Genomic DNA, 288,358 nt, shown 5'->3' on the forward strand with positions numbered 1-288,358 from the left:
CCAACAACTATGAGCAAAAAAGTTATATTTAGGATAAGTTGGAACTAACCAACAGAGGTAAATTGCATAAGAATTATGAAGACTCATAAAAGACTTCCTGTGGGAGGTAGGATTTTAGCTGGGATTTGAAAGAAACTAGGAAAGTCAGGAGGCATAGATGTGAAGGGTAATAGGTGATTTCAGGCATTGAGGACAGGCAGTAAAATGCCCAGAGTCAAGAGATGGAATATTTTGTTGGAAGAACAGGAAAAGGCCAATGGATCATGGTGGGGGGGAAAAATGGAAAATGTAAAAAAACTGAAAATGTAGAGAATGGGGCAGATGGGGAAGAGAAGTCAGATAGTAAAGAGATTTGACCACCAGAGGATTTTATATTTGATCCTAGAAGTGATAGGGAGCCACTGGAATTTAAGTAAGGCGGTAAAAGTCAGGTCTCCTAACCACCCTCCATGGGTCAGGTAGGTGGTATAGTGGATAGAGTGCCTATCCTGGAGTAAGGAAGATTCATCTTTGCGAGTTCAACTCTGATCCCAGTCACTTACTAGCTATGTGTGATTTTGAACAATTCACTTAAGTCATTTAGTCTCAGTTCCTCATATGTGAAATGAGAGAAGGAAATTTGCCAAGAAAACCCTAAATGGGATCACAAAGAATTCAACACATTTGAAAAATGACTGACAACAATTCCTTTCTGCTATTTGTTATGGGCCAGAACTCTGAAACAAGGATTCTTACAAGGTGTTAAGTCAGTGGAATTGATAGAGACAATGGTTATTTAGCATGGTGCTTAAGAGTTCTCTAGTTCAGTACATGTACTTAGTACTTAATATAGTTCTACAAGATTCACACCTTTAATAATGTAATTATAACCAGGGGGGACTGAGAAACAGATTAATTCTATCATCTCCCTTTGTGGTGGCTGCAGGCTGACTCAGAGAGATTAATTTCATCTTCATCAGCCTTGTAGTGGCTGGCCTTGCCTCCTGCTCCCGACACTGAAATCAAGGCCATCTGAAAGGCTCTCAAGAAAGCTAGCTGGGCCCTAGGCAAGGAAACTAGACTATGAAGGAGATAATAAAGGATTTGGACTCTTAACATCTAACTATTCTCATGGTGATTACTCTACTGAAAAGAAGGTAGCCCCAGAGACCACCAGAAAAACCAACGGAGAACATTACAACTATTCTTGCTCTACCCTCCCCCCACCCCCCGAGACAATTGGGGTTAAGTAACTTGTCCAGTATCACACAGCCAGGAAGTGTTAAGTGTCTAAGGTTAGATTTGAACTCAGGTCCTTCTGACTTCAGGGCTGGTGCTCTAATCACTATGCCACCTAGCTGCTTCCCTTTCTACTATTCTTAATATTATATCACACTCATATGCTTCCTCATCTATTTTATCAAATGGAGTCAAGTTCCTTGTTTACTTACCATTTACTGAGGACTCTTTTGGCTAATTAATACACTATTTCCCCATTTTTCTTATGATAGGATCTAATCAGAGGATGACTCTAACATTTTGAAATAATTTTCCATTTGTTTGCTTCTCCTCCCATTTTTTGAATTTTTCTACCTACTTTTTTTTCCCCGGCATAGGCCCCCTCTACTCTTCTATTGCCAAATAGTAAAATAATGCAATAAATTCATTCATACTAAAGTGCCAGAGAAAGCCTCAATGAATTAGTCCTACAAGGATTTCCATTTTCAGAGAAGACTGAAGAAGGGGAGGGTTAGGGGATGGAACAAATTACTAATAATGGAATTTCAGATGTCAGTGAAGGAATTATTGAAGGAGAAAGGTTCCTATGTTCCTTTAAACCTCATCACATGAGTAACTGCCTACTTTGCTTAAGTCTAAGGCTGAACTAAGATCTTGTAAATTCTGAGTGAGACTTTAGAAATAGGCTATTCCCTTTTTTGGAAGCTAAGAATTGTTCAAAATTGTCAACTTGATATATTTCTGAGCTTACTGAAAGGGTCACATATATAATAATAATGTACATAATATAATTATTGTAAAGGAATAGTCCTTATCCCTGCCTTTCCCCAGTATTCTCAGGAGATTTTCTGGCCTTTCTGAGGCTCTTTCTCTTATCATAACATTAGACTGTATTTTACTTTCTTCCACTACACATTCTACATATTATTTCTACACATCCCAAAGGTGAGACTTTATCCTTTAATTCATACAAAGAAGGGGGCTGATCTAGAATAAATGAAATCTAATGCCAACTCTGGTTTTGCATTCTAATGTTCTAAACTCCATCTCAGTTCTGGAAGTCTGTCTAGCTTTCATTCCAGAGAAAAATATACTGACTATTCATTATGTAAGAGGGGTTTCTTTTCTTTTCTTTTTTATTTATTAAAGCTTTTTATTTTCAAAACATATGCATGAATAATTTTTCAACATCAACCCTTGCAAAACCTTGTGTTCCAAATTTTCACTACAAGAGAGGTTTCTTTTATGGACTTTAATGTCACAGATAATGGTAAATTCTTTTTTTTTTTGAATATGAAATATATTTTATTAATTTGTTCTACTTCCTTTTCCTCTTTTTATTTACAAAACATATGCATGGGAAATTTTCAACATTGACCCTTGAAAAACCTTTTCTTCCAAATTTTCCTCTCCTTCCCCCTACCTCCTCCCCTAGCTGGCAGGTAGTACAATACATGTTAAATATGTTAAAATACATCTTAAATTCAATATATGTATACATATTTATACAGTTATCTTGCTGCACAAGAAAAATCAGATCAAGAAGGAAGAAAAAGAAAAACTGAGAAAGAAAACAAAATGTAAGCAAATAACACAGAGAGAGTGAGAATACTGTGTTGTGGTCCACACTCAGTTCCCATGGTCCTCTCTCTGGGTGTAGAAGACTCTCTTCATTACTGAACAAGTGGAACTGGTTTGAATCATCTCATTATTGAAGAGAGCCATGTCCCTCAGAATTGAACATCGTATAGTCTTGTTGCCATGTATAATGATCTCTTGGTAATTCTTTATGCTAAATTCTTTATGGTATGGTATGGTAAATTCTTTATGGCTTAATGGTAATTCTTTAAAGAGAGAGTGAACACTTGGAGAAATGAGTGAAAAAAAAAATACACCAGTGCCATCCAGAGCAGGAAAGAAAAAAAAAAAAAAAGAGTCCTTTTTCAAGTTATTTACAGGATTGATAGACAATACTAGAAAAGAAACAAAGAAACTAATAATGTCTATAAATAGTACATAGAATGTGTAGAAACAATGCAAAGGAACTCAACCAGAGGTGCTATGTGGAAGTGAGGAGACATTCTTAAGTGTATATCTACCGGATGAGCAAAGGGAGCAGTGGAAATGACCTAATTCATAGAGATAAAAGAATAAGGAAAATAAGTATTTATCTACTTAGAAAATAAGATAAAGTGAGAAAAAGGGAAGGGGAAGCATGAGATAAGCAGCTATAAGAAAGGACTTGAGCTGGTGACTTCCTGCCTCATTTTCTTTGGCCCCAAATTATCCTTTTTACAGAATCATAGGTGCATAGATCAATGGCTTATTGATCACAAGGACAAGCATTAAGTAGCAGAGTCAGGATTTGAAGCCGGGTTTTCAATATAAACCCCTCCTGAATCTCTTCCTTGTGGCCAAGGACTTGCTTAACTCAGTGAAACTATGAGCTATGCTGTGCAGCAACACACAAGACAGACAGGTCATAATGGAGAATTCTGACAAAAGGTGATCCATTGGAGAAGAAAATAGAAAAGCACTCCAGTATCTTTGCCAAGAAAAGCCCATGGACAGTGTTAAAATGTGAAAAGATGGGACATTGGAAGAAGAGCCTCTTAAATTGAAAGGGCCTTGTGTGAGGTGGTCCCTGGAGTCACAAAGAATTAGACACGATGAAACAACTGAATAACAAAACCTTCTATATGAAACTCATTACAGAGCAGCTTGTTAACTAATAAAAAACATTTGTTTATTTATTTACTTGATTGTTTTCAAATAAGAAATGGTTTTATTTTTAAAAAGTAGTATACATATATGTTATTGTATTAATTTATACATGTTTGCCATTTTAGTATAAAATATAGTATAAAATAGTATAAATAGTAGTAAATATACTAATAGTAGTAAAATTAGTACTAAAGTACTAATAGTAGTAAAAATAGTATAAAAAAAGTTTAAAACATATAGCAGATTTTAGTATAAAAAATCTGCTATGTTTTAAACTTCTTTTTTTTTTAATGGTATTTTATTTTTCCAAAGATAGTTTTAACATTCACCTTTATAAAACCTTGTGTTCAAAATTTTTCTTTCTCCCTCCCTCTTCCCCTAGATAACAAGCAATCCAATATAGGTTAAGCATGGACAATTCTTCTAAGCATATTTCCATATTCATCATGCTGAAAAAGAAAAAAATCAGATCAAAAGGGGAAAAATAGGAGAAAGGGAGAAAAAAGCAAATCAACAACAACAACAAAAGTGAAAAATACTATGCTTTGATTCACATTCAGTCTCCATAGTCCTCTCTCTGGATGTGGATGGCTCTCTCCATCATAAATCTATAATAAACATTTATGAAGCAATTACCAAGACCCCAAGATGAACAATATTTGTATTCCTGTTTCAAAGGGCTTATAAGCTGGCAAGAGTGATTAAAATGTACAAAAATAGAGACAGCATGATATGGTGGAAAGAGCATGGGATCTGGAATCAGATGACTTTAGTTCAAATCCCAATTTTGCCTTGGCTGATCCCTTGAGGAAATCACTCCCTTCCTCTTCCTCAGTTGTGTGTGTTTAGTTGTTTTCCAGTTGTATCCAACCTTTCATGACCCCATTTAGGGTTTTCTTGGCAAAGATGCTGGTATGGTTTTGTTATTTCTATCTCCAGCCCATTTTACAGACGAGAAAACTGAGGCCAATAGGGTTAAGTGACTTGCTCAGGGCTTACAGTTAAGTAAATATCAGGTCAGACTTGAGCTCAGGAAGGTGGAATCTTCCTGACTACAGATATGCAAAATGAAATGATGGTGAAGGGTTTGATCTAATCCAGTTTTAAACAAACAGGTTGGTGTTTGAAATCTTTGGCTGGCTTGACTGGAAAGGAGGATGAGAATGGAAGTAACTTCAGGAAGATAATTTGTAGCAGGGAATTGGAGGTTCCTCTTTTGCCAGAGATGGGATGAAGGTCTCTTTCAACTCAATAGTCTTTTATTCTAATGCTTAAAAACCCTCCCAGGGTCTTGTTTATGGCCCTGAGACATTTGGTGTCCTCTGGACCTGGATAGAGCCTTGGGCCTGGAGGAAGGAATGCCTATATTCAATTTTGGTCTTAAGTACATTAATAAGAAGATACTGTTAAAATGGGTGTTAACAATAGCACCTCTGTTGCAACGTTGTTTTGAAGATCAAATAAAATAATACTTGTAAAAAAGCACCTGGCACATGGTAGACACTTTATAAATATTTATTCCCACTTCACACCATTCCTTCTTTTTCACAAATTAGATCTTATTCTCTTAATCTTGGAATGAATGAACAAGTCAACAAACATTTCTTAAGTCCTACTTTGCTCTAGACACTGGAGATAACAGGGACAAAAAGGAGCTTCAAGGATCTTACAGGTGTAGCAGGGTCCAGAATATTGGATATGGCCTCAGGAAAGGCCTGAATACAAACCCTCCCTTGGGCAATTAGCTATGTAGCTCTATATTATCATCTACTCATTTAGCCTCAGTTTCCTCCTCAGTAAAGTGGGAATAAACATTACATCTAACTTCCAGTATTATTGTGAGAATCAAATCTGTAAAGAGTGGGAACTCTGGAGAAGTATACTTGAAGCAAGGTGTTAACTCAGTGGAATTGATAATGGTTCTCTAGTTCTCATATATACTTAATACTTAGTATGGTGATGTAATGGTTCTCTAAGTTCATACATAATCAGTACAAAAGCTGTAATGATGGAATTGCAATAAGGTATATAAGGGCTAAGAAAACTGGAAGAGAGACATTCTATCTTTGACCAGCCTCGTGGTGGCTCTCGTGTCTCCTGCACTAAGATTAAGACTGGGCCAGAATAAAGAATCTAGACTCTATTCCTGACCATTCTTGTGGTGTCTATCCTGCTGAGACCAAGGTCTGTCCGAAAGACCTCTAGAAAGCTAGCCCGAACATTACACAAATCAAATAACCTATGTAAAACATTTTGCAAATCTTAAAATGCTGTATAAATACAGATTATAATGATAATGATGATGAAGATTGTTAGGGTAAGGGAGACAGCATATATAGACATAAGCAATGCATGTGTGTATGAAATTTTAAAAGGAAGCTACAAACCGATTATTTGCATCAAACTATTCATTCTCTCTCCCAGCTTGATTTCTCTTTAGGACATAGGAAACCCAAGATTCTTAGACTTGGATTAATGCAAGCCTTGGATAAAGCTCAAATCTAATACTTGGAGGCACCTAGATGGTGCAGTGTATAGAGCACCAATCCTGGGGTCAGAAGGACCTGAGCTGTGTGACTTACTAGCTGTGTGACACTGGGTAAGTCATTTAACCTTAGTTGCCTCACACACACACACACACACACACACATACACACAAAACACAACCCCCAAAACCTTAATACTTGCTACTTCCCAGCTCCCAATACGTCTTCACCCCAGTTTTAATCTTTGCTGATATTTTTCTTGGAATTAAATCAATGTTATTTGATGAATCTTAGGGCTGAATATCTCAGAATATTCCAAAAGAAAACAATTTTTGAAGTGATGAAAAGAAAACTAACTATATATAATATAATAGCTAACCAGCTATTTCCCCTCCAGTTAAAGAGAAGTTAGAGCCAAATGATTATCCACTTATAAGGATGGAATACAACAGGTTTGTTAAAGCTAAGACAAATGGGATCATGAGGATGATTGTTAAACTGTCAGCATGAGCATTTACATCACAGAAATATACTAATTGGCAAGTGCTACAAATCACAATTTGATTTATTATAGTTTTGATTGCCCAGGCTGAAAAAAACGGTAACCTATATTAGGATTTAATTAGGATTAATATAGGATACCTATATTATCCATAGGTAATATAGATATTAACCTATATCAGATTACCTGCTGTTTTGGGGAGGGGAAAGGTAAGGGAGGGAAGGAGAAAAATATGATACACAAAGTCTTACAAAAACAACTGTTAAAAACTATCTTTACCTGTATTTGAAAAATAAAATATTATTGAAAATTTGAAAAAAGAAAATGTTAATAAAAGTGTGTCCTCTGTGTGTGTATGTGTATATATATATATATATATATATAATACAGAGAGAGAGAGAGTTCAGTATAATAATAATAATTTGTGTCTCTATGGAACTTTTTGGTTCATTAAACACTTTTCTCATAACGACTCTGTGATAGTACACAGTCAACCCCAATTAACAAAAAGGAAACTAAGGGTGAGATTGGAAGAGAGATCAGTCCAGGATCAGAGTTAGCTCATGACTCCAAGTCCCATGTTCTTTCCACTACAATCTCATTTTTGCTCATTTTTTATTATACAGCTACACAAAACTTATTTTGGTGGTCTATTAGAAGTCTCAGCACAAGATGGAAGGGATAGAGGAAGCAGGTACCAGAAATGAGTCTTTTATCACTAGTGCAACAATGGAAAGGAGGAAAGTAGTCAGGGATCAGGTATGGTACATCCTTGAAACCAGCGAGCAGAGATACTAGGATCAAAAGGGCATACTGCCTCAGGTTGACTTTCAGTACCCAGGAAAGTCCAGAGATTTGTAAGAAAGATGTAAGGTTAAAGGGGAAAGAGAACACTGGTCTGGTGCTAAGGAAGGTCTAATATCTGGGAAACTATCAAGAGACCAATAAGGCCTGGGAAGAATCTTATTCAGCCCAATCTGAAAGCTGGTCTATCTTCCTAGGATGGTTTCGGAAACTTTTTGCTCTGAATTTTTCTCCCTCACTTCCCCTCACCCCCTTCCCTAGACAGCAAGTAATCCCATATAGATTAAACATGTGCAATTCTTCTAAACATATTTTCACATTTATCAATATGCATAGTATTTCTAAAAAGTAGTTTGGTGCAGAGGCTAACACTTAAAGTTAGGAAGACCTGGGTTCAAATCTTGTTTTGATATATACTATCTGTGTGACAGTTAACCTTTTACTATCTCTGGCAACTCTTCAACTCTGTAGAGATATTTCTGTCAGTATCTTATCTTTCCCCAGAAGCGTTTGCATTTAGATATTTATCTTACTTATGCAGATAGACTGATAGATAAAACTTTTATTAAATGCTTACAATGTACCAGATACAGTGTTACCGTGGGGAGAGGAATATAAGCAAGCAAGCAAAACAGTCCCTACATTCTAATAAAAGAAGGAAAAAAAAAAAAACACATAAAAGCTGAAAAGGATAAGGGGAAGAGTATCCAAGCAGGGACAAGATGGTTGGAGAAGAGAAAGAAAAATCAGAGGAGAAAATGGTTAGATAAAAGAGTCCAGTAATAGTTAGGTAAAGAATGGCTATGGGACAGAGGTATACTAGAACTAGTAATACTGGCTCAGGAGATCCAGTTGTTAAATTTTCCGTAATAAATTTCCAGGTAGATGGCATAGTGGATAGAGCTCCAGGCCTGGAGTTTAAATTGGACTTCAGACATTTTGTAGTCATACGACTCTGGTAAAAACACTTAATGTGTTTGTCTCTATTTCCTCATCTGTAAAATAGGGATAATAATAGCATCTGTCTCCCAGAAGATCAAATAAGATAATTAAAAAACTCTTAGTATAATGTCTGATATATAGTATTATAGAAATCTTAGCTATTATTATTCACATCTCAGAAATAGTTAAACTGGTACAAACCGGCAATTAATTTACTGTTTTGTTGATTGTCTAGACTTAAAATGATGGAGAAAATTGTATAATGCAGACTAACTTAAAAGTGTATATTTTTTTTTTTTTTTTTTTTTTACTGAAGACCTGGTTTTTATACATTTAAAAGGACATTCCTGTCTATAGCTTTTCCTGAAATAGGAGTCTGGGTAGGTTATCATAAATCAGGAGATCAGTGCCTCAGGGTAGAAGTTTTTCCAGAGTAAAGTGTTTTCCAGAATGGGATGGGAACTGTGCCATTTTATTTACCTTTGAATCCTTTTCCTATACTCCCCACTTCAATAACTTAGTGCAAGGCCAGGTACAGAGTATATTGTTAAAAGTAAGTTAAAAGTAATTCTCATTTAGGCATAAGGGAAAAAGTAGAGATTTAGAGGACAGAGATCTTAAATTCACATATTATCAGTAATCACCTACTTTGATAAGAGGCAAGGCTTTGGTTGAAGCTTCCACATTTGACACCCACCCTAACAAAGCTTTGTCATCTCCCTTACCCAAGTCAAATGATAGTGGGGGTTGCTCACAATGCTATTTGGTTTGCTTGTCTTGTACTTTAATATCAAAGCCAGGGATGTGTTGTTCATTAAAAAAAAATTTAACTTTGTTTATGGCTATCTTATCCAGAGATTGATGTAAATTGTGTCCCCTTTAATCTGTGGGGGGAAGATCAGAAAGGAACCTTTGGGGGAAGGGTAATTCAGGGTCACAAATCCTCCTGACCTCTGGGAGGTCACCCTCCTGTTCATAAGGGAAACTCCCAAAATAAGTACTAGCATACTAGCAGAACTGGTAGGAGTCTCAAAAGCTATGTATTTCAACCCCTCATTTTACAGAAGAGGAAACAGAGAGGTTATTCAAGATCACGATAGTAAAGATCAAAGTAGTAAATAGACCTCAATGTAAAGATTTGAACTTAGATTCCATGTTTGATATTCTTTCCACAATAGAAGAGGTTCTTAAAAGATAATCCCAGGATAATTGGAGGTCCTAAGACATTTTCATGTTTAATATGTTTAATATAGATAGTCATAACCTACATAAACAAAAATAATTTGAAGAGTTTTCAATAATTTTTGAGTGTAAAAGGATCCTCAGACCCCCAAATTTGAGAACTATTGCATGAATTCTGCCTCCCACTGATGTATGGTAAAATATACTAACAATGAAAACTAACCCAAAGTGGAAAGAAATACTTCAGGAAAAAGTCCCCTTTACTTTCCTCTTCAAGCAAAGTCTGGGTGATCTTTTGTTGAGTATGTTTTAGAGGGGATGTTTGTTCAGGTAATGGTTGTACTAAATGGTCTCTCTTTTTTTTATTGTGAGATTTTGGTATTTTTGTTGAATGAATGAATAAATAAGTGAATGAATGAAATAGACTTTTAAGTGCTTATTAAGGTATTTATATACTTACTAAAAGCAAAACAGTATGTTAAATGCTGGACATATAAATAGAAAAATAAGACAATTCCCTCTTTCAACAAAGAGCTCACATCCTAATGAGAGAGATAATACATATAGAAATTAGATGGAATGGGTCCCATAGTCCTTAGGATGCAGTAGCAAAGCAGATGTAAAGTCTCTTCTTTTATTGCATTTCCACTGACAAAAATCATACCAATTTCTGAAATTGAACTATCTGACAGCACCAAGAACTGTGGTGGTAAGAATTTTATTTTTGGGGTCTTCATGAGCTGCAATTGCAACACCCACAACTGCAGTTATCAATCCTAACTCCAAAGAACTTGCTTCCCAAGATAACATCTGACAGGCAAGTCAGAGACAATTGGTCAACAATTGGTATTAGTAGTGACTAGTTCATCTTCTACTTCTTACTTCATGCTTAGGTCCTCTCAGTCCAAAAGCAGAGGATCAGGAATACTTAGACACTAGGAGAGCAAAGTCCTGTCTATGTGAACCTCAGGTCTGCCCTTTGGATCCAAATAGTCAAAATAACTTCACTCTCCATTATGAAAGTCCCAACCTATTGATTCCCTAGATCTTGTCCATAGGATTCCCTTATACTCATGTTTTCCTTCTCTGGGAACACTGCTTTTTATCCAGCACCTGAGCTGTTAATGTTCTAAAATTTCTATCTCCTTATTAAAGTTAGAATTTCTCTCTAAGTTTCTTCCTAACTCTTGTCTCTATCAAGCTTTATCTAGCCATCTATGTGTCTCAAAAAAAATCACACTTATCACACTTTCAGGTTTACACAAGGTCTTAATTCACAATCCTGGGAAATAGGTGATTGTTATTATTCCTATTATTCCCATTAGGAAACCAAGATTGAAATGAGAGAGCTAAGACTTGAACCTATATCTGCTGGCTTCAAGTGCAGGGTATATCCTACTAAACCACATTATAACTTACATATGTCTTTCTATGTCTTCTTATCCTCTCAGAGAAACATTATTGTAGAGGGTCACAGTCAGTGGGGAAACTCTGGGTGAGGTATAAGACTCTTCAGCCCAGAGGGAACCTGCTAACAATGTCTGGTTCGACTCCTCATCTCCCCTAAGGGTTCTCAGCCTTCCTGAGAAGTCAGGGGGTGGTGACAACCTGTGTTGTAACTGAAGCAGACTGATACCAGGAGGCAGAGTGATACCAGGTGGCAAACTACATAGCAAGTTGTTTATGTGGTCCCACATGTGCAGTATACTTGGCACATGCCCAGTGCTGTTTTTGTTACATATTATAAAAAGGGGAAAGCCCTTGAAATAAATGAACTCCATTTTTCCACCATCTTCAGGAGTCCTGCCTCATCACTTCTCCACTATGAAGGTATATTTTAATCACCTGGTGTGGGCTTTAGAAAGTAATGGTACATTTTGTCACCCCAACTTGGGGACTCTAGAAAGCAGAACACAACACATTATTGTAAACATTAATATATATAAAAGCCAATTCCATTCCTATTGGTCCAACTCAAACTAGATTAGAGTTTCTCTCAAACTTTAGAGAACTCTTGGATAGGGCAGTTTTAAGGTGGAGGAGATGTTTCTCTCTTCCCATTCCAATTGTACTATTCCTTTCTTATTTATACAGAAAATCAAGTCAACAAACACTTATTAATCATTCCTTATATGCAATATTTTTAAGAACTGGGAATGTAAATGTATAAAATAAGGAAAGAGATTACATTCTAAGCATTGGAGATTAGTCAGAATAACCAGGAAGGAATAAAAAATGATTGGTATGGCTTTTTTTCAAAATGGAGCATCCAGGAGGAATTCACAAATAGAAGGGGTTTTCGGGGACAAAAGGACAATCCAGGGAGACAAAGCCACAGGAAGTGAAAGAATTTCCACAATGAAAAAACATTTTAGATATAGCAATAAAGTCTGGAGCAGCAGAAGCAGAACTAGTCAAGGAAAAACCATACAATGACTAGTTAATATAAATGCAGGTGCTTGTAAAAGTAAATTCATATTGCTAATAGAGTAAATTAAAGATGGAGAAAAAGATCCAGGAGAAAATTAGGAAGGTCACTAGGTCATAGAAGATGTCACAAGAGGGATACAGGAAGTTTAAAGATAGAGTGTTGGACTTGATTAGAAAATTTGATTTCAAAATCTGCCTCTATAAAATTTACTTAGCAGGCTGTCCATAAACAAGTTCCTATATTTGTCAGAGTTGCTTCATCTGCAAGATTGAGATAATAATACCTCATAGAACCGTTGGGAGATTCAAATGTGAAATGCTATACAAATTTCTAGAGTGCATTTAAATTGCTATACAAATGTAATTCAATTTAATAAATATTATTAAGTATCTACTATGTGCTAGATACTATACTAAACTCTGAGGATATTATTAACTACTATTTGAGGTCCTCTGAGCTAGATGACTTCTGAATCTTTTGCTTTGTTCCCCTTTCTGAAATTTGTAGGAATTCATCCTGAGGAGGGCAAGAAAGGAAGAGAATCAAGTGTCTTCTAAAAGAAACTTCATTGTCAGTCACTTCTCAAATAGTCTGCCCATGAATCTTGAGAGAAATGCAATTATGATCATATGAATAAAAAGTTTGAGGACCCATATCTAGTCCAATACCCTTATATTAGAGATGAGGAAACTGGAGACCAGAGAGACCACATGAATTCCCTCAGATCATACAGCAAGATAAAGCAATTGATGAAAGAGGAGATTCTTTGCCTCAGTTGTTACCTGGCTTTAATCACTGAGTGGGTATGGCCTCAGTTATCCTGAGACCTGTTGAAAACATTAGATTAAAATGTACAAGGTCTCCCATTTCATTCAGGGCCATCTTCAATCATCTTGATTTATATCTTGCCACTGTATCGAGATGACACTGGAGGGGAAAATGAGGAAGGTGACCTTGCATAGCCCTCCCTCATATAAATCATGTAAGTTCACTTGCGTGTCACAGCATCATCTCCCTAATGTTGTGGTCCTCTTGGAAAATGAAGGACAAAGAACAACAACAGCAAGATAAGAAGTTACATTATTCAGTACTTTCAACAGTCAGTATGAAAACCTAACATTTTATCCTCATAGTAACCCTGACAGTGGTTTCAGAAAGATGAAATGACTTCCTTAAAAGTCACAGGGCGAGGAAATAGGATAACAGGCTCTTGTGTCATAGGCCTGGGAACTGGAAAAGGCCATAAAGAAGCCCTCTAGTCCAGTGGTGTCAAACTTAAAAAGAAACAAGATATCAAACTGTGGATAAGGATCCTTGCTTAGAAAACCACATATAACATCACCTATATTTTATTGTATTTTATTTTGTTAAATACTTCTCAATTACATTTTAATCTGGTGTTGGAACTTACACACACACACATAGACACACACACAGACAGTATATTTGTCACCTCTGAAGTTCAACTTCCTCAAATGAAGATTGTATTTTAGTTGTATCTATCTCTTTGTGACTCCATTTGGGGTTTTCTTGGCAAAGATAAGGGAGTAGTTTTACATTTCCTTTTCCAGTTCATTTTACAGATGAGGAAACTGAGAACAAAAGAGTTAACTGATATCGTCCTTGGGGACACAACTAAAAATTGTCTGAGCTTGGATTTGAACTCAGAATAATGAGTCTTCCCAACTGCAAGCCATGGACTCTATCCATGACACCACCTAACTGCTCCCACAGATGAAGATACCTAAGAAAAGTGAAATGATTGTCCACAGCTTCACAGGTTAGCAGAGCCTGGAGACTCAAATCCAGTTTTATTTCCTCCTTCCCTTACTGTGTCATCTGGATAATAAAAAGACATGTTATACTGAGGTTCTATATCTTGTTTGAACTGTAGTCAAAGAATCCTTAATGAACTATAATCTGAGGTACCTTTGGCTGAAATTTTGATTTCTCTACTCATCCTGGTTAGATCTTTATGAGGGAAGGGCAGGGAGAATTTGAATAGAGATTCATATACCTAGAAGACCACTCATCTTAGAATGACACACAATATCTCTAGTCATTGTATAAATGAAATGGAAGGGAGAATATCTCGGGAGTCTCTCTGTATTTGACACACAAAGCAGTCACTGACACACCCAGATCAAAGAATGGCACATATTCTCTAGCCACTTACACCTTAATGAAGGAATGACCAAACCCCCTTTGACCTCAGAGAGGATTGTAATCAAATACACACAATGACAACATGCATCCTGACACATACAGTACTCCAGGAACAAAGAACTGTAGTCCCTCTACCTTACAACCTCAATGAGACAACTGATGAGAGCACCTAACACTCATCACACAGACTTACCAGATGAGCCAAACCCACCTTAGGAATGACGTATGAGTAGGGCAGGAACTGGGCTTTCATTATTCCAAGTTCAACCCACAGATTATCACAGCAAATGGAGTGAAAAAAACTCTGGGTGAACTCAAGGTTACCCAGATAAGAAAAGAGGCCAGTGAATGGTAAGGAGGGACAGAGTCCCAGAAAGGAATTTAAGCACTGTGAGATGAAGTTTATTCTGGCTTTATCCTATGTAAAAGTTCTCTCAATTATAAAGACCTATATTTTTCACTTTGTGACTAAGAAATCCAGCTTTAAAAGAACAGCTTTAAAACTGGCAAAGGGAACATTAAATAAGTAAATATTGATTTGCAGATGGCAGAGAAAAAATGTTATTTATAAATTTCAAATATCTATAATGCTAGTACTATGAGGAATCTGAGAGAAGTTAGTCTTCCTTATTTACAGATAAGAAAATCAAGACCCGGAGAAGGAGAATGGTTTGTTCAAGATTAATTACATGGATTTCAATTCAGGTCTTTTGACTGCCAAGTTCAGATCTTCAGTAAGCATTAGACTGAAGGATTAACAAAAGAAAATGGAATTAAGATTAACAAAAAATAGCATATAGTTTTAGCAAGGATTTCCCTCCTTCCTCTAAGTCATTTTAAAAGATAAAAGATCCATTTAGGCTCTCCATTCCTTAGGCAATAAGCTTTTAATAATTACAGAGATACTCCAAGAAGGAGAATTTAAAAATCAAAGAGAATTTTGAGATTATCTAATCTTAATCTAGACCAAGTCCCTCACTTTAATGTTGAGAAAGATTAAAAGACTAGTCTTTAAAGCACAACAAGTAGTATTAGAGAGAAAAGACATTATATAGTAGTAGACAGACCCTTGTATCTACTACTGCAGATACAATGCTGAGCCTGGAATCAGGAAGACCTGAGTTTAAATGGAGTTTCAGATTCTTACTAGGTATGTAACCTAAATCCTTAACTTCTCTCAGACTCAGTTTCTTCAACTGTAAAGTAAAGATAATAATAGCACCTACCTCCCAGGGTTCCTATGAGTATCAAATAAATTAATATTCATAAAATGATTAATACTTAATAATTATTTGTTGCCATTCTTCCTTTTTCCTTTCTTCCTTCCCCCAAATATTTCAGTAGCTAGAGAAGTCAAATATGCAATGTAACTGGCTTCCATGACAGATACTTATTTGATCCAATTATCTATCTGTCCAAGCTGGCTTCAATTCTTCCAACTTCAATCCATTTTCTGTTTAGCCATTAAAGTGATTTTTTAAAGCATGGGGCCTAATTATGTCACACTCCTCTCACTTCTCCCCTACTCAATAAACTCATGTGACTCCCTGTTGCCTCCAGGAGCAAATAAAAAATGCTCTGTTTGGCATTCAAAGCCTTTCCTACATTTTCAGTCTTAAATCTTCCTCTTCAATGTAATTTTTGAATCAAGTGACACAGGTCTCTTGACTGTGCCACAAATAAGACACATCATCTTTTGGTCCAGCCATTTTCTCTAGCTTTCTCCCATCTCTGGAATTCTCTCCCTCTTCCTCTCCACTATGGATTTCCCTGTTTTTCTTTAAGTTCTAACTAAAATCCTCCTTCTATAGGAAGCCTTCCTCTATCTCTTTTCATTCCAGTGACTTCCCTCTGTTAATTATCTCCTCCTTATCCTATATTTGGCTTGCTTTGCATGTTGTCTCACTAGAATGTTAACTTCTTGAGGGAAGGGAGAGTCTTCAGGGAAGCTTCTTTTTGTATCCCTAGTACTTAGCACAATGATTGGTTGATTGATCCCATACAGCTTGATTGATCAAATGTCCAAATGGTAGACCAGACAGGGTAGGTGACAGATGAAAATATGAAAAAGATTTAGTTGCAACCCTCTGGGAATCCAGAAAAGAGATTATTGTTAGCTGGAACGATCAAAAAAGGCTATGTGAAAGAAGATTTTGAATGAATCTTGAAACGTGATTAATGTTTTGTATAACTTTACTAGTGGTTTCTTAATTGTGGGTGGGGATAAGGGAGAGAATGTAGAACTCAAATTTTAAAAACAAATTAAAAATTTTTTGTTGTTGTTGTTTTGAATGTAACTGGGGGAAAATATTAAATAATAAAATAAAACATTGAAAAATGGGTAAGATCTGAATATATCAGCAAGAGGGAGAAATCAATTTAGGTAAGAGGTGCAGCATAAATGTAAGAAGGAGGAGAAATGAATATATGTGTGGAAAATAACAAGTCCAGCCTTAACTTGTTCTTTGAACTTTTTTCTTCCTGAGGCAATTGGAATTAAGTGACTTGCCCAAGGTCACACAGCCTAGAAAGTGTTAAGTGTTTGAGGTCCTTCTGAATTCAAGGCTGGTGCTCTATCCATTGAGCCACCTAGCTGTCCCTGAATTTATTTTCTAAAAAACGTTTTAATAAATGTATTTCAGTGTATTTGACTTCCTTTGAAATCCTTCTCCTTTTAAAAAAAAAATGTTATTCTGAGGAGTCTCTGGGCTTCATCAGACTTCCTAAAGAGTCCAGGAAACAAAATATGTTAAGAACTTTAGCAGCAAAAAGTCTGTATTGTCAAACAGCAGGAGATGAGTTTGCAAAGTTGGACTAAATCTAAACTGTGGAAAGTCCCCAAATGACAGGTTAAATAGTTTGGACTTTATCCTGTAGATAATAGGGAGCTATTGGATATTCCGGCAAGAATTAAAGATAAATTTTGCTCATTCTCCAGTTTTGCTAAGGCCAATTCATTTTAATAAGCATTTACTAATTGATTGCCATGTATAAGACAATCTCAAAGATAAGAATCCTTGGAGTTTATTTTCCACTAGAGAATGTAACTTATACACCTACAAATTAACGAATTTTAGGCCAGGAGGCACTCACTATTTCCACCAGAGACCCTAACTCTAGGCTCAACTGATAGATTTCAATCCTAGAAAAACCTGATCCCAAAGTAAAAGTTCAGTCTATTCCAAAGCTCTCTGGTGGGGCAGCTGGATGACACACCAGCCCTGAAGTCAGGAAAACCTCCTAAGCAAGTCATTTAATCCCAATTGCCTTACACAAAAAGAAAGAACTCTCTGGCTCACTATGTTCCCACTCCAGAATAAAACAATGAATAAAGTTTTTAAAACAAAATAGAAGTTTGATTCATGTCCCCATAGGAGATTTAAAAGGTCTCTTCTAGAAAGGAACTCAATATATGAAGTAGATCAGGCATAGAATAGCTATTTATTTACTCTATAACAATAATAAGAATATTTTTAGAATAAAATACACATAAATGTGCTTGATAAATATTTAAAATATGAAACAAGAACCTATCATTCTTATTACACATTCTATCGTGAATGATATTAACAAAATGAAAACATGAAACATTCTGTGGAATTGCTGAAGAAATCACCACTAAGGCTAGGAATAACCATCTCAGGATTGTTGTTGTTACTTATTGTGCTAGGCCACGCCTAACTCAAATCAGTCTGATTGTTCAGGTTTGAGATTGGAATGGAATAAGACACGAGTAGACCATCTAACAGTTAAAAGAATGTTCAAATAGTAATATATAGAAATGGCATAGTATAGGTTCAGTAGAACACAGCTTCCCTGCCTCCAAATTTGCCATGGTAGCCATGGTGAGAAATGTGTGGTAAGCTGAAGGATTCTGATTCTGTATGCCCCAGCTTTTGTGGTTAGTAGACCAGGAAGCTAACTCAATAGTTCAAGTCTTAGCAACTAGACCAATCAAGCTTCAAAGATGGCTTCAATATCTTTTGAGGAAAAATAAGCTTGATCTTTTTTGTTACTTCAACTACTCCTTTCCCCAGGGAAAGAAACACCAAGTGGAAGAAGCAGCTAAAGCCTCACTTATTCTCTCACTGCCATATAAATGCTTCTTAGGGGATGGAGATGGAAATGCCCTCCTCTCCCTCACAGGGTTCTGAGGGAACAGCTGGCAGAGCTCAGACCTACTTAGTAGATGGGAAGAAAAAATTAAAGTTCTCATTTACTCCTTTTCAAAACCATGGAGTCAATGGCTCTTCTGGGCTAGATAGCTAATCCTTTCCTTCATTTCACTTTGAGACCAAATAGTCTCTCAGCAGCGATGCAGAATACTCTACAGGAGTGGTCTAGCATGTACTATCAGCTTCATGGGAAGTATCCCAAACAGAACGCATGTATCACTAGAAGTAATAGTGGTATAACTCTACACATTCTCCATGCATAAGATGTGTTCTAAACCAACCCATTGCTATATAAGCAAATGTAATAAGCAAACCGGATTATATAAATTAATTTCAAGAAGGACAGATTATAAACAACTGGGAGAGGGGGATGATAATCAGGAAAGGTTTTCCATAGGGCCTTGGTTCAACTTCTGACTGAAAGATAGAAGCTTCTGTGACTCCAGGGCAAATCATTAACACTTAAAACTACTAGGTACCAGTCAACTAGCTGTAAAGGAAATTCCTCTGTGAGAATTTTTCTTTAATGATAAAAATCAGTTTTATTTATTTATTTTTAATTATAATGCTTTCATTAATTTCTGGCATAAAAATCCTGACATCTGTTTAGTTTTAGCTCAACAGTGTTCTTTATATCAAGCATTTTCCTGAAGTTTTCTGTCCCTAGGCAGTGAGGTCACACAAACTGGTGGACATTGTCTCATTGTATATTACAAAGTTAATGCCAGAGCTATATGGAGTCTCTTACATTTTATGAGAAAATGATCATGCTATTGGAATTTTAAAATATGTGCACCACTGACTTTTTAGAGAACTATCACATACAATAATATTAGTTGACATCTATATGGCCCCTTAGGGCTTACAAAACCCTTAAAAAATATTATCTCATCTGATACTCAAGAAAACCCTGGGAGGTATCTCCATTTTGCAAATGAAGGAACTGAGACTGAAATGACTAAATGACTTGCCCACATAACTAGTCAATGTAGGCAGGCAAGCTTTGAATCACTGTCTCTCCTGACTCCAGAATCAAGACTCATTCTTCTACACATCACAGTCTATCAAGAAAAAAATACACCATTCTTCTTTCTTGCTTAATAATCTCCTCTAATACAGATACACACAATGCACTGCCAGGCAAATATCCATTACTGCAAAGTTTCATTATTTCATATTAATGTGATCCAGTTGTTTGAATTGTTGAGGTTTAACTATTGCCAAAGAGAGTCTGTGGTGCATCTTTTAATGAACATATAAGATTTAAGTGTAGAAATTATATTAGAAACAGTATGGCATAGTTAAAAGAACAGTGGCTTTGAACTCAAAGAAATTGAGTTCAAATCCTGGTTTTGTGACTTTGGACAAGTTAAGACTGATCAATTTTATGAAATCCGGTTCCTTCTTTTTGGAATGAGATAGTTGGACTAAAACAGGCTTAAAGGGTCTCTTCCAATTCTAATAGACTAGAATAGGATTTAAATTCCTTGAGAGCAGATTCCACTTTTGACTTACACATAGGACATATTTAATAAATGTTCCCTTACTTATTTAATCAATCTATCAATAGTTCTGTTATGAAAAATTTCCTTTTGTTTTGTTTCATTACTTGGGATTTAGAAATGTTCCTCTCAGAGCATTTGGCTAACTGGTCTGTTTCTTGTTAATAATAATCTTAACTGGCTATAATCTAACTCATGGAATATATATATTTTTCCTAATAAAGCTTTTTATTTTAAAAACATATGCAAGGATAATTTGACAACATTGACCCTTGCATAGCCTTGTGTTTTAGATTTTCTCTTTTTTCTCCCCACCCCCTCCCCTAGATGACAAGCAATTCAATATATGTTAAACATGTTAAAATATATGTTAAATCCAATTTGTATGAATATATTTATACAATTCTCTTGTTGCACAAGAGAAATCAGATCAAAAAAAAGAAAGTAAATGAGATTCCCACCTAACCTTAATCACTGAAAGGGTGTGAACTCAGTCAAACTGAGACTTGTTGAAGAACATAGCTTAAAAAGGCCAAGTATTCCCATTTATTTCATTCAGGGCCCTCTCCAGTCATCTTAATCTATAGCTTGCCACTGGACCCAGAAAGTGAAGCAAGTGAGTAACCTTGCACAGTCCTCTCTCGCTTAAATCCAATTCACTTGCATGTCATGGTCCTCTTAAAGAAACAAACAAACAACTACTGAATCATTGTAACACTGATAATAGCTGTCATTCACAGACATTCATTGTATAATATTGCTGTTACTGTGTCCAATGTTCTGGTACTGGCTCACTTTACTTTGGATCCATTCATGTATGTCTCTTCAAGTTTTTCTGAAATAATCTTGCTTGTCATTTTTTACAGCACAATGGCATTCCATCATATTCATATACCTATAATTTGTTCAGCCGTTCCCCAATTGATGGGCATCACTTCAATTCCTAATTCTTTGACATCACAAAAAGACTGCATAAATAACCTTGTACAAATAGGACCTCTCCCCCTTTTTTGGATCTCTTTGGGATATAGACCAGTAGAAGTATTGCTGGGCCAAAGGGTATACACAGTTTTTATAGCTCTTTGGTCATAATTGCAAAATTTTCTCTAACATATTTTGGTCATTTCACAGTTCCACCAATAGCAGCACAGTAATTTTTCTGTTACATTCATATATACCAATATGTTTAGTCATAAACATATGACCTCCTTCCCCTCTTAGCTCTTGCAATCTGCCCTTAGGTATAAACTAAGGAGGAGAGGCTTTTGGCTGAGAGGGAAATTTTGAATTGTAATCAGAAGGGACAATTCTAGAGGCCTTTTCCTTTGGTCTAAGAAAGACATACAGAATATGTTATTATCTGTAGGTTTCTTTTTTCTAAGAAGACAGATGTGTATACAAGAAAGTATACATGAGAGCACAATTAGACCTAGGTTCAGGGTGGGCATAGGCAGCAGGGGCTATAAAGAAAAATCACAAGGGATAGTGGGGTGTAATCACTTAGTGGTCTGATCAGGTTATCCTTGGGCTGGAATGTTTTTCAGAAGGCATATCTTGGCTATTTCAGGTTTGGGCACTAGACTGGGGAGTTGACATGAGCCAGTTTGAGTTGGTTTTATAGCACAGCAGGGAGAGTTCTGGGTTCAGCTAGTAATTTTTTTTTTAAATTAAAGCTTTTTATTTTCAAAACACTCGTGGATAATTTTTTTATTATAGCTTTTTATTTACAAAACATATGCATGGGTAATTTTTCAACACTGACCCTTGCAAAACCTTCTGTTCCAAATTTTCCCCTCCTTTCCCCTACCCCCTTCTGTAGATGGCAGGTAGTCCAATACATGTTAAATATATTAAAGTATATGTTAAATTCATGGATAATTTTTCAACATTGACCCTTTCAAAACCTTTTTTTCCAAATTTTCCCCTCCTTTCTCCCACCCCCTCCTAGATGGCAAGTAATCCAATACATGTTAAATATATGTTAAATCCAACATATGTATCCATATTTATACAATAATCTTTCTGAACAGGAAAAATGAGGTGAAAAATGAAAATGAGAAAGAAAAAAATGCAAGCAAATAACAGCAAAAAGAGTGAAAATGCTATGTTGTGATCCACACTCAGTTTCCACAGTCTTCTCTCTGGGTGTCTTTGGCTCTGTTCATCACAAGATCATTGGAATTGGCTTCAATCATCTCATTGTTGAAAAGAACCACACCCATCAGAGTTGATCATTATACAATCTTATTGTTACAGTATATAATGATCTCCTGCTTCTGGTCATTTCACTCTGCCTCAGTTCATGTAAGTCTCTCCAGGCCTCTCTGAAATCATCCTGCTGATCATTTCTTACAGAACAATAATATTCCATAACAATCATATACCATAACTTATTTAGCCATTCCCCAACTGATGGGCATCCACTCGGTTTCCAATTTCTTGCTACTACAAAAAGGGCTGCCACAAACATTTTCAGCAAATAATTTCTTATGTTCAAATACCACAAAGAATTTCTGATGTGCTAAGGAATTCTCAGTTTTTCTCCTGCTTGGCTGATTCTGATTCCCAGATCAGTCTGACTTCTAGATAGTAGGGGAGTTTTAGTAAATCAAGATGGCTAGTAAAAATTTATTAACTGCTTCAGTTTCCTACCACAAAGGAGGGGAATTCACTTTCTTAGTATACCACTTAGCTATAATGACTAATATTTTGAAAAGAGTAACAGTAGTCAGAGGACCTCAGTTTGAATCATGGTTCTGCTGCAGTTCGAGCTTCCATAAATTACTTATACATTGAGGTTTCTATTTTCTCATCGAGGTCTCTAGGTAAATCTGACATTTATAAATTTAATGTAACTGAGGAAAATTTTAACCTGATATGGGTCCATTCAAATGCCATCTCCTTTAAGATGCCTTCCTTGTATATCATCTTTGGACATCACAAAACACTGTTTTTATTACAGTCTATTAGGAGTCTATTTTATTCATAAAGTATAAAACAGGATTATTTTTTCCTCTAAAATTCAATTTGCACCTATTTTCAGCTTTCCCAGAGGAATCTTCAAGAGAAAAGCAGAGGATTGCATTTGGATAAAGTGAAGAGGACTGGACTAGATCTCAGAAATTCTGTGATTCCTACTGCAAAACTAAAATGGAAAACATCCTTTTAAAACTTCTGATACATAAACTCAAACCTCTCAGTTCAAAAAGGAGGAAATTAAGGTTAGGGGATACAAAATGACTTGTATCAGGTTACCCAGGTAGTAAGTAAAAAGAATGACTCAGTAATAGTCAATGTTGGAGAGATTGAGAGAATATAGGCACAATGGTACATTATAGTTATTTGTATCTCCCCACTAGACTGTAAACTCCATGAGGGCAGAGACTCTTTTTTTAATGTTTACCTCTCCTCCAGGGCCTAGCATTATGCTATGCACTTAAATTCTTAATAATTCTCAATCTACATTCTTTGTCAGATAACTGTCTATGTGATTTACTTCACTTTCTAAATCTCACTTTCCTAATCTCCAAGAGGGGGATAATGCCTGACTAAAAGAAAGTACTTGATAATTCCTAGTTGATCAATATCCACTTAACTGAACAATTGTAGGGAAAATAAAAATTTAAAGCCTTTAAAGATGTAAGCTGCTATTACTATTATTGTTAAAATTTTCATAATAAATGTTTGAATAAGTATGAAACTTGTCTTTCCTAACTGGATTGATTTTAGGATAAGAGAATTTGATTATGTTTCTTAATATCCATCCTACTGCAGGGATAATGCACAATCAGGTATTCAATATTAAATTTGTTGAATAAAAGCAGAAAGGAGAGATTGGATCCTAGATAGAATGGTTGACCTGGGTAAATGAAGGAGTCCTAGAGTTAAAGTTGGGGTACTAGCTATAAGGCCTATTTACATACAAACTGGAATATAGAGTATGGGCTAGAAATTCTTTTTATTCAGCTGGCTTGGGCCAGTTAGCTAATTCTATACAACTACTCTACTTGACTCCTCTCTGGAAGACAATTAGCTTTTTTTTTAAAGCCTCAGCCAGACTTAAGCTGGTGGTGACAGGTTTCCAGATGCTTGGGTGGACACATAATAACTGTACACAAAGCTTGGCTATGTTGGAGGAAGCCAACTATAAGAATACTGACTTCTCATTTTAGTGCATGAGGCCCTATATAAGCTAGACCCATTTTCCACTTCCATAAAACCACAAGGAATATGTCCTCACTTCTAGATAGTCAATAAGTATTTATTAGGCTTACTAAATGGCAGAGTGGATAGAGCCCTGGGTTTGCAATCAGTAAGAAACATCTTCAGGAGTTCAAATTCGGCCTTATACACTTACTAGCTGTGTGACCCTGGGGAAATCACTTAACTCTGCCTCAGTTTCCTCATTTGTAAAATAAACTGGAGAAGGAAATGGCAAATCACTTCTGAATCTTTGCCAAGAAAGCCTTAAATGGGGTCAGTTAGAGTCGGATACGATTGAAATGACCCAATAACAATGCCAGGCACCGTCAGTCACTATGCTAAGCGTTGGAGATACAAAGAAAGGCTAAAGACAATTCCGTTTCTTATAAGGGAGACAATACGAATACAACTTGGTACAAAGCAGGATTGGACTGGATAAGCGGGACTAATTTAGCAGGAGAAATGGATTGGCATTGGGAGATCAGAAGAGGCTTCCCTTAAGAGGGATTTTAACTGGGACTTGAAGGAAATCAGAAAAACCAGGAGAAGATCAACTAGTAAAAATATCTGAAATCGCGATGCCAGCGGGAGAATCCTTGGATGCTCCCCACCTTCGTGACTCCTGAAAGGGGAAGAGGAGGATGACGGAGAATATTAGAAGATTCTGAAATACCTGCCCTTGCAATAGAGGCGGAACATTTGGAAGGCTGTTTGCCATTGGTGGCCTTGGGACCAGGGAGGTGGGGGGCTAGGAACAAAGATAACTGAATGTAGCATTTCCCGCCCCCCACCCAAACCAAACCAAACCAACCCAACCCCCTACCCTTCCCGCGCTGCAATATAGCGTATCAGCAAGCCCGCCTCTCTCAGCGGGATCCCCACGTGTTCTCCAGCAGAGCCTGCTCCCGGGGCCCCTTTAACTGGGCAGCGGAAGTAGCCGCTCCAGCGTCTCCCGCCAGCGCCCAATGGGCTGATGCAAAGCGTCCTAAAGTCCCGTCACTTCCCGGCTAGGAAGCCGGCAAGGCTTGAAGAGTAACGCCCGGGGGAGGGGGCGGGCGCTGAACCCACGCATCCCCAGTCCGGCCGTGGTCCCCTGCAGTCTCGGGGCCGTCCCCCCTCCCAGGGGCCGGCACCAACATGCCCTTTGACTTCAGGAGGTGAGTGATGCACAGACCTCCCTCTCCCCTCTCTCCTTTTCCCCCTTTCTGAGGTATGGCCACTGAAAGTGCCCCTACCTCCCACGACCACGAGCACCTCCCTCTGCATGTGCATTCAAAGGTCAAAGTCTCTGGGCCTCCAAAGCGCATCCTTTTTCTTCTCAGTGCAGGGAGATCTGGATCCTTTGGTCCTCTCCCCATACTTCTCTCTCCTTCCCCATCTTTCTCCCCTTCTTCCTCATCCCTCTTCAGGTAGGACCACCAGGGGAAGCAGGAAACACACAAGGATCTTCCCCGCTTGCCTTTGGAGGGAACTCTGGTCCCCTGGGCTTTATGTAGATAAACCGGTCCAGAGCATCTTTGAATTGGGCTTTTGTGATAGGGAGGATAGCTAATCTCCAATCTCAGCCTGCAAGAACTAGGGACCGGGCTTTCCTGGCAAAAGCAAGCAGGCCTCTTTTCTTTGTTACTTTGGCCTCTTAAGTCTTAGTTTAGGACCGAGGGAAAGTTATCACTGATCCACTGGAGGAGAAAACAGCTGGGGATTATTTTATTTACCTTTTCCTTAGCTTGGGGCTAATATTGAAGTGAGGTAAATTGGGCGACTGAGGGAGTGAAAGTTTTTTTCTGTAAGAAAAAAAGATATGAGGGATTTTAAATAGCTTTTTTTAAAAGCTAAGCTTATGTTAAGTTTACAATGTAAATATTCCAAAATCCCTGGAGGACTGTGGGAGGCTGGGGGTGGAGGAGAGAGGAGGAAGACTGAAGGAACTGGTTGCAAGGCTTTGCTTTTATTGATTGTAATCTTTTGAATGTTTATCAAAGGACCCAGGGTTTGCTGTTTGCTTTCTACTTCTGCTACAATGACTCCTTTGTGGTCATCAAATTGATTGAAGCAGACTAGTTTACTTAACCTACCAGCTCTTTTGGAATCTTTTAAAAGAGAATATCCAAGGCCTTTCCTAGAGTAGGCCAAAAAACCAGCCAAATGTGTGTTCTGGGGTATTCATTTAGTATCCTTGTGAAATCTTGCTGAAGTGAATATCACGGGCAACCTTGAAAGTGCAAAAAAAAAAAAAAAAAAAAAAAAAAAAAAAAATGACAAGAGTAGTAGTATTTGGGAAAAGATGAGAACCTTTGTTCCTCAGTACTGGGCACTGCACATCAAGGAGAGGATCTGGTTGCTATTTTTAGACAACTCATAGGTCTCTATCCCATGCAGGATCTCAGCCTCTTAGAATTAAACTACTATTTTTTGGAAAAAAACCAAAAGGCTTGCATAAGAATGATGTGTTGGTCATAATTTAATATGCATTTATATAGCATTTTGAAGTTTCCTAAGCACCTAATGTGTACATTCTTTGTTCCTCACAGCCTCATGACATAAGGTGCAGGTGGTATAGGCCCCATTTTACAATGGGGAAACTGAAATTTGGAGAGGTTAAGTGAGGAACTGGGAGGTTGTAGCTCTACATCTGGAAAGTCAAGGCCTAATTCAGCTGCTTTCTTTTACAAATCAGGAGACTGAGGCCCAAGGAGGTCACGTGGCTTCCTTAAGGTCTTTCAATTAATAACTCCCAGAAGTGGGTTTTGAACCCAGACCCTCTGGTTCCTGAACCAGTTATTCTTTCCACTTTACAATGCCTGCCACCTCCTACAGGTCACACAGCTGGTTAGTATCGGGGAGCAGTATTATGAACCAGATGTTGCAGACTCCGAGACAAATACTCTCTCTACTATCCTGCACTGCTTTTGATATCAGAAATTAGATCTGGAAGAATCCTTAGATTTCATCTAGACTAAATCACTATCTTAAAGAAGAGAAAACTGAAGTGCAGAGAGAAAAACTGTCTGCTGTTACATAAATGGAGAGACTGGGACTGGAGCTTAGTTAGCTCTGTGACTTCAGATTCAGGGCTCTTAGCTTTTCTTGTATACCCTGACTGCATCTCGTTAAGCTATTATAAAGGAAACCTAGGTAACCAGGGAGCCAGTGCTGGGCTTGGATCTTTTTGTGATCAGACTATTGCTAACACCATACATCCAGTTAATCCCCATTTAGGAAGCTGCTATTTTAAGACATTTTCGCTTTGCTGTATGTTGCAAGCACAATAGAAATCACTTCAAAGTAGCATTCAATGTAGGTAGTTTTCAAGAGTATAGTAGTATAGGATTAGTGCAATGATGATGATGATGATAAGTAGTATTTATATAGCACTTTGAAAGTATACAAATTACAGATATTTTATTTTCAACAGCTCTGGGAGGCAGGTGCTATTATTATTCCCATTCTGCAGATCAAGAAACTGGTAGGCCAGAGGTTAAGCGACTTTTTACCAGGGTTACACATCAGATTTGAACTTGAGTCTCCCTGATTCCAGGTCCAATGCCTGCTCCTGTGATTTTGGCTAATTATTTTATAACTCAGTCTAAATTCAACATCTGTAAAATGGGGGTGGTAGTATTCTTCCAGTCCATTTCATTGGTTATCAGTCAAAAGAGAGGGCCCATGGGAAAGCTTAAACATTATACCATTAAATGATAGAATTCAAGATGTCAGAGGCAGAGAGAATGATACAGTAAAACTCTTCCCACTATGACTTCTATTATAGAATTTGACATCCTATGATCCTTAAGTTGTTCTTAAAATAATTTGCAAAAATAACTTTGGATAAATGTGATATTTTTTATAGCTGGATATCAACTGTCCATAAAAATAATTTAATTGTACCCTAATAAGCCATATTGTATCAAGCATTGCTCTACTGTGAGGAGAAGGGAGGGGTATCATGAAATTTCAGATCTAAAATGAGATTCTATTGAACAAACTTTTATTTTTTCTCCAATTCATCCTTCTCACAAATGCCAAAATGATATTTCTAAAGGATGTGCCTGATCATGTCACTTCCCTGGTCCTTATGGTTCCTTTCCATCTGAGACCCAATACAAACTAAAATGGCATTTAAAGCCTTCCATTGCCTGGTTCCAAATTAGTCTTCTGACCTTATTATACATTATTTCCCTTCATGCCCTCTAAAATTTAGGTATTCTATTCATTTATTTATTTTGCTATTTCTCAAATGTTATTACTCCACCTTTCAACTCCTTTCTTTGTGAAGTTTGGCCCTCTGTACCTGCCATGCAATCCTTTTTGACTTTAACCTTTTAGAATCAATGTCTAAAGTTCAACTCAAAGACTATCATAAAGTAGCCTTTTCTGAATCATCTTCAGCTGCTAGTGCCTTTAATATAAAACTAACATATTTATTTTGTAAAATATGTATATATTTCTTTGCTTTTTACCATAAGGAGGAGAAGAGGGGAGAGAAAATCTTTGAAACAAATATGCTAGTCAAACAAAACAGATTTTTACATTGTGTCCAAAAATGCATATCTCTTTCTGCATCTTGAATCCATCATCTTTTTTTTTTTTTTTTTTTAATTTAATAGCCTTTTATTTACAGGATATATACATGGGTAACTTTACAGCATTAACAATTGCCAAACCTCTTGTTCCAATTTTTCACCTCTTACCCCCCCCACCCCCTCCCCTAGATGGCAGGATGACCAGTAGATGTTAAATATATTAAAATATAACTTAGATACAACAATAAGTATACATGACCAAAACATTATTTTGCTGTACAAAAAGAATCAGACTCTGAATTATTGTACAATTAGCGTGTGAAGGAAATCAAAAATGCATGTGTGCATAAATATAGGGATTGGGAATTTAATGTAATGGTTTTTAGTCATCTCCCAGAGTTATTTTTCTGGGCATAGCTAGTTCAGTTCATTACTGCTCCATTAGAAATGATTTGGTTGATCTCGTTGCTGAGGATGGCCTGATCCATCAGAACTGGTCATCATCTAGTATTGTTGTTGAAGTATATAATGATCTCCTGGTCCTGCTCATTTCACTCAGCATCAGTTCGTGTAAGTCTCTCTAGGCCTTTCTGAAATCATCCTGTTGGTCATTTCTTACAGAACAGTAATTTGAATCCATCATCTTGCTGTCAGGAAGTGAGTGTGAAGTATAATCAGTCCTCTAAATAATGTTGCAGAACATAAGTTTCTCAAAGGAAAAATTGTTTCATTTTTGTTTGTATTCTAAGTACTTATTGCATAGTAAGTGCCCTCTCTACCCCTTATAAATTAAGGCCTCCATCTCTTATTTCCCATTTATCCTGCATATAGCTTGTTTGTACATAATTTATTGTCTCTTCCATTATATTGGAAACTCCTTGAAAGAAGGGTCTGTCCTTTGCTTCCTTTTCTATCCCTAGCATTTAACCTGGCACATAGTAGGCGCTTAATAAATTAGCTGACCAATTGCTTAATAAATAATTATTGATTGTAATTACTTAATGTGCAAAACACTGAAAAGGAGTATATTTTTTAGGAGCTTATGGTTCAGAGATGTGTATGCAAATAGCTATATTGCAACTTAAATGATGATTAAATGCATAAGAGAAGTCAAACATATCCAGGACAGTCTCCTTCTTTTACTAATAAGGAAACTGAGGCCCAGACAAGTGCTAATTTACTATAAGGAATTATGTTATCTTTATTCAAGACACCAGCCCTCATGGTTCCCCATCCATTATAGTTTCCACTGTACTAGTCAAGATTCATTCTTGGGCCCATGTTCAGCAATTCATTTTAATTCAACAAGCACATATTAACCAACAATTATGAGTCAGTCAATGTTCAATAATTGGGCTACAAAAACAAAAATGAAAACTATCTTTGCCTTATAGGAATTTATATTTCCCTTTTGGGTTGTGGAATAATACCAAATAAATGGGAAACATGCAAAATCACTTTTTTTGTTGGTTGGAGGAGGAGTACTCCCACCTGAGAAGGCTTGTTTGACTCAAGGATATGCTCTTGATTTCTGTGAAATTCAGTTAGTTTTTATAGTTTCATGCATTTGCTCTAAATATGATCATGGCTGAATTTTGCTCTATGGTTTTGTTCAAAGTAGCATGCTTTCTATAAATGTTTCCCAACTCAGACCTCATAGATATTTCAAGCTAGAATAGAAGCATCAGTTGAATGGCACATCATAAATCAAGATGAGTTTGCTCTGGATGGTGCCAAGAGTAAAGAGATAAAAGCTATGGAGGTGAAGGGCAGTAGTGTGTGAAGGGACAATGCCTCACAATGAAGTCTTTGGGCCTTCAGTGATCAAATCCCCTTGGGTTGGGTCCAAATTAAATTGTACAATGAAATGTTGAGTGGGACTTGAATGTGTTCATATTGTCAGGTGGCATGATGCCAAGTTCTAGAAAGCCTGCTGCCAAAGGTAAGGTTCTAACCTGTATTGTTAGAAGCTCCAGGAGCAGTGACCCTGTTTTACCTAAAAGTTTATATACTTTAGGAGCTCATTATAGTACTTTATAGGCTATAGATGCTTTAAAAATATTTGTCATATCAGAATGGTTTGGTATTTTAGTTTGTTTTGGTAAATTCTCATCTCTGAAAAGATTAAGCTTTTAAAAAATGTTGCAAATAATTACATTTGTTTGTGCTATTAAATTTTATTCCTTCATATACAAGCTTATATTTGAAGAATGAGCTAAAGTTTGAATATAGCTTAAATATATATATATAAAGTATTGGTGTAAATGAATATCTCAATAACTTTTAATTGGGCATAAGAAAAGCAGTTTCTAAGATGAAACAGATTTAGAGTTAGAAGACAATAGATATTGCAATCACTAAGCCTTAAATATCATTGGGTGTAGAAAGAAAAACCTAAAATGATCACAGTATAGTGAAATGAAATTACAGATCTTTTTGACTGTTTCACTTGAAAGTTTACGGTTTTTTATGCTTTATGTTGCTGTGCAATTTTTATACAGTTGGTGGCTAGTCTTTTGTCTAAAAATCTTTTTGGAATATTGCTCAGTGTTTTGATTTTATGATAGTGAAGTTATGTAATGAAGTGTGTTCTCCCCTCATTAGCTTCTCTCTAAAGACTGCTCTTTACCCCTGATGAGGGTTAAGTGCAAAAATAACATTTTCTACCTTCACAGAATCATGCATTTAGGGAAGGAATTAGAGCAATCATCCAGTCCAGTATATCCTGAAAAAGAATTGCTTCTATAACTTAACTGAATAGAAGTCATCCCATCATTTGCTCAAATATTCCCATTGAGGGGGAACCTATCACCCCCTTAGGCAGCCTATTTTACTTATAGACAATTCTCATTTTAAAGAAGTTTTTTCTTTCTGGTATTAGACTTTAATTTGAGTCTTTGAAATTTTCATTTCCATCTTATTAGATTCAACCAAATATTCTAGCCTAGCCTTTTTGGATCTTAAATATGTCATCTACTGTGTTAACTATCTCAGCTTTGTCCTCTGTGCATCTGAGCATGGTATCTCTTCCTGATGAGTTCAGTGGTGGTTACTTGGAAAGCATATCTTCTTTTAAGAAAAGAAATCAGTTTGAATCCAAATAGTTTTACCTTTTTCAATCTAGTCATATGGCCTCTTTATTGTCCCTCTTTCTAAAATCTTCCCTCAAGTTCTATTTGGAGCTAAAGATAGTGGCATCATTTATTATGCTTTATTTTCAAGCAGCTAGAAAATAACAAGTTGTCAGACAATAATTATGATGTTGTAATTTTACTGTCTATCATTATTTCTGGTGGATTGGTTGAAATCAACATAAATTTGGTATTACTACATCTTCAGGACTTACAATGAATCAAGCAGTTTGTCACCATTTGGTTTTCTCTTGATGAATTACCTGGGTGACTGTGCCTCTATTTGCCCTATGGCAAATTGATTGTCAATTTGTTAACAAAACTAGCATTGTGACCTAGTTTCATAACTGTTGGCATACATTCCATATGGTTCCAAGCAGTGTGTTGCTGTGGAGGAAAAAACTGGATATCCCCAAGACCTAGGGCAGCCCCCTGGCTCCACCACTCACTAGGTGTAACATAATTCACTTCAACCTCTCTGAATCTCATTCCCACCAGTAAAAAGGGAATTATTTTTATCAGACTTTATTTATTTTTAGTCAGTCATTGTTGTTATGACAAAATACAGTCTTAACTCTGGCATTTTAAAAATCTTTTTCTAACTAAATTTTTAATTTTTTAATAAACAAAAAAAGATTATTTTATCCCTTCTACATACTCCAACCCCACCATTAGAAATAAGACAGAACCTTTGTAAAATTTATATACATATATATGCATCGTTAAGCAAAAGAAATTCCTGCATTGTTCTTGTCAAAAAAAAAAAAAGGCTCATTCTATATCCTGAATTCATTACCTTTCTGTCAGGATGTAGCATGCTTCATTACTTGGTCCTCTGGAATTATATTTGGCCATTGTGTTAATTGGCATTATTAAATCTTTCCAAGTTGTTTGTATTTACAGTATCCTTATTATTGTATAAAGTGGTTTCTTTGTACTGCCCACTTCACTTTGTTCATACAAATCTTACTAGGTTTCAATTCCCCCCTCCCCCCATTTTTCTCTCTCTTTTTTAAGGTTTCTTATGGTACAGTAGTATTTCATTACAATATATATCATAATTTGTTTAATCATTTCCTTATTATCATGTACCTTTAGTTTCTAGTTATTTGTTATTTCAGGAAAAAAGCTTCTGTAAATTTTTCTGTACATATAGGTCCCTTCTTTCTTTCTTTGATCTCTTTGGGATATAGACTTAGCAAAGATATAACTAGGTCAAAACAGACTGGCATTTAAACTCCTTTTCTTCCTCCCTCCTCCCCCCAAAAAGCAAAAAATAGAAGTAGTTCCAATTTTCCAGACTTTTCATATTACTACTTTATTTACAATTCACAATTCAGTCAAACTGACTTCTTGGCCACTTTCCATGTTGACCTTTCATTTCTGGTGTCTATAGGTGCTTCCCCTCAGGCCTGGATTGCACTCTTTCTTAGAATTACAAATTTCCTTAAAGACTCAGAGAAGAGATGTGTACCATTCTTGTGAAGCTGTACTCTCCCCTCAGATTATCATGTACTTATTTATCTGTATACACACACATCTCATTTATCTTTAATAGAATATATGTTTCCAGCAGGCAGGTACTTGTTTCTTGAATCTCTAAATCTTTAAAGCTTTAATAAATTTTTGGTGAATTGAATTATTTCATTGACGTGATGAATATAGAGCATATACTTTCATAGCATGACAGATTTTAACTGGAAGATAGCTCAGAGTTATCTAGTCCAAACCCCTCATTTATTAATGAAGAAACTAAGACCCTTTAAAGTTAACTGACTTGTGAGGTCTCAGACACTGGATTTTAGCCAGGTCCTTTGAGTCCAGAGACAACATTTTTTCCCATCTACTCAAAAGTATTTTGTGAACTCCAACAAATTATACAAATATAAATGCTTGCCACCTCAATAATACTTCTTGCTTTCCTATTTCCAGATGCTGAGGGAGAACTATCTCTGAGTTATATACATCTGTGATTACCAGGAGGTGAGGTGGAGACTCAGACAACTGTAGGAGACAGATGAAAATTGTTCATAAATGGAAGCAGTACATTGCTGGTTTCACAGGCCTGAAGCTTCTGAGTATATTAGAGAGGTGGTATCTGGGGACCTTCATTGTATAATAGGTCATACAAGTCATCAAGGCTTCAGTAAATTTTTCTAATATGGTATCAGCTACAGAAGAAATCTTTAGAGCTCTCAGAATTGAGCATATTCAAGACTTTTGACACTGTGCACAAATTCTAGGGACTGTGAAAATCACTGTTTTACCAAATTGTGCAAATCTTCCCTCATGTCCTGCTGAAGTCTAGTATATCTGTCCAGAGTGCAGAGAATTGACCTGCATCATTAGAATACAGCCTGTTGTGATCAAAACAGGGCTAGACTAGGAATATAGGAGCCTTCGTCCTAGTCCAAGATTTACCACTTACTTGCTATTAAAATCTTAGTCAAGGTTCTTTACATTTATGAACCTCAATTTACACATGTGAATCAGGGGGTATAGTTTACTTCATCAGGTAGTTATGATGAAATGGAGATTGAAATGAAATGGTGAAATTGAAAGAAGTTTGGGGAAGACAATTATGCTCATGAGTTGCTAATACATCTGTGAATTGGTTCAGTAATTCTGGAATATAATATGAAATTATACAGATGGATTAACCAAAACAGCCATATCTTTTGACCCAGAGATTCCATTGTTTCTTTATATGCCAACAAGATCACTGATAAAAAGATTCACTATATCAACCAAAATGTAGCAGCACTTTTTGTGGTAGCAAAAAACTGGAAACCAAGTAGATGCCCATAAATTAGGGGATAGCTATAGGAATACAATGTGATATGGGACTACAGTGGAATATTACTAAGCTATAAGAAGTGAATATGATGAATGCAGAGAAGCATGGAAAGCCTTAGCATGAATTTATGTAAACTAAAGACAGCACAGGAAAGAAAGTAATAATATATACAATTACTACAAAATGTAAATGCAAAGAACAATCACCATGAAACAAATGATAATGAATGTAAGTGGGCCACAAAAAGATAAGAAAAGACACTTCCTTCTCACTATTTTGCGGAGGTAGAGGGATCCATGGGTTGGTACATTAAAAATAGTCACTTATAGATAGATGGATGGATAGATTTTGTTGATTTTTTTTTCTCTTTTTTTTTTCCTTTTTTTTTTTTTTAAACATTCTTTGTTATAATGAACAGCCATCTGGGAGAGGAAAGGAAGAAAAATATAGGGGGATTTTAGGGGTGATGTAAACAATATATATATATATATATATCAATAAATTTTTAAATGAAATGGTAAATTTGAAAGAATTTTATGGTATACCAAACTATTTATATTAACAAAGTTTTATGATTACTATTAATAATAATGGTATGATATGTGGAAGGTATAGCTGTGGAAGGAAAATATAGTCAGTGTAGTCATGTATAAAATAAGCTAAGTTTAGGGCTATGAATTCTAATTCAGCTTCAAATAGTAGATTAATAGTATATAAATGAGTTAAATGATTTTTTTTATACCTTTTATATATACACCATGTGTTTCCCTTACTATTCTTTATAACAAGGAATAAAAAAGAGAAAAGGATAGTTTAGCAAAATTAACCACCACATTAAAAGAAGTTTGATATCCAAGATGTTCCTTATCTATAGTCCTCCATCTCAAGAAAAAAGAAGGGGAGAAAAAAGAAGCCAATCCAAGCTCATACCTTTTCTTTGGTGACAAATGTTGTAGTTAAAAACTTCTGGCATTCAGTTTCAATTGCTTTATTATTCATTTTAATTTACATTGTATTGTATATCTAGTTTTCTAGTCTTATTTTGCTTCACATCATCTCATATAAGTTAATAAGAGAAAGCTTTTAAAAGTTGTCATAAAAAGAATATTAAAAAATTTTTAAAGTTGGATCATAAAAGGAAGACAACTGACTCCTTTTACTAATGAAAAATTCTCCCTTCTATTCCTCCTATTAAGTTTCTCATCCTTAAAGGCCCAGACCAATTCCCTCTTTTCTTTCTGGAACATCCTATGATAAATCTAGCCTATATTTTTCTTATTTTCTCTTAAAGTCATTGAATCATAGCATCTCAGAATCTCAGTGTTGGAAGGGACTAAAAAGGTCATCCAGTCCAAGATGAACTTGAATAGGAATACATATCAACAGTGTTCCACTGAAAGGTTCACTCTAGCCTCCTCTTGAAGGCTATCAGTGATGTAGAATTCCTTTATTCATTGTGCATTCTGCCCTTTTGCCTTGTACTCTAATTATTTCATGTCATTCAGTCTTGGCTCTTAACTAGGGGATAGCCTCTGTAAGAATCCAGACTTCTGGACTTCTATTTCTTTTTTTCACTCTTAAATTGTAGTACGATGTACACAATAAATGCTTGATCAGTATGTGCTTATAGATTGCTAGAATTTCTTCTTTACAAGTGCTATCAACATAAAATAATTTATAATTTATTAGTTTGTAATATGTTCTATGTTGGTATAATGAAAAGAGCACTGGATTTGTTCTGGATTTGAATGTAGTCTGTCATTTATTACCTATATGACTCTGAGTAAGTCACTTTTCATATCTAGACTCTATAAAGAGAGTTGACTTAAGTGACCCTTAAATTCCCTCCAAGCTCTCAATTCTATGATATTCTTGCTTCTGTACATGAACCAATACTTTTGTAAAAATCGTCCTTACTTCTGCTGTTCTGATCATTGTTAATACTGAGTATGATCAAATTAAGCCATGGCGTCTGTTTCAGAAATGATGTGATTCATCCTTTTCGGGAAGCCACACTGATGTTCCCTCTATGCTTCACAACACCCCTTTCATCCAGCAGTACCTCCGAGTTTTCTCAGTCACTTTAACCATGCCTGCCAGTACTTAGAACATTTGTTTACCTGCTGAGCTGTATGGCAAAAAATGGAAAATAACTTCATCTACATTGGTCTGAGTTCTGGATGAGCACAGAGACGCTTCATTAGGATGCCAGCTTGCTGGAGTGCTGTTAATTTCCTATTGCTTCATTTTTGCTTTCATAGAAGCACAGGTTTAAGTCTGACATGACCTTCCAAATTGAGCCCAGTGTTCATCTTATAGAAGAGGATGTAAAACCCACAGAAAACAAGTGACCTGAGCACATGGGTACTAAAAACACACAGCTCTCATTCAAACCTTGCTCTTTGAATTGATTCTGTATTTTTTTCTCCACAGCACCTATATGATTTTTTTTTTTTTCAAAATCAGAGGTCAAGTTGAAGTGGGGAGAACTGGTGGCCTCTATCATTGGAAAGTCTTTTGATGTAATGAGATTGACTTTTTAAAAAAATAAGATGGAACATGGAAATATGCAAGTAGCTTTTGAGAATGTGAAGTAGAACTGGGGAAACCTCAGCTAAGATATTCTCAGGATATATTAGGACAATATGTTGGGATGTGTGGAATGACTGAAATGTAAATACCTCCAATAGAATGTCAACTCTTTGAAAGCAAGGGCTATTTCTTTCTCACTTTATTTCCTGCTGTTCCTCAACATTAAATCTTGGTTCTGTCTCTCCTCGTTGTTCTCCAAATCTATTTTGCTCATTTCAGTCTCTTTTTGCTTATGTTTTATATAGCTCCCCACTAAAATTAGTCTTGTCTTTTTTGAACTTAGCCAAATCTTGCCTATCCATTACAAATCTGTTGGAGTCTCCTTTTCCACTAAGACTTTTGTGAGTATGTTGAGCTCTAAGCTTCTTGAGAACTGTCCCTTCATTTCTGCAGTCCCCACTGCTCTTAGCACATGGTTGGGGATATATATATATATATACATACATACACATACATACACATACATACATACTTAGTGAGTCTTAATTAATATCTCTTGGATGGATAAATTAATGAATCATTGTGATAGCAGCCACGCGTAGGTAGCTTACCCCCTGCTCCCAGGCCAAGATCCCAACCACTATACCAATTATGGATAGACATGAGGAATGTGCATCTTTGCATTTATCTTTGCCACTTACTCCCTGTGGGACCTTAGATGAATAACTTCTCTCATTTCTGGAACTTCAATTTCTCATTTGGAAAATGAAAGATTGACATTAGAAGAAATCTAAGTTCTTTCTTTGCCCTAAATCCTATGGCAGCATTAGGGAGAGGCCCAGGATATGTGGATGAGGGAAACCCACTATTTTCTTCCTTAGCGGTAAAAAGATCTCCTATTTGAAAACTTTGATTCTTCTGTAAGTACCTCTCATCTTTTTGGATCAGTTCCTTGGAGTAAGATGTGAAGTGAATTTCAAGGTGGTGTAAGTATCCCTTTGCCCAAAATGTTGAAACCCAGTGACGAAAAACATAATAGGATTTAGAGCTGTAAAATGAACTTAGAGATTGTCTAATAAAAGGACTCTTGCTGTATATTATATATATAAAATAATAATATGTAGTATTTGTGTGTATATATCACAGACCCTAGGTTAATATATATTAGCCTAATTAATTACATATTATATAGTGATCTAGTATCTATGAAATATATGTATAATATGATAATCATGGGTCTGTGAAATTGATATTATAGATATGTCTATAGTATATTTATATTATCCATATAGATATCCAATAGTATATCTATGTGAATAATATTTATATATATATATATATATATATATATTGACTTTATAAACCTGAGTTTATACATGTGAGTGTGTATGTGTGTCTGTGTATTCAGGCCCTAGATTAAAAATATATATTTGATATCCTTTTAAAAATATAGTTAGTTTTCTTTATAATTCTCTGTATTCTATTTTATGCATTTAAAAACATTTTAAGAATGGGTCTTTAGGTTTCACTAGAATGCCAAATGGTTTATGACATAAAAAGATTAAGAACCCCTTCTTCATTATAATCCCCATTTTACAGATGAAGAAAATAAGACCCAGAAAAGGGAAGTAGTTTTCTTCTTGTGACACAAATAAATATTGGCTGAAAGAATTTGAACATTGGATTTCTTTCTTCCTTTTTTTTTTTTTTTTTTTTTTTTTTTTTTGGTTAGGAAATTGGGGTTAAGTGACTTGCCCAGGGTCACACAGCTAGGAAGTATTAAGAGTCTGAGGTCAGATTTGAATTCAGGTCCTCTTGACTCCAGAGCTGATGGACATAAGATTTCTAACTTGAAAATTAATTCTATTGCTACAATCCAGTATTTGCAGGATTATTGTAGTCTTTTATTCACTTTAGAGGTGGCAGGGGTGGGAAATTGGGGAAAGAAGAGGAAATTCAGGATAATAATTTCAGGTTTTTGAGCTTCAGCATCTAGCACAGCAATGGTCAGCATTTGAACACTAGTAGTGTATTTCCTATTTGTTGTTGCTGTTATACAAAGCTATACAACATGTATATGTTATGTGTAAATTACATGTATACACTTCACAATAAATTAGATTTATAACAAAAATTATCTTCAAGATACTTTAATATATATTCCATTTTGTATATGTGTGTATACACATGTTAATTTGAATTATTTTGCCTTGATAATTTAGTAATATGGAATAGAATTGGTGGGAATGATTTCAATTTTTTGTTTTGTATCCCCAGTACATGAATACTTCCTGAATTTTATGGTGTGAAGATTGCTATCTTCAAAGTCAGAGTCTCAGGATTAAAATCCTAGTTCTGCTGACTGGGACAAATCACTTCATTTCTCTGGGCCTCAGTTTCCTCAGCTGCAAAATGGAAGATTTGGACTAGTGACTTAGGTCACTTCTGTGATCCTTTGAAAAGGATTTTGCCCAGTCCCTGAAGAGTTCATGTGTCAGGATTGGAGTTGAGAGTCATGATCTGGAATAAAACATATTTGGCATTTTACAGGCTAGGCGAGAGTTGAACAACACTTAGTAAGGATAAAAATGTTTCATAGTCTTGAGGGAAAAATGCTACATAGCTTTGGCACTTGTAACACTGGAAGCAGTGTCTTCATAAATCAAGACTAAACTCAATCCTGAAAATATTTTTAAACTACCCTAGGATAATAATTGTATGTGATTATTAAGCTTAAAAGGAATCTTGTAGTTTATCTTGTCCAACACGCATTTAACTCATTTAATCTCATTAACATTGAACAGATGAAGAAACTGAGGCCACGAGAAGAGAAGAGATGTGCCCAAACTCACACAGGCATTAAATATCAGAGCCCGGATTTGAAGCCAAGGCTTCTGACATCACATCTGAGGTCCTTTCCATTACATAAAGCTGCCTCTCTTTTCTTATTTTCTTTCAAGTATTCTTTTCCCTAGTCCTTTCTTTTCCTGAACCCTATTGATGACTGAAGTGTTTGTCAATAAGGGTTGTTTGTTCCCTTCAGACTCGCCATTGTCTCCTTGCCACTGACATAACTCATTGCCATGGAAGCCAGTCACAAATATCATCTGCGGCAAAAGTGTGTGGTGGTAAATCAGGATGGATAGAAGGGGAGATCACAGACCCCAGTAAGGTTACGGTTTTCCTGCTGAGGTGTGATGCTGCATGTGGTTCTGAGACTGCATCCACACTACATGGGGCTTTTGAAGATGTCATCTATGTCTGCTATTGTGTTGCTATGACAGCATGAGCAAGGACAAGAAGTGAGATTGTGTGAAAATGCTGCATGTGGTTTGAAGAATGAGGTTGAAGAATGAGGTAGTTGTGGTTATTCTGTTTGTGTTCGTCAGAGTTACTTCATTATCAGCCTCTAGCCTAGGGGTAGGCATCCTGGACACTAGTGCCACTAAGTGGTACTGTTATTGTTGACGGCACTTTGTAACTAATCTCTCCCACATGCCTCTTTTGTTCTCATTCTCCTTCCCCCCCATTTGTTCTAAGTATATTAGCCATAGGACATAGCTGCTTAAAATAAATATTAGGTTAAATTAATAGAATATATCTATATTTTGACTACTGCAGTAAATAGCAAAACCAAGATACATATTCCAATGCAATTTCTTTTTTGCAATATTACACTGTTTTACTATTTTTGGTGGCCATATATTTTATGGGTTCTTTTAGAGACCTGTAATCTCTCTTCAGTAGTAAAGATCACAACTAATCCATTTCTTCTTATTTGGTATAACTTTAGTCAATGACCTCCTATAATTCCTCTATAGAGAGAGTCTCAACAGTTCCCCATGTACTGGGGGTGAGGAAGAAGTTTCTTTATATCTAGAGACCCACCATACAAGCCATCTCTCCACAAAGTTTTCCTTAGATGCTCTTGTTATGGTGTGGGGGTGACCCTGGAAATCTGAAGACTGTTAACAGAGCACAAATTTTGGTAGTGTGGATTGCATTGGCAAGATTTTATGTAAGATCCTTCTGGCCAACTGGATATGTTGTCTGAGAATGGTAAATGCTTATCAGGAGTAGGCTGGCCCCTAGGTAACATAATCTTTGGCTATGATAACCAACAGACACACAAATAATAACTAAGATTATTTTTTTCTTTTTAAAAATTTAGCACAGTGCCTAGTACATAGTAAATGCTTAATAAATGCTTGTTATCTACTTACCTAAATTTAAAAAAAACCCAAAACTTAAAGTGGGCATTTCCATATATGGAACAGATTTTTTAAAAAGCTCATACATGAAACAGCAGATATACTTTAGCTTTCCTGTCTGCTATGTTCTATAAGTTGTGTCCATTTGTTTTTCTTTTTAAGTAAAAATAAGTTCAATTCAAATCATCCCTATTTGTCTATGCTTCTTTTTGGCCTTCCTTCTGTACTCTTCATTAAAAAAGAAAAGGAAGATTCCTCAATTCACTGGGGATCAAAGACCATCCTCTGAAATTATTGAAGATTGATTCTCCTCCCCCCAAATTCTTTTCTTTTATTTTATGAATTTAAATACTTTATTTTGAGAAGGGGTCCTTGGGTTTTACCAGACTGTCAAGATTGGAGGTAAGGATGTTCATGACATAGAAACGACTGAAAGTATATTAGCACTTTCACTTTTAATTCTTGTCTCTATCTTCATTGGTAGAGGGAGTTTATTCACTGGCAATTACATATACTCCACCATTAAGTCCCAAACTGGATCCCTTTTTCTACTTCTCAGCTCCTTCCCCAAAAGTGCCCAAGATTGCTTTCTCTGCCTGGTATAATTTGAAAGTGAATCTAAATGTGTATGTTAGGCTGAATGAATTTTGTAAACCTTCAGAGAACAAAGAAACCTCTTCCTTCTTCTTAGATTTCTTCTTCATTCCCACTTTTACCTTCTCTGATTAGAGGTTTCTTTGCTGTTTTTTCCACAGTGGGAGCAGAGAGTATGGTAGGTAGTGAAGTATATAATCTTAACCTCTTTTAATTCAAATGTATTTGAGTTCTTTCGAATTTATATTTACATCAGATATTTCTTCCTTTGAAGGTTGGTCTTTTTCTCCAACATAATTAAACATAAAAATGATTTCCTCTAGAATTCCAAAGTATTATCAGTAAGGTGGTATAAAAGGAGCCATTTATCATGCTTTAAGGAATTAGGGAGAAGCTTTCTCCCTCCCTGTTAAAAATATCTCTCTTCCTCTTGTTCTTGAATCATTATTATTCAATTTATGTAGATTATGGAATTGTTTCCTTTTAAATTCTTGCACACATATACCCCATTCTCCCAACTCTGTTTTGGTCAAATACAGACTGAGTCAAAAGGAGAAGCTTCATTGAATGGCAGATTCTGGTGTGTGTATAGTTTTTTATTTTTTATTTATTTATTTTTATTCAGGATTAACTCAGCTAAGAAGGTATCAAAGGATTCTTTTATCCATCTTCCTGTACCAGAAACACTGAGCTAGTGGTGAAGTCATATAGACACTATTGCTACAGCCAACATCTTGCCCATTTAATCATTCACCTGAGTTCAATGGAATTCTGACACAAGCCTGTAACAGAAACCTTTTAAGCCTCCTGCCTTGTGACCAGCTAGTCTTGAATCTAAAGGCAAGAATATATTGCTGATCATAGGAGGAGTTGGTGAAGGTCCAGAGTATTGTCAGTGTTGGGTCATGCTGCTGTCTGGCATGAACATTGATGTGAATTTGACAATGAAAAATGTTGCATTTTTTGTTTTGTTTTTAAGGAAAGCTCATTTTTCCACTAACATTTCCTTCTATGCCTTCTAAAATGGAGGTGCCCTCAGTTCACAGGGAGATAAATTCAGAACTATGATTATCTTCTAGTTAGTATATATCTTTTATGGAACTATTTACTTGCATGTTATCTCCATTAGAATGGAGGCTTCTTAGAGACAGGAGCTATTTTATCTTTCTTTACACACTCAGGACCTGGCATATAAAAGTATAATGAAATGTTTACTAATTGACTGATTAGATCTGGATGTCACCTCAGAGGTTATCTTAGCCAAGCCCTTAGTTTGGAAATGAGGAGAGTCACTCGGTTAGCATTTATGAAATGTTTACTTTGTGCCAGTTACTATGCTAAGTGCTGCAAATACAGAGAAAGATAAAAAACCATTCGTGTTCTCAAGGAGCTCACACTCTAAAGGAGGGAACAACAGGTTAGCAACTATGTACAAAAACTATATCATATATACATGTACACACATATACACATACATATTATATATACATATGTATACACACATTATCTATCTATCTATCTATATTAAATTGGAGCTATGAGGGGAAGACTAATGAAGACTGGGAAAGGCTTGTTTTTTCTTTTGCCAATAGTTTTTTATTTTTCCAAATACATGTAAAGATAGTTTTCAATATTCATTTTTGTAAGACTTTGTGTTCCAAATTTTTATCCCCTTTTCCTTCCCCAAGACAACAAACAATTTGATATAGATTAAATATGTACAATCTTTTTGAACATATTTCCATATTTGTCATGTTGTGCAAGAAAAAATCAGACCAAAACAGAAAAAAACATGAGAAAGAAAAAGCAAACAAACAAGCAAAAGTGAAAATACTATGCTTTAATCCATATTCAGTTTCCATGGTTCTTTCTCTGGATGTGGATGGCATTTGGCATTTTCCATCCCAAGTCTACTGTAATTGGCTTGAATCAATTCATTGCTAAGAAGAACCAAGTCCATCAGAGTTAATTATCAAATAATCTTGTTGTTACTGTGGACAGTGTTTTCCTGGTTCTGCTCACTTCACTCATTATCACTTCCTGTAAGCCTTTTCAGGTTTTTCTGAAATCAGTCTGTTCATCATTTCTTACAGAATAATAATATTCCATTACATTCATATACCATACAATTTCCAGGTCCTTACCACTATTAAAAAAAAAAAAAAAAAAAACCTGCTACACACATTTTTGTACATTTTCTCCTCTTTTATGATTTCCTTGGGATATAGACCCAGTAGTGACACTGCTGAATCAAAGAGTATGTACAGTTTTATAGCCCTTTGAACATAGTTGGAAAATGCTTTTTGCAGAAGATTGAAGTAAAACTGAAAGTTGAAGGAAGCCAGGAAAGCTAGAAGACAGAAGAGGGAGAGGATTTCAGATATGGGCATATAGAATGCTGGCCATGAAGTCAGGAAGTCCTGAATTCAAAACCAACTTCTAATATTACTAGCTGTGTGACATTGGACAAGTCACTTAACTTCCATTTGCTTGTTTCAACTTTAAAATGGGAATAACAATAGCACCTACATTCTAGGGTTTTTGTGAGAATCAAATAAGATTTTTATATTTAGCATTGACTGACACATAGTAGATACAGTATAAATGCAGTTGGTTATATGGGATAGCTAGTGAAAACATTCAGAGTTGGGAGATGGAAAATACTATGAATGGAACAGCATGACCAATTTTACTGGGGTACATGGAGAGAAGTAAGTTGTAAGAAGATTATAAAGGTAGGAAGGGGCTAAGTTATGAAGGTCTTCAAAAGTCAATTTTATATTTGATCTCAGAGGTAAAAGGTAGTCCCTGGAATTTATTAAATGGGAAGAGGGGAGATAAGTCAGACTGGCATTTTAGGAAGATGAGTTTGACAGCTGAGAGAAGGATGGACTGGAGTGGAGAGAGATTTGAGACAAGGATTCCAACCAGCAGGTAGTAGTCCAGGCAAGAGGTGATGAGGACCTGCAACCAGACCCATGGTAGTGCCAGATGAGAGAAGAGGACATATATGAGAGATTTTATGAAGGTTGATTCATATTTGATTTGATTTGAATTGTGGGCTAAGTGGGGAGTAGGGAGTCAAAGAAGACACCAAAGTTGTGAGTCTATCCTCAGGGACAGGAAGCATAGTGATTTTCTTGCCAGTAAGAGGAAAGTTAGGGAGAAGAGAGATTTTGGGAAGAATAAGAATGAGTTCGATTTTGGACATGTTGAATTGAAGATTGCTACAGTCTGAGATGTTTAAAAGTTTCAGAGAGTTGAAGTAACTTATGACCATGTAAATAGTGAGTGGCTCTCAAAAAAAAGGCTTCATGTATAATCCCAGAAATAGATTAGATCACCTGAAGTCAGCCTGGGTAGTATAGAGAGCATCTTCTGGTGCTTGGCCATGGGATGGTGATGGATTTTGAGGAGGGAAGAAAAAGGCATAACATATCTTGGAGAATGTCTATTAAGATATAGAAAATTCTGATCTGTGTCAGAAAAACAAGTTCCCGGAGCATTGAAATCAAGAATCCTTGAAGAGTCTTCTTCGGAATCTGGATTTTTTCCCATGCATTCCAAGAAAAGGCCTGGAATATAATCAAGCAGAACTCATCTTCTCCACAGATAAACTTCCCAATATAACTAAAAGAACAGTTTCAATGAGACAGAAACCAAGAAACAAATACTGTTTGTCCATTTCAAAAGTAATTGGAACATAAATTGAATGAGTTGAGTCAAAAAGATGTGGCTAAACTAGGTCACATGGGCAATAAGGGAAAGGATGTATATGTGGTTCTTACAGTGAAAACTGGTGCTTTGTAGACCACTTTGAGAAAGTGTGGCAGACCCATAAAGTTGCAATCAGTTAGAAAACATAGTGTTCTCTATTTACTTCCTGTCTTTCAGATCTGGAGATCTTGGACTTTACACCCTCGTCATATTATGAAATGTAGCCAGTCTTACACATGTTGCTTCTCTGTAAGATAATATAAAGAGGGGGAAGGGAAGATAAGATACCAAATATGACAGTGCTCCAGGGATATGACAGCAGCAGAATAGCCTTTTAGTATGTTAGTTTTTCAAGGCTAGGTATGTTTTATGACTGGAAAAGGTTGGGGCAAGTATGACCAGCTCTGTGAGAAAATGTATTCTTTGGGGAAAAACTCTTCTTAGTTGCTGAAGTTTGTAGTCATCAATTTAGCCAGAATTTGGAGAACTAGAGTGGGATGCTTGGAGTGGTTGAAAAAACACATTAGATTTAGTTGAAATATTTTGGGAATTAGTGTATCTCAGCTCTTTTAATTACTAGTTGAGTAATGTCATCCATGGGCCATTTCAATCAATAAGTCTTTTCTAAAGTACTAGCTGTATATCATTGGTATTAGTGCTAGGAGGTGGGGATACAAATATAAAAGTGAAAATGGTCCTTATTCTCAAGGAACCTACATTCTGCTAGGCAATCCAACACATTCACAGATAAATATAGAATATATACAAAATTAACATATACCAATTGTTTTTGATAATCTTAACAAATGGGGCAAATCAGAAAAGGCCTTTTGAAAGAGATACCACTGAATCTAAGCCTTGAAGGGAGCCAAAGGAGGAGTGAGAGTATTCCTTACATGGGATCATTCTGTACAAAGGCACAGAACTTAGAGATCAAATATAATATATGAAGAGCACCAAATAGACCAGTTTGGCAGGAATATGGCATGCATGGAGAATAGTTTGCAATCAGATTAAAACCAGATTATGAAGGGCTTTAAAGGTGATATACAAGAATTTTCAGTTTATCCTAAGGCAAAGAGTAGCCACACTTAAGCTTCTTGAACAAGAGAGTAATGTGGTCAGATGTATTTTAAGAACTTTAGGAATATCAATTTGGCATCTCTGTAGAACACCTAGATCCATTGACACTGGTTAGAAGGTTATTGCAGTAGTTCAGGTAAGAGGTAATTAGGAGCCCATCTAGTGTGATTATGGTACAAGCATAGAGAAGAAGAGTGATTGACAAGGATTTGTAATGGAATGGATTTAAGAATGGTGGTAAATGACAATTATAAATTGAGGATAATTCCTACGTCCTATATGATTGAAAGAATGATAATGCCCTTGGCAGGAATAGAAACGTTAGATTGCAGGGGTGAGTTTAGGGGGAAAGAAAAATGAATTCAATTTTAGACTTGACAGAGTTGATATGGAATATTTTTGTATGATAGCACATGTATAATCTATACCATATTGCTTGTCTTCTCAAGGTGGAAGAGCAAAAGAGCGGAGAGAATTGGGGACTCAAAATTTTGAAAAATGAATGCCAAAAATTGTTTTTACATGTAATTGGAAAAAATTAAATATAATTTTTAAAAATGTAGACTTGGTAACTTTGTCAGGCAGGAAGCTAGAGATTTGACACTAGAGCTAGGAAATGGAGAGTTAAATTTGTAGATTTGGAAATTATCTTCATAAAGTTGAATCTAGCTGATGAGATCATGAAGAAAGAAAGGAGAGGTCTCAGGACAGATTATAAAAGGCAGAATATGAAAGATGAATGATCCTGCAAAGGAGACTAAGAAGGATTGTTCTGACAAGTAGGGAGAACCACATATCAAGAGTCCCTAAAGAGAAGAACATCCAAAAAAGTGGCAAGGAGAGAAGAGGTAGGCAACAACTGCAGAACAACTAAGGAGAACTGAGAAAAGGTCACTAGATAGAAATATTAATAATTGGTCACCTGGGAGATAGTTTCAATCTGGTAGTGGAAATGGAAACTAGATTTTAAGACTCTGATAAGTGAGCAGATGAAAAAATGGAGATAACTTTCAAGAGAATAGAAGAGTGAAGTAAAGGTTTAAGGACTGAGATCTTATCATACTTGAAGATGACAAGGAAGAGCTAAAGAGTAAGAAGTAGAAGGACATATAAGAATGGACAGGATGCCATAGGAGACATAAGAAGATGGGATCAAGGGCACAAGTAGAGAAGGAAAGGGGCCATCTCAGCCTAAAAGACTGGCTAGAACAAAGAAAAGGAGGTGGGAATGATGCTGAGGTTTCTTACTTGTAAAATGAGAATAATGCTTAATAGATGAAGAAACTAATCTCTCTGGACCTCCAGTTCCTCATCTATAAAATGATGGATTTGAACTAAATGATCTTTAAGTGATGTAAACAGACTCATACCAGGTAGTAACAGAGTTAATATGAAAACTGAGGTCCATTGACTACAAATCCAGGGTTCTTTTACTTCAATACTACCCACTTCATTTAATTCAATACTACCCACTTCACAAACTAAGGAGAATCAAATGGAAATAATGGTTGTAAAACATTTTTTTAACAGTAAATAAATCAGAGCCAGGGACTGGGTCTGTAGCTTAATTAGCAGAAGGAACTCCCAGGAAGTGAAACCTTCTTTATTCATGCAGATTGGTACCTTCTCTGCTACTTAATCTTAAAGACCACAATTCAGTAAACATTGATTAAGCTCCTACTATATTCCAGCACTGTATTGAGGATATAAAAAGAGGCAAAAGATAGCCCCTGCCTGCAAGGAGCTTACAACTGGCAGATAAATATATACAAAACACACTATATGTAGGATAAATTGAAAATAATTAAGAAAGGGAAAGCAATAGAATAAAGAAGGATTAGAGAAGCCTTCCTGTAGAAGATGGGATTTTACTTGACCTATTTTGTATATAGTTGTCTGTCTATTGTAAGCTCACACAATTATCTTATCAAGAAAGGAAGCCAAAGAAGTCAGTAATCAGAGGAGGAGTAAGCACTGAATTGAGCTGCCCTAGATCAGAGTCAATATTTATGAGATCAGTCAATCAATAAACATGAATGTTTAGCCCTTAGCACTTGCACATATTTAATAAATGCTTATTGGTTGCTTGATACATGGTTTTTCATTCATTCATAGTAAGCATTAGGACTTTTCATCAAATCCATGAATATTTATTTCAGGTCTGCTGCTCTTTATGCCATATGGATTATGGGATTTACTGATGTGAGAGACCTTAAGGATCCATCTGCTCATTTTACATTTTTCTGAGTCCAGAAGAAGTGAATTGTTCTTCAGCACTGTGCTATTCTTTGTGATCCCATTTGGGATTTTCTTGTCAGAGATACTGAAGTAATTTACCATTTGCCTTCTCTAGCCCATTTTACATGTAATGAAATTGAGGTAAATAGGATTAAGTGACTTGCCTAAGATCACATAGCTAGTAGGTTAGGGTTAGGGTCAGGGAAATGAGTCCTCTTTACTCCAGGCTTTGTACTCTATCCACTGTACCACTTCACTGAAATAACTTAATAAATGTCACAACAGTAGAGAGCTGAACTCAAGCTTTTTCACTCCAAATCTTGTGTTTTTGACACTACACCCATACATTGCTGGGGGTGGAGGGGGCAAGTTCAGGCCTGGGAGAGGACATATGGGTTGCCACACCTCACCTCACCCTAGTGACCCCACAGTGGTATTGTCTGAGAAGCAGGAAGTATTTATGGGTGGAGGCCACTGACGTACTGCATATTTCCTGGTGGGAAGGTATTTGTATGAGCACCTCCATCTGATGCTGAGTTCAGATCACTAATCACCACTCCTATACACAGAGATGCACAACCAACTCTTTTTGGGTGGAGGCTGTCAGTTACCAAAAACGTCAATGATAGCTCAAGCATGGTAATGGTCCATGTAAGCCTAGACACCACTGATTCATCAAGAGTCCTGACATTATTTCTAATGAAGGAAGACAATTAAGAATGAAAGATAGAAATGGGGGACCATAGGTATGGGACATGGTACATGTCAGATTATCACAATTGGTTGATATGTTGGCTAGTTTTATTAACTTTTTTCCTTTTTGTTGAGGTGAAGAGGCAGGGGAGAAGGAGTCTTTGTTATAAGGGATGTTTCTCTGGGAAGATAGATAGATAGAGAGAGAGAAATCAGAGAGAGAGAGAGAGAGAGAAGGAGGGAGGAAGGAAGGGAGAAGGAGAGAGAGCGAGCAAGAGAGAGAGAGAGAGAAAACCAAAATGAATAAAATTAATTCTTACAGAACTTCAAACAAGAATTTTTTTCAGTTTTTATTTTCACCACCAAACTCTTTAAGCAAGTAACTTAAAGATCATATAACTAATAATTAGCAGGATTCAGGGCAGCCTGGTAGCACATTAGATAGAATGTCAGGCCTAGAATCAAATATAGACTGAAATTCAAATATAGCCTCACATACGTATTAACTGTGTGACCCTAAGCAAGTCACTTAACATTGTTTGCTTCAGTTTCCTCATCTGTAAAATGAGCTAGAGAAAAACTGGCAAACAACTTTAGTATCTCTACCAAGAAAACACCAAATAGAGTCATGAAAAGTTGGACATAACTGAAATTAAACAAATTTTAAATCCTTGTCCTCTGATTGGATAGGTCATGTTCTCTCTACTATATTATAGCCTCAGCATGACAAATATGGACATTCGTTTAGAAGAATTTGCACATGTTATCCTCTATTAGATTGCTTGCTGTCTTGGGAAGGTGGTTGGGGGGGGGGGGGGGGGGGGGGAGGGAGAGGGAGAAAAATTTGGAACATAAGGTTTTGCAAAGGTGAATATTGGAAATTATCTTTGTATATATTTGGAAAAATAAAATACTATTAAAACCAGCTTCTAGATAAAAGTGCTAATAAATGATTAATAATTCAGTTGAAATATTTAAGTGCCTATTATGAACAATTTGCTGTGCCAGGTAATCGAAATATTAAGATCAAAAGAAAGTCCTTGACCTCAATGAGTTTATATTCTTCTGAGGGATAATAGTCAAGAGAAAAGAGCAATTAGACCAAAAAAAAAAATTATCTCTGGGAATAGCTGGGTGGTGCAATAGATAGAGCATTGGCTCTAGAGTCAGAAGGACTCAAGTTCAAATTTGGCCTCAGACACTAAAGCAAATGACATTATTTTCATTAGTCCAGTAAGAAAAGAGAGATGGAAGGTGGTTTCATGGAAGCTGCAACTAGATTTTGAAAGACTGGATGATTTATTTTATTTTAAAAATATTTTTATTATTAACTTAGGTCATAAAAAGAAACATTTCAATATTCAAAGAACAAAAAGAGAATATGAAAGCGTAAACTTCTTTTACATAGTTTAAATTTAACAAGGTAATCTCAAAATTGCCTTTTTTCGTTCCTTTTTGTGCAAAGTTGATCTCATTATTTTATCCCCAGTCACTCTCTTCTTCCTAGTTTCCCTATTACAGTCTAGGAGTCCCATCATCTTCTCAATCACTCCAACTCCTTACTTACTCACCTCCATAATCAATTTGTTGTAAAGTTCAGCCTGTTCTACCTTTATAAGGTCACTTATATATATCTTCTCTCTTCTGACACTGCTTTGTTGTTTTTCATTCATTTCAGTTATGCTTGACTCTGTATGTACTCATTTGGGGTTTTCTTGGCAAAGAAACTGGACTGGTTTGTCATATCCTTCTCCAGTTCACTTTACAGATGAGGAAAGTGAGCCAAACAGGGTTAGGTGACTTGCCCAGGTTCACAGAACTAGTGTCTCAGGCCAGATTTGAACTTAGAAGTATGAGTCTTTTTGACTATCCACTCTGCCACCTGTCTGCCCCAATTGATACTGCTACTATCCTGGTAAAGGCTCTGATTACTTCATTCCTAGACTATTGCATTTTTCCAATAATTGGTCTTCCTGCCTCATCTTTGCCCCACTCCCTCTGCTGTTAAAGTAGCCTTGGGAAAATGGTATGTTTGACCTCATCATTTCCCCACTGAATAAACTCCAGGACCTTGTCATTATCTCTAGAATTATGTATCAAATCCTTCATTTGACTTTTAAAGCTCATCATAATCTCTTCCTTTCCTACATTTCCTTCTTTCTTTTATCTTATTCCCTTTCAGGTTGTCCTGGAACCCTATCCTTCTCATCTGAATGTTTTTAGTGGCTATCCCCATACCTGAAACTCACCCTCATCTCCTTCACTTGAATTCCCTAGTTTTCTTCAAGTATCCACTAATAGCCTACCTTCTGGAAGCACCTTTTCTTGGTCTGGTCCCTCTTAATGTTAGTATCTTTTCTCTATTGATTATCTCCAATTTATCTTGTTGGTACATATTGTTTCCATATTATCTCTTTCATTATATTGTGATCTCCTTAAAAACAGGGACCATTTTTTTTTTCTCTTTGTATCCCAGGCACTTAGAACACTGCTTGGCATTTAAATGCTTATTGACTTTCTGAACTTTTTTCTGAGCATTTTAAAAAATTGATGTTCCTCTTTCTCTCTCTTTTTTTAATTTACTACCAGATATGATCTTGAGAAGGGAAAATGGAACCATTTAGATGTTCATTGATTTCATGGATTTAGAACTGGAAGAGAAAATAGAAATCATTATCATTAATAAGCATTTATTAAATACTTATTATATGTCTGCCGTGCTTAGGACATAAAGTTAAAAAATACTCACTTTCTAATGAAGTAGATAATAGGCAAACAACTAAGAATACGCAAGGTTGTTGGGAGGTATTCTCAGAGGAAAGACATTAATGATGAATGAAAATTGGATAGAAGAGAGGAAAGGCTTCAAAGAAGCTAGTGGAAAGCTAGGAAATAGAGGTGTGGAAGAAGGAAGGCATTGTAGGCAGGGAGGATAGTCTTGACAATGAAAAGGAAAAGAACGGGGATATCTTTTATGTGAGAAATACCACAAGAAGGCTAGTATCATTTCATCCTAGAGTATATGAAGTATATGAAAGGAAGTAAAGTGTTATGACTTTAAAAGGCATATAGATCTTTTTGTTGTTGGTGTTCAGGCCAGGACTTCTTAAACTTTTTCCACTTGTGACCCCTTTTTGCCCAAGAAATTTTTATATTACCCTGGGCATATAGGTATATAAAATAGGTATACAAATCAAACATTTACTGATAATAAATCATAAAACAATTTATTTTAAAACAATTCTTTGATATATATATATATATATAATTTGAATATTTATTAAAGATGAAAGCAAATTTGCATACTAATGATATGGATGTACTTGTTTATTTTTACATAAAAAATTAAATCTTGGTGGATTATTTGATACCTTTTATGGTTACTAAATTTTTCATGACCTCCACATTGTTTTGTGACCCCATATTTAGTCACAACCAACAGTTTAAGAAACTTTTATCTAGAGATAAAAAGAAGAAGACCTTAGAGTTGATTGAAGGAAGTGGAAGGAAGGAAATACAAGGATATCAGACCTGTATTTTAGGAAGATCATTTTGACTGATGAATGAGTGAATAGAATAGGGAGTCTTGAGGCAAGGAGACCACCAGCTATTACAATGATCCAAGAGTACCCCTGCCCAAGGATGGCACTTTTTGTGAGTGAAGAGAGGGGGACAAAATATGAGAGGTGTTGCAAAGTAGAAAAGACAAAATTTGGCAAAAAAAAAAAAAAATGGACACATAGGATAGTAGTGAGGATGCTCTAGCTTGTGAACCTAGGTGCCTGGGAGAAGATGATTATACCTTTGATAGCAATAAAGAAGTTATAATTTGGGAAGAAGCTTAAGAGTTCTTTGGAGAACATGTTGCATTTGAGTTGTCAACAAAATATCCACTTTGAGATGTCCAGTAGGCACTTGGTGATATAAGATGGAAGAGCAGATGAAAGGTTAGGATTGGTTACATTGGTCTGAGAGTCATCTTCACAGAGAATCCAATTCATGGGATCTGATGAGATCACCAAGCAAAATAGGGAGAAGACAGAACAAGACAGAATCTTGGGGGGGACACCCTTGGTTTGCTAGATCTTTATATTTAGAAATAACACCATTCATTTTATAGATGATGACCCTGCCTTAGAGAAGGGGTATGACATTTTCAAGATCCCCTACAACTTGTTAGTGCTAGAGATGGAACTCTTGATTTCTTATTCAAGGCTTAGAGGCAAGAACCATTTAGACTCATAAAGATCATTGAACTTAAGAGAACCAGTTATAATATATAATTTTACAGACAGGAAAAATGAGATTAAGAAAGGAAAGATAACTTGGCCAAGTTAGAATGAATGAATGGTAGAACAAAAGCATGGATCTCATGTAGTCCAATGGAAAGGTAGAAAGAATAACCTAACAAGATGATAGATAATGTTGGGTGGGCAGGGTAACATTAACTTACAGATAAACTGGAAAATCAGAATGAGGAGATTTGATGGTTTGTAGTATTGGGTAATCATTTGAGGTTCTTGAGGAGGAAAGTTGCATAATTCTATGATGACAGAAATGTTTTATGTGAAGCAAAGGAGGATGAAGTAAAGGTTTTTAAAAAGGAAAGGAGCAAGAAAATTACCTTAGAGCAAGGAAGTAGAATTTTTTCAGGTTAAAAAAGAGAAAGGGGATGTATAAAGAAGATAGCAAGACACAGGCAGCAGAAGAGTAAGTCTTCTGAACCAATCTGACATACATGAATGTTGATATCTTTTTTTTTTTTTAAACTACTTCGTATTTATCCTATATATAGCTTGTTTTATATATACTTGTTTGTATGTTGTCTCCCTTATTAAATTGTAAGTTCCTCGAGGACAGGAACTGTATTTTGCCTCTTTTGGTAGCACTGTGCCTGGCATATAGTGTAATGCCAAAGAAACTGAGCAAGACAGAGATTAGAGACCAATTCAATAATTTATTAAATGGAGAGAAATACTGGGATCCATGTTGATCCCAGGGCTAGAAGAGACTATCATCTCAAAGAATCTAACCCTGAGTCTCTGGGCAGGGAGCCTTTTATGGAATAACAACAATGGAGGGAACTAGGTGGGGATAACCTAATAGAAGGAGGTTACTGATATTCTAATGACATTAAAGAATGTCTATAAAACCTTTATCTCAACCATTAAGAGGGGATGGTCATAACCTAAGGCAGAATTATGAAATAGGACAATTGGGGGAACTGGTCACCCTATTAAAAGAGAACTTTGGCATAACATTCCCCCCTTTTTCTCTTGGGGGTAGGTCTGTAGTGTGGTGAGCTGACAAACAAAGGCTTGATGTAGGTCCCAGAAGCAAGTCAATATATCTGCAATTTGACCAAATCTAGAAATAAAAACAAATCTAACAAAAAAATGTTAGAACAGTCTGAGATAGAAAGACCGGTCCACAAGGACTGCTACAAGATGTGGCCTCTCATTAGTTAAAAACCTTTAAAAAAAACTTGAATATCCAGACACAATATCTAGTAACCAATAGATGACCAGACCAAATACTTATTTGCTCAGGTATTTAGGATATAATGATTACCGATGACCAGACTGGGAGGGTAGGGAGCAAAATCAAACTAAATTTCACTCCAGGCTAACTAAATGGCTCCTATTGCTGAAGTAGCAGCTGCGGAGGGGGGGAGGGGTGAGTTTAAATCTTTACAAAAGATCTCTACCCACCCATCATTTAAAGTAGCAAAAATCAGTGGGTGGGTGGGGGAATCCCATAAAACCCACATGTCCAGCAGAGCTGGATTTAAAGCATATAATCCATTTCTATCTCATTTCAAATAATAAAACAACATAGTTTCTTTCTCTCCTGGCCCCATGTGGCCATTATTCCCAATGGACTTCTCCTAAGTCCAGCTTGGCCAGGGATGAAGCTTTCAGAAAAGTCTTTGTTACATACTTTAGGTAAAATTAGAGGTACATGACCTCTTTCAGGCAAGTTTAACAGAACTTCTTTAACAAGCTATCATTCCTTTAAGATCTTATACTTAAGGATAACCAATTCATTTCCCAAATTTAGAATCATCTTTAAATTCCTAATCAAATGTTTTCACCAGCTGGAGTTCAGTATTGAAATAACCAATTCCCAAATTTGATCATTGTTCTTAAATTTAACAGAGCTCTTAAGTTACCGAAACAGACAAACAAATTACAAACAATTTTACAAAAATCACATAGAGCACAACTAGACTGTCTAATAACATACAAGACATACAGAACACTGGTCACACTTAGACCGCACAATTACAACATTCAGTAGGACACTAACATTAAAACCAAACCAAATGGCGTTTTTAAAACCCCCAGTCTTTGTAGATAGTCCCCTGAACATGCAAAAGTGGGAGGGGCCGGCATTACTCTAACTAACACAGGATGACCCAAGTAGGGAAACTGAGTCCCATTTTCAAATGTATATACTTCCCACTGGATGGAAGAAGTGGGAGGACCTCTCTTAGAAATGCAAAGGACGGGCCTTTGTCTCTGGAAAAGAGTTGGACAGAGTTTCCTCAAGCAAAGCATCTGCTCCAGGAAAAGAGTTTTGAGGCGGCGGAGTGTCTAGATTGCAGACAAGTAAAAACTTAGTTTTCCCAATCTTTGCAGCCTCCCTCATATCTCTTTTTAGAGATAGAGCCGCAGCAATTCCTAAAGAATTGTGCCAGAGCTCCCAAGAGCTCCAAACAACGACTGCAGTCTTGATGACTGCAGTGTCCACCACAAGATAAGGAAAGAAAAAGTCTTTTACCTTGTCCAAAATCCCATATTTCACACTCCAGTAGCAACCCCCCCCCCCCCCCCCGCATCCAGTAGGCCACTCATCAACCAAGCAAATGGCATCCCCCAAAAGGGCACCCCAAGTAACACCGCATCCGATTATTCACTAATCAACCAAACCAAATGGTACCCCAAGGGCACCGCAAAAGTGACAACCGTACAGCCGTGCAACCATGTCCGATTAGTCCTCACTAATCAACCAAACCAAACAAACAAAACAAGTCAAGACATAACTAGATGGTACCCCAAAAGGTACCCAGACAAACTTACTCTCCCCTGTGGCCGAAATGGGGTTGTCTACCATCAGGCTATTGTGGCTGGAAACTGTTCTCTTTCCCAGAGCCTCTGGAAAGAAATCCAGGAGGGCCCGACCTCTCCAGGCCAAGAATTCAGATTCACAGCCACAGTGCCCAAGGCAGAGACCTGAAAGTCTCATCTCTAATCCTGCTCATTTTCTAATCATATCGCTGGGGGGCCTCCAAATGTAATGCCAAAGAAACTGAGCAAGACAAAGATTAGAGACAATTCAATAATTTATTAAATGGAGAGAAATACTGGGATCCATGTTGATCCCAGGGCTAGAAGAGACTGTCATCTCAAAGAATCTAGCCCCAAGTCTCTGGGCAGGGAGCCTTTTATGGAATAACAACAATGGAGGGACCTAGGTGGGGATAACCTAATAGAAGGAGGTTACTGATATTCTAATGACATTAAGGAATGTCTATAAAACTTTTATCTCAACCATTAAGAGGGGACAGTCATAACCTAAGGCAGAATTATGAAATAGGACAATTGGGGAAACTGGTCACCCCATTAAAAGAGAACTTTGGCTTTACAATAGTAGCAGCTTAATAAATGTTTATTGAATTGAATTGCAAGTCCTACCTAGATCAACCGTTTTAATCTCTCAAGGTATGCTATGGGGATGGTAATCTGATACTAAAAACATCCTAATGCTGTTTTAGGTTTTCATTTAAAGGAGAGGGAATGGGATCTTGTTAATGAAACATTGTATAGTTTACCTTTCTTCCCAAACTTGATTTTGAAGGGGAAAAAAGTAATTTACAAATATTTATGGACTTAAAACATTCAACTCTGGCACTTCCTGTATTACCTTGTACAAATTACCTCCCTGATCCCCAGTTTCCACATCTATAGAACAAGAGTAATAATTCCTCTCTGCTTCCTGGGGGTTTTTTAGGTTCCATTGAAATAAGTGATATATATGCCAAGCACTCTGCAAGCATTAAAGTCCTATATAAATACCAGTTATTATTAGTAGATAGTAAGCCTAATTTACTCATCTTTTATTTTCAAGCTTACAAAACACTTTCCTTTTTGTGTGGCTATCAGATTTGAAAGTCATTGTGGGGAAAGCTTACTTTTAAAAGTTGTAATAGATTTTAATCTTGGCTCCTTCCATTGAGTAACTCTCTGACCCCAAGCAACTTCACTATCAGAACCTATCAGTAAAATGGATTGTAAGAGGCTATCTCACCAGAGGGTACAGAGGAAGAAGCTATCAATTGCAATGGAATTTTACTTTCCCTATTTTCCTGATAAACTGAAGCTCAGGGTTTTCTGACATTTAAGACTATTGCACTATATCACCATTATTGTCCGTAGGAGTTTGTATTTTTCTGTGAAGATTCGTGTGTGTGTATGTGTGTGTGTGTGTGTGTGTGTGTGTGTGTGTGTGTGTATGTTTCTTTTTCTTTTGCCCTTGCTTGGTTTTGCTGTAATGGTGTATCTCTGACCCTTGGAGTCTATGTGGATTAAATCAAAATATAGAGCTAGGAGAGAGACTATCTGTAAAGAGTGAGGGATTCAGGTGGCAGAGCCTGGGCCCTTTTCTTCAAATTCACCTTGCCCTCAAGACATTCTCAAGTTAATTTTCTCCCTTTCTCTCATCTTGCTCCCCCACCCACCAGGCTAATACAGGGTTGTTCCATATAAATACCAGTCTTCTTACTTTAACATTTTTGCTTTATGATTTTTTTCCTGTTTTGATGATCCATGGTTGCTGGCTGCCTGCGCCCAGGTTCCCAAGAGAGGCAAAAGGGCTCCATTCCAGCCAGTCATTCAGGAGCTTTCCTAGCTGGTTTAGAGAGCCTCCCTCTTCTGTAGGTAGGCACACACACTTTTCTCTTTTTGAACACTGACCTTCCTGTATAGCTTACGTACATCCTCTCCCACACCTCCTCCTTCCCTTCCCTTCCCCCCGCTGGGCTCTTGAGGTAAGGCTTAGGGAAGTTTATCTTGAAGTAAGGCTAAGGAAGTTTAGCCTCTCCTTATAAACTGCCCCACCTCCAGTTTCCATTGTTTCCAAAGCTACTTCCTTATCTGTCTTTCCATCTGACTCCAAAGAACTGCATTCCATTTCTACTTACTTTATCCTCCTTTCTCTGTCCCCTTTATACACACACACACACACACACACACAAAATTTATTGTGCTTTGGTTCTGGGCTTTTTTTGTTTTGTTTTTAATTTCTCCTGGGGTCAGGGGTGTGACCAGAGTTACTTGAGTTTATTATCCTGGTTTTTCTGACCTTTTACCTGACCTATGAGTTTAACCTTTTGGACCCTCATCTCCCTCATACATCATTCCTTCTGTAGCTGATTTATTGAACTACCAATAAACTTTCCAGTGACTTCCCAGATTTGGATTCTCACTTGCTTATTTATTTCCTTAAAAAAAAAAAAAAACTCTTGCTTTCAAATTGCATGGTACTCTTACAGTATTCCTTAACTTACCTATAAAATGAAATGGTTAGATTAGATGGCCTCTAAAATGCCTTTAATATCCCCAATGACCCTTAAAGTTTTTTTTTATTATTATGAACATGACAAACAAAAATGATCATCTTTCTATATAAACAAGAACACAAAAAGATGATTCTATATATAACAGCAAATCCCTCCGAATAATATATTCAGTGACCTCTTGGCACATTTTCAAGGTAGTTCCTCACTAGTGGGTTTTAGTTCACTGACTTTATTATAATTCTAGAGAAGGTCTGTGAGAGAGAACAATTTTTATGGGCCTTTGTCTTTTTTCCAGCATGAAGCCATTTGGGTTGTAGGGATTGATAGTAACCTGGAGTGTTATCTGTGCTTCTTCTAAGTAAAATCTTCATAGTGGGACTGAATTGCCAAGAAAAGCTAAGTTTATCATAGTGGGTTATCACAGTCTTGCTGCTGTTGCTGTATATCATGTTCTCCTGGTTCTGCTTGTTTCACTCAGCTTTTCTAAAATCAGCCTGTTCATCATTTCTTATAGAACAATAATATTCCATTACTTTCATATACCATAACTTATTCAGCCTTCCCCAATTGATGGCCATTCACTCATTTTCCATTTCTTTGTCACCACAAAAAGAGCAAAACATTTTTGCACATGAGTTCTGTTCTGAAGTTCTGAGTTCAGAAAGAGAACTTTCAAGTCAAAAAGGAGGAGCTGTTATCCTGACTATTGGACTTTATCTCTTGAGCCTTAATTTCTTTTGCTATAAAAAAGGATGCTAACATTTATGCTGGCTACATCATAAGATAGTAATCATATTTTGCTTTGCTAAACATAAAAAAGCCATTCAAATGTCAGCATTATTATCATCATTATTATTACTACTACTGTTATTTTCATTTGTGCTGAAATGTACAGAAAATACTATGGGACCAGGAACTAAAGATCATTGGCCCCCCTCCTTTTCTGTGGCCTTGGCAGGAATTTGCAAACTTTCCCTTTACCCCAGCCTACACAAAGCAAGCTTTGGTTCCAACTTTCCATTGGACTATATGGTTTCATCATCTTCTGAAACTTGCTGTGTGACCATGCATAGACAAGCCACTTAATTTCTCCAAGCTTCAGTTTCTTCATTTATAAAAGAAAGAGTTTTTAGCATTACTATGAGGATGAAGAGAGAAAATACTTTGTCCACCTTCGAGGATAGAGATGGGGACTGTCTAGACTTATGATTTTATTATGATTGATATGAAACAGCAGTTCTCAAAGTATATTCTGGGGACTTCTGGAAATCAAGAAGATGATTTTGGGTGGGTGGGTGGTGTCTGTGAATTCAAAATTATTTTTCATGATCGTATTGGCATTCTATTTTTAAATAGGATGAATAAATATAACCCACATAATCAAAAGCTCTTTGGGGTCCTAAAGTTTTGACAGTATAAAAGGATATTAAAACTAAAAAGTTTTAGAACTCCTGGGATAATATAAGTAAACTCCCTGTTATCTTGTAGATCACCCCTTCTCTGTAACTTATGAGTTGCTTAGAGCAACCACTGAAAGATTAATTGACTTTCTTAGAGTTAGTATGATTATATAGTGTGAGAGGTGGGAGTTGAACACAAGTCTTCCTTACTCCCAGGCCAGCTCTTCATCCTTTAGTCCAAGTTGACTTTCAAACCAAGTAGAGGTTAGCTATTAGTACAAGATATGATCCTTTTACTCCTCTGCTCAAAAAATCTTCAGGAGTCCCCTACTGGCTGCTCCTTTGACATTCTATATCCACTCCCCTTTATATGTCCCTTCAATATTCTGTGCTCTAATCAAATTGGATTGTATTGTTGTGGAGTCTTTTCAGTTCTACTCTTCATGGCCCCATTTGGAGTTTTCTTGGTAAAGATACTGGAATAGTTTGCCATTTCCTTCCCCAGCTCATTTTACAGATAAGGAAACTGAGGCAAACAAAGTGATTTTTCCAGGATCATACAGCTAGTAAGTGTTTGAGGCCAGATTTGAACTCAGGAAGATGAGCCTTCCTAACTCTAGGCCTAGCCCTCTGATCTAATGAACCACCTAGCTGCCCTGGACTGTATTCTTGCTGCCCATAAAAGCATGTTACTTTTTATTCCTTAAGTATCAGGCTTCCCTCCCTTTCTTTACTTATCGAGTTCCTATCTTCTAAATTCTGTCTTAGATGGTTTCTTCTCCCCTCCTACCCTATCTTAATCTTTTCACTTTCACCCCACCCACCTTTTTTCTTGACTTCTCATTCTGTGGTTTCCTAAAACTCTTCTGTTGTTATGTATAGTATAGCTATCTACTTTTGTCTAGACTGTAGGGTCTATGATGGTCCGGAACTGTGGTTTATTGACATTTCCTGTCTCACTGTGCTCTGCCCCAAAGTAGATGCTTAACAAATAGTTGTCACATGAATCAGATTAACATTATAATTTCTTAGCCTCTGAGCTGTTTTTTCTCTTAATGGTGAACCTTACACTCTTGGCTTGAATTTGACAGAAACACAATTACAAAATCACTTTATTCTAGTTCTTCAACTAAAAGCATTTCCCATTAATGGTTTTATAGACTTCATTTGAAGGCCTTTAGTGATAAGGACCTCCCTTCCTTCATCCCTTTCTCTTTTCCTCCCTTCCTCTTTCTCCTCTCCTCTTTCTTTCCTTTTCCTCTCTTCTTCCTTTCCTTTACTCTTTGCTTCTTCTCTCTCTCTCCCTTTCTCTCTTCCCTTTTTCTTTCTCTTTTTCCTAATCTCCTTTTCTCCCTCCTTTCCCCCCCTACTTTCCTTTTCCCTCCTCCTTTCCCTTCCTCTAAAGTCTCTTCACTTTGGGATGACTTTAACTGTTAAAGTTTTTTTTTCCTTCTGTTAGCTCTCTCCCCATAGCTTCTACCACCTTGATCCTAGTTCTTCCATTTGCAACCAAGAAGAATGAGTCTAATCCTTCTTATTTGTGACATCCTTTAAAGACTTGGAAACAGCTATCTATTATATAGATATTATGATAATAATAATTAGTATTTATGTGATAATAATAGCTAATATATGTATCTCATTTAATCCTCACAATAACCCTGAGAAGTGGGTATTATTATTATTCCTATTTTACAGATGGTGCATATGAGGCAGGTAGGAGTTAAGTGACATATGCAGGGTCACACAACTACTAAGTGTCTGAGGCAGGATTTCTCTTTAGGTCCAATTGATTTCCTGTATAGCACTCTATCTACTTCCCTACCAAGCTATCTATAAACATTTAAGGTAACAACTAATATGAAACTGTTTCCATTTGTGTTCTGCTTTTAGATTTCTTGGGTCTGGAAAAGTCCTCTGATGTAGTAGTGGTCACCTAGAACTGCCTCTCTAACAAGAGGAAAAAGGTGCTATAGAGTCAGGTTACTAATAGGCAAAAGTGATCATTGTGAGCAGGAAGCAGAGAGAGAAATCCCAAAGAGAACAGAGAAATTGCTACTCAATCCTGCTTAACAGGCCACAGAAGAACTTCAGTTTCTAGCTTTTCTCTCTTACTAGACTGTTCAGTGTATGGAGCCAGCACCTGTCATGTGCAGAGGACCAGGGATAAGACAAAATCCCTGTCTTTATAGAGCTTACTGTCTGTGGGGAACCAACCACTCAAAGAGCTTTGGCTGAGATTTTGTTAGCTTGCAAAAAAAAGAAATGCTTCATTCTCCCAGTTTAAGGAATATAGCTAAGTAAATTTTAGGATAATGCTTGTTTTGTGATTTTCTCTTCCAGGATCAGAAAAGGGTAATACACTGCAGGTGTTTTATTTTGTTTTGGTTTATTGTTTGCTTTTTGTTTTATTTTGTTTTTATAACTAGGTCCCTAATTCATATCTGTGCCTAGTTAGTGTAAAATCAGCCAGCTGGACTGTGGCTTAGGATATTTGTCTTCTAAATTAATTAATTTTGAATAAACTCCTGAGATTTGGCATCCTTTTCAGCTCATTGTTTTAGCTTGTGGGCATCCCCAAAGCAGAGCTTTTCCTTTCTGCCCCCTTCTCTCAATATCTGTCTCCATCTTTCAATTTTCATTGTTTCCAATCAAAAACAAAGACTTCAGCTAACTGAAAACTATCTACCCCAAAGCTTGATTCCCCTTCCTAACTGCTCATATCTTTATTTGTTAACTTCTTTGCCATCTACCCCAGAGATCATGTTCCATTTTGACTGACTGGTGAGTGATCAGAATAATATTGCAGGGAAGCCCCAGCTATGCTTCAAGACATTTTCTTTTCTCATTGTCACATGTATACCCTTTCCTTCTCCACCCCCTCACCCCCAACCCAGTTCTGAAACCATGAATCACAATCAGATCAACTTTGTCACTATTCCTGGATGGGGTGTGTCAATCTATTCCCCTATGGCCCCATTCTCCATCCTAGTAACTTTTTGGTGGAAAGTACCTCTCCCTATCCCTATCAGCTCTCCTAAATTTTTGAATTTTGCCACCACATCTTAACTGCCATTTCACCTTGAAGCTTCCCTTGATGCCCAAGACCTTATCCTGAAACATTCCTTCACTATCCTAGCCCCTTCTCCCACTAGCAAGTTCTTTCTGGGGCCTCTATTTTGGAGAAGGGTTCAGGTTAGCCAACCTTGGAATCCCTTCTGGTTCTGCTTCTGACTTTTCATAATTTCTCCATCACACTTCCTTGGGGTATCTCTCCTCTTCTTTCAGCTCCCTTTTGGGCGATGATTTCCTCCATTAGAATGTAAGCTCCTTGTGGGCAGGGATTGTTTTTGCTTTAGTATTTATATCCTTAGCTCTGTGCCAGGACTCTGTGTAACCCCTTAATGCATTTTCATTCATTCATTTATTAGCTCTCTATTGCCTCTACATTCCCAAGATTTCTAGATATACAACTAGAAGAGACTTTGCAGGTCATCAGCTAATCTTCTCATTTTACAAATGAGGTAACTGAGACTCCCTGAAATTTTCCATGCTTCAAGTTTAGTGTACTATAACTACTCCACACTACCTCTGTCTTCAGCTTGGCATTTAAAGCCATACACAATGTGGTTCCCCTCACTACCCTTCTAGTCTGATTTCCTGTTCCCTTAACACATTCTCTGATCCCTTTAAGCTGGCCTATCAGCCGTTTCCTAGATATAACATTCCGTATCTTTACATAAGTGTGTCCCTTGCTTATTATGCACTTTCTTCTTTGAAGTTCTGTCCCTAAGAACATTAAGCATCCTTCAAGATTCAGCCTAGATACCACCACTACAGTGAAACCTTTCATGATTCTCTGTTATTAGTTTTGTCTCCCTACTGAAAACACTTCACATTTACCAGTCTAATATATTATTATTTATTATGATATTAATTATTGTATGGTATACTGTGTATAGAGAAGGATAGGTATATGAGTGTGGCCTCAGTCAGACTGAATCCTGTTGAGGACCTTAGCTTAAAAAGGCTGAGGTCTCCCACTACATCCAGGGCCACTTTCAGTCATCCTGATCTATATCTGCCCACTGGACCGAGATGGCTCTGTAGGGGAAAGTGAAGCTGGTGACCTTGCACATATATGTATATGTGTGTATCAACACACACACATGTATGTATATAAATGGGTGTATGTGTGTGTGTATGGAGCGCAGCTAGGTGGCACATGAATAGAATGCCAGGACTGAAGTCAGGAAGATGAGTTCAAATCCAGCTTCAGATATGTGACATTGAGTTTCTATTTGCTTTAATCCACTAGAGGAGGAAATGGCAAACTCCTCCAGTATCTTTGTCAAGAAAATTCCAAATGGGGTACAGAATTAGATATGATTGAAATGACTGAACAACAATGATATATGTTTGTATATAATTGTCTACATCACTGCTCCTTCCAGTAGAATGTAAGGTCCTTGATGATAGCTCTGTGTGTGTGTGTGTGTGTGTGTGTGTATGTAAAACAGTTAAAAATATGGATTTGAAGTGAGAGAACCTGTGTAACTTTGGGTAAATCATTGTACTGTGCTAGTCCTCAATTTCCTAATCTATGTAAAATGATAAAATGAGGTAGCTGACTCATTTTAATGAGGTCAGAGGTCCCTTCTACCTCTAAATCTATGATATTAAGATCAAGGGGCTACTGGAGGTAAGAGTGCTATGGTGTATTATACACACACACATTATTTTTCAGTCATATCCAACTCTTTGTGACTCCATTTGGGGGTTTTCGTGATAAAGATACTGGTGGAAGGGATGTGACATTTCCTCCTCTAGTGGGTTAAGAGGTTAAATGACTTGCCCAGAGTCAGCACATCTCCAAGCTGGAATTTGAACTCAGGTTTTCCCGATTTCAGACCCAATACTATTCACTGAGTCACCTAGCTGCCCTCCAAATATATTTTAGTTTTCATACATATACATGTGTATTTGTGTATGCATATATATATATTTTTAAATCTTTCTATATAGATCTTTACAGACAACAGAAGAATGTTTTATATTGTAAAAGGAACTATCACTTATTTTTCTTGTTTTATTTCCTAATACCTAATAATACAGTGTCCGGTACAGGGGAAATACTTAATAAATCTTGTTGACAAAAAGGGACTTATTTCCTTTAGAGGAATAGTTCTTATGTTTCTAGGACTGCTACAGCCAATATATAGTTCCTTAGAAGGAAATGAATTTCCAGCCTCTCAGGGGCAATAGTTGCATGTTCAAAGACAATAGGAAATGGTGGCTAGAACTGCTACAATGTTATACCCTCCAATAGAGCTGGTATCAGGGGAAAGGGAACTGATAGCTTATCTGGCAACAATTTTATAAGGTGAAACATTGTAAAAACTTGTAGTTTATCTTCATGGGACTTTCCCTCCCACTATTCCCTTGCAGGATTCCATTCAGCTCTACAAATATTTTCACAGTCCCTGTAAAATACCTTCCACCAGTGGTACAAAGGATGGAGCAGCTGGCTTAGAGTCAAGAAGTCTTGGGTTCAAATTCAGCTTGAGACGCTTAATATTTAGGCAGATCACTTAATCTGTGTTTGGGTCAGTTTCCTCACTCATAAAATAGGATCAAAACTAGCACCTACCTCCCAGGGTTTATTGTAAGGATCAAATGAGATAATAGTACTAAAGTGTATTTAGCACAATAGCTGGCACATAGCAAGGGCTATAAAAATGTTACTGATGGTCATCTTCAGCCAGGCTTCCATGTATTGTCAATGAAGAATAACAGGCTAGGGTCCCATTTGACAGACTTGGACAGGTGAAATGTCTTATCTTGATCCACATAACTAGCAAGTTAGCAAATGACACAGTAGAATAGAACTAAGGCCTTGATGATTCAAGACAATTCCAAAAGACCCATGATGGAAAATGCCATCCACATCCAGAGAAAACTATTAAGTCTGAATATAGAACAAAGAATACTATTTTCTTTCTTTTTTTTTTTTTTTTTAATAGCCTTTTATTTACAGGTTATATGTGTGGGTAACTTTACAGCATTGACAATTACCAAACCTCTTGTTCCAATTTTTCCCCTCCTTCCGCCCACCCTCTCCCCCAGATGGCAGGATGACCAGTAGAAAAGCATACTATTTTCACTTGTTTTTTTTTTTTTTGTTTGTTTGTTTGTTTGTTTTAATGTTTTATATTAAAACATATTTATATATGTTTTGTATTAATGAGATGTAATTTATGTGTTAATACTTTCTTCCTCCAGACCTGAAGTTTGCTGTTCTTTGTAATTATGCAGATACTATCAGCCTTTGTACTCAAGTGAAGGCCATCATCATTTCCTTTGCTTCTAGAACCAAAACTCGTTTTCTACAGGAAGGAGACTAGTGGAATTGCAGAGCAGCTGAAGTAGTAGGAATGAGTATTCGGCTCTTGGCAGCATCAGGCATGGCTTTTTGATAGTGAGCTAAAAAATACTTTTGAGTCCTTCTTGCCTGAGAAAGCATAATTAAAGGAAAAAGGCACTTAGAACCTGGCGACTTACATTTTAGCTCTGCCACTGACTTAGCCCGGAGGTGTTGGCCAAGTCATTCTCTTTAGGCTTCTGGTTTCCTCCAGTATAAAATGAAAAGGATACTTGCCTTGCCTCATTCACATGGTGATTATAAGAATCAAATACGATAATAGGATGTATAGTTATCCCTTCCACATCATAACTTTCCTCATCGTGGTCTTGATAAATATTACAGGTTGGCATAGGAATTTAATGGGAATTTTGGGGTAATTTTGTGGAAGCTGAAGATAATATGAGAAAGTAGCAGATGACACAGAGTCTATGACCAAATACTTAACCCAAATTTTATAATAGGGTACTGCAAATACCCCATAAAAGAAAAAGAAAAAAATTCTTCCCTGGGATGAAGGGAGGGTCAAAAATTTCTCACTGTCTTTCTTCTTGTCCTCTATTCTTCTCTTTAGACTATCATGTTTCTTTCCTCATAATTAGAGCTGTGGAGTTATTAGAGCTGAAAGGTGCCTAGACCATAAAATTACAGAATTTGAGAGAAGGCATCTCAGTGGTCATCTAGCGTAATCAATACTGAAAAGAAATTCCCACTATAACATGCTGACAAATGGTCATCCATACTCTCCTTGACAACTTTCAAGGACAGACTACCCAGCACTTCTGGAAGCAACACAAATCACTAGGAAGTTTTTCTTGATATCAAGCTTAAATGGGCCTCTTGGCAACTGGGTCTGTCCCCTGGGACAAAACAGAATAAGTCTTACTCTCCTCCATGTGACAACTTTTACCTACTTGAAAACAGAGATCATATCTTCACTAGGTTTCCTTCAACTGATCCTCACAGGACATGAACACAAATTCTTTCATAAGTCTCATTGTTCTCCTTGAACACTTTCTAGTTTATCAATGTAGTCTTTGAATTATGGTACCCAGAATTAGACTCAGTCATCTTAATGTGATCTAGCTAGGACGGAGTATAGCAGAACTATTAATTACTCAACTGTTAAAAGCTATCAGCTTTTTTGGTTCCCATATCACATTGCCTGCTCCTACTGAGGCTGTTGTTCCAAAGCAATTATTCCCCTGTCTCATATAAATAAAGTTATTGAGGTTTTTGTATCTTATTTCTCGATTTCACAATATCTCTCTGAATTTCATCTTGTTTAGTTCTTCCAAATATTACATCCCTTCAAGATGATTTGGGATCCTGCCTTTACATTCCACTGTGTTAGTTATTCCAACCAATTTGTTTTCAATGAAAGATACAGAACATCCATATCTATCCAAGTCATTGATAAAAATGTCAAATAGCACAGCCCATAATTCTTCACTAGAGACCTCTTGCCATGTTGACATGGAAGGAGAGAAAATAGAGGCCCAAGGAGGTTATGATTTACCTAAATCCACAGATGGTGGCAGAGATAAACTAGATAGTTCTCATCATACATTGATTTTCTGGTCATCATTTTTCTCATCTATAAAATGAATAACTTACTATAGATCACTTCTTTTTTTTATTAATTGAAGTTTTTTTTTATTTTCAAAACATATGCAAGGATAATTTTTTTCAACATTGACCCTTGGCAATACATATTTATACACGCAAACCACAACAAAAAGTAAAAATGCCATGTTGTAATCTATCCTCAGTTCCACAGTCCTCTCTCTGGGTGTAGATGGCTCTCAAAAACACAAGAAGTATAGATTATTTCTTGTTATGCCTAGGCTTATGTGGGATTAGAGAGGATCACAGGAAAGTGAGCACTTCTGCACAAAATATCTAATTCCATCTATCACCTCATGTACCCCCCCCCAAAAAAAAAAAAAAAAAAAAACTAAAATTCTTCTATTAGACATGCCTTCTCTTGGAATACAAGATTGCTTTATTTTGTTAAAATTCATTTGAATATGAATAAAAGCAGGTTTTTTGTTTTTTTATTTTGCCAGCTTGGAGATGGACTAGGGAGGGTCATAAATATAGAACAGCCTAATTGACAAATTTTGTGTATTTGACTATTTGTAACCAGAGAAATTACAAAATTTTAGCACTTGCTCAAACTTTATTCTGGTCATAGGAATGCCCTTCAAAACATCTTTGCCAACTTACATTCCAGGTTCTGCTAAAAGACCCTCATGAAAAGGAGCTCATTACTTTGCAAGGTAGTCTGCTCCAGTTGTAGCTATCCATACGATCCTCTTTCATCAAACTAAAAATATACCACTTAGTAATTTCTACCCAGTTCTGCTCTTTAAAGTAACCAATCTCTTTAGTTGTCTTTGCCTTCTCCTTGCCAGTTTTATGCCTAGAGTCAGAGCACTGTTCTTACCTCTATTACTTATAGACTGTGCCATTATGGACAAGTCACCTAACCTCTCTGGACATCAGTTTCTTTATTTAAAGTGAAGAGATTAGGCCTGATTAAAGATTCTTAATGTTGGGGCCAAGAACCATCCCAAGTGATCCATGATTTCAAGGGGTCTTCTGAGCTTGGATTTTTTTTTTAAAAAATTACTTCAATATAATTGATTTCCTTCATAACTAATACTCACTCTCTCTCTGTCTCTCTGTCTGAATCTGTCTGTCTGTCTGTCTCTCTGTATGTGTGTGTGTGTGTGTGTGTGTGTGTGTATGTGTATGTATGAAATTTTAAACCAATCCTGGGAAGGGGTCCATAGACTTCATCAGGAAGCCAAAAGGGTCCAAAATATATACATAGAAAAGATTAAGAATTACTAACCTCAGTGACTGCTAAGTTCTTCCTAGGTCTGAAGCCTGTGATCCTACAAATTGAAAGGAATGAGATCCTAACCTAGCATAGTGTTCTGTACACAGTACTTGGGTGGTTGAATTAAATTGAGTAAAAGCTAATAAACTTGGTAGGTATGCTGAAGGAGAAATTAATTTTGTCATCATCAACAAATATTTACTGAGGGCCTGTGTTTGTATGAGGCTGTACCATGAATCCTTGGAAGGAAGTTGACAGAATATGGTCTCTATCAGATTGTTACCCAGGGATGAAAGTCTACAAGCCTGTATTCTAATCCCCACTCTGTCATTTATTAGATGAGGGACCTTAGGTAAATTACTTCATCAATCTGAGTCTATAAAATGAATATAATACTTTCCCAACCACTCTACAAGATTGTTGTGAGCATTAGATGAGATAATGGACATAAAGCACTTTGTTGCCTTAAAACACTTGCTTTAAATGTGAGCTGCTCTCATTGTCATCATTCTGGAAAGCTTATCCTCTAGAATGAGTGTTCTTAATTTGTTCTCAGTGGGCCTAGAAACTTGAATGGGAAAAGAAATTACATCTTTATTTTCACTAACCTCAGACTGAAATTTAGCTCTTCCTTCAATTATAAATGTTGACAACAAAACTTTTTTCTTTAAAGAGGGCTTAGGTTTCAATAAATTGCCCAGTGGATCTATAATATACACACAAAGGCGAAGAATCCCTGCTTTAGAGGAGGAAAATCCTTGGGTATATAAAATAGTAGAATTTAAAGTTGGAAAGGATCTTGAAGCTCATCTTAAAAAAAAAAAAAAAAAAAAAAAAACCCTCTTTATTTTATAGATGAAGAGACATGGCCAGAGTGCTTAGAGAACTTGGCTCATGGGCCCAGAACTAGTAAATAAGCTATTAAGTGGACCCAGGACTGAGATTTGATTGCAAGTCCTCACACTCTAAATCTTGTATATTTTACTGTATCGACTCAACTACCATTTATGCCTACTTCTATGTTTGGTAGGGACTATATCTTGCCAATCCTAAGTGAGATAGAGAGTTAAAAGCTTTTAGGAGATTGCCTAAAAATCTCCTAACTCATAAATAACATAACTAGGATTTGAATATTTGAATCCAGATTTTATGCCAAAGTCCAGTATTCTTGCTGTTGGCACATGTAAGAATATGAAAATTCTTTGTGTTTGTGTGTGTATTATGTATTGGATTGGGTTTGCATACATGTACACTCAAGCTTCCTTTATGGAAAGCAGCTATCTGGAAATCCAAACTTAAGAATTTTTTTTAAAATTAGGAAATAGATTCTTTAGTATTTAAGACCCCAGGCCATGGCAAGTGCCAAGAATCCACTTCTGGAGTTCTTATCATTTTTCCCAACTAGCCTTCAGCTTTTTTATGTACGATTCTTGAGGGGAAAAAAAAGAGTAGCAAAGGATAGTAATGGTCCCCAAGAGCAGAGACCATGATCTTCAGGACTCCTCCCTTCTCTTGCCTTTCTATATTTCCCTTCTCCATCTCTTCTTCCTTTTCCCCTCTTCTAAATTTATTTGGGTTTGATCAGTATCTCTTTTCACCTCCCCATAATTCAACTGTCATGTGGTTTTGAAATCAGATCCTTACCTGGGTGGAAACATTTTGCAATGGCGTTCTAGTTTCTTCATCTCTAAACAAGGAAGCTGGACTAGACAATTTCTAAGTTCCCTTTCAGCCTTAAGGATGATTCTCTGTCAAACAGAGTGACATAATGTGGTGGAGTTGGAGTCAAGTACAATAGTACTAGTGTTGGTTCTCCACTTAGCCCTATCTGTGTGACCTTCATCAAGTCCTCATTTCAGTTCTAGGCCTCAATTTCTTAATCTGAAAAATGAGAGAGATGGATCAAATGATCTCTAAGATTGCTTCTGGTTTAAAATGAATTGATGGATATTTTGATGTTTTTTTAGATAGGAAAGGAAAGGATGGAGGTAATCTCAGGCATATGTAATCATCAAGAGGTTGAAGGCTCCTCTTCCACTCCAGGAGAGGGTGGGGAAAGGGAGGATATTCTTCAGACATCTTCCCTTTAGGACAGATTGTGCTTGTGCAGAAACGGCCATCCAAGTGCCAAAAAATTGCAAAATCAGGCCCCAAAGTTTAATAAATGTACTTTGGAAAAGTACATTTTGCTTAGGAGCCAAAAAAAACCTAACGCTGTGGAGCCAGAGTATTGAAGTCTAAATCTATGAGTCACCTAGAATGGAAGAGAGGAGAAGAGGAGAAAAAAAAAAACTTTCCCTGTAGATTTCATCATTTGCTGCTGACCTTGGCACTTGGTATGGAGGGCTAGATTTTCTTTGGTAGTTAGCCAGATGCTTTAGGACAGGGTCATGCTCTTAAGTGACCAGTGCTATAAATCTTTGCATTTGGAAGGAGGAGGGGATTTGTAGGGAAGTGCCTGTGTGTATGTCTGAGTGTGTGTCTTTGTGGGTCTCATAAATCTTAAAAGTATCCATGCAATTCTCTCTTCATAATAAGTGTACTCTTGAATGTGAACATATGTGAACACAATTTGTATTGATGTAAATTGACTTACTCGATAATTTTAGGGATCTATTTGGCAGCATCACCTAAAATTCAAGCTTTGGAAACAGTGGTATAGTAGAAAGAACAGAGGTCTAAAAATAGTAGAATTGGGTTCTACTTTTAGGTTGTTTTTTTTTTAATATTTAATTTTAATTTTTTCTCAAATACATGATAAGAAAAATTTTAAATATTTGTGGTTTTAATTGTTGAGCTTGAAATTCTCTCTCTCCTTCCAACTGGCTTTCTCCTCCTTCAGAAGGGAAACAATTTGATAAAGATTATATATGTGTAGTCATGCAAAACATTTCCATATTAGCCATTTTTCAAAAGAAAATAAAGATTAAAAAAAAAGATTAATAAAGAAAGTTTTAAAAAAAGTTTGTTTCAATCTGCATTCAGATTTCAAAAATTCTTTCTCTAGAGCTAGGTAGATATTTTTCATCATAATTCCTCCAGAATTATCTGGGATCATGGTATTAATGAGAATATTTGTCATACAGTTGATCATTTTACATTATTGCTTTTTTTTTGTACTGTGTACAATGCTTTCCTAGTTTTGCTCATTTTATTTTGCTTCAGTTCACATAAATCTTCCCAGATTTTTCTGAAAGCATTCTCAATTCTAGTTTTTATGTTTTGCTACAAATTCCCTGTTACTTTGGTCAAATCCCATTCACAGGATAATCCAATTTACATGTGATGGGGAAGACCCTTAAAAACCATGTAATCCGGGGCAGCTAGGTAGTGCAATGGACAGAGCACCAGCCCTAAAGTCAGGAGAACCTGAGTTCAAATGCGGTCTCAGACACTTAACACTTCCTAGCTGTGTGACCCTGTGTTACCCCAATTGCCTCAGGAAAAAAAAAAAAAACAAATAAACAAAAAAAAGACATCTAATCATGCTCTCATTTGACAGATGAGAAAAGTGGGTTCCCAGAGAACTGAAGTGATTTGAACAGCAGAGTAGAGATTCAAAATCTGGGGTTCGTCTCCAAATGTGCTATTCATTTTTCTATGCTGTGCTATACTTTACCCAGCTGAGTCTAGATTTCCTCATTTATAAAATCAAAGAAAATGAACAAAGTGATCTTCTAAGGTTTCTGCTAGCTTCATTCTATTGCAAATAATCTGTAAACTTCTACTTCCATTCACTTAGGGAGCTCTGTATTTAAAAGAATCCTTTCTCCAAGTGAAGGGTCCTTTTTTGTAGTTTGAATTCAGATCCATCCAACATTTATTTGAAGTAAAATTCTAAGTGTAGAATTCTATGCATTACTTAAGGAGAATTATACAGTGTAGCTAAGATGAAGTGCCTGCTCTCCTAGTGTTTGGAGAGGATACAGAATTTGACTTTACTTCTAAGGTACATGCTATGTAATGGGAGGCAGCTAGGTGGCACCGTGGGTAGAGCACTGGACTTGCAATTAGGTAGACTTATCTTCATGATTTCAAATCCAGTCTTACTAGCTGGACAAGTCACTTAACCCTAATTTTCTCATCTGAAAAAGGGAATTGAAAAATAAAATGGCAAGCCACTCCAGTATCCTTGCAAAGAAACCTCAAATGGCATCATGAAGGGTCAGATACAACTGAACAACAGTGTGTGTGTGTGTGTGTGTGTGTGTTGGGAGAAATCACTAAACACCTGAAGGATCAAAGAAGGCTTCCGGAAAGAGGTGGGATGGATAATCACCTCCTGATTTCATGGTTTTATAAGTTGAGATTTTTATAGGTAAGTATTTTTCTCAGCCAGAATACAATTGTACACAGCCATCTACAAGAAAGCATAACCAATCAGCATATAAACAGTATGTATAATTACATTTTGTCTCCCTCCCTCACTCCCACTGGTTTCTCACCTGCAAGGCCTCAGTGCTAGGTTATGAAATTTAGTATCTCTTGGAGGTGGTGACTCAGATACCTCAGATAGGTATTTAACTTGAGACTGATCTCTCCAAGTACCCTTAATTCTTTAGTAGTTGCTCAGAGGAATTCTTTTCTTTGAATATTAACCTTCCCTTTCCAGTTGTTCCAAAAAGGTCTTCTCATACTCAGTACAGGGCAAAAATTCCTCTTGTACTTTGGGCTAATGATACCTTGATTAAGAACCAAAGGGTTTCCGCGCGCCCCCCCCTTTTTAATGGATTATAGCATGAGCGGTGGTAGTAAGTAGTAATAGTAGTAGTAGTTGTAGTTATAGAGATAATAGTAGCAGTAATAGTAATAGTAGGAGTAGAAGAAGAAGATGATGAAGATGATGATGATGATGATGATAGAGAGTAGGCTTCCAAATAGCTCATGGCTAGAAAATAGAGACAAAAGGCAGTTAAGGTGGTAAAGTGGCTAGAATACTGGGTATGAAGTCAAGAAGAACTGAATTAAAATATGACCTCACACACTGACTAGCTGTGTGACCCTGGGCAAGTCACTTAACTTCCTTTACCTCAGTTTCTTCATCTGTAAAATGAGCTGGAGGAGGAAAGAGCAAACCACTTCAGTATCTTTCCAAAAAAGAAAAAAACCCCAAAAAACCAATGGGGTCATGAAGACTTGGCTTGACTGAAAAACAGTCTTTATTTGTAAAATAGAGGAAGTTGGACTTCAGACTTGTCAAATATGCTGTCTGGGAGTGTGTGCCAGAACCAGATTAAAATGTAATTGACAAATATTTAACAAATTAAATAAAAATACATTAGGACATAGGCAATGTTAAGTGAATAACAACAAAAATAGGAACATAAATCCAGCGTTAGAAAAGGGTACCTCAGAGACCACCAGTCCAACAGCTTCATATTACAGATCAAGCAGTTTAGTGGCTTACTCAAAATCACACAGGCACTACATATCCAAAGTAGAATTTAGAAGTTTCTAATTCTAGAAGCTTTGTTTTGTTGTTGTTGTTTTTCCCCTTATACCACAGTGCCTCCTTCTGATACACACTGGCCCTGTGACCTTAGGCAAGTGACTCTAAGCAGCTCTCAAAAACTATTCTGCTTTGGTAGAAATATTTTCCTTATTGAGAATTCCTTAGACTAGGGATAACACAAGTCTAGCACCATCCTGTTACCCAGCCTTTCCCCTTCCCTCTCTCACCATCTGGCAAAATACAACCTGGTTTAGCCAACTTAATTCCTTCCTATCTGGATGATCATCTTTATCTCTGAGGATCTTAAGGTCTCAGTTTCTTCTTATGAAATGAAGGAGATAGATTAGATAAGTCACTAAAAGCCATTATAGCTCTAAATCCTTTGGGTCTATGATGTTTGAATTCAAATGAATTTGCATGAATTTTATTTTAAGCACTTTGATTTTCTTTTAATGAATTTTGGGAACCTAAGTTCTTGCTAGTCTCAACAAACTAGAAAGACTTAAGAGTATAGACAAGATAGATTGTGTATCTGTCATCTGAGGACTAATCTTATCTAAATTTAGAGAGACTTGTCAGCAGAGGGGTTGGCTACCAGTTAATATTTTTTGGTCCTGATAATTTGGGGGGACTGTCTACTAGGGCACAGAGAAGTTATTATTTGTACACAAAATGTTGACAAAAAAATGAAAGATTTTTTATATAAGAAAATAATGTTTTTGTACATTTATATTAAACAGAACTGCCTCCTTAAATTTCTTTTTAAGCCAAATTTAGCAGCTTAGAGGTAGAAAGAATCATATTTGGAGTGGGGGAGGGTCTTATTAACAGAACTCTGAATTCGTAAGAAGAGTCTTGAGTTTGAATTCTGTCCCTGATCTTTGCTAGCAAGTCAACATCATAAGCTTCTGTTTTCTCATCTGTTGTTGCTCAGTTATTTTTTAGTCACATCCAACTCTTTATGACCCCATTTGGGGTTTTCTTGACAAAGATACTAGAGTGATTTGCCATTTCCTTCTCTAGTTCATTTTACAGATGATGAAGCTGAGGTATACTGGCTTAAGTGACTTGCACAGGGTCTCACAGCTAGTAAGGCTCTGAGGGCAGATTTGAACTCAGATGTTTCTGACACCAGGTCTGGTACTCTATTCACTATACCACTTGGCTAATTGCCTAAAATAGCTATTCCACTGGGTTATTGGTAGATGGAACTGAAACATAATTCATGTAAAGCATTTTATAAACCTTGTAGGTTATTTAAAAGCTGGACATTACTACTAAATAGAAGGCATGAAAGGGGAAGGTTGAACTTGGGAAATAACATTGAAAAGGACATGATAAAACAGCTTGCAAATACTCTGGAAGAAAATACTATTCTGGAGATTTAATAACTTGGGTGACTTTTTGAAAACAATATTGGGTGATACAGAGGAGGTTATTTGTTATATTTCTTCTTGATTTTTTTTTTTTTTAATCTTATCCTGTACAGGAAGGCAGTTAATTTGAAGATGGAAGAGCTGAGTTTAAATTCCAATTCTCACTCTTCCTCTCTAAAATAAGAGGGTTGAACTCAAGAACTCCATAAACTTAAGGATCCTTTCTGTCTCTAAATATATAATCTTTACTTTGAAAGCCATGATTTTACAATATAGGAATTTATTCTGCCAGTGCAGATGGTGGCTTTTCTTTCTTAACAGATGGACTTTTCTGAACTGTTAGGGGTTAATGAAAAAAACTCATTATTGAGTGACCAACCTTCTAGTGAGAAACCTCTTAGAAATGAGAAAGACATCATCAGAGGACAGACAGTGCTCTATCAGTCTGTTAATCTGAAGATTTTCAAGTTTACTGCATATGTACTTTTTAAAAAAAATCTGTAGTGCCTAGTATAGTCCTTGGCACATGGTAAGCACTTAAAATGATTAACTAATCAATAACTGGGTAGTATAATGGATAGAGTGTAAAGGATTTTCATTCAAATTTTGTCTCAGACATTTACTAGCTGTATGATTCCAGGCAAGTCACTTAACCTCCCTCAGCCTAAGTTTCCTCATGTGGAAAATGGGGATAAATAATAGCATCTAGTTCACAGGTATGTTGAGAGTACCAAATGAGATAACACATGTAAAGTGTTATATATATATATAATAAAGTGCCATATAAATGTTGGCTTTTATTAATAGGAGAAGCCAGGGTTTGTGCTCTACTGGCAGAGTTTTGGAGAGTATGAGATTGAGATTTTGATGAGGTATCTAAGGAGGAAGTTTTCTTCAGTAAAAGAAGAAAACAAAGTTTAGAATATATATTTGGATGGAGGTTTTTTTTTCCCTTCTTCTTTTCTTTCCTTTCTAACTTTTTTTTTATTTTTTATTTTGAGTTACAAATTCTCTCCCTCTCTTCAGTCCTTTCTCCACCCATTGAGAAGGAAATGATTACCTATTATAAATGTGAAGTCATGCAGAACATATTTCCACATGAGCCATGTTGCCTCCCCACACCCCACTCTAAATAAAAAAGAAATATAAATTATAAAGAAATATAAAAATGTTTTAACATGCCCTTAGAGTTCATCAGTTCTCTCTCTGAGGGTGGATAGAATTTTTTCATTATGAGTCCTTTGGAATTACTGTGGATCATTATATTGATCAAAATAGTTTTCACAGTTGATTATTGTTACAGTATTACTGTTACAGTGTTCAATGTTCTCCTGGTTCTGCTTTCTTCACTTTGTATCAGTTCATGTAAGTCTTTTCCAGGTTTTTCTGAAACTTTCATCTCTTATATCACATTATTTCTTATTTTTTTTAAATTTATATCAGGAACATTTTTATAACAATAGTTTTTTTTTTTAATTTTTCAAAATACATACAAAGATAGTTTTCAACATTCACCCTTGCAAAACCTTGTGTTCCACATTTTTTCCATCCCTTCCTCCCACTCCCTCCTCTAGACAGCAAGTAATCCAGTGTAGGTTAAACATGTGCAATTCTTCTAAACATATTTCCATATTTATCATGCTGCACAAGAAAAATCAGATCAAAAAGGGGAAAAAAATGAGAATGAAAAAACAAGGTGAAAATGCTATGTTATGATCTACATTCAGTCCCCGTAGTCCTCTCTCTGAATGCAGATGGCTCTCTTCATCACAGGATTATTGAAGTTGCCCTGGATCACCTCATCGTTCAAAAGAGCCAAGTCTATCACAGTTGGTATCAAATAATCTTATTGCTGTGTACAAAGTTCTCTTGCTTCTATTCATTCCACTTAGCATTAGTTCATGTAGGTCTCTCCAGGCCTCTCTGAAATCAGCCTGCTGATCATTTCTTATGTAACAATAATATTCCATTACGCTTATATCCCTTAATTTAGTCAGCCATTCCCCAACTGGTGGGCATCCACTCAGTTCCTTGTCACTACTAAATGGGCTGCTACAAACATTTTTGTATATGTGAGTTCTTTTTCCTTTTTGATGATCTCTTTAGCTCATCATTTCTTATAGCAAAATGATATTTCTTCACAATTAAATAGAATAGCTTGTTCAACTGTTTCCCAATTGAGGGGCATCCTCTCAGTTCCTGTTTCATCATCACCATACATATTTTTGTACATATAGGCCTTTTCCCTTTTCTTGGAATGCAGACCTGTGGATGGTATTTCTGGGTCCGTGGGTTTACATAGTTTTATAGACCTTTGGACATAATTCCAAATCATTCTATAGTGTGGTTGGACCAGTTCACAACTTTACCAATAGTGCATTAGTGTCCCAATTTTTCTATATCCTTTCCAGTGCTTGGTCATTTTCCTTTTCTCAAGTTAACCAACCTTTTAAATGTGAGGTTAGACCTTAGAGTTATTTTAATTTGCATTTCTCTAATCAATAGTAATTTAGAGCATTTTTTTCTTATAACTATTGATAACTTTTTCTGAAAGACTTCTTTTGCCTGTTTATATCCTTTGACCACTGGAATTTTATTACATAAGAAGAATGTTTATAAGGCAATAGCCCATGTTCTGAGAAGAAACTTGGCATAGTGAATAGAGCTGGCCTTGTAACTCATTAGCTTTGTGTTCAGGCCCCACCCCTGGCTGGTGTCTATGTTATCTTGGGCAAGTCACTTGCACTCTCAATGCCCCAAGCAACTCTGAGACTATTAGATTGTCAAGAATGGCCTGTAGTGGTAGGAGGAATGTCCTCATATGGGAGTTTACTATACCCATGACATCACAGTTCAGTATCTCTCCCTATTCCTGTTCTAATTCAGATCCCTTGAGCTCAAGAGCTATAAACTAAATGATGTTTTAAATGATGTTCCCTTAGACTAAGTTACTGTCCCAGACAGCAGTAGCTTCCTGCCAGGATTCCTATCCCATAGGACTCTTGGGAGTCTTACAGCTCAATTTCAGACTTAGGCTTAATTGTTCTCTTTAGCAACCTCAATTATCCATGACTACTAGACTGAATAGGGTTGTGTGTCCCAAAGTCAGAGATAAAAGCTTTGCAGATAATATTAAGTATAATCTTTCTTACGTTCTGGATCCTAGTATCTCATTTTTGTTTTTGTTTTTTGTATTTTAGGCTCCTCGTTATCTCAACAAATTCTGGCCTATACCCTGTTTCCCCACATTCCCATATCCTTTTGCCCACAGACATATGTCAGGTTTACAAACTGAAAAATTGGGGTCATACCTCTATGTGTGAGATGACAAGATTATAGACTTTAACACTCACTTGAAGGGACCTTAAACAAGCATACTGTCCAGTCCTCTTATGTTACAGAGGTTGACCTGGAGGTCAGGTTCCTGACTTGTGTAGGTGAAGTGTATGACTTGCCTAAGGTCATACGACAGTAAGTGGCTGAGAGTGGCTGAGTCTTAATCCATGCTCTTTGACTTCAAATCTAGTTGTCCTTCTTCATCCTTTTTAGAAAGTTAACTTATAGGTAGGGTCAATATCCACCATGATGATATTTACTTCTATAGAGAAGCAGCAGGATTTTAAAAAAAGGAGTTAGTCTTTCAGTCAGATCATATCCTTAACCTTGTGATGATGAGCAAGTCATTCTATCTCTTTTGGCCTCAGTTTCCTCATTTGTAAAGTAGGATTAATAATACTTGTATCATAGGTTCAGGAGGAAGCTTGTGTCTCAATAGATAGTGTTGGGCCTGAAATCAGGAAATCCTAAATTCAAATCTGTCCTCAGATTCTTTCTAGCTGTGTGATCCAGGGCAAGTCACTTAATCCACTGGAGAAGGAAATGGCAAAACTACCCCAGTATCATTGCCAAGAAACCCCGTGGACAATATGGTACATGGGCAAAAGTGGGTATGACTGAACAACAGAGTAATGACTGGCTTGGAGGCATGGGAGACACCCAATTTGTTGTTATTGCCCAAGATAACCTATAGAACTGGCCAGCTTGATGTTCTTTTGCCTCTCCTGTGAACTCCCTCTCTTCTCCCCTGATTGCTCTTCTGCCTCCCCATCGTTCCTTCCTTACTGAATAGTGCTGATAAGTCTAAGTCTATAAGGAGACTATATACTGTTAAAGGTTTTTTTTTTTTTTTTTTTTTTTTTTTAATTATCTTTGTTGTTTCCAACTAGTTGTTCATCACCAAGTAATTACTAATTTATTTTTTCTGCTGGAATTAAAGCTTCCCTGCCAGTTGGGAGGGTTTTTATATTATTTAAACTTTTCATTTCCCTCTCTGAAGATCATCAGAATGTTACAGAGTATCATTGTTCTATAAGAAAGGATCAGCAGGATGATTTCAGAAAGAGAGACTTGCATGAACTGATGCTAAGTGAAGTAAGTAGAACCAAGAGAACATCATACACAGCAATAACAAGATTATGTAATGATCAATTCTGAAGGACATGGCTTTTTTCAACATTCAGGTGATTCAGGGCAATTCCAGTAGACTTGTGATGGAGAGAGCCATCTGCATCCAGAAAAAGGACTATGGGGACTGAATATGGATCACAGAATAGTATTTTCACCTTTTTTTTGTTGTTGTTTGCTTGCTTTTTGTTCCTCATTTTTTTCCCTTTTTGATATGATTTTTCTTATGGAGCATGATAAATGTGGAAATATATATAGAAGAATTGCACATATTTTAACATATATTTAATTACTTGCTATCTAGGGGAGGGGTTAAGGGAAGGTTGAGAAAAATTTGGAACACAAAGTTTTGCAAGGGTGAAGGTTGAAAACTATCTTTGCTTATATTTTGAAAACAAAAAGCTATTATTAAAAAAAATGTAAATTTGAGCCACAATTGACTTTAGGGGCCATTTTGTTTCTTTTAGATGAGGAAAATGAAGCTCAGAGAATATGACGTGGTTCAGGGTCTCCCAAGTACAATGGCAAAAGTGGGATCTGAACAAAGATCCTTTACTTCCAAATACGTTTTTCTTTCTATGGCTTCTCATTTCTCTTATATGAACACAGGAGGTACCACATATAATTTACAGGTCTAGAACTACTATGAAATTCAGATGCTCTTTTAAACATCCATTTCCCTGTACTAAACTCCATGTCAGGATTTTAATTTTTTAATTTAATCAAGTCTTACCCAAGTCTAAGTTGAATCAGTCAGTACCTGATTTCCCAAGGCTCATAAAAGGATCTGGATTAGGATTAGATTAGAACAAAAAGAATAGGTGGTAGAAAGATTGGCTTTTAAGAGCTGACTATGTTCTGGAGCCAGATTGACTTGGGAAGTGTCACCAAAATACATTCTCTCTCTAAAAAAAGAAACTCATGAAAATAAAAATAATTCCTTTTAAATCCATGTTTAGGACTCCAACCTGGCCAGCAGCCATGAAGATGAGAGTCCAATCCCCAAAATAGCTTCTGCCTTTCAGCATTTAAATGCCTTCTGTATTTTTATCCGATGATAGGTCACTTTTGAAAAACCAGCTAATATTTTGCCCCTCTAAGAATACATTGCCATTTATAGTCTCGGCATATGGGATGTTGTTTTTGCTGTGTTTGCCCTAAAGTTATTTCCTGTTTCCAGTGATTTGGTAACACGTAAGGGGCTGCTTGCTCACTGCCTTGCTTGGCCCTCATTGTGGCCTTGATGGTCCTATGATTTCAGGAGGCTCAGTGCCAAAAGTACCAAGAACCGGCTGCTTTTAATGAGCCTGGAGCTGAAATTGAGCTCTTTCCTCTTCCTATGAGATCATGTCATGGGCCACTTTGGTTCATTTTCTTGACGGCTGGGTACATATGAAAAGGCTGTAAATGGTCCGTTCCAGATGTATTCTGGAAAGCAGTATCTCTTGAAATTAGTTCTTGGTTCAAGGATATTCAGTTTTATAGTTAGCGTGTAATGAGACCTCCAGCTATGTCCTATTCCAGTCCTTTGACTCTCCCTTTTGATATCCCTTTTTAATTTTTTTAAATCATGTTCATTGCTTTTCTCTATTTCTAGCAACCTATTTTAGGGCTACAAGAGATAACAGTAGCTATAATAATGATAATTAGTAATTACATATCACTTTAAAATTCATGAAGCACTTCCTCTATATTATTACCTTATTTGAGCCTCACAACCACTCCATTAAATGGCAGTAGAGGTATTATATCATCTTCATTTCACAGATGAGTAAAGTGGGATTCAGAAAGACTAAGGTGACATGACTAAAATCATAATAACAATTAAAGGTGGCATTTGAACCTAAGTCTTCCAGAGTCCATGAAAAGGACCCTGTATCCACAACGCCACACTGCAATCCTCTGGTCCACTTTACTTCCTCCTAGTTTGAAAAGGAGGATGCTAGGAGTAGGGCAGAGTTATTCTGGATTCAGTCCAGTGACCTTCCCACTCCGCCATGCTGTCTCCAGTTTAAAGGTACATAGTAAAATTTCTCATGTGGCACTTAGCACACAATTCTTTGTAAATACTGTTATGCAATGGCTTGGAAAATACTCCCAGAAGTTCAAGTGACTTAATTGTCTTATTATTTTTCCAGTACTTCCTGTGAGAGAGTTTGGAGAGAAAGCTTAGTATTGTATTCCCCTGATCCTTCTGACTGTGCTTGAAAGCCATAGTTAGGTTCTAGCCAGGATTCATTTTAATGAGGATACCTGGAGCAAGGCTCTGTTCAGTTCTGGCCACAGGGACCTCACAGAAATTACCCCAGTTCCCGTTGCTATTCTCATGGGTGCAGTGAATTGGCTTTAGGACAGATAGGAGGTTGTATGGTCTTATTTGGACCCTAATGCTTCCAAACAACAGTTTATAATCCCCCTGGAAGAATTGGCATGGGTAAGGATAAAGAAGTCTCTCTATAAGATATTTTCTTATTTCACCTGGGGCTAATTGTGATGACTCAAGAGGGACCTCAGTCTTCACAGAAGCAATCACAGCTTTCCCTCTGCTATTGCATTTGCCTAGATATTACTCCCAGTACCCATGACTCAATGACAAGGATCGTAGAAAAGGTGAGTTCCTAGCAACTTGAGAACATGGGGGCATTTCATTTACTCCAGTGCTCAGTTCTCCAATTGTCACTGGTGCTTCTTGAGATGTTTGGGGAGTAACAGGGCACTAACAAAGGGATAATTCAAGCTGATAGAAATTCCCAGCCCATCCCCAACAAAAGTAGTCAGTCAGGGGAAGGAGTGGGGTGTGAGGTCATAGTAACTCTCATAACAGATCCATTATGTTTTAGAATAGTTTTAAGTTTTAGGAAATTTTTCCTTACATCAAGCCTAGATCTTCCTCTCTGCAGTTTCCACCATTGTTCCTGTCTCTGCTCCTAAAGGCAAGCAGAATCTAAGTTTCATATCTCTTCCTCCATAGTTTGATCGAATTTTTCTTATCACTGACTAACCTTTGAACTGAAATTAACTTTAATTTTGAGCTAACATCTTTGGTTTCTTCAGTTAGTTTTCATGTGGCAGGATCTCAAGGTACTTTACTGTGTTGTTCATCCATTTCTATATGGACCTTCACTTTTCATTTTTCCTAAAATGTACCACACGGAACTGAAAACAGTTTGCCAGGGTAGTCTCTTTTAATTCAGTCTAGAATTTTTTTTTCATGTTTTTTTTCTTTTTTAAAAAATAATAGCTTTTTATTTTCAAAATATATGCAAAGAATTTTCAACATTCACCCTTGCAAAACCTTGTGTTCCAATCTTTTTCTCCCTCTCTTTCCTCCATCCTCTCCCCTAGACAGCAAGCAATCCAATATGTTAAATATGTGCAATTCTTCTACACATACTTCCACAATTATGCTGCACAAGAAAAATCAGATCAAAAAGGTGAATAAAATTAGAAAGAAAACAAAAAGTAAGCAAACAACAACAAAAAAGGATACACCTCTTTCAAACTTCTGTGGAGCTTTTATTGATGGTATGATGACACCTTCCATCCTTCCAGAACACCCAGGTTCACATATGAGAAAAAGTTGCCAGAGTTTCTCTTTTCCCCTTCCTCAGCAATTCTTGCATCCATTTCCTCTGTTTACTCATAAGGCACCACTTTAGTGCAAGCCCTCATCATATCTCATCTAGACTTCATAAGAGCTTACAATTAGTCTTCCCACTTCAAGTTCCAACCCTCTACAATCCATCTTTCATAGAGCTGCCAAAGCTATATATCTTGAGTAGAGATTGGACCATATCTTTCCATAGCTAAATAAGCTCTAGTGATTGAATGTTGAATGAATCTGGCCTCTACAGTCACTCATCGAGACTTTCAGGTTTCAAAGATTGAGGGCCATGAATTCTCTCGCTTCCTAATTGAGCTTCTTGCTTTAAGTTTTTCAGAACCTTTTCTAATTCAGCTTCTACACAGCTGCTACACTGATATTCCTAAAGCATAGGTCTGACCACCTCACTCTCCTGGTCAGGAAGCTTCAGAGGACTCTATTGCCTTTAAGATCAAATACGGATTTCTCTTTTAGCCTATTAAAGCCCGTTACAATATAGTTCTAACCTATTTTTCCAGATACATTACATGCTACTCCCCGTTGTGTAGTCACTCTGAAGTCCAGCCAAACTGGCCTGCTTGAGCTTTTGTGCCTGGAGTTCCATCTCCCATCCCTATGGTTCCCTATTCCTGGAATGTACTCCCTTCTTCCTCACTGTCTCCTTTTACAAGATCTAGCTTCCTACAAAGTTGAGTTCAGTTAATCAACAATATTTTTATAAGCTTTCTAAAAAGATTTTTATTGGTATATTTTGTTTTTATATCACCTACATTTCCAGTTGAATCGTTCTCCCTCCCCACTCCCAAAAAGTCATCTCTTATTATCAAATTAATTTTTAAAAAGATGAATGAGACAAAAAAATAGAAACTCTGATTGAGATAATGATATACAACAATTCCAAAAGACGTTTGATAAAAAATGCTATCCACCTGCAGAAAGAGAACTGATAAATACAAAGTTTAAGTTGAAGCATATTGTTTTTTCATTTTATTTTCTTTGTCTTTTTTGGAGGGTGGGGAGAGAGTAATATGGCTAATATAGAAATATGTTTCCCATGACTTCACATATATAATGGATATTGTATTGTTTACCAATAGTGAGTGGGGGGAAGAAAAAAAAAGATGAATAAGAAAAAACTTTTTAAAAAATCAACACACCAATAAAACTTGACCAACAAATATTTTATTAAGAGCCTATTATTTGCAAGCTTTATACTGGGCCCTAGGGACATAAATCAATCACTTAGCTAGTATTTTTTACTCACCAGCTAAGGGCCCAGCACTGTGTTTGGTGCTGAGAATGTGAGTACAAAAAATAAAACTCAGAGCTTATATTCTTTTTAAAAAATTAATTTTATTTCCTATTACATGTAAAAACAATTTTAAACATTCATTTTTTAAAGTTTCAAGTTTTAAAATGATTTCTTTTTCTCTTCTTTCCCCTCTTGGAGAAGGTAAGCAATTTGATACAGATTATACATGCAGTCATGCAAAACATTTCCATATTAGCCATATGGTAAAAGAAAAACAGATTCCCTCTGTCAAAGGAAAAGAAAAGTAAAGTTAAACCCACTATGTTCAAGAGCTGTCAGTTCTTTTTTCTGGAGGTGGATAACATTTTTCATCATGAGCCCTTTGGAATTGTCTTGGATATTGCTGAGAATAGTGAAATCATTCATGCAATATTACTGTTACTGTGTACAGTGTCCTCATGGTTCTGCTCACTTCATTTTGCTCACTTCATATATATTTTCCCAGGTTTTTCTGAAACTATCTGTTTGTCATTTCTTATAGCACAATAGTATTCCATCACAATCATATATCACAACTTGTTCAACCATTCCACATTTTATTGATAACTTCTCAATTTCCAATTCTTTATCACCATAAAAAGAGCTGAGTAAATAATTTTATAGATATAGGTCCTGGTCCTCATTTTCTTTGGGATACAATAAAATAATTGTAATAATATAAATTTAAATATATATAAATATAACATATTTATTATATATAACATATACTATTATATATTATATAACTATTATAAATATAATAATGTAATATATAAATATGATAAATATTTATAAATAATAGTACAATCAAAATTTTCTTTGAGTATTGCTGAGTCAAAGGGAATACTTAGTTTTATAACCCTTTGGGCACAGTTACAAATTCAGAACTTACATTCTAATTGTAAAGTCACTTAGTATAAAAAAAATATATGCGGTAAAAATATAAAGTGAAAAAATAAAACTATATTCAACATAGTAGTTCAATGTAAGGGAAATTGTGAAGAGAGGTTACTAGCAGTTAGGGATACCAGGAAAATGAACTGCATGTTAAAGGAAAAGAGGAAAATGGGGGTTAGCCAGTGCAAAGACTAAGATGGAGATAAAGGCAGAAATGAATCCCTGCTCTCAAAGATGTTACATTTTATCAGAAGAGATATTTATCTGTAGAAGTACATGGATAATTTGTGAGGAGACACTAGCACTTGAGAGATCAAGAGAGGCTTCTCATAATATGTGGCACTTGAGCTAAAGCTATATTTGGGGATAGTATCACCACACTGTGTTTGTGTGTGTTTGTGTGTGTGTGTGTGTGTAAGAGGCAGGGGGTACCTTATAGTTTTTTTTTTAATAGCCTTTTATTTACATGTTATATGTATGTGTAACTTTACAGCATTGACAATTGCCAAACCTCTTATTCCAATTTTTCCCCTCTTTCCCCACCCCCTCCCCCAGATGGCAAGATGACCAGTAGATGTTAAATATATTAAAATATAAATTAGATACACAATATATACCTTATAATTTTGAACAATTCTTTGTTCTTTCATTTTATCCACTGACACATTAGGGACTAGGTCAATCCTAAGAAACTTTTAGTACCGAGTCCTATAATGAAGGGATATAAGGAAGATGTACTATTGCTTTTTGCATTTTGCTAGAAGGAAGAAATAAATTGGTCTTGGGAATCCTTTTTTTATTGTGTGTGTGGGTGAGTAATTTGATGGACAAAATTTATATATCATCATGTCTGTACTGATGAAGATTTTACCTGAATGGCTCTGCTGCTTTGAGCTGGATGGTCCACCTTGCTAATAGTTTCTCTGCTGCTTGGGTGGAGAAGAGCTCGACAAGCTGGAGCCTGAGGCTCCTCATTCCATTCAAGGGCATCCAGATAAAATGTAAAAATCTATTTTGGGGGAAGGTGACCCATCACTTTCACATTATTTGTTTTTCAGTGGCATATAAATTTTATTAAGTCTTGGAAACAGTGACATCATAAGTTGCTGCCTAGTTACCACCCACGTATGGTGAACCACAAAGTGATTTGAGATCCATCTGCAAGATCACAGAAGTGAGAACCTAACCAACGAAGTTAAAATAGCATAGCTGAGCCATTTTGCTATGAAAAGAAATGACAGAGTAAGTCTCTTAGTCAGATATTTCCAGTGGCTCTTGCCCTGTTTAGGGACATGGGAAGTGTTATGTGCATTTTCTTTGAGTCTGGCTGTGTATCCATCCATTGACTTAGAGAATAGAGTCCATAAGTGTGTTGTAAATTGTATTTTTTTTTAATACAAATTCAATTTTTCTGTTAATTGCCAACATAAAATTTGACATGAATTCCCCAAGAAATGTTTTCACTAAATGTTTTAAAGTTACACTAAATAATTAAGCACACATTAAATCATTATTTATAGGAAAATAGCTTTTTGCAAGAACATTGATGATAGTTCAGTGGATCAGTGACCTAATCTCCCTCCACAGGGGCAGATTATAATCTATCTGTGCTTTTCTAGTTTGTATGGTTCTTATCTATGACCTTCCCTAAATCCTTGTAAAGAGTCGCTCAGCATGTTGTAAGCATTCCTCTAGATCTTTTAAAGTTTCATGGCTATTAGTACTGCACTTGGACCAAATATCATTTGTTTACTCTCAGTGCATGTTCATTTCACTTTTTTTCATGGTCATGCATGCCTTTAATGTTACTTCTCACAACACAAGGCATCATTGGTAATATGATGTGGCTTACCTGTAGCCACCAAACACACTTCTGTTATCTTTTGAATCACTTGAAATTGAAATGTTTCTGAGATTATGGTATTGTGTCTTGTCAGTCAGTCAATAAGCATTTATTAAATATAAACTATGTGCCAGTCATTGTGTGAAACAGGATATAACGGTGTGAGAATACAAAGAAGGATAAAAGACAGACCCTATCCTCAAGAAGCTTATAGTCTAATGTAAAAACAATTTGCATAGCAGTAATAATAGCACTCAGAATCTTAACATTCAAAATTAGTTACTGATAAAGTCACAAAATACATGGGAGATCATTTGGTATAGATAGAACATTGTACTCAAGAATCAAGAAGACCTACATAAAAATCTATTTGATACTTAATGTCTATATGATCATAAACAATTTAATTAACTTCTCTTGGCCTCGGCTCCATCTGTAAAATGAAGGTGTTAGAATCAATGACCTCCAAGATCCTTTTTTTCTCTGAACCTATCTCATGATTCTACATTTTGAGGATCAATAAGAGGAGCAAGGGATCAGTAATCAGTGAAGTGAGATTTCATCATCCTTCTTCAGGGATATGCTGATCCTTATACTCAACTGTTTCCCTCTCATCTCCTTGCCTTTGCACACACTGAACTCCATACATGCATTCCTTCCTCCTTATCTCTGCGTTTTACAGTGCTTAATTTCTTTTAAAGCTCCGGTTCAACTGCTACTTCCCACATGACATCCTAACTGATTTTCCCCAGCTCCTGCTAGTGCTTTCCTGCTATGTTACACGAGATTTATTTTGTATAAATTTATTTCAAACATATTTATATTTGTATATGTCACACACATCTTATTCTATAGAATATCAGCTCCCTGAATGCTGAAACTATCTAATTTTTTGCTTTGTGTCTCCATCACCTAGCACAATGCCTGCCTCACAGTAAACACTTAATAGATGTGGTTTTTATTGACACTGATTAGATTGCTGTCCTTTTGAAAAGAATACTTAAGTATTTGTAAGATGTGTGTTTTTAGTAGTTTAAGTATGTATCATGTGCTTTCCTCTCACTCCCTCACTCCCTCCTCCCTGCCTTTTTCACACAAACATCTTCCCTTTACATAAACTGATGTAGCTTCAATGGTTCCTTGAGTTATCCTGGCCAAAGAAATCTATTACCCTACAGCTAACCAGTAGTGAGTCATCCCAAACTTCCATAGGATAGTTGTTGAGTGACTGACACAAAATCTTTCACCACATTCATTTTCTGACTCAAGTTTAGTAGGATCTGCTGCAGCTTGCAGCTCTGCTGGCATCATCTTGGATAGCTCAGGGTCACCTCACGTTATACTGAGGCACTGAAGGAATAAATATCATAAACAACCAGAACAAGTTGCCTATAATAAAAAAGAAATTCTATCAGAAAACGTACTAATTTCTTATCTATTAACTGAACCCTTGTAGTTTTTTAATTTCTTAGGTCCTCAGTAGCACTGTCTTATTACTAAAGCAATCAGGATTGCTTGAAATTAGTAACAGATGAGGAACCTGGAACATTTTTGCATTTTGATATAGAAGAAAAGGCCTTGGCTTGGAGCCATTAGGGTTTAATCCCAGCTCTGCTCTGCAGCTTTGAGTCACTTCACCCTCAAGTCCTCAGAGCCCTCAGCTCTAAAATAAAGGTGTTGGAACAGATGTCCAAGGTTTTTTTCCAGAGCAAAAGACTATGATCCTCTGTAATAGAGAGTATATCTCTGGGTATTTTTATGTACACATATACATATGTGAGGGAGATAGACTTATATAGTGACATAAACAAACCAACCCCCCCCCGAAAAAAAAAAAAACAACCAAAAAAACTCACAAGGGGTATAAAGAGAAAGGGAGAAAGAGAAAAATGCATGTGTGTATTTGTGTGTGTGTGTGTTTTTGAGTGAGTGAGTGTGTGTGTGTGTGTGAGAGAGAGAGAGAGAGAGACAGAGACAGAGACAGAGAGAGACACACAGAGAGACAGGGAGGGAGAGGGAAAGAGAGAGAGAAACAAGGAGAGAGGGAGGAGTGGGATAAGGAGGGATAGATTAGAAATTGAAAAAAAAAACTGTCATCTGAGATTGACTTCGACTGAATTCACTGGAGATGCTTTTTTTTTTTTTCCTACAGGAAAGAAGTTCCAATTTTTAAATGAAAGTCGCTGGGGAAAATAAAGTTTAGTATATCAAGTTTCACTTTAGCTCCCCTCTATAATGACATAATTCCAGAGTTGGAAGGCCCCTTAGACAAAACAAGTGACTGAATAAGAATCTATTCTCTTCTTGAAGACTTCCAAAGTAGGGGAACCCCCTACTTCCTGAGATACAGTTCCTTTCTGCTTTGGGCAGCTCTTCTGTAAAGTGGAAATCTCTCCTTCTACAATTCTACCTATTGTTCTTAGTTCTGTCTTTCTAAGACAACCAAAACAATCTCTGTGTGTTTTCTAAAAATGTGCCTAGAACTGAATACATATTCTAGATTCAGAATGCTAGATAGATTTTAGAACTCATTAAGTGACATAGTAGATAAAACAATTGATACACCTGGAGTCAAGAACAGTCACCCTTAGACCCTTACTATCCATGAAACCCAAGATTACAAGCAAATCCTATAATCTCTGTTTACCTCAGTCCTCAAATGTAAAATGGGGATAATAACATCTGCCTAAGGTTGTGGTGAGAATAAAAACAAGATTTCTTAAGCATCCAGCAAATTTTACTTTGTAGATACTTCATAAATGTTTGTACATTGTAGGTATTTCATAAATGCTTGTTTCCTTCTAGGTGGGGCCTCATTGGGTCAGAGTGATCAAGCAAGCAAGCATTAATTAAGTTCCTATTATATGCAAGGGACTAGAGAGACAAAAGCAAAAATGAAACATTTCCTAACTTAAATGAGTTTACATTCTATCAGGGAAGATATTGTGAATCTGTGTTCATAAATTAGTGTATATAAAATTTTAAATAACAAAGAGAAGGTTATTTGAGGGGAAGGGCAAGGTGGAAGGATCAGGAAAGATTTTACAAACAGGTAGCACTTGAGGTAAGCTTTGAAGAAAACAAGGGATTCCAGGAAGAAAAAGGGAAGAGAGTACATTGTAGGCATAAGGGTCAGTATGACTGCATTACATTGTAGTCTAAGGAAAGGAATCATTTATAAATAGACTGGAAAGGACCAAATTGTACATGGTTTTAAAAAACAAACTGAAGATTCCTTATTTGATCCAAGAGGTAGTAGTGAACTATGGAGTTTGAATAGGAGGATGACATGGTCTGACCCTCAGTTAAGCAAAATTACTGGAGTGATTGGGGATGGATTGGAGTGAGGTGAGGATTGTATATTGTATAACATTTTCTTTGCCATGTGACTGTTTTCTTTTGTAGAACAGAAGATTTGGGGAAAAAAATTGGATTTAGAGTTTAGTTTCTAATTTTCTAAACTAGCTCTTTCATTTTACAAATGAAGAAACTGAGGCCCAAAGGAGCAAAATAATGAGCCCAAATTCACACTGGTAGTAAATAGCAGAGATAGAATTTTAACCATATTTAAATGAGAGTCATTGTTCCTGTTATTGGTAATAATAAGAACGAAGCAATTTGTTCTGATTCTGAACAACTCCATTTCCTTTAACCCCTTTGCTAACCCATTGATCTCTTTGAATGCTCTTGTATAGAACGTATCCGGTATGTCTTCATCCTCCTTAATGTGAGGCGACCAAAGATAGACACGATAACTCTACTCTAAGGAGGAGCTGACTAATGTGGAACATAGTGGAAGAATTACTTCCTGCCCTTGGCATGTCATAGCCCTATTAATTCATCCTTGTCTCCTGCTGATCTTTGTCACAGTGGCATTATATTGCTGATTCACTGGGCTTGTGGTCAGCCGTGACATTTTACCCCCACTCCAAGGTCTTGATATTAAGTTTTGTGAAGCCCATCTCTTTTCTCAGCCCATATTTGTGATACTAATTTTTAGCTTTTTGAAGATCATCCTTTTCAACAAAGTAGTATAGATTCTCAAGTTACCCAGTGTCATTTGGAGGCTCCTATCTCATCCAGAGTCCCCACCTAATTTAATGTGCACTTCAGATTTGACAGGCATCTTTTTAAATCTTTCATCTGAGTCACTGACAAAAATATTGCTTAGAATGAACCTTAGAACCACACAGGCTGTTATATAGCATTATGAAATGGGGAAAATATTGGACTAAGAGCCAGAATATAGAAGGTAGAGAAGAGAATACTGAGCTAGCTATCAGATTCAGGATTTTATATAAACTGGTTGATCAAGAACAGAACAATTCACTTTAGTGAGCCTCAGTTTCCTCAACTGCCAAACAGGCATACTAAAATTATACTACCAGCTTACAGGGTGATTGTATTATAGCATAATGTAATATAAGGGCTGTCTAAAAGTTGTTCATTTTCCTGTCTTTCACACATTGATAAATCATACCTATCCAGGATGCCCTTGGATTTCAAGTCTAGTGTGATTCTTTCCATCAGCATGCTACTTCTTTGTATTAACTGCCCATCATTCATCTATCCTCCTTCCTGCTAATTAGTCATAGAAAAAAATCCAGGTAGTCTGGTCACAGAGCTATGTTGACTACTTCCTAATACCTATATATTCTTATAAGGACAGCAAAGTGGCTCAGTGGACATAATACCATCTTCCTAAATTCAAATAGGGCCTCAGGTATTTTATTAGTGGTGCAGTCCTAGGTAAGTCACTTAATCCTGTTTACCTTAGTTTCCATAAAATGAATTGATACCTTTGCCAAGGAAACACCAAATGAAGACACAAAGAGTTGGACAAAACTGAAATGACTGAACAACAAACATATTCTCATAGACAATTGCTTATAGATTTCCCATTTCAATTGTGTTTCTATATTCATTAATTTTTTTAATTGTTAGAATCTTTAAAATGGACATCTGATTATTGAGGATGAGGACTTTGTTGTAGAGATCTCTTCTTTTCCCAATCTAATGATCTTTTCTCAATTCATTCTTCCTGATCTCCCTGCAGCCTTTAATACCACCCAACATCTTCTTTTTGATATTTTTTTCTTTTTAGGTTTTCATGACACTTTTCTCTCTTAGTTCTTCTCCTACTTCTCTGATTTCTTTTTCTTAGTCTCCTTTGATTCATCTCCCTCCAGGTCATTCATGCTTACTCCTGGGCCTTTTTCTCTCTTCCTTCTGTGCTATTTCACTTAGTGATCTCATCAACTGCCATGGATTCAGTTGTCATCTCTATGCTAATAATTCTCAAATCTCCATATACAGTTCTAACCTCTCTGCTGACCTCCAATCTCACATTTTCAAATTCCTTTAAAATATGTCCAACTGGATGAGTCATAGGTTTCTTAAACGCAACAGTTCCAAAACTAAACTCATGTTTTGTCTTAAACCCTCTTCTCCTTCTGACTTCTCTTTTACTTCTGGGGGTGCTGTGATCTCCCCAAATACCTAGGTTTTAAACTTATGTGTCATCCTCGATTCTTCATTCTCTCCTCCATATCCAATCTGTGGCCAAGACTTTTTCATAATATCCCTTGCAGGTAACTTCTCTTGTTCACTTCCACTAGGCCCTTATCACATCGTGCCTGAATTATCACATTAACCTGCTCTTGGATTGTTCTGCTATAAGTCTTTTCTTATTCCCATCTATCTGACTCAGCTGTCAAAGCTAACTCTAAAGCACGAGTCTGACCATGTCACCCTCCTACTTATTAAAGACCATTGTGGTTCCTTATCATCTCCAAGATCAAATAAAAAATCCTATATTTGGTATTCAAAATCCTTCACAATCTCCTCTGTTTTCATGACCCCCCTCCTCCACCCCAGTCACTTTAGTCTCTACTCCCCTTCTCCTGTCCTCCCCCATTTATTCTGTGATTCAATGACACAGGCTTCTTTGCTATTCCTTGAATAAAACACTCTTATTTCCCAATATTTTTGCTTGCTATTATTATTCCCCATGTCTGGAATGCTCTCCCACATCTTCACCTCCTGGCTTGCTTTGCTTTCTTCAAACCCCAGCTAAAATCCTGCTTTCTTAAGGAAGCCTTTCCTTGTCTATCCCCTTTAATCATCTCCTATTTACCCATTATATAGCTTATTTGTACCTAACTGTTCTCATGTCCTCTTCCCCCTTAAACTTCAAACACCTTGAGAGCAGCAAGGAATGTTTTGTATCCTTAGTTCTTAGCACAATGCCTGGCACAGAGTGGGTGATGTTTACTGACTGACCAACTGTATCTATATTTATTGTAGTTAATAAGTACTTCACTAATTACTTCAACAAGTAATGAGTACTTGTTGAATTGAAATGTACCTGGAATTATTCAGTTCTTTGGATGGCCTCTCTGCTCAAATTCCTAAAATAAATTCTTTCTACCATAGCTAACACCCTTGCCCAGGAACAAAAATAGCTTATCCATAGGTTTTCTTCCAGTTCTGACTAATTGGTTTTCTTCCATGCCCTCTGCCACCACCATTCACAAACCAGCCTGACATATACTTTTCTTTCATGACATAAAGTAGGAATTTTGAATTATAGTGTCACAGGCAGCATGAGCAAGTAGAAAGAGACTAGGAGATCTGGATTCAAGTCCTATCTCTGACATCTTATGTCTGACACATATTGACAGAGTCCAGGCAGGCTCTTCTTTCAGTGCCCACAGGGAATTCTCCATGATTTCATGGTGCAGAACAGAGATTTTCTTCCCCAGGGGTTGTTTGCCCCAGTGAGATCATAGATCTAGTTAGCTTGTAAAAGACTTTAAATGTCAGACTTAGGAATTTGTATTTTACTTTGTATCTCAGTGATTCCAAAATATTTTTTAATATTTTAAAATATCATTTAAAAATATTATAGGATGTAGATGAGACTTGTGATTTCAGAGGTATTGAGAACTTCTCAGCAAGGAACATCCTTTGACCAGTGAAGGAAGCATTTTTTTTTCTTCTATACATATTTCCACATTTATGATGTTGCACAAGAGAAGTCAGATCAAAAAGGGAGAAAAAAAAAGAAAAAAACAAGCAAACAACAAAAAAGCTGAAAATACTACATTGTGACCCACATCCAGTTTGCATTCTCTCTATACACAGACTATATACTCCTCTCTCTATACACAGACAGCTTTCTTCATCACAAGTCCATTAGAATTGGTCTGAATCACTGGATTGTTGAAAAGAATCATGTCCATCAGAGTTGATCATTGTATAATCTTCTTGTTGCTGTGTGCAATGTTCAATTGGTTCTACTCACTTCACTTAGCATTAGAGGAATCACTTTCTCTGGAACTTATGGTCTTAGAGAGTTGCAAAGAGTATTGAGGGTGGACTTACCCAGACTATGAGAACCTCCTTTTTAATTTAATTTAATTTATTTAACTTTAAAATTTTATTTAAATTTATTGGTTTTTTTATTTGAATTTTCCAATGATATCAACATTTCTATGTACATTGGAAGAGGAGAAAACTATACTTAAAACTGCAGGTGTCTGTTGTATTGTTTTTTTTTTTCTTTTAATATATAATAAATTCATCTTGTCACTTTCAAGTTCCAACCTTCCTTCTATTTTCTTCTCATTAGGGTAGTGTGGATAGAGGAATGGTAGAGAAGAACCTTAATCATCATTTCCTACCCACCTTCAACTGAAAATAAAGAAAAGTAAAAGTCTTAGCACAAATATGATAGTCATAATTTCCCAAATTAGCCATATCCAAAAAATGTATGTTTCATTCTTTATCTATCATTTGAAAATTAGTGATTGTTTGTTGACTTGGTAAGGGAGTAAGTAAGGGAAGGAAGAAGAAAAATTGGAACTCAAAATCTTATAGAAATGAATGGTAAAAACTATTTTTTTACATATAATTGGAAAAATAAAATGCTATTAAAATAAAAAAAAAAGAAAACTGGTAGCATGTTTCATCATTAAGGACCCATTTTTGACATCAGATTTTTTCCCAACTCTCCCATATGATAATAATTGTATTTTAAATATCTTTTGAGACAATACATAATGAATGACACAAAACTTATAAAATCTATGATTCTTTGAAATGAATGTTTATTTTATTAATTAGAACAGGAGCTACATCCACTTGGAAAATGTATACATAAATGTGGAAGATATTGAGTCTATAAAATGTTTGTTTATTTATGGATTCACATATGAATGCATGACTACTTCCAATAATTCTGTGCCCTTCCTCCCCACCCCAAGCTTATTGTTCTATATGATAAGGATGGCCTTGTGAGATTCTAAAGATTTTTGAGCAGAGGAGTGACATGGCTAGAATTGTACATTAGGAAGATTACTAAAGCAGTTATATGAATGACAGGTTGAAGAGAGGAGAGGCTGGAGGCAAAAAAAAAAAAAATTAGAAGGTTATCTCATTATTATAGATGAGATCTGTTGATGAGGACCTAAATTAGGGTGATGGCCAGATATGTAGGTAGAAAGGCAAGGATGAATACCAGTGGTATTATAGAAGCACAAGGTAATTGGGCTTAAGTGACTTGCTCAGGGTCACACATCTAGGAAGTGTTCGTATCTGAGGTCACATTTGAATTCAGGTCCTCCTGATTTCAGGGCTAGTCCACTGTACCACCTCGCTGCCCCTCCCCTCAAGTTTTGATGAAAATAAGTCCAGAAATCTAGTTTATAGATTCAAATTCAACCCGTTCCTACCTTCTGCTCCATCTCCCTCAAAAAAAAAAAAAAAAATCCTAGGAGAGAAATAATTTCACTCAGCAGCCATAAGAGTCTGGTTGTTTCTGAAAGATGGAATTTGCCAAATATATTTTTATCATTCACCTAGACCTGAGCTGAGCCTGAGTGGGAAGAGAAAAAGGAAAGTGGGGATGAAGACAGTGGAAAGATGGAAAGATGAAACCAAAGAGGAAGTGTTACTCAATTATATAAATCTTCAGAAAGGCTGATTGTTGTCCTTCCTTGCCAATCCCCTGCCTCACCATGGAAAAGATCCTGATTGGATTGGAATCTTTAAAGGGGAAAATGACTAGCACCATTCAGCCCCATGGGGAAATGATGATTGAAATGTCCTGCTTGGCTCACCCTTGATGCTTTTCCTCCTTTCAGATTTGACATCTACCGGAAGGTACCAAAAGACCTCACTCAGCCAACATACACTGGGGCGATCAGTGAGTACCAGTCTAACTTCCTTTGCCTCCCTTGGTTCCTTTCAGTCCTCAATAGAACCACCCCTCTTTACCTGCCTCTTTTTTTTACTCTTGGGAATCACTGGGACTTGAAAAAGGAAAATAGGGAAAAGAAAAAGAGATTTTGTGCAATATGGTGACCAATTCTTAGCTGGAGAGCCACTTCATGGCCCTTTCAAAGACACTATGGGTGGTCTACAGAGCTCCCTCAATATTTCAAGTCCTGTTTAGAGAGATGGGCACTCTCCCCTGGAGGTCAGATTTTCATTAACAGTAAGGATTTTGTTAGTGGTCAGTATGTCCACAGTTGAGGCATCCTATTGACCAGCTGCCAAAGGTATCTGAGCCCTTCCTTCTATCCAGCATCTTAGTCATAGCCTCTGAAAGCCACTAACACTATGTACTATTTTGTGTCTTGGAGCCCTGTGTGGTCTTAGTGTTTCTAGGTGAGAGGATAACAGAAAACCTTTGATATATTTGTATTTCATAAGATCCAAAGTTGAAGAAAGGTCCAATCCCAGTTCATTAGTTACTAATGGTAGTGGTTCATTTACATGGGGCTCCAAAATGGAAACCTAGACCCAGAGAAAAAAGTGGATTTGGGTCATTTGGGGCCAGGATCATTTCTTTTCTCTCTGAACTCTTCAGAGTCTGGAAGATAAGGAGTGGTTTATGAAACTGAAGAAGTTTGAAGGATAGGAATTCAGGCCTTCCTAGCTACCCATTTAAGTGATGTCTTAGAATCCTAGTAGTGTGTGATTTGTAAGTGATGGTTTTGACAGAAACCAGGGCTATCAATACTGCAGAATCAGAGAAAGAATACCTGTGTATTAGGGAACCAAGAATAGACTTGAGTCCCACTCCTGGTATATCAGCAGAGGCCTTGGAATCGAAGGGAACGTCCCAGATCTGGTTTTTACCACTTTCCCTGAGTCTGCCTATGTCTTTGGCCATCTCAGACCATTCAGAGTCAAGGTACCAGAAAGCAGAGCAGTGAAGAAGTGAGGGGAAAGAAAGGCAGTCAAAACCTGAGCACTCCACACTCCTAGACCACATCAAGTCCAACCCTTACTTGCCCTGCAGTGCCTGAAATAATCTTAGCAGCTGTACAGACCAACATCTTTATTCTTCAGACAAGGTAGCTGGAGCCCAGTGAGGACCTATGTCTTGCCCAGATTCACTCTGACAGATCAGGACCATATTGGGACTAGAACCCCAATCTCTTGACAAATCTGATCTGTGAGGGAATTCAGTATCTGAGATAATAGCACTGGGGATAGGACAAAAGGTATAGTAGTACTTCTCTGTTCCTTGTGGCTACTTTAATTGTGTTACCTCACTCCTGACTAGTTCAGTGTCTTCCTCTTCTTCCTTTCTTCTATTTTTCATTCTTTCCATTCTATTTATTCTATTTCCCTAAAACTGAGTAGATTGGGTTGGGGAGGAGACGACAATGGTTAGGAATGGTGAGAGGAGGCAAATCATTCAATATTTCCTCTTCTTTCCCTTGTCTCTTTTCTCCCCCAATTCTCAATCTAAAGTTTCTTGCAAGTTTGAGGAAACATGGTCCTTATGTGTCTTTTCATTTTAGCCGCACAGTTGAGATAAGAATGTATTAACTTTCTTCATACACCTTGACTCATTAAATAATTCAGCAAACATGTATTAATGTCTACCCCTCAAAGGAAAGGGAGGCACATAACCCAGGAGAGGGATACAAAGAAAAAATGAACAATCCCTGCCTTCAAAGAGCCTACATTCTAATGAGTACATACAGCATATATACAGATAAGAAAATGGAAGATAATTGGCAGGGGAAAAGAGAATTAAAATGAGAAGATCAAGGGAAACTTCATAGAGGAAATGATGTCATTGGACAATTAAATTCAACAAACATACCTCTACTGTATAAACACCATACTAGCTTCTATGGGCTATGCAGTGATTAAATGAGACCCAGTTCTAAACTTTATAGAGTTTGTAATTTATATAAATTATTTATTCTTCCACTCAGAATCCTATACTAGTTCCCAAATAAAGTCCAAACTCTTCAGTCTATCATTCAGGTACTCGCCAGTCCCAGTTGGGTTATAGAGGTAGAGCTGAGAAGGACCTCAAAAACCACCCACATGAGCCACTTCATTTCACAGAGGAGGAAACTGAGGCCAGGGAACAATATATTTAATGGGATTTACAAACGGCTAATAGTAATAGTTCTTAAGAGTACATATAGTGCTTTTTACACATATCATCTTATTTGATTTTCATAAGAACTTTATGAGGAAGATTCTGTTATCTCCACTTTACAAATAATGAACCTAAGACTGAGAGAGAAATTATGTGATTTGCCCTGGATTGCACAGCTAGTGAACAATTAAAGCAGTATCCAAACTCCAGCCTTCTTGACTCCAGTACCACACTCTTTCCACTATTCCACAAAGCTGCCTCAATGCCTTGCCCTTGGTCAAATGAGTTATAAATATCAGGAGTAAAATTTGAACTCATGGCCTCTGACTTTAGGGCTTTTGCTCCTCCCACCATATTGTTTTACTTCCCTATATTTTATTAGAGGAAAAGTCATCGACTTTGGGTCAGTTCAGCTGAATTTTGAATTTGCCACAAACTTGCTGTAGAATTTTAATCAAATTTGGGATTTTCAGTTTCCAAACCTCCAAAATAAATAAGTCAGACTAAGTAATCTTTTAAGACGTCTTTATTCGGTGCTTATGTTGTTTGTCCCATGATTCTTGCTTTTAGCGTTATCTCCTATTCCTCACAAACTTCCACCTTGTTTTACTGAAATGAAATGTACACATGATGTGTTAGCTTCTATCTCTGGAACATGCATTGTTCCTCTGCTTTAAGTGCAGTTTTCCATTCTCCCCCTCTACTGTTGTCTACATTCCATACATCCTTCAAGTCTAAGCTCTTGGAAGAAGTCACAGAGACCAAAAGGAGATAAGATCTCTAAAGTTTTTTAGCCCAACCCATAGTAGGTGCATAATAAATTGATCCCTTTCCTTTTAGTAAGACAACTCACTGTAATGGATAGAGAACTGGACTTGGATTCAGAAAGTCTTGGGGTTAAGTCTAGTCCCAGTGTGACATTAGACAAGCCATTTAATTTCTCTGCACCTCAGTTTCCTTATGTGTAAAGTGAGGGTGATAGGGTTTTTGTTAGATTCAAATAAAATGATAATAATCAACATACAATACTTTCCCCCTCTTTGTTTATCATCTTTATTCTTTTTTTAACTTTTAACCATTTACTTTTATAAGATTTTGATTTCTGATTTTTTTGTGTGTGTGCAGTATGACAAATATGGAATATGGAATATTGAGAATAATTGCACACATTTAACTTACATCAGCTTGCTTGCTGCCTTGGGAAAGAGGGAGAAAGGTGGAGAGAGAAAAATTCGTAACACAAGGTTTTGCAAATGTGAATGTTGAAAACTATTTTTGCATATAAAATAAAAATAAAGCAAAATGAAATTAATAAAAATAAAATTTAAATAAAAAAAAAGAGATTTTGATTTCAACTTTTTTTCTTTCTCCCTCTTTCTTCCCCCTTCCCAAGATAGCAAGCAATTTGATATTGGTTATATACAATGTATCACACTTTTAAGGCAGATTAAAACTTGCTTTGCTATTATTATTATTCCCCTCCTGTAAATTCCCATAACTTTCATTGTCTGGGCTTAGTCTAGGATGGGGTGAGGTGGGAAGCACATCTAAATCTCACCAACAATTTCAATAAGCATGTGGTGTTTTAATTGTTTGAGCAAAAATGTCCATCGAAATTGTTGGATGAATGAATCTTATCGTGACTGTGACACAAATGCTAGAGGGTTTTGAGCTCTCTAATGGCAGAAGGCATAGGGTTGGAGATTTTAGGCCTTTTCTCTGTGAAATGTGTTGTGTAGCAAAAGGCACTTGGGTATAGATGTAAAGAGAGACAGTGCCTAACATCAGCTCCATCAAACTGCTTGATTGATAGGGAGGCAATAAGGGCATTATAGAAAGACTCCCTCATTCTTTACAGTAACTATTTCAATAACTTTTCCACTCTCCTCTTGCCACCAATGTTGTGCCTACTCCTACACTTCCAGCAGACGATCTAGCCTCCTACTTCACTGGGAAAATTAAGATTATTGATGTAAACTCCCCCTGCTTCCTTCATTTCGTCACAATTTTTCACCCTCTTTCCTTTCCCTCCAGTTATAGAAGAAAAAGTACTGCTCTTCATTAAGACTAATGCCCCATCTCTGCCTATAATCCCATCCCATCTCATCTCCAGGTCTCTGCTCCGAGTCATCTTTTTGAAATGTCTTGAGTCTCTCCCTTGCTATTTATATATTTCCATTTGCTTTTAAAATGGTCCTGGCCATGAAGGGAAAAAAAAAACAAAAAAAAACCAAACTCTTTCCCTGATCCATCTCTCCAACCTCTCTTTGTTTTACATTGCCAAGTGTCTCAAAAAAATCTGTAGCCAATGCTTTTACCTGCCTACTGAAACTATTTTCTTGGGGTATTAATGACTCTTACTTTCTTTTTGGTAGGGATAAAAAATGTTTTCCAGAATAGCTTGCTGATGATCAGTCTAAAACTTTTCATTTCTTGGAGGTTTTCTTAATGATTATCTATTTATTAATGATTAATTAATATTGGAGTCTTTGGCTTCTGGGCAGTAGGACAGTCCCATAATAGGGTTTTAGGATAAGTAATTATATTAACCTCATTGACTGTGTTGGTCCCATTCACTTTATAGCAAATTTTCTTAAAATGAATATATTTTTTGAGGAATTAGTAGGGGATCTTTGAAGAGGGGGAATATTTAGAACCTTTATCAGATCACAGGGATCTTCTTTGAAGATTTCTTTTTATACCAAGTAGGATGTAAATTCCTAAAGGACAGGAACTGTCTTTTTTTTTTTAATCATATTTCTAGAGCCTAGCATGATGCTTTACAAGTATACACACTTACCATATTTGTTGAAGTGAATGGAATAGACAAGGGGCAGCAAAAAAATTGCCCCTGGTGATTCACCTGCTATTCATTCCTTCACAACCATAGTGTAGGGTGGGGTGGGCTAGGAGCAACAGCTGAATCTCACCAGCAACTTCAACAAATATTTGGTATTTTAATTGAGCAAAAATGTCTCTTGAAATTGTTGGATGAACGAATCTTATTGTGACTGTATTACCAGCTCTCTCTTGGAAGAAGGCACAGGCTTGGGAATTTCAGGCCTTGTCTCTGTGAAATGTGTTTTCTAGAAGGAGGCACTTTTAAATATTGAACAGGATAACAGCACCCTAGGACTGTGCTCTGTTCCTAGAAAGCTCTTAGAGCCAGAGGCCAAAACCCTGCTCTGTCACTTAACTGTACAATTTTGGACATATCAGTTAACCTCTCTGAGGTTTTGGTTTCTTATCTGTAAAATGAGGGGATCGAGAGTTAATCTTGTCTCTTCTGTTCACCAGCATATTTCCACGTGCGCACAAGATATTTCTATCTCTATGGCCCACCAGAATTTTGCCCCAACAGAGGTCATTTTTGTTGCTCTTCCTTCTTTTGTTCTCCTTATCTCTGGCAGCACCATTTATCCTTTTCCCCATGTCTGAAAACTTTCCATTTCTTTCTGTCCAATAAGTTAGCAAATCTTGTAGATTCTCTCTTTATATCAGGGGTCCTCAAACTACAGCTCGCGGGCCAGATGCGGCAGTTGAGGATGATTATCCCCCTCACCCAGGGCTATGAAGTTTCTTTATTTAAAGGCCCACAAAACAAAGTTTTTGTTTTTACTATAGTCTGGCCCTCCAACAGTCTGAGGGACAGTGAACTGGCCCCCTGTTTAAAAAGTTTGAGGACCCCTGCTTTATATAGTCTTATATCCATTTTCTCACCTCTGCCATGTTACTATCTGCTTAGACAAATGTAGCAATCTATTAAAGATCTTCTCAGGTCCCCTCTTCAACCATTATACCACTGTCAGAATAATCTTTTTTTTTTTTTTTTTTTAATAGATCTTGTCATGTCACTCTTTTGTTTAAAAATCTTCAGTGATTCCTTATTGGCTATTAAACAAAATTCACATTCTTGTATGATATTCAAATTCTGACTATACATTAAGAGTGGATTCGTGCTGCCTCCACAGACTTCCTTGACCCCTTTGGGTATAACCTTGGCCCTTGTATCTCCCACAGGGTTTCATTTTAAACCTCCCTTTGTCAGGTATTATCACCTTCATTTCATCTCCCTCTTCTAGACTGAGTTCCATGATAGCAGGATCTGTCTTGTCTAAGTTCTGTATATCCCCAGTGCCTCCAACTTAATGTTTTGCACATAACAGATGCTTGATAGATGTTGATGTTGTAGCTATTTGTATATATACCGACTGGGTCATAAGTTCCTGGAGAGTAGGGACAAATTCTTCTCAGTCTTTTTCACAGTTCTTGGCAGATGGGTATCCAAGACATATTTTTTGAATGACTGGTCAGCACCATGAACAACTTTAGGGATAATGTATAGTTTTGTCCCTCTGGGGACCAGGGATTGAAGGAAGAAAGGAAGGTGGAAATTTCTGTTCATTTCATTTCTTCATTCCCCACCCTCACTCTAAATCCCCACTCACTTTCTTTCCACATGAAACTTCCTTCAAAAAGGAGTTTGCCACCACATCAGAATCTGTTTAAATTTCTTTGAACCCTAGTTTCTTCATCTGAAAATGGAAATAATAATATCCACCTATATCTCTCAGAGATTGTTTTGATGATGGAATGATATATGTAAAATGCTTGATGAAATATCACAGAATCTGAGTTTGAAGAGACTATATTAATTGTCTAAACATACCCTTTCATGTGTTTTGACTCCAATGAAGCTTGTGTCTCCTTTCTCAGAAGAATGTTTTTAAATGAATTAAATAAAATGCCTAGGATTGCAAAGAAAACTAATTATGTTGAGATACAGAAACTCATGGACTCCAGATACACTATAACTCCTAAAATACTGCAAACATATCCACACTTACTTGCTTAAAGGACTATGGAATAAAGTAATAAAAAGAGCACTGAATTTAGTCAGAGGATTGTATGATCTTGGTAATTCACTTCTTAAGCCTCAGTTTCCTCATCTGTGAAATAAGGGTATTAGACTGGATGGCTATTGAAATTTTTTCCATCTTTAACAATGGTCTTTGATTCTATGAAATTCCATAGACTAATCTCAGAGGGTCAGAGCTCAGAGAACTGAGCAATTGTTGACTGTCAGGAATGCAGGAGTTATATCAACAAAGGTATACATCCAGCTGAGCCTGATTAAAATACATCTGTAAGGAAATATCTAATGAGGCTTTCCTGTTCTGCATTGCCGTGAGCCAATTCCAGAGCACTTCCATTGGGTCCCAGCCCATGGCATCATCAGCCATTCTCCTGATGTAACTTCCCTTGGTGGTAACCAACCCTGAATGGAATCTGAGTCAGTCTCTGACTCTGGGAGGCCAGTCATAGATCACTAGATTTTTGACCAAAAATGGATTGAGAAAGCTTTGATAAAAGCCTTAGGCGTCAGAAGACCTTTTAGTTGAAAGTACTCACTACCTCCCTATTTAAAACTATTAGTTCATGGTCACACAGACTGTATTTTATAAAAACTCCTGCTGAAATTATCTAGGCCAGGCAACATTCCTTGTACACATTATGGTTAGAGAATTTTTTCCCTATCCTGCTCTTTTTTTCCAATTTGAAGATAGTTAAGAACTTAGGATGGACAAGGAGACCAAGGAGAGAATACAAAGGTAATTTATTATCATCTTTATTCTCCCCAAATGAAACATGCCTTAATTTTGGGAGTATTACTATTTTACCAAATCAGATTTCTTTTGTAAGAATTTGATGTTACTTACTGATGTTTCGCAAACTAAAAGCAAGATTATCAATATTGTTACTATAGGTAACTCATTTAATTTTATACTTTACAAAGTACTTTCCCCATAAATGTGAAACAAATTGTGTAAGCTTTATCCTCAATGTTACTAACAAGTAAATTGAAACCCCAAAAGGATTAAGTGCCTTGTTCAATATAATATAGCTATTAAGTGGTAGAGCTAGGATTCCAATTTATTTTTTACAAGGCAAAATAACTAAGTTGTAAGGGGGGAAATAGAGAAGAGCTAGTCTTTTTTTTTTTTTTTTTTTTTTTTTTTTTTTTTTAAGATTAGCTTTGTCTAATAGATCAGGTTATAAATCAAAACTTCTAGTTTCAAATTAAACCCTAATCCATGAGATTTTCCCCAAGTCATTGTAATTGAAGCAGTTTTCTGTTTGTATGTCAGTCTCCAAGCACTTGTTTGTTCATATATTCATGCATTCCATTTGACTTAACAAAAACTGATTGTGGCATGGCAAGGGACTCTGCTATTCATTGAGGGATATAAGTAAGAATGAGACATGGAGTCACCAATCTAGTAGTGGAGATAAAACACATACACAATTGTTAGAACAAGTTAGAATGTGAAAGTACTTGTTCAGAGGTACAATGTTGGGAGGTCAAAGGAGCAAGAGATTACTTCCCGTTGAGGAAGAATCAGGGCAGGTTTTGTGGACAAAGTGGCATTTGGGCTGCACCTTGAAGGGTGGATAGGACCAAGGCATTTAAAGAATAGAAAAGGGCATTTTAGGCAAAAGGATCAATGAGCAAAGGCATGGTGGCAGGAGTTTTTTAAAACACATATGGGAAACAATAAATAATCCAGTTTGTGTGTGAGTGACTGAAGGGGAAGTGGAAGTGGAAGATAAAATTGGAAAAGTAAAATGGGACCAGATCTTAACGTGTGTTAACTGCCAAGCAAAGAAGACTTGGCAAGAATTTAGAGATGCTCCCAGATCTCACCTGTTAATTCTTTCATTCATTTCCAATTTTCCTTAGTGCCCGTTTATGTGTAAATGCTACATCTGAACTACTCTGAGCACCAAGAGGAAGACCAGATTGCCATAATGTCTTGGTATCTTGTTGAGCTTCATATTTGCATTGCTACTGAAAGGCAAGCAGGCCTGAATCGTGTAAGATAGACTATAACAGGCCTGGTTGGATACGTCATGGAATATTGAGGAATGAACAAGCAGGATAAGTTTTTTTGTTCTTAGATAATAATCCTTTCCCTGAACAGTAAGTGCCAGTCCATGTCAATCACTGAATTTAAAAAACCCATTCAAGAAACCTCCTACACGGGGCCCATCTCTGACTCACTTCTGTATACAACATATTATATAATATTAGATCAGGGAGAGTGGGGGTGGGGCAGGCAATCCTTTCTATTGACTTGTCTTAGCTTATTGTGAATAGAGTACACAGCACCTTAAAAACTCCTCAAGGATAGCATCTATTACTTCAGTTTCTATCTTTTCTCCTCCCACTCTCTCCAAGGTACCTATTAAAACAGTTCTCAATAAATGCCAATTACCTGAATGAATCAATGACATTATGTTCAGCTAATCTTATTCTCCATCCCTTTTTCTTATGGAGAATTCACTTTTTAGTGTGGTTCAGCTTAAAGTAGGGATTCTTAACCTGGGGTTCATGTACTTGGTTTTTAAAATGTGGATAATGAGGAATCTAGATGGCACAGTGGGTAGAGCACTGACCCTGAGTCAGGAGGACCCGAGTTCAAAACTGGCCTCAAACACTTAACCCTTCCCAGCTGGGCAAGCCACTTACCCCCAATTGCCTTGTTTCCCCCCTCTCCCCCATATATATAATGATTCCACACAATTGGTGTTTTTATCATGTATTTAAAAGCATTATTCTAAGAAAAGGGCTATATGCTTCACCAAACTGTCAGGTGTTTAGCACTCATGATCAAGAGCAGATATGTGGGATATTATAAGAATTTCTGGGCTTAGAATCAGGAGATCCTGGGGTCAGTACCTAGAACTATCGGTTTCTAGCTGTGTGACCACAGTCAGATGACTTTTTCCTGCCTAATTTCAGATGAGAATAATAATATTTGTACTACCTATCTGACTGGAGATTTATTTTGAGGAGAGTGTTTTACAAACTTTCAAGTATTATCAAAGATTATGATAATGGTTGTTCTTATTGGGCCACACATTGGTAAAGACAATGTAAAGACAATTTCCTGAGTGAGGAAATTGTCTCTGCCAAAACTACCTGGTATTTGTTTTGCAACTTAGTCTTAGAAAGTTGTCTGAGATATAGAAAGGTTGAGTAATAATAATAATGATAGCTAACATTTATATAGTGCTTACTGGGTTCAAGGGACTGTGTTCAGTGCTTTGCAATTATCTATTTGATTTTCATAACTACTCTGGAGGGTATATTCTATTCTTATCCTCATTTTTAACTGATGAGGAAATTGAGGCAAAAAGAATGATGCCCAAAATTATACAATCAGTATATGTCAGAGGTAGGAATTGAATTCAAATCTTTCTGCCTTCAAGGTTGAATCTCTATCCATTTATACTGCATACTTCCTCTCAAGCATATTATTATTTATAGCAGAGTAGCAACATATTGTGGGGTCACATATTCCTATGTCCTGAGAAACTCACTGACACCATGGACCCTCTGGCATCTACATCCACCCCATGTTCAGATCTCAGAGCCAGTTTCTTGCCTGTCATCTTTCTCCAAGTGGCAGCAGCACATCAGTTGCCTGTGATGTTCCCACCAAAGAACGGTTTTGTTGCAGTTCAGCTCCATTCAAGATGTACCCATCTCTACATCTTCTATGCCCTACAATGGACTGGACTATGCTGTGGGACATACTGACTTGGAAAACATAGGCAGCCCCTCTCCCCTGCCCCTTTCTCGGAGTTCACATCCCAGTTAAAGAAATGGGACTAACACAAAATAGGGAAGGGACAGTGGAAGGAAGTCTGCAAGGACAGAATGCTGGATCTGGAATCAGGAAGAGCCGAGTTCAAATTTGACCTTAGATACTTGCTGTGTGATCCTGAACACTTCACTCAATCTCTGTTACTTCATTTAATAGCACCTACCTCCCTGCTTTGCTTTGTTGTGAGGATCAAATGAGATAAGAATTGTAAAGCATTTAGCATTGTAAATAAAGCACTGACACATAGTGAGCTCTATATAAATGTTAGCTATTGTTATTAGATATTTAAACCCCTAAGGGTTTGGCATGGTTCCTGTGATCTGTAGGAGTTCAGAGAAGAGAGAAGTGAGTCTGAGCTTTGGAACTTTGTGAAGAAGATGAAAAGAGGCAGGCCTTGAAGAATAGAATAAGATAGGATAGGATAAGGTAAGATAGGGAGGGGAAGGGATTGTAGGATAGGGTAGGGTAGAGTAGAATAGGTTAGGATAGGAAAGGGCAGGATAGAGTAGGATGGGATAGGATAGGGTAGAGTGGGATTGGATAGAATAGAAAAGAATAGAACAGAATAAGAAAGAAGTATATATCTTGAATTGTGATATGTAGATAGGGAATATTTTTCCCACCATGGGAAAGAGTTGGGAAGGATAGGTGGCTATTTCAAGCAAGGAGTAGCATGAACAAAAGTGGCCTCTTTCAACTATAGCTTCCTCCTAGGAAAGAGAGGTGGATGATCACTTAGTAAAGTAGCAAATTATAATAGGGAAGAACACTTTGTTTGGACTCAGAAGTCCAGGGTTCAAATACATGTTCCAGGTTTCATTACCAAGTCAGTTTGATTTTCTGAATTTCAGGTTTCTTGTTTGTAAAGAAGAACTAATGATACTTTTGAATACCTGTCGTACAAAATTGTTATATGGGAAATTTTCTGTAAACCTTAAAGCATCATACAAAATAGAATTTTAAAAAATTATTATTTACCCTGTTGAAGAGAAAGAATTGCCCTTGAACCAATCTTATAGGTAATATATTCATCTAAACTCTTTGAATAAAAGGAATAATCAAAGTAAAGAGAAAGGATCGAGTCAGACATTCATGCCCTATCTTTCAAAATGAAATTACTGAACTATCATCACCTATGATCCTAAAATGCCTAATTTCTTTTCTCACCAATGTTGTTTATTCTAGTCTCTGTCTGCTGTTGCCTCTTTATTCTGTTCCTCTTCCTCTCGGAGCTCACTGGATTCATAGCCACTGAAATGTAAGTAAAGTTTTCTTGAATGGGTTTCATGGGTTTTTTTGCGGGGGGAGGAGGATCTCTGAGGGTAGATATGAGTGGTATGCTAGCCCATTTCTGACCCTGTGTTGATAAGAACTCTTTGTTGGCTGGCTGTTTTTTGGTTTGATTGTTTTATTTCAAATGCACAAGAAACATTTCTTATCCCCTCTCTTAGCCTCTGGTATGTTTATTTTTAAGTTTGATCTAACCTCCCATTGTATTTAATACACAGATGCTTTAGTGTTTTGGGACCTCCTTAGAAAATGTATAAATGTTTGCCTGCTTGTGATGTTTCATCACATTTTACACGAAAACTTTTTCCTGGGAATCACTGAATATCTGATCCTATATGAAAGAAAAAGTTCCTTCTTGGAAAGGGAAGTTTAAGTCACAAAACACTCTGTTTTCACATCAAAGCCTTTTCCCCTTGAACTCTCTTTCCTGTTTGAATGTTCTCATTTCTTGGTTACTATTAAGTCTCTGCTTCCTGGCAAGGTTTGACGCAGTGTGAATCCATACTCAATTCCTAGAATTATTCATCGCCCTCATAATTTCACATCATTAGGATATGCCTAACTCCAAATTCCATCGGAATTATCTAATCATAGTCACACAAAACTCCTCTTCTAAGATGAAATTAGAAACAGGAGGTTCCAGATTGGAAGCACAGGGCCCTAAACTTGAACTTGGTTGGAGTCTCATTGCCCCCTCATTAAGAGTATTCTATCTGGAAGCCATATGGAACCCTCTCTACCACTGTGTGCTCTCATGTAAAAAACCATGTTATCTTTTCTCTTTAGAGCTTTTTGTTGCTTAACTTAAGATGTCCTAAAAACTCTTCCTTTCCTATTATATCTTTCCTTATGTAGGTTCTGAAATTACCACTGTTGAAAAAGAGAATGTCACCATTTTGTTGTTGTTGTTGTTCTGAGTTTTGTTTCCATTAAAACGGCAGAAGGCCAAAGTATTAATCCTAAAGTATCCATTAATAACAAGCATAGCACACAATCATTCATAATAATTTTAGAGGTGGGAGGGAATTGAATGATTAGTTCAGCTGGTAACTGAAAAGGAATCCCTTTTACCATATACCTAACCACTGGTCCTGGGAAAGACCTTAGCTTAAAAAGGCCAGGTCTCCACTGTATCTAGGACCATCTTCAGCCATCCTTCTGACCTATGTCTTGCCATGGTTCCAGATGGCTCTGAAGGAGAGAGTGAGGTTTACACAGGTTTGCCTCATTTAAATCTACTTCACTTGCAAATCAAAACATCCTCCTGGTGTCATTAGTCCAATGGTCAGTCCTTAGGCCTTTGCTTTAAGATCTCCAATTAAAGGAAATAGCTTTCAGAATCCTTCTTTTAGACAACTTTTATTCTTAGGTTTCCCCTCCCTTCTTAAAGCCTAAATTTTACCTCTTACTGACTTCTACCTACTGCTCTTAATTTTGTCATCTAAGGTCAAAAAGAAACAGTCCAGTCTCTTTCAAATGGAAGTCTATTTTAAGACAGTTGTCATGTTCTCCCTAAGCTTTCTCTTCCCCAGGCTCAAAAGCCACAGTTCCTTCAGCTGATCCTCTTTTGGGATAAGCCAGTGGCTCGTATTGTCCTCTCTCCAGCTTTATCAATGTCCAGCCTAAAACATACTATCCAGAAATGAATATAGTCCTCCTGATTTGGGCTTCTAAGGACAGAATAATCATTCCTTATCATTCCTTGAAGCTTTTTCTTAATGCAGATCAGGATCACAGCTGGTTCCTAGGAAAGACCTCGAGAGAATGGTTTAAAACAGTTATATTTTGAGAATGATCCAGACCATCAGATGATTTTTTTTTTAAGCTCATGTTCTTAAAAGTCTTTACTACAATATACAAAAAGGGTAGTGGTGAAGAAGATGAGAGAAACAGTGTGGAGTAATAATAATAGTTCACCTTTAAAAATTCCATGTAGAGGGAATGGGGAGACTAGACTGGAGAGAGGGGAAAATTTGAAATGGAAGATTTTTTTTATAAATATAAAAAAAATTTTAAGGGAAAAATATTTTAAATCACTAAAAAATGTCAGTAATACTCTTTAATATAACATATAAAATACCTTCTCCCCACCCCCCTTTTATTTATTCAGTTGTTTTTCAGCTCTGTCTCTTTATGACCTCATTTTAGGTTTGCTTGGCAGAAATACTAGAATGGTTTGCTATTTCCTTCTTTAGCTCATTTTACAGATGAGGAAACTGACTTATTCAGGGCAACAAAGCTAGTAAGTGTTTGAGGTCATATTTGAACTTGGGTCTTTCTGCCTCCAGGTTGAGTGCTCTATCCACTGCACCACTCTCATTTAAGCAAAACAACCTAAAACAAATTGTCTTTCTGTAACATTTTGAAGTTTACTAAGTTCTTTCCTCACAACTCAGTAAAGTTTAGGAAACTCAAATAGTAGCACACCTGTTTTTACAAGTGAAGAAATGGAAGGTACAGAAGCTAACAACTTTTTCCAGATAACACAGCTAATCTCTCAAAAAGCTGACATTTGAAGTTGGTTCTTCTGACCTTTCTCCCACATTCTTCTTTAGCTGTCATTTAATTTAGGTCTCTTGTTAATCACAAAACAGAAAAGTGTCCAAGGGTCCTACCACCTTTCTGGGTGCATTTGGATGGTGAGGATGCTTATGAAAATTTTGCCCCTCAGAGTTTTTCTCCATAGGACTAAGCAGGTCAATATCTACAGAAACAAAATCGTTGCTTTTATATTTCATTCTAATGCATCTAGAACAGTAACTTTCAAGTTGATGACATAATAGGCTTATTTTGTGCAAAGTACAGTTTAGGAGGAGCATTTAATCTGACCTCTCTGCAGATTGACTACCCTGATGTGCCTCTTCTGCCACAGAGGACAGATGATCAATTATTGTTAGGTAAGTGGCCCCATCAGCTGGGCTTCCGAGCCTGAGTTACCTGTTTAAGCAGTTCTGACCTCACTTGTGGTAATCAGGTAACCCCAAATGCTTTTTCACCTGCTTAGTATCTTAAGAGGGTTGGGCAGATGCCTCTCAGCAGGTTTCCCAGCCCCTTTTATACTGTTCAACATATTCATTGGGCTCAAGTTAGGATCAACTCAGTTCGTTCGAGAGTAATTGTCTGCTCTGGAGCCTAGAGAAAAGAGAAAATACCTCCTCCTTGTCTTCTTTTCAGAGGTGGAAAGCTATAGGTGCAGAGTACTTAACACGGTGTCTGGCACAACCGGTGCTTAATAAATGCTAATTGATTCAGTATAGACCAACTTGGTTGATATTCTGCTAAAATGCTTTTTTTCTTCCTCAGTTTTATTCTTTGTTACAAAAGATGGCTCACTGAGGAGGAAAAAAAAGGAAAGAGGAAAGGGTTCCTCTATGAAGGTCTAGCCAGTGTCCAAAGAGGTTCTCTGGGGATCTTTACCTTTGGAAACAGCCAGCAGATCTCCAAATTCCATCGGCTTGGCGAGATGGGAAACAGATAGATGAATTAGGTCCCTTTCATCTGGAGGCAGTGAAAATATCAGGCTCCCCTTATGCATTTTATCCAGCATAAAGTTATTGAAGCTGAGCTCTCTCAGCTTCATTTGTGCTTTAGGGAGAGGCTTAGTATTTAAAACAATGAAGAACTTAAGGACTGAAGATACTGTCTGGGCAGCCAATGACAGACCTTAGATATTCTGCATGAGTTGTTCTGGCCTGAACAATTGATGAATATCTTGGTCGCTGGCATTGGTGATGAACTTCTCTAAGCTCAGCAGAACGATCCTTGACATCTTGGTGACTGTTCCTTAAATGGCAGGCTTGTCCTTGAAGCCTTTCCCGGGAGTATCACCTCCCAGAACTTATATTTCACCAGAAGAGCTTTCCTCGAGGTTATCACCTCCATGCCCTAGTGAAGAATTTGCGTTTGTTGATTATGTTGCTTATAAAATGCACTAGGGCAGTGAGGCAAGTAGTAAGCTTTCTAAGCCTCGCTGGGGTTTTGTAGAGTTCAGTATTAGTAAAGTGTGGGAATCAGCTGTAAAGTGATAGACAAGTCTTAAAAAAAAAAAAGTCATAATGACAATAATGATGGCAGGTGTCTGACTCCTTCACATAATAATCTTTGAATGCTTATGGGAGGTGTAAGGAAAACTGATTCACACGCCCAGCAGCTGTTCTACCTGCTTCTCAAACCCACAGAATTGTCATCCTCCATGAATGATGGGGTCATCTCTACATATTGGGCTCTACTCAGTTTTTTTCTTTGCTGCCAAAAGGAAGCAGGTGTTTTGAGGTTCTTGGGTCTTGTTGTCATTAAATGTAGATGATCCATCCTTTAAAACACTCTGGCACCAATATAATAACTAATAATAATAAATTAATATTTACATAGCACTTGAAAATTTTCAGAATGCTTTATGGATGTTAATTCATTTGTTCCTCACAACAGTGGGGTGAGATAGGTGAGGAAATTGAGGCAAAGGGTGACTTATTATATGTCACATTAACTGGGATACTCAAGGCTGATCTTGGAATTATTTAAGAGTTTTTCCTAACTCAATCCCATAGGTTTTAGAAAATGAATTTGTAGCACCTGCACTTGGCAATTCTTCCCTCATGTTGCTTATTCTTTTCTCCTACATTATTACTTTTATTGCTGTCAATGCTCTCTTCCTATTGTACCATCTGTCAGAGGGAAGGCATTAGGAAGGAAGATAGAAAAGGAGGCAGATTTCAATAATCAAGCTAAAAATTAGAATGGGGCAGTATTATAACATATGGATCATTCCAGGTGCCAGTCAGAAGAAAAAACATTAGATGTCAGGTTAGAAACCTGAGTTTGATTCCTAACTTTGCCAATTACTATATATCCTTGAATTTACTTACATTTGTGCACCCTCAGTTTCTTTATCTCTAAAATGGAAACGATAGTTTCTATAGACATCTCACAGAGTTGAGACAAGTATCAAATGAGAGGGTATTATGTGGCTCTGTAAACCACCAAATGCCATAAATCTCAGCTATTAATGACCACATCATTCCATTTTAGGCATTTCCAGATGTTTGACCTTAATTGTAATGCTGCTTCTACCGCTTTTTTGTTCCATATTATGGAAGCCATCTGATTCCCCTAAGTTTCTTGGCACTTTCTTTCTTGTAGTATTTTTTCTGCCAAGTGATATGACCTACTTCCTTTCTTTACCATCCAACAGAGGGCAACCAGGATGAGGAGGAGTCTGAGGACCATGCCATATGGGGAGCAGCTAAGAGAGTTGGGAATATTGAATCTAGAAAAGACAAGACACAGAGAGACATAACAGTCTCCAGGTATCAAAGGTATCAAAAATGTCATGAGGAAGATAGGCTAGATTTGTTTTACTTGACCCCCACCCCTTAAGGTAGAACTTTTAGTAATCCCTAATAAGTGGAAGTAGAGGGGTTACACACATACACATAGTATCTATCTATTTATTGGTACCTTTTGTTCTCCCAAAATCTATTTTTTCTCTCTCCTTTGCCTTTGCCAATGAATCATGTCTTCTAATATTTTTCCCCTAGAGGAGGAAATTTTCTGCATGAGCAGATAAGAAATTCAATGAAGAAATCTGAAAGAATCTTGAGGGAAAACTATTATGCCTCCATCAGTAATTCTACTGGTCTACATTGAATGGAGAACATAAGTCATATACAACCTGCTGTTAGTCTTCATTTGTAGTCATCCTTTGACACTTGCCATGCCTTTGACCAAAGAACAGAACATAAGAATAAAGTCAGAGTGACATTTTATAGTAAATTTGGAGCAAGGACTCTATTTATCTTCAAGTTCATGGAAAAACAGCTAAAAACATCTAGTCACTGGAATATTTTTTTCACATTAAAATACGCTAAATAATACTTGTTGCCCAATAAACAAACCAAAGGGGAAAGGACTGCCTTTGGAAAATGGTCTGTCTCCCCATCACTGAAAGTTTTTCAGTAGAGCCTAGGGAGAGACCATTTGTTAAAGATCATATAGAAAAAAGCTTGAGATTGAATTAGGTGACCTCCAAGTCCCTTTCTAGCCCCAAGATACTCTTGTGCAATGTTGTTGAGCTCCCATCATCCTAGTTCTGAAGTTGTACTATACAGATGTAAGAAGATGGGTTTTATGGTAGTTTTTAAAAGATAATTTAATATCACTTTTTTTGGTATGATAAGGCCAGTAGAAAGTAGAGTGTTTCCTTCTTCCCAGAGTAGGTGGAGATAAAGAATTCTATTCTCATTTGTACTTTGTTTATGTAACCTTATTGCTAAGGCCAAAAAAGTCTTAAGATCTTACTGTGGACTGCATTGATGGTAAGTTTCAAGCAACCAAATTACTAAGTATTCAGTTCAGTGGCTTTGAAAAGGAATCTGAAATATTCAAGTGCTCTTCTAAAAGCAAATAAAATTGTTTTCCATAGATGTCATCCAATTCATTTCTCAGCCTCAAATTTCAAGGCTTTTCATCCAGTGCTGCTCCTCCTCCATTCACTCCGTACCTCTCCAACTTCAGCTCTCCTCTCTCTCCCCTACATGGCCAAATGAAAATGTTTATTTTTTCCCCCTCTGTATGACATTTTAGTTCCCTCCTCCACACCTTTGCTCATGTCATTATCATTGCTGGAATGCCTTCTCCTCCTGTACTCCTTATTCTTCACCAATACACTTATTCACTCCTTCAAGAAGATATTCTAATTAATTGAGCTAATTCTGCCTCAAAGTCAGCTGGGAACACAACTGTGAGCAATTGTGTTTACAGATTCTGTTTAATCCATTCTGGAGCTTTATAGCCTCAGTATATTGGGGTGGGAGCAGGGAAAGAATGAAAGAATGATTTGGAGTAAGAGGAGCTAGGTTTGAACCCTGAATATAACACTTAACTAATTGTATGATGTCCCTATGATGTACAAGTCCCTGAGTGGCTCTGGACCTTAATTTCCTCGTCTTTAAAACAGGAATAGTCATACATTTACTGACTACTTCATAGGATTATTGAGAAGAAAGTGCCCAATAAATATTAGTGTTTAAAAAAAAAAAAAAAAAAGGAGGAGCAGTCTGAAAATACTTTCATCAGAGTGGTGGAGGAATTATTTAAAGAACTGACTTGTTTTTCTGATAGTTGTATAATTGTAAAAATTCATTTCCTATGTCACTAAGAACTTAAACATTTTGTCCCATACAAAAGCACAGTTGGTTTGGGTGACTTTTCATTAGCATCCACATCAGGGCTGGGTCTACTATAATCATCAATAGCTACTGGTAGAAAATATATTGGGGAAAGAATTTGGGCAATAAAGGGCTTCTATTTCATTTATTTCAGTCTCCTCATTTTAGTGATGAGGAAACTTAGGTGAAATGATTTGCCTATGTACATGTAGGCAGTAAGTATCAGAGCTGAGATCAACCCAGATCCTCTCACTCCAGATTCAGCCCTGGAGAATTCCTTGTGCTAGTCAGTTCCAGAGCTTTTGACATTTTGAAATCCCCCAGAGCAGATAGGGGGCATGAAAATGACAAATAATGGCTATCATAGCAACCCAAAAGGTTTACCTGAACCTACCTGCCAAAGTCCCAGCCCTTATTTTAAAGTGAGAGCACAGCCTGCCTGGGATTGGGGCCTATCTAGAGCGTGTGCACATGTCAGGGATTTCAAGTTCCAATCTTTTTGTCAGTTGTCCCTGACCTTGAGGAAACAGTAAATCCAAAGCTATTGCTACTTCACAAGTGATTTGTTTTGCTTTTGAACTACATACCTGATGACTTCTGGCAGCTGGTTTATCTTTCCAATTTTGCTTGGCTTGGGCCAATCAAATTAGTTTACATCTACTATTTGTACGTCAAAGGATAGTAGCCCCGGGATGTGTTGGGTGGCAAATAGATGCCAGCCTGGAATGAGAAATTGGCAATACATCTTGGAGATGACTCCATTTACCTCATCCGGATATCATAGAGATGTAATCAATAGGTGTTTATATAGCGGCTTGAGGTCCTTCAAGAAGGAACCATAGAGAAACACTGTGTACATGGAGTGTTACATAACCCAGATTAACTTCCCCAGCCCCAGACTGGAGGAAGGCCTTTGGAAGCCAAATACGTTTTCCATCCCTTACCTTGGCGTGCTTGTGCCTTTGCATTTAAAGGGCCGGAAGGCTGGGCTCTTAGCCCTTTCTAGAGCACCAGCTGGGTGTGTCATGGAAATGCCAAAGAACAGAGGGGAATTAGGAGCCCTGCCAGTTTACTGAGAGTCTTATGAAACTGGGTTGGCTGAGGATTGTGCTTGGAGCAGCCCCTTGGGGCCTGAAAAGGTGAGGTCATGTAGCCTCCCTCCTGGGGATTAATGCTGCTTCTGAGTGAGCTCATTCTCCATAGAAAATTACAAGGTGTGACTTAATCTCCATAATCTCTCAATAAAACCTAAAAGGTATGTCTCCTGCCCAGGTAGAAAGGTGAGTAGCATCCCAGGAAGAGCCTTTGCACCCTCGGAGGAGGAGCATGGGGCCCCTCCCTACATGACCATCCCATTAGTCACCAGAAAATACATGACAGAGAGATTTCACGGGTAGGAGGCTGTTGTTGGGTACTGGAGCCTGAGGAGGTGCACTGGAGAAAACAATCCACACCTCATCTGACCTACTAATGATTCTGCCAGTTGGTTGTCAGCTTTGTGGTGTGGGGTAAGCATCAGGCATGGAGAAGTTGTGCTTTTCTGATCCAGATCCTGCACTGTCTTTAATGAGTCCCATTTGTTTTGGGGTCTCAGCACAAGAAAGGGCATTTAGCTGCTCAGTTTATCTGGATGCTCCACAGGATCAGGGCCAGCTTTCTTCCCTTTTCCTGGCACTGCCAAAGTAGATGGAGAGATAACATTCACCAAGGAATAAGGCTGAAAAAAGAGAGACCTGCTTGGAGAAGACATTTAGGCCTTTACCTGAATTAACAGAGCCAGGAAATTAGCTCACAGACTCAGAAACTGATAGTTCTGAAAGGAACTTTGTAGCAAATCATGTAAGCCAGCTTCCATTATTGTCAAGACAAAATTATTTAAATTGCCATATATATATTATCTGTTTTATTTGTTAGAACAGCTGAGTTCTAGTGACCTGGGAATTAATTATTAGCCCTGAATTGTTGTTTTAACACTCCCTCCCCCCCCCCCCCCCCATCACTAAAACCACCACCAAAAATCATTTACAAAAGCTATTCAAGTAGGTTTAGAAACAAAATTAACTTACTTGCAATAGCTAGATGATACAGCGAATAGAGCTCCTGGCCTAGAGTCAGGAAGACTCCTCTTTCTGAGTTCAAATCCAACCTCTGATACTTATTAGCTGTGTGATGTGAGACAAATCACTTAATGATGTTTGACTCAATTTCCTCATCTGTAAAAATAGGGAAAATAATAATTCTTACCTCCCAGGGTGTTGTAAGAATCAAAAGAGATAATATTTGTAAAGCACAGTGCTCAGCACATAGTAGATTCTATATAAATGTTAATAGTAACAGTAGTAGTAGTAGTACCTATATCATTATTTTTCATTGCCCTCTATGTAGTTACCATATAAATGTTAATAGTGGTGGTGATAGTAGTAGTAGTACTAATATCATTATTATTTTTCACTTCTCTTCTATATATTTTACTCTAGATTCTGAAGGTGACCTATTTCCTCACTCCTTAAGGAATTTTTCCAAATTTACTTTTTGTTTTTAATGAACTTGACAAAGCTAAATATTTCAATTTATGGGGGGGACGGACTACTGAGAGGATTGTATGTGAAACTGAACTTCCATTATGTATTGTCTTTAAAATTGTTTATTAAATGCAATAGTTACAAAAGACCCTTTTTGTCTGAACTCTTGCTTTTAATGTACTTTTAAATATTTTATTAATGATTTCTTTTTTTTTTCTTTTTGGCATCATTATTACTCCCCACTTATTCTTGATTCCATCCTTTCTAGCACATTTCCTCCAATGTTATTTTTCCTTACCCCTATAAACTTCATTTTTGCCTTCTCTACTGGCTCCTTCTCTTCTGTAAATATGTCCAGGTCTCTCCAATTCTTAAAATAACTCCCACTTGATTCTGCCATCACCCAAGCTTCTCTTCTTTATCTCTCCTCCTTTCGTAGCTAAACTCACAGAAAAAGCTACCTGGCTCTTTGCCTCCATTTCCTTTCCTTTCCTTTTGCAATCGAGCTTCTTACTTTATCATTCAACTGAAATTCTCTTCAAAGTCATTAGTGATTTCTTCATTGCCAGAGTCACAAGCCTTTTACCAATCCTCACTCTTCTTGACCTCTACATCATTTGATGCAATTGACCCACCTCTCCTAGATATTGTCTCCCATCTGTGGGGACATTTCTGCATATCATTCTCCTATCTCTCTGACTACTCCTTCTCAGACTCCTTTAGTGAATCATCATCCTTATCTTACCCCTTAACTAACTGATCATAGCTCAGGATTCTATCCTGAGCCTTCTCTTTTCTTCTTGATGTCATCTAATCCCTTGAGTTCAGTCATCTCTATGCAGATGATTCCCCATCCATATCTCCATTTCTGTTCTCTTTCTTGAGCTTCAGTTCTTCATCACCAGCTGTCTTTTGGACATTTGAAAGTAGGTGTCCCATAGGCATCTCAAATCAACATGTCCAAACAAAGCTCATTATCTTTTCTTCATCATTCTCCCTGCCCTAAAACTTACCCATTTTCTGAACTTCCCTAACTTTACTAAGGAAACCACCATCTTTCTGTTTATTTAATCTCACAACCTTGAAGTCACCCATCATTCTCCTTCAGCCCACAAAGCCAGTGAGTCACCAGATCACACATGTGACAAATGTCACATTTGTCACTTTCTCTACACTCACAGTCAATAATACCCTAGTTCAGGATGTCCGTACTGCTCCCCTAGATAGTAACATATCTCATTGAACTCCCTGCTTCTATTCTCTCTCTTCTCTAATTTTTCCTCTACTGAGAAGCCAAAGTATAGAATGACAAAAGCACTGATCTGGCCATTTCATTCCCATGCTCAATAAACTCCAAGGATTCTCTCTTGCCTCCATCATAAAATATAAGCACCTTTGTTTGTCATCTAAAGGTCTTCATGTCTTGCCTTCATACTCTGTAGTCCAGTCAACCTGACCTTCTAGCCATTCTTCTTTCGCAGCATTCTATCTTCCATTTTGAGAGCCTTTGCAGAGACTGGTGCCCTCATCTTAGAATCTGTTTCCCTCAAGTCTTTTCTCAGTCAGAACAGCTGAGTTGAGCACATTCTGCCTCTAGTTGCATTTATGTGACCTTAAACAAATCATTTAACTTCCTTGAGTTTCATTTCCTTTTCTAGAAAGTGAGGAAATTTAAGGAAGTTGGACTTAACAAGCCTTTGAGTTTTCTTCTGGTTATTTACCTTTGAACTTGTGATCTTTACAGCTGCCAACTCCTCCCCTACTAAACAAAGAACTTTTTATTTATTTATTTTTATTAGACCTATGATATTATTGGTAGAGGATGTTTCAAATGAGGAAACACCTTTTACCAATAAAATCAGCATCTGTTCAGCAACTGAGAATCTTAGAGAGTTGTTTGGTAGAATTTGGAGATTAAGTAACTTGGCCAGAATCACCTTAAACATGGGACTGGAAGCCAAACTCAGAGCTCTCTCCCGATCTGTTGTTTCATACCATCTCTTATTTGCTTCATATGTGGTTTGTATATGCTCATGTATGTACACATTATGCATATCATTTCCCCTTATAAAGGGTAAACTCCTTGAGGGCAGGAATTATTTCATTTTTGTTTGGGAATCTCTTTATAACTAATGTAGTGCCTAACATTATTGACTGATAAATTTGAGAATATTTTTATTTGGCCAGAACATTGAGTACATAATGGAGAGTACTTCATTCTATAGGAGCTCTTCCTTTATCTCTTCTTTCATATAGTCTTTAAATATGAATCAATCACTAATTAAAAAATACTTGATTGTGGGAGCAGCTAGTTGGTGTAGTAAGTAGAAAGAGCACCAGCCCTAAAGTTAGGAGGATCTGAGTTCAAATTTGGCTTAACACTTCCTGCTTGTGTGACCTTGGGCAAGTCACTTAACCCCAATTGTCTCAAGGGAAAAAAAACAATTTCATTGATCTGCATGAGAACCTGAATTGCAGGAAGAGTTCATCCCACTTCCTTTTCAATTAAAAAATTAAAAGGAAAAGAAAAAAGATCTCATACTAAACATGCATGATTCAGCAAAACAAAATCCCACATTGTCCGTATCTGGCATTTGTTTCTTTCAGCATTTTAAATATATTATCTCTCTTTCAGAAAGTAGTTGTGTTCCGTCTTTATTCCTCTAGACTAGATTTTATTTGTATTGATTTGTATTGACCCAAGTTCTAAGGATTTTCAAAGTTATTTTTCTTTATAATGTTTTAGTCACTGTCTAAATTATTATAGTCATTCCTGGTCATTCCTGGTCAACTTTCTCTGACAGTTAAGCAACATAAGCAAGAGACATATTAAGGGGAATTTGTGATTATCTTCTAATCATATTGATCTTCTTCCTTTTCTGGCCTTGATTTATGCCTAAATAGGAAAATATTGTAAAAGTCTAGTTACACAATACAGAGAGAGAAGGATAGGACTAACTGTCTGATGCTTTATGGGGGAGCAGGGAAGGTAGTGCACATCTGTTACAGTGAAAACCCCTGTGCTTGTGTCTCCCACAGAGTGAATGAACTCTATGTCGATGATCCAGATAAGGACAGTGGAGGTAAAATAGATGTCAGTCTGAACATCAGTTTACCAAATTTACACTGTGAATGTAAGTACCACAAGTGACTCTTCTATTCTCTTAACATTCTACCTTTGCTATTAGGTGATTTACCAACTCACAAAAAGTTTCAGTTCCACCCCTAGAATATAATATCCCTAGCTCTGTGAGTCCCTGCTAAGTCATTTCCCCTCAAATGATTTCAGTTCAAAGGGACTACTGTGAATTAGAACAGCTTAGTGAAAAACCAAAATCTGAATGAAGAATTCATTCCCATTATTACTTTTGGGCTTTCAGATGGGAATTACATCATTGTTTTTAAACTCAGAGCAGAATGAGGGACCCTATACTAGTCAAATATGTTGGGGGGGTTTTTCACTTTCATTTAGAAAAATAAATCTGGCCTTAGACCGTTAATTCAGGAATTGCAGAAGCAGCGCTCCTAAAAGAAGGAAAATTTTAGTCACATAGGAAACCTGGTAGCATTAGCGTAGTGGAAAGAGATTTTTTTTCCCCAGACCCTTTTCCACTTGGTAAAGCAGTCAGCCCACATCAGCATTTTTGATTCCAAGCTTTGAATATCCTCTGATGTTTTTCTCTAAGTTTGAAGGTTCCCTGGTTGTATTGTCCTTTATTCTTACTTTTCTTTAACACACACACACACACACACACACACACACACACACACAGTCACTCTCACAGTTTGGCACTATTTAATGCCCTGGTGTTGATACCAAAGAAACCCTTACTTCCAAGGTACTCCTAGCTACTATTCTTCATTATAGTCTTAGAATGTGTCAGTATGCCAAGGAAGCGCCTATGGTTCTGTAGTCCTTTATATTTTCTAGACTCAACCTCAATTTTGTTATTTGTCACTTGCAACATTTCTTAGGACCATTAAGATAAACTGTTGTCACTCTTCCCATTTTCAGATTAGGACGTTAGGACCTATGAAAAGTGGAACCAAATTCTCCAGAGTCTTATAGCTAGTCGATAATGATGGATTTAAGAGTGATAATCCAGAGTTACCAATTCGTTTCTGAATTGACAGATTCTCTTTGCAGTAAACACCAAGAAATGGACTTGTTGAAGCCAGTTAATAACTTGCAGAGTTCTTTCCTCTCAGATTGCTTTATTCTAACTAGATAAAAGCATTCCATCTGAACCTCATTAGCCTTGCACTTCCAAAAAAACAACTCTATGGCTTCATAAAATATTTAATTCATATTCTGTGTGTTAAAGAGAGAGTCTGTATTTCCTTAGATTGAAAGAGCTCCTCTTTTAATTATACCTGTGCCTAATTGTTGTCCCTTTCTCCAGCTGACCAGGTGATAGATGCTTTGCAATAAATATCCACAGGAATACTTCTAGCCCTCATCGTTTCCTCCAATTGTGACTCTCCCTTTGTTCTTTTTGTTCCCTGGGTACTCCAAAGTGGTCGGACTGGACATCCAGGATGAGATGGGGAGACATGAAGTTGGACATATAGATAACTCAATGAAGATTCCTCTAAATGATGGTGAAGGCTGCCGGTTCGAGGGCCAGTTCAGCATCAACAAGGTGACTGAAGATTTTGGGTCTTTCTGCTATCTCCCTCCTATTCCATGGCCTTCCACTTATAAACTGAATTACTAGTTTAGAGCCATTATATAGCTACATATATTTATGGCAATCTTGCTGCTCCAACTGCTGAACCATAGGTTTTAGATAGTTCCAGGCTTAGAAATTTGTCAGGCTGCTTTGGAATCATAAGATCATGGGCTCTTTATGGTCAGTATCATCATTATTACTCTAAAAGCAGTTATAGTATTACAACTAAAAGTACAATTCTAGGAAGGCTTTGAAAAAACCCCAACAAAAACAGGATACCTGAAAAATTCTATAGGTCATGTCCCATTAAGCAGGTTCATATGATTATAGGATTTAGTTCTAGAAGGAATCAGTAACCAATCGATAAACATTTATTGGGTGCGTACTATGTGCTAAACACACTGGAGCCTTAAAACTAGGACATTTAGCCCAGTCTTCTCTTTTGATAGTTGAGGAAAATGAGGCTCCAGGAAGGGAAGTGATAGCCTTAAATCTCATTTTTCATCTATTCATTCCACTTCCAAATACCCCCACCTCCTTGCTAATCTAGCTGCATCACTGGGCTCTAAATTGACTCACAGATTGTAGAGTTTATGGGAAATTCTCTGGAAAACCTAGTTTATTCCCAGGGCTGCTGAAGTCTGTCTCTATCAGATGTGCCCCTGAGGAAGAAAGGAGAGGGTTTGTCAAATCCAATAATCTGATACTACTAGAACACTAGTACCATTCAAGATGTATTGTGAATTTTAGCCAAAGAAGATTCTATTTAAAATTTTTGATAATCCTCTGTTTGACAATTAAAATAATCACCATAATAATAGCATTTATATAGTACTTCAAGGTTTACAAAACACTTTATATATATATATGGTCTCATTTGATCTTCACAATAACTCTGTGAAATGAATGCTATTATTATTCCCATTTTAGAGTTATAGAAATTGAGGCAGATAGCAGTTACATGACTTATCCCATTTCAAATAGCTACCAAGTGTCTGAGAAAGGCATTAAAATTATATCTTCCTCAGTGCTTGGGCAGCTAGATAGCATAGTGGATAGAGTGCCAGGCTTGGAATCAGGAAGATTCATCTTCTTGAGTTCAAATCTGGTCTCAAGCATTTACTATCTCTGTGACCTGGGCAAGTCACTTAAGCCTGTTTGCCTCAATTTCTTCGCCTGTAAAATGTACTGGAAAAAGAAATGGCAAAAAAATTCTAGTATCTCTGTCAAGAAAGCTCCAAATAGGGTCACAAAGAGTCAGGCACAACTGAAAAATGCCTCAACAACACCTTCCTCAGTCTACTGTAAGATGAGTTAAAAGACTAGGAAAATAGGAAAGAGCTAAATTATGAAGAGCTTTAAGTTGCAGAGGAATTTATATTTGATCCTAAAGGTAATTGGGAACCATTGAAAATTATTGAATAAAGGTACATTAGGGTCATCTCTTTGGCAGCTTTGTAAAAGTAGGTTTAGAGTAGGGAGACGCCCGAGACAGGTAGTACAAATAGAAGGCTATTACAGTAGTCTAGGTGACTGAGTAGAGAGAAGAAGCTATATTTGAGAGATATTATATCAGCTTGCGTGCATGCATGTGTGTGTATGTGCATGTGTGTTTAGAGAGAGGAGTCAAAGCTAAAAGGTGACAAATCCAGGTTATTTTCTTCCCTTCCCTCCTTCCTTTTCCTTTCCTTTCTCCCTCTTCTTTCCTTTCTTTCCTCCTTTCCTCTCTTTCTCCCTTCTTTTTTCTGTTCCTCCCTCCTTCTTTCCCTTCCTTTTTCCCTTCCTCCCTTACTCCCTCCCTTCCTTCCTTCCATCCCTAAGTGTCCTTTCAGGGCACCTAGTTGCCCCATGACTTTTTAACATGTTGACTTTGTGATGCCTATAAGACACATAGTTTGTAGTTGCCACAGGACTGGAACTCAAGAGGCAAACTAGGACTAGACAAATAGTCTATGAGTCATCTAATAGAAATGATAATTGAACCTCAGTTCAATTAGGGTCTGATGAGTTCATTCATCAACTAAGAAACTATATAGAGAAAAAAAGGACCCAGGACAAAGCCTAAAGGACAGAATCATGAAAGGTGAAAAAATATTAGGTCTAAAAAAAGACCATTAATTTTGCAGTTAAATACTATTGAATTCTTTGAGGAGAATAATATCAGTTAAATGATGAGATTAGTGATTGAAAATTACTTTGTGAAGAAATTTAACTAAGAAGAAGAGAGATACAGGACAATGACTATCAAGTATGGTAGTATCTATCAAGGGCTTTTAAAAATGAAGATTGGGCATGTTTATAAGCAGCAGGAGAGGTACTAGTAGATAATAAGGGGATGAAGATTAGATAGAGAATAAAGATTTTGGTAGGGGCAATCTGTTGAAGAAGATAGAAGGAGATGGGATCAAGGGCCCATGTAAGGATGTTGATCTTTGCAAGTAGCACTTCACCAAAGACTTAAGTGTGAAGGAGTAGATAATAGATGATTTCAGAGGGGGTGGTGAGATGAGGATGAGGGGATAAAAAAGACTTCTTGGTTGATGTCTTCAGTTTCATAAAGTCCTCAACAAAGATGGGAGTTGAAAGTGGGGGAAAGAATGAAGGCTTGAAAAGAGAAGAAAATTTGTGGAACAGTTGCTATGTTAAGTGGAATGGGGATTTGGTTAGAGATGAGAAGTAGGATTAGATTGCTGCAGTACAGGCCCAGTTGGCATTAATGTTGTAGACACAGTATAGGTGGTTTCATAATTTCCTCCAGTTCAGTTTAATAGCATGCGAGTAAAGCAGAAGTCAGATGGTGAGAGTAATTAAGGATTATGGTTTAACAAGGCTTGATCAGTGATAGGACAAGAGAAATAGGGATCCAAGAATAAAGGACAGTATACCATTGAATTGGTTCACCAAAGGGTTGAAATTAAGTGTTAGTCATTTATATGTGAACTCTGCCCCGTGCTAACCAGAAGCCTCATTTCTGGCATTTCTAAACAATCTTAGAAGCCAGAAACAAAAATGAAGTGATCATTAGTTCTACATCACAACCATTATAACCAATGATCTCAAGAGTACCAAGTGTCAACTGGACCACTTATTGAAAAAACTTATCTTGTGACAAAGGGAGGCTCCAAGAGGGCAGAAGATAATTTCCATTTCACTTGAAGGCTTGGTCAGTAAGTAGGCTTTGCCATAGTTTCAATTCAACTGGAAATTTTTAAGAACAAAGGACCACTGAGCAAAGGATTGGGGAAGGACTGAACAAGTTGTGGTACATAAAGGTAATGGAATATTATTGTTCTATAAAAAATGATGAACAAGCTGATAATAGAAAGACCTGGAAAGATATACATGAACTGATGCTGAGCAAAATAAGAAGAACCAGGAATACATTGTACACAATAACAGCAAGAATGTGCAATGATCAGCTATGAAAAATTTGGTTCTTCTCAGTAGTTCAGTGATCCAAAGCAGTTCCAATAGACTTTGGACAGATAATACCATCTGCATCCAGAAAAAGAACTAAGACTGAATGTAAATCAGCACATGCTATGTTTACTTTTTTTTTCTGTTTTTTTTTTTTTAATCTCTCCCATGATTTTTCCCTTTTGCTCTGATTTTTCTTTCCCAATATAATTCATAAAACAATGTGTATTAAAAATAAACTAAAAAAAATTTAAAAATTAAAAAAAAATGAAGGATGAAGGACCACCAACATATAATTATAAGAGATCTCTATAGGACTGTAATGCAGAACCTCACATCTATGGAGAATTGAGCCCTGTGATTTCATTAGCTTAAGAAATTCTCTCACAGTCTCATCTATAACTCAGACTGACAGAATTGCCTTGGACTACTGAGCTCATATCTTCCCAACTGCAAAGCCAGCCTCCTGAGGCTGATTTTCTTTACTTAGAGGGTAAAAGTAAAGTTTATAGAATGCCAAAGTAATCAGTCTACTCTCCAGTTTGATCTCCTGAGTCTGGAACTTGGTGGTCTTCCTTTCTTCCCTGGGGCCATATTCTATTTCAGTTCTAAAGGACTGTTTCATAAACTTTGTTTTCCAAAGAACACAAATTGAAAACAGAAGCATAAGTGACCTATAAACCTGGCTTTTTTCCAAGGACCAAATTAAAAGTTTCAAATTTCATTCATGTCATTTCACCCTGCAAAAGGAAATTAAAGAAGATGTTCTACATTTTCGACATCTAAAGATGTTCTATATCTAAAACAGGATTTGATTTACACATTTTTGCCCAGAGCCATCTTCTCTGAATTAGATACTAATAAGCCTTGTCTGTGCAGAGTTAATATGAGCTGTTCTTTCAGTGAGTATCTCAAAGTCTATCTCCAGTAGATCTTATTCCATTCATTCATTCAACAAGCATTTTAATTAGCATTTACTATGTGTCAGCCATTGTACTTTTTGTTGTTGTTAGTCATGTCCAACTCTTTGTGACCCCATTTGGAGTTTTCTTGGCAAAGATACTAGGCTGGTTTGCCATTTCCTTCTCCAGCTCATTTTACAGTTAAGGCAAACAGAGCTAAGTGACTTTCCTGGGGTCACACAGCTAGTAAGTATCTAAGACCCAGATTTGAACTCAGAAAAATGAGTCTTCTTGACTCTAGGCCTGGCACTCTATCCCCTGTACCACCTAGGTGCCATTGTATTAGGGTTTAGGAATTTAGAGGCAAAAATGAAGTACCTGTCCTCAGGGAACTTACTTTCCATTGAGGGAAATAAGATTTAAACACACACACACACACATACACACACATGAAAGGCAACATTGAGTAGAAGAGTGCTATATTTGAAAGGATTCCATCTTGGTCACTCACATACTGTGTGACTTTTCTGAATAAATAACAGAACTTCTTTGCAACATATTTCTTCATCTGTAAAGTAGAAACAATAAACCCTGTAGTATATAGATATAAGTTCTGTGAGGTTTAAGTGAGCTAATGTATATATACCTTGTATGGATAAAAAATGCACCTTTTTCAGACTTTTTTCAGACTTTCAGTGTATCAATCAATGGTCCTGATTTTTCTCTTCTTTTTAAAAAAATATTATTTTTAAAATGTGGAATGGTTCTTGGGAGGGAGGGAAGAATGATATTAAAAAAATAGAAGACATTAATAGAAACTTATTTTTTTTTAAAGCAATTTTGCACAAAGTTACCTGAACTGAGAACTAAAACATTAATGAAATACTTTTGTGTAAAACACTGCATTTAGGAGGATTCAAACAGAAAAGTAAGACTTTTTCTGCTCTCAAAAAATTTACACTCTGGGGCAGCTAAATGGCATAGTGGATAGAGTACCAGCCCTAAAGTCAGGAGGATCTGAGTTCAAATTCGGCCTCAGACACTTAATACTTCCTAGCTATGTGACCTTGGGCAAGTCACTTAACCCCAATTGCCTCAGCCAAAAAAAAAAAAAGTAGTTTACATTCTGATGGAAGATTAACACAGTGGAAAGTTTCAGCAGTAAGCAAAGCAGATGACAGTGCCTCTTCCTGAATGTTATTTCTACCGAAAAAAATCACGTTGGGTTCTGGTGCCAACTTTCACTGGCAAGAACTTTTCTTTCTGGGTCTTCAGGACTGGATCTAGGTCAAGTAAGGAAACTCCCTTTACCACTGTAGATTGACATCTTCTCTGTGACTTAGAGAACTAAGCCTTGAGAAGTGAAGGGATTTGCCCAGCTGGGGTCACACTGGAAGGTGGTGCCAATGGTAATAACTGCAGCCTGTATCTTCCTGGATTGAGGAAAACTCTAGCCATTACTCTTCTCTGCCTCTCTTTAAAGTGCTCTAATAATTTCAGTTACTGTTAAAGATAACTTTTGAAAAATGGTAACTTTAAAGTAATGACGTTAGTTGTGAAACTAAGAAATGGCTATTTTCGTCTCAGTAATTTGAATAACTAACATCTTTGATCCTTCTTTTTTGGTATCAAATTTTTAAAGAGGCTGTTGAGTTTTCTTCCTGTTACCTAACTTTAAACTGTGGGGAATTGAACCTAATTTGAATTTATAAATAAGTTTACATACTGGAAAGTCAGAATAGCCACCATAGATTTAAAATAAATGTTGTTAGAGCTTAAATATTTCAAACTGTGTTGGCAATTCAACTATTTGGTTGAAATGGTTTGAAACCTTGGTGGATAGCATTTTTTTGGAGTTAACTGTCTCACTGAGTCAGCAGGAAGTTGTCAGGATTTAGGCAGGCATTTTATGATTGGCACCATATATTTTTCAGTCCATTAGTGAAGGCTACGTGGGCTTGTAAATCACATGCCCTCAAAATCCCTCATTTCTGCAGGCCAACACTTGCTTTGGTGAGTCACCCTATTCTATCAAACTGTGATATGATCAGTAATAGAGGCAGGGGAGAAGGTGGGAGAGAAATTGATGTAGAGCTAAGTTACTGAGTCAGACTTGCTGGGGAGAAAAAGGGGGACAATCCTATTTATTCAGATGCAAATACCAAATTTAGGGAGCTCATTGAATCATTTAAATTAATGGATCTTGTTACTCAGACTTTAAACTAGAACTTCTGATTATCAAACTGCTATCAGATGAAGAAAGCTCTAGGCATTTTGGGATTCTAGTGAAAGTCATAGCTATTCTTATTCATTCAACAAGCATTTATTAAACACTTACTGTATCTACATCCTCTGCTTGGTGCTGGAAAAACTGGAGCAAAAATAGAACAGTGTCTGCTTCAAGCAGTTTATCTAACTTTGAAAAAAACAAGATACCCACCTGTAAGTAACTGAATAAATGAATGAAAGCTATTGATTAAGCACTTACTATGTGCCATGAATTATGCTAAATGCTAGAGAACCAAATGCAAAAGTGAAATAGTTCTTGCTTTCAAGGACATTTTAATAGGGGAAACCACACCTATGGAGAGCAGTGACAAGGAAAAGGATTCAGAGTCTGAAAAGTCATAAAGATGGTGAATGGAACAATTTTCAGTTGTGTTTGATTTTTTTGTGACCCTATTTGGGACTTTCTTGGCAAAGATACTCGGGTATTGGATATTTCCTTCTCTAACTTATTTTACTAGAAAGTATCTGAGGTCAGATTTGAACTCAGGAAGATGAATCCTACCTACTCCAATAGAGAATTCCATTAACACATTTTTTCCAGACGTATTGGTAGTGGTAATTTGGTTATAGTTCTACTGAGAAGTAGCTTTGGAATATGGTAAATAAATAGTCTCAGAGCTGGAAAGACCTGATTCAAGTCTGGTCCTTAACACATATTGATTATGTAACCCTGGTGATTCACTTTACCCTCTAAGAGAGTCCCCAGAGGGAGATTGCTTATCTGGGAATTTCACGAATCCGTAGACTGTAGGTCCAATCCCCATCTTTTTTTTATCCCTATCTTAGAGGAGAAAAAAAAAAAGAGTTAGGAGGCTGGAAAGAGAATGGCTGGGATGAAGATAAGTATTCATTGTCTCATGGAGTGGCAAGTTGAATGTCCCAAGCATGGTCTCTTGTGATCCAATTTGGAGGGTAAATATAAAATTAATTTGTACAAAGCTAAATACTAATGTTGAAGAAGGCCAACCAAGTTATAGGGTGAGTTAATATGGGATGTGGCATGTGATCCTTGCTTTGAAGGAATCCAGAACTGCTAAGAGGTACAAGTGAGATGAGATATTCCAGGTATATCAGTAAGAATCGGACATCTTGTGATAAGAACAAACAAGTAGTTCGGGTTGGCTGAAATGTAAAGTGAAGTGGACCAGTAAAGTGTAATAAGTCTGAAACTTGGGCTTCAGTGTAAAAAAGTAAAGTGTAAAAGCCTGGTGGAAGTCAGGTCATGGTGGACTTTAAATAGCAAATCAGAGTCTATTTATGGTACCTAAAGGTAATAAGTGGAGCTTTTTGATCAAGGGAATGTTTTAGTCAGGTCTGTGCTTTAGGAATATCAATCTAGTAAATGTGTGGAAGATGATTTGGACAAGAAAGAAGCCCATTTTAGGAATAAGAGGAACAAGACCATTTTGATCTTTGGAATAATAAAGGTCTATTTGATCAGTAGATTTCCTCATCTCTGTTGTAGGCAATTTGATAAACATTTAGCAAGCATCTGCCTTTCATAGAACACTATTAAATACTGAGGAAATTCTAAATTTTTTAAAAAGAATTTACAATCATTTACTAAATTTACAATCATTTACTAAACATCTACTTTGGGTAAAATGCTAACTATAAGAAAAGGCAAAAACACTGTTGCTGCCCTCAAGGAACTCATATTCTGAGATCAGACACTTTGGCCCTTCCCTCTTGGAGCTTAAGGAATGCAAACATCTTTGTCTTCAAAGAGTGATAGGATTTCCACCGCTATGAACTCCTTCCCCTCAGTCTACCACAGCATACCAGTTGAGGAGATAGCTTATTTTGCCTCAGTGAAATCATATTTGTAAAGCTTAACACAATGCCTGGCACATAGTGGGCACTAAATAATCCTGCCAAGTATCCTTAGATTTGAACTGTAGCTCAGAGTCCTCCTTAACATTACTTTAGATAATACATATTCAAGTCCCATGATTTCTGAACTTTCCATAAATAGAATCAGGAGAGAAGGGAAGGGGACTCTTTTCTAAAAGCTTGTTTTTTCTGTATTTTTTGTCCTTTGGGCTGTCGGCCCAAATAGGTCCCTGGCAACTTTCATGTATCAACACACAGTGCCACTGCACAGCCCCAGAATCCAGACATGACTCATGTCATCCACAAGCTGTCCTTTGGAGACACATTGCAGGTGAGTTCTCAGACCACAGTGACTTGAAGTTGTGATAGAGAGAACAAGAAATTTGTTATTTCTAAGTGAATAGAATAGAATTCTAAGTGAATTCTAAGTGAATATGGGTGGAAAGAATCCTTTTAATGGTAGATTACAATTACCCATGGGAGGATGCTTTTTGCTGATGACCTCATGTGCTCAAAAGAGTATGCCATTGGTGGGTGGTGTGGAATTGTGGGTGGGGAAGAGGCAAGAGTGAGTTAGGCGGCTCCTGTGCCCTCCATCCTTTCTGGGCAGGGCATAGACTTAAGGAAGAGAAGCTTTAGTTTTTTCTTGATTTCATCAGGAGGCAACTTCTTCCTTTTTTTCCCCCAGCAAATTTACTTAAAATTCTTTGAAAGAAAGTCAATTCTACTTTTCTTAGTTTCCCAAGACAAATTTCAGTATTTCCTCCATTCTCCTGCTTCAACTAGGTTGATGTTTAATCCTGATTTCATATGTAGGTCTCTTTATTCTGCCATGCTCCTGTAACCTGTGTTGGTTTGACCTCATAAAACCTTGATATTATGTTTCTTATCTGTTTTTTTCTTACAAAATCTGTGTATGTACATACACACACACACATACTCCCCCCACCCTACCTCTCTTTCTCTCTCACTCATTGAGCTCCATTGCTAGTTTCCCAATCACTCTATTCATTTGATTGCCCAAAGTGAACAGCTCATGCTATTGTAATCCTAACTTGTTCAATGGCTTTGCTTCCAAGCCATGTGCTTCCAACATGTGCTGACCAATCACAAACTTTCTGTTCCCTCAGGTAAAAATCACTTTATATACTTTTCAAATTTCATAATTTTTCTTTGGAAATGGTTTGAGAGTAGAAAAATTGTCTTTGCTATTTGTCCTCATGAGATCTTGCCATTTACTCTTTCCTAGTTATCTTTTTTCTACCAAAGGACCAGGGACCAGCCCTTCCCAAATTTCCCACACAAATACCTGTCTTTCAGTAGATGTCCCATTTCATTGATATGGATAATCCTTCTCTACCAAGACATATTGTAGACTAGCTACATCTTTTTATCCTGTGAGATTCTTGATCAGCTGTAAAATCTTTCTTGGCAAACTTCATGCAATCCTAGATCTAGAGTTAAAATGTACCTTAAAGGCCATGCTCTTCTTGCAGAATAGGAACTGAGGGTCCAAAGAGCTTAAATTACTTGCTCAGGATCACACAGGAAAGAATCAGTGGAACCAGGAAATGAATCCAAGTTCTCTGACTCTAGACCTGGCATTCTTTGATAAACCTGAGGCTCCCAATACAGGCATCTTGTTATCCCTTATTCTGATGACATGGCTGACTCATTTCTTTTTCTAATCATATATATCTTTGATGATGTCTCCTGTTTTTTGTTCACAAGTTTCCATAGAAATAGTCAACTGATACTTATGAGGTGTCAACCATGTATATTACCCAAAGGGCACAGAGACAAAAAAAAAATCCCTATTCTAAATATGTTTATAAAAATAATAAATAATAATAACACTTTAAGGTTTATAAAGAGCTTTACAAATATTGTGATTACAATTTACAAATGTGATTACATTTTATGAGGGTAACAGCCCTGTACAATAAGTGCTACTTTTACCTCCATTTTACAGGTGAGGAAACTAAGGTCAAAGTTAAATGACCATAGCACTTAGTAAATATATGAATTGGGATTTTAACTCAACTCTTCCTAACTCCAAGTCCATTATTCTTGTCTACTGTACCACCTAGCTGTCTCTTAATCTAACTGAAGTGACAGACCATAGGCAAGTGAAAAAGATATGCATACTTTAATATAGTGTCAGAAGTTTTTAATGTTGGTCTTCAAGTCCTCCACCAACTGGTTCTGTGACAGTGGACAGCCTTTACGGAAGTATGGTGCCAACAAAAGAATTTTAAATATAGTCTGGACTGGACCTGTCTCTAATCTGTGAATGGCCACAGCCAAACAAAGCAGGCCAGAGGTAGATATGTCAGGAATCAGGTAGCAGTTTAATTAATTTAAAAGTGAGGAAAACGCTCTCAAGCAAAGTTCCCCCTAAGCAGGACTTAACATATTGAGGCAGGAGTAAGGCTGATATTCTTGGCCAGAGGTAGATATGTCAGGAATCAGGTAGCAGTTTAATTAATTTAAAAGTGAGGAAAACACTCTCAAGCAAAGTTCCCCTTAAGCAGGACTTAACATATTGAGGCAGGAGTAAGGCTGATATTCTTAAAAATCACAAGGTCGTGAATCACAATACAGTTCTCTTTAAGTCTCAAGTAAACATTTCCCACAGTAGGCTCATACATGTAGATTTTTTTTGGACAATGCAAATGTTCCTGAATCCAGTAGGAACAGTTTTTAAGTTATTAGGATCCTTACATAAGGGTCAGTGAGGCTTGTGATCATTCAGCAGGATACAGAACTAGAATTAGTATGGGAGAGGGAAGAAGGGTGCAACCTCCAATTTGGTTCACTTGGCAATTACAGGCACTAGATTTCAAGAATTGTTAGCATTTCAGGAAATTTTAATTAATCACTTTATGCTGTAGCACATCAGCTGTAGCTCCAACTCCCATACCAGAATCTCCTGGGAAAAAAGGGAGTTCCAACAAATCTACATAGTATAATCATTATACACATATTCATTGATTTGAGAATGATAAATCCTATGATACTAGACAGAATGCTGGACAGAATCAGAAAGATGACTTCAAATTCAACCTTAGACACTTACTAGCCATATGACCTTGGGCAAGTCACTTAACTTAGTTTGACACAGTTTCCTCAACTACAAAATGAGGATAATAATAACAACTATCTTTTAATAATAATAATAGACCTATCTTTTAAAGACAGAATAATTTACATGTGCAATTGATGATATATTCCTTGCCTTCTCAGTAGGTGGAGGAAGGTGTGAAGGGATGGACAGAATTTGGAACTCCCAATTAAAAAAAATTTTTTTTCAAAAATTAATTAATTGATGATTTGAAAAAAAAATAGGCTAAATATGTGAAGATGATCATGATAGCCTCTGCATGCATATGTAAGTTGGATTGAATCAAAAAATAAGCTAAAGGTAGTAAAACTGAGTCAGTTATGAAGACACAAGGGACTAAATTCAGAGATTTGCTGTGATGAGTTGATAGTGATATATGGAAGGCAGTGGTGGTGGTGGGATATCTTGGCATTGGCAGGATTTGGTGATAGATGAGATCCAAGGCATAAAAGAGAGCAGTGTAAAATGAATCCAATGTTTTGAGACTGGTAGCCTGGGAAGTTTGAGGTAGTTTTGATGGCAATGGAAATATTTGAAAGAAATGACAGATCTTTGGCCTGTACCATAACATCGAGGTGACTTTTTCATCACCTCTTGCCCAGACTGTAATTCCTTCTTTAATTGACTTCTCTGCTTCAAGTTTTTCCCTCACTCCCGGTTTATTCTTCACATAACTGCCAAGTTCAGCTGGCAAGTTTGACTATATAACTTTTTCACTCAGAAAACTCCTATGGCTCCCTGTGACCTCTAGGATCAAATGTGGACTTCTTTGTTTGGCATTTTAAAATGGTCCCAAATTGAGCCCAGCCTACCTTTCTAGATTTATTATATGTAATGTCCCTCAATGTACTTTACAATCCAACCAAACTTGCTTTGTTATTCCTCATCCAAGATATTCTCTCCCTCCCATCTCTTCACTGACTGTCACCCATGCTTAGAATGCACTCTCCTCTCACCCTCTGCCTCTTAGAATGTCTGGGAAGCCTTTCCTGATCTGCTCTATACAACTTTCATAGATCATCTTGTATTAATTTTGTACTTGTGGGAGCAGCTAGGTGACACAGTGGATAGAGCACCAGACCTGGAATGAGGAAGACTTAAGTTTAACTTCAGATATTTCCTAACTTTGTAACCCAGGCAAATAAGCATATAACCTCTGTTTGCTCATCTTTAATATGGAAATAATAACAATAATAAACTACTAGAACTGGGGGACTCTAGAAGAAGGCAAGAGGTCAAGGCTAGAGATTTGAATCTGGGAGCTCTGTCTGAACAGAAAGTAGTCAAATATCATGTGAATCCACAAGTTCCTTAAAAATGGAAATATGTGAAAAGCATCTCATTTGGCAAAGGGAAGAAAAATAACACCGGGAAGAAAAATAACACCAGGAAGAAAGAGAGGAAAAAAGAAACCATTGAATCACAAAAATCTAAGTTTAACAGTTTCTAGAAGAAAGTTATTAACATTGTTAGGTATAGTGGAAAGGAGATTTCTTGATTGTAGCAAGAGACATTTAGTGACCAATGAGCTGTTTCATTAAAGTAATAATAATTATTAATGTTTATATAGTGCTTATTATATGCTACTATGTATATGTAGTTTTGATAAAATGATTACATTTTATTCTTTTCTAATGTTTTAACTAAAAATGTGTCCCTCAAATTCATATAAACATGCACCAAGGCAAATAGAACTACAAACTTGGAAATTTAAAATAACAAAAATCATCCATAACAGACCCCAAAATCCAAAATTGTTCCCAAAGTTCAGTAAGTCAAATGAATGAAAATGACATGAATTTATCTGTAAGTATTTAAGGAACAACTCAAATTTCAGTTCTCTTTTAAATGTTAAGGAGAGGCTTACAAACATATCTTATAGAAAATATCCTATCATGCAAGAAATTTTATAAATCATAATGCTAACTTTTACAACACTGGAACCTCTCTATTTTAAAGGACACATAATTTGATTTATGCAGATACCTAAACTGCTGGTGAAATTCACAATTAGCTCATTGAAGATGCTGCTCACTGCCTAACATCTCTAGGGCAGTTTGAAATACTTTTGTAAAGCATCTATCATTAGATTATTGTCCAAAAGCAATTTTACCTACTGGTATTTTTTCTGTATATTTACTGATATTCTCTCCATTGCTTTTACTAATTCTAGTTGCCTTCATAGCAAGTTTTTCAAAATTATAAACTGAATGGAGCTTCCTTTGAATAAACTTGTGAAATTCATTATAGACCATTTGAAAGTTAAAAGGTTCATCCTAATAAATGTCATAACACTAAAAGACCAATAACATGGGTTGATTGAAGATCTTTATTAGCATGGAAATGTTTCAGCAGAACTTTCAATGGTCTTGTTTTCTGAGACATTGAACAGTTTCAATTTGATTTCTCAATAAAGTGCTTGTCTGGAAATTGAGAAACTAAAGAAATTCATTAAATTATCTCATTTGATAATTCCAGAGCACCAAGGAGATAGAAAGTGTAGTGGATTAATTAACACAGCAGGAATAGACATAAAGATCAAAATGGAATGGCATCATAGAATTTGGGGGTTAGGAAAGACCATAGAGATCATCTGTCCCAAGCCATATCTGAACAGTTATTCCATCTATAAAATCTAATTCTCTAATTAATAAATTCCTACCTATAATCTTGAAGAATGCCAGCAATACTAATTTATAACCTGACTCAGCTTGATTCTCCATCATTCCAGCTTTTTCTACTCCCACTCCAGCTACCTTCTCTCTTGGACATTTTCTCCTAAGCCTTCATTTGAGTAAGGATCCAAAATAGAAGAACTACCTCTGCTCTACCCATACCTTGACTTAATAAACTATTTTTCCAGCTCCATCCTTCTTTACTTTTTGGCTCCCTTTTATGTGTTATTTTATTCCTTTAGAATATAAATTTCTTGAAGGCAGGAACTGTCTTTTTACTTGAATTTGTATTCTGAGCACTTAGCTCAGTACTTGGTATAAGTTCTTGATAAATGCTTTATTTCTCTGTCTCTGATTAATCCAACTTCATCCAAAAATCTCCAGTAGGAGGGTGGACCTCCCATGGTCTGAGATAGCCAATTACAGCCTAAAACAGATTTAATCCCTGGAAAGTTTTTCTTACATAAATCCTAAATAAGCCAGCATCCTGGCTCTGACCTGTGGTGTGAAGCAGAACAAGTCTAATCTTTATATGGCAGCTCTTCAAATTACTTAAAGATACATCTTTTGTCTCTTCCATCCTCTTCCCCCAACTTTTCTCTTCTCCAAGTTAAATACCTCCCTTTTCTTCAAAAAATCCCCCCAGTATGGTATCAAAACCATTTATTATCATCACCCTCTTTGATATTCTCCAACTTGTTAATTAACATCCTTCCTAAAATTTGATGCCCCAAACTGAGCCTTTAATAGCAAAGACAGGGTCTGACCAGGACAGAGTATATAGCCAGGCTATTGCTTCCTTTGCCCTTGATGCTAATCCTTTTTTAATGAAGCCTGAGATTCCACCAGCTCTTTTGGCCAATATGCTACACTGTTGGTGCACATCAAGCTTGCCATCTGTTAAAATGCCCAAATGTTTTTTCATATGAACTGGTGTCTGACCATCCTACCCTTCTCTTGCCACATGATGTTCATTTTCTTAGATTTTACATTTTATCTGTCAGAATTAACTTGATTAGTTTGGCTTCTCATTTTAACTTGTCAGGATTTTTTGGCATCTCTTTTTTGTTACCTAGAATGTCCTGCTTGGTGTCATCTGCAGATTTGACAAGTGTGCTATCTATCCCTCTATCCAAGTCATTAATACAGTTATTAAAGTAGCAAAAGTCAGGAACAGACCAGTTGGAAGTGGGGAAAGACTACACCAGATGAAGGTTTATTCAGTCCTGGAAAACTTTGGTCATGTTTTAAGGGCAAGAAAGCAAAGGTTGAAATACAGAGCATAAGTAGAGTGGTTAGACATCCCAGAAGATGTCATATATGGATCCATATATGTTAAGGGATAAGTCTAGAGGAGATAGCATCAAAGTATTCAGAGAGGCTAGCATCTGGGGAAATTAAAAGGAGAGAAGGTAAAAATGCTATTAAGGTTACCACTCTTTGTTGGGTGAGGGAAAGGAGGGCAGTTAGAGATTTGTAGAGGCTCAGTTTTGAATGTAGCAGTTTTTCCACAAGGAAATGAGAGCTCTTTAGAGAGGTTATGGGGTACAGAAGTACATGAATTAGTTATTTCTAAAAGAATGCATGTCATCAGCTTTGTCAGCTCAAGGAAGGCTGGAAGGTTTCCCTTTAATAAATAGGGATGAGTTCAAGGTTTCATATAAATCATTTGGATTGTGGACCAATTAATTTATAAAGAAAAGCATTTGATTGCAGGACCAGGAGAATATGAAAAGAGAATGTTGACCCCTGAGGGGGCAAGACCCACAGATTTCTAATTTCCTGACCTAGTACTTTGTTTACATATGTATAGATGGAGAGGAGAATTCAGAAAGATACCTCCCACCCTACTCTCCCCACCCACCCCCCCAACTACATTTGGAACTTTATCTCCAAATTACCATCCCAAACCCTCTGCTCTGGCCAAACTAATCTGATCACTGTCTAGCCAGTGCAACTCCCACCTCTCTGTTCTCTAGGTCATACTCCTTTCTCTGTCCCTTCCCTTTGGACAAACCCTATTCAGTCAGTCCTTCAAGACTTGGATCAGATTCCCTCTAGTTCATGAGAAACTGTACTACAATGAAAAGAAGGCTGGTTTTGGAATCAAAGGCCCTGGGTTCAATTCTTGATCATTTGTGCCTATTTGACTTTTGGCAAGTGATATGACCTTTGAGGACCTTAGGGGACACATGATGGAATTATAATTAACATGTTTATTTTCATTTTCCTCTAATTCAGATATGAGACATACCACTCAAGGCCCACATCAGATGAAACTGTAATTGAGAAATGTTAAAGAAAATAATTAAAAATACAGTAGAACATAGATGATAAAAATATGTGGTCTTTCTGTGTCAATATATAACCTAGAAAGATCCTTATAGATTAGTGGCCCTATTTTTATTTAAGTGCAACATCACTCCTCTAAGTGAAAGTTAACAGTTCTTTTAGATATGAATGTAAAAACTACATTATTCTGAGCCCAGATATGGTGTTGCATACATGTAATCACAGCTACTAGGCAGGCTGAGGCTGAAGGATCTCTTAAACTCAGGAGTTTTGAGCTGTGACAAGCTATGAAGTTAGGAATCTATACCAAGTTTGGTGTCAAGATGGTAGGTCTCATCATCATTTCACCTACGAAGGGATGAACCAATCCAAGCCAGAAACTTCTGTGCTGATAAATAATGGGATTGAACTTATGAGTAGTCCCTATGCTTCCAGCTTGGGCAAGATAGGGAGCCCCAGTCTTTTAAAAATGACAACAATTAAACAATTAAAAAACAAAATCAAAAACAAACAAACAAAGAGCATTCCGTAATGGGTATCATAGTTTTCACCTGACTCCCAAAGGTTTCTCTAATACAAAAAAGTTAAGAACTCTTAAACTAAGTAAATGATCGTATAAGATAAGGCACATCTAAGGTTGTATGATAAGCTTCTAATTTTTCTGATCTTCTATTGAAATGATTGACACAAGCTATGTTTGTCTCTAGGTTCAGAACATTCATGGAGCATTCAACGCTCTGGGAGGAGCTGATAAACTCACTTCTAACCGTATGTATCAGATTGGGGTATGCTTCAATCACTGGGCTCTGTAATGCAGCAGAAATTCAGAAGTATAGATGCTTCCTCAAAAGGCCAGAAGTATTTTAACTGATGCTTTTGAGCTTTGGGATAAGAATTTGTGATGTCATTCTTAATGAGGGAAAATTATGACTCTGGTAATCTGGTCACACTTTGAGATTTAGTTTATTTATGCAGTTAGGTCAAATTTGATGGTATTATCTTATTGCAGCTATTCCCAGATATTGCTGTGGCTGTTGGTGTTCAGTCATTTCAGTCATGCTCAACTCTTTGTGACCCCATTTGCCCCTTTCTTCTCCAGCTCATTTTTACAAATGAGGAAAGTGAGGCAAACAGGATTAATTGAGTTTAGTGACTTGCCCAAGGTCCCACAATTAGTAAATATGTGAGGTTGCATTTGAACTCAGGGACATGAATCTTTTTGACTCCAGACCCAGCATGCTATCCACTGTGCCACCCAGCTGCCTCAGCTGACACTGCTGTTATTCTGGTAAAAGCTCTAATTACCTCATTCCTAGACTATTGCATTTGACCAGTGTTTCGTCTTCCTGCTTCATCTTTCCCCACTCCAGTACATTTTCCACTCAACTATCAAAGTGGTCTTGCTAAAATGGTATGTTTGACTACATCATTTCCCAACTGAATAAACTCCTGGGCCTTCCCATTATCTGTAGGGTTACATATCAAGTCCTGCATTAGACTTTTAAAGCCCATCATAATCTGTCCCCTTCCTGTCTTTCCAGTTTTTTTATACCTTACTCCTCTCCAGGTACTCCAGGGACCCTATTCTCCTCAATGATCCATGAAGAGGACAGTACATCTCCCAACTCTGTGTTTTCAGTGGCTTTCTCCATGCCTGAAACTCCCCCTCATTTCCTTCCCTTGGATTCCCTGTTTTCTTCAAGTATCCATTAAAATCCCACTTTCTGCAAGCAGCCTTTCCTGGTCCCTTTTAATGCTAGTGCCTTTTCTCCTATGTGTGAAAGCATGGTAAGAAATTTCAGCCTAAGGCAGAAGAGGCCATAGTTGCAGTGAGAGGCTGGGGGTTCAAACCTCTGATTGCCTCTGATGACTACTACTCTTTTGACCTTTGGCAGGCCATTTGGGCATTCTGAGCCTTAGTTTCCTTACTTGTAAAATGAAAAGATTGGACTAACTAAACTTAAAAGTTCCTTTCAGCTCTAAATTTGTTATCTGAATTATAGAATTTATATTTCTATATCACTTTGTGATTTAAAACAAGCTTCCCTCAGAACCACTTTGTGAGGTGAATAACATAATTATCCTCATTCTACAGGAAAAAAAAAACAAAAACAACAACTGAGGTTCCAGGAGGTTCTGGGGTTTGTTCCAGGTCACACAATCAGTAAATGTCTGAGCTAGGAATCAAACTCAGTTTCTCCAACTCCCAAGTCCAGTATTTTTTCCATTCTTTCATTATATGTTCTTGCAGAAGAAAACTCCTGACCCATTGAAATGACTTCAACACATTTTGTAGAGTGTTTTCCAGACTTGGGTCTTGAGTCCTAGTTGTGGGGATTATAAATAATTGTAATTCTAGCAAATGGGGTTCCTCCACAGAAGGGCTGCTTTGATGCTTTAGCACAGCTTGGAGGTGACCTTAGGCTCTAGAAGAGTGTGCTAATGGAGCAGAGTCTGGTAGCTTTTGCTGAGCTAAGCTCAGAGGCTTGGAGTACACACCCAGTTACAGTCTGTGTCTGCTTTTCAAGGACCTGCCAAGCTAAGTGCCCAGATGCTGACCATCAGAGGATTGATCATGATGTAATCCTTTCTTTGATCAATGCAGCCCACAAGATATATATTTTTTTTGAAAAAGTGTTTCTTAGCCTCACCTTATATGCCCTTCTCCTTTAGCAGTGATGAGATGATCACAGATTTAGAGCAGAAAAGACCATCGAGATTATTTAGTGCAACTCTTCTGCTTTTACAGATAAGAACACTGAGACCTAGAAAAGTTAAGTAGTGTTATCCAAGATCACAAGTAGTAGAGTTGGAATTCAAACCTAGGTCAATGAATTAATCAATAAACACTTATTAAGCACTTATTGGAAATATGAAGACAAAAACGAAACAGTCCTTGCCCTCGTGGAGTTTATATTCCATTGGGAAGGTAATATGTACAATAAGTATATGTAAAATATTTGCAGTATTCCACTGTATCATTTTGGAGTGGTGGGAATGGGTAAAAGATGCAAAGAACCAGCAGCTCCTCCTAGACTCAAACCCGCATCAATATCAATATTTCCTAGTGTTGCTCTATAGTTAATTATAAATCCTAGCACCATAAACTTCAAAAAATCAAAATTATACATGACTTGGAAGGATAATCAAGAACTGAATGGTGTTGTGTGTCATACATTCCATATATTATCAGCCCCTCCCCCAAAAAGACATAGAAAATCATTTTGATAATAATTTAAAATATCATTTTGATAACCATATTTCATTATAATTGGTTTCCTTTGTAATGCCACATAATTTTTTTATTATACATTTAAAAATATTCTGAGAAGGGTTCTATAGACTTCAGGAGATTCACAACAGGATCTGTGACATAATAGAGATTAAGAATCCCTGATCTAGAAGAAGGTTCCTAATAGATTTTGAATGATGAGTTTTATGGAAGGAAATGGACTATAACTCCTTATAGTGAAAGGTTCTGCCCCACTGGAGGGGACATCCATACTGAAGAAACCACAACGTCATGGAACATTTGTGTGGTTTCAAAGTATCCAAGTAACCAGAAATGCTAGCTACCATGTCCACTTATGAATGAGATTCTCTCAGTTCAGTCAGCAACTGAAACTTATTGTATAGGAACCAAGATAAACCTTCCTTATGCAAAATTTTCTCTGGAGAAAAAAATGTAGTGTGTATAGGTTTACTTGCACTAGACCAAAATTAGGGAGATAAGATAAAACAATGTAGGCAAAGAAAGTGCCTCTCTAATCTATTGTAACTGAATTTCTTACTTTCTTAATTTATTGTATTAAGGATCTGACTGAGGGGAAACCAGAGGATCATAAGGAACATTGTGGAACAGGAGGGAAGAGGATTGGGTTTGAAACCAGAAGACCTGGGTTCAGCCTTTTTATTTATTAGCTGTTTGACCATGGGCAAATCACTTCACTGGGCTTTAGTTTATTCTTCTGTAGCCTGAGGAGGTTAGACTAGATATTCTTTGTATTCCCTTCTAGTTTTTTATCCTGTTATCACATGGTTATATAGTTGAGTAGGTATGGAACAATTGACTAGAATTTGCTGAATCAAGTAAAGAGAATTTGAGAACAGGAATCCTTAGTGGCTAATTCTGAGCACTGCCAAGTCATTGCTAGGCCCTTTAGCAACCACTTAAAGGACTTCAGTGTTTTCCGTTTGTGCAGGCTTTAGTGGTTTTTATTAATTGGGTTAATTTGGGGGATAAAATTAAGTTGGTTGATATCACTATCTTCATTTTATTGAGAAGGAACCTGAGGTCACAGAGTAACTCAGGCTGGGGATGCACATACACATTATGTAATTACAGGAAGCAACTCTAATTTAATTTTCTTAATGGTACTCCTTATTTCATCCTTCCGGCAGCCCTTGCCTCCCATGATTACATCTTGAAGATCGTCCCCACAGTGTACGAAGATAAGAGTGGAAAGCAACGGTACTCATATCAATACACAGTAGCCAACAAGGTAAGTGGAAGTCTGGGGAAAGCCTGAAACCCCCGTCAAGTGGAAGCTATTTAAAATTTTCCTTTTCTTTCTGCTCTCACTGGGCTGCTTAAGGTACATTCAGGCTTTATAGAAGTATACAATTGCGACCTCTGCTGGCAGAGAGAGGAGCATAGGGGCTCCAAGAATTGAGCTGTCGATTGGGCCAGCTGTAGAGAGGGCTGGGGTGAAGCCCTCCAGGAGCTTTAGTATGATGCACTAAAAATAGCCAATCCCCAGGGGGTCCAGAGCCATAAGGGGACCAGGAAGCACAAGATAATGCATTTTTTTCTGGAAATTAAAAAACATTAGACAGATTAAAAAAAGAAAAAATTATGCTATGTACACAGCGGATCATTAGAGGCAATAAATTTCCATTTCAAGAAAACTCATATAATAATTATAACACATTGTTTTCGTAGTTAGCCAGCTTTTCTTTGCTGTCTTATTGATTTTCTTTTGCTCTCTTCTGTGTACTTTTTGCTTTATTTTTTTCCTCATCCTTCCTACCTTAAAGATGGTTATAATTGTGTATATACATGTATATGCATATATATGTGTGTATGTATATGTAGTGTATATATATATATATATAATATATATATATATACATACAAAGACTCATACACCCATATACATATTTTTTTTAAAGATTATACCATGCCTATTCCTATTTGTCCTCTGTTTCTCTGAGAGTGGATAGCATCTTCTTCCATAAGTCTAAGTCGTTCCCTGTTTTTCTAAATCAATTAGCTCATCATTCCCCATATCACAATAATATTTGTTTCTGAATAAGTTATTTCTAAATCAATAAGATCTATGCCTGCTGCCAGTAGAACAAAGCAGGTTATAGAGAATCATCAGTCAAGCGCTAGGAGGAACCTCTGGGTCTATCTAGTCAGCACTCTCATTTTATAGATGGGAAAACTGAGATACAGAGAGGTAAAAGACTAACTCAATATCACACAGCTAGTAAATGGAAAAACCTGGAGTCTTCAGAATCCAAACCCATTGTTCTTTCCTGTATACCAAAAAACTCAAATATCCCCTCATATAACATTATACACACACATACACACACACATATATATACATACACATATGAATTTATAAGCCCAAATATCTATCTTAATATGAAATATTTACATATTTATAAATATATTGGATATTTATAGATATACAAGTATATAGTTATGCAATATTGTGGGCTGTATATATATTACATATTAGAATATTTTTATAATTAACAATATATATTTATAAGCTATTGTATGTTTATACAGTATTTATAAAATATATATTGTATAAATATATAAATGTACAATAATGTATAATATATAACATTGTATATTATATATAATACTAAATAATATATATATATATAATAGATAACAATGTATAATAATGTAATAGATAACAATGTATAATAATGTAATAATGTAAATAATAAATGTATAATATATAAAATACAATATTTATGAAATATACTGTATATTTACATTCTATTATGTATTGTCTATGCATAATATAATTATATACATATAACATTTTATATTATATATTCTAAAAATAACAATATATAAAATATTGTATACACTACAAATTTGGGGGGTTTTTTATATGAATGAGGAACTATATCAAAATTTTCCTCTCAATTCTACCCCCCCCAAAATTACAACAACCCCTAAAACAGTTATAAAAATTGGAAGGCACCTTTGACATCATTGAGTCCAACCTTTTCATTTTTAATTTCTCAAGAAGACCTGAGGTTTGAACCTACATTTCTTAATATCCAAGCTAATGCTCTTTCCAATACCTCATCCTTTCTTAAGTTGAACTAATATATTTTCTTAAACTATTTAACTGGAATAAACCAAGAGCATCAAATTATTTTCCATACAAACTCTTTGGTTTTAGTTCATCTGCTGGTTTTTAGTATTTCTGCTCCCACTGTAGTATAATAGCAAGAACATTCAGTTTTGAAATCAGAAGACTTGGATTTGAATCCCAACTCCGCCACTTCCTATGAATTTGGACAAATCACTTTTTCTTCTTGTGCTGTGGTTTTTCCAGCTATAAAATAAGGTGTTTGGACTGGATGACCACTAAATATCCTTTTTAACTCTTCAGATCTATTATCCTTAGTCTCCTTAACATGATAAGATGAAAACTGTTAAATATTTCTGACCCCAGACACAGAAGCATCTGATGTCCACTCCATGCTGTGATATAACTCTAACTTGCCATTGGTGCCCTTAAATGTCAGCATAGCTAGGTACATAAATAATAATTAAATTAAATAATAATTAATTAATTAATTAATAATTAGCTGTTTTGCATTAGGATATGGATTCTGAAGCTGACACTAAACTGAATGAACATGGATTTGAGAAAGACATGGTTTTCTCAGGATCACTCACTCTTTTTTAGAAGACAACATTGTTAGATCTGGGACCATTAATTGCCTCGTTTTAAAACTCTGAAAATCCAAACCTGGAAGTTAAGCCCCAAATTCAATTTTTGTCTTTTCAAAGCTATGATAGATCCTAAAGTTTGTGAGGAAGATAGTGCATTGATTATATGCATCATAAAGCATAGTTCCTGAGTCATGGTTCTCTTTTGTTCAAAAATCAACAGTGGCTCACTATTGCCTAGTGTTTGAGTTTATACAATTTGGCACCTTCTTTGCATTTCTAGTCTTATTTCATAATTTCTTTCTTTGGTTAAGCTAAGAAGTAGTTTTATCACTTATATTTTTTTCTTTTACTGATTAGTCTGTCTCAACTAATTGATTTTTCTGTTTGATTTATAGTACTTCCTTGGATTGATGGAGAATGTGTTAATGGCGCGTTGAGTTGCATTTGTTAATTATCCTGGACACCTCAAACTAAACCTAAAGTTCAAAGAGGTTCCAGAATCATTAGTGACTTGTGCTACACCTGGAAGGACATGCTTTTGTTTATTGATTTCCTGCTTATCCTTTAAAAACCAACTCATATGCCATGTCCTTGATGAAACTTGCCCTATTTCTTCCTCATTACCATTACCTCCTTAGATAGTAGTCTTCTTTCTCAGATCTGATACTTTGTTCTTATTCTTAATTCTTTTATGTAATATTGTGCTTTGTATTCTTCTATGTTGGTATCTCTCCTCTTCCCTCTCTTTTTAGTCTATAAGCTCTTTGAAAACAGAAATTATTTATCTAAGCTTTTTATTTCCCCTACTTTAACTTAATGTTTTACTTTGTACATAGTAATCACTTAAATGCTTGTTGAATGCTATTTGTTCTATTACCCAGAGTGGCTTTGGGGATCACCTACTACTTTTGATTGCTTTTCCCCCTAGGCCATCCATAATAAGTTACTTTTTTTTTTTTTTTTAATAAGGTTAGCCTTTCCATTTTATGCGCCAAGTCACTGTTCCAAGTTCATAAAATTCATTCAAAAAATATTTTTTAAATTATCCCAAAGTATATTTAAAAACAGACATTTTCCTACCAATAATTATTTCATAGCATCCTATGCTAGACAGGACCATTAAGTACAAATAGTTGGTTAGTTTTATTTTTTTCTTAAAGATCCTCAGGGAAATCCAGTTGTGTAAAATGCTTCTGCTCCTACCCCACCATAATCAACCAAAATCTATCCTGCTTTAATTTAAGACTCTTTCCTATTGTTCTTGTCTTCTTTGGATAAAGAGAACAACTGCCAGTCCACCCCCCCAAAAAAAAAAAAAAAAAAAAAAAAAACTTCTTTGTGTGTTTAAAGATAGTAATGAGGTCACCTCTTTGACCTCTGTTATTTAGACTAAATTGCCCAGCTCCTCTGATCTGCCAAATCATCCCTTCTGATTGTGTTTGTCACTCCTATGTGCTTTAGTCTCTGTCCATCTGTCAATCAGAGGGCCTTGCATCAGACTTTTTGGAGGAGGGCAGTGTGTGAGTGTGGGGGAACAATTCTCCTAGTATTCTGCCTTCTGGTGAATAAGATATGGTCTGGCTACAACATTAGTGGACAAATCCCTTTCTCCCCTCCCTGAGCCTCAGCTTTTCCATCTATAAAACAGAAGGTTTGGAATAGCTTTTTAAATCTAAGGTTCTTTTCCAGCATATGCCATCCTAAATCCTAATCCAGCTTTGCCCTACCACAGACCATGGCTCTAACCCTCCAGAAGTCAGACAGCTTCTGTTCAGCCGATCAACATTCACTTATCCAGGGCTCACTCTGTGCCTGGCACAGCTCTAGGTTTTGTTCCTCACAGTTCCGTGTATCTGCCTTTGTTAGGAGGTGTTAGGAGGAAGCTAAATTGACAATCACTGAGCAGTGCAGCATCTAGGCCAGGAGGCCCACAGAGATGGCTCTGATTAGGCCAGCTTGGGTCCTGTTGGGTCACAGCTGCTCCCAGAGTATGGCTCCTTTCCTGCCCATTGGTTCTTCCTGTGCTGTAGCCAGAGCAATCACTCACCCCTACATTTGCCTCACAGGGTATAATTTATTCTTTCTGTTCAGTGTCACCAAACACTGATAAAGCTTTTTGGACTGAGACCTTTTTGAAAGTGCTCTTCAGGCAGGACAACTTGCTCAGCTGATGTTGACATTTGTATGAGTGGAATGGAAGCTGTGGCACTGAGCCAGGACTACATTGCTAGGGCTGCTCTGCACATTAGGGGTAGGAAAAGGTAGAATGATAAAAGCATCTCATCGATCTGTAACTTTCAAAGTTGGAAAAGAGATTGAGGGAATTGTTTTGTTGTTACTATCCAAACCTGGACGCTACAAACTCTTCATTCTCAATTCTTTGTCTGAGCAGTCACAAGTGTGGCTATGTAGAGAACTAGTCTTTGAACACAGGATGTTAGATCTGGAAATGGCTTTAGAGGCCAGCTGCCTCACTTAAAGATTGGGAAACTGAGGCCCAGAGAGAAGAAGGGGAGAGATTTTAAGATTAAGATTACCCCATTTCAGACCCAGCACATCTTTAACATCTTCATGATACCCCTAGGTTTAGAATGACAGAATTAAATCCATGATGTTCCCATGCTGACCCTGAGTTTTCCTTTCAACTGTGTAGTGACTGGAGCTGTCTAATGTTAAATCTAACTTTTTTTTTTTTTTTGGTAAATGTTTCTAATTTTCATATTTATTTTTTATTGATAGACTCTAACTTTCCTCCCCCCTCCCCACTTTGGTAGCTTTACTGCTTCTTTCTGCCTCTGTCTCAACAGTATTTTTGATGCCATGAGTTGTTAGCTTCTAAGAAGATGGAAACATGATGCCTTGGTCTTGCCCATGCAATGACTAGCAAGAGAATTCAGGAAATCATTTAAAGGAAAGGTGAAAGAATATGGTGGATGGAGTGAGAAAGCTTCTTCATAGTCATTCATCTGGCAGAAGAGTAATTGAGAAATCCCTGACCTTATCTCGTGAAAATTGATTCCCATTTTCTGATCTCTTTTTTTCCCTTGCTCCCTTAGGAATACGTTGCATACAGTCACACTGGTCGCATCATCCCTGCTATCTGGTTTCGTTACGACCTGAGTCCCATCACAGTGAAGTACACAGAGAGGCGGCAGCCACTGTACAGGTTCATCACCACGGTGAGTCTCGGCTGGCAGGACACCAGGCTCATTCAGTGCCTTATTCACTAAAGCCATAGGGACTGAGTTCTGGCAGCTGCTGGAAATCCAGTCACCTTCAATGGTCGCCTGGTTAATAATGAATCACAAAGTGGTCGATGGATATGGAGCCAGGCGGCAAGAATTGAACTTAATTGATTGGGTTCTAGGGGAGGAAAAAAAAGAATGATGATAATGATGATTCACATTTCATGGAACAGAGAGCTGGCCTCCAACTCAGGAAGGCCTGGATTCAAGTCCTTCTAACACATTCTGGCAGTGAGACTTTTGGGTAAATCACCTCACAAAGCAGAGTCACAGGCAATTCTCTTAAGATTTAATATCTGTCACTGAGGAATTGTTTTATTTTGATAGAAGTTTCCTCAATAGGAATTTTTCAATAAAGATGATATCACAGATCTGGATCAAAAGAAAATTTGCACCATAAGGCCTTTCCTGACATTGCCCCCTGAGACTGATGACACAGATTTTATTAGCTCCATTTTACAGATAAGAATACTGAGTCCTGGGGCAGAGAAGTGACTTGCATGAGCTCACACAGCCATGACATATCAGAGCTAGGATTAAAACTGATCTCCTGATTCTAAATCTGGTGCTTTAAATTTAGACAGCTAGAAGGCCTGGTGGATTAAGTACCAGGCCCAAAGTCAGGAAGACCTAAATTTCAAATCCAGCCCTAGATACTTGTTAGTCACTTAGCCTTTGTCTGCCTCAATTTTCTCATCTGTAAAATGGAGTTAATGATAGCACTACATCCCAGGGTTATTGGGAGGATCAAATGAGATAATATTTGCAAAATACTTAGCATAGTGCCTGGCACATTTGTTGTTGTTCAGTTATTTCACACACGGGTAACTTTTTGTAATCCCAATTTCTCAGCAGAGATACTGGAGTGGTTTGCCTTTTCCTTCTCCAGCTTATTTTACAGATAAAGAAACTGAGGCAAATAGGGTTAAGTGACTTGCCAGAGTCACACACTAAATGTCTAAGGCTGGATGTGAACTCGGGTCCTCCTGACTTCAGATCCAGCCCTCTATCCACTGCCCCATCCAACATATAGTATGTACTACATAACTGTTGGCTATTTATTATTATTTCCTTAATGCCATACTACCTGATGATAAGGATACTTTTCCTTTTCATAATATTTTTTTATTTTTGAAAACATTTTCAGATGTATGATCCCTCATCCTTGATCTTACAGAAAGTGATTCTGATGGGGCTTCAGTGGGATATCCTCTGAGGTTTCTTCCAACTTGGATTCTAGGATTTATAGTATTTGTGTTATATAAAGATAATAACAGTTGTAAAGCACTTAGCACAGTGCCTGCACATAGTAAGTGCTATCTAAATGTTGGCTCTCATCATCATCATCATCATAATTGTTTGTTGCTTCTGTTATTATTTTCATTGTTTTATATATATAACATGGCACCTGCTCGTGGCTTAGCTTCTTAAAGACATTTGTCTCACTTTGAAAGACTGCAGGACACAATTGCTGGGACTCTTAAACTCTGGCTGCCAAGATTTGGCTTCTTCCATTTCAGACAGACCCAACATCAGAAAGTATCGTCAAGGACACAGGTGTTACTACCCAGGAACACAGTGTCCTCACTGACCAAGCCTTTAGCATATGTTACACCTTAAGGCCTTCATCAGTTTGCTCTATGGTTCCATCACTCTTCAGGGACACACACAATGTAGAGGCTGACATATCAGAAAAGCCTCTCAGGTTACCAGACTTGCAAGAGCAGCTCTCCTTTGCTACAGAGGTGTCTGATGGCTCTCTTTGTTCTTCTGCTGTTCACTTCATTAGCACGGTCATAGACACAAGGACCAGTCTAGGAAACATTGGTCCAAAGACTTGAGTTAGATCTGCTTTCATAAACTACTTAGAAACCATCCAGAGAGGGAAGGAGAGAAAGAAAGGATTGGGGGAGGAGAGAGCTGAGAGGGACAAAGAGAGAGAGAAGAAAGGGAAAGAGAGAAGTAGAGAGAGGAAAAGGGAGAGAAAGGAAAAAAGAGAAAGAAGAAGGGAGAGGAAAAGAAAAGGAGAGGAAGAAGGAGAGAGAAAAGAAAAAAGAAGCGAGATGTCCTTATCAATATTATTGGTAGTAGTTGCTGATTAGAAAAATAATCCAGTGGAAAGAATACTGGTTATGGTTTCAGCCAGTGGATCTAGACTCAGATCCCATCGGTAGTACTTATTACCAGTGTTACTGTGAACAAATCAATTAAACTCCCTGAGTCTCTGGAAAATGAGAGAGTTGACTCCAGAAATCTTGAAGGTACCATCTAAGTCTTAATCATTTGATTATGATTTTAGTTAGAGGGCTAGGAGGAAGATAGAGATGGTTAAAAACAACAGCAAAAATAATTAATGGACATCCTTATATCATGATGCTATTCTGTAGGGAAGCGCCCCTCCTGGCATTACCAGGAATATTTTAGAAAAGTGCTGATTTAAATGTTGGCATCCTGGTTGCTATGGCAACCAGTGAGTCAGCTGTCACTGAAAAGACCTTCTGGCCCACTGAATAAATCCGCCTGCCTGTGGCAGATGGAGCCATTGTTGACTTTCAGAAGCTTTCAGATGTTTCCATTCTTGCAATGAAGCAGCAGATGTTGTATTCCATGGGTGGGGGTGGAATGGAAGTGAAGTCTGGGGGAAGGGGGGGATAAGGAGGAACAGGGAGGGGCAAAAAGTGGGAGCACCTGCTGCCTCTTCTCTTTTATTTAATACTTGTTTACAAAGCCACCTCCAGCTCAACTGTCACCAAAACGCTGCTGTCTACAAATAGGTTGGGAGAGAATGGATTTAAGCTGAGGCACTGCCACTCATATTGGACATTTTGGTACCATATTTGGGGAGGCAGCTGAGAGTGCTACAAGTGGACTTTTTCCAAACGTAGGTGGGATGGAATGAGAAGTGGGAGTAACTAGAGGTTGAGGGGATGTAGGGTGTGGTTACCCAGCTGCATTTCCAAAGCCAGTGGGTGTTTCTGATATTTCTCTCACCCTGGATTTCCCCTCAAGAGGGAAGGATTGTACTGCCTGGGAAACATTATGTTTACAACTAAGTCTCTGTTAATCCACATTAAGGGGAATGAGGCATAAATGGATAAATGAAATCCCTAATAATCACAAAACTTTATATTAAACAAATCATAGATTCCTCCCTTATAATATTTATAATATTTTACATATTTATTGAACTTTGAATTAAACATACTTATATTTTCTTTTATTCTTTTAATAACCATATTTGCATGGATAAGGAAGTGCCCTGACAACTAAGGTAATGCTATCCATAGTGACATTTACCAAAAAACCCAAAAGCCCACCATGTATTTCATTAGCAGTATCCTGTACTGGGATTTTACAGAAAGACTAAAAATAATTGCTTAGAATGAGAGGTTTGGAAGTAGGGGGAATAACCATGCTGATAAGACTGTGGATTCTTTGAATTAAGTTTTTTTGTGGTGTTTAGCGTTTTCCTTGCCAGTATCTAATGGAAGCACCCTAAGCTATAAGTTGACAACTAATAATAGAGATTAGGGATAGGGCCTATCACTCCATTAGAATGTAGAAAAATCCCTTGTGAAGAAACAACAGAATTTATAGGTTGAGACCTTTTCAGCAACAGATGAGTTTAGAGAATTCCCTAGTGCTCCAAAAGATTAAGGGAATTGCCCAGAGCCACATATTTTATGCCCAGAAGTCTTCCTGCTTTAAAACCAGTTGCCTATCCATGATGCCAAAATGCCTCTCATATTAACAATAGCAACTCATTTCTATACCCATATATATGTGTGTGTACATATATACACGTATTTAAAAAAAAAAAAAAAACAATTCTGTGAACTAAGTAGCATCTTAATTTTCTCCCCTTGTCAAATGGGGTTAACAAAACTCATAGGTTTAAGGGACTCATTCAAACTCACACAGGTATTAAGTTTGAAACTTTTGAAAGTTTTTACAGGAGAAAGAGGATGGTGGCGACTCTAGATAATTCAGATCATTAATCAGCCTTTAGACCTTAGTAGGGCCATAACTGAGCTCTGTATATGGGGGGGGGAATCAAGTTAAAAGTTAAGGTTTAGTCTATTATGAGGAAAACTCTAATAATAATTGTAATATTTCCCAATTCTATAGAAATTTATTTAGAATTTCCAGAACTTTTTTCATAGCAACTCATATGTTGTAGGTAGTATAAGAATGATACTCTTTATTTTACATATGACAAAACTGATACCGAGAGGTTATTTGACTTGCCTCTGATGACCCCATTTGTAAGTCAGGACTCCTACTCAAATATTCACCTTTTCAAACCAGTGCTTCTTCTGATTTAACCATGTGCTCATCTAACCGTATCCAGTTGAAGCACCATCATTGGTAATAGGGTTTTCCAGTCTACAAGTTGTAGTAACCTATTCTGTCATCATTTAGCAACTTGAGCACTTGGTATTTGCTCTACCCAAATAGGATGTTCTTGGTTTGACTTGGATATCCTTTACATTCTAAATGAGCATGAAGACCTTATCTTTGCCCATTGGGCCCAAGTTGGACTTTTTAAACAGCAAAATCAGGAATAGAAAAATTAACAAATTCAGGAAATGAACATGCATTCTAGTATCCAGTCTGACAATGGCTTACATTCATCTCAAACACACAAAGCACTTTGCATCCATTATCTCATTTGGTTCTTGCAACCAGACAATCTCTGTGGTCTGTGATGCTGTTTTGTTAACTCTGTGAGAGAGTTAAAGACAAGGAATAATATGTTCCTATTTTACAAATGAGAAAATTAAGGCTCAGTAAAGATTGCACCCATGCTCCAGTTAGCAAATGGAAAAATCAGGACACTCAGGTCTTCTGCTTCCAGGTCCAGTAATTTCCCTATCTGGCTCCCAAGTATTCAAGTAAAATATTCCTGAAGATCATGTCCTAGGGAAAAAGAGGTCACTTTATATGTATCCATAAATGTGCTCATTTAGAATTGTAAATTGCAGTGGTCTTTCTGATTTGAGGTCCAATCAGCCATTAAAGATCTATATGCCATGTGCTTAAGTATCTACTATGTGCCAGGCACAGGAGATAAAAATACAAAAAAACAAAACAATCTTCACTCACAAGGAGCTCACATTCCAAGATGCTTAAGAGGTGTGGATGTGGAGGGCATGTGGGTGGGTGTTTTGTGAGGTAGTGGGATAAATAATTCAAATCCTGTTGACATTTCTTTCCAATAACCTGTTCTCTCATATCTTATATTTGCATTGTTCATCTGAAAGTATGGGTAAATCTAGTTAGTGGAAATTTGTGTAGTAAAATGTAATGGAATTGATCTATTAAGAATTTGTATTGGTTTACACTTTCTAAAGATTGGGATTTATGAAGTTCTTCAAATAAATTCAATTAAGAGAAGGATCTATTCTCAGGGAAGGGGATGAGCTTTTGAGCTTGCAGTTGGGGAAGGACACTAGTCTATCCTCCTTCTTATCTGGCAACATTCTGCCATCAGCATTCTGCCATTTGAAGTGTGGCTCCTGAAGGCTGCACCAGAAAATAGCAACCACACAGATGCAGAACAACTAGATAAAAAGGCATCCTCAAGAACCAAGATTTCTTGGACTTCTTAGAGTAATAATCTTTTCATAGCCAACAAACTTCCACTCTGTAGCCTAAATACCACCACTACCAATACCCTGACTCTTATCTTTATAACAAGAAAGATGATGTAATAGATGGAATACAGTTCCTGGAGTCAGGAAAACCTGATTTCAAATTTAGCCTCAGGTACTTACTTGTTGGATGACCCTGGATAAATTACTTAAACCTGATTGCCTCCAAAAAAGGGAACAAAGGAACAAAGGAAGGAAGGGAAGGAGGGAGAGAGAAAGGGAGGGAAGAAATTTATGCAATATGGATCTAGTAAGACTGATGGACCTTCTTTTTCTCCCAGTCTTATTTTAAAATATTTTAATACTTTGATGAATCGGTCATCTCACAGCCACAAATACTTTGTGCTACAGCTCAAAATAAAACTCCTCTGTGTCTGTGTGATTTTTGTCCTCTGTTTCCCCAACTATAAGACATTTACCCTCTACAGAGGAGTCCCCAGTCAAGTTAAGATAACTATTTACCAGGAAACTATTAAATTCCAAGGATACAAAGAAAGACAAAAAAACCCTCTGCCCTAATAGAAGGAATCTGTTTAAATAATCACATACAAACAAAATATATGCAAGATAAATACAAGATAACCAAGAGAAGGAATGACATAGTAATTAAGAGGGGCTGAGAAAGGGTTCTTGTAGAAAGTTTTTTAATTGTACTTAGAGGCCTCTCTCTGACTCTTACTATTTCAGAGCTGCCAGTCTAATTCTTGAGCTATGTCTATTAATCTTCACTTATGTTACATGATAGATGCACCTCCTTTTGTGGTGATAAATATCCTTAACAGGTCTGTGGTTTTAGAACACTAATAAGCTGGAAATAGAACAATATCACAATTATCTCTTGTCTTTGTTATTTAGTTCTTTGGTTATATTTGCTCATAATCCAAGGCTGTCCATAAGCTTCCCTTCCTCTCTTCCTTCTTTCTTTCCTTCCTTCCCTCCCTCCCTCCTTCTCTCCTTCCCTTCCTAACTTTCTTCCCTCTCTCCCATTTTTCCTTCCTTCCTTTCTTTCTCCCTTTCTCTCTCCCTCCTTCCCTTCCTTCCTTTGTTCCTTTGTTCCCTTTTTTGGAGGCAATCAGGTTTAAGTAACTTATCCAGGGTCATCCAACAAGTAAGTACCTGAGACTAAATTTGAAATCAGGTTTTCCTGACTCCAGGAACTGTATTCCATCTATTATGCCATCTTTCTTGGCAGATAATGAAGTGGTTTGCCATTTCCTTCTTCAGTGGATTAAAACAAACAGCAGTTTCATAATGTGACTTGTCCAGGTCATAAGCTAGACTCCAGTCTGTCTGAGACTAGATTTGAATTCAGGTTTTCCTGACTCCAGTCCTAGTGCTCTATCCATTGAGCCAACTAGCTGCCTCAACTTACCCCTGCCATATATCTTTCCATTGTCTTCTGGGTCATGGGTGATCTTTCCTGATTGCCTTAGTTATTACAATCCACCCTTATTCCCACCTTTCACCACTATTATATGCAGTGTATTTTTTTTTATAACTTTTTGTTGACAGAATAATGGGTAATTTTTTACAACATTATCCCTTGCACTCACTTCTGTTCCGACTTTTCCCTTCCCTCCCTCCACTCCCTCCCCTGGATGGCAGGCAGTTTTATACATGTTAAATATGTTACAGTATATCCTAGATACAATATATGTGTGCAGAACCATACAATTCTCATGTTATGCAGTATTTTTTTTAAATACATGACTTTTATTTACAACTTTGTAAACATATGTCATGTAACATAAAATGTAAGTTACTTGAGAGCAGAGACTAAAACACTTTGCATTTTGTCCACTTGCTCTCTCTCTCTCTTTCTCTCTCTTTCCTCCTTCTCCCTCCATCCCTCTTTGTCCCCTTTCCTTTCCCTCTTTCTCTCTCTCTTACCCCCCCTCCCCCAATATATGCAAGAACACAGTCACACTTCAGTGATCCCTTACTTAGATTAGAACATGGGAAGACAATACTTCTAAGCGGATGCCATTTGTCATCCATGCTTCAGGGTGATCCACCAAGGAATGGTATAATTAACAAAGAGATTCTTAGTAGGTAGTGCACAGCTAGGATGAAGATCTTAGATCTTGCTTTCTGAAAGTTTATATTCTAAAAGGAATATCGGCAGCTTAAAACTGTTTTGTCCCTTAACACTGTAAGTGGGAAAGGGAGAGTTTGAACCAAAATGGCAGCCCCAAATCCGAATAGCAAAATTGAAGTTTGAAGTCACAGCTGAGTTAGTTTTGGAGAAATAGAAATTTCTGTTATTGGGCCTCTGGTCTTCCATTGCTTTTATAGTTTCTACCTTCTCCATACCCAAGGCCAAGTAAAGCAGCTAAAAATTTGCATTAAGTGAACTGGTACAATAGCATTCTCATAACTGAAAATGTATTCACCTTTGATGGTGAGTCATTTGTAACATCCTCATTTATGAGAGACAACAAATCATTATTGCTTTTGTTGAACGGAATAGTTTATGTCTCTTATCCAGAAACAAATGCATATGTTGGCTCCTTTCTGTTCTGAGCAAATTGAACTATGCATGAAAGCTGGAAGGAGGGATCAAAGCGAGTGCCAGGTGTGTGTGAGTCATAAGCACTCAGTGGTTCAAAATTGTGTGCAGATGAATATAGATGTGTGTGTTTTTTGCATCGCTACACTTAAGTCAAATTTTCCTATCCTCTGATGCAAGCATTAAAAGCATTTTGTGGTGTAAAATCTCCTGTCATCTGATCCAGTTGACTGAAATAAACCAGCTTCCTTGCCGTCATCTCCCCCGAAAAGTGCCCCTGCATCATGCTCTGGGGTGTGGTGGAGAGACAGGCCAAAGAGGAGAGGCCCTGCCTGCTTTAAAAAAAAAAAAAAAATCAATCTTCCCTACCACCCCCTGAGTGGCTGCTCTGGTTTCTTGGACTGTTGTTTCTGGAATGCCAGCTGTGCCACTTAAAACTCCTCTGTGAAGCCTGGATTCACTGAACTCATCTCATGGAAATACCATTTTTATAAATAAACCCCAACTGAGTATATACTTTCCTATCCCCTTCTCTTTGTCTTTTTTTTTTTCTTTGTCTTTTTTCCTTGGCACCAATCTTTCCATTAAGTTGGCCTCATGGTCTGCCCACTATTATTATATTCTTGGTCAGATTTGGATTGCTCATCTTCCACGTGAGGAAGGTGGTAGTTATGTGACTGAGAGTTCTCAAGGGAGCTACAGGATCAACCCCATTTTTCCCCTTCTGTGGTTCTGCCATGTCAACAAACATTTTTAAAATACTGTGTGACAATCACTTGGCTATGCACAGGAAATACAAATTCAAGCAAAAAAACCCAATCTTTGGCTTCAAGGAGCTTATGTTCTAGTCGGGGGAACAAAAAGATAACTGAAAAGCAGGAAGAGGAGTATAGAATTGGGACAGAAAGGAAGGTAGGAGGGATGTTGGAAAAAATTCAGAATCAGAAGTATATCCTGGAATTGAATAGAGTTGTGGTTGACCTGAAAATTTCCTTAAAATGAAGATTCTGGAGGCCAGCTCAGTGTCTTGGTAGATAGAGCAGTCAGGAGGACCTGAATTTAAATTTGGTTTCTATATATATTAGCTGTACGACCCGGGCAAGTCACTTAACCCTGAATATCTCCCCCCAAAATGAAAATTCTATAAAATGACCAATCAGAGATTTGAAGAGGCAGCAGAGGTAGAATGAGAAAAAGTCCAGAGAAACTGCTATTTATAAATGCCCTGATAATGATATACTAACTGAATAAATCATTTGCTTTTCTTTTAGAGGTCAGAATCACAAAAATCTAATTGTCAAAAGGTCAAAGATTTGAACATTAATTACTCTACAATATCCTCAATAAGTATTTTTACAGATGTTACTTGATGTCCCCTAATGATGGGAAACTCATCTGTCAGCAGCCTATTCTACATTTAGAAAGCTCTAATAGTTCGAAAGGTTTTCTTTCCTGCAACCCTTAATCTGGCTTTCTGTAATTCCTACCCGTTGTTTCTACTTTTCTCTATAGGTTCATGTAAAACAAGTCTGAGCTTTCATCTGACAGCTCTTCATATATTTGATGGCTGTCATACCCTTCTCCCTTCCATACCATCACCACAAAGTCTCTTCTCTGTGCTAAACATTCCCAGTTTTTTCAACTACTCCTTATGTGCCATGGTCCCTAATCCTTTCACCATCTTGATTTCCCTTCATTTAGATATTTTCTACTTTGTCTTTCCTAAGATGTGGTAGTCTTCATGTTATGCTAAATATCTATTAATGGATAGAATGCTGGACTGTGAGTCAAGAATATTAGGAATACTCATCTTCCTGAGTTCAAATTCTGGTTCCAGACACCTTACAAATTGTGTGACTCTGGACAAGTAACTTAACTCTGTTTGCCTCAGTTTCCATATCTGTAAAATGAGTTGGAGAAGGAAATGGCAAACTACTCAAATATCTTTGCCTCTGTCATTGCATAAGTTAGTTGTCCCTTCTGTTTTTTATGTTATCTGTAAATTTTCTGTGTATGCTATCTACTCCTCCATCTAGGTCATTTGATAACATTGTCAAATAGTGCAGGGTTAAAGGTATCCTTGGGGTGCTCCCTTAGAGACCCCCTTTCAGGTTTATTTTAACCCCTTCAATGACCATACTTTGATTTTGGTTATTCGCTCAATTCCAAGTCTTCTTGACTGTCCTTCATCAAGTCTAATCTTTTCCCCAATTGTGTGTGTTAGAAAGCTCTTCTCTTTCATTAGTATATTCCAATCTTCTGAGAAATACAAAAGATGAACTTTTAAAAATAGAAATGTGTACTAAATAAAAAATATACTGGATTTGAAGTGGAAAGATTTCAATTATAAGTCTTAGTTCAGCTGCTTATTAACCATATGACCACAGACAAAATCCTGCTGCTGTCTGAGCTTCTGCTGTCACTCCACAAGTTTTTATGAGGAAAGAGTTTTGTAAATTTAAATATGGGAGAGGGAGAAGGGAAGACAGGGAAGTATATGCTTATTACTGTTACAGAGGACTTCTTTTATAGAGCTCAGATGTAAATTCCCTGTAGAATGGTAAGTCCTCCATGTTCCTGATTGCAGGTGACATTGTGCTGATTGGATGCAGAAAAAGTTTAAGTTTAGAAATTATGCTGATTACATTATTATAAAATCAGAGGACCTCTCAATGAGATCCATGATTAGAGTTATCTCTTTTGGATTTAAATGTGGGGGGGAAAATGAATGAAAAATGAATTTTGTCTAAACTAAAACATGTAGCTAGATAACCAGTCGACTGAGTTAGTAGATAAGTATGTCTACTTGGTACACTACAAGTACAAAATAAGTTGAGGACAGAATTGAATGGGAGGAAAAGAACAGCCTGCATTGTATTTAAGAAATTGTGTTATATTTTCAGTAATCCTAAAATGCTTCTCAGTACAAATATTCATCTTTCTTAACTTATATGTCTTCCCAATACATGTGTTTATAACCTCCAAATACCATAATTTCTAAACATTCACAGCTTCAGGATGACCCAAAAAGCAATGGAGAAATGTGTAGTGGACACAAGTTGATTGTAGTGTATTTCTTATGAGCACCCATAGTTATGAAGTCATTCATACCTATCTTCCTTCTAATGAAGCTCACAGCCTATCCATATTTGTCCATATTAGGAGGCTCTTAGTCATGCCATCCCTAAAACTCTCCATAGACTGTCCTCACTATAGTGCTGAGGGTCTTCCCCTAGATCTCATTAGATGCTGTGTGTCTGTCATTTGAACAGATCATCTACCAGTCATCCAAAGGGCAGGAGATAGGCCAGTTTGTTTCCTTTCATAGATTTAAGCAACAGTTTCCTAGTATATTGTTGTATCTTATTTTGTGGAACTTCCTGTCGCAACCATTAAATAGTGGCAAATTAGTATTCCTAACATCCTCTAATGTTGGACTGCAAGCCAGGTAATGAAGGACTCCCTTGACTTTGCCAAAACCCCACTGTTTCCTTCCCTCAGCATTTGGCTCACAGATAAAAGTGGTAAATGCAATGACCAAATTTCCAAAAGGTACATGAACATTGAGATGCCAGATGTTACCATCATTTCAAGCTACAGTGCATTTTAAAGGGATCTGGCTCACAAAACAGGGGCAGGTCTAAAGGACAGAACATTTTCTCTGAAAAACCTACTAATTGTGCATTGGGATTTTTGCTTCACACAGAATTTATGTCCACTTTCACTGAAATGTATTACTTTGAGTACATTATTCTCTATGACTGCACTATCATTCAACACAACAACAAAAACCTAAACTTGAGTCTGTAAGGAAATGACCTGATCCATCATTGGACATTTCCAGAAAGAATGATTTAATGGAAAAAGCACTGGTGCTATGTTCATTTCTTTTTTATGTTTTTTTCCTCTCTCTTTTGCTCTGATTCTTCTCTCCCAATATAATTCATAAAGCAATGTGTATTAAAAGTAAATTTACTACAACAAAAGACACACACACACACACACACACACACACACACACACAATAAAAATAAAAGAAAAAGAAAAAGCACTGGGAATCAAAAGTTAAATTTGATCTCTAAGGTCATTTCTGACTCTTGACTTCTCTCATCTGTACAATAAAGCAGACTGGAGTTGGGCTACGTGCTTTCTAAGGTCCTTTCCCTGCCCTAACATTTTTGTGGCTCTTTTTTCAGATCTGTGCCATCATTGGAGGTACATTTACAGTGGCTGGAATCCTGGACTCCTGCATTTTCACAGCCTCTGAGGCTTGGAAGAAGATTCAACTTGGAAAGATGCAGTAACCCCGTGACTCCATCTCCCTTTGCCAGGGACAGCAATGCAGGATCCCAGACCCATCATTCTAATGAATATATTTCCTTTTTCCTTCTATCAGAATTAATATTCAATTTTGTTGGTTGACAGAGTGGGTAGTTGTTACACCAAGATTTCTCTTCCCACACTACACTCCCATCTGGGGAGAATTCCAGGTTACATATTCTCTTCTTTTGTTTTGGAAAAGACCATAATGAGTATTATTAGGAAGATGGTCCACTGCCAGTGCCAAGAGTCATGGTGCTCCCTGCCCTGCGGAAGAGGTGAGGGGAGATAGGGAGGAGTAGAAGTTATTCCCTGAGAAGCAGTCAGAAGGGTTGTTACGATCTGTGTTCCAACAGCCCGCAGAGTCTCAGAAGTGACAAGTTCTCAGTGTCTTAAAACAGTTACCTAACTTACTTCTCTTGGGTATCAATCTGAAGGAAGTGAAGGCCAAGGAAGAAGAAAGGGAGCATTTGGTTTCTTGCCCAGAGATACCCTATGGCTTATGCTATCAGACCTCTCCCTCTCCCCACCCCTAACATCACACTTCAAGGATGTGCACTTGGCTGAACTACATTAAGGTACCAGTTGAACTTATCACATCGTGTCCAGCTCAAGATCTCCATTTCTCTCTCTCAACCTTTTTAAAAATGGGTTCCAGGTTGCTAGGAACCACAATCCTCAAGAGACTAAAGTCTGTTCACCATTGGTGCAGCATAGCCAACAGCTGCAAAAATAAGTTTTCCTTCCATTTTCCCTGTCACTCTTACCCTCCCACCAATGTGCCTCAGTCCTAAGCAAAGGACGACACCTCTTATTAGTTAAGGAAGCAGCCTAGCCTCTGAACCCCACCTTTCCACTGGTGCTTCAGCCCTTTGGGATGACACAGTGGTGGTGAGTGGTTGGACATATCTTAGGGTTTAGATCTGAAAGAAGCCTTAGAGACCATCAAGTTCAACCTCCCTCATCTTACAGAGGGAGAAACTGAGGCCTAGAAATGGGAAAATACCATGCCCAAGGGCATACAGCTAATAAATTGTAGAGGAGAGATAACTCAGTTCCTCATCCTCTAAATCCAATGTTCTTTTCCCCCACATGAAAATATTCTGCCCTATATAAATCCAGTGGTTTTGTGCAAGCCCAAAGAGTGACCATGAACATCATTCCCAATGACATGCTTGATATTTCCCCACGGGTTCCAATTCTATGTGACATCTCTGAGAGAATAAGCTCATTGCTAATGTGAAAGTAGATTCAGCCATTTCCCATGGAGATATCCTGGTTCAAGGTGTTTCTTATTTACTTTGTTCCCATTGTCATTTTTGGCTTGATTTGTTTCAACCTCTCCACCAATGGCAAACAGAAAAGGGAATATCCCAGCGTGGGCAGCAGCAGATCCTCCCTGCTTTCCTTATCAAACACTTGCTCTGCTGTTTCTTTCACCAGCCCCTCCAGCCACAAAGACTAACTCAAGACAGACAGTCGTGCAGCTGGTGAGGTAGCTGCAGCTCTGGTTTCTTTCCACTTAGTTCAGAGCTGTCTCTGCTGCTGCTGCTGCTGTTGCTGCTGCTGCTGCTGATACTCCCTTTCATCAGAAGATTCTCCTTTTAGATCAGAGCAGGGAAGGACACGCAAGCCAGGCCAGAAAGGGATTCAGTGAAGGGAATTTCAAATATTCTATGTTGATCCCAGAGAGAGAACCACCCTTCCATTTTCCATGCACACCAAGAATTCTTTGCGTGCTTTGGTGATTCAGGATAGTATCCAGTTGGATTTACTTTTTAACCAGGCCTTTCCATTTATTATTTTAAGCCCTTAGTTCCAATTAGAAAAACTTCTCCCTCCCCCCCTCTTTTTTTTATTTTTTATTATGAGTTAACTGACATTGTAAGTGTAACTGGATTTTGTCATTTCATGTATCTGTCACTGTTTGGATGGATTTTTATATATATATATTTTTTTCCATTTACAAAATTCAGAAATGGAAATGATCCCTTGTGTATGGGGGCATGAGGGGGTTGGGATATGTTTGTGTGTGTGTGTGTGTGTGTGTGTGTGTGGCATGCATATGCATGCAAGTTTTACTTTTATGGAATTTTTCCATTGTGGAGGTGGAAGGGTGGGTGGGTGGGACTTCATTTCTCCAATGAAAGGATACCAATGACCTGTTTTCTTAACAAAATTCTTAAGGGGGGGGGACTCTACGCTCTTTGTTTCTTCAGCCCTTTGGGTTTAAGCAGATTAAAAAGCTGTGATTTTCAGAAGTTTTCCAGAGTGTTTCCTTAAATTGTGGTTTACAGTTTTATTGTTGGAATTCTGGGTGGGGCAAAATTCCCAACATTTGCAATAGAGTAGTTATAGCTCTAAAGATGATTATGAATTTGTATTGGGTAAAATCTCTACCTTCTCTGAATCTCTACAGCACTTAAAGTCATTGCCCACAACTTAATTAAATCTAACAGGTGTTTATTAAGTGCCTACAACATTGAAGATATTGTGCTAAATGCTAGGGCCATAAGGATCAAAAATAAATCAGTTGTTTCCTCATGTTGCTTAAGGTTTAATGGAGAGGATACAACAGTACACAAATATGGTACATGAAAGAATGGGATAGAGGCACAGTTCCCAGAAAAGTTGCAGATAAAATGATCCTTTTCACTTGTGAGCTGGGGAAGTTTAGGAAGGCTTCATAAAAAAGGTGGTATCCGAGTGGAGCCTCAAGGAAGAGAAGCTTTGTTCCAAAGATATGAGGATGGTGCAAACAAAGACACAAAGATGAGGGAAAACAGTGTGAGGAAGGAATGGATGTGATCCTGTTTGGTTACAACAGACTGTAGGAAAGAGGCTGGTGTAACGTATAGGACATTTGACTTAGACTCAAGAAGACCTAGATTCAAATCTTACCTTGCATACAACTAGGTATGAGATCCTTGGCAAGTCACGTAACCTGTTTCTCAGTTTCCTAAACTGTTAGGGGAGGGGATTAGACTCTGGCTTCTAAAGTAAAAGTCCCTTCTAACCAAATCTGTTATCCTATGAGTAGTTATGAGAAAACCTGTGACTTTTTTAGACAAAAGTCTTGTGCAATTTTCTAATTTTGTATATGGATATTTTTGTCTTTCTGACTGAAATAAGATATCTGTTCAAGAGCAGGGATTCTTCTGGTTTCTCCTTTTATAGCCCTGATAATACCCCAAGACACAGAAGGTACTTAGTACTTTTTGACTTTTAAAAGTATACTATTATTTGACCTGGAGAAGAGGACATAATCTGATCCTATAAAAGCATCTGTCTGTGTATATGACTGTGTTCTAGAATTTCCCTCTACAAAAGCATTCATCCTTTCTTTTAGATAATTATAGGTCATACTGTCACTGAAAAACAGAGTATACATAGGCATTTTATAAAGTACAGATCATTTTATGCAAAACTATAGTTAATGCTTTAGTGTAGTGATGAGAAAGGAACTTTGGTTTAAATATGTTTAAATATGTTACGTCTCCAGAAGGTAAATTAGAGGAGGAGGGAGTGCTTGTTGTTTGTCCTTCCTTTTGGAAGAGGGTCAATGACATCATGGAGTGATATCTTAACTCCTGTATGAAGTGGATTTATTTAAGGGAGGCAAAGTTGCTCAGTCATCAGCCTCTATCTTCCTCAATCACTGAAGTCCAGTGGCAGGACAAAGTCAAGATGAGTGGTGATGATGCAGAAATCAATGGATGACCTTGGCATCTTTAATGTCTGACCAAACTCTAAGCACTCCACAGTGCCTGCTTTGTGACTGTTGGACTAAATTATCCTCATCTGCCTATTCCGTCAGAGCAAGTGCTTGGGGTAAACGTCAGTTTGAAAACAGGAGGGGAAGCACAGTATTTAGAGCTGTAAGAAGCCATATAGATCAATTAATCTTACTCATTTTTATTTATTTGTTTGTTTGTTTATTTATTTTGAGTCTTGCTTATTTTTCAGGTAGGGAAACATAGACTCCAGAAAGTTAAATAACCTTCCCAACTTTACAAAGTGAGAAAGCCAAAATCTAAGCCTTGGTCAAGAGTTGTGTCAAGTGTAAGAACTATCAGTGCAGGAATCAGCTATTGTTGTAGATCATTGATGAAAAATGCTACTCACTCCTGATAGGTGATAGACTAAGTAATTGCAGATTGAGGCAAACATTTTTGTATATGATCAATATAGGAATTTTTTTTCAATTGATGGAGGCAGGAGGGAGTATAAATTAATATTTGTTAATTGAAAATATATATTTTAATTTTTAAAAAGCCATATGAGTATATAGACTCTTTGAGGACAGCAATTATTTCATTTTTATCTTTGTATACACATCATCTTTGACATAGACACTTAATGAGTGCTTGTTGGTTGACATATATATTTAAAGGGATATTACACTTAGCCACCAGGACCTAGACAAGGAAATTGGCTTGGTATTGTTTGAGAGGATAAAATTGAATGTAAATGTGTCTCACTTTTATCTCATGGGACTGACAGAAAAGTCACATTCACACTATTTTCCTGTTCGTTTTGGTTTTGTTCTGGGGCAAAGGTCAATTGGTCCGCTCTCCATTTTGGCAAATTTGACAGTCATTAAAATTTCCTAAATGTGGCATTCATAGAATTATAGCTTAAGAGCTGAAAGAGACCTCAGAGACTATCTATTTGATAGAATACAGGTGGAGAATTTGAGAACTTGAGTCCCAGAGAGATTAAATGAAGGCCACATAGTGTGATCAGGATTTAAACCCTTCTTTGAGTCCAAATCTAGTAATCTTTTCACTGTTCAATGCCACCTCATTCTTTGCTTTCCTTATGACATGAACACTCAAGGTGGAGTGAATACAAACATGACATTCTGGAGAATGGACAACCATTCTTCAACTCTGAACATTAGGGTGAACTCATCTCCCTTTATCCAAAAATTCAATTTTATTTAATTTTCATTTATCTTCCTTTTCCCTTTAACTCCCCCACCCATTAAGAAGTCAAAAAAATTACAAATATGTGTAAATTTATAAAACAAATTTCCACAATAACAATATTCCAAGAAAAAAAGTAACAAGAAAAGAAAAAGAAAAGGAACAAAATATGCTTCAATCCATATTTTGGAGTCTATTAATTCTCTTTCTGGAAGTCCTATGAAATTATGATTAGTCATTTTGTTAATCAGTTACCAAGTTTTCCAGAGTTTATTGTCCTTACCATATTATTGTTGTATAAATTATTTTTCAGGTTCTGTTCACTTCATTCTGCATCAGTTCATGCATGTCTTCCCAAGTTTTCTGAAACCATTTCTTTTATCATGTATTACAGCACAATAGTACTCCATAATATTCATATACTACACTTTGTTTAGCATTTCCCAATTGATAGATATCCCTTCAGTTTCCAAGTCTTTGCTACTATAAAAAGAACTGATAGAAATCTTTTTTATACAATATAGAGCCATTTCCTCTTTCTTTAATTTCTTTGTGGTATAGATTTAGGAGTGGTTTCACTGGATCAAAGGGTATGTACAGTTTAATAGCTTTGGGGCATAGTTTCAGATTGCTCTCCAGAGTGGTGAGACTAATTTACAACTCTACTTGCAGTAGATTAGTGTCCCTATTTTCCCACATCTCTGCATTTATCATTTTCCTTTTTTTGTAATATTAACTGATCTGCTGAGTTTGAGTTAGTATTTCAGAGTGGTTTTAATTTTTATTTCTCTAATTATTGATTATTTAAAGCACTTTTATATGACTACTGATAGCTTTGATTTCTTCCTCTGAAAACTGCCTATTCATATCCTTTAACCATTTATCAATTGGGAAGATATCCCCTTTTCACTGTAATATGACAACTTCTGAATTGGGAAGTTAAGATGTCTAGAAAAACTGGGAGGTCTAATCTTTGCAGATTAGAACCAGAATGCTGGAAACACCCACAACTTCAATTTGGGATTATAGGATCCTTGGATTTAGTGCCAGAAAAGATCTCAGACATTTTTAGGCCAATCATTTGTCCCCTCAATTTACAGAAAAGGAACACAAAGCCAGAAAGAGAAATTGACTTTTCAGTTGTAACTAAGTCAGTAAAGAGAAGTAGGATTCAAACAGCTGGTAGAACAGTTGGATTACCAGATTCACACTGATGCTATCCAGCACTGTTTCAATTACCTTCCTTTTCTCCACCTGTATTTTTTTTTTTTTTCTCTTAGCTAGTCATTTGAGGGAAGTCCTATAAAAATCTAAACGAAGTGAAATTCACAGTATGGAGCTCCCTACAGTCCCAAGGAGAATCCAGAATCCATTCCACAGGCTTATGGGTCTGTGAGGAGAACTTCTGAAATGGATTGGGAATACAAGAAGTATATTCTACTTCACCACAACAGTTTCAAGTATCTTAGGTCAATTCTTATTATTCTGGATGAGAGAATTTAGATGGTCTATAGCAAGAAGACTTGCACTAGAGGCCCTCTGAACTTTTTAACCTGAGGTTGATGGACTTTTTTTTTATTCTAATTGGTAACTTTCAATATAATTTATTTTGCAACCCTTTCAATTTTTTTTATCTCAAAAACATTTTTCTGAGAAGGTATCTATATTTCAGAGGCGTTGCCAGATTGCCCAGTAGGGCCACTAAACACAAAATGGTTAAGAACCCCTTCCTGTTTAACAACAAAGTAGTGTAGTCCAATCAGTTCAACAAGAGACAAGACATTTGGATTCATATTCCAGACCTCCTATTGATAATTAGCTGGCTTATTTACCTCTTTGAGCTTTATTCCTCATCTACAATGAGGGTAAAGTCTTCTCTATCTCACTGTTTTTTTTTTTTTTTTGGGGGGAGGAGTTTTTTTCAAAGCTTCAATTCCTCTCTCATCAAGAGATTCCATTTGATGTTCAGTAAACTTGGTTATCATTTATCATCCTCATCATCTCCCCTTCTAGAGCAGCTAAGTGGCCTGGAGTCAGGAAGTCATTTTCTTGGATCCAAATTTGACACACTTATTAGCTGTGTGACCCTGATCAAGTCACTTAACCCTGTTTACCTCAGTTTCCTCATCAGTAAAATGAGTTAGAGAAGGAAATAGCAAACCACTCCAGTATTTTTGTCAATAAAACCCCAGATAGGGTCATGAGGAATCTTATATGGCTGAGCAAAGCCAAGGTTTAAAAAATAATCTCAAAAATTTAATAAAGGTAAGGCCCATCTCCCACCTAAAACTTGTATCTCCTTCAGCTTTTCATATTGTGCTCTAGAAACCTTAGGTGTTGAATCTGTTTCTTCTTGTGATTAAGTGAAAAGTCTTTCAGAGCTCAGGACTCTGCCAACAAATCTTTATTAAGCATCTGTGTTGTTAGAACATTGTGCTGAAATAACGGTTTGGTCATGTATACTTATTGTGTATCTAATTTATATTTTAATATATTTAACATCTACTGGTCATCCTGCCATCTGGGGGAAGGGGTGGGGGGTAAGAGGCGAAAAATTGGAACAAGAGGTTTGGCAATTGTTAATGCTGTAAAGTTACCCATACATATAACCTGTAAATAAAAGGCTATAAAATAAAATAAAGTAAAATAAATAAATAAAAAGAATTAACATAAAAGAATTCAAGTACCAAGAAACCACAACATGATTTAGCAACTATAACTATGAAAGAGTAGAGAGCTTAGGATTTTAAACTAATTAGCATAATGAGGAACCAATATTCCATAAGACTCATGTTGAAATATATTATCCATCTCTTGATAGAGAAATAAGAGATGCAGAATATAGAATGACTTTTTTTTTTAACCTAAGGAAATTTGTTTTGTTTAACATGTAAATGCTCCTAATAATGGTTTTATTTTTCCTTATATTTTATTTGGAAGTGAAAACAGATTTTATGCTACCTAAAAAAAGAAAAAAATAACATAAAATACAATTGAAAGTAAACATTAAAATATTAAAGACCCCTGCAGTAGGGCGAATGATTCTAGTATCTTTAACTAATTTAATAATTAATTATTAATTAATAATAAAGTTATTATGTTCAGAGGGAGAAAAAATAACACTTTCCACAATGATATTGGCATTTGATCAAGCAGCATCTTAAAAGGAATTTAAAACCAAATTTTTGTCTCCTTTCGGCATCATGTTTCTTCTTCTTGTACAAAAATAAAATAAAACTAAACTGAGAAGTTAAAAAAAAAAAAAAAAAGAACATTGTGCTGGGAGCTGAAAAAGGTAGGAAACTTATATAGCAAATGTCCCCCAACTCTAGGAGAGCTTAGAGGGTTCACTTTGCAAATCTGAAAGCAGCATAGAAATGAATAAAGAAATAAATGATAATATATAATAAATATGATTGCAGGTCTGCAAACCAATGGCTGAAACTCCTTGGGGAACAAGGAATTATGACCTTAGAAACTGTCTCTCGAGGCTATTTCCTGGCTGATGAGATATGTAAGCACACTCCTGGACTCAGGCCAGACCAATCCCACTTTCCACCATTAACAGCTAGTCACCATTCACCATTTAGAAGATGAAGAAGGGAATTGTGCATGGAATAGAAGGAAACTACCAAATAATTTGCCATCTTGAATGTAGCCTTGCTTCTGGGGCATTGAAGAAGGGTGAAAGAAACAGTTATTAAGTATCCACTATGTTCCAGGCACTATGCTATGTGATTGACAAATATAATTTCATTCGATCTTCACAATAACTCTGACTGAAAGAGAAATAACTCCCAGAAATCAAATGGAATATATTTTAAATAGAAAATTTATTAAGCTCTTACTATGTTTTAGACACTGTGCTAAGTGATTTATAAATATTATCTAAAATATTATTTTAAATTATTAAGATATTTGATCCTCACAACTCTGGTTAAAAAAGAAAGGACTCCCAACAATTAACTAGAGTATTGCAGGATAGATTTGTAGATACAGCTATAGATGGATGAATGGACAGATGATTTATTAAGTTCTTACTATGTTCCAGGACACTGTGCTAAATACTGAGGGAACTAGTTCTTCACCAATAAATTAGCACATGTCTTGCTGCAGGGACATCAAAGTTTTTTAATAAAGGTAATATGTCACAGTGGAAAAAATAGGGCTGGATTTGAAGTATGGAAACATGAGTTCAAAATCTAGTTCTTACTGGGAAACACATGATCTGGGACACGTTACCACATCTTTCTGAGTCAGTGCTCTCTAATCAGCAGAATGGGATTACTAATACAGACTCTGAAGTAGATAGTACAAGTGAATCTTTCTCAAGCACTACAGAAATAAATGCAAGGTTTGTTTTTTTTAATAATTGTGAGCAACATTTTTAGAAATTCACATTGTGGAGACTATATGACTTTCATTCTTAATTATATGCAACAGTAATTACAGAGTTACAAGCAGGTTGTGCATCTAGAGCTTTGCCTTCTTCCTCCCCCCCTCCCCAACCAATTCTCCAGTCATATGTCTTGATATATAATTACACGAATATACATTACATGATTTAAATAGAGCAAAATAAACTATTAAATGAGAGATCCAAGAGTTAGCCTTAAAACATGAATAGAAATTCCACAGCAAAATGAAGAAAATGCCAAGCAAAGGAGGTAACAGAAGAAAAAAATAGAGATGTATCTGGGGAAACAAAAGGTAGTCCAGCTTGGCCTAAATGTGTTGAAGGAAGGATAAAGAAAAACTATATGGTTTAAAGTGAGCAAAATAACTCAGGCTGCATTTATCCCAAGTCTTAGAAATTTCAAAGGAAATAGAAATTTTAAAAGGAAAAAATTCAGAGATCCTACCAAAGAGCAGATATTATACTTCGTTGTTGATGTTAAATTTTTTTTTGTTTTTGTCTTTGTTTTTTTTTTACTTGTATCCCTTGAACCTAGTATACAGTGGGGGACCTTTATTAAAGTAAGGTCTCAATTTAACTGAGGCAATGCCCAAACAGTGATTAAAGCTAGGTAAGAAATGAGGCAAAGAATGGCCTTTTTCGCCTGGTCATGGCTCCACAGTGAGTGATCCAGAAGAGATCCCAGGGCCTCTCTCCCATCCTGAACCTGTCAGCAGTCTGTGCCTGGTTTGCCACCAACTTAGTTCCTCCACTAAGTCTTTTGCACATACTGTCAGGTCTAGCTCCACGGCATTAAGAGGCTCTTCATCATCAATCAGTGATCAGGAAACAGTGACAGAATATGCAAGCAGGGAGGGAGTTCCACTATATTCTGCCATGGATTTCTGGAGCGAGTAAACCAACCATCCATGAGCTGGCATTAAGCACAGCAGATTTCTTGCTTGAAAGAGTTGGCTGCTTAGTTAGTCCCCTATTACAGCAAGAATTATAGGATTTAGACTAAAAAGCACCTTTATAGTATTTCACAGTTGAGGAAACTGAGAGCTAGCCAGAGAGAGAAAGTTACTTTTATTAGGTCACATTAGAAACTAGTAATAGATTGGGGGACTAGAATACAGGCCTTGTGTGAGTATGTGTGTGTGTGTGTGTGTGTGTGTGTGTATTCTCACAATACTGAGCACTCTTTAGAATCAAACAACCCAAATGACCTCCTAAAGACCATGAAGGGATTGATTTCTCTTTTCCATGCCTTGGCAATCCTTTTTTTTTAAATGAAGAAATAGGGTTCTCCTCTTCCCCGTCTTCAAAGGGCAACAGATTATTTTCTTCTTAGTGTTCCACCCTGTGGCCTGGCAAAGAGAAAATTCCCCAGTCCTCTTGAGAAGGTCATCCAATCCTGTTCTGAGGCCTCATTTTCCAACACTTTAATCATATTCCTTGCTTTTCCTTAGAAGTTTTTCCAAGTTCTTCATTTCTTCCTTTGGTTATGGAGTCCAGACTTGATCATAATACTCTAACAAGGGCCTGACCAGTCCTGAATATAATGCGAGGATTACTTCATGGGGCCTGGTCCAGCTTAGGTCACTCAATATCAGCTTGCCCTTGGTTCACTTGGTTTAAATGGCACAGTGCTGACTCATGTTCAGCTCTTAGCTCAGAAAAGTTTCCATCCTACTCAGAGATTTACCTGTCATCACACAGTTAGTATAGGTGAAAGAGTCACTGTATTAGGAGACCCTGGATCAACTCTTTGCCTCAAATTATGGTACTGGATAAGTCATTTTAATCTCTCTGAGGATCAATTTTCTCTTCTGTAAAATGAGGGGACTGACCTATGATATTTTTAAAGCCCTTTCTACCTTTGAGTCCATGACTTCGAGGGATTTGTTCAAGGTCACCCCCCCCCTTTTTTTTGGTTAAAGTTTTTTTTTATTTTCAAAATGTTACACGGATAATTTTTCAACAATGACCCTTACAAAACTTTGTGTTCCAAATTTCCCTCTCCCTTCTCCCACCCCCTTCCCTAAATGGCAAGTAATCCAATATATGTTAAACATGTTAAAAATGTATGTTTAATCCAATATATGTATACATATTCATTTATTTGTTGTTTTGTTTTTGGGGTTTTTTTTGCTGAGGCCTTTGGGGTTAAGTGACTTGCCCAGGGTCACACAGCTGGGCAGTGTTAAATGTCTGAGGCCAAATTTGAACTCAGGTCCTCCTGACTTCAGGGCTGTGCTCTATCCACTGCACCACCCAGCTGCCCTTGTATACATATTTATACAATATCATGCTGCAGAAGAAAAATCAGATCAAAAAGGGGAAAAAATGAGAAAGAAAACAAAATGCAAGCAAACAACAACAAAAAGAGTGAAAATGCCATGTTGTGATCTATATTCAGTCCCCACAGTCCTCTCTCTGGGTGTAGATGGCTCTCTCCATCACAAGATCATTGGAACTGGTCTCAATCATTTCATTGTTGAAAAGAGCCGCGTCCATCAGAACTGATCATCTTATAATATTGTTGTTGCCATGTACAATTATCTCCTGGTTCTGCTTATTTCACTCAGCATCAGTTTATGTGAGTCTCTCTAGGCCTCTCTGAAATCATCCTGTTGGTCGTTTCTTACAGAACAATAATATTTCATAACATTCATATATCATAACTTATTCAGGCATTCCCCAACTGATGGGCATCCATTCAGTTTCCAATTTCTTGCCACTATGAAAAGGGCTGCCACTAACATTTTTGCACATGTGGGTCCCTTTCTCCCCTTTAAGACCTCTTTGGAATATAAGCTTAGTAGAGACACTGCTGGATCAAAGGGTATGCACAGTTTGATAGCCCTTTGGGCATAGTTCCAAATTGCTCTCCAGAATGGTTAAATCCGTTCACAACTCCACCAACAATGTATTCGTGTCCCAGTTTTCCCACATCCCCTCCAACATTCGTGATTATTTTTTCTTGTCATCTTAGCCAATCTGACAGGTGTGTAGTGGTACAAAGTTACTCTTCTAATAAGTAAAGGCCATGAGACTTGGAGGAAAGACATCTGGATTTGAAGTCAGACCTGTTGTGTGACCTTGGGCCACTCACTGAACTTCTCAGACTGTGTCCGTATTTCTTCACCCATAAGATAATGGCATTGGTCTTGGTAATATCTACAAACCCTTTCAACTCTAAATCCTATGATTCTGACAAGGCAAATTTGAGATTTGAACCCAGATCTTTTCAAAATGATATCTCATGATATCTCATTTTTTCTTTACCAAGATGGTTCAGGAATTCTGTCAACTCTCTTCTTCCTTGGCATAATTTGTAAATGTATTGAGTGTGCTTCTCATTGTCTATTTCTACTATTTTTTTAATATTTTATTTTTCAAATTACATGTAAAATTTTTTTTTCCTTTTTTGAGCTTCAAATTCTTTCCTTCCCTACCTCCCTCTCCCACTTCCATGAGAAGTCCAGAAATTTGATATAGATGATACATGTGCAAATATGTGAAACATTTCCATATTAATCAAACCACAGATTAAAAGAAAAAGAACGTTTATTTGTTGTTTTAAGTATGCTTTCATCTGCATTCAGATTCCATTTGATTTTTCTCTGGAGGTGGACAGCATTTTTCAACATAAGTCCTTTGAAATTTTCTTGGAATACTGCATTGCTAAGAATAGCAAATTCATTCACATTTGATCATCCTACACTATTGCTGTTAATGTATATATTGTTCTCCTGATTCTGCTGTTTTCTTTTTGTCAGTTCATGAAAGTCTTTCCAAGTTTTTCTCAAAAGTATCCTGCTCATCATTTCCTGTGGCACAATAGTATTCTATTATAATCATATACCACAACTTGTTCAGCAATTCCCTGTTAATAGGTATCCCCTCCATTTCCAATTCATTGCCACCACAAAAAGAGCTGCTATAAATATTTTTGTACATATAGGTCCTTTTCCTTTTTTGAAAAAATGTAAATTTCTTTGGGATTCAGACCTAGTAGTGGTGGTATTGTTGGGTCACAGGGCATGTGCAATTTTATAGCCCTTTGGATATAATTCCAAATTACTCTCCAGAATGGTTGGATCTATCTCTGCTATTAATGGAAAATGCCAAATACCACTGAGCTTCCCTCTTTTATGAACCTTCCACCTCTTTCTACATTACCTGATAGAATAACCAATTATAAGCCACATCCTGTTGGAAAGCTTTCTAGGGTACTGAAGTGTGCTTGATGTGTGAGATAACAATGAATATGGCTTTACTTTATTACTGCCACAATACCTTATGCATAATTAGGATATTTTCCTCCTGAGACTTCCATAGAGTATACAGCTTTTCCAACTATTCACAAGCATGATCGTTTTGTTTGACTCTGAATCATGGAGAGGTGAATGTACCTTTTATCCTGGCAATGACTCAGGAATGAAATTAAAAATAGAAACTTGGGCGGCAAGAAGGAGAAATTGTGGTTAATCATTAGTATCAATCAATATTTATTTAATGTCCTTGAGTATGTAACTCCCAAGGTTGTATGATGTAGTGGAAAAAATGTGAGTATTGGAATTAGGAGACTGGGTTCAAATGGTAGTTCTTATTAGCTGTGTGACTGGAAAAGACATATAACCTCTCTGTTTTCTCTTGCATAAAATGGGTTAACTTGTATTTATATGGCACATAAGGTTTGCAAAATGCTTTATAAATATCGAAGTTTAACATCACAACAATCCTGGGGGGAATTATTATTCCCATTTTACAGATGAAAAAAACTAAGGTAAGGCAGAGATTGAATGAGTTGCCTAGGGTCACACTATTAGTAACTGTCTGAGTCAGGATTTGAAACTGGTCTTCCTGATTCTAAGTACAGTGCTTTATCTACTGAACCACCTTCCTCAATTATATAAACTGCTAAATTGGATGTGATAAAGTGTGTGGGTTAGGTCTTTCCAAAATTTATTGTGATTCATTTTTTTTAATATACATTTATTAATTGCCTTAAATGAGACAGGTCTGTGCTAAATGTTGAGGATACAAAGAAAAAACAAGTCTCTGTCCTCCAGGAACTTACATTTTCTTTGGGGATATTAAATCTTATAGGAAGATATGCCAATATTATTGCCCTATTTAGCTCATTGAATTATATCATACCAAATTATTGTCCCCTTTAGATCATAGGTTCATAGACTGAGAGCTCTAAATGACCAATCCTCTAATTTCTCCCTCAAAACCCCATCATTTAGCAGATGAGGAAATTATGTTGGGGAGGTCACAGAAGAAGTTAAATGGCAGAGCTGAAACTTGAACCCAGGTTTTTTAACTCCAGTTCTCTTTCCATTGCAACACAATAGAGATAGCAAGACATAATTGATAAGAGTGCTGGACTTGGAGCAACAAATCCCACTTCTGACACACTAGACAAGTTGCAACCTTTTTGAACCTCAGGAAACTGTAATGTCTATGAAATCCTAGATGGTTTTAATCTACCTTGTTCACTCTGTGACAAAAGTTCTCATGTAGATGAAATCTAATATTCTTAATGTCATTTTAGACTGAATTGAGCCAGCCAATACTGGCCAGAGCCAGTATCTGACCTCAGATACTTCTTAGCTGTGTGACCCTAGGCAAGTCACCTAACCCTGTTTGCCTTAGTTTCCTCATCTGTAAAATGAAATATTAAAGGAAATGGTAAACCACTCTTGTTTCTTACCCAAGAAAATCCTCCAAAAGGGTCAGATATAACAAGTGTCTACAAGCCCCTTTTCCAATATTTCTCTATAATATGGTAGCAATATGGGTTCTCAAAGACTATACCAGTGGAGCTTAGGCAGTGACAGATTTCTATCTATCTGAGTATCTATTTGTCTATCTGAATACCTATTTATTATCAGGCAATTGGGTGGCACAGTAGATAAAGTACCAAGTCTGGAATCAGAAAGACTCATCTTCCTGAATACAAACCTGGTCTCAGACACTTGCCCTCATTTGCTTCAGTTTCCTCATCTTTAAAATGAGCTGGAGAAGGAAATGGCAAACCACTCCAGAATCTTTGCCAGGAAAACAACAAACAGGGTTTCAAAGAGTTGGACAAAACTGAAAAATAACAACAACAGAAAAGACAGGTTCAGCTCCCAAAATAAAGCAGGTAATAGTTCCTCTGTACTTGATCTTTGCTTGAAAAATTGTGTGGAGTTAAGGACACTTACTTACATACAGAAGGAAAAAGAGGACAGACCAGATAGTAGTGTTAAGGAGTTTTGAGATGAAGAGAAGGGAGTAGAAGGAGCTCCTATCATATGGTTTCAATTTTATAAGTATGATAAGAGGCAAGAGTTCTCTTCCAAAAGAGAGAAGAAAAGAGAGGTGAAATTTTAAGGACAAAAGAAATTTGGATAGCTTCCAAGACTAAAAAAAAAAAAACCAGGAAATTAAGAAGGAATAAAAGGATTGCCTTAATGCAGTGAGAGCCCAGTTGACATTAAAGCCTTAAGATTGGTTAAAAGAATTAGAGATATTTAGCCTAGAAAAGAGGAGACTGAGGGGGCAGCTAGGCAGTGCAGTGGGTAAAGCACCAGCCCTGAACTCAAGTTTCAGACACTTAGCACTTCCTAGCTGTGTGTCCCTGGGCAAGTCATTTACCTCTAATTGCCTCAGCAAAAAAATGATTTTTTTTTAAATGAAGAAGGGAAAAGAGAAGACTGAGGAGGAACAAAGCTAGTTGTGTTCAGGTGTTTGTAGGGCTGTTAGATAGAAGAGAGAAAAGATTCATTTTGTTTGCTCCCCAAAGGGACAACCAAGAGCAATTTGGGGATTGGGTATGGAGTGTAAAGATCTGAAACTCTGAGTCGATGCCCTGGGATCAAACAACTGAGCACTTAAGGCTAATTACCGATTGGACAATATTCTATTAACATATGCTTGGAAAATGGCCCTTCCCACTATTCTGTGTTGTTTTGATCTTTTGGTGTATACAGAGAATTGTGGGAAGGATTAGGGGGTGGAATAAGACAAGGCAGAGTCACTTTGGCGGTAGACAAAGAGAAGGAAGGTCGTGGAGATTCTGCGTCCATCCCCTTCACTTCTACCCCTAAAGACCAAAAATAAAGACCAAGGACTTTTGCTTATCCTGACTCCAGCTGATTCTAAGGCATCCAGGGTGCTAACTTGGTCTTCACAATGGAACAGTAAAGAAACAAATTTAATAATAACTGCTAGAATCTTAATTTAATTTAAGATTTGCAATGTGCTTGATAAATACCATCTTATTTTATTTTTATAATAATCCTAGAAGGTAGATGCTATTATTATCTTCATCTTACAAATAAGGAAACTGAGACAGATAGAGGCTAAAGGTTAAAAGGAAGAGAATAAACATTTATAAGCACCTGCTGCTAAGTACTTTTACAAATATTATCTCACTTGATCCTCACAAATCCTGACAGTAGGTGCTCTTAACTGTTCCTATTTTACAAGTAAGGATATTGCGGCATAAAACCATTAAGTGATTTTCCCAGGGTGAAACAAAAAATGTAGAAGCTGAATTTGAATTCAGGTCTTCCTTACTCTAGGTCCAGCACAATCACCTAGCTCAGTGCAAGAATGTTTCCTAACAAGAAAAACTATCCATAAGAGGAATGGGCTAGCTCTCACTAGAGGTCTTCAAGTAAGTCTTAGGGATTCTTGCTTGGGTGTGGTTGAAATACATGGTATCTGAAGACCCTTCCAACTCTGACAATTTGAGGATCCTGTAAGTCTGGCATCTGCTGTCTCAGATCTTTTAGAAATGTGAGTTATTGTTTTTATGTCAATTAGACTAGATACTTAAAGGAAGATGGAATCTATAGATCCCAACCTTCACCCAAGCTATACAATACTGACAGAGAAATTGGCACAAGTTAGGAAATGTTAAGTACTTGCTAATTAAATCCTTTTTCCAAATTTAGGAGTGGCTTAGGTTTGGGGATTGGTTTTTTTTAAAAAAGGTATTTGTTATTCTGAAATACCTTATCATTATTTGGGGGAATCAGCAGTTCTGATTTCTCCTAGGCAGGATGAAGAAACCTCTACCCAATACAGATTGGAAAATGTTCAGCAATTTATAATTTTAAAGAGACTCTGAGTGGTTCACCTTGCTAGCATATATCAGAAGTAGAAATTCAAAATCTTCCTAGTCCTAAAGCCATCCTTGAGATAAAGGGTATATAGGGTTTACATGAGTTTCTAAAATCTCACCTTTCTAAAAGGAACTTTTCCTGATCCCTCTTAGTGTAATGATCTTTCTCTTTTAATTGTCTCCTTTTTATCTATGTAGCTTGTTTGTACCTAACAGGTTTTATTTCTCATTAAGATTATAGATGTCATGGGAGTAAGAATTTCCATTTACCTTTCTTTGTAACCCCAGCTCTAATGGCTTTGAGTGAATATAAATAGAAATTGTTTCTGTTTTATCCAGAAACAGAGGTCTTCCCCTCCCAGACTGATATATAAACTGAGATATGGGCAAGCCCTTAGCTTAAAAAGACCAAGGTTTCCCATTGCATCCAGGACCATCTCCAGTCTTCCTGATCTACATCTTGCCACTGGACCCAGATGGCTCTGGAGGAGTGGTGACCTTGCACCCCCTCCTCACTGAAATCCAATTCACTTGCATGTCATGGCATCACCTCCCTGATGTCATGGTTATTTTCAAGAACAAAAGAAAAACAACAACAACAAGGGGGCAGCTAGGTGGCTCAGTGGATAGAGCACCAACCTCGAAATCAGGAGGACTCGAGTTCAAATGTGACCTCAGACACTTAACACTTCCTAGCTGTGTGACCCTGGGCAAGTCACTTAACCCCAAATGCCTCAGCAAAACAAACAAACAAATAAACAAAAAACCAAGAACAGTACTTAGCACAATTCCTAGTATGGTTGGTTGGTCAATGCCTTCAATCTAGAACAGGACCAAAATGATCTCACTATGTTGAGGATCAAGGTACAGTGTGTCTGACTGTGGCCGATCAGACCAATAAGAGCTTGGAAGGCTCTGCCACAAGTTGGGCACAAATAGTCCCTATAAACATCTGGGGTGGAAAGAGGTCTCTAAATTTATACATGTGACATTTCTTTTAAACTATTACAATTCTGCCTTGCTCATAGAGCACAGTGCTTTCTTTGATTTGGGCATGCCAAGCTGGGCTGTCATGCAATTCCAAAGTTCTTCAGAGAAACCTTGAAAATGTCCTTTGTTTCTTCTGACTTCATTGTGAACACTCACTTTGGGTTAGTTTTCTGTCAAAGTCTTTTAGACAAATGCATGTTTGGCATTTGAACAATATAATCAATCTGGCATACTTTCATTTAATCACTTAGTAAATACTTATTAAGCACCTACTAATGTGATTTAGGAGAACTATTTCTAGTTCCAAATTATGTGTTTGGGGTTTAGCACCAAATGATGAGATTGTAGGCACCAAATGATGAGGTTTGGTCATGTGAAGAATTCACAATGGCCATTCTCTTTGGCAAAAGTTAGGAAAAGAGATTATAGACAAAATGAAGGGATACATAGACACCAGGAATGATAAATATGAAAGAGTTGGGAGAGCATATTGCTGGGAAAGGGGTTTTAAAGATTGATGATGGAAAACACAAATCCTCTAGTAGAACTCACAATTAACCAGGAGAAAGGGAACATTTTGGGAGGATGAAGTACACTCTTAGCTGACTGTGGCTGATCAGACCAATAAGAACTTGGAAGGCTCTGCCACAGGTTGGCCACAAAGAGTCCATATGAACATTTGGAGAGGAGAGGTCTCTAAATTTATGCATCTCATATTTCTTTTTAACTATTATATTTAGCAAAAGAGATTTAGCACCCTAAAAGAGTTAGCTATAAGAAGGAGAAAGAATAGAGGCATGGTGGAGGATGAGAGAGACACCATAAAGGGAGGAGGGGAATGAAAGGAGGTAAGTAGTTGGAACTGAGGAAAGGAGGTAGAGAGACAGTTCCAGAGAAAATGCCCTGAGCCCAGAAATGAAGCATCTTGTTCTTTTTCTTTTTTTAAAATTAAAACTTTTTATTTACAAAATACATGCATGGGTAATTTTTCAACATTGACTCTTGCAAAGACTTCTGTTTCAAATTATCCCCTCCTTCCCCCCACCCTCCCCTAGATGGCAGGCATTCCAATACATGTTAAATATGTTAAAATAAATGTTAAATCCAATATATGTATACACATTTATACAATTATCTTGCTGCACAAGAAAAATCGGATCAAGAAGAAAAATAAAACTGGGAGAGAAAACAAAATGCAAGCAAACAACAGAAAGAGTGAGAATGCTATGTTGTGGTTCATACTCAGCTCCCATGGTCCTCTCTTTGGGTGTAGATGGCTCTCTTCATTACAAGATCATTGGAACTGGCCTCAATCATCTCATTGTTGAAAAGAGCTCCATCCATCAGAATTGGTCATTGTATAATCTTGTTGTTGCCATGTATAATGAATGATCTCCTGGTTCTGCTCATTTCACTCAGCATCAGTTCATGTAAGTCTCTCCAGGTCTCTCTGAAATCATCCTGCTGATCATTTCTTACAGAACAATCATATTTCATAACATTCATATACCATAAATTGTTCAGCCATTCTCCAACTGATGGGCATCTACTCAGTTTCCAGATTCTCGCCACTACAAAAAGGGCTGCCACTAACATTTTTTGTACATGTAATCTTGCAAATTCTTTTGAGACACCTAGAGACAGCAGTCTGCGACCCCAACCTTTAGGGGTTTCTTTTGAACTTCAATAGTTGGACATGACTGAAAACAATTCAACAACTGAACACCGATAGCCTAGTAGTGTTCTTTCCACTAAACTAGAGAGCATAAGTAGTTTGTTTAAGTATCTTAGTTATTTTATTTACCTTCCTAGTGCCTTTAAGTACTTTTGGTTTCAGGTTAAATGTAATCTCATTACATCTTATTGGCTGTTTCCTAATCTTGTCTGTCTTTGCTGACTTCTGTGGTATTCCCATAGGTCATGGGTTCTCAAAGTGTGATCAGGGATTCCTTTCTGAGGATAAGATCAGGAGGCCAAAGTTATTTTCATAACAATACTAAGATGTTATTTACCTATCCAAAACAACTCCTTTTTCAAACTATATATTTATGTGAAACTTAATTTTCTTCAACTACTTCATCCAAAACCATATATTCCAACAGATTAACTACAGAATCAGATATGAGAATCCAGCGACTTTCTATTGTCAGTCGCTCATCAATAATCATTCAAGGAACAGTTATTGAGCACCTAGTATGCGCCAGCACAGGATATCAGAAAGAGATTTATGGAAATATGTAAAACAGTGCTACTCTTACCACTAAATTTTGGGGGGAATGTGGGTTTTTTTCCCAAAACATGTATTATGTTAAATTATAATAAACTTATTGTTTTAATGGCTTTTAAAATGTTTTATTTTATTTTATTTTTTTTTTGCTGAGGCAATTGGGGTTAAGTGACTTGCCCAGGGTCACAACAGCTAGAAAGTATGAGGTGTCTGAGGCCAGACTCCAACTCAGGTCCTCTTGACTTCAGGGCTGGTGCTCTATCCACTGTACTACCTAGCTGCCCCTAAATGTTTTATTTTCTAATATGATATAGAGTTGGACGGCTAGGTGGCAAAGTGGATATAGATAGCATCGGTCGGTCACCAGAGTTGCAGTAGCTCCCGAGAGCCACGCGGTGGCGACGCCGGCGCCAGGGCCGCCGGATGTTCAGTGACGTCGGACCTTCTTTCCTTTACGCCTCCGGATGTAGCGGAGGCTAGATTTCCGGTGCCGGGCGGCTCACGTGTCTCTTTGCCGCGTGTCTCGCTTGGTGAGTGACTACCTTCCCTTTACCTCCTGCCGGGGTCTGTCCGCTCCGGTTGCTTCCCGCCCGCCACGCGAGGAGGATTGAGATGGGAGGGGAGTCTCGCTACCGTCGCCATGAGGGGAGAAGGCTCCGCTGGGGCAGAGGCCGGAAGTCCTGCCGCGTCCTCCTCCGTAGCCTTCCCCTGTCAGAGCCCGGGCTCCCCTTCTGTTTCCCAGAGAGAGTAGGAGCTGCCCTGCCGGCTGGGGGGGTGGGGAGAACATTACAGAGCCGCGGACGCCAGTCTTCACTGCCCTTCTTTCCCCCTTCCCTCCTTGTTTAGCCAAAATGAAGTTCAATCCTTTCGTAACCTCGGACCGAAGCAAGAACCGCAAGAGACACTTCAATGCGCCCTCGCACATCCGGCGCAAGATTATGTCGTCGCCGCTTTCCAAGGAGCTGAGGCAAAAATACAACGTACGCTCCATGCCTATCCGAAAGGACGACGAAGTCCAGGTGCGTTCGCGAGCGCGGTCCGCAGGGATCCCGCCGAGCCCTGTGGCCTGGGGAAGCTGGAAATCGCAACCCCCCACCCCATCCCGGGGCTGGGAATTTGTGTTACTAAGTGTATCACACGATAATTACAGTGTTAATTACTTAATGTTAATTACAGTGTTAATTACTTTGTGTGTTATATAACAAACATGTATCAAATATCTCATGTGAATATGTAACATAGTGACAATATACGTTATTATGTTACAAAGAACAATAATTCTTTGTAAGAAGACACTTGAAATCGGATTTGTCTAAATTCCACAGAAAGAAGTAATGTCTTTTTAAGTTTTCATATCAGTATTGCTGGAAGCTAGTTTTGTTTCAGCGACTTTTGTAAACTGATTCAGGTGTTTAAATGAGGGCAAGTGGTATTTTTGCAAGTAGGAAAATATTTGACAAGTATCCTGTATTCCTTTAAGCTCTTTATGAATTTGCCTTTTGAAAATCATCAGTAATTTCAACCTTGATTCTTGACAGTGGCCTTTTGTTAAATTTCCTTAAAAAGTTGAATTGCCAGATGTATCCTAATCCATGTGTGCTTTCGAAGAAGAAAAGTGCTTTTCAACTCTGAAATGTTTCTGTACATTGCACTTAAACACTCGTCTCATTTAAAATACTTCAAAAGGACTTTTATTCAGTTTGTTTGGCTTATCCCTAAAAGGATACCAGTGATAAGCCAGAAAACTTAATCATCTAGTGGTCAAGCTTAATGATCAGCCTCTTCAAATTAGCTGGAATGGCCCTTGGAGGACAAGCAGAATCCATCATGAGAAACTTATTCTGCTTGTAGTATAGACCACAATTTGCATTTATTTTTAAGTTCCTACTATGCTGGGGATATGGAGAAAAACAAGTCAGTGTCCATTCTAATGGGAGAAACTATGTAATCAGGTATGTTTTATGTGTGTGTGTATGTATATGTAATGTGCGTATACATACACAGACATCTATGTTTGCTTGTTTCCTCATATAAAGGAGAAAAGGAAAGGAAAAGAGCCCTTCACATGTTGTAAAACCATTAAAAAAAGCCTTCAGTTTGGAGAATTAGAGGAACAGCAAAAAAGACCAATGTCACAAGATTGAATTGTAGGTATAGTGAATATGATATAAGGTGTGAGAAGACTGGAAAGATCAGAGGAAGTGAAAAGTTGATCCTGGAGATGATAGGAAAGCACTAAAATTTTTTGACTGGGAGAGGTATAACATGGTCAGACTATGCTTTTTAGAAAGATCCTTAGCAATTGGTGGAGAATGAATGGGCTGGGAAAGACTTGTGGCAGATAGCGAAGCATCAGTAGTATATTGCTAATAACCTTTTTTATTTGGCAATGATTTAATAAAATAAGTAACCTTTTCTTTTTTGCCCTGAAATTAAACATTCCATGCTACATTTTTTTCTGCTACTTAGTGAACAGAGCTAGAGGCTGTGGGAGAATAAAAAAAAAAATAAGAGGCATCACAGTACATTGGTGATGACCTTTTTACTGTAACAGAACTAAGAACTATATTTGACAGTAATTTAGTTTTTAAAAGTAGTCTTTTTTGTCTTGTAATCATATTTCATGATACATTTTTCCTTAGTAGTGAATAGAGCACAGAGCTCGATTCTGTGAGAGGATAAAAAAACAAGACATCTTTCTAGTATAGTGTCTAATTGTATCTCTTACTATGCTTTTGAATAGTGTTGAGACAGAAAGTCAGTCCCAGGAATTCTTTTCCATTCACTTAAAGAGAAATGTTTACTGAATAGATTCTGAGTAAATCAAATAAATTTTTTTTTTCCCCCAGATCTGAATGACCAAATTAAAAGCAAAGCTTTGTAAATTTTACTGCCTTAAATTGATTGCTGGGAATATCTCCTCCCCTTTTGTTTTGTGGTATTTTGTTTGTTTTACATTTTGTATTTCCTCTTATTAAGGAATAAAAATCTCAGATTTTTGATTAGATTCCCAACTTGGGTATTGTTAAAATAGTCTTACCATTATAATTTAAATATATTAGAAGTTGACAAGAGTATTTTCTTATTTTGTTTACAGGTGGTTCGTGGACATTACAAAGGTCAGCAAATTGGCAAGGTAGTCCAGGTTTACAGGAAGAAATATGTCATTTACATTGAGCGTGTGCAGCGTGAAAAAGCTAATGGCACAACTGTCCACGTGGGCATTCACCCTAGTAAGGTATGATTTAGTTAGCTGGTAACAATAATTGTAGCATGAAAGTTCCTATCTAAATATTTGGTCCCTGTAAAAGAGTCATTCTCAGACATTTCTGCTAATGGGAGATTTTTTTTTTGCACAATACTTAAGGTTGAGACCATGAAATTGCAAGTATGAGTTCTAGTCAAATTATTGCTTGTCCTTCATCATTCTCTAAGAGCACCATGACATTAGAGAGATGGTGCTGTGACATGCAAGTGAATTGGATACACTGAGGGATACAGTGAGGGAGGGCTGTGCAGAGTCACCTGCCTTACCTCCAGAACCATCTGGGTCCAGTGATACAGGTATAGATCGCGATGACCCTGGAAGACGTTGGTCTATTTTAAGCTAAGGTCTTCAACAGGTCTCACGATGTCTTAAAGTGTCTCTCATTAAGAATTTCCATTATGATGTGTTTTTGTAAGGTAAAGAGTTAAAACTACTTAGAAAAGAGGTTCTCTTGGTCATTTCTCTGTGTCCTCTCCTGGTTTCTTTACAGATATTACAGTAAACAAGTCTCTCCAGAACGACAGTAAAAAGCAGTCCCTCAAGATAATTGTTTCTTTTTTTTAAAGAGTAATAATCTATGCAGTTCCTATGGGAGAGATCATAGAAACAAATATGCTGAGTTTTAGAAGCTTTTAGAACCTTTTAAGTTTTCTGATGTCATCACTGGTATGAATTTTGCCTTAAATTGAAAGAATATTTGTCTTCTGATTTTTTTTTTTCTTTTTTTAAACAGGTAGTTATCACCAGACTAAAACTGGACAAAGATCGAAAAAAGATCCTTGAGCGTAAAGCCAAATCCCGACAAGTTGGAAAGGAAAAGGGCAAATATAAAGAAGAAACCATTGAAAAGATGCAAGAATAAAATGGTCTATTGTACAGTTGTAATTAAAAATGAAAAATTAAGCATAAGTGTTGTGTGTACTCTTTGGAAAAGCATTGTCGACATGTATTTGCATTCGTAGATTACTGTTTCTCGTTTTCCTCTTGGTTTATTATTTACATGGGGATTACTAAATTCTTTTACAATTTTGGTTTCTGATTTCCTGGGTAAAAAATGTGATTTTTCTCAAATTGCAAGTGGAATTTGTTTCATTTTAAGTTCTTCCTACCTGTTCCTATATCATTTGGTTTATTTGAATAATGTTCTATTCATATGTCTTTTTCAAAGCATAAAATAGCCAAGTAGCAAAAAAAGGGCGATAGTAATAAATGCTTCTGTCCTACCTTTTAACACATTCTTCTCCTCTGCTACTAGCAAAGGCAAGGACTCCCACCCCCAAACCATTCTTTATGCCTAATTTGCCTCATTTCCTAATTCCTTAACCTACTTTATTCATTCTTAGGATTTTTTTTAGGTATCTATAAGATAGTAGAGAGCATGATAGAGTGGAAGAAGCTCTGGATTATAGTCAAAAGATTTAGATTATGTCCAGACTTCCTCATGTAATAGCATGTTGACGGCAAGTCAATCTTTCCAACTCTATTTCCTGTTTTATCTTAATATTCTTGAGATAATGAATGTTGAAAGTATTAACTTAGTGGCAGCATATTACCAGAAATCTCTCAGTCAGTAGTCAATAAAACTTTGAGAATACCTACTATAATAAGGTCACTGGGGATTGAAACAAAAATCTGTGTCCTTAAACAGTTTATAATCTAGTGGAAGAAGACTGCAGAAAAGATGGTAGAAAAGTGAGTTGGAAAGTAAATATGTAAGGATGGAGACATCCAAAATGAGTACATCCAGATGAGAATTGAGTTATCTGATCTATGGAGGGGGACAGGATAGACAGCACCTTCCAAACAGACATAAGACATTGTAACAAGGCTGATTGCATGCTGCAAGATTTTCCAATGAGTTTACTGCGTGTTGCCTGTTTTTGTGTGGGACAATGTTACCCTGATAAAATGTTGAACCAGTTTTCTAATTATTAGTGGAAGAAATGGGTTTCATGACTTGAGTTCAGCCAGGAGCTTTTCTTGGATGATGTAAATCTTTGCCTTGGACTTTGTTCCAAAGTCATATTTCACACTAACCCAACTTAAAAATGTTAAGTTTACATCTGCCATGAACATTGTTCATTTGTTTCCATCATTCTGTCCCAACTCTTCATAACCCAGTTTGGGGTTTTCTTGGCAAAGCTACCAAGAGCTGCTTGCCATTTCCTTCTCCCATGAATCAACTTTGTCAGACAATTGGAGGTTAAGTGATTTTGCCAGTACACAGCTAGGATGGATTTGAACTTGTCTTCCTCATCCCAGGCCCAGCCCTATATCCCCTGACCCACCTGCTGCCTCATGTGATTGTTAGTGTTGCTTTTTTTTCCTATTAGAAATCCTAGTGAATTTCTGTGCTCTCTTAAATAGTCAAACTATTTACCTCTTTAGTTCTCCTTTTGCCAGAAGGAGGGTCTTCGGGCAATTAGGTTTCTTGTTCATCAGGAAAACAACTGGTGGAAAAGAGGGTCATAGCTAGCACTTTGTTAGTGCTTTAAGATTTGCAAGTTATTTCTTTTATGTGTTATTTCTTTTCTACCTCAATAGCAGTTTGAGGTAGATGCTATTGTCTATTAGAAAGAGGCTAGTGACTCTTACTTCCCTTAATACACCTTATGAAGTGCAAATGGCATCAAGACTCTGCTTAGGACCTGCATTTTACATTAGATTTCCCTGAATCTCATCCCCATCCTGCACCCTGGAATGGGGACAGCCCAGCCCCATAAGATGACTGAGACATATTTGAGTGCTAGACTTGGGAAACCTGAGTTTGGGACTGTTCCCCCACTGACTACTTTTGAGCAAGTCATTTAAGTTCTGGTCTTGTTTCTTGCTTTGTTAAATGGGGATATAATACTTGTGACCTACTTCAAAATTATGATGAAAGGATTCAGTGAAATTGCAGTATAAATGCATATTTTTCTTTTTCCTTTAGTTTTTCTTCTCTCTGGCTTCCCTTTACTGGAAGGAAGCCTCTTTTATATCTTACCATAACTTTCCTAAAAAAAAAGCCCTGTCTTTATAGACAGAAACTAAAGGAGGGAAGGGGTAGGATTCCCAAATCTGTAATCAAAATGACAACTCTAAGGACAGACAAGTGAGGGCAGGGTATGAGTGAGCTGTGTCCATGGTGATCTCAGAAGATACTTGCAGTAAGACCAGCAATAAATGCTTCACAAAAGAGCAAGTACTTCTAAGGTAGTATTTAGATAGGAAAGGGGAAATAATTTAAACAAAGGAAGCAATAAAGGGATGTAGACAGGGGTGTACACTGTGTTCTCAAGGAATGAATAATAACTGGAGGGGTGGATTTATGTGAGGGAACTGCTGCAAAATGGATTAAAGATTGGTGTTGAAGCCAAGTGAGTGAGGCCTAATCTTTGAATGTTATACTTGATGTTATCTTTCACTTGCTTGTTCCCTGGACTAAACTTACCACAAGCAATTTCCTTCTGTCTTGAGAGACTTAATTGTATTGTTTTGGAAAGTTTTGCAGTGCTTTTGAGGTTTATTAGAAAGGCAAGCTGCCATTGCATCCTTGTTCAAACTCAGACTTAATGACTGTTACAAACCAATGATATCTTTTTCTGTGGTAGTTACATAAAAGCATGTACAATTTTTTGTCTGTTAGTTCTGGAAGCTTGTTAAAAACTCAGTAAGGTCATTATCCATAATCATACCTAATACAAATCAACAAATTATGTAATTGTTTTATTCATTGGATGGAATTCTTTTTACAAAGAATTGATAAAAACAAGTATGAACAGAATAAACTGAATTGTGTCAGTGTCAAACCTGGATCATTTACAGATTGGATTTTTTTTTGTTGATGTTTTTAATTTTTAAAAATATTTTAAAAGTTAACTGGTTCTGCATGGACAGATCCTCTGTATTATGGTCTATCAGTATCTTGAATAAATGGGCTAAAATGACCTGGGTGGTTGTTGTTGAGTTCCAGATATTTTGCCTGGTCGGCTGTCAGGTTACTATCTAATGAAAGCTGTTTTGAACTGACCACATAACTCGCCAATCTTAGCAAGCAGGTAACCATCCTGTTTGTCTTTTAGGGACATTATAGAGTTTTTAATCAGCCAATGCCTGGCTTTTATCTGTAATGGAGAGAATGAAAATGGAATTGCTGTAGGCTACCCTTTGCCAGAAGGACAGCACATTTGTCATCTACTCAGATGACATAGTCCACCTGAAAGCCGAAATGCTGCTTCTTGCACAAGGCCTTTGCTTGATCTCCCTGTGGCTAATCCTCCTACCAACTCCTAAAAATGACTTTGTACTTAATTGTCTACCTTGTTTTTACCTACATACATTTTTCACCCCTATCCTTTCAAGACATTGAACTCCTAGAGGGTAGGGACTGTTTTTACCTTGTGTATTCCTAATTATCCATCATAGTGTCTGGCACATAGCTAGCTATTCATAGATACTTTTTGACTAACTGTTTTAAGAACTCTTCCATCTCTAACATTCTGTGATTCTATGAATGAATGAAGTGCTGGCTCCTCTTGAGCTTGGACTCTTGTTTTAATAGGTTTAAGTCTAGAAGAGCAGTTAGTTGTCAGTATTAGATTTCTGTCTAACTGATTTTCTTTGTATACTCAGAACATAGTAGGCACACAGACACCTTCATTTGGAAATGAGTAGCATGTAATTTCCATTTCCATTGTTTTACTTAACCCTTCTCAATAAAATCTGCTTAAGCATCCCTTTGCTAATTTTATGTAGATCCTAGTTCTCCTTGCTCTCCAAGCCAAATCAAGTACAGGGATTATTCTCTTGTACTTGTGTTTTTTGTAGGACTCCCTAACAAATAGATTTCAGTTGTTGAATGTGAAATAAAATTTTATTGACTGACTGATAGAGGGAGCTATTGGCCAATCCAGGACAAGAAAATGTAAAACTAAGTGCCCATTAGAAGTGACAATACTTCTAAATCTTACTGATGACTTCTGCCTACCAAAAAATATTTTTAAATGTAGGTCTCAAGTTATTATTTCTGATACACTTTGCCGTAAATTTAATTCACAAATATATTCCAAGCACCTATCAACAAAAGCAAATTATAAGGAATAGATAAATATTTTCTGCAATTCACTCACTGACTTAAAACCGAATGAAAGAGGAAAAATCCAGATGTCTTCACTTTTAAAGTTCTACTTCTCAGAGTCAGTCTATGTCATTATTCTAGGATTTCTTAGATAAAACTAAGGTGCAATAAGGCCAGAGATAATTAAGAGCATAAATTAGAGACTTTTTTTTTTTTTAATAGCCTTTTATTTACAGGATATATACATGGGTAACTTTACAGCATTAACAATTAGAGACCTTAAAAGAAAGTGTCAGACTATGTTTAGGGGATTGTTTTTCCCAAATAGGAAATAAGGGGATAGACTCAGGACCTGAGTCTTAATGTTGACAATACCATTTAACAGTTGTGTGATCTTGATTGAATAATCTCTTAGGGCTTCAGTTTCCTCTCTTCAGAATAAGGAGGTTGGGTTAAATGTCTCTTTCAGCTTTATGTCTGTGGTCTTATGATCCTGAATATAGGAAGTGACAGTTCAGAAGAGAGAATAGCAAACTGGTTAAAGTTAACTGAGTTCAGCCTCTATTTAGCACTTGGCCAAATGATGTCTTATATCATTTAATGGCTCTTAACTTTCATGGTCTCCTAATCATCTTTATCTGCTAGCTGCCAGATTTCTCACACACATTTACTCAGAAACTTAGTAACTCCTTATTGTTGTTTACTATAGGAAATAAACGCTACACCCAGCCTGGCATTGATTCTAGCAATAAGCAAAGGAACTTCCTTGCATTTTTAAATTTATTTTTTAAGCTTGAACATGGGCTTTCATCAGTATAGAAAACACTCCTGATAAGGAAACTTCCTTTCCTCAACAAAGTTTGTAATCTTAGAAAGTTATTTAGGGCACATAGGTTAAATGAATTGTTCAGAATTGTAGTCTATAGGAGCATATTATGTGAATTTAACATGCTAGTTTAATATCCTTTCTTAAATTCTATATAAATTCAGGTAGTTCTGTGGATAGAGTCCTAGGCCTGGAATTAAGATTGATTCGAGTTGAACCGGTAGCTTCAGGTGCATGACCTCAGGCAAGTCACCATATCTTTGTCTTGGTTTTCTCATCTGTAAAATGGGGATAATAATAGCATCTACTTTTCAGGCTCATTATGAGGCTCAAATGAGATAGTATTTTGTAAAGCATTTAGTATAGTACCTGGCACGTAGTAATTGCTACGGAATTTCCTTCCTTCTTGTGACCAGATTTCATAATCTTAATGTGGGAGCTACCATTTAAAGCAAATAAATACTTTTGTTGTTAGAAAGGACCTTTTAGAGGTCATCTCCTTAGATATCACAATACCCCTCAGGCAATCAGTTTGTTCTGTACACTTTTCCTTCCATTTCTCTCAAAATCTTTACTTAATACTTAACTAGACCAACCTTACACTGCCCCCTGCCCTCTAATCCTTGACTCCCTTGTCCTATGGTTATATCTTCCTGTACTCTAACCTTGTGATGACTCACCAGCCATTTTCTCCGTTCCTACTCAATAGTGCTGCCGAACAATATGGGAGGATAACGCCAAACTGGCCTGATGGGGTTTATTACAGATTTATATTATATAATCTTAATGGGGTACTCATTGCTGCATGCCAATCCTCTTATTTTCTCTGATTAACTTTCTCTTGCATTCTCTAAAGTGCCTGCTCCTTTTCTCCTCAAATCACCTGATCCTTTTCTCCTCAAATCACCTATCTCACTACAACTCCCCTCCTTATTTAGGGAAAGCCTCAACTAATATATCATTGAAAAGATTGAGGCCATGTTTCAAGACCTTTCATCCCCACTTAATCATTTTAGATCACCTCAATTTCATCCTCTCTTTTGCTCCAACCTAAGAAGATGGGGTAGATTTCCTCCTTGCCATTGTTTTTGTTTTTGAGGCAATCAGGATTAAGAGACTTGCCTAGTCACACAGCTAGTAAGTATCTGAGATTGGATTTGAGGCTGCTGTTATCACCAATGTTAGCTACTGTAACACCTAGCTGTCCTTGTTCTTGGTGTTACCAATTTTTATTTTTTTCATTCACTCTACAATTCCCACAAAGTAAAAGCCTATATCTCTCTGCATGGTCACAAATGATCCCCCACTTTGCTAAATCCAAACTTTTTTTTTTTCTCTCAGTTCTCATCTTTCTTGACTTATTCTGTAGAATATTTGCCATTTCTTCTTTCTAAACATTTTCTCCCTGGGTTTCCATGACCCTGCTGTCTTTCTCTGATTTTCTTCCTGTCTGTCTGACAAATCTTTCTGGGTATCCTTTACAGATTCATCATTCTTTTCCCATCTCCAGATTCATGTGTGTATCCTAGAGCTCTGTTCTGGGCCCTCATTTCTCTCTACATTTTCTCTTGGGGAGCTCCTATGGAATCAACTATTGTCTCTGTACAGATGAATCCCAAATCTACATTTCCTGAGTCTGAATCACCCATTTGCAGGATGTCCCAATGGCATCTCAAATTTAAAATGTCAAAAAGGGGAATTGATTCCCCACCAACCTAGTTGCCCTAACATCCCTATTTCTATTACTATCCTTACTTAGTTTGATAATGTAGGAGTTATCTTCTCCTCTTTACTCTCATGTTACTTCCAAATCTAATCATTTGCCAAGTTTTATTGCTTCTGCCTTCCTTCCCAACATTCATTTCCTATCTTCTTATATTCATTTCCTATTTCAACAGATCTTCAAAGATTACTTCCCAACTCAATAAAACAATGGTGGCTACTTATTGCTGATAAGTTCTAGTGTTTAACTTTTATTAGTTTGAATGTTTTTTGTTTGTTTGTTTGTTTTTACTTTCAATCTTATTAATCTCTTCTTTGATTTTTTGAGATTTCCATTTTGTTTAATTGGGAATTTTTTTTTTTTTTTAGTTTTTAGTTTTTTCAGTCACACAACCAATTTGTTGATCTGCTCTTTCTCTGTTATTGACATATTTACTTAAAGATATAAAATTTTCTCTAAGTATTGTTTTGGCTGCATCTCTCGTCTGTTTTAACTTTTAAAGCCTTTTACAACATGTTCCCAAACCTGCCTTTTCAATCTTGTTATATATTACTCCACTACACCCCATACACTCCAGTATAGCCAGACTGGTCTATTTGGTGGTGCTCATACTTGATACATATCCTATCTTACTTTCTCCAAGCTAGATCCATTCAATGCTCAGCTCAAAAACTACCTTCTGATGTCCTTTACTGATTCCCTTCTCATTATTCCTCCTACCAAATAATTGTGTGTACTTCTTCCTCCATGCACATTTTGTATCTTCTTTCTTCCCCAAATGTAAAGTGCTTGAAGGTTTTTGTATTTGTATTCTTGGTGCTTAATATGAGGCCTGGCATATAGCAGGCATCTTAATAAATGCTTTTTGAATGAGCTGTTAAAGCAAGCTGCCCTTCTTCATGAGAATTTATTAAAGGAAAACACAAGAGCAGATGAGTGATTTCAAAGGAAAAATATGTAGGTAAGCATGGAAGTTATAAACACTGACTGGGTATCTAATTTTGTTAGTCAAATTTAATGGCATCTTTAAAAAAACTATAGAAATTTTTCTAATGTGCTTATCTTTTAAAAAATGTATTTTTATTCATTTCATTAATTATTTCCCAATTACATGTAAGAAAGTTTTAACATTCATTCTTTCCATCCTTCCTGTCCTTCCTCACCTTTTAAGAAGGCAAGCAATATTGATTATCCATATTAAGTCAAACAAAATATATTTCCATATTAGCTGTGTTGCAAAAGTACACAAGAAAGCAAAATAAAATTTTAAAAAATTATGCTTCTATCCTTTGATCCAGCAATGTCTCTACTAGGGTCTGTATTCCAAAGAGATCATAAAAGAGAGAAAAGGATCTACATGTGCAAAAATATTTGTGGCATCCTTTTTGAAGTGGCAAGGAACTGGAAATTTTGTAGATATCCATCAGTTGGGGAATTACGAATAAATTATGGAATATGAATATAATGAAATATTATTGTTTTATAGAAAATGATGAGCAGGTTGATTTCAGAAAAGCCTGGATAGACTTATATGAACTGATGCTAAGTTGAAGGGAGCAGAATCTAGAAAACATTCATCACAGAAACAGCAATATTATGTAATGATCAGTTGTAATGAACTTGACTCTTTTGTACAATGTAGTGATTCAAGACAGTTCCAATAGACTTATGATAGAAAGTGCCAGAGAACTTTGATATGATAGTTTCCAGAGAACTGTGGAGACAATGCAGATCAAAGCATAAACCTTTTGGTTGGTTGTTTGCTTGCTTTTTTCCCCCTCCCTTTTGATCTGATTTTTTTTTTTTTTTTTTTTTTTTGCACAGCATGACAAATTCAGAAATGTGTTTAGAAGAATTGTACATGTTTAACCTATATCAGATTGTTTGCTATCTTTGGGAAAAATTTTGGAATATGAGGTTTTACAAAAACAAATGTTGAAAACTGCATGTATTTGGAGAAATGAAATAGTATTAAAATAAAAATTCCCTCCAAATTATACTTCAATCTGTCTTCAGAGTTCATCACTTGTCTCTGGAGGTAAACAAATTCATCATGGGTTTTTTATAATTACCTTGGATCACTGTCTTGGTCAGAGTAGTTCATCACAGTTGATCATCATTACAGTATTGCTATTACTATGTACAATGAATTCCTGGTTCTGCTTATTTAACTTTGCATCACTTCATATAAATCTTTCCAGATTTTTCTGAAACAATCTTTTTTTTTTTTTAAATAGCACAAAAGTATTCCATCACAGTCATAATACCACAATTTCTTCAGTTTTTTCCCCAATTGTGAGCATCTCCTCAATTTCCAACTCTTTGCTACCACAAAAACAGCTATTAGAAACATATTTGTACATATGGATGTAGGAGGTTCAATAGCAGCAGATAGTGGTCCTTAAATGAATATGCAATTGGGAGAAAATACAATTTTCTTTGTCGTGTAGGCTGACTCTGGCTTGCTGAATACACAGGAGATTATTACATCAACTCTAGCATGTTTAAAACACTAATAACCACCTGAAGATGACAACATGGATCCTTTTCATTTTTCCTTGATTTCTTTGGAATACAGACCTAGTAGCGGTATTACTAGGTCAAAATGCAGTTTTATAGTCTTTAGGACATAGTTCCAAATTGTTCTCTAGAATAATAGTTGTATCAGTTCCCAACTCCATCGACAATGCCTTAATATTTCAGTGTTTTCTACATCCCCTCCCCATTTGTCATTTTACTTTTCTGTCATATTAGTCAATCTGATAGGTTTGGGGTGGTACTTCTGAGTTGTTTTAATTTGCATTTCACTAATCACTAGTGATTTATATCATTGACAACTTTGATTTCTTCTGAGAACTGCCTATTCATATAATATTATTCGTAAAAGAAAATGCATAACACACATACACAGATATAAATATAAATTTACACATACATTCGTGCCCTTCATAATTAATACGGGCGCAAGGTTGCAGTTTCCGAGGCTCACCACCTGGGGGCAAAACTCAGACTCTATGATTCTACGAAGCCGACGCCGAGCCCCGCCCGCGTCGTGTGAAAGGGGTGGGAATTGGCCGGCGTGTGCGTGCGCATCGAGGGGCGGGGCGGGGCCTCCTCCCAGTCACGGGGTGGTTTGTTGACACTTCCTGGTTGGGCCCTGAGCGATTCTGCTGAGGGGAACCGGGCGAGGAAGGACCGTCACAGCCATGGCGTACCCGGGTCTTATGGTGCCCATTATTGTGATGAGTGTGTTCTGGGGGGTCGTCGGTTTTTTCGTACCCTGCTTTATCCCCAAAGGTCCCAATCGAGGGTAAGTGTTCGGGGGGTGGGGGAGGGGGAGGGGGAGGGGTGCCGGCTTAGGCCCTGGCCTTTTGCTTGGGGCCTATGTCAGTCAAACCTTACTTAAGTGGATACATAGACGTCAAGTAGCCACTGTGTGCCGGGCACTTACTCCGGGGCTGGGAAGCTCCGGAGCGCCTCGCATATCCTAGGCCGGGCCTGGGGACTGCAGGTGTGCGGGAGCCGGCGGTGGTCGCTAAGTGTAGCGGAGATGAAGTAGAAGGGCTGGGGGCGCGGTAGTCTCGGGAGCCTTCCCGGATTCACCTTCTCCCCCGCCTGCCAGTGCTACCAGGCCGCGGGGTCGGGCTCGCGCTCTTCTTCCTCTGGGTGTGCTGGGGAGACTGCCCGAAATGGGAAAAAAGGAGAAGTTAGACCCTACGCCACCCAAACACGGCCTGTTAGGCGTGAACCCGGGAGTGGGGCTTTTAAAAAATCGCAAGAAATCCATAACGCAGTCTGGTTTCTACCCCTGCGGATGCCTTAATGTGTGACTTGTCTAGTGTCAGGTTACTGGAAGGAACTCTTGGCTGATCGCCTAGCTGGTCTTCCCAGGATATCAGAGGTCCTTCCCTGTGCTGAGTGGTCATAATTTGTTCGCGGGATTTAGAGTGGAGTCCTACTTCTTTGCTTTGCAAACGAGGAAACCCAAGCTCAAAAGAGGTTAAGTCGTTTGCCAATAAGTGTCCACGTTTGGAATTTGGGTTTAGGGAATCTAAGGCCAGTCTTGTATTCACTGCCTCATGATGCCTTTCAGGCTGCATGATATTGAGGGTAAATAGAGGTTTTAGACATTCTTTTGAAGTCCTTTAGCTATTGAAGGGTGATACTTCCTTTTTCGTTACATGGCCCTTTATAGTTTTAGAGCTAGAAGAAGCTTTCTATTCTGTCTCAATTGATTGACCCATCTACTTCTGCCCTTCCTCCCAAATCTCCCTGTGTATATATTTTGAATAATTATCATCTTCATAACTAATATTTATCTAGTACCTACCATGTTCCAGGTGCTGTATTGAGCACTTTTCTGTTATCTTATTTGATACTTACAACAACCTTGGGGTAGATATTTTATTATTGCCTTCATCTTACATAAAAGGGAACTCGGGCAAACAGACTTTTCCAGGGTATGTAGCTAGTAAATGTCAGAGGCTGAATTGGAACTCAGGTTTTCCTTATTCTAAACTCATTCCCTATCCATTCTGCCATGATTGAAACTTTTATCATGTGTATGTAAGTGACTTTGTATTCCTGGAACTTAGCTCTGTCCCTGACATTAGTAGGCACTTAATAGATGCTTGCTGATTGATAGACCTAGGTCCCACTTTTCCTTTTCATAGATAAGTAAACTGAAACCTAGACAAAAAAAAAACCTTATCACTGAAGAATTGCACATTTTAGGAAATTGATTGCATCCCTAGGTTGATTCCCAGTGCCTTCACACTCTCGGTGCATATTTCTTTCTGTTATACACACTAATATGCTCATTGCTTTTGCTACTTCTGGTAAGCTCAGATTCATGTGATTTGTAACTTAAGACTATAAGTCATCATTTGTTTGAAGTGTCTCTTAGTATTTGATTACTTGAAAATATTCATTTGTTCCAAGGTTATTGTGAAAGTTATTAGGTACTAAATAAACATTTGTTAAATGAATTATTCTATTACATTCTTCTCCCCTCCTCCCCCTGTCCCAGTTCTTGAGCATAGGAAATGTTCATTTTGTCTTTTTGCCTGTGTTTTGCACATTAATTAATTATATATTAATAAGCTGATGCTTATTAAATGTTCATTGGATTGTATTAAGTTTACTATGAATTAAAATTCTGAAATATTTACCTTGTCAAAAGCTTCTCTTTCAACAGCTCTTACTACTTGGGATAAAGATTTATGAATTTTTAAAATACATATACTAAATTTTTCAAAGTAAATGATTGGATCATATTTTAAAATATGAAATTTCTTTTGTGATTACATAGATATATTTGGAGTTTGTAATATTAGGGTTGGGTGAGGATACAAGAATTCTAGTGTTTTTTCCTACAACATTTTCTAAAATTTAGATTCATCTTTCTTAATTTCTACATTTTTGATGATTGATGAATTGCTATCTCCGTATTTCCCTAAGTCAGAAAACATACACACCAAATGAGGACAACAGCATTATGGAGTTCAGCCAGAACTAAATTAAAGTGTAATTGGAAGGGGCAGCTGGATAGGTAAGTGGATAGAACACCAGCCCTGAAGTCAGGAGGACCTGAGTTCAAATGTGGTCTCAGACTCTTAACACTTCCTAGTTGTGTGACCCTGGGCAAGCCACTTATCTCGAGTTGCCTTAGCAAAAAAAAAAAAAAAAAAGTAATTGGAAAACATTTTAAAAAATAAATAAAAATACAATAAAATGAATCATTCTTCACTCTCCCAACCCCTAAGTGCAAGAACTGTTTTTATTTTGTATATTTACACATATTATTATGTTAATATTAGGTAATAGTAATATGTAGTTTTCTGAATCAATATGTGTTCTTTAGAGATCTTTATGTATGATTTTGTGACCTCTGTTTTTCTTTGAGTTTGACACCATTGCCCACATTTTCCATTTTGTACAGCTGTTCTTCTTCCAATAGCCCACCCTTATGATCTTGATGAAACCAGCAATGGTTATTTGTCTTCTTAGTCCTTATGTACTGTGTCTTGCACATCGTTGGTGCTTAGTACATGTTTGATTAAGCAAGCTCCCAATATTTTGAGTCTTATAACCTGAAGCTACTGACTACGTAATAGATTACCAAGAACCAAAAAAATTGGCCTCCTAGTTTTCCAGCTATAACGGCATGAAGTTATTTGACCAGTTGTTTAGTGGTATATTCTCCAGATTCAAGTTTAATCCTTTATGTTTATCTTTATACTCTTTATATAATAGTTGAGGCAAAAGAATATACTTTAAGGAATAGGCTAATTTTTAAGTTTAAGTTTCCCCAGCTATAATGAGACTATTAATGTAAGAATGCTTTGTTTTATCTATATGTCCCTTAAAAATTTGTGCAAACCAAATTTATTAATCGACTTAATGAAAGACTAAGGAACTCACCAGTTTAAAGGAACCCTATGAATAAACTAGGCAATCCTTTTGTAGCATAAACTGCCTTTTTTTTAAAAACTAAATTTGAATTTATATCTCAACCTCAGAAAAGTGTTGTATTGGGGGGAAAAAATGAAAAAATTCATGGAAAAGTCTTTTGTTTAAAACTTTAATTTTTATTGAAATAATGTTATAAATGTAAGTTGTTAAGGTCTCATTCTAACCAACAAAAGCTTGTTTAAATCAGGTTGTAGCTGAACTATATTACTCATCTGGATTCTGGGAGCAGGAACTCATGCCATGTGTGAAAAGGGAGAAAGAAAATGCTTTTTCAGAAGTCAGGGATTCTTTGCTTTATACCATTCTACCACTGCATGAAGGGAGGAGATAGAAAAATGAATATAGCATAGCACCAGCCTTTAAGGATGTAATTGAGAAGACTAGAGGTGGAACTTACCTCTCCCTCCAAAGTTTTATAAATTGTCTATTCATTCTCTGTCTAATCATTGTGAAAAATCTCAGAGTCTTTAGATAGTATGTACTTCTCACACTTAACTTATTTTCATTCATTCAACAAATACTTGCACTATTAGTTAAAGAAGAGGTTGCAAAAGATAAAAATTTGGGATGCTTGCCCTCCAAGAATAAGGGGGTCAACATATATATATATAGCCAGGAGATTAGATTCCAATCTTGTAATTCCACATCTAACACCTGTCCATTTTGGGGTCTATCATTTCTCTAAATTTCACTTTCTTCACATCTATTAATCAGGAATTGTTAATGCTTATATCTCATAGAATAGTGGGGAGGTACTTTGTAAGCCTTATTAAGAGACTATTTATGTAAATGAGGTTAGTTGGGGAGATGACAGAAGCCTACAAACACATAAACGCATACAAAAAACAGTGAAGTAACAGATGGAGAAAGAGGATGAAGTATCAAAGTGAGTTCATGCTGAGAATTTTTATTGGAATTGTATAACAGAACAGTCTGAAATGATATTTTGGAAAAGATGGGATTTGAACTACACTCTGAAAGATGGTGAGATTTAAATAGATGGAGGATTGATGAAAGGGCATAATGTGGGGTGAAAGCATGAAGAAAGATTTGTAGTTAAGAATGAATGGGAATATGTGGGATAATGAGGCTGGGGAAAGTTGTTTTGGAAGAATAGTGAGAGATTAAGTAGACTAGGACCAGACGATAGATGTATATCCTAGGCTAAGGGATTTATATTTTATATTATGGCCAGTGAAAAGGCACCTAAAGATTTCCAGGCAGAAAATTTACAAAATGAAAGAAGTTTTAGAAAGATTAATCTTCCCAGTAGAGAAGTGATCAAAGGAAATGAATAAATAGTTTTCAGTAGACATTATCAACTGAGGCAAGTTAACAAGCATTTATTAAGTGCTTGCTATGTATTAGGCATTATGCTAAGCACTGGGGTACAAAGAAGAGAAATACAGTTGAAAACAACTCTGAGATTTCACTACATACCTCCAAATTGGAAAAGATGATTTTCTTTAAAAATAGAAATAGTGCTGAAGATTAATGTATCATTTGTTGATGTTGTCATAAATGCATTTATTCTAAGGTTGTGTAATTTGGAATTATGTGACAAAAGTTACTGAATTGTTCATCCATACCCTTTAATTCATTGATCATATGATTAGGCTTTATATACCCCCAAAAAGTCCAAAATAGAAAGGTCTCATATATATGAAAATATTGGAGGGTAGCACTTTTTAAGGATAGCAAAAAACAAGGAAAAAGTAGCTGCTCCTTAAGTGAGGAATGACTGGAAAATTTATGGCATCTAAAATTAGTCATAGATCTTGAATGGGAAAAGGACTTTAGAAGCTCTTCTAACCTTCTCAATTTACAGTGAGCCAACTGAAGCTCCAGAGTGATTAAATGACTTATCCAAGGTCAACGCATAGTAAGCATTATAGGTAGGATTTGATTCCAGGTTTTATAATTCCTTGAACTATAAGAAAAAAAAAAATTAAAAATTCACAGAAATATGGAGACTTTTATTGATTCAAAGTAATATGAGTTAGAACCAAGAGAATAATAAACACATTACAGTACATTAAAAATATAAATGAAAATAATAACAAAAGGTAGCTATCTTATTTTTTAAACAGTTTTTAATTTTAATTTTCCAAATATGTGGGAAAATAGTTTTCAGAATTCACCTTTGTAAAACCTTATGTTCCAAATTTTTCTCCCTTTCTCCTTCCCCTCCCAAAGACAGCAAGCAATCTGATATAGGTTAGACAAAAGCAGTTCTTTTGAACATATTTTCATATTCATCATGCTGCACAAGAAAAATCAGACCAAAAGGGGGAAAAAACTCAAAAAAAAAAAAAAAAAAGAAAACAATAACAAAGGTGTAAATACTATATTGTGATCCACATTCAGTTCCCACAGTCCTCTTTCTGGATATAGATGGCTCTCTCCTTCTCTTTTGAAATTTCCCTGAATCACATCATTGTTGAGAAGTTCATCACAGTTGATCTTCATATAATCTTGTTTTTGCTGTGTACAATGTTCTTTTCGTTCTACTCACTTCACTCAGCATCAGTTCGGGTAAGTCTTACCAGGCCTCTCGGAAATCATCCTGCAGCTATCTTCTGGCGAAAAAATGAGAGTGATAAAACAAATCTCTTAATAGAGAACTGGGAAGTGAGGGGGTATAGGTGTGAAATGTGATTTATGCTTTCTGCCATGCCTGAGGTGGTGTCTCTGCCTTTATCTCTCTCTCTCTTCCCCCCACCTTTTCCTTCCTTCCTTCCTTCCTTCCTTCCTTCCTTCCTTCCTCCCTCCCTCCCTTCCTTCCTCCCTCCCTTCCTTCCTCCCTCCTTTCCTTCCTCCCTCCCTGTCACATAGCTAGTAAGTGACAGATTGAACTCGGTCCTCCTGATTCTAGGGCCAGTGTTCTATTCACCTTGCCACCTATCTGCCCCAGTTTCTCTTTACGGTTTTTCTGTGTTTCAAGGAAAAGAGTTGTATTGGGAAATGACCAGTATGTGAACTCAGTAAAAGTTATTGGTTAAAGAATTGTTAAAAGAAATGGTTATTAGTGGCAGTATATGAGACCTTGAAGGAATTGAAAGTTTACTAGTTAGGGAGGCTTAAGGTAGTAATAATAATAATCTTAATAACTAAGACCTTATTATCTCATCTGATCTATCACAATCCTGGGAGATAGGTACTATTATTATCCTTCTGCAGATAAGGAGGCTACTGAACTATAGTATCTTGCCCAGGGTCACACAGCTAATGAGTGTCTAGCAAGATTTTAACTTGGGTTCTCCTAACTCCAGCTCCAGCACTCTCTCCACTCCTTACTGCCCACTAGGTTTATGTCTGAGGTCATAGGGCATGACTGAATTGTAGTGTGGTAGCACTGGGACAGAAAGGCCTTTTATGGGAACAAGCAACAGAATTTGGTTCCTAAATTTCAGAAACAAAGAAAAAAGACAATCAAAAATGATTGAAAATACTAGTGACATATAACAATGGAAGAGTCATTGGCTCTGGGGTCAGAGGACATGTATACAAATCCTGGCTTTCCTGATTACTGTTTGTGTGATTGTGGACAAGTCACTTCTGTGGTTCTTACTTTCATTGTCTATAAAAATGAAGGGATGGGGGTGGACTAAATTTTTTTTTTTTTTTAAGGTTTCTTCTAATCCTAAATCTGTGATTCTGTAGTACTTTGAAATGGAAAGGGGGATATAGCAAAAGAATGATACAGAAAATTAATTTAGTTTTAGATAGTATATTTGATGATATAAGTGTAACTAAATAAAGGAGGATGAAACATAGGCAAGAAGTTATGACTCTGAGTACAGGTTATTTATTTTTTTTTTATTTTTAGCTTTTTACATTTCTACATTTCTACCCTTAACTGGTAACAATCCTTTTTTTTTTTTTTTTTTTTTTAAATTCAAATGGAAATATTTTGATTTTTCAGTTAGTTTATCTCACTTTAGGGATTTAATTTGACTTCATTTTTTGTTTGATTTTTACCTAATTTGACGTAATCTTTTTAAATTCACCGATCAGTAAAGGATCAGAAATGAACACTGGTTACTACAGTGCACCAAAAGTTTTAGTGCTATTTTAAGTTTTAGTAACTTAAAACTTGAATAGGTTAAAACTATACTATGATTTTGAGGACATCTTATATATTTTTCTACTAATATTTAAATATTTAAGTATCTCCTGTTTTGATCATCCATGTAGCATACTGCATTGTATTAAAGCATTTATACAAACTCTGACTTATAGACCTGCCACTTAGTTCCTGATAGTTTAAATAGCCAAAACCAACGCAATAGAAGTGTCACACTTCAGTTTAGCTGCTGTCTATCATGTGACTGACTTAATCTTTTTTTCTCTTTTAGTGTTATCATCACCATGCTGATAACCTGTGCTGTTTGCTGCTATCTCTTGTAAGTATGCACAAGTATTGCTTTTGGGTATCTGTAATGTGTATAATTCAGAAGCAAACCTATAGCCATTAAAACTAAGTTGAGAATATTTTATGCTTTTTTCTTGTAGATTTTTTCCCACATCTAACATTTAGAATCACATACTAGAAAATGCCAGGATATCATGTTTTTACCTTAAGATGTAGGCAAAATGTATAGGTAATATATCCTTGAGGAAATGCTAATGCAGTTTGAGATTTATTGAGACCTAAAAATGATCTTGCTTTGTTTTAAGATACATTTCATATTCTTTCTACTTGAAAATATGTATTCTTATCTCCCTCATCTAATTATCCCATTCAGAAGCAGTTCTTGCTTGTTTTTGATAAATAAAATTTTGAGCTAAAATCATCTTGAGGTCTAGTAAGGCTCTGTTTTTAAAACCTTTCAATGCAAAAGGTTTTATGCCTAATATGCTAGTAACTTCCATTTGAAATGCTAGCTATTATTATTAACTTAAATGAATTATTGAATGAAATCTATTTTAGTATTTTGAAAGTGATACTTTCTTTGATATGTATTTTTGGAATTCTATTCCTTAAACATCTTTATCAGAAACTACAGTCAAATTATTTTAATGGTTGGTGACTTGGAATTATAAGAAATAAGTTTTTTCTCTAATATTCCTAGTGACATTGTCTCCATGTCCCTAATACCAAAGAAAATATCTATGTGTCAGGAATTAGGTTAGGTGATGAAACAGTATTTTTTCACCTAGACAGACAGCATGTATATACAAAGTGAATATAAGTTATAGAATTCAAAGATAATACATTAGCAGTTGGGTGAATCAGGAAAGGGTTCATGTAAAAAGTACTATTAGAGCAGAATTATAAAGAAAAATAAGGGATTCCAAGAGGTAGAGGTGAAATGAAAATGTTTTAGGTAAGGGGACAGTTGGTACAAGGTATCTAGCAAGGAAATGAAGTGTCCTGCGTGAGGAATAGCAAGAATGCTATTTTGATCGAATTAACAAGTGTGGGGGAAAGAGATTAATAGATAAGTTTGGCAAGCAGGTTAGGGCCACATTGTTAAGGACTTTAAAATCTAAACACATGAACTTATATTTAATCCTAAAGACAATGGGGATCCATTGAAGTTTATTAAGTAGGAGAGTAATATGGACCTGCATTTTAGGACAATTGATTTGAAAACAATGTGGAAGATGTATTAGAGAAGGGAGAGATATGAGGCAGAGAGAACAATTAGACCCTATGAGACAGGGTCTAAACTAAGTTGGTTATGTTGTAACAAAGAAAAAGGTACTGATATTGGTAGAAGTAAGGGGAAAAAAAGACTTGATACTGATTGGATATGTGAGGTGAGCTAAGAGTGACGAATCAGGAACAGTTAAAATTGAAAAACTTGAGTGATTAGAAAGGTAATAGTACATCAGCTGTTTTCATTGAGGAAAACTTGAGAGGACGGGGTGAGCAAGTTTTGGAAGAAAAATAATTTAAAAGTTCAATTATAAATATGCTGAGTTTGAGTGCCCTGATACATCTAGTCTGAATTGCCCATTACAGATTTGGACATGTGCTCAGAACTCAGTAGAGACTGCGATTGAACATATGGATTTGAGTCATCTGTGTATGGATAATAAATCTATGGGAGCTGGTTGGAATCATCAAATTAAAAGAGATTAGAAGAAGGCCTAACACAAAGCTTTGCAGGAAGATAAACTAGCAAAGGATGCTAAGAAAGATTGATCAGACAGGTAATAGGAGAACCAATGCAGAGAGGAGGAGAATATCCAAGAGGATAGTCTGGTCAGCAGTGTCATATGCTGCTGAGAGGTTTAAAAGCATGAAGATTGAGAAAAAGCTTTCATATGTGATACTTTAAAAATCATAACTTTACAGGTGATTAGTTGAATGATTAGGTTAGAAGCCAAATTGCAAAGAGTTGAGATCCTGAGTGTCAGCAAACATTGATTATCCATTGCCTATTGTGGATCCTGTGCTAAATTCTAGGGAATATAAAGAAAGGTAAAAAACGATCCCTAGTCTCAAGTTGCTCACAGTCTGAGGAAAACAACTATATAAAACCAAATATTAACAGGATAGGATAGACTGAAGATAATCACAGAGGAAAAACACTCACATAAAAATGGCTGTGAGTAGAGGAAAGGCTACTTGCAGAAGGAAGGAGCTTAGCTGAGATTTAAAGTCAGGAGTTAGAAATAAGGAGCAAAATTATTCTAGACATTGGAGACAGTCTGTGAATATACATGGAATTGGAAAAAGGGTTGTCTTGTGTAAGGAACAGGAAGGAGGCCAATGTCATTGGATTTTGAGGGTGGGAAGGAAAAGTGAAAGAAGGGTAAGAAGATTGGAAAAGGAGAAGGAGCTAGATTATGAAGAGCTTTTAATGGCAAATAGGATTTTATATTTAATCTTGGAGGTGAGAGGGAGTCACTAGAATTTATTGAATAGAAGAATAACATGGTCTGACCTTCTCTTTAGGATGATCAATTTGACAGTTTAGTGATTGATAGACCAGAGTGTAGAGAATCTTTAAGCAAGTCAGAAGCTATTGCAATATTCCAAGTATGAGATGATGTGCACCTGCACTATGGTGGTGGCAGTGTCAGAGGAGAGAAGAGAGACAAATATGAGAGATGTTGGCAAAGGTAGAATCAACAAGACTTGGCCCCAGATTGGTTATAGGGAAATGAATGAGAGTGATGGAATCTAAGGTGGCATCTAAGTTTCAAGCCCAGGTGACTGGGAGAGTAGTAGTAGTGCTTTGCACAGTAATAGAAAGTTAAGAGAAAAGAGTTTGGGAGAAAGATAATGAGTTGTTTGGAACATTTTGGGTTTAAGCTGCCAGCTATGAGATGATTAGATTGAAATGTCCAATAGAACATTGAAGATGTGAGATCGAAGGTCAGAAGAGAGGTTAAAGTTGGATAAGCCTATCTGAAAAGAAAGGAAGATTAAGTGGAACAATGAGTACAAGCAACTTTTTTTTCTACGTGTTTTAATGAGAGACATATGGACCAATCATAGAGATATATGAACAGATTATAGTGTCTTTTGAGGATTTTTTTTGGCGGGGGGGAAGAGAAGACTTGGGTGTATCTGTAGCTAACAGAGAAGGAACATGTAGATCAAGAGCGATTGAAAATTATTAGCAAGAGAGGATGGGAATGATGAGAGGCAGTCAACTGGATAAGGGAGGAATGGGATCTTTATTAGAGACTGGCATAAAGGAGGATGGAAAGAAGGGATGATAGTTATTTAGAGGTTTTGAGATATAGACAAAGGGAGAAACAAAACCTCAGAAAGGTCTCTATTTCTTGGAAAAGTATGAGTCTGAGTCCTCATCTGAGAAGGAGAGGGTGATGTGGGAGATTTTAGGAGAGATTTATAGGTTTGAATGACTTCAATGCATAGTGGCGGAGAGAATTGTTTAAGAAAGAATAAGAGTTATTCTTGTTAGGGTCAGGGTCCATTTAAAATTAGATAAACATAAATGTGTAGAAGAACCATTTGACTCAGTTGTATGATTTCCTTAAGCTCTGTTGTATCTCAAGTAAATAGGAGCTGAAGAGATAAATACTTATATGCTGGGATTGGAAATAGGACAGGGTTCAAGGGATTCAAAATTAGAGTGCAGTGTAAAATTAGAAAGGTAAAAAATGAGCTCAGAGAAAGGTTGATAAGCTTGAGAAAATAAGAATGGAGGAATGGTAAGTTCCATTGAGGATAAAGAATAGGTTCAGGAGGGCACAGAAAGATGGGAAGAGAGGAAGTTACGAAATGAAAAAGAAATTTCAAATTTTTTGATTAAGTGGAATACTTGTGAGTAATGGGGAATTCAGATGAATGTCCTTTCACATGTGCAGCCTAGGTGAAATAAAGAAGTGATCATGAGAGTTGAAAAGATTCTGGAATTGGAAAGTTAAATAGAAGGAGGCATCAATTTGACATCAGCAGAGTTGAGGTGAAGAGGAAAACTGAAGCAAACATTGAAATCCCTTGAGGAGAAGGAGATTTTAATGTTTTTTACTACTAACATCTTGACTGGGTAATAAACTTGAATGGCAAACCTCGAAGGAGAGATTCCTTAGTGATGTTGCTAGAGGTAGAAGAGATGTGGCTTTGGGGAGCAAGGAATATTCCAGTTCTCTTGTTGGATCAATTTGTCCAGTTGCATGGGAGAAAGTATATCCAATTCTGAAGAGTGCAAGTAGTGATGAACTATCATCAACATGCCAAGTTCTTGGAAGTAGATGAGCAAAAGGTCTAAACTAAAGGAAAGTTTAATATGAAAAAGGATTTTCAGAAGGCACAGTAAAAGACACTAGAGTGAGACATGTAAAGAGTCAAGTTGAGACTGATATCAATAAAGAGGAACTTGGGGTTGGAGTGAGTTATACTTCAGTTGTCTAGATTTATCATTATAGGAATTGGGAAAGGAAGAAATGGGGTAAGTTTATGAATCATAGGGTCAAATTCTGGCAGTGCTCTTTGCACTCAGTGAACTTTGAAAGGAATGGAATGCTTTTTCTAAGAATGGTCTCAGCTCAGCATCCCCTTGGTAGGGGTTGAAGAACATGTTTGCCAAACCTATGATCAGAGAAGTGTGTTGCTGTGGAACAGGGCTGAAAAATTAAGGAAAAAAAATCTGGAACAGTACTGTTTCTTAGTCTTTCTGTAGCATTCTTTTTCATTTTTTCTTTTAAAATTTCCCCCAATTACAACATGTAAAAACTTTTTTAAACATATTTCCTGATGAATAATGTTAGGAGAGAAAAATCAGAACAAAAGAAAAAAACACATGAGGAAAAAAAAGCAGAAAAAAGAAAAAAGTTAACAGAATGTATTGATTTACATGGACTACTTTCTCTGGATTCGGATGGTGTTTTCCATCCAAAGTTTATTGAGATTGCTTTTGATCATTAAAACTCTGAGAAGAACGAAGTCTGTCATAGTTGATCAACTCCTAATCTTGCTGCTATACTGTATACAGTATATTTTTGGTTCTGCTTGTTTTGCTCAGTATCAGTTCATGTAAATCTTTCCAGGTCTTTCTAAAATCAGCTTGTTGATCATTCTTTTTAAAACAATAATATTCCATTACTTTCATATACCATAACTTGGCCATTTCCCAATTGACAGGCATCTAGTCATTTTTCTCTTGTGACCAATACAACACAAATGGGCTGGTGGTGGTTGAAAATAAGGAGATGGGTATGCTAATAATTCAGCAGAGCTTTTTGTTATGTTGCTTATATATCTTAAAACCATATGTTATTATGAAAAGCATTGTTCTGTAACCAGCCCTGGTTTCTGTTTTCTATGATCTAACTCTCTGAAACATGTTATTAGTTTCTAAAACTCAAACTTGTGTAAAGTTCACAATGCCCCAGTAATTGTGCCAGGACCTTTTGTTTTCTCATGATTTCAAGCTTAAATGCATCTTGATTAATCTTAGGAGGAGGGGAACATGCTAGTTACCAAAGTTTTTAGCTTCCTGGGAATTCTCGATAATTTTCCAATTTTTTGCCACTACAAAAAGAGCTGCTACAGACATTTTTGTACATGAGATTACTTTTCCCACCTTTATGATTTCTTTGCTATACGGACCCAGTATTGGCACTGCTGGATCAAAGGGTATGCATAGTTTTATAGTCTTGGGCATAGTTCCAAATTGCTCTCCAGAGTAGTTGGATCATTTCGCAAATCCACCACATGTATTGGTGTCCCAGTTTTCCCATATCCCTTCCAACATTTGTCATGATCTTTTCCTGTCATTTTAGCCAATCTAAGAGTTGTGAGATGATACCTCAGAGTTGTTTTAATTTGCATTTAATCTAAATAATCTAAATGTCTAGTGATTTAGAGCATTTTTTTCATATGACTATAGATGGCTTTAATTTCTTCATCTGAAAATTGTTCATATCCTTTGATGTAGCATTTTTTTTCATAGACTGAAATGCTTCTACAGATAGCCATTCACAGATCCTGTGAAGCAGATCCTGGGTCTTTAGTTATCCTGTTGGAACTGGGATTTAATTATTTAGATTATTATTTATTATTTAGGTTATTATTATTTAGTTGTTTAGATTATTGCTTATGCTCTATCTGGTCAGTCATTCGCTCACTTGTTTTGGTGCTCTTTTAAGTTTTTGCATATTATGCTGTTAATCTGTTTCAATTCTATATGTCTTGTCTAAAATGGGAACCATAGAATTTATTTTCCTTTGGAACTTTAAGATAAGATCTAACAGAATATCCTTCACTATGCTTTCCAAACAACTTAAGTTCACCCCAAACGGTTTGTGTTATATTTGGAGATGTGGGAGCCTTTTTAGGGGTAGTTTAGGGAAGCTTGAGGAATGACATGGATCATCTTGTAGGTATTATTCTTTAGTTCTTTTTAGCTTTGAGGGCAGAAAAAAAATTACAGTGCTAGTACAGTGAAGTAAAAAGATCACATTTGATTTGGACCTAGAGGACTCTTCTTGAGTTTGAAGCTCAGTGCTTAGTAACTATGTGACCTATAATTCTTTGGGGATTCCCATTTCTTCATCTGTAAAATGAGGGAGTTGGACTAGATGATACCTGAAAAGCCTCTTTCAGCTCCAATTCTGTGATCACTAATCTATGAAATGAAGCAACATGAAGAATTTAGAGAAGTTTGTTACATATTGAACTAAAACCAGAGAGATTTTCAATAGTTTGGAATCCGATAGGTATGGTCCTACCTAAAAGCTATAGACTAGATCAGAACTGAAATTTTTTCTGCCCATGACTCATTTTTGCCCGAGAAATTTATGTGTGATTCTAGGTTTGTAGGTATATAAAACAGGTATGCAAATCAAAATTTACTTATAATAAATCATAATTTTGTGACCACATATGGGGTATGAATCAGAGTTTAAGAAGCTATTTTTCTGTTTACAATAACACCTCCTTTCCTGATTTGCAAATATTTACTTACCTTTCTTGACACTTGTAATCTATAAGAAGTATCTTTTAAAAATGAGAAAATTAAGGGACAGAGGATTGATAAACCAAGCCTGTGTTAGATCTTTGATTAGCTCAGATGCAACATTTCTTTCTTTTCCCTTCTCCAAAAAAAAAAAAAAAAAAAAAAAAAAAAAAAAAAAAAAAAAAAAAAAAGGATCATTTTGGTATTTGAGTTAATAGATCCCTTTATCTATATTTTTTCTTTTGAGGGGTAATATGGGGGAAATGTGAAAAATACTTCAGATTTAAGGGAAATTTTTATCCAATGGGCCTTTAATTTTGGGGAACACCAAATAATAGCACTGGGTAAAGGAGTAAAGGATTGGCACTGACTTTGGTGTCAGAGAACCTATGCTCAGATGCTAACTGTTACTTATTACCTTTAGGATCCTGAACAAGTTAAGTCACCTAAAATCTTTACATCTCATTTTTTTTTCCTCTGTAAAATGAAGGGATTGGATAAAGTCTTTTAGATTCTTTCTAGCTCTAAATTCTATAGTGTACTAGATCACTTTTCATTTTCCATTAAGTATTCCTACATGCCCTTCTGGAAAAAGGTCATTAGTATCATCTTCACATAAAAAAGAACAGCACATAGTCTTTACTACAAACGTAAATGTTATGATGGAGGGTTTTTTTTTTTTTTGGATGTTAAGTAATAGTGTTTCAAAAAGAAAAAATAGCCTTTATTGAAACTTGATTTACTTAACTTTAATTTAAGATTTCAAGCTTTGTCATCATATATAAAATGATGAGATTTACTGAATGAACTCATAGGTACTCTTTCAATTCTAAGTTCCTATGATCTTTTTTTTTTTCAATTTTCTTGAAATATATGAGAATCAAATTCCAATATATTTTAATAGCACTTATTTTCATCTGACTGACAAGGGATGTGCATTAGATAAATTCTGAAAAGCAAAGACATTTAGCATTTTGTTTCTGTGATTCTTATGTCTTAAAGAGAATTTATTTAGATTAAAATATCTGATGCTAGAGACTTTGGATTTCCTAAATAAAGGACTGTTTTGAAATGCAGCTTTTTTCTGTTTTCAGTAACAAGACTGTTTCAGGAAATGACAAATCTTTCTAGCTTGTGCTAGTTTGGATTATAAACCAAAGGGCATTTAACTTGTTTGAAAACTGCAGAAATCAGGATCTATACAAGTACAATCTACTTTCTGTTAATGGTTTAGCAAGTCTAAAAAATAACTTGCATATTTTAAGGCTACTGTCAACTTACTAGTTTTATTAACACTTAAAAGGTTGCTTTTCTTTTATATAGTTCCTTACTAACTCCTGCTGTTCTCTGTCATTTGTAAACCTTAGAAGCTCAGTTGACTTTCTTACATATCTCTGATCTTATCAGTTTGGCTACTCCTTCAGTGATCTGGTTCACATTCCAACTATCCTACACCAAACTTGTGTACAATGTACCATAAGACTTTAGTGTGCTACAGGCTAGATATTCAATACCAGTGGATTACACAAGCTGCCTACTAATTTATCTCTCTTGCTCCATGATGGACCCATCTTTTTGTCTAATCATATATCTTTTTTTTTCTTTATTGGCATAATCAGAAGAACAATAATAGGTTTTTACTTTTAGCTTGTGATTATTCCTAAAAGGGATATAGCCAATTCTTTTTTTTTTTTTTTTTTTTTTTTTTTTTTTTTTTTTTTCTGTTCAGCTCTAAGCCCAGTCCATTAGATGCACAGTGAAATCCTATCCAGGATATGTACTCGAATAGACTAATTTTGTAGTTATCTATCCATCTGTACTTTATAGTATAGACAATAGCCATCTTTCAGTTGTGGATAATTAATTATGTAGATACTTAGGTTCAACAGTGGACTGGTTAGTACTTAACATAGTGCCTGGCACATATTAAGGACTTAATGAATGCTTAATGACTGAACTCTTTAATTACAGATCTCATTTAAGAGGCTTTCCTGTGTTTCAAGCCTGAATACAAGAGTGCAAGAAAAACCTATGATAACAGTCAATTCTTTTGGTTGATACTCAGATTTTTTTGGTGGACTTTTGGTTTCTTTCATATATGAAAAATGATTCTTCTAAATTTCATTTCTTCTAGCATATATCTTTTTCTTTGTATTTTTGGTTTACTCCTGTCTGCCGCTTTTCTTCCATTTTTTGTTTTCCTCACTTTATCATAGCTATTTCCTCTTACGTTACTTTGTGGTCTCTGATATTCAAATATGTTGGTTGGATCCATTGTCATTGATGATGAAAATAATTTATTATAGAAATGCCTGCAGATCTTTTCCACTCTTTCATCTCTCTTATCCTCTGTCTGTTTATGTCCTTTAATGCCTTCAGGATAATTTTGCTCAGTTATCCATACTTTAAGCTTGCTTTTCCCTTCCAGACAGTTGTTTTGTGAAGCTTGTACCATTTTCCTCCATGATGTCTAAAAATGAATTTACATTCTAAACAAGTTATTTTAACTTGCATCTCTGCTTAATTAGGAAACCCAAGTATTTTCTTGCTAAGTCAGGCTTTTTGTCTTCCAGTTATGACAGCTGATTTTCAAACAATTTTAGGAGGTAGTTGTAATAGGTATTGATGTTATTTTATCTTTGTCCTATGTAATCAAGATGATAATTAAGACAATCTGGCATTATCTCTTGTGATTTTAATTCTTCTGTTTAGTAATGATTTTTAAATTGTTTTATTCTAACAAATATATGTTCTGGTTCTACAAAGACAGCTGATTTAGGCATGAGTACCACATTAATAACTCAAAAGTTTTCAGGAATGAGAATCACATCAATAACCCAGAGTTTTCTTTCTGTTAAAATAGAATCAGTTTTTGATTATTTTTGATGATATTTAGTGCCTACCACATAGTATGTTTCCCAACTCCTTTCTCTTAAGAAATTTTCATATTGTATATGAGACATCTTCATAGTCTATAAATTGTTGAGCTTCTCTTCTCATAACTGAACTATATTTCCCAACATATTTTTTGTTTTACCTGTGTCCATTTTTTTAAAAAGAGTTTAAGTTTATTATGGTAGCCAAATACAAAATAAGAAAGAATAAAATAGAAAAAGAAAGAAAAAGGAAATTTTTTAAAAAGTTGTCATGTGCCCAGCAGAACATCAGGGAGGATTCAAAATAACAATAAATTCCCATTTCAGCAAAACATATGTAATAAAAGAAGAAATTATGTTCATGAGTGTCCATCTTTTCTTTGCTTCCTTGTATATGTTATTCTGTTCTCTCTGTGTACTTTATTCTTTTCTCCCCCTTTCATCTGCTATTACCTCCCAAAACAGACTACAATTAATTTGTATTTTTATTAATATATACACACATTACACACACATATTTTCACACATATACATATATTTATATAACACATCCATCTAAATCTATACATACTTATTTATACTCAGAGACACATACACACATATATGTATACACATATGCATTTAGTCATACGTAAGCATCTATGCCCACTTTTTACATTGAAATCAAGGAATATTAAAGCAAATGTTATTCAGTGTCTCATCAAGTTCTTTATAGACTTCCTTAGTCTCTTTATTCTCTGCAACAGATATTACTATATATATCAGAACTATTTTCCTAGTGATATTTTGTAAATGGTTATCATGAAAATAAATTTCCTTCTCTCCTTTAGTTGGAGGTGTGGGGGACTATGGTAGAGAATATTACATGAACTATTAGATGTAGTTCATGTATCTGTTCTTTTGGCTGATGGTTTTTTAAATATGTATTTTGACAAGTCTTGATAAGTAAAGGATTGGGGAGGAATAAATTTTAAAATGAGTTTAGTATAAAAGCAAGACATCAATAAAAGTTGTTTTAAAATGGTTCTTTTGAGCACTCCAGTCTAAGTTGATCAAATATCCTGTTAAATAATGTTTCTTGTTGCCTTTGGATGCAGAAAAAACTCCAAACTGCCAACTCCTTTATTTATTTCTCTAAGAACCATAAGAAATCCTTTCACTTAGCTGCAATTCAATTTCTTTTTCTAGTTTAAGTTATAATGAGGATGTCAAGCTTGAGTTAAATTCCTTAAGTAGTACGTCCATTCAATTAGTTTACAAGTATCCAATGTTTAAAGTACCAATGGCTAAATTTATTTTTATGAATAGCTTAAAAACTATGATTTCTTAGCACTGTCTACTTTTCTGCTGCTCTAATTGCAGAAATTGTAGGGGCAAACATGTCTCCGAGTTTATTACATATTTTTCTTCATTTCATATGCTGTTCTGGTCAGCATTTTGATGATGAGCATATTCTTAACTGTTCTCAGAAATCAGATGTAGTCTGTTCATTGAACTGTACTAAAGCTTTTTCAGCCTAGTAGAACTTGGCAAAGCTTACTCTCTTCTAGTTTAGATTTTAAGGACCCCCTGAGGATCAACTCAGCCCAAAACTAATAAGCACTAGTTTCCAGGATCAGGATTTGGGATTGTTACCTCAGTTAGAATGTGTCTGGAATATTAAGTCAGCATTGTAAGAGGTCATTTGCCCTGAGCAAATAACTTGTACCAAGCAATTAGTAAACAAATCTGGTTTAAGAGTTGGTTTGTTTTGGGGGTTTTTTGGTCTATGTTCCATCTTTTCGAGAAGTCGGTTAAGAAGCTTTTTAGTACTTACTGTGTACCAGACAAAACAACACAGAAAGAATCCTTGCCCTCAAGGAGCTTATACACCTAAATAAATAAGTACATACAAGCTACTAGAGCCTGGAAAGAAGGTATTAGAACAGAAGGCTCACATGGAAGTCTTCTTACAAAAGGTAGCAGCAGTTAAGCTCTGTCTGAAAAGAAGGCAGGAATGTTAAGAAGTAGAGTACATTCCAGGCATGGGGACCCCTAGTGCAAAGAAGAATAAGTAGGACAATTGTGATACTGTGAACCTTAGAAAACATGGAAGAAAGTAAACCAAAAGAAGATTGGAAAGAATCATGCTGTGAAGAGCCACCTTAAATACCAAGCACAAGACTTTATATTTGATCTTGGAGGTAATAGAAAGCCATTGGCATTTTCTGAATGTGGAGATGACAAGTCAGACCTAGATTTTAGGATAATCACTTTGCCTTCTATGTCTATCCATTCTAGTTTCCCACCACTATGTCTCTACCATCTTCCTGTCCTCCCCATATTTTTAATCCACCTCCTGCCTCTACCTACTATACGTAATACAAAGACATTAGAAGTAAAAAGTAGAAGCAGGAGGAACAATTGGAAAACTTGAAGTAACCCAGGTGAGAGATGATAAGGGCCGGAACTGGAGTAGTTGTAGTTATGTGAATAGAAAAAAGAGAAATTCCATGAAACAAGATTTGGCATAATTGAGTATGTGGGATGAGTAAGAATGAGGCATCTTGTAGGAAGTAAGCATTACAATGCAATTGCAACCTGGGAAATAGGGGGAGTGCTGTTTGGTGGTACCCTCAATAGTAATAGGAAAATTTGGAAGAGGAGAGTGAGAAGATGAGTTCTATTTTAGACATGTTGAATTTGAGATGCCTATGGAACATCCAGTTTGAAATGTTTAACAAACACTTGAAAATAATTAAGATCTTTTGAAAATTGAGGTCTAGTAAAATTTTTGGTTTTTTTGATTCTCCCAGTTAATAAAAGGAAATTGGAATTTGTGTACTCTAAAGTAATTGATAGTGCTAACAAATTTGTTTTAGAAGCAAAGGTGCATCTTTCTTGCTTCAAGTTCACCTGATGAACAAAAAAGTTGGGTAGATAATGGGAAGAAGTTTCTAGTTGCTACAGATAGTTTGAAAATCAAGTCTTCAATTGTTACATATATGAGAGAGGTTCTGTGTGTACATATATGTAAGAAAGGTTTATGGATGATTTTTCAAGAGCTTTATTTTTCTCAGTGCTAATATAGTACATTGCAGTAGTGGTGTTTAATAATGCTAAATAAAGATGTGATTTGAACTTTGGTTATATTATTTGAATATTTTCCAAGAAACAAACTTAATAATTAGAGGGAAAATGCCATAGACTTTCTTTCTTTTTTTTTTTTTATTTATTTATTTATTTATTTATTTTTTTATTTAATAGCCTTTAATTTACAGGATATATACATGGGTAACTTTACAGCATTAACAATTGCCAAACCTCTTGTTCCAATTTTTCACCTCTTACCCCCCCCCACGCCCTCCCCTAAATGGCAGGATGACCAGTAGATGTTAAATATATTAAAATATAACTTAGATACACAATAAGTATACATGACCAAAACATTATTTTGCTGTACAAAAAGAATCAGACTCTGAATTATTGTACAATTAGCTTGTGAAGGAAATCAAAGATGCAGGTGTGCATAAATATAGGGACTGGGAATTCAATGTAATGGTTTTTAGTCATCTCCCAGAGTTCTTTTTCTGGGTATAGCTAGTTCAGTTCATTACTGCTCCATTAGAAATGATTTGGTTGATCTCGTTAATGCCATAGACTTTCAAAATATAAGAATATTACTGGAGAGTTCAAGAAGCATTCATTTCTTTGCATGAAGGGCAGTATTTTCACAGGTTGTGTTAGTGGGAGAGGCATTCTAAGCCAAGAAAACAGAATGCACAATTTGTGTTTGCTAGAGAAGGTTTGAGAAACATGGATTAATATTGTTTTTACAAGTTTAAACTTGTTTTTACAAGTAGTTCAGTTTAGCTGCAACAGAAGGACTGTATAGGAGAGTACATGTAAAGGAAATAAAAAAGTAGAAAATTAATGGAAAAGTGGCTTGGATTTTATTTCATAGGATAATAGTTGGTGAGCAAAGGGATCACTGGGATGTTTTTAAGGAAGGTTGTTGTGGCAGTGGTATGTAGGGAGAAATAAGATGGGGAGATTAGTTGAGAATCTGCTAAAATAGTCTAGGCCAATATACCTCAATTAGGAAATAAAAGAGTATATGCCCCTAATATGCATTTATTACTGTACTAATAATACAATTTATACAGAATTGAAATTTTAAAATAATGTTATAAATATGAAATCTTTCATCCTGGGATATACTAGAGAGCTGCTGGAATTTATTGAGTAGGGAAGTAGCATACTTTAGGAGAATCACTGTGTTGGATGAATTGGGGAGGGGAAGGGCTTGAGGTACAGGAAACCAATGAAGAGGATATTGTAGGAAAGATACACGAGAGCTTCAATCAGGTGTGTTAATAGAAAGAAGGGGATCAATACAAGAAATGAGATGGTAGAAACAATGAAATTTGGCAATTGATTTGATAGGTTGAGTGAGAGTGAATGAGAGGCAAGGGATTGAGGAGTCACATATAAAACTGGAGTTGTGCACTGGAAGAATAATGGTACCTTGGCAAGAAGTAGGAAATTTACAAGAGAGGTTGGTTTTAGAGAAAAGAAAATGCAATGGGAGTCGCTGTCTTTCATAAACCATCCATGCCTGCTTATCTTCTGAAGCCTAGTCTATTCTTTCTAACCTATCATTGTTCCCTTGAGGGTGCTATGACCTAACCATAGGATGATCTGGAGATTAATGTGTGAATATGCAGAGGGGAGAAGAGAGATAGGTATGACAGATTTCCCAGTGGAATCCCAAAGAAAATCCCTAATACACTTGTACTGGTGGTGCTTCCCTAGAAGCAAGAAGATAATAACTCCCTGAGGGGCCCACACCTGGAAGTTAGGAGCATGCACACCAGAGGAAGAGAATGGAGAGAAGAGATAGGGTGCTTTTGGAAAAAAAAGACTAGGGCATAATTTTTTGAAATCAAATCCCACAATTATCCTACCCATTTTTACTACTTTATAGTTAATCATATACCTTTTAGGGACGGGCTATAGCTCCCTGCCCCCAACTTTAGAAACCACTGGTTTAGGTGATAGATAATAAGGATTTGCGTGAAGATGAAGACAGTGATGACTAAAATGAAGGGAAATTGTGTTTTCAGGGCTTTAGCAATTAATTTGATACTGTGGTTAAGAAGAAAGAAGTTAAAAATGATGCCAGTGTCTGGAATCAATCCCCAGTACTTATCGGGTCACTACTCTAGTTTAGGCCCTTATCACTTCCAGTCTGCATTATTGTCTCCAAATTGGTCTCCCTGCTTCAGATCTCTTCCCTCTCCAATCCAATTCTATATAGCAGCCAAAATAATCTCCCTTAAACACTGGTTGTGATACTGTCACATCCTAGCTAATCTTCAGTGTGGTTCACTCTAGAAAAAAATACCAACTCTTCAGTTTTGGCATATAAAACCATCACATTCTGGTTCTAACTCACCTTTCCTGACTAATGCCACATAAGCTCCTTTAGCACACTCTATAGCCAAATCAGTATGTTTGTTGTTTCCTAAACATGACATTAGCTCTCTCTCCCTCTTTTCTACCTTTGCGTGGGTTCTTCCATTAGCCTGTCATTCTCCTTTCTTCATCTTTTTCTCTTGAGAATCCATGATTTCCTTCAAGGCCTAATTCACATGCTACTTCCTCCAATATTCCTTTTCTTTTCTGTTCAGTTTTCTGAGTCGAATTATCTTGTATTTGTATCTCTCTAGTAGAATGTAAGCTTCTTGAAGGCAAAGACTGGTTTTCATTTTGTCTTTGTATCCCCAGTATCTAGCACAATGATTTACACATTGTAGTTAGATTCTGAACAAATACTGTTGAATGAATAAATCCATTCAGCAAATATTAAGTGCTTAACTATGAACTTCCCCAGGAAGGCAGTGGTATAAAACCAAATGTAAAACAGTTCCTACCCTCAAGAAGCCTTGATTCTTTCTAATGAAGAATATAGCATATACATATGTAAGGTTTATACAGAATACATTTAGCATGAATACAAAGAAGTTGTCTGAAGACAGAAAGTTATAACTGAATTCCAAACTGATAAGTACAAACAGTATGAACTATGGGAGTTAAGAAAATGGACAGATTGTCCTGAGATAATACTTGAAATGAGTACAGAAGAAGAATGAATTGACATGTACAGGCTGTCCCAAAAGTCTTAGGAGAGTCCAATCAATTAAACTTTAAATTGCCCTAAGACTTTTGGGACACTTGGTATAAGCAGAGGGTATCAAAAATAAACAAGGTAATAATAAGAAGACTTGTTCATACCTGGTGAAAAGTTTGAAAGATAAAGTTAAATCGGTAAGGTCAGCTCAGGAAGGGACTTGAAGGTCATCATATGCAGAAGTTGGATTTTTTTTTCCTGTAAATGATCAGAGGCAGCCAGATCAAGGTTGACAAGGCTAAGGATGAGGGATTTGTTGATGATGGCTTACTGCATATTAGATTATAAATTTCTCCATTGGTATCGGCACTTAGGACATTGATGTATCTGTGATTGGTAGGAGTTCATTAACATTAAATGTGAATTAATTCACATTAATATCACATTAAAGATGATTGATTGGGTAATGCTATTTGGAGATATTTGATTTGAGTTCTGGCTAACATAACTAAACCTCTGTAGGACCTTTAAATGGGAGGAAATAAATATAGTTCTGAGAGAACAGTATGCAAAAAGCCAAGAGAAAACAGATAAGAGAAGGAACTATGAGTGTTCAAATGTAGTTTTCTGGAAAGGTAGCGTCTCCTACCACTCCAAAAGCTTGAATTAGGTAGCCCCAGGAAAGCAGGAACCACATGGCTCCAGAGAGGGAAAGCAGTGACTCTTAAACACTGCCACAACATTGGAGGAGTTTCAGGACCAAGCAGAAATCCAAGTCATAATGTAGACCCTGCCTTTTTGGACTAAATAGGACCTGGGTGAGGGAGAGTAATTTTCTTGGCATCCTTCATGTTTTTCTTTTCCTTTTTTCTATGTATGTATGTATGTATGGCACAGGCAGAAAAGAACAATAGGCAAGGAAGAGTTCAAGTACACTCAGTTGATCAAGACTCATTTATTAAGTCCTATGTGTCAATCACTGACCTAAGTGCAGGAATACAGACCTCACAGCAGAATACTTTCTTCACTTGAGGAGCACTTAATTCTAACAAGGGAAACAATATGTAGAAATGGAAATGTAGAAATATACATACAAAATTGATACACAGTAACCTTAATAGTAAAAGGCACTAGCAAAAACTTCTCCCAATAGAAAGTGATGCTGGAACTCATTTTTGAAGGAAACCAGGAGCAGAGCTGTTGAAGGAAAGTATTTCAGACATAGGGACAGCCATTTCCAAGGCAAAGAGACAGAAATGGGGCATAGTACAGTATGGTGGGACAAAAGAATACATGAAAGGGAGGCTTGTCTTAGAAAATCATGAAGGGTAGGAAGGAAGCAGGTTGTGAAGAGCTTTCAGAACTATAAACAAGTTTTTTTGTTTGTTTCTTTTAATCCCAGAGCTAACAGAGAACCACTGGAGTTCAGTAGGTTGGAGAGTGATATAACAAGTGTGATGTTTTAAGGAAAATCACTTTGACTATGTGGCACTCACCAGAGAGACAGAGTTGTCTTCTTGACTTTTTATGGATTCAGGAGCAAACACTTGATAGTTTTCATTTTCTGTTAAATAAAATAAAGCCCATTCTATATTTCTGTATTTCAGTGAATTGTTAGCTTGAATGTTAAAGGGGAGCTAAGACTCTTGTCCTCTTTTATGGAGTATTTTGAAAGGAGTTCCTCAAGGAAGATGGAAGACAGTGCAATTTGAATATGTGGAAAATCCAAAATTGAATGATGGGGAGCATGTGAGATTTAGAGTCAAAAGTCTTGAGTGCAAATCTAGCCTCTCTTATTTATTTTCAATATAACTTGGCTAATTCACTTACTTTAACCTCTCTGAGCCTCAATTCTTTATCTGTAAAATGAGGCAATTGGGCCAGATGGGCCAGGAAGTCTTTTCCAGCTCTAAATGTATTATGAACCCCACATGTGGATTCTGAGTCTCAGGTTTTATGTATATGCCTTGAAGGCAAGGGCAATTTTGTGTTTTTTCTAACTTTGTATTTGTTACAGTGCCTTGGACATCGTAGAGACCTAATATGTGTTAAAATAAATAAGCATTGAGGAAACATTGAAGATTTTTGATTTGGGAGATAATCTTGTAGACAGATTGTTCTAGGTGTATTCTAGGCAGAAGAAACAAAAAGCAAGCAGATCTCTTCCTATTAGGAAGCTGTTGCCATAGACTAGGTGTGAAATATTTCAAATGTGCATGGACTAGAAAGAGGATATAATAGTACTATGTCATTTTCTACATGATGTTTTAATTCCTGTTTTTGCTATTATGCCATAGACTAGTAGAGCTTAAGAAAGCTTCCTAAAGGCAATTCTTTACTTTTGTGCTTCTCTTCTCTCCTCTCATTTTTCAATATTTTTTAGAAGATGTTTTATACATTTGCTTTTGTGGTCATGTCTCCAGACAGCTAAAATTGCTAATTGTTAAACTTCATAATATTTCACAGAATTGCTATGACTTTTAATTGTTCCATTCATAACTAATTATAAGAATACAATTATTTTGAAATGGATCAACTTTTATTTTATTTTATTTTTTTTTAATTTAATAGCCTTTTATTTACAGGATATATACATAGGTAACTTTACAGCATTAACAATTGCCAAACCTCTTGTTCCAATTTTTCACCTCTTACCCCCCCACCCCCTCCCCTAAATGTCAGGATGACCAGTAGATGTTAAAATATATTAAAATATAACTTAGATACACAATAAGTATACATGACCAAAACATTATTTTGCTGTACAAAAAGAATCAGACTCTGAATTATTGTACAATTAGCTTGTGAAGGAAATCAAAAATGCAGGTGGGCATAACTATAGGGATTGGGAATTCAATGTAATGGTTTTTAGTCATCTCCCAGAGTTCTTTTTCTGGGTATAGCTAGTTCAGTTCATTACTGCTCCATTAGAAATGATTTGGTTGATCTCGTTGCTGAGGATGGCCTGATCCATCAGAACTGGTCATCATCTAGTATTGTTGTTGAAGTATATAATGATCTCCTGGTCCTGCTCATTTCACTCAGCATCAGTTCGTGTAAGTCTCTCCAGGCCTTTCTGAAATCATCCTGTTGGTCATTTCTTACAGAACAGTAATATTCCATAATTTTCATATACCACAATTTATTCAGCCATTCTCCAACTGATGGACATCCATTCAGTTTCCAGTTTCTAGCCACTACAAAAAGGGCTGCCACAAACATTCGTGCACATACAGGTCCCTTTCCCTTCTTTATAATCTCTTTGGGATATAATCCCAGTAGTAACACTGCTGGATCAAAGGGTATGCACAGTTTGATAACTTTTTGAGCATAGTTCCAAACTACTCTCCAAAATGGTTGGATTCGTTCACAACTCCACCAACAATGCATCAATGTCCCAGTTTTCCCGCATCCCCTCCAACAATCATCATTATTTTTTCCTGTCATCTTAGCCAATCTGACAGGTGTGTAGTGGTATCTTAGAGTTGTCTTAATTTGCATTTCTCTGATTAATAATGACTTGGAGCATCTTTTCATATGACTAGAAATAGTTTCAATTTCTTCATCTGAGAATTGTCTGTTCATATCCTTTGACCATTTTTCAATTGGAGAATGGCTTGATTTTTTATAAATTAGAGTTAATTCTCTATATATTTTGGAAATGAGGCCTTTATCAGAACCTTTGACTGTAAAAATATTTTCCCAGTTTATTGCTTCCCTTCTAATCTTGTCTGCATTAGTTTTGTTTGTACAAAAACTTTTCAGTTTGGTATAATCGAAATTTTCTATTTTGTGATCAGTAATGATCTCTAGTTCTGCTTTGGTCATAAAGACCTTCCCCTTCCACAGGTCTGAGAGGTAAACTATCCTATGTTCCTCTAATTTATTAATAATTTCATTCTTTATGCCTAGGTCATGAACCCATTTTGACCTTATCTTGGTGTACGGTGTTAAGTATGGATCAATGCCTAGTTTCTGCCATATTAGTTTCCAATTTTCCCAGCAATTTTTATCAAACAGTAAGTTCTTATCCCAAAAGCTGGGATCTTTGGGTTTGTCAAAGACTAGGTTGCTATATTTGTTGACTGTTTTATCCCTTGAACCCAATCTATTCCACTGATCAACTAATCTATTCCTTAGCCAATACCAAATAGTTTTGGTTACTGCTGCTCTATAATATAATTTTAGATCTGGTACAGCTAAGCCACCATCATTTGATTTTTTTTTTCATTAATTCCCTTGAAATTCTTGACCTTTTGTTTTGGATCAACTTTTAAATAATATTCTCTTAATAATAGCTCTTCTCTGGAAAAAGAATTATCAAGTAGAAATTTCCCCTCCTCCTTTGAATTCCAGTAAAACTATAAATTAAGATTTGTTTTGCAAATTGTTTCTCATTCCACAGAGCTGAAATAGATTTTGAAGTTTGTAGAAGTTATTGTTTACTTACAAATAAAACATAATGTAAGGATAATTTAGTCTTTCTTTTAGCTTAAATGTTCTTAAAGACTCTATGCAATAATTTCTGAAAATCAACTTCATGAAAATATTCAGTTTACATCTTCCCAGGGATTTAAATATTTAAAAAACTCAAATGATCAAAAACTATATTAAATCTCATTCTGAATTTAAATCCAAGGTTGGCACGCCCTCTTTAAATTCCTTGCAATTTGTATTCATTTAACAAATTTTTTTTTGAATATCTACTATTTGCAAAGAAGAGAGAACATTGCATATCTCTTGAATCAAGCATTCCTAAGAATATAAAAAGAACTAAAATTGGATCTCTGCTTTTGAACCTTCATGTATACAAAGCTCTTGGACATAGTCACAACAGGGCTTTCTCTTGTCTCAGTTCTTCTTTCATTTTATAATCTAGAGAAAAAAGAAATATATATGTACAAATAATTATAACCAAAAAATAGTTGAAGAAAATTTCAAATAAAAATGCCATGGGAATTTTTGCCTAACAGAATCAGGAGGGCTTTATTGTATATATAATACCAAGTAGTTAAACACCTAGCAGAAGTGCATATAATTTTATTGCTGCCTGTGAAATCATGATATTTTTCAGAGGCCTTTATTTACTCTTTACACATTAAGAACCTTCCCTCTTCCTCTTTCCTAAACAGGCTCTTATATAACTTTCCCCAATATAATTGATGTCAAATGTTAGTTTGCAAAGGTTTCTAGACAATAGAGAGAGTTGTACATTATATTAAAATGGGTTATCCCAGTGACACTAAAGGTATCATAGGATTTAGAGCAAGAAAAGATCCCGGAGATCAATTATTTCAATTCTTTTAATTTATAGGTGAGGAGTTAAGACCCAGAGAAGTAAACTAAACTTTCCTAAATTATATAAGTAGAAAATAGAACTGGGATGTGAAGCCAAGACTTCTTTCTTAAATTACATAATAATCTCATGCACTTAGTTCTTTGCAACTTAACTCAACAAAATAAATGAGAGCTACATTCACCTGGATCTGTTTGTGGTTTGTTTGGAGGTTATCTTTGACATAGTGTACTACAAAGTAGGATGACAAGTGAAGACTTTTGGAGGATTTTTGAAGAGAATAAATAAGTGATACAACTTTAAATGATCTGACTTAAAAGTTTCCTCCTCAACTTGAATACATTCCTATCCTAGTAACTAGGGAATTTGAATCTCTCCTGTGAGATGTGAAAGAACTCTGATAGTTTTTTTCTTGCACAAAACCAAGAATGTAATTTAGAATTAAAGATTGTATCAATTAGCTTAAGATGGAGGAATAGTAGCCTGAACCTCAGGAAAGAATAAACAATTGAAGAGTAAGTGCAAGAGCTATGCTTTACTTAGTTGAATATCTCACTGAGCTTTCTTTACGTTGACTTTTATTATTTTTTTTAATATCAAAGATCATTTTTTATTGTTATTTTTAGTAAATTTATTTATTTTTACTACACATTACTTTATGAATCATGTTGGGAGAGAGAAATCAGAGCAAAAAAGGAAAAACCATGGGAGAAATTAAAAAAAAAAAAAAGAAGAAATGAGCATAGCATATGTTGATTTACATTCAGTCTTTAGTTCTTTTTTCTGGATGCAGATGGCATTTTCTGTCCAAAGTCTATTGGGATTGCTTTGGATCACTAAACCACTGAGAAGAACCAAGTTTTTCATAGTTGATCATCTCACATTCTTGCTATTATTTTGTACAATGTATTCCTGGTTCTGCTTATTTCTCTCAGTAGCAAGAACTCTGATATAAAGTTCTATTGTCTCTGGGCACCATTCCCATTCAGTAGAAGTCGCTACTGTTTAGGTCAAGGCTGTAGGAAAGACTAACTCCTACTGGGGAAGTTGGACCTGAACCTAATTTTTTAGTTAGTGTTTAAGAAATTTGTTACAATGTTTAGCACTTAGAATTGTGCCCACCCTTCTTTCCTGTGTTCCCAGTTTGGTTTTGGAAACTAGGAGAAAATGTTCCTATCTTCCTTATGGGGAAGAAAATAAAAATCTTTTCACATGAAACAACATTATATTTCAGGTAGGCTTCTCTATGCAGGAGAATGTTATGGCCCTCTTCTGGCTACTGTAGATAGATTCCTGTGAATATTCTTGAGCCCAAGTCAGGTAATTTTTCATCCCAGTACTGCTTTGGTAGTTGAAATAAGTTCAGAGACTCAGTAACTGGGCTGGAGTTCAGGTTATAGAGACATGTGGAATGATTTGGCCAAATGTTAAGAGTACATTTCGTTCTTTTCATACACATGAAGTAATAGACTCACTATTGGAATATGATCTCTTCTCCACCCACTTCCATCAATTCAAAATGGAATTTTTTTTTCTTTCACTTCTTCTGTGTGTTTATCAGCTTCAAAGTAAAATTTTGAGTCAGGCTCAAATCAGAAGAGTAGACATAGAGCTCAGCTGGTTGGAAATTTTTAATGAACTTGCCTGGAATGTTTCTTGAGGGATTTACTTAATTTTTTTTTTTTTAAGGAAATATTTTTGCTTAGAGACTTAAAAAAAAAAAAGTATGTAAATAGTAGCTTTCGTCTGTCAACAGTGACCCAGGAATGAATGTCTTTATTAGAGTCATTATGATTCAGTGGAAAGAGCATAGAATTCAGAATCAGAACATCCCTGGTTGAATCCCAATTCTGCCATTTGCTACCTGTGTGATGTTAAAAATCTTTTAACCTTTCTGGGTTTCAGTTTTTTTCTGTAAAATGAAAGATTAGACTAGATGACTTCTGAGGGCCCTTTCAGCTCAAAATCTATGATCTTGTCCTTTTGGATATTGCCAGCTATCTTAACCCCTATTTAAAACTTATGAATATATACATACAGCTGTTTTTTCTTTGCTACATTCTCCCTTCGCAAAGTGGATCATTTCAACTTGTAGATATTTTAATAGAATGATTAGAATTGAAATTTTTTCAGTACTCATTCCTGTGGGGGAAAGGGGGTTTTGGGAACTTGATGTGAACCTAATAAATACTTGCTTTAATATTTCTAAATAGGATCTTTTTCTTCCTTTTAATAAACATTATCTCTTTTGAAAGTAGTTGCAACCATTTTGGAGTCATCCTGCATACACTGCCTGCTGTGGTTGGGGAATCCCTGATTTGTATGGAATTTTCCATGCCTCTTAGCTCTGCAACATGTTAGTAATAGCTTAAGTAAAAAGCTTTTCCTGATATTTTTCTTTCTTTCTTTCTTTCTTTCTTTCTTTCTTTCTTTCTTTCTTTCTTTCTTTCTTTCTTTCTTTCTTTCTCTCTCTCTCTCTCTCTCTCTCTCTCTCTCTCTCTCTCTCTCTCTCTTTCTCTTTCTCAGCATTCAATACATTCAGTAGATGCTAAAAACTCAACTATATATCTGAGATATTTTGTTTACATATATCAATCAGAAGATCAAATTCATCTCATCTACATAAACTTTTATTTGAAAAAATGAGTCAGTATAAGATATCTATTTTAGAATGATTTTCCCATGTGCCTTATTTCCTGTCACAAAACCTTTATTTTTTGTATATGTATTTGGTGTTGTGATTGGGGGTGGATTTGTTTTATTTAAGTTTTGTTTCGGTCACTAAGCACTGGTTTCTGATGTGGCGAATAGATTTAGGTTCTTAAGCAGCCTTACAGGTGAGTAAAATTGGTTTGTTGATCCTTGGATTTTAGATTTTTATACTGATATTACTATGATACCATCGTCAGAAAAGTTATTATGGAAAAAAGCCAATTTTTATATAATACTTTTTAAATATACATCAGCCCATTTTTTTCAGAATGATAGCAAATTGCAAGAAACATAACTGGACAAATCCTTTTGGAATTTGGCCTTTTCTAGAAAATTTTCTCCTTATTCAGGAACTGAATGTAGTATACCAGTTTGGAAGAAGTCAGCACAGTTTTTTGAATGTCATATACCAATTTGGAAGACGGCAACACAGCTTTTTTATGTACTCTGATTTCTACCCAAATTGAGTTCTTCTTCTTCTTGTTCCTTCTTGTTCCTTCTTCTTCCTTCTTCTTCCTTCTTTTTCTTCCTTCTTCTTCCTTCTTCTTCCTTCTTTTTCTTCCTTCTTCTTCCTTCTTCTTCTTCCTTCTTCTTCCTTCTTCTTCTTCCTTCTTCCTTCTTCCTTCTTCTTCTTCTTCTTCCTTCTTCTTCTTCTTTCTTCTTCTTCTTTCTTCTTTTTTTTTTTTAACAATATTTATTTTTAACAATATTTTGGAAAAGGGAAGGAGAAATGAGTCAAAGATATCTGTATGATAAAAGAAAAGAGACAAGGCAGAACTATATACCTTTTGTTTTCTTTTTTCTCACTAAAATGATTAATATTTGCTTTAGAAAAGACAGAACAAGAATTACTTTAAGAGAGAATTAAAATTAAGTAAAATTGGAGATAAGATGGCAGTAACTGTGCTGAATAAATCCCAAGTCGGGCCCATACGATTTATACCCCATGACTAAAAGAGTTGGTATATGTGATTTATCTGCCACTGTCAGTTGGGTTTTTGAGAGGTTATGGTTATGAAGAGTGAGAAAAGGGGCTATAGGATAAAAGAAATGTTGCCCAGATTTTTCAAAAAAGAAAGTAGAATGACATCCACAAACTATAGGTCAATATTCTTGACTTCATTTCCTGGCAAAATTTAGCATCTGTTATTGAAGGGATATTTTGTGAACATTTAGAAAAGAAAACAGTGATCACTAAGATCCAGTATGACTTCTTCAAGCTATACATCCTGTCTTAATTGAATTGAATTCTCTCATTTAAACTGGCCAGTTGGAGTATTGGTATAAGTTAAGGAAAAATCATCTTAGCATTTGACAAGGTCTTTCTATCCTGTGGACAAGACAAAAATGCTAATTAGATGATAGTGCCATTGGAGTGCTGGAAGCTTAATGAATGGCAGGTACCAAAATATAAAACTCCTAATGGAATGCCTAATGGAATGCCAAATACCCTAAAACAAGAACAAGATCTGTTCTTGATCCTGTTTTATTTAGGATTTTGTGACTTTGATACTTAATGAAGGAATCTGCAGATGTCAAACTGGTAGGGATAATTTAGTTGCTAGTTAATATTAATTTAATAAGGATTTGCAGCAGTTAGATTGTATAGTGGATAAGGCATCAGTCCTAGAGTCAGGAGGTTATGAGTTCATATCTGGTCTCAGACACTTAACACTTCCTACTTGTGGGCCCTGGGAAGTTACTTAACCCCAGTTGCCTTGGGGGGAAAAACAAAACATCTACAATGATCTCAGCTGGCTAAAACATTGAACAAAATCTTATAGAATGAAATTTAATAGGTCTTATGTTTGTGAAATTGATTTTTTTTTTAAATATAAGATAAGGGGGGGCATCTAAGTGGTACAGTGGATAGAGTACCAGCCCTGGAGTCAGGAGGACCTGAGTTGAATTCTAGCCTCAGACACTTAACATTGCCTAGCTTTGTGACCCTGGGCAAATCATTTAATCCCAATTGCTTCAGCCAAAAAAAAAAAAAAAAAAAAATATATATATATATATATTTACATAAGCTTTATTGAAATGAAAATGTATTTTATATTTTGAATCCTCTCACATTCTACTATATACATGGCATTATTTTTTCTTTTCTTTTTCTATTTTTTATTTTAAGTTTTAAATAGCTAAATAAAAATTTTTAAAAATGACAAATAGTATGGTTTCAGAAAAACCAGAAAAGATATGAACTAATGCAAAGTGAAATGAGCAGAACTAAGAGAATATAGAACACAGCAAAAGCATCATTGTAAGATAACTATGAATAACTTGTTCTCTATAATACCATAATGATCAAGAAAATTCCAAAAGATATAAGATGAAGGGTACTGTCCATCTCCAGAGGAAAAAAACTGATAGAGCCCGAATGCAGATCAAAGATATTTTTCTTTATTTTTCTTGGTTTTGTTTTTTTGGTAGTGGTTGTTTCTGGTTTGGTTTGGTTTGGTTTGATTTGCTTTTGGTCTTTGTGTTTTTTTTCATAGCATGATTTACATGAAAATGTGTTTTGCATGACTACACATGTATAACCTAGGACATAAGATTTTTAGAGAAGGAAAAGAGGAAAAAATTATTCCCAAATGAAGAAGGGACTATATGAAGTTGTTTAGTACCAAATACCCTTAAAACTATATGAAATTGCTAGTACCAAATACCTTAACAGGGGAGAGTAGGGTGGGAAAATCTTTTCTTTTACTATAATTATAATGTATATTCTTCAATGGAGTAGTGTTCTGGGTGAATTGTAGCTTGAAGACTATTGATGATTTGTCAGAAATGATTTGTTTACCCTTACATGTCATTAAGAAATGAGTTTGTTATCACAATCTGGTACCTGCAAATGATCATGGTTCTAATATAATTTTCATTTTCCCCCTTCTTCCATCACCCTTTCTCACCTACCCTTACCCTCCCTCCCCTTTTTGCAGTTGGTTGATTGCTATTCTGGCCCAACTCAACCCTCTCTTTGGACCACAATTAAAAAATGAAACCATCTGGTATCTCAAGTATCACTGGCCTTGAGAAAGGGGATGATCTGTGTGATTCTCTGTCATCTAGGTAAGTACAAATGGGTTCTTTCACATGAGTGTTGCTGAGTCTGGGATTAAGGACAGATTTTTGAAGGCCATTTGAACATACAGATGTGCCCTAATTTAAACATGATCTGGATTAAAGAAACAGATTTGAAAATTAATCACCATAAGATTTCTTTGAATATCAATGAATTTCTACAAACTTTATATTATTTAGCATAACACACTAGTTAGTGCATTTGGACATGTTTTGGGGACAGCGCTCACCAGTTCATTAGTACCATTTAGTATTCATTAATGCTGTATTGATGAATGTAGTTAAATTTGACTAATAATGTGCTCATTACCATGTAGGGGAATCTTTTTGTCATCATTGAAGTAAACTATTCTATTTAGAAGGTATATAAAGTTTAGGGATATTATAGTCTTGACTAGGAAAATGCCAAAAGAGTTTTAAATGAAGCTTCATCCAGGGTTCTTTGAAGTTCATTCTATACTGGAAGCTTCTTTGAAATTATTTTAGCATTCAAGAGGAAAAAGCCTGTGGGACATATCAATGTATATAATTTGATTTGTATAATTATTAATTGTATGAAGTTTACATGTGCCAGAAAGTGAGAATTTGTTTCACACAGGAATCACACATAATCTGAATGTAAGTGAAGAAAAAGAAGAATTCTTTACCTTTATTCGCCTACTCTTTATAGATGAGATTAGTCATCAACTAAGCAAAGCAAAACTAGTTCTTTTTTTTTTTTTAAATTAAAGCTTTTTATTTTTAAAATATATGCATGGATAATTCTTAAACATTAAATTGTGTTTCAGTTCCCTCCCCCCTTCCCTGACTCCTTCCCCTAGATGGCAAGTAGTCCAATATATGTTAAACATGGTGGAAATATATGTTAAATTCAATATATGCATATATATTTATACAATTATCTTGCTGCACAGGAAAAAAATAAAATCAAACCAGAAAAAATGAGAAAGGAAATAAAATGCAAACAAATAACAAAAGTGAAAATGGTATAAAACTAGTTCTTAAAAGAACAAATATCTTAGCAGTTTTCTTTTGTTTTCAGACCTTTAATATCACTTATAGAGTTTTGTGAGATAACTTGCTCCAAATTTTTCATTTTCCATTCATGTGGTTAGTGGATATTTAGAGCCAATTACCACCATCCAAGTTTCTGTAATTTATAATAATATAATGGGAAAAGCCTGGGAATTGTGAATTCTGACTTTGTTGTTATTCTGCTACAAATTATTGGTTTAACAATGGGCAAGTTACTTTTTGTCTTGATTTCTTTGCTTTTAAATTAGTTTTTTACATCCCTCTCAGCTCTAAAGTTTTCCCCTCCAAAAATTGTCATTCTTGTCTGCTCCTTCCTCTCTCTTATTTTGGTCATATTAGTCAGTCTGATAGATGAGAAATAGAACTAGAGTTGTTTTAATTTTCTTTATTTATTGTTAGTAAAATGGAATATTTTTGTTTCCTTTGGCAGAATTTCTTCCCTTTAGAATCTCCTTTTCATATTCTTTAACCATTTCTCTCTTGAGGAATGACTCATATTATATTTGAAGCCTTTATTTTTGGATATCTACCCTTATCAGAAAAATTTTCTCCAAATTTTTTTTTTTCTCCAACTATTTCCTTTCTAATTTCAGCTATATTGATTTTATTTGTACAAAAGCTTTTCTGTTTTAATCAGGAGTATCCATTTTTATCTCTTGTGAGTCTCTCTACCTTGTTTGTTCAAGTACTTTTTTCCTATTCATAGTTGTGAAAAATATTTTCTTCTCTACTCCCTTTAATTTGTTTATGATGTTGCTTTTGTGTTTATGCCATTTTGGTGCTTATTGTGGTATATGGTGTGAAGCATTTGTCTAGATCCAATTTCTGTAAGACTTCTTTCTAGTTTTCTGATCAGTGGTTTTTGAAGAGTCTTTATCTCCAAGCATTTGAAGTCTTTGGGTCTCTCCAAAATTGTACTGCCATATCAAATTGTTTCTGGTGTTGTAAATGGAATCTATACTTTCTATCTAATTTTTCTAATTTTTTGATTGGAACTAGTTTTGATGTTTATTGCTTTGAAGTATATAGTTTGAAATTGGCTACTGCTAGGTTCTTTTCCTTCTTGCTTTTTTTTTTTTTTTTAATAATGTGCTTTTATTATCATACAATTTCCACAAACTAAAACCAGAGAAATTAATTATCGAAGACCATTAACCAAAAATTTGCTCCAAAGCCAGAACCACCCCCAAAACTGATAATATAAATATATTTTTAAAAGTAACTTCTAGGAATGACTTTCAAGACAATACACATTCACTTTAATTTCCTGTACTTTTCTACAGCTGTATCTAGATTACAACCTTGCTTTTTTTTTTTTTTTTCATTATTATCCTAAAGATTCTTGACCTTTTACCACTTCAGCTGAATTTTGTTTTAGCTCTATTTTTGAAATTTTTTTTCTAGCTATAGTAATCCTTTGATAGTTTGATATAGCACAAAGTTTATTGAATTAATTTAGGAAATATGACCAATTTTTATTATATTGCTATGACCCATCCATACAATTGATATCTTTTCAATTATTTAGGTCCTTCTTTATTTTTGTAAAGAGCATCTTGTAGTTATATTTATATGGTTTCTATATGTGTTGGCATATTCTTTTCTAGCAGTTGTCTTTAATTGACTTGGACACTAACTTACTAGTCACTTATTATGAGCGCTTGGTTTATTGGAAGTACTCATCCTAAATACTGAAGATACAATAGGATACATCTTATTGTACTAGAAACACAATCACTTTCAATATCAATATTGTTTTTCCACTATAGTGATCCACAAATATTGCTGAAATATGTGTTTTTGAATTATGTTTAACTGTTATTGGCTATAAGATTTTAGAGTTTATAATATGAGAGCTAAGACTCACTCTAGGTTCAATAAGCATTTAGTAAGCACCTACTGTGCGCTGGGTATCGTGCTAAGCATTTTAAGACAGACAGTAGGACAAATAACATGTAAATTGTCTTTTGGACTGTAGTCCAGATTGTCTACAATCAACAAGAAAGATTCCTTCTGCATTTTTACTGAGTACTTAAAGACACACATAGCAATTTTATTATGTTTTTTGATTTTTAAAAAATAATTCCTTTAAGAGACCAAATTTGGAAAGTAGGAGGTATAAGGCAGAACATAGTGTTCAGTTGAATGAGTTCATGCTTTGGAACTATTCAGTTTCTGAATAATAAAATAATAATAATAATAAAAAACTCTATATGCTACTTGCTTTTTTTTCTTTGTTTTAATCACCTTAATTGCTATGATTTTCTTTTTCTTATTGAAAGAATTGAACCACAGTGATCATAGGATAGGAGAAATTGTAGTTTATATTCCAGAGTACAGATCTCAGTAATCTAAATTTTAAAAGAGACTTAATAGTTACACAGAAGAATATTTAGAATTGTTGTTTCTGTGTTTCAGTACTTTTTCTGTGAGTTTGCAATATGGATTTGCCATTAGATGTAGAATAAAAACAATCTGAGGATTAAACATTGAGAATAGTTTTATTAGTAAATCTATGTTTCTATTTAATGTATATGCTGCTCTAAGAAAGAATTTTTTATCAGACTTTCAAATGAAGACTAATTTTGTCATGGTTTTAATACAGGACATTTAACTCTACTGTTATTCCTTCAAATTAATTCAAATTCAAATAGCAACCACTATTTGGTATACATTTCCTTTACCATCCGAACATCCCCTACCACAATAATCATTCTATTCCTTCAACTCCAGTCCATTAAGAGAGTTCTGCATGAAAGATACCATTAGCAGAAGCACCTTCAAAACAAATTTCTAATTAGAATTTTGCTGTTAGTTTTAATCTATAAGCTCCAAATTTGATACTTCCTATGTCCTATATCAAATTTATCAAATTCTTTTTTCCATTACTAATCTTGTTCTTCATAGCTGCTGTTTGCCAAGGCAAAAATCCCCTTTACCTTCTTTTTATATCATATGGTCATATCAATCTTGATGTAGTCCTCTCCCTCAAAACCCCCACTGAATTAAAAGTTCCTCTTCATTATAGTTCTCTTCCTTCTGCCCCTTGTGGAAACAAAAACATCACATTCTTTCTAGAACTTATCTATTTTTTTCTCTTGTGCTCTGCTTTCCACTTCTAATTCTGACCATTTTTCTGCTATCATCATTCAGCTGTCTCTCCTTTGTATTTTAATCCATCCCTCACTATCACTTTGTCCAGAATCTAATTGCAGGCATCATCCAACATCTAGATCACTTTCTTTTTTTTCTCAAGGAGTTCAGGAATTGGCTCACAAGTATCTCTATCCAGCTGCCTGTCTTCATTCAGTATTCATGTTGACATTTCTTCAAATACTCTGGCCTCCCAGTTCATCAAACTCTTTAGTTCCTAAAATCTGTATGTCTACTTTTAACAGCCCACAAGGATATTATTATCTTTGACCTCACCATTATATCCTAGATTATTCTACTTCCATGATCCATTTTTTATTTTTCTTTTTTTAAATATAATAATAGCTTTTTATTTTTCAAAATACATGCAAAGATAGTTTTCAACATTCACCCCTGCAAAACCTTGTGTTTGCAATTTTTCTCCTTCCCTCCCCCCTCTACCGTAGACAACAACAAATTCAATATAGATTTAAACATATTTAATTCTTCTAAACATGTTTCCACATTTATCATGCTGTAAAAGAAAAAAGATCAAAAAATAGAAAAGGGGAGGAAAAAAAGCAAACAAGCAAATTGTTTTTGTTTTTGCAAACAAAAAAGGTGTGAAAATGCTATGTTGTGATCCACATTCAGTTCCCAGAGTCCTCTCTCTGGACAGATGGCATTTCCCATCACAAACCTACTGGAATTGGCTGGAATCCCCTCATTGTTGAAAAGAGCCAAGTCCATCACAGTTGATCATTACATAACCTTGTTACTGTGTACAGTGTTCTCATGGTTCTACTCACTTCATTTAGCAATATGAGTCTCTTCAGACCTTACTAAAATATCCTGCTGCTTGTTTCTTTTAGAATGATAATATTCCATTACATTCATATATCATAACTTATTCAGCTATTCTCCAATTGATGTGCATCCACTCAGTTTCTAGTTCCTTGCCACTACAAAAGGGACTGCTATAAACATTTTTGCACATGTGGATCCTTTTTATGACACAATCTGTTTTTAAGTTAGATCATTTTGAAGATAAAAAATTTAGAGAAGGGAAACAAGAAGATCCAGCAAAGACCATCAAGAAGGAAAGTCAAAAACATAGGAAAATAAGTGTCAAAAAAGTTAAGGAAAGACAGTATTTAAAAAAAAAAGATTGTCACAGTGACAAAAACTGCAGAAAAGTCAGGAAGAGTAGCAAAGACTAAGAAAAGGGTGTATTTTCCTTAATGGAAGTCAGCTTTGGTAGGAAAGTCCATGTTATCCTCTGAGATTAAAACAGTGGGGGAAAAAAGATCTCTGATAAGTTTAAGGAATAGGAAAATTGAATCAACTCAAAACAATTGAATTCAATTTTATTTGCAACAAGGGAGCCAGAGTCATCTAGTGAGAGAAGAGAAAGAATAGACATAACACTAGGAATGAAAAAAAGAGAAAGTTTTGCAGCAATATTTGCAGCAATAATGTGAGCAGTGTGACCAAAGATTGGAGATGATTCCCAAGAAGACTTTTTGAGATTAGCTAACAAGAATGCAGTAACTTAAGAATGGAAGGTGATGAGGATGGCAGCCCATGACGGAGGACTGGCAGAGTGTAAAAGGGGAAGAGACAAAAGAAAAAGGATTTATGTTGTTGTTGTGTTCAGTTGTTTTCCAGGGGTATCCTACTCTCCGTAACCCTATTTGGAGTTTTTGTTTTCAGGTGTATCCTACTCTCTGTAACCCCATTTGGAGTTTTCTTGGCCATTTCCTTTTCCAGTTTGTTTTACTGAAGAAATTGAGGCAAACGAGGTTAAGTGACTTGCCCAGGGTCACACAGCTAGTGTCTGAGTCACATTTAAACTCAGGTCTTTCTGATTCTTATCTGTATCCCTGAATTCATTTATCATCTGTACTCAGACAACTCCCAAATTAAAAAAAAAACCAAAAACTAGTGATAATCTACTTCAGTAATTTCCAGTCCCACATTTCCAGTTGTCTGCTGGATATTAATTGTTTGTATTACCAAAACTTCAAATCTAATTGGCCACCAAACTTTCCTATTTTTGTTGAGAATTCCATCAATTTTTCATTATCAAGATTCATAATCTAATAGTCATCTTTGACATCCTTGAATTCAACATTCTATCTCCCACCTCACCTCCATATGTTCACAAAGGTCATCCCCAGTATCTATTCTGTCTCAACTTTCCCTTTCAGAATTTTTATCTTCCTTTAATATTTGGTTCAGGTATTACTTTTTCTGTTTCATGTCTCTTAATTTCCTCTAACCCCAGCTGAAAGTGTAGTTTTTTCCTTGACTATTATTACAATTTGCCTATATTTTCTTTGGTTACCATCCCTTCCTGCTCTATCTTTGTGCATATCTGATTGGGCCCACTCCCACCCTAAGTGAAATATCATTGAAGTCAGGGGTTATTTCATTTTTGCTTTTTTTTTTAATCTAGTACACATATAGTACCACAAATGTATATACATGATAATGGTATGTAACAATAGCACATATATAATAGCACCTCATAATTATTTAATTGAACTCGTATTAAATGAACTAAAATATATATTTAAATATATGTGCAATTCAGGGTTATTAAAAAACTTTTGTTAATTTATTAGCAAATGACTTTACATTATCCTCTGAAAACAGCTTGCATATTTCTACTGCTATTTGTGCCATTCTCTCATCTTCACATAGTTGAATTCTACTGTTCTTTAAATATCCATTTCTTATCCCCTATTTTTGGTGAAGCTTTGCTTTTGATCACAGTAGCCATAATGTGCTCTTACTAAAACTTGTCTTATCCATTTATTTGGCATTTAACTTATATCCATGTGTTGTCTTTTTATTCCTTATCTTTTTTATGTTTCTTTTGTCAGCCCTACTGGATCATAATCTGCTTGAGGATATTTAACCCTTGGGAGGTTGTATGTGTGTGTGTGTCTGTGTGCATGCACACATGTGCGTGCACATACTCCATATATATGCATCCTTTCTGTCAGAAAGTATGGGTAGCATACTTTTCAACATCAGTTCTAACATTGATGGTGGTCACCTAATACATTGTTTTTAAAACTACAGAGTTTGTACATGTGTTTGTATGTACATATGTATTAAAATGTTAATAATAGTGCCAGAAGAAAGATCTCTCATTTTATATATGAGAAAACTGAGACTCAGAGAGTTAAAAATAAGATGCTGCATATCACAGAAATACTATAGTAGTTGAACTAGAACTAAAGTTTAAACCTCTTGACTTTCAGACCAGTACTTTCTGGTCATCACACAGAGCTGCTTACCACAATTTGTACTAGGTGGTCAGTAAGTATTTGTGGGCTGGATAAGTGTCATTTGAGAGCTATAAAACAATGATTGAAGGAGTATTATAATCACTGAATGTTGGAGTCGTTGGAAAAGCCAAATTTCACTTATTTAGATGAAAATTTAATTCATTGCTACATAGCAGTAACTTAAGTCATTTAGCTTGAGGGACTGGACTCTTTCATCAAGGGGTTTCTTCGGAATGTTTCCCTAACTCTGGTTTTTATAATAGCACTTTACATAATGCTTTTAATGTGAAAATTTTAAGTGCACATTACCTTTTGTCTTTCCCTCATTTTGCAAATGAGGAGGCTTGAAAAGAGATCATATGAGCTATTCAAAAGCAGAACAATTGTACATTAGAGGGAAAATTAAGACTATATGTTTTTGACTCGCTCCAACTTCAGACCATAAGGTCATGTTATATAACTTAGTGCATATAACTAGTATCATAACCTGTTTGAAAATAATTCCCTGATGTATATGGTTTTCACAAGCTCTGTTTTCCCTTTCCAGAAAGGGAATATACTTTCTGATGTCTAATAAAATTTAATGGGAAAATACCATACTATATAAAATATCAGTATTCACCTACTGCATTTTCTTCAGTAAAGTTAATTTTCTCTGCTAGTTTAGCAAAAAGATTCTATTATGCTTAACGGAGAAAGGGTAACTGAGAGACAGTGAAACACCTTGAAAATTTTTTAAACTATAAGCCATTAAAAAGCTTTTAGCCTTGGTCATTTCTTTGCCTCTAATCCAAGTTTGCTTACTTACAATTTGTTTTGCATGTCACTGACTCTGTTTTGGTTTTTAAATGTATTGCTTGTAATTTGGTAACATAGCCCACCATGTACCAGTGAACTCTTAAGCCACCGGTTCCCTTGCACATGAATTTTTGAGCCTTTTATACTCAAGATGATGAGAAAGGTTTGGAAACCTTTCTATGAGGTTTACTCATCATGGCCTACTGATCTAAAGAGCTTCCACATATGTATATATGCATATACACTCTATATCTAGTCTTCAGATCTTCCATATCCAGCCTACTATAGTCTGTATCCTAACCCTACTATAATCTATATCCTAATCTGAATTTACAAAACTTAGTTAGATTTTTGGATCCTAGACCATAGAAGCTACCAGTGTAACTCACACATGTTCAGGAATGTCTCGTACAAATTTCCCAAGAGCTGATCATAAGCCTTTGATCAGAGGCAAATTCATCTTTATAAGAGATAGAAAAACAAAAATCCTGCATATGTTTCTAGGTTTTTCTGAAAACTGTCCCTTTTAACACATTTCAACAGTGCAGTAATATTCCATTACATTCATATGTCATAATTTTTTCAACCATTCTGCAGTTGTTTATAATTCTATACTACTTCAAAAAGAACTGTTATAAATATTGTTTATATATGTGAGTTTTATTCCTCTTAATTTGATCTCTTTGTGCTATATGCCTATTGTGTTATTGGTCAAAGGGGTATGCATCATTTAAGGACTTTTGACTGACTGCCAGGTTGTTAATGCTTTTATTTGATAATGTTAAAAGTTTAGGGGTTTTAACCTTAGACCTTAGCTCTGCTCTTCATATTTGTTTAAAGTAGAATAAACAGCAAACAAGAGGACAGTTAAGAAGAAGCTAGACACCGAAACGGGAAATATTTTTATTATTAACTGCACTTTTAGTAATCCTGTTTCCTACCACAAGAGGGGAAGAGATGACTAATTTGTGATTTGATATATAGATTTAAATTTGCATAAATTCCAAATATAACCAACATTACTTTTCCCTACTACTGTTTTGTTTTGTTTTTCTACATATTATAGTTGCCAATTATTCTTGTCAAGTATATTAAGATTTAGTTTGATTGGATCTTTAAAAAAACCTCTTTTACAAGTCAAACTTAATGTCATATACATAATCATAAGATTCCTAATCTATTCCCCTCATTTCATACACACAGATACTGAACCCCAGACAACTTACTTGAGAGATCATATAGGTAAGTAGAAGAGCTAGGATTTGAATCCAGATTCTCTTACTTCAAATCCAGCATACTTCTTTTGTATTCTATATATTTTTTTTCATAATTAAACATACCATATGTGATTTTGTTCATTTTTAATTAATGACTTGATTAACTTTATGGTTCTTGCATTGCCTTAATTTACTAATTTATTAAGTGAATCTCTTTCTCCTGAGAAGTGGGATGAAGAATTAATAATTGAAATGGTTTTATTTTACAGGTAAAGAAGATACATCTCTTCTACATGTGAAAGCATCCTCTAATCCAAAGAATGCCTTAACTTATCTGTTTGGAGACCAGCTGCCTTAAATATTTACACTATACTTGAATTTTTGTCTTATTCTAAAGTTCAGTATTTTTTTCCTGTTACATACTTTAAAATTTTTTTTCTCTTTGTCAAACTGTGTGCCTACTTTTTCTAAAGTACATGCCAAATACACCAAAGGTATATTGGACTCTTCTGATGCAGAAGAATGTAATTTTAATGAGATATATTATTCTCTTTTTCCTGTTCATGCCTAAGAACTTAAAGATCTCCTCCCCCCACCATTAACCACATTAAAAATAAATAATGCGTTTAAGACTTCTACAGCAAGATGGATGGCTACTACAGTTTTGTTAATCGCGAGGAGATCATGTTCAGAGGAAAAATGTACCCTAATGGTGTTGGAGCTGTATCAAGCTGTATTTTCCAAAGAATTTAAATTTCTATCTCCCTTTGGAATAAATTATTTTTTTCTGCTTTCTACAGAAATCTGGCTTCAGTGTTTGTGATTTTTCTTTTATAAGGACTATTTGTCCTTTCAGGTAATTTACACATTGCCGATTTTGCAACTTTAAAATTCTAACTTTGGTAAATTTCTTGAACTTCTTTGCTTATTAATGTAGATAGCTATATAATTTGGGATGCATGAAAGAACATATATTCATTCAAGAAATGTACCACACACTCTGTAGTGGGGAGGAAAGGCATGGAAATTTTAGATAAGATGTGATGGTATTTACCAGTGTATTGAATACGACAAACATTGATAAATATAATATGAGAAGTCAATCAGTGTTGCAAAACAGAATGAAGAATAATGAAAGGCTTGGGGGAGGAGAACAGATAGCATTTAGGTCACAGAGTTTGAGAGTTGGAAGAATCCAAAGTTGCTAACTAATCCAGTTTTTGCACAAATGGAATATTCCCTACAACATGCTTAAAGTGGTGTTTGAATATCTTCATAATTTCTCAATTTCAAGGCAGACCATTCTACTTTTGGCCAGCTCTTAATTGTTAGGAAATTTTTCTTGACACCAAACCTGAAGTTATCTCTGAAATTTCATCCTCTGGGACTGAAAAGGGAAAAAAAAATCTGATTTCTTCTTCATATAATAGTCTCTTGAATAGTAAATCATGTCCTCCCCTTTCTCATTCTCCCCTTCTCCCCCAAGTCTTTTCCAGATTAAATATTCTCAGTTCCTTCAATCAATCTTTATATAACACGATCTCAAGACTTTTCATTATCTTGATTACCCTCTGGACATTCCAGATTATTAATGTCTTCCTTAAACGATGGTGCCCAGAACTGAACACAGTATTCCAGATAAGGGCAGAGTACAAAGAGATGATTACTCCTCTGCTCTTGGAAGGTATATTCCTCAGTGCAGCCCAAGATCACTTGTTTTGATTATTATATCACATTGTTGATTTGTTGGACTTTTAATACACTAAATCCTACAACTCTTTTCCCAAACAATTGCTATCAAAATCAATCTCCCCCATAATATACTTGTAAATCATGCCTTTTTATACTGAATTGCGAGACTTGGGTTTAAGTGGCATGGTATGGAACTGGTCAGAAAAAAAAGTGTAGTAGCCCTGAGAATGACATCAATATAAAGGGTTAATTGGAGGGGAAGTAGAAATTACTTAGGGAGACTATTGCAGTATTATAGTAGCCAGTGTTTAGAGTCTTTACAACATGATGGTAGTGAGAATAGAGAGGAGAAAAAATAGAAGAGAGTGAATAGGTAAATCAAGATTTCAGAGATGTGAAATAAATGAGAAAAGTTGAAAATGGAAGGAGATTTTGATTATAGGAGACTGATAGTGCCATAGACAAACTGTGAAGTTTTGGGGGACAATAAGCTCAATTGAAGACATCTTTAATTAATACAGAGTACTTTCTATGTCAGCTAAATATAAAGAGTTGTATAATGTAGTAATACTTGTGTCTCTAGGATCTCAAAATGTAATTGAAGTGAGAAGTACAAATAAATGACTATAGACTACAAAGCTGTTTATGATTAGTAGTAGGAATGCAATATTCTTGTGAAGTTCAGTAAAGGGAAAGGCAGCTTCTATCCTAGTGTAGGGGCTGGTGATAACAGAAAGCTTTTAACCAGGCCTGAATAGACAAGATCCTAGGTAGTTCTCCCCTCATTTCATAAGTATATGTAGTAGAATAGAACTATAAGATAATTGCTAACTGAACCAACATTCATTCTATCCCTGAAATGTTTTTTGAGAAATTAAACCTGTGATCTAAACTTAACTGTCACCAGGTTGTTGGCTTTTTGACAGTCAGCCATGATTGGATTTCCTGTTTTTTAGTTTATATTTTTCTGTCCATCTTGACTAAAGAAGGGGAGACAAGTTTATAATAAGAATTCTGGTCTTAGTGACTTCCACAGTAGTTCTATTCACACTTAAATACTTCCATTGGTATCAAACAGGCAAACATTTATTAAACATTTACTGAGTGCCAGGCACAATATTATGTAACAGGGAAACAAAAATAAAATAGTACTTGCTCTTAAGGAGTTTACATTCTAACATGGGAAACCATATAGATTCTTTTTCATCATATATATTCTTTAAGGGAATCTGATTGCAAGATGCAGATATTCAGAAAAAGAACATCTGAGTCGAGTCTAATACAAAGCTTAGAGAGGGGAGATGTTAGAATGGTTTGTATTTCTAGTGCCTCCCCTCTGGAATTGTCTTCCTTTTACTCTGTCATCTGCCCATATCTTTTATGTATATAGTTGTTTGTGTGTTGCCTCAATTAGAATGTGAATTACTTGAGGGCAGGTATCATGTCATTTATTTATTTTTTGGCAAGGGAGGAACATCCCAAGGACTTAGCACAGTATCTGGTATATAATAAGCACTTGATATTTGATAGATTGATTAGTTGTCTCTAAGAAGCCAGGTTATGAACAACTATGAATGCCAAATGGAAATTTGTATTTTATCCTAGAAGAATAGGGAGATTTAAATTTATAGGGTATGATGAAGTTTGAGATGGGAAAGCTGGTACTTTAAGGTTCTGTTGGCATATGTGTTGAGAATGGTTTAGAGCAGAAGGATATTTGAAGCACAGAGCCTAAATTGGAAGCTATTATGCTATTGTTCAAGTCAATAAGCATTATTAAGTGCAACTGTGATAAATGCTACAAAGATAAGCAAAAAACAGCCTCTGCACTCAAGAAATTCACAGCTTAATGGGGAAAAAACATGCAAGCAATTGTTTTTTGCATTTGGCATTTGCTAGTAACTGGCCTTTGGTATTTGAAGGTAACTACCTGTGAGCTTTACATGTTTGGGAGTGTGGCTGAATAGATATATATAGGATAAAATTGTATATCTATCTGTTTGTCTATGTATCCATCTGTATCCCCAATTCAGGTGAGAATAAGCACTCAAACAGTTGTGGATATGTGAATAAAAAGGATGGGCTTATGTGATCGCAGTACAGCGAGAAATAAGATTTCATTGCTGATTATATATATTGAGTGAATCAGAATAAAAGACAGAAAAGGAGACTGGGAATCTTGGTGATGAAATATTACTACCTTCTGCAGTAATAGAGAAATTTGTTCTTAAGAGACATGAATTGGGGGAAGGAGCAGACAATTCTATTTCAGTCAGGTTTAGTTTAAGATACCTGTGGCAGATCCAATTTGGAATGTCTATTAGGCATTTGGTGGTGAGGGTCTGAAGCTTTGTGGACAGACTAGGACCCACAGATACATAGATTTATAAGTCATCTGCACAGACTTGATAATTGAACCCCATGGGAATTGATGAACTTCCAAGTTAAAAAAAGTTTAGAGAGAAAAGAATAAGACCTGGTACAGAGTCATGGAGTTAACAGTGATGACCCAGCAGAAGAGACAGAAATGGTAAGAGGGGTAAAAGAAGAAGTTGTTCTGAAGTTTTATGAAAACCTAGAGGGGAGAGTATCCAAAAAGAGAGTCATCAGCTAGAGGGTGGTCAAGAAAGATGCTTGAGAAAATGTTATTTAATTTGGCAATTAAGATATCATTGGTCATTTAAGAATGAGCAGTTTCAATTGATAGATGAGGTCAGAAGTCGAGTTGCAGAGGATTTAAAAGAGGGAGAGGAAAGGAAGTAGAAGCACCAAGTTAGAATAGCTTTTTCAAGAAGGGTTGCTAAGAAGAAAAAAAATAAAGGAAAATTGCTAAGAGGGACAATAGGATCTAGTGAAAGGGTTTTGTTGTTGTTGATTCCTCCTCTCCTCTTGTCCTTCCTCCCTATCCTGGAAGGATAGGGAAGAATGCTTAATAAGGCTTTCCACATAAGTTAAAATTTTGAATTCTGTAAGTAGAAATAAACTTGTTTTGGGGGTTTATTTTTTGGGTAAGGGAGTCACACACACACATACACATACACATACACACACACACACACACACACACACACTCTCTCTCTCTCTCTCTCTCTCTCTCTCTCTCTTTTAGACTTCCAATCAGCCTGGATGCTTTTCTCAGAAAACAGTCTTGATTGCTACACATCAGCTGGTCTTTCTTTTGCTGCTGTTTTCCAGTAGTCAACACTTAAACTGCTTGCTTTTGAAGCTACCAAACTCAACAAATGTTTTGGAAAGCCTGCTGTGTACCACACACTGTAGCTATGTATCTTTAAAATGTTTCTTGTTTCATTGCTTGGGAATTCCCTTTCACCCATATTCCAAATCCAGTTTATTAGACTAACAGTATGACATTGTTGCATTGCAATATTCCTAGATAAGATTGTCTTTCAGGATCTTTTATTGGTTACTTGATCTTTATATAATAAATATTTTTTAGATTGCATATGCTAGAGGAGTAGAGCTAATTTCTGTGTCATATCCAGATCCATGAACTTTATACATAAGGTTGTTAATTCAATGGTACTGTGTTATGTCAATTACTTCTCACTTTCTCCTACTACTGTTTACTTGGAAGTATTAATATTTTACCAAAGTGTCATTCAGTTAAACTCATTGAGAAGTATACTAGATTAATTAGGGTTTCCAGAGAATATGGGTTTTTTGAGAGAAATCACTTTTTGGTCTTTGTTAGCCCCTGCATTTAGTGGGTGATTCTGATAACTATTTAGTTGAATAGTGTTTAAATTTACAATTGTACACAGAAGTTATATGAAAAAAATTATATGTAATTAATTTAAATTATCTGTTAATAATTCTACTTCGGGATACTTGCAGTCTATATAGAAGTGAATTTTTGAAAAAAGTCAGAAGGAAGATTGACTTTGAGCTCTTAGCATTATTTGCCTCTTTCCAAAGTCTTACTCTTAATCTATGCTTAATCATGGTGTGGAAATGACCTCATTCTTTTATATACTATACAAATCTGAACTCTACTATCATAAGCCCTGCCTTAATGGAAAAGCTTCACATTTGTGACTTGAAAGGCAGGCAGACAGATAACCATTTTTTTGTTTCTTTATTTTGCCACATAAAATTCATGAAAATTATTTGCTAAAATGAGGAGAGGCAGCAGAAATTGTCATCTGAGTGAGGAAAGAGAGAAACCAGTAAATTCTTTCTGAAGCATTGAACATGAAAGTGCCAGTCCTATACTTTAATCAATTCTGTTCATTAAGCTTTGCTAGTACTACAAGGAAGAAGCTTAAAGTGATCTTTAACTACCTTACCAAAAAAAAAAAAAAAAAAAAAAAAAATGAGCAAAGATTTTTAATGTTTCAAACCCTGCTTAAACATACTCATATTGAGCTGATGGTTCTAAAAAATAATGTCCTTGTCATTCAGTAGAGGCCATTTGATCTCAAAACTTAAAAGCATGGTTCCAATTAGAGTACTTTTGGAGGTAAGGGTCTTGGTGGCACAGGGCATCTTTTTAAAACAGAGCCAGATACAGGTTTTAATTTAAATGATTGGGAGAGTGTAAGTTCCTTAAAAGGCAGGAACTGTGTTTACAGTTTCCCCTTTGACACTCCAAATGTAGTGATTATTTAGATATTTTCAAAATAAGTAACACAAAGGCTCAAATAAGTCACAGGAAGGGGATGTGAGTAAAAGGCAAATCCCTTAACCCTGAGAAAACTATAAGGAGATTCATTTCACTTTGTAGGTCTTTGTCATTAAGTAGTTTTCCTGATAGCATCTTCAAGGTCCAGATTGGATGCACCTGATTGTCTCTGGCCTCCCTTTTTTCTATATCTCCCACACTTTTATCCTATGCACAGTCTTAGTCTATTGAGCTCCTTTCTAGTCCTACTTCTAAGTCATAAAAGATGAGTCTTCCTGACTCTAGGCCCAGTACTCTATCCTCTCACTTAGTTGTCCAGGGGATATTAAGAAAGCAATAAAGAGGTTAAGACTTTTGAGGAAGAAGAAATCATGTTCAGCTGGATCCTCTTTCCCCCAAAAAAAGCTTTAATTGTGAAGGAATCCATATATGAGTTGGAGGGATATTAAAGGAAATAAAAGACTTCAATAGCAATATATAGGGATGAAAGATGCCACTGCAGGTATGGAAAGGAGGCTATATAAAAGCAAAGGAAAGGGTTGTATAAGACAGGGAAAGGATGATGGGAAGCTTCCAGTTTAATTAGACTATTATACAGAATCTGAGATTAATGCCATGTAATAGAGATGCTTTAAAACCATGATTATACTTTTGAGATGGAATTGGTGTTAAAAATCCAGGACTTAATCGTAGGAAAGGGGTTCAAAAGGAAGTGTTAATTACTAAAGATCAAATTGTAGCACCTAGTGGTTTCATTATAAGGTCCCTTGAATGAATTAAGAAACAACACCCTAGGATGAATGGTGATAAGCCAAGCCTCTAGATGACTTTTAAAAATCAGTTCTAAAAGTCGAGGAAAAGAAGTCAGATCCAGGCAAGATATGTAGATGTACACAGCTGGAAAAGGAATTTGCTAAAAGCTAAAAAGGAGCTAGAATAGAGAAGATGAATAGAAATGACTTCCACAAAAAAAGCCATCAGGACTTTAAGGAATGAGGCTGTTTAGGACTGTTGCTCTGATGCTGAAAATCCTTTCTTTTCCCCAAATTTTTACCTAAGCACCATTTAAAAAAATCTTTATAAAATCTTTATAAACAATGTTAACTATAGGTTTTTGGCTAGTTACGATATATTTATTGGAAATACTGTTGAAAGGAAGCATTTAGTAGGGAAACATCCCCAAAGAAAAAGGAACAGAGATAGACACACACATACAGAGAAAGCTTTAAAATACACACACACACACACACACACACACACACACACAAATTAAAGAACAACTTCCCAGAATAAAAAAGATTCATACCAGAAAACCCATCTAGATAATGGTGTATGGTGAGGCAAAAAGGAGTAAATGAACAAGTCTTCATCACCTCATTCCACCATTGCTATGTTTAATTCAGTAAATAATGGGGAGCCACTGAAGTTTTCTGAATAAGGGAGTAATATGATCAGAGTTGTATGTAGTAAAATGGGTGGAATAGAGATGGAATAGACTAAAAGCAGGAACAGTAGTAAGATGCCTATTACAGTAATCAAGGTGAGAAAAAAAGGAGGACTTGATTAATGATGATTAGAATGTATATTGAAAGAGGGGACTATAGCCCCAAAGAGAGAGAGACCAAAGAGGGTAAATCTGATATGTGGAGCTAAGGCAGAGGAAGGACTTCCTTACTGAATTATAAACTCAGAATATTGTCTATGTCATAGTCTTTGAATTCCTGACATAAGTACAGAGCATTACTTATAATAATATTTAATAAATGTTTAATGAAAGGTTTGTTGATTAAATGATTACACTTAGCTTCCAAAAGAACTGCCAGATCCTTTCTTGGCTTGACAAGTGCTTCCCTACAGGGCAGAAAAAATATTTCCTATGCTTTAAATCTCAGAGGATAATGTCCTTCATCTATCAAATTTCTTAAGGTTTAACCTGGAACTCATACATTTTTCTAAGGAAAATATTTGGAATCCCCTTTGCTTTCGATGTTTCTTAAAAATTGGTCATAAAAAGGACAGCCAATTTATTGTCCTAGGGTAGAGGATCTTAACTGGAGAATCATGAACTTTTAAAAAATGTATTTTGTTATTTCAATATAAGTTGGTTACCTTTGTAATACTATGCATTTTATTTTATGCACTTTGAAGCATTAAAAAAAAAACAGCACTTATAAAGGGATCCATCAACTTTACCGATGAAATACACAAAAAGCCTAAGAATTTTTTTCCTAGGTGTACTTAAAAAAATACAGTGAGATGTAGCGAAAAAAGTGCTACATTAGGAATAAGAGAACCTGAATTCAAGTCCTGACTACCTGTGGGACTGTGGGTAAGTCTTTTTCTCTCTCTAGGTTTCAGTCCTTTGATTTCTAAATCCTATGCTAGCTCTAAATAAGGCAATCAGGCATGGCTGCACAAGTCTGAGAAACAGAACTTTCATCAAGTTTAGAAAATCAGCTATCTATCTGACTATACCCTGTTTTATTTCCAAGGTACCCTATTTTTATTCCAGATAGCTGTTACTATCAACCTGGGCATCCATCATACACTGACATATACAAACCATATGTATTAACTTCGAAAAATCAGCTGCCTGAAATTAGTGGTTTTCAAAATGGAGTTTGGGGACTAGCAGATGGCTTAACCAGGGTTAAAGGTAACCAAAGGCCTCATCCATCAGTGAGTTGTCTACCTCAACCATATGAAGACTTTCCCTATGGAATGGCCATGAAGGTGACTGAAGCAGGTATTGTGAACAGCTTAGAACTTGATCACACACCAAAGCCATCAACAGTTGTCTTGATTTTTGTCTTGCCTCTGGAAGAGAGAGTGAAGCTGACAACTTTTTGCAGTTGCCTCATGTAAACCCAATTCACTCATGAGTCAAGATATCACCCCATGATGTCATTGATCTTAAAAAATTAAGGACAAACATTAAGCACCTACTATATCCCAGGCATTGTGCTGAGCAATGGGGACACAAAATAAGAAAAAGGAAGACAGTCCTTCACCTTAAAGGAGCTCACAAATGAATGGGCAAAGACAAAAGAAAGCTGAAGGGGGTGGAACTGGTGAAGATACAGATGAGAGAAGTTCCAAAGTATTGTAGTCATTTTAGAAATGAGGCAATGTTCTGATCTGAGCTTCCTTCTTAAATAGAAATTTTGGAGTTCATGACTCCACCTTCAATTCAGAGGGAGGAAAGCATTGGGGTACCAAGGTGGATAACAGCTTGCAGGATGATGAGGTTTTCTGAATAAGGAGCTCCTTGCAGCATGGTGGAAAAGTCAGATAAGTCCCAGAAGAACAGTGTAGCCCATAAGAAATTAGGAAAATCCAGAGCTGGACACGATTTGAGAAAGCATCTTGTCCCCCTCCATCCCATTTATAAATGAGAAAATTAGTCTTATGAGAGAAAGTGACTTGTTCACACACCTGATCATAATTAGCTGAGTTTGGATTCAAATGCAGATCTTGTGGCCTCCAAATATAGCACTCTTCATTATACTTTATAACAATATGCCTTTTTCCCTTGCCAAACACATTTATACAATTATCTGTTTCATAAATCCATATTTCACATTAGGTTCGTTAATAGGAAAGTCTACCTCTAAAGCCTAAGACCACCAGATATGTCTATATTTGCTCTTCATTGCTCAGGTGGCACCATTACTGCTTTAGGGAAACTGGCTTCCTGGATTAGTCACAGATTTCTCTAAAGCTGGCCAAGAAGAAAAACAAAGAAATAAAAGCCTCTGGGTCAGAGGCTTTCATTCGGGTCCTGATTCAGTGGGAGTAGGAAGGCAGTGCTAAAAGACATTTACTGTTTTCTAACTTGCTCAGCCCTTGATGATCAGCTCCCATTTAGAGAGAAGCTCACTCCCTTCCTCCCTCTCCTTTACCAACTCTCCTGAATACTAAACTCAGCTCTTCCTTCACTTTAAGGCCAGTAGGAACACCCACATTTGTTTCCATCCCAACTTTTATCTCAAATCACCCAATTGCACCTAGGATCCGATCTTATACTTTCCTTTTGTAGAGAGGAGAGAAACTCCACATCCTATTTATTGGGAGTAGCAGTCCTAAAGAAAAACTTTGGTTTGTCTACCCTTCACCCCCACAGGCAGCCCTACCTTTTTTTTTTGAGGTTAAATGAGGATGGGTGTGTAGGGCAAGTTGAGCAGACCAGAGAAGACATACCAAAATAAGTAATGAGAGACAGCAAAGGACAAATCAGGGAGGGTAGTCAGTTAGATGGTCAATCTAATGAACCTTAAAATTAACCCAGTATTTTCTGTGGTCTGAGATCCTTTTGCCTGGGATAAAGTGTCAGTCTATATGAATATACAAAAATTAATGAAAATATGAATGGTTTGGGGACCTCAGAATTCTTGAAAATCTTTTAAAAGAGCCTGGATGACTACCAGCAAGAGATTCATGCTTCCAGTAAGAATTGTGCTTGCTACCCTTTTAAATGAGCTTCCAACTCTAGGTCCTCTTTAAGAAACTTTTTAGCTTTAAATTCTGTGATCCATATGATTGAATCTGTGTGACTTAGGTTTTCCCAATAGATAATATAACCAAATTCATACAAATATATATTATAAACAAATTCATATATAAATATTGTATTCATATATTAGCACATTTTACCACACATGTCATATAGTGGATTTTAATATAATTGTAGCACGTTCTATGTTTGTTTACTCATAATACATGGTAAACACAATGATTGCTGAATTTGGGGAGGTTAGGCTATGGTTTATGAGTTTGTGTTGTTTAGACTAAAAAGTCAGGCAGAGAAGTCGAAATCTTATGGGAAATTAGTTGTGCATGATGAATGAGATGGAGCAGGGATATATAAATCAATCACATAATGGGTATAAGTACAAAGAATAAATGAATATAAAGAATGATATTTTTATTCTGCCTAAACTTTTTTTCTTGATCATGCTTCCCCCCCTAATTCTTGGAGGTTCTTATTTGTTTTATGTTGTAAACGACCTCCTGAAAATTCAGCCTTAGAGTTCACTTCCTTTGGGTTGCATTGCTGTCTCTAGGGTCAGTTTTTAAAAATGGGAAAACCAACATTAAGTTATTAGCATCTTATAGTAAATGAATATCATGATCCTTTCCTAATACATAATTATAACCAAATTCATATAAATATCTAGGGACATTTTGAGAAGACTGGGGATCTGGAGAGAGCTATCTCAGATAATGGAAATTTAAGCATAGTTGATACTTCATAGTTTTACTTAGGACCAGACATGGAGTGTGGTATTGAAAAATGGATCTCAGAATTCTCATTATCATTTTTTGTTCTTCTGTATTGTCCAGCTGTAGTGCTCAATAAAGGTATATAGAACCCACAAAGGTTGGACTTGAAGGGTTAGGCTAGCCTTTCCAACCATCACAAAGACTATTTGTAGCTTTTTAAAGAAAGACATCCATTATGGGAAGATGGAAACTCCAAATATTTTTGCCTGGGGAGAAAGATGAAAGGAAAGCCAAATGAAATGTGCACAGACATCTGACCTCTTTTAACTAAGAAGTATCTATTTACTTTTTATACGGATATTGCAGATATTTTCCATTTTCTTGGTCATTGTTAGACACTGATTATATATATGTATATTGAGAGAGAAAGATTTATTGTTTAAATTTTTATTGATTTATTTTTACATTAAAAACATTTCTAGATGACCTTCCATTCTTGAGAGATCTCTTATAACAAAGTAAAAATAATTAAAACTAACAATACTGTGACCTCAGTGTAAAGTACATGCAGCATTCCACATTGTAGCATCTTCCCATTTAAAAAAATTGTTTTTTATTTAACCAAAATATATATTTTTTTTCTCCCTACCCTCCTCCACACCATTGGTGGTGAAAAGGGGAATGGGGGGAGGAAGGGAGAAAATAAAAACAAGTTCCCTGTAACAAATATGCATAATTAAGCAAAATAAATTCTCTTAATAGTAGAATATATAGATAGATATAGATATATAGTCTCATTTTGCATTATAAATTTATCACCTCTCTGTAAAGAGATTTCTCGATCAAACAAGGGATAGAGAAACACAAGATAAAAACACTTACTTCAACTACATAAGATAAAAATTTTTTTGCACAAACAAATCCAATAAAGAACCAAAAGGAACCAGTTAACAGGGGAGGGAAGGGTGGGTCTTTATAAATGTTTCTGATAAAAGTCTTATTCCCAAGATTATAAAAAGAACTAATTTACATTGATAAGGATAAGAGTCATTGTCCAAGTGATAAATTCCTTAAGGATACAAACCAGTAGTTCTCAAAAAAAAAAAAAAAAAAAAAAAAAAAGATAGTGATTTGCAGCAGTTTTAAAATATCTTTTTAAAAAAATGTTTCAAATCACTATTAATTAGAGAAATGCAAATTAAAATAATTTGGAGATTCCACCTTATAACCATCAGATTGGCAAAAATGACAAAAAGAGGAAAAGGTAACTGTTAAGAGTGAGAAAACAGTTTGTAATGGATGTAACCATTCTGGAAAGTAATTTGTAATTACACACAAAAAGTTACTAAATAATAGTACATGGCCTTTGACTTAGCTATGCCCCTGCTAAATTTAAGCTCTAGAGAGATCTCCCTTCCCCTCACCCTCTTCCTTAGATGGCAAACAATTCAATATATGTTAATCATGTGCAATTCCTCCATACATATTTCTACAATTATCATTCAAAAAGGGGAAAAATGCAACCAAACAACAGTAAAAAAAATGGAAATACTATGTTGCAGTCCACACTTAGTTCCCACATTCTTCTCTCTGGATGCAAATGGCTATCTTCATCATAAAATCATTGAAACTGGCCTGAATCATCATTGCACAATCTTGTTGTTGTACAATGATCTCCTGGTTTGTAGAAACTCTTTTTTTTGCAAGGGCAAAAAAAGGAAGCTAAAAGGATATCCATCGATTGAGGAATGGATGAATAAGTTGTGGTATATGAATGTGATGGAAATCTATTTTATTGGAAGAAGTAAAAAAAAATAGATGAAAGATTTGGATGAACTTATACAGAAGGGAGAAGAAAAATATATATCATAACACCAATATTATAAAAATGAACAATTTTGAAGACTTTTATAAATTAATAAATAAAATGAGTTTCTCATTTATAGTGAAATTTTTTATTCAGAATGAAAATTTTTGATTGAAATTATTGTAATGAGGTGACATTTGTATATTTGATTTGTAAAACATTAACTGAACAAATTCACAATATTTATTCTGAATTTTGCTTCATTTTATCCATCGTACTTATAGATGAAAGGCAGCTAGATGGCTCAGTAGATAGAACACTCTATAGAATAGATAGAGGGCTTGAAGGCAGGAAGATGTTGAGTTCAAATGTGAACTGCTGTGTGACCCTGGGTAAAAAAAAAATAGAAATCATTCTTAGAAGCATAAAGGTGAAAACTGGTCATCCTTTGCTACTAGAAAATCTATCAGATAAGACCAAATAAAGGACAAAAGACCATCTAGAGTTGGTCAGGACCAGACTGGATGAATAAATGAAAAATCATGTATTAATAATCCCTTATATTCCAGGCACTGTGTTAAGTTCTGAGAATACAAAAGACAAACAAGCTACATTCTTAGTCCCTATTTTTAAGGAGATTAGTAAAGGAGAGGCAGAATTGGAAAGGGAGAATGGGCTGGTATAGTTTGGAAATATCCAGAAAGTTGTGTGGTAGCCTGGTTTCTGGCAAGCTAAGGTATAAAAACTTAAGGTATCAGAGGGTTGGGTCCAAAAAGCAAATTCTGAATTTATGTGGAAAGAGTTGCAGATCTGTGTTGCAGGTAGAGCATATTTTGGAAATGGCCAGGAAGTAATGTCTGAAATTTGTCACAATGTGTCCTTCTATGCTCAATAATACCTTTTTTGGCCCATCATGTTTTCAAAATTATTTCACAGGTGGTTGTACCAAATATTTTATAGAGATGCTATTGTATACTATTTACATAGATATAGATATAGATATAGATATAGATATAGATATAGATATAGATATAGATATAGATATAGATATAGATATAGATAGGCAGCTAGGTGGCGCCATAGTACACAGTGTTGAACCTGGAGTCAGCAAAATCTGAGTTCAAATTTGACCTTAAACCCTTAGTTTGAACCTGGGCAAGTCACTTAACACTATTTGCTTCGGATTCTTCATCTGTAAAACAAGTTGGTGAAGGGAATGGCAAATCATTCCAGTATCTTTGCCAAGAAAACTCCAAATGGGATCATGAAGAATTGGACAAGATTGAAAATGACTGAACACTATCACATGTGTGCTCACAGAGATACACAGCATAGGATTGGCAGTTAGGAAATCTTGGCTCAAATTTTAGCTCTACCATCAATTTTTCTGTAGGTCATTGGCAAAAGTCACTTAAACTGTGTGGATTAGATACCTCATAATAGACATTTGAAAGAAAAGCAGCATTCAGAAAATAGGGAGATCTGGATAATGTGTCCTAGGAGAAGGAGGTGTCAGGAGATCATTAGTGTCAAATGCATTAGAGATGTCAAGGAGAATTAGGACAGAAACAAGCCTTTTGGATTTATCAACAAAGAGTCAACTGTCACATAAGAATGGTATTACTCTATATTTATTTACTTTGTAAAATCCCTGCAAACTCAGATCCATTTCTCCCTTTTCTGATTCCCCTACTAGGTTGTTAAAGATCCTTTCCCACCCACCCACATTCCTTTCTACTTTTTTTTGGTCCATATTCGCTTCTCTGTAACATGTTATTTCCTGCTAGTATAATGTCAGTTTTTCTACTTTCTAGCCTAGTAATTCCTTTTCTTTGTCTTTTTATCACTTATGTTAGTGCCCAGAACATGGCATACACAAGTGTTTGTTAAATGAGTGAAAGGATGGCTGAATGATCTTAATGCAAAATGTTTGCTCAATCCCAAGTACTTGGATAGGATAGCATTTCACAGCTCTTAAATCTCTTACTTTTAATTGGGGGGAAAAACTTTTAAAATGTGGAAATTTTTTTATAATCATGAGGAGAAAGGGAGAAAAGAGATCCTCTGTTAGTATAAAAGGGAGGGAAAGAAATTAGTTTAATGCCATGATTGTTAACTAATTAATTAATAATGTATAAGAATACAGATCACTTGATGCAATCCCCTAAAACTGATTACACAAGATCATTTTCATTCTCTTTATCTTCTTGATAGTATGCTTTCAAATATAATAAATGGTGCCAGTGGAAAGGCTGGAAAGACTACTACTATACAATATTCTTCAAGAATCCTTTGCATACATTGGTGAAATTATCTTTCTTTGTCACTATTAAAGGTCTTTGGCAGCTCTCCTCCCATCTAGGATTCAATCTAGGTTTTTTATTAACCAGCTCCGTTGATATATTTCTTTGTCAGAGTCAGGAGAATTGTGTTTACATCAGATTCCTTGAGAACCCACCAACTTGTGATGTGCACTATCATTTTAATGTTATCCTTATCAACAGAATCATCATTTATTTAGATATTTATTAAATACTTACTGTATGCCATATCAAGTAGGAGCTGGAGATTCAAAGACATTCCTGAAATCTGCTAAGTGAATAAGTCCTTGGGAAAAGTATCCCATACCTAGCTCCTGGGCAGTTCATTCTGGGTATTTCTACTATGAACAAAGATATGCCAAAGGATAAAAACCAAACCATGCATATATCTTATTAAAAACTTAAGAGATTAGGCAGGATGTCTTCCTTCCTTGAAAGAGAATCTTTTTCTTTTTAGATCTTGAGAGAAAAGTTAAGCAGAGGAAATAATAATGTGGAGTAATTATGATAATTAATTAAAATCTGGTTTGGATTTAGTTTTGATTCCTTTGATTTGAAAATGGTTTGAAAAAGCTTTAAAAAGAAAAATTTTCCTGGAGATCTTTCATGCTAGAAAAAATTCATCTCACTTTGAAATTTATGAAAATTGAATTTCCCAGTCCAAAATGGTTTGAAAATCAAATTCTCAGTGTCTACAATTGCTGCTAAGAATCATATAAAGGTAATCTAGAACCTGTTCTAACAGATTATAAGGGGACTTTATGTGCAGGACCAGTGAGAGATGAGATTGGAAAGGTAAATAGGAACCCAGATTATGGAGAATTCACAGGAGAATGGCAAGAGTTTGAATTTCATCCTTGAGAAAAAGAAATGAGATTTTCTTTTTACTACTTTGTATGGGTCTTCCAAGTTCAAAAGAAGCCTTTGCCCCCAAATGATCAGAGCAGTAAAATCCTTTGATATCAGCTTGATGATATAATATACATACACAGTGGGTACCCAGTGCTTTATTGAATCACAACATGATGTATTATTTGGGATGTTTGAGGTATTTGGAATGGCAAGAGTTGTTTCTAGGTAATTCATGGCCATGCTATTTTGTTTCATGTTTTGTTTCATTGTGTCTTTGAATCACATCTTCATTTTTTCTAACAATTTCAACTAACCATAAAACTGTTTGGATATCTAGCAATCAATTAATGACACATATAGGTTGTGCTAGCCAAAATATTTATCATCTATCTGTCAACCTTGTGGTGAGGAGTGTCTGCACTTAGGTGAGCTGGCTATTAGACATCTGTCACTGAGATGGTACCAAAAGTCTTTCCAACTTGAAAGAACTTGCCAGGTTTTATATTCTGCCTTTTAGAGCCCAGAGCAACCTTCACACCAATATTTCCTGATGAAATTATATAGCTGGAGATCATATATCCCTATCACCTCAAAGGAATTAAAATTGCTGGTGACCCAAAAAGCACTGGAAACAAGCATATTACCAATCCATTCAATTCAGAATGCATTTAAGTGGTTGATATATGTTCTAGGCATTGTGCTAAACATCGAGGATGCAGACAAAAATGAAACATTTATCCCTGTGGAGAGTTTGGGGAAAATAACTTATATGCAAATGAATTCATACAAAACACATGCAAAATAGTGGATTTTTTTTTAATGTGGGGAAGAGAGCAGTAGCAATAGGAGTGATCAGGAAATGTCTCATGTTAGAAGTAGAATTTGAGGTAAACCTTAAAGTTATGTAGGCATTCTAAGAGGTGGAGATGACATGTAGGACAGCCTGTAGCAGAGTGTGGAGGCAAAAGATAGAATACTAAGTGTAGGATACACAAATAGAGAAGTAGAGGCTTAAAGAGGAACCAGCCAATCAGAGAAAAAGTCTGCAGGAATGAATGGTATTTCCAATGTGAAAAATCCAGTCTATAGACTAGAAATCTGGAAATTTGGAAGTGCAGCCTGGAGGGGACTGCAGATGACAAAAATTGGCAATTACAGATATGGAATGTGAGGGAGAGAGAAGAGTCAAGGATAACTACAAAGCTGTGAATTTGGTTGACTTAAGGATAGTGATTTCCCTAAACAGAAGTAAAGAATTTAGGCAAGAGGTGGGCTTCAGAAAAAAGATCATGAGTAATCATGACTTATCTGGGATAAGAAAAGTAGATGAATTGGTCATTTGTCAAAAGTCTACATACACATTATTCCTCATTATATGCTCTTCCATACAGAGACATTGGTCTCCTGGCTGTTTTGTGAACTAGACACTCCATCCCTCACCTTGGATTGTCTCTGCCTGTTTATATGAAGTACCTGACCATCCTCCTTATTTTGCTTTTTTGCTGATTGATGTTAAAATGGACAGAATGATGCTTGAGTGGAAGATATCATTAGAAGCTGGTAGTCTATTGAAATCTTGTACCCAAACTACGTCATATGCCAATGTAAAACATATCTTTGAAGCTCACTCCTAGCTTTAATCAAGCTATCCTATTGGGTCTCCAAAGAATCACTACTTGACCCCTCAGGAGATTTTTTTTTATTGTCACTTATGAATCTTCATCTAGTATGTTCCTCCAATATCAAATAACCAGTTACTATCTTCTTAATATCAGTTAACAAATTAACATTAATTAGTCTTTACAAAGAAATGTCTATGAGAAAGTTTAGCAAAAACTGAAGTACAATCTTGGTCTCAGGGGAAGAGTCTACTCAAAGTTAAAGTGGTTGTGGCAAAATATTCTTCCCTGTCCCTATCCCCAAGTCACACTGTATGTGACACAGCCAACAGATGGAAATTGTTGTCTCAACTGTTGTTAAATTAGGTTAAACAATTTGATTCTCAGAATTGGTTCCTCAATGAGTTCTGTTGTTGTAGCTATAGATAGACTGTAATTGATTCTGGAATCTGGTGGTTCTTTCAACCTTTGCAGGCTCACAAGTTTATAATAACCTGGTCCATATCCATTTCTAATACTTTAATGCATTTCTAAGAAAGAAGAAATAGAACAGATACAGAAGAATAGGGGGCATCAAGGTTTCACTTACAAATGGCTAGGGGGAGAAGGCAGATGAAAATATAGATGGCAGGCTTCTATCACAAACACTACTTTCCTCTCCTACCTCCTGCAAAGGGAAACCTAACAACAGGTCTTCTTCTCAATGACCAGAGGGGAGAGAATAAGTTCATTGGTTGTAGCCTTTGCACAAATGCTCAGTTCTGACTCAGTAGTCAATAACAATGCTTTCTGCCAATATGGGAAAACCCATAGACAACTGACGATACACGTCCAGGTTCTGAAACGAGGAGGAAATGTATCTTTTCATCTGGCACAGCCTATCTCAGGTTCAGCAAAATTTTATGTGTTTTTTCAAATGTTCCAATGCAATTCTTAACCTGAGGTGGAAGAATGGGGATTCTGTGAACTGGTTTTTTTTTTTTTTTTTTAAACATTTTTATATTATTTTCCTTTGGTTTTATGCATTTAAAAACATTATTCTGGTCCACATACGAAAAAAAAAAACTAAGAACTCCTGTTCTAATGACTGGGCAGGAAAGCAGTCTAATTGCCCGTTATATTGACAGGAGGGAATATGTCAGAGCATTAAGAGTTCATATAGCGATCTTTGGTTAGGAAGATCTTTTCCCTAGGATTAAATCAAAAGGAAATAATGAAACGGCATCAATTGATTATTTAAAATTATTTCCATTTTGCAGACGAAGAAACCGAAGATCAGAAGTTATGTGACTAGCTCGGGGTCACATAAGATGATAACTATAGGGGAGGGGCTGTTGAAACCAAGTCTATCTTGACTGCAGGGCCAGCTCTATCTGGCTATCACGATGTCATTTTTTTGACATCCTGGTAGAGATGATAAAGAGACAGAAAAGTAGAGGACGGATCAAGCAGACATTACTGAGCCTCCCTCACGTTAAGTTCTGTGTATGGGGTTGACTATCTCTAATGGCAACCTGTAGTAATAAAGAGTGAGCCAAGGCGTCCCAACTGACCCCGAGGACCTGATACAAAAGCACTACGCTCAGACTCTTGACACCTACACTAGGACTTTTGACACCTACAGCATCACTATTCTTCCTATCCCCTTCTCCCAGTCACCTCCAGGTCACATGACAAGGGTGCCCTTGCGGATTAGACTTCTGATTGGTCGCTATGGGACAGCCCTCGATTGGTCGGCTTCCGCTTTGCCCCCGCCCTCCTCCTCCTCGCCCCGACCCACGTGAGGGGGGAGAGTCACGCGATTTCCGGGAACCCGTCAGGAAGGACATAAACAAAACAAACCCGAAGCAGCATGGAGAGGGGCCGCGGCCCCCGCACCAGGACGGGCCCAAGCCCCTAAGCTCTCCTCTAAACACAGCACCAGCAGGTAAGAGTCCTCGCAGCCTAAGCCGGAAGGTGGAGGCGCGGGTAGGACAGCACTGAGAGCGAGTGGTGCGGCGACGGGGCCGGGGGGGGGGGGGGCTGGCCCCTGGCTGAGGTGGCACCCGGGGCCCTGCTCCTGCCCCTGGCCGGCAATAGGAGGGCAGAAGACTGGGGCCCCGGGAGAGGGACAAGAGGGTGCCGAGCGGGTGTGGGGGGAATAGGCTAAGCACGGGACGGGAGGAGGGGGCTCCATACTTGAGGCTGTCGCGGGAGGGGGGTGTGAGGGGGGCGGGGAGAGGAAGCGGGTCTGCCGAAGCTCGGGCCACACACCTGCCCCAAGCAGGTGACACGACTAAGCTCTGGCCGTGGCGTCTGAGCACTGGGGCGGGGGTGGTGGTGAAACGTGGGGAGCAGACCTGACCCTGCCACGCTGGGAGAAGGGGGTGCTTATCTGCTCGCTGCCTGTCACTATCATTCTGGGCATGGGTGTTCCAGGTAGGGGCTCTAGAGTCGACTTCGAGGGAAATGGTGGTGCTCTTTCCCTCTATCAGAAAATTTTTTTAAAGGTTTAGAGAGCGAGGACAGGTTGTTACATAAATCCTAGAGATGTTTAGAAAAGCAAAAACTCTCAGGCTGTGCAGAAATGCGGGGTTGTCAAGTTGTTACGAAGTCTCCCTGGCTTTTTCCGTCTGGGGGTGATGGGTAGGAGACAGAGTTGCAGGGTGGGGAGGTGTTGTCACTTCCCCTCTCCCCCCTCTTCTCAACCTGGAGAAACTGAGGAAGGGTTTTTGAAGGAGATTAGGTTCCTAAAATGGGGCGCTGGTCCCCATTTAGGATGTTTTCCGAATGGACCCCTTGCTGTAGGACGAGATGTGCCTGACAGGAGCAGGGAAAGGGTGGGAGGGGCAGCGAAGAAAAGGAAAGTAAAGGGGGACTAGGAAGAGGGTGGGGATAGGGAGGAGGAGCGTGGGGGGGAGGGGTCGAGGCGGGGCTGGGGCGGGAGCGGCGGGGGGAGGAGGAAAAAAGGGAAGAGAAAAAGAGGCGGAGGAGGAAAAGGAAGAGGAGGAAGAGGAGGAGAAGGAAGAGAGGGAAAGGGAGAGGGGTGGGGCAAAGGGGAAGGTCGGGTGGGGAAGGAGGGGCGGGTGAGAAGCAGAGGGTGGAGCAGGTGGGGGCGGGGCATGGGGGGCCGGGGCCGGGAGGCTACCCCGGAAGAGGGGGCGGAAAGGGGCGGGGCGGGCGAGGGAGTCTTGTGGGCACCAACTCCCCTTATGGGTTAGGAGAAAGTCTACGTCTGCTTTGTTTGGGGTTGATGAAATCCCCACTGGGGAGGAGTAAAGGAGAGGCGATGGCCTGCAAGGCCTTTCTACAGGGATTTGTTTATGTGTCGCCTCAAGGAAGCTTGAAATGCCCCTAAGGCGGGATCCTGATTCCTTAGTGGCAGGCACTGCTGTCCAATCACTGGTCAGGAGTGGGGTTGTATGGAATAGGCTCGACCAATGAACGTAGAGAAGGCGGTGCCGGCTCCAGTTGATTAGGCTGTGTCGAGGGTGGTTTGGGAGGGGCGGCCATGTTGGATTGGAGGGGAGATGTGTTAGTGGGTCATTGGGAGGAAGGGTGCATGGGCTAGGAAGGACTGGGGAGAAAGCATGAGTTAGGTAGCTGTGCTTAAATTGGGGTTTTCGGAAGCAGCTTAGATTCGCTTCGGAAAGTAACCCGGGGCTGCCGCTGACCTACTCCTTGGTGGCGGACTTAGCACTGAGGATGTTCAAGGGTTTTCTGGGGATGGTTTCTCTACAAGAAAGGGATTCCAGATTCTTGACTCTCCGCCCCTGGTTGCTCTCCTCTTCCTTCTCTTATCTCCCTGATTGCTAGACTCTGGAACCACTTTGCTTCAGTTTAAGAAGTCAGATCTTTCAGCCGACGAATACCGTATCGAAGCGACATTAATAAAAAGTGGGCTCAATTTCTCTGTTAGGCCTCTGGGCTAGGCAGTGAGGGGAGTGGGAAATCTGCTTTTCAGGGTTATGAAAGAAAACAGACCAGGAAGTATTCAAAAGTTGAGGCCTTGTTAATCAGACTCCTCTTCACTTTTTAATTGTCAAGGAATATTTTCTTTACAACACATAACGTACTTCAACTAAGTATAAAAACTGAGGAATAAGAAAATGAATTGGGTTTTAAGCTTTTAAAACAGCATTTCCCATGTGAATCTTTTCTGGAAGTGAGAAAATAGTAACACGTTTTTGCTTTTTCTTTTAGAATAGAAAATATTGTATGTGTTTTGTGTTAGTCTGGTTTTAACTGGAATCACTATTACACGTTCATTTTTGTTTAATATTATATTAATCTGAATTTGGTATTCTCTTCTCCCTCCCCCCCAACTTTTTAATGTTTTGGCAGATTTACTTCCTGGAAATTTTTAAACAAAAATTAGGTTAACATTCTTTGAACACACAGTTGCATAGAGTAGAATCTATTGGTGTTTCTTGGGATTGTGCTAACCAGGCAGAAACTAAATCCTGAATCAGAAAAATCCTCTGAGTATAATAAAGGAGATTATTAGTATTCTAGGTAATACAAAGTTTGCTATATTTATACACTGATTCTCATCCATTCTCGTTTTCCCATTGTATTTTCCTCCATTGATTAATTATAGAAATTTTCATTCTACTAAAGTTTTTTAGTTTTGTTAAAATTTTGAATCTGATAAGTTATACATTTTTTTAGGAATAAATATATAAAAATGCTCTATCACTAATAATCCTTAATTCTGTAAGTTTTAGGGTAACATTATTTAATAGATCAGAAACATTTGCAGTTGGTTAATGTTTTTAATCTAAACTATAGCCATTTATAATGCCATAGTTATTATATAAGTAGAAAATATAGTATCTTTGAAATTGTTTAAATTTAGAATAAACTGGTGTTTTACTTGTTATAGTCTGGGGATCAATGCTAGTCAGTGAAGTCAGTTAAAAATAATTTATACAAATAGAAGAATGAACACATAGTAAATGAAATTAGTTATAACTTCTCACTTTAAGTTTCATAAATAGAATAAATGTAAGAGAAGAACAATTGAGACTAGAGAAAAATATCTGAGGCTGGATTTGAACTCAGATCTTCCTAACTTTTAATAAAACCCAATGTTCTACTTACTGTGTTATCTACTTTTTTGGTTTTCTAAATAGCATGAAAGAGATTTGAAAACATTCATAGATTTTTGTCAATTTAGCTCTCATGTGCCTTACACATTACTTTTGCATTTTTGATATTATTGTACATTTTAAAACTGAGAAATAATAACTGACTTCCTTAATCCCTGATGAGTTTGCAACCTGCAACAAGTTTACTATGTGTATCACCAGCTTATTTTTTTTAAACGGAAATGTACTTTCAAAGCCACTGTAGCATATGTGAATATTGAATAGTATCATACGGCTCTAGGATGAAATTGATAACCTTAAGTATAATTTCTTGTATCTTTTGGAGGTTAACTAAGTTCACAACATAGTACAGTATATATTTACTCATGTATTGAGTATTTAAATAACAGGTTTTTACAGGATCAGAAAACTGAGTATATTGCATCTGTCTTTAAAACTTAGTTTTGGTGAGTCTAGATTACTTGGAAATTTGTTTATTGTAGCACTTGAAGGAAATATTGTATCTTTAGTCTCAAGCAAGACTATAACACCTGAAATGCTCTGAGTAGAACATATATACAAGGAACTCATCCATGTCTGTCCATAGGTCGAAGGTTGTATATAATATTTTTCATTGTTGCATTGCTGTTTCGTATACTATTCTAAGGCATTAGGAACCAATTTATTTCATTTAGTTGGACTATCTTTTGTTCTTTCCATTTTCCATTTTGGACCAGAAATATATAGTTCTTTTGTTGTAGGTATTTGAATAGTGACAGAATATTTAAGAGACTGTTTTTGCCTTAAACTTTTAAAGCAAAATAGCACATGACATGATATGTTTTGGTCTCATTTTACAGATTAGTTATTCCTTGAAAATTCTATGTAAACCAGATGTTTATATAACAAGTTATCTTTTCCTGGTCATCTCTATTAGTATTTTGTTGTCATAGAAAAAAAAAAAAACTACCTTGGTCTAAAGGCATAATAGATATCATACTTAAGAGTCCTAACATTAATTTCAAAGAGTAATTCTAATAACTACTTGAGGAAAAATTAGTAAAATGGACCTTCATTTTACATGATCTTTGTATACCTTTTAAAAAGCCTTGTATAATCAATGACTTGTTTACTCACTATAGAACTGGGAATTTAAACCCTCTCATATTGCTATGTATTTGCTTCTGGCATTTAGCAAAAATTAAGCTAGAACTAGAGCTGCTTGAAAGTACTTCCGTACTTTCTCTACCCCTCAGCTCCTCAGAGACTTTAAGTAGGTCTTGATTTACTACATATATAGTTTGATTCCTAGCTGACAGTATCTGAATATGTTAGTTAACAGCACTCTCATCAAGTTTTCTCCTCCGTAAAATAAGAATACTACCCTACATATCTCATTGGATTGTTTTGAGGAAAGTTTTATCAACAGTAAATACTCAACTGCTATAACGATAAAAGATTTATTTTTTCTTTAATTGTGGCAACCCTGGCCACATTTGCCAGAATAATTGGGAATAAAGAAATTCCAACTACGTGATGTCTCATTTAGAACATTTTGACTTGTTGATTGATCAATAGGAGTTTTCTATTCCATTGCAATTTCTGTTAATGTAGATTACTGAGCTGCAGAATTTTGCAGTGGAGTGATTCAAAATGTGAAGACTTGGATTCTGATCTTAGCACTGCTACTTACAAGTTACTTCACCTTTCTAGGATTTAGTTTCCTCATCTGTAAAATGAAGAGCTTTGATGAAATGGCCTTTATGATCTTTTCTATTTCTAAATATATGATAGCTACTTTTTTTCTAACGCCTCCCCTCTCTCCAGGACTACAATTCCTGACACATAGGAAGTACTTAATAAATACTTGACTGACTTCAACATGAAAAATAAACATTAAATGAACATTCTTAGTGAGGGGTTACCTATGTACACAATTATACATATTCATAAACCAAAATATTTTGATAGATTTACTTTGCTTTTATTTTCCATTTTGCTAATTTGGAGAATTAATATAGATAAATTGGAAAACTCCAAAGTTTAGGAGGGAAAACACATTAGCCTGATTGCATTGAGAAACAGTTGAGATCTGGAAGTCTTTGTTTCTAGTTTTAAATATGTTGTTACATTGCTCTGTAACCTTGAGCAGACATCAATTAAATGTCTGTTTATCATTTTCAGAAGAGTTGGTATCTTTCCTACCTACCCTAAAGAGAAAGTGTTAGATTATTTATTTTGAAGAATAAAAACTCCCTGAAGTCAAAGAGAATATTATTACTAAAGGCAATGAACTCTTCTAGGAAGGAAAGTAGATTTTTTTGGGTGGGGTGAGAGAGCTACTCAAACCTTTTTATAGAGAACATTCACTTGTCACCTTTAATTTTGCTTTATTCTATCCCCAACTTCAACTTTTTAGAGAAGTTTCTTGAGATATTTTTCTTATCTGAATTTTATGTAATTCTTATATTTATTTTTGGAATAACTAAACTATTAACAGTTGTTGATGACATCCTCTGAGCCCTGTATAAACAACAAAAATAAGTTTGTTTTTTTATCCTTTTGGATTTGCCTTTCACTTGTGGTATATATAATCACTAAATATTTGGCAAGAATAAATGGAGTTATGTTATACTGAGGGTATTCTTATCTCTCAGGATAGATCAACTAAGCTTGGGGGAATGCACAGCCACACACAGCCTTTTCCTGTAGATGTCTTATGTTAATTCAGAAATTCATGATACAGAATTGCCTGGACAACCACTAAGAATCAGATAAGGGTTTGTAGAATATATTGCTATTATAATTCCGTTCCCCTTTAGATGACTTGTCACCAATACAGGTCGCATTCCTTTTCAAGCCCTGTTCAAAATTTACCACCTTAATGAAACTTTTCCTGATTAACCCCAGTATCATATTGCTCCTCTGTTCTGTGTACTTTTGTTACATATTTGTCATTGCCTATGTATCCTTAGTTATCAAATATTCCTTTTCAGATGTTTGATCTTACTGATTTTGACAGATAACCAATTTCAGAGCCTTAGATTTTCTAGATTCCCTTATGATTCTTCTCAATGTTCTGATAACTTTCTCTACTCCCTTCTTTGATACAATTTTTTTTTTTAAATTTTATGAACTGGTTAGAGATTTTTTGGGATATCACCTCTATAACTACATTCTTTCAATGATGGAACTTTCCTTCCTTCTTTATGAGCATGTGTTACTTTAAAAAACAAATTTATAATAGATAAATTGAACATATAGTTCACTATTTACTTTAATAAATAATTCATTGTAACTTTCCTTTAGATAGCAAGCTGTTGAAGTCTTTAACATATTGTTTTATTTATCCCCTTTTTAAATCTTTGTTATTGCTAATTTCTTTCAGTTTTATCTGACGTTTTGTGATCCCATTTAAGGTTTTCTTGGCAAAGATGCTGGAATTGGTTAGTCATTTCCTTATCCAGGTCAGTTTACAGATAAGGAAACTGAGGCAAACAGCATTAATGACTTGTCCAGGATCATAGAGCTAATAAATATCTGAGGCCAGATTTGAACTCAGGAAGATGAGTCTTCCTGACTCCAGCTCTGGGACTGCAGCTCAGCTCTATCTACTATATATACCACCTGGCTGCTCCATTTTCTGTCAAGTTTTAATTTTTATGAAAACAGTTGTTTAAATCAACTTATTTCTCACAGACAGACCAACAGAGACAGCATGGGTTAGTGGATCTAAAACCTCACTGTTAAGAAAACTTGAATTAATCCTTATCTCCTAAGGTGGTGGCTATTTGACCTTGGGCTAGCTACAACTTCTAAGTGCCCTAGGACCAGCAGCTCCAGTCTAAGACTATAATTATCTCTATTGAGAGGGAATTTCCTCAAGGAGAGTGCTTCATGATAATCAAGTTACAGTCTTGGTCAAAAAAGGAGAGGAAACAGACTGAAATGATACTTCCTGAATTACAAAAAATGCCAAATTTAATGCCAACAGAAATGCCAACTGTGGCAAATTTAGAGATTCTTTTAAGATAACTTTTGACTTGTCTAATTCATCCACCCAATTAATCCTTTATTCTTATAAATCTTTTTTACAATATATTGTTATTTATATTCAAAAGATGCCACAGTGCATGGTGGTATATGACAATTTGGTATGGTAAAAATTTTTTTAAATCAAATATTCTTTTTTAATAAGTTATTATTGAAGTCTTCTGTTTTTTACGTATTATAGTTTCCTCCCCTATTCTTCCTTCTCCCCTTCCCAGACTTTCATCTCATATAGCAAAGAGAGAGGGAAAAAAATCAGCACAAACTGATGAATGCATTGAAAAAGTCCAAACATGTACTACTGGTACAATACCTGTGGAGCCTACAGGAAGGGATGGGCTTGGAGTGGCCTCTTACATCTTTTCATTCCAGACATATTTGATCTTTATAATTCTGTTACATTCACTTTTTTTTTTTTTAGTGTTTGTGGTTTTTTTCTTTGATTTACATTATAGTTATTATATATAGTATTTTGATTTTTTTTTTTTTGGAGGGGGAGAGGGGCTCTGTTTATTTCAGAATACGTAGATCTTGCCATGCATATCTGTTTTCTTCACCTACCTCATTTCTTACAATACTAATATTCTATTACATTCATGTATCACAATTTGCTTAGTCATTCCCCAATTGATTGACACCTACTTTGTTTCCAATTCTTTGCTATCACAAAAAGTGTTACTATAAATATTTTGGTGTATATAAGGACTTTCTTATTGATGACTTCTTTAAAGTATAAACAAAGGCAAGTCTGTTTCAAAGAGTTTGGATAACTTTTTATATAAAATGGACAGGCCTTTTTAACAGTATAATTATTTATACAATTGCAAATTACTTTCCAAAATGGTTATATTATTTCACAGAAGTATATCATTCCACAATTCCTTCATCATTGATTCGCGCCACTTTTTGTCATCTTTGTTAATTTTCAGGATTGTGAGGTGAAACCTCACATTCTTTTGACTTGCATTTCTTTTATTGTTAGTGATTTAGAAGATTACTTGATGTAATTGTGAATACTTTGCACTTATTTTAAAAAAAAAACTTTGTTAATATCCTTTGATCACGTTATCAGTAGGATAATGGCTGTTAGACATATGTATGTGCATATATATATATATATATATATCTCCTTATATATGTATGTGTATATAAATGTTTTTGTTATCTTGCATACTAAATTCTTAACAGAGAAATGTGATAAAATATTTTTTTCCCCATTTTACTGCTTTCCCTTTTATCTAGGGTTTTAATTTTCTCTGTGGAGAAGCATTTTAGTTCTGTATTATCTATTTTATTTTTTTTTAATTGCCTCTATCTCATTAGATTAAGAAAAAACCTCTTAGCTGATAGAAGCATGTGATCTGCTTCTCTTCTACATTTTTGATAGTATCTTTAAAATTCATTTAGAATATGTTAAGAGAGTGTGATATAAGATATTGTTGTTCAGTTGTGTCCAACTTTTCATGATTCTTTTTGGGATTTTCTTGGCAAAGATACTGGAGTGTTTTGCTATTTTCTTCTCCAGTTCTTTTTTACAGCTGAAGACACAAACAGGGCTCAGTGACTTGGAGATCGTCTGAGGACGAATTTGAACTCAGATCTTCCTGATTCCAGGTCTGGCACTCTATCCTCTGTGCCATCTAGTTACCCAGTTACCCAGAAAGGTATTGATCAAGCCTGCTTTCACTTAGATTGCTTTCCAGTTTTCCCAGTGATTTTTATTAAATAAGTTCTTTTTTTCCTAGATAATTTACGTTTTCCATTTCTCAAACACTAGTTATTCTCCCTTGTCTAGTCTGCTCCATTGATCTGTCTCTTTATTATTATTTTTTAAAATCAGAATCAGATGGTTTTGATGACTCCTCATTTGTAATAAAGTTTGAGATTTGGAAGCCCTATTCCCCCTTCATCTCAATCTCTTTTCATCATTTCCCCTGATATTCTAAATAATTTAATTAGTATAACATTAAAAGTATAAATTAATTTTGGTAGCACTGTCATTTTTATTAACCCACCTCAGTTATGAACAGATCTTTATTTCTTGAAGGAGCACTTTATAATTGAATATATATATATATGTAATATATATATATATATATATATATATATATATATATATATATATATATATATATATATATATATATATATATATAAATAAATAAGTCTTTTGTAGCTTTGGTAGATTGATCCTTAAATATTTTATATTTATTGGAATGGGACTGGGGTTTCCTTTTCTATTGTTGCCTCTTAGATTTTTTTATGATGTTGCATAAATGCAGTTGATTTTTGAGAGTTTATTTTATATCCTGCAAGTTTGCTGAAACTCAATTATTATCTTTACTGATTTCCTAAGATTTTCCAAGTATACTACAGAATAGGCTACTTATTTGCTTTAAAAAAGCATATACCTTAAATTTATTTTGATGTATTCTTAAGATAGGATACTTTAAAAAACAGCACCATTATAACTTTTTCTGCTGTTTTTGTTTGCAATACCTACCATATCCATACTCACACCCACATCCATACCCACACTCACATCCATAACTATACCCACACATATAAATTCTACATTTTTGTATTCTGGCCTTAAAAAAGGACTTATCTGTATATTGGAATAGGAATATACTCATGTAGTGTGATTTTAGGTGACTCCAGGGAGCAAGGTGGTGAAGTAGATAGAGTACCAGACCAGGGTAGAGTCAGTAAGATTTAGCTTTATAAATTCAAATCTGACCTCGGGCACTTACAAGCCATGTGACCTTGGGCAAATCACTTAACTCTGATTTTCTCCATTTCTTCTTCTGTAAAATGAGGTAGAGAAGGAAATAGTGAATAATTCCAGGGTATTTGTGAAGAAAGCCCCAAATGGGATCAGGAATATGGGACATGACTGATAAGACTGTACAACAAAAGGCCCATAGAAAACGTTTATTTTACCCTGGCCTTCCCTGCCCTCTGTCCTGCCATGATTTCCTGAAATTCTAACATTATTGGTTCATTGGTACATTCCTTTTAATTAAGCATTACTTTTAACTTTTTAAAAATTTGTTTTATTTATTTATTTTTTTTTTGGTTGAGGCAATTGGGGCTAAGTAACAGCAAGGAAGTGTTAAGTGTCTTGAGATCAGATTTGAACTCAGGTTCTCCTGACTTCAGCGCTGATGCTCTGTCCACTGCACCACCTGGCTGCCCCACTTTTGTCTATCTAAAAATGCAACTACTTCTATGAATTTATTAGATTTTTTCACCTAAGATGAAGATATATAGTAGCTTTGAGAGAACTCTAGATGCCTGTTTTGGGGATATTGCAATCTTTTTCTCAACGGAGCATATTCTCTGATTGAATCACTGCACTGATTGATAGCTCTTGATAATATTGAAGTTATGTCACAGTTCAATATCCTTCTGTTTACTTTTTTCCTTTATACTTATAATAGCACTATAAATTCTATTTACAATTGTTAAAGGATGGCCACATCTTTGCTTTTATAAGTCATTTGCAGTTCTTTGTTAGAGTTGTGACTTTAGTCATTTTGGTTAGCCTTTTTTATGCTGGTATGACAAAGAAAATGAACTGAAATAATTATCATCATTAGTACAAATGTGGAAGAGCCCTCTATTTAACAGGCCAGGGAGATTATATTAAGTGACCTTTTGCCAGGGTTGGTCTTGAAATAGTTCACTATATTTCCTAGTTTTTTTTTATAGCTCTTAGAGCTTTCTAGAAAAACCAGTATTCCTGATTAGACTACACATCTTCAGAGTAGTTGTCCCAGAGAACATTTTTCCTATCAAAAAGAATCAGTAGGATATTGTTAATGCATATCAGTTATAGTTAGTATATGACCAGAAGCACCTGTTTTTTTTTTTTTTTTCTCTCCAAACCAGGTTGACTGCTAAACTTAAAGCATATCTACATTTTCTAATTAAAACTAAGAATTGTTAATAAGGGCTTTATAGGGGCTTTGGGAGATCTTCTAGAAGTCAGTCTTTTATCTTCAGCTCTTTCATCTGTAGAATGAAGTATTTGGCTCTTTTTTTTTTTTTTTTTTTAAATAGTATTTTGTTTTTCCAAATACATGCAAAGGTTGTTTCCAACATTGACCTTTACAAAACCTTGTGTTCCAAAGTTTTCTCTTTCTCCTCTGCTCTTCCCCTTCTCCAAGACAGTAAGCAATGCGATATAGGTTAAACATGTGCAGTTCTTCTAAACATATTTCCATATTCATCATGCTGCACAAGAAAAATCAGATCAAAAGGGGGGAAACAAAAGGTAAAAAACAAGTAAACAACAAAAATAGCTGAAAATACTATGTTTCGATCTTCATTCAGTCTCCATAGTTCTCTGAATACTGATGACATTTTTCATCACAGATCCATTGGAATTGCCTTGAATCACCTCATATTGAAAAGAGCCAAAGCCATTACAGTTGATCATTATATAATCTTGTTGTTACTATATATAATGTCCTCTTGGTTCTACTCATTCCTCTCAGCATCAGTTCAGTAAGTCTTTCCAGGCTTTTCTGAAATCATCCTGTTCATCATTACTTATAGAACAATAATATTCTATCAAATTCATTTACCATAAATTATTCAGGTATTCCCCAACTGCTGGATATTCACTCAGTGTCCAGTTCCTTGCCACTACAAAAAGGACTGCTACAAATATTTTTTGCACAAGTGGATTCTTTTTCTTCTTTTAATATTTCTTTGGGATGCAGATCCAGTACAGACACTGCTGGATCAAAGAATATGCAAAATTTTATAACCCTTTAGGCATAGTTCCAAATTGCTCTCCAGAATGGTTGACTCATTTCACAACTATATCAAAAAATGCATTAATGAACCCTCCAATATTTATCATGATCTTTTCCTGTCATTTTAACCAATCTGAGAGATGTGAAGTGGTATCTCAGATTTGTCTTAATTTGCATTTTTCTAATCAAAAGTGATTTTTTTAAAAAGAATTTTTCTATATGACTAGAAATGACTTTAATTTCTTCATCTAAAAAATTGTTCATATCTTTCGACCATTTATTAATTGGGGAATGGCTTGTATTCTTATAAATTTGAGTCAAACTTTATATATTTTAGAAATGAGGCCTTTATCAGAAACACTGACTATAAAAATTCCCCCCCCCCATCTCCCCAGCTTTCTGCTTCCTTTCTAATCTTGGCTACATTGATTTTTTAATGCAAAAACTTTTTAGATGTAATCAAAATTATCCCTTTTGCATTTCATAATGTTTTCCAGTTCTTTGATCATAAATTTTTTCTTCACATTTCTGAGAGGTAGACTAAAAGGATTTGACTTCTACAATGCCTTCCAAATCTAAGTGTGGTTCTTCAAATACTATAGGGTCAGTGTTAAATAAATATCTGTTGAAGAATATTGAAGGAGAGTTCTGGAATGTACTCAGGTGATTCCTGAAAAAATGACAACTATGTGGAAAAAGAATAATGAGTTGAAGAAATGTGACAGAAAACCTCAGCTCATCCAGAGACCCTTGAAGATATTTCTGTAGTACTGCCTTTTGAGTTTGAGTGCTGGTCTAACAATAAAATAAAGTTTCATTGTGTCTTGTGCCATTATAAAAAATGTTGACAGGTAAAGGTGCTCCCTCTATTCCAAAATGATATTTTGCTTTGAATTTTTTTTTGTCTAATGTTTTTATATTTTATAACAAAATATGTCTTCTTTTCCTCCTCTTCCTTTCCCTCTCCCTGTCTCTCTCCTTCTCTCTCCTTTCTTCACTCCCTTCTTCCCTCCTTCACTCTCTCCCTTCTTTCCTTATTCCCCTCATCTGAATTTCAGTAAGTCATGTTTCCATTTGATTTTTGTCTCCAAGGTGATGCTGATTGTAACTCTTGCTAAAGTCTGAGATCAATAATACTTTGACTTTGTGTTCTTGCAAGATCATACTTTTAAATTTATCAAGACTTCTATATCTATGTCTGTGCAAAGAATACATTTTCTCACTATTTTTATTCAAGAAGGTATTGGCATTCAATTTTGGGGAGTACATTTCTATAAAGAAATCAGATCCTTAGGTAGAGTTTTGATCTAATCAGTGTTCTTCCAGGTGACACCCCCTTTATATTTTATTACCCTGTGTGAAGTTACATATTCTCATTCAGTTAACAAGCATTTATGAAGTGCCCATTCTGTGCCAATTCATTCCATGTCTTAAAAAAGGGCTTCTTTAAACTTTTTCCACTCTTGACTCATTTTTACCTGAGAAATTTTTACTCAACCCTTTGTGTGTGTGTGTGTGTGTGTATGTATATATATATATATATAACACACAATACAATACAAATCAAATATTTATTGATAATAAATTATAAAGAAATTGATTTTGAAACAATATCTTTGATATACATATAATTTTACTAAAGATGAAAGTAAATTTGTATATTAATGATATAGATATGTTTGTTAATTTTTACATAAAGAATTAAATCTTGGTGGAATATTTGATAGCTTTTACTGTTGCCAAATTTTTTCACAACCCCCAAATTCAGTGACAGGACCCCTCATGGGGTTGAGACCCACAAATTAAGAAGCTTTGCCCTACCATACCTAATGCTATCCTGCTTTTCCAGACTCTTTTTCTTCTCACCTTTTCCCTGTTGAATTCCTGTCATATCTCATTTCTTTGCCATCATATATGACCAGAGAGGTATGTATTTGTGAGATTGTTGCCTGAGGTTAGAAATGCAGTACAGAATCCAAAAATATTTTCTGTGTAAAACTATAATGGTACCATTCACACATAGACTACCAACTTAGCTTGTAGATAAGAATTGCATGAGAGTTGATTTTGTGTTTGACTCTCTTTTGATAAACAGCTGTGAAAGGTAGATGCTATTATCTCCTTTATACTGGTGAAGAAACTTTTGAGGCTCTTAGATATTAAGTGGTACAAAAAGAAAAAAAAAACAGTTGATGATTGTCCCTTTTCACACAGCTTTTTGTTGTCTGAGACAATAGTTGAATCAAGGTTTACCAACTTCAAATTCAGCATTTTTTCACAGTATCATGTAGCCTCATTAGAGGCATATGAAACAAAATTGCTATATGAGATCTGAGGAAGAAAATGAGATTCAGAAAGGCTTAGTGAAAAGGTATTGTTTGATTTGGATTTTAAAAGATGGTAAGAATTCAACAAAAAAAGATGAGGGTATGGTATGAAGGAAAGCATAGAGATGGGAATGTGTGTTTTGGGGGGAGATGAGAGGACAGGGATGGGAATATAAAATTAATGGAGAACAGTAACCTAGAAAGGCAGGATAGTATCAGACTTTGTAGAACACTGAATAGAACTTGAATTTGACTTGATAGGCAGTAGGAAGCTAAACAGATGATCTTATCCGATCTCTGACATAAAAAGTAGATTGGGGTCTGGATTTCTTGGATGATACACTGGGGAGGGAGCTCTGTGCAGGACTCTGATATGAATATAATTATTTTACCTTCATCTCTTTCTTAGGAACTAATTTGCTGATGAGGAAATGATACCCAGGGCCCTAAACTGATTTGTTCATTGTCACACAGGTTCCTTAGATTGTATATGAAATTGTTAAAACCAAATATACAATAAATAAAAGGAAATAACAGTTAAACATATGAAAGCTATATAATGATCAAGCCTGATCTGGAGAAGAGTTGAGAAAATATATCTCCTTTTTTCATTGCAGAGGCAGGGACTCAGTATACTGCTTGGTTTTGTAGAACTGTGTGGTTTAAAAAAAAATGGTATTTGTTACAAAGGGAAGGGTCACTAGAAAGCAAATAGCTTTATTAATATTATGAGGTAAATACTATTATTATTGCCATTGTATAGGTGAAAAAATGAGGCAAACAGCTTCACTTTTTCTCATTCTGCTATTTTCTAAAATTCAAACTAGATCTAAAATGTTTCAAAGTGGGGAAAAAAACTAACATATTAACCCAAGAGAATCCAGTTGTTTTTCTATTTCTAATTGAAATCTATTCCTCAAAACATCTTTTAAAAGTTCAAAATCAAGCAAAGATGATTTTTTGAACACTTAAAGTAATAAACTGGATGTAATATTTGAATTATATTTTTTGAAGTATATTGGCCCACTTACAGTCAGGGGCCATTTTCTCTGAATCCAGCAGATCTCCCATTCTTCTCAGTCCATTTTATTCTAGAGGAAGACTCTACTTTCATATCTGTTGTTGACCCCATCACAAAAATAGTCATAGTCAAAAGGCTCTCATCATACAACTTGTAGTCTTGCCTTTATCTTTCCCTCCTTTCTGAAATTCCCCCCTCTCCACTACTAACAGCAATATTATTTCAGTAAGATAGAAAATCAAGCACTTTCCCCCATTTTTTGATATCTCATGTTAAGCAGAATCACTGATTACATGGAAATTCCATTACTTGATTAACATTTGACTCTTTATTTAAAGAAAAAGAAAAAATTCCTAGCCTGCAGACAGTCTTGGTTTGTAGTTTTAGTTCTGATTTACTTGGAATTTCTTATATAGTATTTATTTTCAATTTTAAAAAATGAGCTTGAGGTTCCCATGATTGATAAGGAACTTTTATAGTCAACTCTCCTTTCCTTCCCCTTTGGAAGCATTGGTTTCCTCAGCTTTCCTAAGAAACTGGATCTCCATGGAGAAGTGGAGAACTGGACTTGAGCGACTTCACCATTTAGTGCTCCAAGAGTCTCAGAAGGATGAGAATAGAAAGGGTGAAGGTGGAAAAAGTGTATGTGGGAGGGTCTTCAGAGAGTATACTTAGAACCCTTTGACAGAATGAATCTGGAGAATAAACTCAGAGGAATATCTCAATGTATACAGATTTTGAATAACCTCTTTAAGTCCTGAAGAGAAGATCCTTGGCACAGTTTCAATGGTAAATGTTTCTACATCATTGGTAAGTAAGTTCAGGAATGAGGTGGCAACTATTTAAATGCGGAGTTAGGAGTTTTCCTCCCTTGAAGCTTTACATATATTCCTGTTCTAAAGGAAAAAGAAAAAGCAATAGAAACTTCAGCCTGAATTTATAAGACTAAATCAAGGCAGAGAGTACTTATCCTTCTTCCACTTTTTTTCAAAAAGAGTGTCATCTACTCATTTGAAAATTGGGAGTCACTTGAGCGTTTCCCCAGTTTTGCTAGGGGGAAGTACCTATGGTAATAAATGAACAAGTTTTCAATATGGAAAACTGGGTTTGCTTTTTAACATTGCCATATAATTGTAAGATATTTAACTCCTCAGCTTCTATTTCCCTATTTGTTAGGGGATGATGGGAATGATAATAAATATTATTAGGCACTTACTATAGACAACATACTGTTTTAAGCGCCAGGAATAAAAAGAAAGGCAAAAATATTCTCTGCTTTAAAGATTTGTAATGAAAAAAAGATCTATGGGTAAGGTATAGTGATAGTTATTTTAATCAAGAATATTGGAGTATAGTGGGATAGAGTAGCTAGGCCCTAAAGTTAGAGTTGGAAATTTGTTCCAGTCATGTCTGACTTTTTGTGACCCCATTTGGAATTTTTCTTGGCAAAAATCCCATTTCCTTGTCTAGCTGAGGCAAACAGCATTAAATGACTTGCCCAGGATCACATAGATACTAAGTGTTTGAGGCTGTATTTGAACTCATGTTTTTCTGATGGCAAGCCCAGCACTCTATCCCTGTGCACCAGGCTGCCCTAGAAATAGGAAAGCCTCAGGTTTGAATCCAGCCTCAGACACTAACTCCAAATCCTAGGTAAGTCATTTAACTGCTTTTTACTTCATTTCTTCAACTTTAAAATTGTGATAATAGCATCTGCCTGACATTAAATAAAATTAATTAAATAAAATAAATTTGAAAAGCATTTACCACAGTGCCTGACACATAGTAGGTGCTCTGTAAATACTAGTTATTACTATTATTCATCACTCTGGCCCTCAGTTTCCTTATCTATAAAATGTGAGGATTAGAGGTCCCTTCAAGTTCTAATCCTGTGAACCTCTGACTGTATTTTTAATAAAAGGAATTTCACTACATTTACTCTTGATTATTAATAATGTCCTCTATCAGTGCTCTGTAAAAAAAAAAAAAATGACCTTCAAAGTTCCTGAATGGTATTTTGGAATATCAATTCCCATTAGTGTTTCAAAGTTGGGTGGGGGACTTAGCTGCTTTTTTAAAAAAATTGCTCATCCATGACCTGTGAAGATAAATGTAAATAAATAGCTTTCCTTTTTGAACTCCAAGAAGCCGGCAGAAATTCCTAGATTCAGTGGGGCATGCGCATTAACAACTGTTGAAAGGACCTTAAAATTTATGAGCAGTGAAAGCGTAGGTGTTGCACAGATTGCATAGATGTAGAGTTGTACTTTTGGTGCTAGATCCAAATTTACAATTTGGTTCATTTTCATGAAGTTATTGCTTTGCTAACAAACCAGAATTGGGAAACAGCACAGTGTGATGAATGTGTAGTAGAAAATTTGAGTATGAGTCTTGGTTCAGCCACTTATTGCTCTTCTGTGTGGTCTTAGGTAAGTCACTTTAATCTCTCTGAGTCTTAGTTTCCTTCCAGCACTTTATCACATGGGCAATTGTTTTTACCTTTCCAATGCTAGAAACACATCTCTTTGAAGGATATCCTTTTGAGTTTAGGAGATGTTTATGTAGCCTCTGCTTTAGCAAGCCCATACAAAACAGGTAGAGAGAACTAATTACCTCTGCAGCAATATCTGGAAAAATTACAAAGAATTGGAAAGAGTAAAAGTGAGGAAATTAATATATTAGGCTATTATTGCTAGATGAACTTAAGTAATTAGTTATAATATGCTTTTTTATTAAAGAAGTCATTATATATGTTGTTTTTTAGTAGAAGCCACCAAAGCATCCTTAAAGAGCAGCTTTTTTTGTTATGGCCTCTTTGTCATTGTGACCTTGAATATCAGCACAGAATACTTTGCCCACAGATATTTTTCACTTAAATATATTAATATTAATTCCATGTGTAATTTTCCTTTTCAATTCAGTGAAACAAATTGTGAAGAAGCACCTAGTATATGCAAGGTACCATGCTAGCTCCTGGAATATACAAAGACAAAAATGGAACAGTCTCTGCCCTCAGAAAGCTTATAAACCTGCAAATATGATATTCTTCTCTCTGTTGAATTGTCACATTAAAAGCTATGTATCTTTTCTGACAGTGATCAATTTTGTAACCAAACAAAAGGAATTTTCATTAGACATCTCTGAAAAATGAATGCGAGTTATAAGAAATGCATGGAGATTGTAGTGAACTTAGTTGGGGAGAACAGGGAAAAGCCAACACCATTCTGTTGGGGTCAAATGGGGAAGCTACCATGTTAAATCTAAAAACTGTTTTTATTCCCATTTTACCTCATCAAAAGAAGCAGAAACCTAGGAATCCAAGAGGAGCAGCTTTATTTTTCAACATTTGATTGAGGGAGAGGTGTATGTCACACCAACTTCTAACAGAGAGCCCTTATTTTAGAACTATTGTGAAATATTTTGAAAAGATCTTTAAGTTTGGATGGTTTGTCTTAAGGGGAGAAATTGAAAGGGCACTGATAGCTTTTCTCTGAGTAAGAAGAGCTGTGACAGGATGGGGTACAAAGATAGGAGTAGCTCCTTTTGGGGGGCAGCAAGTGACTTGGTTCCAGCTGTTTCATGGTATTTCTTAAGTGTTGATTTATTGGGAATCAGTCATGGCTAAAAGAACTTGAGTTCCAACTAGCCTACATGTGGGAAAAAAGGCCTAGTCCATGCCCCGAAAAGAAGGGACTGAACAGCTGTCTAGCTGTTAAAGCTGTTTAAAGAGGGACCAGTAAGTCTAGAAGTGGGCAGTTTCAACCTGTCTACCCAACATTCTCCCCTGCTGCAGGTTAAGGAAGCCCCACACCTGTAGTCCCACCAGAGGAAGCTTCTGAGCTACCTTTCTTAGAGTAGATGAACTTGGGACCAGAGTGTATTTGGGAGGGATTTTATAAAGGGTCCTTCCTTCTCATTCTTCAGCTTATCCTCAATCATGAAACTGGGATCACTGTTCTGGAAGGGCTTTGTGAACCTTGCCCATATTTCAGATTACCAAACTTTCAACAGCCTGAATAAGAGGACTCTGGATTCAAAATCCTAAAACCTGGGTGGTCCCTGTTCTTACATTAATTCAAGGCCTCAATTTCCTACATTATAAAGTGAAGGAGATGACACAGGATAACTCTCAGGTCCCTTCTGGTTCTAACAGTCTGTAAGTCTTTGAGAATTGGGCTCAATTTGACTCTACCTTAGTATATAGCCTCAGTTTCATTGTAAATGGAATAGGCCTTCTTATGTGATTTCTGGCAAAAGATTCCTTTTCTTTGGTGCCTCAGTTTCTTGTAAAATGAAAATATTGTAGTAAATGAGTGAGAAGCAGTATAGAAACTGAGAGAGGTCCTGGAAGATAAAGAGCTTTCCCTGGCAGCAATAGTAACAGCAGCTACCTTGTAAAATATCTTGGATATATTGTATCCAAGTACCTTTTGGACTTGGTCATTATAGTTACTCAATTTTGTTTCCTTCTAGTGTTACATCATTGTTATTCATTAATTCATACAAATCTACCTGTGTTTCTCTAATTTCTCTAAATTTTTTGTTACAACAACAAAATGCTGCTTTGAATATCATGGCATTGTGGCATATTTTTCTGCCTTTGACATCATTATAGATCTCTAATTGTTGCATTGAAGAGTCAGAGGATATAAACAGTATAGTTACTTCTGTATAATTCCATATTATTTTCTAGAAAATTGAACTCCCATCAAAAGTATGTTAATATCTGTCTTCTTACAGTTTCCAATACTCATTATATCTTATTTTCATCTTTGCCAATTTGATGGGTATAAGGTAAAATTTCATCATTATTTTAATTTGGATCTGTCTGATTGTGAGGTGGAAATTTTTTTCATATGTTCATTTTTATACTTTGCAGTTTTTTTTTTAAAAACTTCATACCCTTTTACCATTTTTTAGGGGGTAGTAGATCTTGGTCTTATTTGTGTTATTTATATATATATATATATATATATATATATATATATCTATATATATCTTAGATATTTGATTTTTAGTTGTGATATTTGATACAGAGATTTCCCCCTACTTAGTGTTTTCTTTTATACAGTGAATGTTTTTTTCATATGAAAACTTTTAAATTTTATGTAGCTAAAGTCTGATTTTAACTTTTTTGATCATCTCCATCCCTTGTTTGGTTAAGAATTCTCCCACAACCACAGATGTAAATGATATTTCCTTTTGGTATCTTCTTTTTTAAAAAGGAAATTACTTTTTATACTTATATATTCATTTAGAAATTATTGGGGTATATGGTATGAGATACTGGTTTAAATCAAATATTTTGTTAAATTGCTTTCCAGTTTTCTTAGCATTTCTTTTAAAATAGAAAGTCCTTACCATAGTAGATTATATTCTTGGGGTTATCAAACACTGCTACTGTTTTAATTTGTTTCTGCTTTTTTGCTTCTGTTAATGTGATTTTGATTATTTTTGAAAGGTTAAGTTTTTTTTAAAAAGTTCAGTAAAGTTACTTTTTTTTTTTTTAATTCATTAGTTTCATGCAGAACTACTTAATGAAAACAGAGGTCCAAGCGATTGAACTGAAGGTATTCCGGTGAAAATCTGCCACTTATTGTATAAATTATTTTTTATCGTGAATTTAAAGCTGGAAAGGAATCTACAAGCAAGAAAAAAAAGTTTGGAATTAGACTCTCAGGATCTGGGCTTGGAAATGCCTCAGGTAAATCTTACTGAGTGTGAGTAGTCTTTTCTTATATTAGCTCAGCTGAAGTCAGTACTATTGGTGTTGTAAATTCTTACATCCCTGGTAAATCTACTGTGAGTAGTCCTCTTTATATTTGAGCTCAGCAGAGGTCAGAGCCATTGGTTGTAAAAGTTCTTACATTTCTCTAACTTGTAGAAGAAAGCTTCCCTATGTGTTTGGCCTTATACAGACCAGGTACAATCCTGTGTGTTAATCTAAAAGGGTCATTTTTCTCAATCTTGGCCTGTTGCCCCTCTTGGAGTTTGCACTGGGAAAATCTCCAAATATATCTTGCTCTCTATTTCCACAAATGTGAGTAATAGTACCCCCAGCTCCCATACATCAAGGAAACATGTGTTTGGGTAGAAAACAACAATTATTTTACCCTGCAGAAAATTTGGAAGATACAAAAGGATCATAAAAACCCATAAAGAGCTACATACAACTTAAAAGGCATTTGTAGTATACTTTTTGAAATAAATTAAGTTTGAAGTTGTCTGTAAAACAGTTGTTTGTTATTACAATAAGATTCTTACCCCTTACACTGTATTCCTTTAAAGTTTAGATTTCATTCATAAAGCAAATGTACTTTGGGAATGCTTCTATGAGACTTGCAATGTCTGAAGAACACACATTGATTGAATAGATGGCAAGACCAAATTTCTTATCCCTCTATTATGGTTTTCATTTCTAGCAGCAGAAGCCTTGTAGTGACTTTTTCAAGAGAAACCACTGTTCAACAATACTATTTCATTCTAGAAGGCTAGGTCTCTGAATTCTCAAACTTGGGAACTTTCAGACTTGATGTTACCCAATGATAACCTCCAAGACAAGCACTGCCCAGTATATCTTCCTTCTTTGACGAAAAGGTTAGATTCCTCAATCATACTACATCAGAAATCAAAATCCCCTTTTCTACCTAGAAGGTTGGTGGGATCAGGAACATTGTTTATGAACTTCCCTCTTGAGCTTAAGAGGCAAGCACATGTCTGCTTCTGCCATGTACTTCTGCAAGAAACACACCATTTCCTTAGCTGTTTTAATCTCTTTGTCTGGGAAAATCTATCAGGTCTTTGGTCCCTGATTTATGTTTAGAAGATGCTGAATGAATACATGGAATTCCCATAAATCTCCATGCCATATCAGTTCTTGATGGAGGGTAGACTATATAGGCCTTCTCCATAGCTGTATCCAAATGCATGTTTGCTTTGTTATTGAATTGGGCTATTGGCTTATTTTTGTAGGCATTTGAAAAGAAGTTGTTTGTCTCACAGTACATCTGTCCTGAGCCCTAGTCAGTCAGTCATCTTTGGGCTTCAGGGATTAGAACTGTCCAAATCAGGAACCATCTTATATACTTTTTTTTTTTTGTCTGTGTGTGTGTGTGTGTGTGTGTGCTGAGGCAATTGGGTTCTAAGTGAGTTGCCCGGGGTCACACAGCTAGGAAGTGTTAAGTGTCTGAGACCAAATTTGAACTGAGGTCCTCCTGATTTCAGGGCTGGTGCTCTATCCACTGTGCCATCTAGGCTGCCCCCACCTTTTATACTTTTTAACAGGACAATAATGAGCATGCCTCAGTAGTAGTGTCAGACTTAAATAGAAATGGATTCTTACAGGCAGTTAATTGATTTAGAAAACTACAAATTAACATCACTTATGTTTTTATTTTTTTTTAATTTTCAATTATATGTTAATCTGATTTGAATTTGACACCTTTGTCCTACACTATAAAGTAGGAGTAGTATTTCTATCAAATTCATCTGTTTTATTAATCAATTAAATTGATTAAACCTTTTCCCTTATTTTTTTTTCTCTTGAACTCTCTGTTTTTTCTTAATGTCCATTCATTTCTGACCATTCCCCTCATTACACTATCAAGTGATGCCAATCCTGACCTTGAGTCTGTCTTTATTCTGACATGTGCTCCTTATTTCCCCTTGGCTGTAACTCAAGAACTCAGCACCAAGCAACAAGGAATATGTCCAGAAAAGTCAGGAGAGTGTGAGAGTTGCTGATTTTACACTGGCTAGGACAGCTGCTAGAAGGATAGGACAGAACAAGTACTTCCCTAAATCAGTTTTTGATCATTAAACTGCCACAATTATCTCATCTCTACCTTAAGATTCTACTTCCATTCTACTCTCCTTCACTTATGCCCATAAAGTGAGGCCAAAAAGGAAGTAGTGATGAGGAAACAAAAGAAAAGCTATTTTTTTCTTCTAGATCTTTCCTGCCCTTTATTTACCATCATTTGATATCATTCATACTCTTATCTCCTTGAATCAGGTCATATTATTTTCCTTACCTCTTAACAACTTTTAAAAATAACTTCAAAAATACATTCTTGGGACATTTTTCTCTTAGTATTTTCCCATTGTGAGTTATTCCAATCAGAATCTTTTCTTTTAGTCTAATGTTTCTTTTTTCTTTTTTTCTCCTCTTTCCTTTGCTTGCATCCTTCTTTCTAAACATTTTTCATTTCATCTCCTCCTTACCAAATTGCTTTTCCTTATCCATTTCACAAATGGATTTAAATACAGAGACAATTTCAGATAGATTTATTTCATTATAGAGGCCTATAATATGTATTTAATATTTTGATTATTTAGAATTATCATGGGTTCTGGAGTTTGGAGCATGGAGAAAGTCAAACAAGATTCCTTTAATAGGGCTTTTCTTACTCTTTATAATCTCTAGCCCCATTACCAATTCAATGTCTGTCTTACTCAGCTAAACAAGAAGTTGGTGATTTGGGATACAGTGTATGAAACAAAAATAAATATATCTAACTATTAGTAGAATAGATTCTGTAGTTAGAGTACCTACTCCTTTGCTTGGCCCATCTCTCTGAATTTTAGAACCTATTATCAAGAAACTGAGCATGTGAAAAATTCTACTGACCCAAAAGCAATTATCTAGATTGACCATTGCTCTCTCTAGTAGCTTCCAAACATTGAATTTAATTAATTCAATCTGTCTCTGCAAATTACTTGCTTTTGCTAATATTACTACTACCTACGTCTGATAATTCACCTAGATAGACATAATATTTCTAAAAGGAATTTAAAGAGCATTGCTAAGGATTTATAAAGGCTAAGAAACTGAAAACCTCAAGGGCTCAGAAATTCATAGGATACCAAATTCAAGAAAGGAGCAACAATTAAACCCATGGCTTCAGATATTTATGTTCAAATGCAGATACACATACACATATAATAAGCAGAGTAAACTAGAGATCCCAATTCAAGAAGACAAATTCAACCCCATATATATATAAAATAATCAGGGTGTGAACTACAGATTTCAATTCAAGAGGATCCCATTAAATAACACTGAGATATAGCTGACTTATGACTTCTGTCTCAAATATGATTCTGGAAGGATATCCCTTATTCAAAAGGAATAGAGTAGATAAAAGGTGGGATGGGGTAGCATCATAGATTAAATCATCAAGAAGATATCTATCAACATTAGGGAATCTAAGATACAGAGGAAGGAAACATAATGGAAATAACTGGAGTGAAGATCAATGGAAGCATAAACATTAAAAAAAAATTCTTTCATTTGATTATATAAACACACTACCTGGACAAGAAGTAGTTGCAAATGAGAAACAGATTAAAAACCTGACATGATAATAATGAGGAAGAACTTAAATTATTTAAAAATCTGCTGAAGCATTGCCTCTTTAAAAGGAAGTAGTTCAAAAGCAGAGTAGTTCATAATTTCTTGACTTGCCTTCAAAAATTTGAGGAACTAATGAAGTACATATGTCTTCTGATCTGATTCGATGAACAAGAAACAGCTGTTTTCAAAGGTACAAATTACTGGAATCTTGTAGGGAGAGTGGCTTTTACTTTAGATTTTGTTATATAGAAGAATAGGAAAGTTGGGGATGGTCTGACATAGATTATAGATATGGAAGTTAAAATTTCATATGTTAAGGTCACATGTTAAGGTATGCCTGTTCATATGTTCATATGTTATGTTCATATGTTAAATTTCATTGTTAAGATTCTATGGTTACAATTTGGCAAAGGAAGCCAACATAGGGAGAATAGAAAACTATCAAAATTCTGAAGTAACAAAAAAATCCCAAACCTATTCTGATGATGTGGATAAAGGATTTTTCTATAGATAGTTACATAATTTTTATTATATATCTTAGATTTTTAAAGGTATGTATAGAAGATGTAAGAGCAGATAATTGAGGATAACTGCAGCAGCATGGCATAATATTGTAAGAGTAATCAGATTCTATAAGTGCAAATCCTTGGGACTTAGCTATACAATCAGTACTATCTATCT

General features: G+C 36.2%; 4 protein-coding genes across 5 annotated transcripts in view; all 4 read left to right on the plus strand.

Annotated features, from left to right (window-relative positions):
* The first annotated feature begins 25,274 nt into the window (after positions 1-25,274).
* Positions 25,275-164,038, plus strand: ERGIC1 (endoplasmic reticulum-golgi intermediate compartment 1). Its single transcript, XM_003756837.4, has 10 exons — positions 25,275-25,492; positions 98,177-98,238; positions 110,301-110,373; positions 123,133-123,227; positions 124,612-124,736; positions 133,434-133,538; positions 142,006-142,066; positions 145,700-145,800; positions 151,292-151,414; positions 163,840-164,038. The coding sequence occupies exons 1-10, from the start codon at positions 25,473-25,475 to the stop codon at positions 163,945-163,947; spliced, it is 873 nt and encodes a 290-aa protein (XP_003756885.1). The 5' UTR covers positions 25,275-25,472; the 3' UTR covers positions 163,948-164,038.
* Positions 164,039-185,061: 21,023 nt separating this feature from the next.
* On the plus strand, positions 185,062-188,812 carry RPL26L1 (ribosomal protein L26 like 1). The gene is made up of 4 exons (XM_003756829.4): positions 185,062-185,165; positions 185,482-185,654; positions 187,733-187,873; positions 188,637-188,812. Exons 2-4 carry the CDS (start codon positions 185,487-185,489, stop codon positions 188,763-188,765), a joined length of 438 nt encoding a protein of 145 aa, XP_003756877.1. The 5' UTR covers positions 185,062-185,165; positions 185,482-185,486; the 3' UTR covers positions 188,766-188,812.
* Positions 188,813-198,616: 9,804 nt separating this feature from the next.
* Positions 198,617-243,727, plus strand: ATP6V0E1 (ATPase H+ transporting V0 subunit e1). The gene is made up of 5 exons (XM_003756830.4): positions 198,617-198,821; positions 206,344-206,391; positions 233,311-233,440; positions 242,920-242,958; positions 243,203-243,727. Exons 1-3 carry the CDS (start codon positions 198,718-198,720, stop codon positions 233,402-233,404), a joined length of 246 nt encoding a protein of 81 aa, XP_003756878.1. The 5' UTR covers positions 198,617-198,717; the 3' UTR covers positions 233,405-233,440; positions 242,920-242,958; positions 243,203-243,727.
* Positions 243,728-262,881: 19,154 nt separating this feature from the next.
* Positions 262,882-288,358, plus strand: part of CREBRF (CREB3 regulatory factor) — a 48,536-nt gene continuing 23,059 nt past the window's right edge. The window contains exons 1-2 of one of the 2 annotated variants that reach the window (XM_003756831.4): positions 262,883-263,016; positions 283,841-284,026. In XM_003756831.4, coding sequence (XP_003756879.1) covers positions 284,018-284,026 — 9 coding nt within the window. In that variant the 5' untranslated portion in view covers positions 262,883-263,016; positions 283,841-284,017. Of the gene's footprint in view, positions 263,017-283,840; positions 284,027-288,358 lie in introns of both variants that reach the window. The other variant, XM_012552536.3, reaches the window with a different exon arrangement.

Source organism: Sarcophilus harrisii, chromosome 2 (genome assembly GCF_902635505.1).
Source record: "Sarcophilus harrisii chromosome 2, mSarHar1.11, whole genome shotgun sequence".
Classification (NCBI taxonomy): domain Eukaryota; kingdom Metazoa; phylum Chordata; class Mammalia; order Dasyuromorphia; family Dasyuridae; genus Sarcophilus; species Sarcophilus harrisii.

Bases quoted from the DNA above. Each gene is read 5' to 3' on its own strand.
- ERGIC1 (XM_003756837.4), top strand. From the start codon at position 25,473: ATGCCCTTTGACTTCAGGAG. The intron at 133,539-142,005 runs GTGAGTTCTCAG...GTTTGTCTCTAG, and splicing joins CCTTTGGAGACACATTGCAG to GTTCAGAACATTCATGGAGC. The intron at 151,415-163,839 runs GTGAGTCTCGGC...CTCTTTTTTCAG, and splicing joins TGTACAGGTTCATCACCACG to ATCTGTGCCATCATTGGAGG.
- RPL26L1 (XM_003756829.4), top strand. From the start codon at position 185,487: ATGAAGTTCAATCCTTTCGTAACCTCGGACCGAAGCAAGAACCGCAAG. The intron at 185,655-187,732 runs GTGCGTTCGCGA...TTTTGTTTACAG, and splicing joins GAAAGGACGACGAAGTCCAG to GTGGTTCGTGGACATTACAA. The intron at 187,874-188,636 runs GTATGATTTAGT...TTTTTTAAACAG, and splicing joins TGGGCATTCACCCTAGTAAG to GTAGTTATCACCAGACTAAA.
- ATP6V0E1 (XM_003756830.4), top strand. From the start codon at position 198,718: ATGGCGTACCCGGGTCTTATGGTGCCCATTATTGTGATGAGTGTGTTC. The intron at 198,822-206,343 runs GTAAGTGTTCGG...TTTCTCTTTTAG, and splicing joins CCCAAAGGTCCCAATCGAGG to TGTTATCATCACCATGCTGA. The intron at 206,392-233,310 runs GTAAGTATGCAC...CCCTTTTTGCAG, and splicing joins GCTGTTTGCTGCTATCTCTT to TTGGTTGATTGCTATTCTGG.